The 271,678-nt window shown below is 42.8% G+C and overlaps 4 protein-coding genes across 5 annotated transcripts in view; 1 reads left to right on the top strand and 3 right to left on the bottom strand.

Annotated features, from left to right (window-relative positions):
- Positions 1–41,128: 41,128 nt before the first annotated feature.
- On the bottom strand, positions 41,129–177,979 carry LOC139583771 (phenylalanine--tRNA ligase, mitochondrial-like). The gene is made up of 8 exons (XM_071415218.1): positions 177,839–177,979; positions 171,088–171,209; positions 129,741–130,406; positions 129,274–129,436; positions 128,908–129,039; positions 99,953–100,113; positions 90,167–90,318; positions 41,129–42,586 (listed from the first exon to the last, which is right to left on the bottom strand). Exons 3-8 carry the CDS (start codon positions 130,386–130,388, stop codon positions 42,448–42,450), a joined length of 1,395 nt encoding a protein of 464 aa, XP_071271319.1. The 5' UTR covers positions 130,389–130,406; positions 171,088–171,209; positions 177,839–177,979; the 3' UTR covers positions 41,129–42,447.
- A 76-nt stretch (positions 177,980–178,055) lies between these two features.
- On the top strand, positions 178,056–246,941 carry LOC139583773 (LYR motif containing 4). 2 transcript variants are annotated; one of them, XM_071415220.1, is made up of 3 exons: positions 178,056–178,189; positions 197,415–197,535; positions 246,362–246,941. In XM_071415220.1, the coding sequence occupies exons 1-3, from the start codon at positions 178,107–178,109 to the stop codon at positions 246,410–246,412; spliced, it is 255 nt and encodes an 84-aa protein (XP_071271321.1). In that variant the 5' UTR covers positions 178,056–178,106; the 3' UTR covers positions 246,413–246,941. The 2 variants fall into 2 exon arrangements, with proteins under 2 accessions (XP_071271321.1, XP_071271322.1); XM_071415221.1 differs by lacking the exon at positions 246,362–246,941 and adding an exon at positions 224,778–225,089.
- A 3,808-nt stretch (positions 246,942–250,749) lies between these two features.
- LOC139583772 (protein phosphatase 1 regulatory subunit 3G-like) lies at positions 250,750–253,253 on the bottom strand. The gene has a single exon (XM_071415219.1). The coding sequence runs from the start codon at positions 253,108–253,110 to the stop codon at positions 252,265–252,267; it is 846 nt and encodes a 281-aa protein (XP_071271320.1). The 5' UTR covers positions 253,111–253,253; the 3' UTR covers positions 250,750–252,264.
- Positions 253,254–259,223: 5,970 nt separating this feature from the next.
- The window catches only part of LOC139583770 (cytochrome b5-like), a 15,712-nt gene continuing 3,257 nt past the window's right edge, over positions 259,224–271,678 (bottom strand). Inside the window, exons 2-5 of the mRNA XM_071415217.1 lie at positions 263,501–263,629; positions 260,253–260,282; positions 259,988–260,010; positions 259,224–259,586 (exon numbers count right to left, since the gene is read on the bottom strand). Of these exons, the coding sequence (XP_071271318.1) occupies positions 259,505–259,586; positions 259,988–260,010; positions 260,253–260,282; positions 263,501–263,629 (264 nt within the window). The 3' untranslated portion in view covers positions 259,224–259,504. The remainder of the gene's footprint in view (positions 259,587–259,987; positions 260,011–260,252; positions 260,283–263,500; positions 263,630–271,678) is intronic.

Genomic DNA, 271,678 nt, shown 5'->3' with positions numbered 1-271,678 from the left:
ACAGTTGTCTGTTTTTAGAAAGGCTTCAGGTCTTTAGAGATTCTCCCAGCAACGACATTGTACCATCATAGGATACACAACAATAGCTGTATAACACATGTAAAAAACACCATTAAAATGTGATTTGGGTTTGGGACATAAAATATCTTACATCATAGAAAAAATTAACTCCTGGTGAAATCCTTTGGAGAACCTTGCAGAGTTCAGAGAAGATTGACATTACAGCAGAAACTGGGGGCAGTGCTGGTATTCACTGACTTGACACAAATTGATAAGTGTCACTAACCACATATTACATAGCTTTCACCAATCCAGCCATGGCAGATCAGCAAATTCCTCCAAGAAGGGAGGAAGAAAGGATCCAATCTTAACACCTTCAAACAGGGCCTGTTTCTTCTGGAATGCACCTCTTCTGGAAATGTCCCTCACAAGAGAGAAAAGGCCTTCCTCTACATACCAGCCAGTTCTGCCCATTGACTCTTACTAGAGAAGCCATAACTTCCATTAATCAGCTGGGGCCTTGTGAGTCGGCTAATGACTATCACATTTTGTCTTCAGACAATAAATGAAAGAATCAAATCAAGCAAACATTTGTGGAGCACCTTTTAATAGCGCACAATCCTCCTCAGCAGATTACACACTGGGAGAGAATGGACATTACCGTGAAGGTATACAATATTATTCATCCGATGCCACGTTTCGGTGTCAAGGGATGGGCTTCGACCTAGATATCTAAAGAGACAATGAAAACCAGGAACGCGCCCCAAATGGCAACATATTCCCTTTATAGTGCACTACTTTTGAAAAGGGCCCACAGGGCTCTGTTCAGAAGTAGTGCACTATATATGGAATATTGTCCCATTTCGGATGCAGTCCAGGAATAAAATAATATTCGTTTGGAGATAGGTCCATTTCCAATGACATAAATAAATCCTCAATGGAAAATCTAACCTTTGTGACTAGATTTGGTAAGCAATCACAGTTAGTTAAGGTATAGTAGTTGATTTTTGAACCAGTTACTCCTCTTCTTGTTATGACCAATGGGATCCAACACATCAATGTCTGACCAGAAGTCTACCTGAACTGCACAAATCTAGAATCATCTTTGATAAAGAACCTGGGTTTGGTTCATTAGGGTATGCTACAGAACCCATTTTGAAATGTTTCGCAATAGAAAGCAAACATGAGTGATTATTATTGGAACAAATCCAGGTAGTCACTCCACTTTCTTCAATTTGGTACTTCATGAACATGACAAATGCTCTCTCAAACATCAAACATGAGTGGTCTTTTAATCCTCCTTATTGAAGCGCATGTATTTCATACCAAGACAAACTCAATTGGAACATGCTGATGATTGGTTGAGATAGACGCATGTCAAAAGGTCTCCAATCTTGATATCAATATCATTTAATCATGAACGTGTCATCGTGTTGTCAGGTGATTCGTCAAGAAGTCATTTTATCAGCAAGCTCTCTCAGTGCTTTCCTCCATTTCACAATTAAAGACACTCTAGTTTAGTAGCACATTTTTTTACACTCCATTTTGGTTTGAATATTGTCTGTATGTTTTGTATATATAATATTAATAGATGTATGAACATGTCCCTTATTTCAGTTTGAACCCACACAAATCCTTAGTTTCAGGCAAAGATATATATTGTGTTGCTCAAGGGTGTGGGGAGGTGTGCCACTTTCTGTCAAATTAGGTAATTGCTGGACAATATGTCTGTACATTTTGGGGACCCCATTTTGCACCCCCAGGGGCATTTTTTATTGCCACTTTAATGTACTTTCATCATAGTTTATTTTAGATGATTAGAATTATTTAGAGTATAAGGAGTAGAAAACCCCAAAGAAATAGAAACATTCAACTGCATTTGCCATCCACAGTCATAACAGAATTTTACAAATTTCATGGCTGACTCAAGATGTGCCTGTCGCAGCCGTCCGCCGACAAATCTTCTCCTGCCAATCCTAATCGCATAAGGAATTCTCCCCAAGTCCTGCCTACTTATCATGAAAAGTTTACTGTTTGGGGAGATGTGTGCTGACACTGAGTCACCGGGTAGAATCCATAATCATCCAAGGCCTCAGCAGGATGGCGACACAGGGCACAGGGTCAAATTGGACTTTAGCCCACTTTTCCACTGTGTTCACATCCCCTGATCGGAAACTCCAAACTGAAATAAGGGACATGTTCATTCAGCACCAAATGGAGGGAAAGGGACTGAAACCGGAAGGGACAACCTGGACTCGTCCAATACGAAACGCAAATGTTGGTTTCCGTTGCAAAACATTTCAAAACGTTTCTGTTATGTGCTCTAATAAACATGACCCGCACAGGAATGTGCCTCAACAGCAAGACATGTCCCCTCTATAAGTTGCCAATGAAATTCTATCAAAAAAATAAATAGACAGCTTCATGGGGAGCTCTGCCAGTGAAAAATTACTTTGGAGGGCATTGTGACCTATTGAACATCAGTGGGGAGGCTCGTCAACGATTTTAGGAGAGCAGGCGAGTGCACCGCGGTGGGCCTGATTAATGCTGAGCACCCTCCCACTTCAAATATTTCCCTGAGTCATTAAGTTTTCTGTCGACAATGAAACTTTCCCTCTCTCTGTCTACTAATTGACAAGGTCAATTCCACTTGGTTATTAAGTCTACATGGTTGACTTAGTGGCCTCCCCGGTCAATGCTATCATGTTGAGAGTCTACAAGGATTCCCTCAGGAGTCTAAAGAGGTCTCTCCAATTTACTGAGTAAAGAGACACCTCTGGCATCTAAATGACTTCCTTGGAATGTTAACCCTGCAGTGACTGATGTCTTAGTAATGTTTAATTGTTGCTGAAGTAATTGTTAGATCATCATTTATTCATCTCAAAGACTCAAACTACTGTGGCAGCCAGCAGGGAGAGGTGAGGGGAGTGGTAATTGAGGAGAGATATCTTGCAGGTTGCTGGATCCACCCACAAGCCTTATATGGACTTCCTGCCCCAACGAGGCAAGACTGTAGCTCGTTAAGCGAGGATAACTTAATAATGCTTGAGGATAAAGGAGGAAGCAGCCTGCAAAAAAATAAAAGAATATATATATATATATTTTAAAGCATACGATCTGTGAGATTACACGTTGTGGCCTGGACTGTCGGACTAACCGAGGACCCGAGTGTGAGGATTACCCCTGGAAACCAGAACAGACTAAGAGAACGGCTTGTGAACTGTGAGGTGATTGGTGAGTTCCCCCTTCTTTCACCGTGTACGAAAATCCCTAATAAACTTCCCCTTTGCGTTCTATTTGTGCTACTGGTGCCTGTTTTGTTATTGAACTTTGGTATTGGAAATATCACAAATGAACATCCTAATTATAATAATGCAGATTTATTTTTCTTAATTTTTATTTGACCTATATTTAACCAGGTAGCAAGTTGAGAACAAGTTCTCATTTACAATTGCGACCTGGCCAAGATAAAGCAAAGCAGTTCGACACATACAACAACACAGAGTTACACATGGAGTAAAACAAACATACAGTCAATAATACAGTAGAAAAATAAGTCTATATACAATGTGAGCAAATGAGGGGAGGTAAAGGCAACAAAAAAAAAGGCCATGGTGGCGAAGTAAATACAATATAGCAAGTCAAACACTGGAATGGTAGATTTGCAGTGGAATAATGTACAAAGTAGAGATAGAAATAATGGGGAGCAAAATAAATAAAGTAGGGGGAGAGGTAGTTGTTTGGGCTATGTACCGGTGCAGTAATCTGTGAGCTGCTCTGACAGCTGGTGCTTAAAGCTAGTGAGGGAGATAAGTATTTCCAGTTTCAGAGATTTTTGTAGTTCGTTCCAGTCATTGGCAGCAGAGAACTGGAAGGAGAGGCAGCCGAAGGAGGAATTGGTTTTGGGGGTGACCAGAGAGATATACCTGCTGGAGCGCGTGCTACAGGTGGGTGCTGCTATGGTGACCAGTGAGCTGAGATAAGGGGGGACTTTACCTAGCAGGGTCTTGTAGATGACCTGGAGCCAGTGGGTTTGGCGACGAGTATGAAGCGAGGGCCAGCCAACGAGAGCGTACAGGTCGCAGTGGTGGGTAGTACATGGGGCTTTGGTGACAAAACGGATGGCACTGTGATAGACTGCATCCAATTTACTGAGTAGGGTATTGGAGGCTATTTTGTAAATGACATCGCCAAAGTCGAGGATCGGTAGGATGGTCAGTTTTACAAGGGTATGTTTGGCAACATGAGTGAAGGATGCTTTGTTGCGAAATAGGAAGCCAATTCTAGATTTAACTTTGGATTGGAGATGTTTGATGTGAGTCTGGAAGGAGAGTTTACAGTCTAACCAGACACCTAGAATATGTGGACAACTACAAATACCTAAGTCAGAACCATCCAGAGTAGTGATGTTGGATAGGCGGGCAAGTGCAGGCAGCGATCGGTTGAAGAGCATGCATTTAGTTTTACTTGTATTTAAGAGCAATTGGAGGCCACGGAAGGAGAGTTGTATGGTATTGAAGCTCGTCTGGAGGGTTGTTAACACAGTGTCCAAAGAAGGGCAAGAAGTATACAGAATGGTGTCGTCTGCATAGAGGTGGATCAGAGACTCACCAGCAGCAAGAGCGACATCATTGATGTATACAGAGAAGAGAGTCGGTCCAAGAATTGAACCTTGTGGCACCCACATAGAGACTGCCAGAGGCCCGGACAACAGGCCCTCCGATTTGACACACTGAACTCTATCAGAGAAGTAGTTGGTGAACCAGGCGAGGCAATCATTTGAGAAACCAAGGCTATCGAGTCTGCCGATGACGATGTGGTGATTGACAGAGTCGAAAGCTGTGGCCAGGTCAACGAATACGGCTGCACAGTATTGTTTCTTATCAATGGCGGTTAGGATATTGTTTAGGACCTTGAGCGTGGCTGAGGTGCACCCATGACCAGCTCTGAAACCAGATTGCATAGCGGAGAAGGTATGGTGGAATTCAAAATGGTCGGTAATCTGTTTGTTGACCTGGCTTTCGAAGACCTTAGAAAGGCAGGGTAGGATAGATATACTGTAGGTCTGTAGCAGTTTGGGTCAAGAGTGTCCCCCCCTTTGAAGACGGGGATGACCGCAGCTGCTTTCTAATCTTTGGGAATCTCAGACGACACAAAAGAGAGGTTGAACAGGCTAGTAATAGGGGTTGCAACAATTTCGGCAGATAATTTTAGAAAGGGTCCAGATTGTCTAGCCCGGCTGATTTGTAGGGGTCCAGATTTTGCAGCTCTTTCAGAACATCAGCTGACTGGATTTGGGAGAAAGAGAAATGGGGAAAGCTTGGGCGAGTTGCTGTGGGGGGTGCACTGCTGTTGACCGGGGTAGGGGTAGCCAGGTAGAAAGCATGGCCAGCCATAGAAAAATGCTTATTGAAATTCTCAATTATAGTGGATTTATCGGTGGCGACAGTGTTTCCTGTCCTCAGTGCAGTGGGCAGCTGGGAGGTGTTCTTATTCTCCATGAACTTTACAGTGTCCCAGAACTTTTTTGAGTTTGTGTTGCACAAAGCAAATTTCTGCTTGAAAAAGCTAGCCTTGACTTTTCTAACTGCCTGTGTATATTGGTTTCTAGCTTCCCTGAAAAGTTGCATATCACGGGGGCTGTTCGATGCTAATGCAGAACGCCATAGGATGTTTTTGTGTTGGTTAAGGGCAGTCAGGTCTGGAGAGAACCAAGGGCTATATCTGTTCCTGGTTCTAAATTTCTTGAATGGGGCATGCTTGGTGAGGAAGGCATTTAAAAAAAAATAACCAGTCATCCTCTACTGACGGGATGAGATCAATATCCTTCCAGGATACCCCGGCCAGGTCGATTAGAAAGGCCTGCTCGCTGAAGTGTTTCAGGGAGCGTTTGACAGTGATGAGTGGAGGTCGTTTGACCGCTGACCCATTACGGATGCAGGCAATGAGGCAGTGATCGCTGAGATCTTGGTTGAAAACAGCAGAGGTGTATTTAGAGGGCAAGTTGGTTAGGATGATATATATGAGGGTGCCCATGTTTACGGCTTTGGGGTGGTACCTGGTAGGTTCATTGATAATTTGTGTGAGATTGAGGGCATCAAGCTTAGATTGTAGGATGGCTGGGGTGTTAAGCACGTTCCAGTTTAGGTCGCCTAGCAGCACGAGCTCTGAAAATAGATGGGGGGAAAATCAGTTCACATATGGTGTCCAGAGCACAGCTGGGGGCAGAGGGTGGTCTATAGCAGGCGGCAACGGTGAGAGACTTGTTTTTAGAGAGGTGGATTTTTAAAAGTAGAAGTTCAAATTGCTTGGGTACAGACCTGGATAGTTGGACAGAACTCTGCACGCTATCTTTGCAGTAGATTGCAACACCGCCCCCTTTTGCCGTTCTATCTTGTCTGAAAATGTTGTAGTTAGGAATGGAGATTTCAGAATTTTTGGTGGTCTTCCTAAGCCAGGATTTAGACATGGCTAGAATATCCGGGTTGGCAGAGTGTGCTAAAGCAGTGAATAAAACAAACTTAGGGAGGATGCTTCTAATGTTAACATGCATGAAATCAAGGCTATTACGGTTACAGAAGTCATCAAAAGAGAGCGCCTGGGGAATGGGAGTGGAGCTAGGTACTGCAGGGCCTGGATTCACCTCTACATCACCAGAGGAACAGAGGAGGAGTAGGATAAGGGTACGGCTAAAAGCTATGAGAATTGGTTGTCTAGAACGTCCGGAACAGAGAGTAAAAGGAGGTTTCTGGGGGCGATAAAATAGCTTCAATGTATAATGTACAGACAAAGGTATGGTAGGATGTGAATACTGTGGAGGTAAACCTAGGCATTGAGTGATGATGAGAGAGATATTGTCTCAAGAAACATCATTGAAACCAGGTGATGTCATCGCATGTGTGGGTGGTGGAACTGAAAGGTTGGATAAGGTATAATGAGCAGGGCTAGAGGCTCTACAGTGAAATAATCCAATAAACACTAACCAGAACAGCAATGGACAAGGCATATTGACATTAAGGAGAGGCATGCTTAGTCGAGTGATCATAAGGGTCCAGTGAGTAGTGAGGTTGGTTGGGGTAACGGCGATTCAGACAGCTAGCCGGGCCATCTGTAGCAAGCTAGCATAGGATGGTGGTCTGCTTTTAGCCATCTCGTGCGTTTCCGACGGTAGATTAGTGGGGTTCCGTGTGGTAGAGGGGATCAATCCAATTGGCAAAATAGATATAGTTATAGTGACCCAAGAAAAATTGTCCGATAGACCTATTCAGATAGCAGCCGATAAGACAGCTAATGATTAGCGGGCCGCAGATGGGCGTTCAGGTTACGTCGCGACGGAGGGGCCAGTTGAATAACTCCCTCGGGCAGATAACGTTGGTAGTCCAGTCGTGAAGGCCCGGTGGGGCTCCGCATCGGCAGTAAAACGGGTCCGGATAGGTGATTGTAGCCCAGGAGTGGCTGATGGATAGTCACAGAGATTTAGAGGATATGTGTAGTTGAAGTCGACAAGATAAGTTGTAGAGCCAAATCTATGTGTTGGAAACTACAACGCAGTTCCTAATATTGACTCCCACCACATTCAAAATATGGCAACTGTGATGACTGTACTGTTTGTAATTAGGACTTTTGCAATGATTAATACATTGTCAACTCATCCTCTCAAGTTAACTGTGGGTAACGTTTGTGAGATGATCAAGTGTATAATCATTCTACAAGTTCCATTCCCCGCAGGTCAGCTTTATTACATCATTATTTTCCCCCTCGGATACCTCTCTCCTAGATTAACTCAAAACAGAGAGGAAAAACACTTTCTCTCAAGCGAGATGATTGTGACAGATGGAAAGACAGAAAGAAAGCAGGTGGGAGTCAGAGCTAGTGAGAGAAAGATAAATAGATACAGAGAGGATGAGAGAGGGAGAAGCAGAGAGAGGGAAGCAGCACTAATTGCCTGGGCTCTGGGGGTGCCCGGGCATTTGAATCTGCCACGGATCACCTGCACCCTAGGAGATAAATCACAGTCACGCCACAACCTCGGCGCTGCCGGCTAGGAACACAGGAGAGGGGAGCAGGGGGACAGGAAGTCAGCACTGCAGCCCTCGGCAGCTACGGAGTTTGTGTGTATGTTTGTCTGTGTAAGAGAGAGAGAGTGTGTGTGTCAAAAGGATAACTATGCAAGCCTGTGGGTTTGCATTGGCAGCTATCAAATATGTTCCTTGCTTGCATAGTAGAGGGGTCGACATGACATGCTTAATAAAACCAACAAGTTCTCCCTTGAAACCCCTACGACTTTCTAATGCCCTCGGTAAAATGTAAAGCAGTACCCTACTCTGGGCACAATCAGTGGGTCTTTCTACAATAACATCCCCTTCCAACCTCATAGGACCTGTGTCTGGCATTAAGGCTGCTAGCCTGCTACCATTGCACATCTATTTTCAATCTCTTCTTCCTTTCTCTCTTTCTCACACCATTCTTAAGGGCATAAGATGTGGGGAGGTTTTTTCAAGTCTGTTGCATCAGCCGCGCACCATGGAAAAACGTCTTCATCGGTATTGGTTAGAAGAGTGCTTTGCTGAGAAACGAGACTTCTTTAGATGCTCCAAGGCAGAACACACTGCCGTGTGAAGTGTAATGCTGCTGCCTTCTAAAAATACATGCCCTGAATTGCTAAATTAACACGTGGAAAGCCCCCCATGGGACCACTGAACCAAGAACCCACTCCGAGCACGTTCGCACTCGTGTCGCCAGCTCGCGGTCAGCGTTCCTCGTTTTTCCTTGGTGGTGCGCTGTAATATTTCATTCTATGCTGGTGCGAAAGAGCTATCTGGTGATCTATTCCCCTGTAAGCTAGTCTCTGTGAATGACGATTCTGCAGAGACGGCGATGAGAAGGGGTGTGAGGAAGAAACACTAAGAAGTGAACCCTATTATTACTCACAGTATTGTCTCTGTAGGCTACTGAAGAATTCATACAAAGCATTCCATTCTATTCCAACTGTCCGTCTATTTGAACCCCCTCTATTGTCATGCCCTTACCTGTTTCACCTGTCCTTGTGCTTGTCTCCACCCCCCTCCAAGTGTCGCCCATCTTCCCCATTTATCCCCTGGGTACTTTACCTGTGTTCTCTGTTTGTCTGTTGCCAGTTCGTCTTGTTTGTCAAGTCAACCAGCATTTTGTCTCAGCTCCTGCTTTTTCCCAGTCTCTCTTTTTCTTGCCCTGCTGGTTTTGACCCTTGTCTGTCCCGACTCTGAGCCCGCCTGCCTGACCACTCTGCCTGCCCCTGAGTCTGCCTGCCGTCCTGTACCTTTGCCCCTACTCTGGATTACCGACCTCTGCAGGACCTGAGCCTGCGCCGTCCTGTACCTTTGCCCCGCTACTCTGGATTATCGAACCCTGCCTGCCTTGACCTGTCGTCTCCAGCCGACCACGTACGCAGACTTAACACCCAGAGATGTCTGTATTGCGGTACTGCCGGACAATATGTATCTAAGTGTCCCCTCGAGACCTAGCTCATTTGTAAGAATCAGTACTCTGGTGGGTCTTTAGAACAATTTTGCTTCTCCCCTTACTCGCCCCCCTTTTCATGCCACGCTGCTGAGAGGGGACCAGTCCAAATCTCTCCAGATACTCATCGACTCGGGGACCGACATGAGTCTTATGGACGTTACCCTGGCGTCCGAGCTGGGTATCCTCACTCAACCTCTCTCCATTCCCATGGATGTTAGAGCGCTGGACGGGCGCTCTATAGGCCGGGTCACCCACCATACCATCCCCATCAACCTACGAGTGTCAGGGAACCACAGCGAGACGATCCACTTCCTGATAATTGAGTCTTCGCAGGTTCCGGTGGTATTGGGAATCTCTTGGCTCCAGCGACACAATCCCTCGATTGGTGTACTGGTGCCATCAGGGGCTGGGGCCCGTTCTGCCACACTCATTGCCTGAAATCAGCTCTGCCTGCCCCGGACCTCTCCGCCAGCCGAGCGGAGTACCAGGATCTCCGGAGGGGTTCAGTAAGGCCCGGGACACTTCGCTTCCGCAGCACCGACCGATTTCCAAGAAAGTCAAGCCAGATGTGCTGGCACGCCGCTATAGCCCCGTGGCTACAGCCCCTGAAGCCGAGACCTTCCCCCCCCCCGCTCCAAGATTATTAGCCCCTCTGCTGTTCGTCCTCTGTTGCCCCATACCCTCCGCATACTTCCTAACTTTCCTGTGTCAAGAATTAAAACCATGTCTCACAGCCCTTTGTCTCCTGTTTCCAGGCCCACCCCTCTCCCCTGTCTCATCGAAGGCCAACTGGCGTACAGGGTGAGATGTCTCCTGAAGGTTCGACCTCGGGGCATGTGATTCCAGTACCTGGTTGAGTGGGAGGGTTATGGCCCGGAGGAGAGGTGCTGGGTCTCCGATCTGTTTCACCTGTCCTTGTGCTTGTCTCCACCCCCCTTCAGGTTTCGCCCATCTTCCCCATTATCCCCTTGGTACTTATACCCGTGTTCTCTATTTATCGGTTGCCAGTTTGTCAAGTCGAACAGCATTTTTTTCTCAGCTCCTGCTTTTTCCCAGTCTCTTTTTCTCGCCCTCCTGGTTTTGACCCTTGCCTGTCCTGACTCTGAGCCCGCCTGCCTGACCACTCTGCCTGCCCCTGAGCCTGCCTGCCGTCCTGTACCTTTGCCCCACTAATCTGGATTATCGACTCCTGCCTGCCTTGACCTGTCGTTTGCCTGCCCCTGTTGCTGTAATACATATTGTTCCTTCAACACAGTCTGCATTTGGGTCTTACCTGAAACCTGATGCTATAGGATATCATATCAGAGAAAAATATGGTATAGATATCAACCAGCTGGTCTATCACATGCAGCGAGGATATGTTAAATTATATCCATGATATACATTGCAATAAAATATGTAAAGAGATATCCTTTTAGGTTGCATATTAACTTCTTTGGGACAGGGGGGCAGTATTGAGTAGCTTGGATAAAAAAGTGCCCAGAGTAAACTGCCTGCTACTCTGTCCTAAAAGCTAGAATATGCATATAATTAGTAGATTTGGATAGAAAACACTCGGAAGTTTCTAAAACTGTTTGAATGATGTCTGTGAGTATAACAGAACTCATATGGCAGGCAAAAACCTGAGAAAAAATCCAACCAGGAAGTGGGAAATCTGAGGTTCGTAGGTTTTCAAGTCTTTGCCTATCCAAGATACAGTGGAAATGGGGTCATATTGCACTTCCTAAGGCTTCCACTAGATGTCAACAGTCTTTAGAACCTTGTTTGATGCTTCTACTATGAAGGATGGGGGAATGAGAGGGGATTGAGTAATAGGTCTGGCAGAGTGCCACGAGCTGGTCATTCGCATTCACATGAGAGGTAGCTTGCGTTCCATTGCATTTCTGAAGACAAAGGAATTCTCCGGTTGGAACATTATTGAAGATTTATGATAAAAACATCCTAAAGATTGATTCTATACTTAGTTTGACATGTTTTCGTCTGAACTTTCGCCTGGACCTGCCAGCGCGTCGTCAGTTTGGATCGTGTACTAAACGTGCGAACAAAAGGAGGTGTTTGGACATAAGTGATGGACTTTATCGAACAAATCAAACATTTATTGTGGAACTGGGATTCCTGGGAGTGCATTCTGATGAAGATCATCAAAGGTAAGTGAATATTTATAATGCTATTTCTGACTTTGTTGACTCCACAATGTTGACTCCACAACATGGCGGATATCTCTTTGGCTTGTTTGGGCTCTGAGCGCTGTACTCAGATTATTGCATGGTGTGCTTTTTCGGTAAAGCTTTTTTGAAATCTGACACAGCGGTTGCATTAAGGAGAAGTTTATCTGAAGTTCCATGCATAACACATGTTTTTTCATCAACATTTATGATGAGTATTTCTGTAAATTGATGTGGCTCTCTGCAAAATCACCGTATGTTTTGGAAGCAAAACATTACTGAACGTAACGCGCCAATGTAAACTGAGATTTTTGGATATAAATATGAACTTTATCGAACAAAAAAATACATGTATTGTGTAACATGAAGTCCTATGAGTGTCATCTGATGAAGATCATCAAAGGTTAGTGATTCATTTTATCTCTATTTATGCTTTTTGTGACTCCTCTCTTTGGCTGGAAAAATGGCTGTGTTTTTCTGTGGCTATGTACTGACCTAACATAATCGTTTGGTGTGCTTTCGTCGTAAAAGCCTTTTTGAAATCTGACACGTTGGCTGGATCCACAACAAGTGTAGCTTTAATTTGGTGTATTGCATGTGTGATTTCATGAAAGTTTTTATAGTCATTTATTTGAATTTGGCGCTCTGCATTTTCACTGGATGTTGGCCATGCGGGATGCTAGCGTCCCACATATCCCAGAGAGGTTAACCGTCCTAAAAAAATGTGATGAAACTCAAAACAACATTTGGGTAACACATGTTTTCTTTATGAATGCTGTGCAGCCTTCTGTGGATCTACTCCATCCTCCATATTTTGAATACAAAATGAGACCGACATGAATTGTGGTGAGTGAAAAGTTCCTATTACCATGCTCACATAGGTTTGCAGTAATGTTCAAGATAGAACCCTAATCATATCATTCCATTTTGATCATGGTATTGAAGGCCACGAGTCGTATTGCTGCTGCATGCCATAGATTTCAGATTATACACAGATATGTTAATATAACAAAAAATGTCCCTCGAGCCAAATTAAATCATACATAAAATGGTTATCAAAAGTGTACATATGATGTAAAAATAAGTTGGCTTTAACATCAACACATGAGTTGGAACCAGTGGCAATTTTGGCATGTAAATCTTTGTGGAGCAAACCATTAAAAAAATGTGTTTATTCCTGCCAGCAAAGCCACTACACATCTCCCCCCAAAAAACACATTAATTGCACTATAATGGTGACAAACAGTGCCCACAAACTGTTAGGGCCTACATAAAGCTGTTGCAACAGCTAAGTCCCAACACATTACCACTGCAGCACCTGGCTATCAGCGGTGCCTTGTCTGGTAGCGAAACAGTTCATTCAGCCTCATTTACTGCCTTTAAAAAAACATAGCTGAAATGGCTGACTTGCTTAAACAAATGCGGTCTCTACTGACAATTGAGATGTACAAACTGTGGCATAAGGGGACAACGAGTGGATAAGAGGCAATTCGTAGTTTCCATTAAGACATTAAAGATTGAGCTAGGAAGGACATAGTCAATATAATTATTTGTACAGCACTTTTGAAGTGACAGAATTCAGAACATGGGCCATTATTATAGTATTCTCCCTATACACTGAGTCAGAACCGTAGGATAAATAAAGGGGGCATATAAGCAGACAATTAAAGCTTTTACAATATTCAATGATGACATTTCTCTAAAACAGGCTAGAGGCTACATGTGCACCACCAAGTCCGAACAGTAGAACAGTTATTAGGGGAAAAGGGACCAAATTATTAGGGTGAGGCACATGGGCTACTAACAGCTTACTACACAACATACACTTAGTATCACGTTCTTAGCTACAGTATACAGTGGTGCAAAAAAGTATTTAGTCAGCCACCAATTGTGCAAGTTCTCCCACTTAAAAAGATGAGAGGCCTGTAATTTTCATCATAGGTACACTTCAACTATGACAGACAAAATGAGAAAAGAAAATCCAGAAAATCACATTGTAGGATTTTTTAAATCCTAATTTCTCTGAGTTCCAAGTTGTGTTGAACTCACTGAAGTCTGAGATTTCCTAGTTCTGAGTTTCCAGTTGTTTTGAACGTGGCAGTAGTCGTGCTGTATTGACAGGATGGCCAATGTTGAATGTTTATCCTTTAAAGCATGGAAAAGAGACCCTTAAACCCAGACTTGGACCACACACCCAGTCCACTGAATAATAGGCTAGTGATTGCTTTGCAATGCTTGCAGTTAGCCACTGACTCCTTCCAAACCACTCATTGTTGAATTTGTGATTTCCAACTTGTTCTGTAATGCAGGGGCACAACTTTCACTGGGGATGGGGGACATGTCCCCCCCACATTCTGAAATTGCATTTTTGATACGAAACAAAAAAACTGTGTGCTTTAGGAACATGCGGATGCCTCCGAGCGGGTAGGTGGGCTTTTTGGAGTGTTTATCCAACTGGATTAAAAAATAAAATAAGTAGAGTGATGTCCCACCAACTTCTAAAACCAAAGTTGCTCACCTGGTGTAATGTTAATGTCCAATGGCCGATGAGCCCCGATACATTTTATATATAATTTCTCTTCATACTTTCTCTTCATACGACAAGGATTGAAAAGGATTTGCCAGTAGATTGTCGACTTGATTCATGATGATGACTGCTAGCTTGCTAGCTAAGATTTTGAAAGTATGATTTTGACATGATCAGTCCAATTAAAGCTATGGTAGATACAATGTGATTTGACTTCATTTTATCTGTGGCCAACGACCTTGAGACTTCTTTTCGAGCTCTCGCTGTAGATTTTGCAGCGACGTAGTGTCCCCATGAGGGACAGAATACTGAGCCAATCACAGCGCAACTGGAGAACATAACCAACCCCTACGCTCCGCATTTTCCACTGGCTGCCCCACCACCACAGATTGGGAGCCCCATAGGGCGGATCACAATTGGCCCAGCGTCGTCCAAGTTTGGCCGGTGTAGGCCATCACTGTAAATAAGAATTTCTTCTGAACAGACTTGCCTAGTTAAATAAAGGTTCAATTAAAAAAAGATGTTGAAGCGTGATTCATCATTCCGGAGAACGCATTTACACTGCTCCAGAATCCAGTGGCGGTGAGCTTTACACCACTCCAGCCGACATCTCGCATTGCGCATGGTGATCTTAGGCTTGTGTGCGGCTGCTCGGCCATGGAAACCTATTTCAAGAAGCTCCCAATGAACAGTTCTTGAACTGACGTTCCTTCCAGAGGCAGTTTGGAACTCTGTAGTGAGTGTTGCAACCGAGGACGGATTTCTTTTAACGCGCTACGAGGCTGAGCCATTGTTGCTCCTTGACATTTCCACTTCACAGTAACAGCACTTACAGTTGACCGGGGCAGCTTTACCAGGGCAGAAATTTGACAAACTGACTTGTTGGAAAGGTGGCATCCTATGACGGTGCCATGTTAAGTCACTGAGCTCTTCAGTAAGTCCATTCTACTGCCATTGTTTGTCTATGGAGATTGCATGGCTCTGTGCTCGATTTTATACACCTGTCAGCAACGGATGTGGCAGAAATAGCCGAATCCACTAATTTGAAGGGGTGTCCGCATACTTTTGTATTTACTGTATGGTGTATCAGCGTAGATGGTACTCTTTTGCTAAGTGCCGAGATGTATTATAGGTAATGAATGTGTAGGGGACTTCTGAGAATGCGACAAACTTTGTGGTGCAGCAGAAAGATCAGCGTAACCCAAATCCAGAGGTTGTGAGTTCAAATCCAAGGTGGGGTCATATTGAAAAGTCAGTGGTTAGTGATCATGTAAAATGTAATCATATTGTCATTCATTCAAGATTTTCACACTTTTTTTTTATGCACCTTTTAGCTCAACAGCGTACCACTTACCTTAAATCTAGAATCCTTAATTGAAACAATAAGAAAGCAGTCACCCTGCCTGTGTTTTGATGAAAAGCGGAGGGATGGGCCTGGAGAAACGTAACCACTCTCAAATTCATAGACAGAGCTATGGATACTATGGACTGACCATCCATGAAAGTTTTAACCATGATTTTAGGCTATTTGTTTGTTTACATTTACATTTTTTACAAACATTGAAGTAAAACAAACTTGTATTTTGGGTTCTGATCAGGTATGACAGTTGAACTAAGCTCACGAGGCATTTATAAGTTAGATTCTTCAAGCGCCAATGGGTATATATCATTAATTGATCTCCAAAAATGGATGTAGCAACTAAGGATTCCAGCTTTAAAACCCCCATAGCATTTCAGTACTTCCCTTACCAAAAAAAGTTACATGTTCACATATATTCAATATAGAGTTTACATGTTAACACCACCATTTCACGTGTGAGGAGAATAACATGTTTTTACCTCACATGTGAAAATCGAACTCTCACATGTGGAATTGCATTTTCACATGTGAAAAACGTTCACGTGAAAATCAAATATGCGCTATCACGTGAAAAACGTTCAAATGTTGTCACGTGTAGTTTCATGGTATCACGTTGAAATTTCCCACCCCCCTTGTCACATTTATTTCACATGAGATCATATTTTCACATGTGCTCAAATGTTTTCACATGTATAGTTTCATGTTATCACATTGCTTTTACATGTTCTTCCATTTAATCACATTAACTTCACATAAGATCACGTGAAATTCATGTTGTTTTTCCGTAAGGGGCATCAGTCTGCAAATAAAGCCCCAACTCAGGCAGCCAGTGTTTTCAATGCAATCAAACCTATTCCAATATTTGTGTAATACTTAGAATAAAGGATCTTTACCCATTTCAATCGCAAAGAGTTAGCGCTAGAGAACACAAATTAACACCCCATCCCCCTATCCTTCCCCCGACTGCTATCTGTTCCGGTTTGAGCAGAGCTTTGAGTTGATCGCATTTGAGCCACATGGGACATGCGTCAACACATCTCCCCAATGCCTCCAAACCAAGAGGAAGAGGGAGTCCGGAAAACACAAAAGCCAGCTCTGTTAAAGGTAATGGAAACCTGAATATTACAGTATTAATTAATAATAGTCTAGTCATTTTTTAAAGACATGTCATTAAATACACTGAACAAACATATACACGCAACATGTAAAGTGTTGGTCTCACGATCCCAGAAATGTTACATATGCACAAAAACCTTATTTCTCTCAAATTTTGTGCACAAATGTGTTAATATCCCTGTTAGTGATCATTTCTCCTTTGCCAAGATAATCCATCCACCTGACATATGTGGCATATCAAGAAGCTGATTATTACACAGGTGAACCTTGTGCTGGGAACAATACAAGGCTACTCTAAAATGTGCAGTTTCATCACACAACACAATGCCACAGATGTCTCAAGTTGAGGAAGCATGCAATTGGCATGCTGACTGTAGGAATGTCAACCAGAGCTGTTGCTAGATAATTGTATCTTAATTTCTCTACCATAAGCCGCCTCCAACATTGTTTTAGAGAATTTGGCAGTGCGTCCAACCGGCCTCACAAACACAGACCATGTGTATGGCGTCATGTGAGCGAGCGGTTCGCTGATGTATATGTTGTGAACAGAGTGCCCCATGGTGGGGTTATGGTATGGGCAGGCATAAACTCAGGACAACAAACACAATTGCATTTTAGCGATGGCAATTTGAATGCACAGAGATACCGTGACAAGATCCTGAGGCCCATTGTTGTGCCATTCATTCGCCTCCATCTCATGTTTCAGCATGATAATGTATGTCCACATGTCGCAAGGATCTGTACACAATTCTTGGAAGCTTAAAATGCCCAAGTTCTTCCTTGGCCTGCATACTTACCAGACATGACACCCATTTAGCATGTTTGGGATGCTCTGGATCGAGGATTAGGACAGCGTGTTCCAGTTCCCGCCAATACTCAGAAACTTTGCACAGTCATTGAAAAGGAGTGGGACAACATTCCGCAAGCCACAATCAACAGCTTGAACAACTATGTGAAGGAAATGTGTCACGCTGCATGAGGCAAATGGTGGTCACACCAGATACTGACTGGTTTTCTGATCCACGCCTCTACCTTTTTTTTAAGGTATCTGTGACCAACAGATGCTTATCTGTATTCCCAGTCATATGAAATCCATAGATAAGGGCCTAATTATTTTATTTCAATAGACTGATTTCCTTATATGAACTGTAACGTTGCGTTTATATTTTTGTTTAGTACACTTGATTTAGAATGGGAAGATGTACCCAAATACATTTAAATAAATAAAACTAATAGAACCTTTATTTATTTTTTCCAAAATGCCAAAAAGCCACTGCAACTCAAGAATGACCCTTCATGCATCTTAACAATGCCTCTCTACCCAGCACACAGGTGTAGCCCTGCATCATTGGTTATCATGTTAATGTCTTTCCCCTTTGCCGTGGCAGAATCATCTGACACGAATGCTGTTATTAACCCATACCTTCCCTGCACCAGAGCTCCCTCCTGGGTGTATAGTAGATAGATATGGGGATACACATCATGATATGTTGTCATTACGTGTTTGATAGAACTCTAATAGAAACAGATGAATGGGACGAAAGGAGAAACACGAGACAAATGATGAGTTGATGTTGTGTGCTTCGTGACAGTTGGAAGGTGCATTGTCTGATGCATTGGATTTCTGGGTGGGATGTTTGGCTGGGCTCTGTCTGTTTGAGCAAGCCAACCTTTGAAGTGTGCGTCCGCCCTAGGACTACATTCACCCAATTATAAAGGTCCTTGATCAGGTGAATATTTATTAAGCACCGTCCTGATATAAATAGAAGCACAAGGTCTGCAATATTGTAAGCTCACTGAATGTATATGTTCTACTGTGGAAAACCTGATCTTTCGATCAAGGTACGTTTGAAATATTACACATACTGAGCAATGCAATAGGCATGGTCTCCTAGGCTGGCATACTGCGGATCAATCCGTTTTCATTCAATTCGTATGTCCCCATACGAGAACCCTTTGAAGTACAATTTTTGGTTGCAGGTAGAAGAACCCTTTTGTGTTCCATGTAGAATTCAAAAGTGTTCTACCTGGAAGCAAAAATGGTTCTTCAAAAGGGCAGAACAGCTATGTCCGGTGTGACGAGGGGTGGTGGTGTGTCTATTTGTCAATAATAGCTGGTGCGCGATGTCTAATATTAAGGAAGTCTCGAGGTATTGCTTGCCTGAGGTAGGCTGTAGACCACACTATCTACCAAGAGTTTTCAGCTAGATTTTTGGTAGCCGTATATTTACCACCACAAACTGATGCTGGCACTAAAACCGCACTCAACGAGCTGTATAAGGCCATAAAAGCAAACATGAAAATTATCATCCAACAGCGGCACTCCTAGTGGCCGGGGACGTTAATGCAGGCAAACTTCAATCCGTTTTACCTCATTTCTACCAGCATGTCACGTGCAATCAGAGAAAGAAAGAAAAAAACTCTAGACCACCTTTACTCCACACATAGAGACGCATACAAAGCTCTCACTCGCCCTCCATTTGGAAAATCTGACCATAATTCTATCCTCATTCTATTCCGATTCCTGCTTACAAGCAAAAACTAAAGCAGGAAGTACCAGTGAATCGCTTAATACGGAAATGGTCAGATGACGCAGATGCTACAAGAATGTTTCGCTAGCACAGACTGGAATACGTTCTGGGATTTATCCAATGGCATTGAGGAGTAAACCACCTCAGTCACTGGCTTCATCAATAAGTGCATCGACAACGTCGTCCCCACAGTGACTGTACGTACATATCCCAACCAGAAGCCATGGATTACAGGCAACATCAGCATCAAGCTAAAGGCTAGAGCTGCCGCTTCAAGGAGCGGGACACTAATCCGGACATTTATAAGAAATCCCGCTACGCCCTCAGACGAATCATCAAACAGGCAAAGCGTCAATACAGGACTAAGATTGAATCCTAGTACACCGGCTCTGTTGCTCGTCGGATATGACAGGGCTTGCAAACTATTACAGACTACAAAGGGAAACCCAGCCACGAGCTGCTCAGTGAAGCGAGCCTACCAGATGGGCCAAATGCCTTTTATGCTCTCTTTGAGGCAAGCAACACTGAAGCATGCATGAGAGCACCAGCTGTTCCGGATGACTGTGTGATCACGCTCTCCGTAGCCGATGTGAGCATTCACGGACCAACTGGCAAGTGTCTTCACTTCACATCCTTTTCAACCTCTCCCTGACTGAGTCTATAATACCTGTGCCCAAGAAAGCGAAGGTAACCTGCGTAAAGTCGGGAGCCATGAAGTGCCTTGAAAGACTGGTCATGGCTCACATAAACACCATCATCCCGGAAACCCTAGACCCACTCCAATTCACAGACTGCCCCAACAAATCCACAAATGACGCAATCTCAATCGCACTCCACATTGCCCTTACCACCTGGACAAAAGGAACACCCATGTGAGAATGCTGTTCATTGACTACAGCTCAGCGTTCAACATCATAGTGTACACAAAGCTCAACACTGAGACAAGGACCCGGGGACTAAACACCTCCCTCTGCAACTGGATCCTGGACTTCCTGACCACGCCCCCCCCCCCCCCCCCTCCAGGTGGTAAGGGTACATTTACATTTACATTTAAGTCATTTAGCAGACGCTCTTATCCAGAGCGACTTACAATTACATACATTCATACTTTTTTTTTTTTTTTTTTTGTACTGTAGGCAACAGGACTGATGCTGATCCTCAACACAGGTGCCCCTCAGGGCTCGTGCTTAGTCCCATCCTGTACTCCATGTTCACCTATGACTGTGTGGCCAAGCACGACTCCAACACCATCATTAAGCTTGCTGACAACACAACGGTGGTAGGCCTGATCACCGACAACGATGAGACAGCCTATAGGGAGGAGGTCAGATACCTGGCAGTGTGGTGCCAGGACAACAACCTCTCCCTCAACGTGAGAAAGACAAATGAGATAATTGTGGACTACAGGACAAGGAGGGCCAAACACACCCCCATTCACATCGATGAGGCTGTAGTGGAGCGGGTCGAGAGTTTCAAGTTCCTTGGTGTCCACATCACCAACAAACTATCATGGTCCAAACACACCAAGAAAGTCGTGAAGAGGCACGAAAATGACTTTCCCCATCAATTGACTTAAAAAAGTTGGCATTGTTCCCCTGATCCGATTGGCGCAGCGGTCTAAGGCATGGCATCTCAGTGCAAGAGGCGTCACCACAGTCCTTGGTTCGAATCCAGGCTGTATGACATCTGGCCATAATTGGGAGTCCCATAGGGCGGCACACAATTGTTCCAGCATCGTCCAGGTTTGGCCGGGGTAGGCCATCATTGTAAATAAGAATTTGTTCTTAACTGACTTGCCTAGTTAAATAAAGGCACTATCAATTGCATCACTGCCTGGTATTGCAACTGCTCAGCATCCGACCGTAAGGCACAACAAAGGGTTGTGTGTACAGCCCAGTACATCACTGGGGCCAAGCTTCCTGCCATCCAGGACCTACAGTGCCTTGCAAAAGTATTCATCCCCTTTGGCGTTTTTCCTATTTTGTTGCATTACAACCTGTAATTTAAATACATTTTTATTTGGATTTAATGTAATGGACATACACAAAATAGTCCAATTTGGTGAAATGAAATGACAAAAAAAACTTGATTCAAAAAAATTTAAATGGAAAAGTGGTGCGTGCATATGTATTCACCCCTTTGCTATGAAGCCCCTAAATAAGATCTGGTGCAACCAATTACCTTCAGAAGTCACATAATTTGTTAAATAAAGTACATCTGTGTGCAATCTAAGTGTCATATGATCTGTCACATGATCTCAGTATATATACACCTGTTCTGAAAGGCCCCAGAGTCTGCAACACCACTAAGCAAGGCGCACCACCAAGCAAGCGGCACCATGAAGACCAAGGAGCTCTCCAAACACGTCAGGGACAAAGTTATGGAGAAGTACAGATCGGGGTTGGGTTATAAAAACATATCCGGAACTGTGAACATCCCACGGAGCACCATTAAATCCATTCTTAAAGAATTTAAAGAATATGGCACCAGAACAAACCTGCCAAGAGAGGGCCGCCCACCAACACTCACGGACCAGGCATGGAGGGCATTAATCAGAGAGGCAACAAAAGACCAAAGATAACCCTGAAGGAGCTGCAAAGCTCCACAGCGGAGATTGGAGTATCTGTCCACTTTAAGCCGTACACTCCACAGAGCTGGGCTTTATGGAAGAGTGTCCAGAAAAAGCCATTGCTTTAAAAACTTGTTAGGGCTGCAAGCCCGACACCGGTACACTTATGACAACATCCAGCTCAAGTGCAGGGCGCGAAATTCAAAATCTATTTTTTTTAAATATTTAACTTTCACACATTAACAAGTCCAATACAGCATTTGAAAGATAAACATCTTGTGAATCCAGCCAACATGTCCGATTTTTTTAATGTATTACAGCAAAAACACCACGTATATTTATGTTAGCTCACCACCAAATACAAAAGAGGACAGACATTTTTCACAGCACCGGTAGCATGCAGGTAGCATGCACAAAGCCAACCTAACTAACCTAGAACTAACCTAGAAAAAACTACCTCAGATGACAGTCCTATAACATGTTACACAATAAATCTATGTTTTGTTCGAAAAATGTGCATATTTGAGCTATAAATCAGTTTTACATTACTGCTACCATCATAGCTACAGTCAGAAATCGCACGGGAGTAGCCAGAGTAAATACAGACACCAACGTCAACTACCTAATTACTCATCATAAAACATTTCAGAAAAATATATGGTGGATAGCTAATGAAAGACAAAGATCTTGTGAATACAGCCAATATTTCCGATTTTTGAAGTGTTTTACAGCGAAAACACATATCGTTATATTAGCTTACTACAATAGCTAACACACAGCAGCATCTATTCAAGACAAACGGTAGCGATAGCACAGTTCGACAGATATATGAAATCGCATCCCAAATTGGGTCCTTATCTTTGTTGATCTTCCATCAGAATGTTGTACAAGGGGTCCTTTCTTCAGAACCGTCTTTGTTTGGATCCAGAACGAACTATTTCCCTCTTGAATTAGCAAGCACACTGGCCGTGCGGCGCTAACCTCTCCTTCTTGAACAAATTCCTCCAAAGCATCACGTCTAATGTCCCGAATAAATTTCAATAATATAATTAAACTATATTGAAAAAACATACTTTAGGATGATATTGTGACATGTATCAAATAAAATCGAAGCCGGAGATCATATTCACCTATAACGACGGTTTTCCAGGAGGAGATTCCAGGTCCAACTTCGCGCCTTCCAAAAAAAAATAATGGCGCACCTCTCACTCCAAGAGGTTGTATTCAATCCCAGAACGAGATAATCAAGTCATTTCTGCTCTCACTTCCGCATGACACCCAGGGGAAGGTGTATGACGTGTTTCTACAGTCCTAAGTGACATGCCCTTTTATAGACAAGCTCTTGAAGAGAGACATCGCTTTTGGAAATCTCACTTCCGGATAGGAAATGGGCTGTAAAAAGAGTTATGTTTCACTTAGAGAAATAATTCAAACTGTTTTAGAAACTAGAGAGTGTTTTCTATCCAATAGTAATAATAATATGCATATTGTACGAGCAAGAATTGAGTACGAGGCCGTTTGAAAATGGGCACCTCTTTCCAGTTATTCAATACGCCCCCTGCAGCCATAACAGGTTAAGAAAAAAATAAGCAAACACGTTAGGTGTTCGCCAAAAGGCACGTGGGAGACTCCCCAAACATTTGGAAGAAGGTACTCTGGTCAAGAGACTAAAATTGAGCTTTTTGGCCATCAATGAAAACGCTATGTCTGGCGCAAACACCTCTCATCACCCCGAGAATACCATCCCCATAATGAAGCATGGTGGTGGCAGCATCATGCTGTGGGGATGTTTTTCCATCGGCAGGGACTGGGAACTGGTCAGAATTGAAGGAATGATGGATGGCGCTATATACAGGGAAATTCTTGAGGGAAACCTGTTTCAGTCTTTGAGATTTGAGACTGGGATGGGGGTTCAGCTTCCAGCAGGACAATGACCCTAAGCGTACTGCTAAAGCAACACTTGAGTGGTTTAAGGGGAAACATTTAAATGTCTTGGAATGGCCTAGTCAAAGCACAGACCTCAATCCAATTGAGAATGTGTGGTATGACTTAAAGATTGCTGTACACCAGCGGAACATATCCAACTTGAAGGAGCTGGAGCAGTTTTGCCTTGAAGAATGGGCGAAAATCCCAGTGGCTAGTTGTGCCAAGCTTATAGAGACATACCCCAAGAGACTTGCAGCTGTAATTGCTGCAAAAGGTGGCTCTAAAAAGCATTGACTTTGGGGGGGGGGTGAATAGTTATGCAAGCTCAAGTTTTCATTTTTTTTGTCTTATTTGTTGTTTGTTTGACAAGAAAAAATATTTTGTGTTAATCAAATAATACAAACCCCCCCAAAAAATATATTTTAATTCCAGGTTGTAAGGCAACAAAATAGGAAAAATGCCAAGGGGTGAATACTTTCGCAAGCCACTGTATATACTAGGCGGTGTCAGAGGAAGGCCCAAAACATTGTCAAAGATTCCAGTCACCCTAATCATAGAATGTTCTCTCTGCTACCACACGGCAAGCAGTACCGGAGCACCAAGTCTAGGTCCAAAAGGCTCCTTAACAGCTTCTACCCACAAGCCATATGACAATTAATCAAATGGCTACCCAGACTATTTACATTTACCCCCGCCCCCCCCCCCCCATTTGTTTTTACACTGCTGCTACTCGCAGTTTATTATCTATGCATAGTCACTTTAACCCTATCTACATGTAAAAATTATCTCGACTAATCTGTACCCCCGCAAATTGACTCGGTACCGTGTATATAGCCTCGTTATTGTTATTGTGTTACTTTTTATTTTATTTTTTACTTTAGTTTATTTTGTAAATATTTTATTAAGTCTATTTCTTGAACTGCATTGTTGGTTAAGTAAGCATTTCACGGTAAGGTCTACACCTGTTGTATTCGGCGCATGTGACAAATAACATTTTATTTGAAAAGGGTTCTCCTATGGGGAACCCGGTTCCCGGTTCCCTTTTGGAACCGTTTTCTCTAAGAGTTTAGGGTATGTCACATATCCTGCCATTCCTGCTGATATGATCAACACATGCAAATGGCTCTGAGACGAATAATATTAAACACAGATCATTCATGTAACGTTAGCTAGCGAGCCTGTACACTTAACTTGAAATGAAAACGACGTTCTGACAAAATTGGAAACGTGTAGTATCTGAAAATCTAGCTAGTTAGACTCTCTTACCCATATACATGGATGGACGCTTTCCCCTCTGTCACGGATGCCATGGTTGCCCTTAGTTTGAAGATGTAATCTGGAGACAGGTGTTTTACAACAATCTTCTGTGTTCTCTTTTCAACGCCGTCTGCATATTTGCAATCAAACGGCAGAATTTTCTCAATCTCCTTAGCTAGCATACTCTAATTCCACTGATTTCAAAACTCGGTCTTCCAGAAAGTGGAGAGCAACACTTATGCAGCTTTACTACATGATATCTTTCAAAAAAGCCGCGTTAAAAAGGATTACCTCACATTCTGACCAGCTCATATTATAGACAGAAGCGAGCCACATGGCAGACCAATCCGAACTCATCTCTTGGCATGTCCAGCCCACTCATTATCTCAGCCAACCATGGCTAGCGGGAAGGTTGCTGTCTTTTTCCAGGGCTAAACCAACTAGGCTCATAATTGAACAATTGTATTTGTATTTACAGATGGCATACACGTTTGTTATTAAGAAACATGAAAGTTCACAATATTCCAGAAGGCATTTCTAACCAAAAACACATTTTGCTTTAAAAATAAGTTTACGTTCAAATGGCGCTCCTGTGAAATAATGACCCACGACATATGCCTAGTTTCCTGAAACGAGTCACATGTGAACAACACAAGCCTTCATCTAAATGGGAGAGGATTGGCTAAACGAGATGAATGACTCACAAATTACTGAGACTGCACACACTGATTGTTGCAACTGTCATTCCAACAGTTTGATAACCGTAAAGCAGAATTAATGTCAACTTACCCGACAAGGGAAATGCCATTCATTTCGAGGGCCCTGATTGGGTGAGACTGGAAGAGGAAACATTGCCATGGGTTGAATAGATGAGGTGCAGAAATTTCAGGGTTAAATGTTCATGGAGTACTTGACATAATTCACGAGTCATTAAGCATACCAGTACAATTATTTGAAATCCCAGTTTAAGCTGTTACTGTATTGTACTGTACCTGATGTTTACATGTAACTAAGAAACTATGTGGGAACAATGGATACTTTCTGGTACTTAATCTAAAGAGAACCGACGCACTCTCCCAAAAGCTTGGCTGGTGCGTAAAACCAGCAAATTCAGACAAACATAAGGCTGTAAAGCCGAAACATCTGTGTACGCTATCCCCGATGCAGTTAAAAATTTTAAACATTGAATAATGAAGCTTTATGCAACACACTTTTTTAGTGTGAACCCATTACACCTCTTTGTTTGTCTACTTTTTGTCAATAAATCTCAAATAAATAATTTAATTACTATGCAATTATTAGGCAATTATTGCGACTTTCAGCATCGCGTCTTGCTCTTAGGAAACTTTGTAGTATTTTGTTTTTGTATGTACTATTTTTTACATTATTGGCTCAGGAAATGTTTTGTGTCATTACATACAGTCAGGAAGAACTATTGGATATTAGAGCGGTGGTAACTCACTAGAACTACCAGCATTACGACCAGGAATACTACTTCCCTGGAGCAGATCCTTTGGTCACCATCCCCAGAGCAATTGAACTTATTCCAGAGGGCGACCCAAAACATCGCCGGCGGAGGAGAGGCGCTCGAGGCGGCCTGCTGGTTCGACTTAGGAGGCGCGCATACCACCCACCGCTTCCGAGAATATTACTTGCTAATGTTCAGTCTTTGGATAACAAAGTTGATGAGCTTAGAGCAAGGATTTCTTTCCAGAGAGACATTGGGGCTTGTGACCTACTTTGTGTCATGGAAACATGGCTCTCTCGGGATACTCTGTCAGAGTCGGTAAAGCCAGCAAGATTCTCAGTACATCGCACAGACAGGAATAAATATCTCTCCGGGAAGCAGAATGGCGGAGGGGTGTGTTTCATGATTAACGACTCATGGTTTAATTCTAGGAACATACAGGAACTCAAGTGCTTCTGTTCACTCAACCTAGAATACCTCAGTCAAATGCTGATCATATTATCTCCCAAGAGAATTCTCCTCCGTCATTGCCACGGCCGTTTACATCCCCCCTCAAGCCGGTACCACGACGGCCGTCAAAGAACTTCACTGGACATTATGCAAACTGGAAACCACATATCCTGAGGCTGCATTTATTGTAGCTGGGGATTTTAACTAAGCAAATTTGAGGACTAGGCTGCTGAAGTTCTATCAACATATCGGCTTTAGTACTCGCCCTGCTAAGACTCTAGACCATTGCTATTCAAACTTCCGGAATGCTGACAAAGCCCTCCCCCTCCCTCCTTTTGGCAAATCTGACCACAACTATATCTCCCTGTTCCCTTCCTATAGGCATAATATCAAACAGGAAGTACCCACGCTAAGAACTATTCAACGCTGGTCTGACCAACCGGAATCCACGCTCTAGGATTGTTTTGATCACGTGGACTAGGATATGTTCCGGGCAGCTTGTGAAAATGATCTAGACGCATACACAGATACGGTGACATAGTTTATAAGGAAGTGTATAGGAGATGTAGTACCCACAGCGAGTATTAAAACCTACCCTAATCAGAAACTGTGGATAGATGGTAGCATACGCGCAAAACTGAAAGTGCGAACCACCACAATTAACCATGGCAAGGTGACAGGGAATATGACAGAATATAAACAGTGTAGTTATTCACTCCGCAAGACTACCAAGGACTGTGGGCTTTCCTTCTCCGTGGCCGACGTGAGTAAAACATTTAAACGTGTTAACCCTCGCAAGGCTGTCGGCCCAGACGACATCCCTAGCCGTGTCCTCAGAGCATGAGCAGACCAGCTGGCTGGTGTGTTTACGGGCATATTCAATCTCTCCCTATCCCAGTCTGCTGTCCCCACGTGCTTCAAGATGGCCACCATTGTTCCTGTACCCAAGAAGGCAAAAGTCATTAAGTTCAGTTACCTTTTCCCAATAGCACTCACTTCCATCATCATGAGGTGCTTTGAAAGGCTAGCAAAGGATCATATCACCTCTACCTTACCTGCCACGATAGACCCACTTCAATTTGCTTACCGTCCCAATAGATCCACAGACGATGCAATCGCCATCGCTCTGCACACAGCCCTATCCCATTTGGACAAGAGGAATAGCTATGTAACAATGCTGTTAATTGACTATAGCTCAGCATTCAACACAATAGTACCCTCCAAGCTCAACATTAAGCTTGAGGCCTTGGGTCTGAACCCCGCCCTGTGCAACTGGGTCCTGGTGCTGAAGGTAGGAAACTTCACCTCCACTCCGCTGATCCTCAACACTGGGGCACACACAAGGGTACGTGCTTAGCCCCCTCCTTTACTCACTGTTCACCCATGACTGCATGGCCAAGCACGCCTCCAACTCAATCATCAAGTTTGCAGACGACACAACAGTAGTAGGCTTAATTATCAACGATGACGAGACAGCCTACAAGGAGGAGGTGAGGGATCTGGGAGTGTGGTTCCTGGAAAACAAAATCTCACTCAATGTCAAACAAACAAAGGAAATGATCGTGGACTTATCTACATAAACGGGACCGCAGTGGAGAAGGGGGAACGTTTCAAGTTCCTTGGCGTACACATCACTGACAAACTGAAATGGACCACGCAACAGAGCCTCTTCAACCTCAGGAGGCAAAATAAATTTGGTTTGTCACCTAAAACCCTCACAAACCTTTACAGATGCACAATTGAAAGCATCCTGTCGGGCTGTATCACTGCCTGGTATTGCAACTGCACTGCCAGAATCCGCAAGGTTCTCCAGAGGATGGTGTGGTCTGCCCAACGCATTACCGGGGGCAAACTACCAGCCCTCCAGGACACCTACAGCACTCGATGTCACAGGAAGGCCAAAAAGATCATCAACCACCCGAGCTACTGCCTGTTCGCCCCGCTATCACCCAGAAGGCGAGGTCAGTACAAGTGCATCAATGCTGGGACAGAGAGACTGAAAAACAGCTTCTATCTCAAGGCCATCAGACTGTTAAACAGCCATCACCAGCACATTAAAGGCTGCTGCCTATAGGCATAGACTAGAAATCACTGGCCATTTTAAGGAATGGAACAATAGTCACTTTAATAATGTTTAAATATCTGGCATTACTCAGCTCATATGAAAATACTGTATTCTATTCTATTCTACAGTATCTTAGTCACTTAATAATGTTATCATACCTGGCATTACTCATCTCATATGTATATACTGTTTTCTATACTATTCTACGGTATCTTAGTCACTTAATAATGTTATCATACCTGGCATTACTCATCTCATATGTATATACTGTATTCTATACTATTCTACTGTAGATTAGTCCATTCCGCTCTGACATCGCTCGTCCATATACAGTTGAAGTCGGAAGTTTACATACACTGATGTTGGAGTCATTAAAACTCGTTTTGCAACCACTCCACACATTTCTTGTTAACAAACTATAGTTTTGGCAAAGTCGGTTAGGACACCTACTTTGTGCATGACACAAGTAATTTTTCCAACAATTGTTTACAGACAGATTATGTCACATATAATTCACTGTATCACAATTCCAGTGGGTCAGAAGTTTACATACACTAAGTTGACTGTGCCTTTAAACAGCTTGAAAAATTCCAGAAAATTATGTCATTGCTTTAGAAGCTTCTGATAGGCTAATTAACATAATTTGAGCCAATTGGAGGTGTACCTGTGGATGTATTTCAAGGCCTACCTTCAACCTCAGTGCCTCTTTGCTTGACATCATGGAAAAATCAAAATAAATGAACCAAGACCTTAGAAAAACAATTGTAGACCTCCACAAGTCTGGTTCATCCTTGGGAGCAATTTCCAAATGCCTGAAGGTACCACGTTCATCTGTACAAACAATAGTATGCAAGTATAAACAGGACCACGAAGCTGTCATACCGCTCAGGAAGGAGACTCGTTCTGTCTCCTAGAGATGAACGTATTTTGGTGAAAAGTGCAAATCAATCCCAGAACAACAGCAAAGGACTTTGTGAAGATGCTGGAGGAAACCGGTACAAAAGTGTCTATATCCACAGTAAAACAAGTCCTATATCGACATAACCTGAAAGGCCACTCAGCAAGGAAGAAGCCACTGCTCCAAAACCGGCATAAAAAAGCCAGACTACGGTTTGCAACTGCACATGGGGACAAAGATCATACTTTTTGGAGAAATGTCCTCTGGTCTGATGAAACAAAAATACAACTGTTTGGCCATAATGACCACCGTTATGTTTGGAGGAAAAAAGGGGGAAGCTTGCAAGCCGAAGAACACCATCCTAACCGTGAAGAACGGGGGTGGCAGCATCATGTTGTGGGGGTGCTTTACTGCAGGAGGGACTGGTGCACTTCACAAAATAGATGGCATCATGACAACGGAGAATTATGTGGATATATTGAAGCAACATCTAAAGACATCAGTCAGGAAGTTAAAGCTTGGTCGCAAATGGGTCTTCCAAATGGACATTGACCCCATGCATACTTTCAAAGTTGTGGCAAAATGGCATAAGGACAAGAAAGTCAAGGTATTGGAGTGGCCATCACAAAGCCCTGACCTCAATCCTATGGAAAATATGTGGGCAGAACTGAAAAAGCATGTGCGAGCAAGGAAGCCTACAAACCTGACTCAGTTACACCAGCTCTTTCAGGAGGAATGGGACAAAATTCACCCAACTTATTGTGAGAAGCTTGTGCAAGGCTATCGAAACGTTTGACCCAAGTTAAACAATTTAACGGCAATGCTAACAAATACTAATTGATTGTATGTCAACTTCTGAGCCACTGGGAACGTGATGAAAGAAATAAAAGCTGAAATAAATCATTCTCTCTACTATTATTCTGACATTTCACATTCTTAAAATAAAGTGGTGATCCTAACTGACCTAAGAAATTTAATTTTTACTAGGATTAAATGTCAGCAATTGTGAGAAACAGAGTTTAAATATATTTGGCTAAGGTGTATGTAAACTTCCGACTTCAAGTGTATGTATATAGTCTTAATTCATTCCTACTTAGATTAGTGTGTATTGGGTATATGTTGTGTAATTTGTTAGATATTACTTGTTAGACATTACTGCACTGTCGGAGCTAGAAGCACAAGCATTTCACTGCACCCGCAATAACATCTGCTAAACACGTGTATGTGACCAATAAAATTTGATTTGATTTACTGATTTAAGTAACAACCTGATTTAAGTAAAGTCACTACCTGGTAAATAGCGGGATTTAAAATAAAGGGTTATTGAAATATCTATAAACAGTACTGTCCACAGGATACCTACTACAGACTATTTACTATTTACCACCGATAAATACACTATAATTGAGAATTTCAATAAGCATTTTTATACGGCTGGCCATGCTTTCCACCTGGCTACCCCTACCACGGTCAACTGCCCTGCACTCCCCACAGCAACTCGCCCAAGCCTCCCCGATTTCTCCTTCACCCAAATCCAGATAGCTGATGTTCTGAAAGAGCTGCAAAATCTGGACCCCTACAAATCAGCCGGGCTAGACAATCTGGACCCTCTCTTTCTAAAAGTATCTGCCAAAATTGTTGCAACGCCTATCACTAGCCTGTTCAACCTCTCTTTCGTATCGTCTGTGATTCCCAAAGATTGGAAAGCTGCCGCGATCATCCCCCTTTTCAAAGGGGGAGACATTCTAGACCCAAACTGCTACAGACCTATATATATCCTACCCTGCCTTTTTAAGGTCTTCGAAAGTCAAGTTAACAAACAGATTACCGACCATTTCGAAACCCACCGTACCTTCTCCGCTATGCAATCTGGTTTCAGAGCTGGTCATGGTTGCATCTCAGCCACGCTCAGGGTCCTAAATGATATCACAACTGCCATTGATAAGAGACATTACTGTGCAGAAGAATTCATCGACCTGGCCAAGGCTTTCGACTCTGTCAATCACCACATTCTTATTGGCAGACTCAACAGCCTTGGTTTCTCAAATGATTGCCTCGCCTGGTTTACCAACTACTTCTCTGATAGAGTTCAGTGTGTCAAATCGGAGGGCCTGTTGTCCGGACCTCTGGCAGTCTCTATGGGGGTGCCACAGGGTTCAATTCTCGGGCCGACTCTCTTCTCTGTATACATCAATAATGTCGCTCTTGCTGCTGGTGATTCTCTGATCCACCTCTATGCAGACGACACCATTCTGTATACTTCTGGCCCTTCGTTGGACACTGTGCTAACTAACCTCCAGACAAGCTTCAATGCAATAAAACTCTCCTTCATTGGCCTCCAACTGCTCTAAAATGCAAGTAAAACTAAATGCATGCTCTTCAACCGATCACTGCTCGCACCTGCGCGCCCGTCCAGCATCACTACTCTGGACGGTTCTGACATAGAATATGTGGATAACTACAAATACCTAGGTGTCTGGTTAGACTGTAAACTCTCCTTCCAGACTCACATTAAGCATCTCCAATCTAGAATTGGCTTCCTTTTTTGCAACAAAGCATCCTTCACTCATACAAACATACCCTCGTAAAACTGACCATCCTACCAATCCTCAACTTTGGCAGTGTCATTTACAAATTAGCCTCCAACACTCTACTTAACAAATTGGATGCAGTCTATCACAGTGCCATCCGTTTTGTCACCAAAGCCCCATATACTACCCACCACTGCGACCTGTACGCTCTCGTTGGCTGGCCCTCGCTTCACTCTCGTCGCCAAACCCACTGGCTCCAGGTCATCTACAAGCCTATGCTAGTTAAAGCCCCGCCTTATCTCATCTCACTGGTCACCATAGCAGCACCTGCTCCAGCAGGTATATGTCACTGGTCACCCCCAAAGCCAATTTATCCTCTGGCCGCCTTTCCTTCCAGTTCTCTGCTGCCAATGACTGGAACGAACTGCAAAAATCACTGAAGCTGGAGACTCATATCTCCCTCACTAGCTTTAAGCACCAGCTATCAGAGCAGCTCACAGATCACTGCACCTGTACATAGCCAATCTGTAAACAGCCCATCCAACTACCTCATCCCCATACTGTATTTATTTATCTTGCTCCTTTGCACTCCAGTATTTCTACTTGCACATTCATCTTCTGCACATCTACCATTCCAGTGTTTATTTGCTATATTGTAATTACTTCGCCACCATGGCCTATTTATTGCCTTAACTCCCTTATCTTACCTCATTTGCACTCACTGTATATATACTTTTTTTCTACTGTATTATTGACTGTGTTTTGTTTATTCCATGTGTAACTCTGTGTTGTTGTATATGTCAAACTGCTGTGCTTTATTTTGGCCAGGTTGCAGTTGCAAATGAGAACTTGTTCTCAACTAAGCCTACTTGGTTAAATAAAGGTGAAATAAATAAATAAATACTGTCTTCTGAGTAGCTTTTGAGTATCTTACGCATATAATTCTGAGTCATGTGGCTTGTAATGGGTATGTCTTCAGGATACTTATAGGTGTCAAAACTTTGCCCCAATGCTAGACAAAACACCTGATTATACTAATTATATTCTGCTGAAGACAAGACCATTATTACTGTTGATTATTTGGGTCAGGTGTAATAGATGGGGCCAGGGCAAAAATGTGACACTAATCAGGCCCCCGAGGACCGGAGTTGCTCCACCCTGCAATAGGCTATTATTTTAAATGTCTTCAAAAAGTTTGACTTCATTGAAACACCATCGAAATGTGCCATTGACTCTTTCACTTATACCTCTGGAACTATTGGGTTTCACAGCACAGTTTTGAGATGTCTTTGCAACATTTACACATTTAGGCAAAGACAGGAGAGCAGTCTGCTGCGCCTCACTTAGCTAAGTGAACAGCTCTGGGTGTCTCAGTGTGCCGGAAACATAAAACCCTTTTACGTTGGAGATAAATACCACACGCTTTGTTGAAGCCGAATCTACAAACACGGAATGGCAAGCACTTGTGAAATCATTTGTTTTTGGAACACTTCACATGTGAATATTTTTTCACATGAGATTTCACAGGCCCTGCAAACAAAAATTAGTCGTTAGGATTCACACACAGGGTTTTCAACTGACATATTTGACACACGTTGACATACATTATTACATTGTGTGGGTTTATTTATACAGTAAGTATTATTCAGCATGTCCTCACCTGGGATTTGAACTCACCACGCGGTTCACGGCATTCTGATCTTCTTGCTACGCCACCATGCGTCAATAGCTGACTTCACTTGTATTTCTACACTTTAGATTTATGTAAAGGAAATCTCAGCTTTGTTAAAAATACATATAATAGAAATATAATATTTATCATAGTGATTCAGGAGTAACATTAAATCAGAATAATATGCCCCTCCAACATTTGAGAACTATACAGAAAACCCTAAAATTGCTGAAATAAGTAAATTAAATCAATGTGGAGAGAATAGTCAGATTAACGGATAACTAAATTGCAGTGCAGATGGAACTTTTGCTAAGTGCAGACATGTACTATAGGTAATGAACGTGTAAAGGAATGCTATAAACTTTTCGGTGCAGTAGGAAGATCAACGTACCCCAAATCCAAAGGATGTTATTTCAAATCCCAGGTGGGGTCATATTGAAAAGTCAGTACTAAGTGATCATGTCAAATGAAATCATATCGTCATTGGTTAAAGATTTTGTACACTATTTTAGCTGAACAGCGTAAAAGTTTCTTTAAAACTCCCATGTCATTTCATTCCCTTACAAAAACAATGTGAAATTTGCAGTTTTCACATGTTGAGATGAAAAGTTCACATGTAAAAAAAGACATGTGAGATCAGTTGTTCACATGTATTATATTTAGAGTTAACGTGAAAATGGGGTGTAACATGTGCTCACCTCACTTGTGAATTGCAGATTCATATGTGAAAATCAAATTTGTACTTTCACATGTGAAAAACTTCTACATTTGAAAATCTAACTATGACGTGGAATTGCACGTGTAGTGCAGTGGAGGCTGCCGAGGGGTGAACGGCTCATAATAATGGCTGGAATGGTACCATTCCACTGATGCCGCTCCAGCCATTACCATGAGCCCGTCTCCCCCAATTAAGGTGCTACCAACCTCCTGTGGTATAGTGTAATATCTGTAAGGGATGTGTGTCAGAAAGAGGTTAAAGGGGTAATGTGCAGTTCAAACAACAACAAAGTGGGTACCCCGCCACTGTTTTGATAAACAGTTGAGGGATTGGACTAGAGAACCACTCATATTTATAGACAGAGCTATGAATGCTAGGACTGCCCATCCATGAGATCAAAATGATAGTTTTAACCATGTTTTGAGTAAAACAAGCCTATATTTTGGGTTCTGATGGGGTATGACAGCTGAACTAAGTTCATGAGGCATTTATAATTTACATTCTTCAAGCATCAACGGGTATATACCATTCATTTAAAAGTAAAAGAAAATGTACCAATCATAGATTGCCCCTTCATGGAATGACACAGTCCACTTTTTATTTTGGAATTCATGCAGGACATTCTTCAGATGACTTCCTGAAAGAAATCAGAGTGGCAATTAAATGTACATCGATAAGCTCCCCCATGAAATCATGTCATCATAAACTACTGATTTCTGCCTTTGCCCAGAGGCAGTTACGCACCACATTACATCTCAGTCTTTTCCCTAAAGAAAACGATATATAGTTGTTTACTGTTTTCCCCATCCCCCCCAAGCTAATTTTCCCCAATTGATCTGGACCCTTGTCAGTGGAGTTTGTCTGGGTCTGGGTCTGCTATTGATCTAGCCTGCACCACCACCACGCTCAGAGGAAATTAGCAATTGAAGACTATTTCCAAAATGCTCTATCCACTCATTTTTCATGTGTTTTTTCATCAGATCTTTTTGCTTATGGGCACCTTCATGTGTGTCTAAAATCTTACTGTTATCAGAAAAGCAATTCAATATTAGGAAACTGTTCTTAATGTTTTCTAAACTCTGTGTATATCCACTGTTTAGCTGGAGCGGAATGTTTGAATCCTGTAGATCATATATGTCAGAGTCAAGGCCCGCGGGCCACATCCGGCCCGCGAGAAGGTTTTTTACGGCCCCTGGGATGATCTTGATTTATTATTAGAACCGGCCCGCAGACCGCAGCAAGCCGGCAGCCCGCAGATCTTTTACACGCACCAATACTACATTTCCCACAATGCAACGGTGACGCACCGAGCAGTAGGCTGCTGTGTAAATGAGATGGAGCTGCCTTGGGAAAAACTCGTGGGTTTGACAACCGACGGAGCACCTGCGATGTGTGGACACAGGAGCGGACTGGTGGCGAAGATACGGGAAAAGATGCAAGAGGAAAACGCGACAGGTGAGCTGACAGCTTATCATTGTATCATACACCAGGAAGCGTTGTGCGGTAAAGCCTTGAAAATGGAGCATGTAATGAGCATCATCACGCGCACAGTTAACTTTATCAGAGCCAAAGGTTTGAATCACCGCCAGTTCAAGGCATTTCTGACGGAGTTAGAAACGGAGCATGGTGATTTGCCTTATCACACAGAGGTGCGATGGCTAAGCCAGGGAAAGGTGCTTCAAAGATGTTTCGAGCTTCGTGAGGAGATTTGTCTGTTCTTGGACAGCAAAGGGAAAGACACAACACAACTCCGAGACGAAATGTTTCTGTGTGAAATGGCTTTTCTGTGTGACATTACGAGTCATCTGAATGCAATGAACTTGCAGCTGCAGGGTCGGGATCATGTCATCTCTGATATGTACAGTACAGTGAAGGCATTTAAAACCAAACTGACTCTGTGGGAGACGCAGATGCGGAAAGAAAATTTGAGCCACTTTCCCAGCTGCCAGACCATGAAAGAGAAGCTCTCTACCAGTGCGTTCCCGAGCGCACAGTTGGCTGATAAAATAGGTATGCTTGCCGCTGACTTTCGACGCCGATTTGCTGACTTTGAAGCACAAAAAAGCAGGTTGGAACTGCTCGGTAACCCATTTGCTGTTGACGTGGAAAGCTCACCACCAAACCTCCAAATGGAGTTGATTGACCTCCAATGCAATGATGCACTGAGGGCAAAATATGCGGCAGTGGGTGCTGCGGAGTTCGCCCGTTTCCTCCCCGACACAATGCCCCAGCTGCGCATCCAGGCTGCTCAAACGTTGTCTATGTTTGGCAGCACATACCTGTGTGAACAACTGTTTTCTTTGATGAACCTGAACAAAACATCACACAGAAGTCGACTTACTGCTGAACACCTCCACTCAATTCTGAGGATTTCCTCAGCTCAGAGCCTTACCCCGAACATTGATGAACTTGTGGAAAAGATGGGACACCACCAAGTATCACCCTCAACCTCAAACAAGTGAACATTACTGTGCAATCACATATTTAGAGTTTTTACTCAGTTCAAGTTTAAAAGTTAAAGTTTAATATTTGTTTTCACTGCATGTTACTTCTCCTTAAACAAAGTGTTGTTTTTGATTAATAGATTTTTGCACTTTATTTTATTGTATTTCAATCCAATTATATTTTAAAAATATTTCAGTTGAGTGGATGATAGAAAATTGCTATTATTGTTTTTTTCTTTGAAGTAAATTTAGCCCACTTTTGCTAAAATAGAAAATATAGGCTACTGATGGTGCCTTGAATACCGGTTTCTTTCATTTAATGTTCATGTTATGGGGATTTTTATATAAAGGAAATTTGTCTTTTGTGTCTGTTGAAAATTAAAGATTACTGACAGAGCCATAAGAAAATATTGCTTTATTTATCTGATCATATTGGAATATATTTGTTAGGTTTTCAGTAGGTTCAATTAGGTTCACTAGACTATATGCGTCATTTAAATTTTTTTCAATGAACATTCGAACAGTCCGGCCCTCGGCTTGTAGCTAAATTTTTTATTTGGCCCTCCGTCCATTTGACTTTGACACCCCTGCTGTAGATTTTACTGTGATGGGCACAGACCATTATTCCTCCTCCACCAAACTTTACTATGCATTCGGGCAGGTAGCGTTCTCCTTGGCATCCGCCAAACCCAGATTCGTCCGGACTGCCAGATGGTGAAACGTGATTCATCACTCCAGAGAACGCATTTCTGCTGCTCGAGTCCAACGGCGGCGAGCTTTACACCACTCCAGCCGATGCTTGACATTGTGCATGGTGATCTTAATCTACGGACCACCCATCCCGGATCCGGGATCATTCTCATCAGAAAAGCTGACTAGCATAGCCTAGCCTAGCCTAGCACCACAGGGATATCATATAATATATTTTCATGAAATCACAAGTCCAATACAGCAAATGAAAGATAAACATCTTGTGAATCCAGCCAACATGTCCGATTTTTAAAATGTTTTACAGCGAAAACACAACATATATTTATGTTAGCTCACCACAATAGCCCAACACACAACGCCATTTTTTCACCGCAAAGATAGCTTTCACAAAACCCACAAATAGAGATAAAATTAATCACTAACCTTTGAACAACTTCATCAGATGACAGTCTTATGACATCATGTTATACAATACATTTGTTTTGTTCGAAAATGTGCATATTTATAGCTACAAATCGGGGTTTTACATTGCCGCCATGGTCACAAATGGCACCAAAATGTCCGGAGAAATTTGACAGCCACGTAATCTAACAGAAAAACTAATCATAAACTTTGCTGAAAAATACACGTTGCACATATAATTAAAGATACACTGGTTATTAATGCAACCGCTGTGTTAGATAAAAAAAAAAAAACTTTAGTACAAAGCACAGCATGCAATAATCTGAGACAGCGCTCAGCCATTCTCCGCCATGTTGGAGTCCAAAGAGTCCACAAAAATACGAAATAAGATCATAAATATTCCCTTACCTTTGATGAACTTTCATCAGAATGCAGTGCCAGCAATCCTAGTTCCACAATAAATCGTTGTTTTGTTTTAGAATGTCCATTTCTTCTGTCGAATTAGCAACTTTGGCTAGCATGGTGTAGCTCACGTGTCCATGAAGATTTTCCGCATGAATGAAAAATTCAAAAAGTGATAATAAAAGTCGAATAAACTGGTAATACTCAGTTAAGAATCAATCTTTAGGATGTTTTTCACAAATATATCCAATAACGTCCCAGACGGAGCATTTCTTTGTGTCTACCTAACGCATTGCAGACAACGATATGACAAACCTAAGTGCGTAGCCAAGTACTACCAATATGGCTGACCTCTCACTCCAACGACTCTCATCCGGTCCCAGAGAAGGCTAGACACTTCATTCCACGTTCTACTGCCTGTTGACATCTAGTGGAAGGCGTATGAAGTGCATACAGATCCATAAATACAAGACAATTGAATAGGCAATGCCTTTCACAGAGACCCATTTCAGAATTTTCACTTCCTGTTTGGAAGTTTGCCTGCCAAATGAGTTCTGTTTTACTCACAGATATAATTCAAACAGTTTTAGAAACTTCAGAGTGTTTTCTATCCAATAGTAATAATAATATGCATATCATATGATCTAGGACAGAGTACGAGGCCGTGTAAATTGGGCACAATTTTATCCAGAAGTGAAAAGGGCGCCCCCTATTTCCAAGATTAAGCTTGTGTGTGGCTGCTCGGCCATGGAAACCCATTTCATGAAGCTCCCGACGAACAGTTCTTGTGGTGACGTTGCTTCCAAAGGCAGTTTGGAACTTGGTGGTGAGTGTTGCAACCGAGGACAGACAATTTTTACGCGCTTCAGCACTCGGCAGTCCCATTCTGTTTACTTGTGTGGCCTACCACTACCACTGAGCCATTGTTCCTCCTAGACGTTTCCATTTCACAATAACAGCCCTTACAGTTGACCGGGGCAGCACTACCAGGGCAGAAATGTTAAGAACTGACTTGTTGGAAAGGTGGCATCCTATGAAGGTGCCACGTTGAAAGTCACTGAACTCTTCAGCGAGGCCCTTTTACTGCCAATGTTTGTCTATGGAGATTGCATGGCTGTGTGCTCAATTTTATACACAACAGGTTTGGCTGAAATAGCTGAATCCACTAATTTGAAGGGGTGTCCATATACTTTTGTATATATAGTGTGATTGTCTCACCTAGCTATCTTAAGATGAATGCACTTACTGTAAGTTGCTTTGGATAAGAGCATCTGCTAAATGACTGAAATGTCAAATGTACATGTTTTACATACAGATCACATATTACTGTATTGAATAATTTAACAACTTTATTAAAAAAAATCATATTTGTTATATGTTATATTTGACTGTAAAACCTGGCAGTACTGCTTATTTCTATGAGAGTGAGGCGGATATAAAGAATTTAGGAAAAGAAACATGATTATTTGTTTCTCTGAAATGAAACCATCAAGTGACAGATTTTAAACAAATACATATCTGTCATTGAACAACCCCATGCAATGATTAGATAGTGAAAAACACACCAATCTCTTTCATAATTTCTTTAAACAAAATATAACCTGAAAATAGATATATAACGTTTTGGAATGAAACATTGCATTTTAGCTAATTAGCAACTTTGCAACTACTTACTACATTTGAGCTACTTTGCAACTACTTAGCATGTTAGCTGACCCTTACCCTAACTCCTAATCCTAACTCCTAACCTTAACCCCCAAACTTAACCCCTAGCTGAGCTAATGTTAGCCACCTAGCTAAAGTTAGTCACAACATGAAATTCGTAACATATCATACAAAATGGATGATGGACTTCCACAAATTAATACATACCATACGAAACGTAACATAACATACAGTATCATACTAAATGGAGGGAGACACTCATCACGTCGCAATTTAATTTTTCTCTGTTCCTCTCCAGCCAATTTATTTAAAAAAAGAAACAAACATTGTCATAAAGAATGGGCCCTTTCTTTGACAGCTCTATTCTGTTGGGTCAGTTTGTCAATCTAGTGCTCTGTATACCCAACGGCAGCAGTGAAACAACAAGAGAATCCTGATGATTCTATTGACAGAGATTGGAGGCAGGGGATGAAGTGTTAATGTTTCTAATGACTTCTTAATGAAGAGGCTTACAGCACATCAAATAAATATGGGAACACAGTCTCATCTGGTATTCACACAGGTTCTTCCAGTCGTAAATAGAATAGCGGGCGTAATAGACCGAGTGCAAATGCATAATCACTCTGTTAACAAGACTGATGAGGGCAGAGGTTGTTCCAAAAACATTGGTGCTCAATCTGCAGTATAAAATCATTACCGCAGCTCCTCAAATATGTGCGTGCTCTGCTCAGAAAGAACGATGGCCAGGACTTTAACCAAACGTCACGGTTTATTTGAAATCACCTGTTAAGCGAACGGAAATAAAGGACACTCTTTGTACTTTCACCCAGCACTGAGACAACAGCGGCTTTTATTACAATGCTTCTCAGGTAGTGTACCAACACATCCCCTCCTCACTCTTAATAACACATCTTTTATGGAAATATTACAAATACAAATGTCGATTGAATCATCAACAGGACTGTATTGTGTCCGTTCGTCGGTCTCTCTCGCCAGGCTGGTAAGAAGCCAATGGCATGAAAGGCTTTAGGTGACGTCCATATTAAATCAAACACATTCCCCCTCTGGTGACGCGACGCTGTGGATTGTGTCACTTAAGAGCGTCAGCCACTTCACATGAAAGGTTACTGGAGACTCTAATGATAAGAGTTGCTTGGTACCGCCGTGGAGTAGAGCCTAGAGTGGATGTGTCGCTTTGTTCAGAAGAATCAGTGACTATAATGTCACATAGCAGACGCTTTTATTCAAAGAAATGTACAGTACAATGCGAGCATCCATTTTTATTATGTGATCAATGCAGGAATTGAACCCACTACCTTGGCATTGCTAGAGTGGTGCTCTTACAAACTCTGCCACACAGGACCACTATCTAATAGTCACATTGAAGCACACTTTCGAGGAGGTCTAGTCGTTACCTGTAGTCTCGTACCAAACCTCTCCTCAGGGACAGCCATCCGTTCCATGTATTTAAACTAATCCAGAGCTAGCACACCTGATTCAACTTGACAACTAATGACCAAGCCCTTGACTACTTGAATCAGGTGAGTTAGCTCAGGGCTACAGCAGGAAAATAGTCCTGCAGCAACAGGAAATATGAATTATTATGGTGATTATAATTTTTTTGTAGGGGTTGATACATTTTTCGTTGGGGCAAATCTAGTCTGATATTTTAAAGTGGAAATTATAAACTTTAGAATAGTTTTTAAACTTTGAATACACTACAAAACTCTCAACAACAAAAGGGAAATCAAATTAAGATCCTACGTCTGCAGGTACTACAACCACTTTCATTATTGTTGTACTACCAAGAGGAGGAACCCCAGGAATGGTCCGTAGGATTCCCCTCGTGTCTCTATGAGAGCCGAGAACAGAGTCAGCCGAAGTCCGTCCGCTTGAAACGTGTAAGTCATGGTTATGTTCAGAAGGGCACACAGTGACAAAGCTATTGAAAAAGGGACATTTTGAGTTTGGGTAGTACTTTTCCGTTTTGCCAGGTTTTAAACAGATTTTTCCTGTTTCGCGCCTACTGAGCAGGGGAGGGTGTGGCGGAGGGTGCGGCGGAGGGGGTCTCAGTACCGCCCCTTCACGCCCAGTTCCTGCTCGGCGGTGTGCTCGATGGCGGCATGGAGAACACGCACCTCCTCCTGGGTCAGGGTCCTTTCCATGTGGCGGTAGGTGATGCGGTAACAGTGGCTGTGCTTCTGCGTCCTGTGGGGAGAGAAGAGAGACAGGGGTTAGGAGGACCGAGAGGGATCAAGAGAGGGTGTAGGTCACAATGGATATAAAAATAAAAAAATCTGCAAAAAAATAAACGTCCCTTTTTCAGGACCCTGTCTTTCAAAGACAATTTGTAAAAATCCAAATAACTTCACAGATCTTCATTGTAAAGGGTTAAACACTGTTTCCCATGCTTGTTCAATGAACCATAAACAATTAATGAACATGCACCTGTGGAACGGGCGCTAAGCCACTAACAGCTTACAGACGGTAGGTAATTAAGGTCACAGTTATGAAAATGTGGGACACTAAAGAGGCCTTTCTACTGACTCTGAAAAACACCAAAAGAAAGATGCCCAGGGTCCCTGCTCATCTGTGTGAACATGCCTTAGGTATGCTGAAAGGAAGTATGAGGACTGCAGATGTGGCCAGGGAAATAAATTGCAATGTCCGTACTGTGAGACGCCTAAGACAGCGCTACAGGGAGACAGGACAGACAGCTGATCATCCTCACAGTGGCAGACCACGTGTAACAACACCTGCACAGAATCGGTACATCCAAACATCACACCTGCGGGACAGGTACAGGATGGCAACAATAACTGCCCGAGTGACACCAGGAACGCACAATCCCTCCATCAGTGCTCAGACTGTCCGCAATAGGCTGAGAGAGGCTGGACTGAGGGCTTGTAGGCCTGTTGTAAGGCAGGTCCTCACCATACATCACCGGCAACAACCGGCCTATGAGCACAAACACACCGTCGCTGGACCAGACAGGACTGGCAAAAAGTGCTCTTTACTGACAAGTCGCGGTTTTGTCTCACCAGGGGTGATGGTCGGATTCGCGTTTATCATCGAAGGAATGAGCGTTACACCGAGGCCTGTACTCTGGAGCGGGATCGATTTGTAGGTGGAGGGTCCGTCATGACTGAGCTTGTTGTCATTGCAGGCAATCTCAATGCTGGGCATTACAGGGAAGACATCCTCCTCCCTCATGCGGTACCCTTCCTGCAGGCTCATCCTGACATGACCCTCCAGCAAGACAATGCCACCAGCCATACTGCTCCTTCTGTGCGTGATTTCCTACAAGACAAGAATGTCAGTGTTCTGCCATGGCCAGCGAAGAGCCCGGATCTCAATCCCATTGAGCACGTCTGGGACCTGTTGGATCGGAGGGTGAGGGCTAGGGCCATTCCCCCCAGAAATGTCCGGGAAATTGCAGGTGCCTTGATGGAAGAGTGGGGTAACATCTCACAGCAAGAACGGGCAAATCTGGTGCAGTCCATGAGGAGGAGATGCACTGCAGTACTTAATGCAGCTAGTGGCCACACCAGATACTGACTGTTACTTTGATTTTGACTCCCCCCTTTGTTCAGGGACACATTAATCAATTTCTGTTAGTCACATGTCTGTGGAACGTGTTCAGTTTATGTCTCAGTTGTTGAATCTTATTATGTTCATACAAATATTTACACATGTTAAGTTTGCTGAAAATAAACACAGTTGACAGTGAGAGGACGTTTATATTTTTGGAGACTAATGAACACAAACACAAGAGCTATGTTTGACCTCTCCAGTGAGATCCACATGGACAATCCCAATTAGATCAGACAATATTCATGTTGTCTACAATATTTGTCACATCCCTCCATTCCTATGGGATATATAAAGACATTAGGTGAGATGTTAGAGCCTACAGTAGTCAAGAAAATGGATTATGCATGCACACACACAAACGCACGTGCCCACACACACACATAGTCCCTGTCTCTCTAGGGGACAGTAATGAGGATCTTCAAAGTACAACGAAGGATGAACATGAACAACGGTAGTATCCGCCACATAAAGTAGTTCGAAAGCTAAGCATGGCCCTTTTGTCATTTCCATATTGCGGTGCTCATTGAAACCAACGGCTGAGATTTGTAATGTGCCACAAAGCACCTAGCTAAGACAAAATGTCTGAGAGAAGACGTCTGAAAGACGGAGCCTTGGGATTCCATAGCCCAAACCCCATGGGATCCCTGATAAAATCAAAGTCGGCTTCATACCAGCAGACTCCCACTGTCAGGGGGACACATCTGGTGTCTGTTGCAGAGATAATAATTCAAACAGAGAAGTGGTGACAAAATCACGCAGTGGTTTTAGTCACGCAAACACCGAGGCAGGCTGTGGCGACTGACATCAGAAAGTGTCAACTGTTTTCTGATAAAAGTCCTAATTTCAAGCACATTCCTCACCGGTCCTAATTTCTGTATACTTCACTTTATACACATCACAATATGGGGTGCATTTAAAAAAAAAAACAGTACAGACGGCTGCTGCGCATTACTGGGAAAACAGAGGCGAACTGTTTTCCCTGACAATGCAGATATCCACTGGAAATGAGAAGCCGCAATTACGACGAGGCGGTGGCGACACTCAGGCCGTTTCGCCACGTTTAATCAGGAAACCCTTTAGAGCCATAAACGGGGGCTCCGCTCTCGCCTTTCATTTCTCTCCAGCTCCGGCAGACAGGAGAATAGATTACATTTCTCCAGCTTTACAGTGTTCTATACGGTGGCGGGGGCTGTGCCATAGGTGTCGGTTTCTTCCCTCCTCTACTCTCTGAAAGGGCAACCTTGTTTCACAGAAAACTCCTCCTCGCGGGCTGCCACGCTAAGAATAGCTGCAGCCCGAGAGAGTGTGATCTCTGGGTAACCTTGTCGGGAGGTGACTGACAGATGAGAAAATATAATTTAGAGCGCACGGCGCGGAAAGAGATAATTGGTTTATCGGACCGACATACTCGTTAAAGAGAAAAAAGAGAAGGAGATAAAATCACACTCTCAGCTAGAGAGCTACTGTGGGCAGCTTCGTAAATACCAGCCATGGCAAATTTATGCCACCACTGATTGCAAATGGGACATTGCATGGCGCTCCCACGCCGCTATGTCTTTCTATACTTTTTGGGGACCAATCAAATTCCTATTTTCCCTAACTCTTAACCTAAACTTAACTCCACCCCCCCACCACAGCCAAAACCAGCTAATGAGAAAAATGTTTTTTCCCCCTCCAGCACTGAGCTTGCACAATGTTCTTCTCCCTCTCCCTCCATCATTGACTTGACATGTCAATGTATGACAATACATACTGTAGATATGCAAATGATGAGCTAATGGAATTTGCTCCAAACCAGAACTGTGTATTAATGATAGAGTGCAGACCATAACTATCAACTGTACAGGAGGGGAGGGGACATTTCCTGAGGCGATTCCGACTTGTTAATGGAGAAATGAATTATTCAACGTCCGAGCCCATCAAAAATAATCAATGATTGGCCATGACACCCCGTTAGAAATGGCATTTGTTGTCTCCATTGTCTCCATCCACAGCGGTTGGTTCATGCATAGCTTCCCTTGTTTCTCTCTCCCCACTCCTGCCCCGTCTGTCTTAGCAAAAAGAGTATCTGACATTTCCACAGAACGAGCCGTTGTTCAATAATTCAGTGTGCAGAAGGTGAACAGTGATCCAAACACACAATACAATCACTATTTATTGTAAAAGTCTCCATTTTATTGCCCTGCAGAATTTGGTTTACAGTCAGCCAGTTGGCTGTCGGTTATTTACACTAGCTTCTTCCAAAGGAAGAAAAACAGAGCTGTCCAGGAGCATAGAGGATTGGGGCCTCCAAGGCCGACAGGGCAGATGTGAGAGAACTATCTAACAAAGATTGGGGTGCTGTAATCAGGAATGTACAGTATGTTCAGAAAGAGTGATGTCGTGAAGCAAAGCGAGCTTTGTTGTGGCGGGAAACTCGATCAGACAGCAGACAATGTCAAAACAAATTGTTCAATAAAATGTGTGGTCAAACAAATACAGTTCTCCTGACGCAGGTTGTGATTTTGTTGATTACATGTTGTGTAACTCTCCAGGCCACACTTTTCAGGAGTGAGTAGACCTATTTTCAGTGTGTGAAGAGGGTATCCAGCAGACTGCTTCACAAACTGGTTGTGATGTGGTTGTATTCATGACGTCATTACAACCTATTGGGTAAAGGGCTAGGACTTGTTGTGTATCTACAGTCACGAGTGACAGAGCAATTAGATCAGCGATGCTTAGGGGGATGTTTGGAGGAGTTGGGCTGGGAGAGGGGTCAGTGGCTGGCTGAGGGAAGAGAAGCCGAGAGGAGGAGAGTAGCCCAGTGCCAAACACACAGGAAGCAGGAAGTCCACTCTAATTGGTCCCAGTCAGCTAGAGAGACTGCTTAGCCTGGGACAATCATATACCACTTTTTCTCTCTCACTTTGTCTTTTATGCTCTCCAACACCGACCGACCGCACACAAGCACAGCTCCAACCCAGATCCGGTACCAGGATAAAGATACTAAGGGGGCAGTTGAAATTGGCGAGGGGGATACATTTTTGGGGGTTCTTGCATTGGAATTATATTGAATTCTGCTTATATAATCACACTATACCAATATAAACAAAGTTCAAATACCGAGACTCCAAGATCATTGAGGGCTTGTAAAAATCGGTAGCTTCTCTCTGCTGCGCTGTATTAGCACAATGGACAGCGTGCTACAGCTAGGCGGTTTTGGTAATGAATATAGGCTACAAACAGCCTATGTGAATCTAGTCGTACACACAAAACTGTCTTACCAAAATAATGCAAACCAAATGCTGAATGTAGTAACCTAGTTATTCATGCAGGCAAACAAAAATACTGAATAGCAGTTTGGCTTAGAAAACCAGCACAACTGAATGCGAATAAACGCAACAGAACAAAACAGCGGTACCAAGTAGTAGGCCTAGTAAACAAAAGATCAGCTTCATGAAGGCATGACACAATCTACATTTAGGCTAGTTACATTAACAGTAAAGATAAGGTGAATGGACATCCAAATAACCAAAACATAGCCTACAGCCTGCTACAGTGAGATGCAGCCATGCACAGCTGTCTTGCCAAATAGTAGGCTTATACAGGCCCGCATACATGGAAAATAATGCTGCTCGCTCTTGAGTTCAGCAACGTGTTGTGATATGGCACAATACACTTCTGTGAATCAAATTCGACCCACGTAATCAATTAAGCAATGTCAGCCTACCATAAACACGTCTCCAATATGTACAGTTCCATTTACAGAAACCAAAAAAAAAAGAGGTTATATTCTATTATGGTTTTCTTGGTAGCCTATCTATTTCTACGATGAAACATATTTGGGTTATTTCATTGGAACTGTATTGAATTCTGCTTATATCAGGATACACCATAATAAACACAAAAGTTTAAAAAAATGCTTTTGACCAAGAATTTACAGGACCAACGGCACAAAATCTCACTGCGCTCCATCAGCACCATGGACAGCACCCTGCATACTAAAGCCTAAATGGTTTCAAACTCGCACCTCAGCTTCTTGACACACTCCAAAGCACCACTTTGACTCCAGTGTAAAGATCTGTTGCTTTTGCCTGGAGTAATTTGTTTGGAGGATCGAGAAGACTGAGGATTCTGTGTTTAAAAAAAAAATATATATATATATATTATTTCACCTTTATTTAACCAGGTAAGCTAGTTGAGAACAAGTTCTCATTTACAACTGCGACCTGGCCAAGATAAAGCAAAGCAGTGCGACAGAAACAACACAGAGCTACACATGGAATAAACAAGAGTACAGTCAACAACACAATAGAAAAAAGTCTATATACAGTGTGTGCAAATGGCATGAGTTGGTAAGGCAAAAAATAGGCCATAGTAGCAAAGTAATTACAATTTAGCAGATTAACACTGGAGTGATAGATGAGCAGATGATGATGAGCAGATGATGGTGTGTAAGTAGTGATACTGGTGTGCAAAAGAGTAGCAAAGTAAATAAAAACAATATGGGGCTGAGGTAGGTAGATTGGGTAGTGTCACGTTCTGACCTTAGTTTCTTTTTATGTCTTTGTGTTAGGTTGGTCAGGGCGTGAGTTTGGGTGGGTAGTCTATGTTCTGTTTTCTATGTTGTTGTATTTCTATGTCTGGCCTGATATGGTTCTCAATCAGAGGCAGCTGTCGATCGTCGTCTCTGATTGAGAATCATATTTAGGTAGCCTGTTTTCCCACTATGGGTTGTGGGTGTTTATTTTCTGTCTAGTGTCTGTTCACCTTACAGAACTGTTTCGTTTTTCTTATCGTTGTTATTTCGTGTAGTGTTCAGTTTGAAATTAAAATATGACGAACACTTACCACGCTGCATTTTGGTCCTCCTCTCCTTCCACCAACGAGAATCGTTACAGGTAGGCTATTTACAGATGGACTATGTACAGCAGATAGCTGATGTTTAAAGTTAGTGAGGGAAATGTAAGTCTCCAGCTTCAGCGATTTTTGCAATTCGTTCCAATCACTGGCAGCAGAGAACTGGAAGGAAAGGCGGCCAAAGGAGGTGTTGGCTTTGGGGATGACCAGTGAGATATACCTGCTGGAGCGCGTGCTACAGGTGGGTGTTGTTATCGTGACCAGTGAGCTGAGATAAGGCGGAGCTTTACCTAGCACAGCCTTATAGATGACCTGGAGCCAGTGGGACTGGTGACGAGTCGCAGTGGTGGGTGGTATAAGGCGCTTTGGTAAGAAAACGGTTGGTACTGTGATAGACTGCATCCAATTTGCTGAGTAGAGTATTGGAAGCTATTTTGTAGATGACATCGCCGAAGTCGAGGATCGGTAGGATAGTCAGTTTTACTTGGGTAAGTTTGGCGGCGTGAGTGAAGGAGGCTTTGTTGCGAAATAGAAAGCCGATTCTAGATTTGATTTTGGATTGGAGATGTTTGATATGAGTCTGGAAGGAGAGTTTACAGTCTAGCCAGACACCTAGGTATTTGTAGTTGTCCACGTATTCTAGGTCAGAACCGTCCAGAGTAGTGATGCTAGTCGGGCAGGCGGGTGCGGGCACGGTTGAAAAGCATGCATTTGGTTTTGCTAGCGTTTAAGAGCAGTTGGAGGCCACAGAAGGAGTGTTGTATGGCATTGAAGCTCGTTTGGAGGTTCGTTAACACAGTGTCCAAAGAAGGGCCAGATGTATACAGAATGGTGTCTGCGTAGAGGTGGATCAGGGAATCACCCGCACCAAGAGCGACATCGTTGATATATATACAGAGAAAAGAATTGAACCCTGTGGTACCCCCATAGAGACTGCCAGAGGTCCGGACAACAGGCCCTCCGATTTGACACACTGAACTCTGTCTGCGAAGTAGTTTGTGAACCAGGTGAGGCAGTCATTTGAGAAACCAAGGCTATTGAGTCTGCCGATAAGAATACAGTGATAGAGTCGAAAGCCTTGGCCAGGTCGATGAAGACGGCTGCACAGTACTGTCTTTTATCAATGACGGTTATGATATCGTTTAGTACTTTGAACGTGGCCGAGGTGCACCCGTGACCAGCTCGGAAACCGGATTGCACAGCAGAGAAGGTACGGTGGGATTCGAAATGGTCAGTGATCTGTTTATTAACTTGGCTTTCAAAGATGGTTTAGATGGTGGCTGTAAAGTTAAAGCCGGGGTCCGTCACTGTTTTCAGCAACCCTGTAGCCTCGAGTCTTACTTCTGTGTTGTAGGAATGTGTGTGTTTTTCCTGCTTTTTATGAAACTCAAAAGGAGTCATTCCTGCCTGCCCAGTGGCTTTCCATAGCCCCCTAAACACCGCCAAAATTTTCATGACAGGTTGGCGCAAAATAAATCAGTATCTCCGCTCTGCTGTGTCACCCTGTCAATCAGTTAAACTTTAGCAAATTTTATATAGGGACATTTAACTAAAACTGAGGGAGCAAAAGTTTGAACTTGGGGGGATAAGCCCCCTTTAACCCCCTCGTGTAGCCGGGTAACACCTATAGGAGAATGCTGTTCATTGACCACAGTTCAGCATTCAACACTATTCTCTCCTAGCTTGACACCAAGCAACAGGATCCGGGACTTCCTGATGGGCAGACTATAGGCTGTGAGAATTTGCAGCAACACCTCCTCCAAACAGGCTCCTAAAACAGGGCCCCCCAGGGGTGTGTCCTCAGCCCTCTGCTGTACTCCCTGTTCACCCACGACTGCTTGGATTTACACGACAACAAATCCATCAAGTTGGCTGAAAATACCACGGTTGTAGGCCTAATAACAAACAACGATGAGTCAGCCTATAGGGAGGGGAAAGGGGATATACCTAGTCAGTTGTACAACTGAATGCCTTCAACTGAAATGTGTTTTCCACATTTAACCCAACCCCTCTGAATCAGAGAGGTGCGGGGGCCTGCCTTAATCGACATCCACATCTTCAGTGCCCGGGAACAGTAGGTTAACTGCCTTGCTCAGGGGTAGAACGACATATTTTTACCTTGTCAGCTCTGGGATTCGATCCAGCAACCTTTCGGTTACTGGTCCAACGCTCTAACCACTAGGAGGTAAGTGAATTGGCATTGTGGTGCTAGTACAACAACCACTCCTTCAACATCAGAAAAACAAGAAGCAGAGGACTTCAAGAAGCAGAGGCAACATGCCCCGATCCACATCAACGGAACTGCAGGAGAGTCAGCTGTTTTTAGTTCCTCGGCGTCCACGTCACCGAGGACTTGACATGAACCAACAATACCACCACTTGTCAAGAGAGTGCAACAGCACCTCTACTTCCTAAGGTGGCTGACGAAATTCGGCATGCCCCCAGCCACGAGCTTTTCACTCCCTTACCGTCGGGTAAAATGGCACCCGACAGATGGCTCCGACAGAGAGGGCTGCTTCACTTCTAGCTCGTAGGATTTTTTTGTGTGTGTTATTACACACATCCGGGAAGAACTATTGGATATCAGAGCGGCGGTAACTCACCAGCGCTACCAGCATTACGACTTTCCGAAGCGTATCAATTTAACTGATTCCAGAGGCCGAACCCAAAACAACACTGGCGGAGAAGAGGCACTCGGAGTGGTTTTCTAGTCTGACATAGAAGGTGAGTAAATCACCCACCGCTTCCAAGTATATTGTTCAGTCTCTGGACAATAAAGTTGATGAGCTCAGGGTGAGGGTTTCTTTCCATAGAGACATCAGGGATTGTAACATACTCTGTTTCACGGAAACATGGCTCTCTTGGGATATACTGTCTGAGTCAGTCCAGCCAGTTAGCTTCTCAGTTCATTGCGCAGCCAGGGATAAATCTCTCTTTGGGAAGAAGAAGGGCGGGGTGTATGTTTTATGATTACAACTCGTGGTGTAATTGTGATAACATACAGGAACTCAAGTCCTTTTGTTCACCTGACCTAGAATTCTTTACAATCAAATGCCCACCGTACTATCTCCCAAGACAATTTTCTTTGGTTATAGTCACGGCAGTGCATATTCCACCCTCAGGCCAATACCACGACGGCCCTCAAAGAACTTCACTGGACTTTATGCAAACTGGAAACTACATATCCCGAGGCCGCATTTATTCTAGCTGGGGATTTTAACAAAGCAAATTTGAGGAAAAGGCTGACTAAATTCTATCAACACATCGACTGTAGTACTCGCACTGCTAAAACACTCGACCACTGCTCCTCTAACTTCCGGGAAATCTGACCACGACTCCATTTTGCTCCTCCCTTTCCATAGGCAGAAACTCATACAGGAAGTACCCGTGCTAGGGACTATTCAACGCTGGTCTGACTAATCGGAATCCAAGGTTCAAGATTGTTTTAATTACGCGGACTGGGATATGTTCCGGGTAGTTTCCGAGAATAATATTGACAAATATACTGATACGGTGACTGAGTTTATCAGGAAGTGTATAGGCGATGTTGTACTCACTGTATCTATTAAAACCTACCCTAACCAGAAAAAGTGGATAAATGGCAGCATTCGCGCAAAACTGAAAGCACAAACCACCACATTTAACCATGGCAAAATGACTGGGAATATGGCAGAATACAAACAGTGTAGTTATTCCATCCGTAAGGCAATCAAACTGGAAAAAAGTCAGTATAGAGACAAAGTGGAGTTGCAATTCAACGGCTCAGACACAAGACGTATGTGGCAGGGTCTACAGACAATCACGGATTACAAAGAGAAAACCAGCCACGTTGCGGACACTGATGTCTAGCTTCCGGACAAGCTAAACAACTTTTCACCAGCTTTGAGGATAACGCAGTGCCACCGACGTGGCCCGCTACCAAGGACTGTGGGCTCTCCTTCTCCGTGGCCGACGTGAGTAAGACATTTAAGCGTGTTAACCCTCGCAAGGCTGCCAGGCCAGACAGCATCCCTAGCTGCGTCCTCAGAGCATGCGCAGACCAGCTGGCTGGTGTATTTACGGACATATTCAACCTCTCCCTATCCCAGTCAGCTGTCCCCATATGCTTCAAGATGGCCACCATTGTTCCTGTACCCAAGAAAGCAAAGATAACTGAACTAAATGACTATCGCCCCGTAGCACTCACTTCCGTCATCATGAAGTGTTTTGAGAGGCTGGCAAAGGATCATATCACCTCTACCTTAGCTGTCACCCTAGACCCACTTCAATTTGCTTACCGCCCCAATAGATCCACAGACGATGCAATCGCCATCACACTGCACATTGACCTATCCCATCTGGACAAGAGGAATACTTATGTAAGAATGCTTTTCATTGACTACAGCCCAGCATTCAACACAACAGTACCCTCCAAGCTCATCATTAACCTCGAGGCCCTGGATCTGAATCCCGCCCTATTCAACTGGGTCCTGGACTTCCTGACGGGCCACCCCCAGGTGGTGAAGGGGGATGCTCAGCCCCCTCCTGTACTCACTGTTCACCCATGACTGCGTGGCCAAGCACGCCTCCAACTCAATCATCAAGTTTGCAGATGACACCACAGTAGTAGGCTTGATTAACAACAATGACAAGACAGCCTACAGGGAGGAGGTGAAGGTTCTGGGAGTGTGGTGCAAGGAAAATAACCTCTCACTCAACGTCAAAAAAACAAAGGAGACTTCAGGAAATTGCAGAGGGAGCACCCCCCGTATCCACATCGACGGGACCGGAGTGGAGGTGGATAGCTTCAAGTTCCTCGGCATACACATCACTGACAAACTGAAATGGTCAGCGCCTCTTCAACCCCAGGAGGCTGAAGAAATTTGTCTTGGCACCTAAAACCCTCACAAACTTTTAAAGATGCACAATTGAGAGCATCTTGTCGTGCTGTATCACCGCCTGGTATGGCAACTGCACCACCCACAAGCGCATGACTCTCCAGAGGGTGGTGCGGTCTCCCCAACGCATCATCGGGGGCAAACTACTTGCCCTCCAGGACACCTACAGCACCCGATGTCACAGGAAGGCCAAAAAGATCATCAAGGACAACAACCACCCGAGCCACTGCCTGTTCACCCCGCTATCGTCCAGAATGCGAGGTCATTATAGGTGCATCAAAGCTGGGACCAAGAGGCTGAAAAACAGCTTCTATCTCAAGGCCATCAGACTGTTAAATAGCCATCACAATCACATATAGGCTGCTGCCTATATACATAGACTTGAAATCACTGGCCACTTTAATAAATGGAACACTTCACTTTAATAATAATGTTTACATATCTTGCATTACTCATCTAATATGTAAATACTGTATTCTATACTATTCTACTGTATATTAGTCTATGCCGCTCTAACATTGCTCATCCATATATTTATATATTCTTAATTCCATTCCTTTACTTAGATTTGTGTGTTGGGTATATATTGTGAAATTGCTAGATATTACTGCACTGTTGGAGCTAGAAACACAAGAATTTCACTACACCCGCAATAACATCTGCTAAACACGTGAATGTGACCAATAAAATTTGATTCGATGGTGTAGGCGCATGAGGTCTGATACCAACTGCCTCAGACACAGTTTCTATCTACAAGCCATCAGACTGCTTAACACGAACTGGACTGACCACATGCTCTGATTCTCTGCACCTAACACACATGCAGTCACTCACGCACACACCCACACAAACATTCACACACACATTCCAACTGCTGCTACCAGACTCGTATTATGATCGCTAAATACTGCACAATAGAAACACTACAAAACACGCGTAAATATTGGACTGTAAATTGTATTACAGTCCAATATATTATACTTACTCTAAAAAGTCTATTCTAATAATTAATTTACTTTGTTTTGTATTCTTACATTTTATTATTTCTTATTGTTGTTGCATTGTCGAGAAGGAACCTGCAAGTAAGCATTTTGATGGACGGTGTATACCATGTGTAATCCCGTACAAAGGTCTAATAAAAATACAACTTGAAAACACACACACACACACACACACACACACACACACACACACACACACACACACACACACACACACACACACACACACACACACACACACACACACACACACACACACACACACACACACACACACACACACACACACACACACACACAGTTCTTATACACTGGGAGTCCATATAGGTCTGTCTTGTCAGTATAGCACCACACACTTTAAATATACTGTACAGCTATTCAAATTGAGAGCACAGACAAGTTGTTTTCCCACCTCCAAACAATTTGTATTTGTTTTAATGTGATTGCAAGTCATCTCATGCTAAACATCCTATATTTTCAAGTAATTCATCTATAGTCAGGATAGACGTTATCCTATACGCACCAATGTAATTGAGAAATAATCTGAATAATTGCAGTCCACAGGAATCTGAACATCCTCTCCATTTGCATACATTTCCATTAATTAATTTGTCATTTCAGTTCGTATTTTTTTCTTAAAGCTTTCTTTTCTCTTCTCTCCTTGATGCTTATGTAACTAGAGGGATACATCTAAGCCATCCTACATTTACCTGTCACAAGTCTTCGAAAAAAAGCCTAACGGTTGTACAAGGTATATAAAATCCCATGCGTCATCAGATCGAGGGTTTTCGGAGGCCATTTGCAGATCCAGGGGATTTTGGGGCCGAGGGAAAAATAATAGCTTTTTTCTGTGGTGCTTGTTGCTTCAGGCCAGGGGATGGGCAGCGAAAAGATGGCTGGTATTCCAAGATGAGATTCCGAGATGAGAGGAGAGAGGAGCAGACCAGGACTCTCTCCAGACTCCATGCCATGCTAATGATGCCAAGCAGTAACCAACAAGGCACTGGGATAGTAAAGCGATGCTGGTTCAGGTTTTTTGCACCATTGAAGTGTTTAGGCTTCCTTTGCTTCCTCTGAGAGCCTCTGGTATAGCACATTGACCAATCATGATAGCAATTAGAGGGTATAGGAGTTGCTATACTGGATAGTGGAAAACATCTCGGCCGTTCAAGAGAAAATCTCTATTTCTTTTCACTTCAATGACAGGCTCTCCAATAGAGATACTGCCATGTCATTCACAAATTATGCTTTTGCAATCCAACAAGGTTTTTTCATTGTTAAAGGCTGAGGGGGTAGTTCTGACATTGTTGAGGACTGTCTTCTTTTCATTGTTGTCTTGGTTGTGAGAGTGAATAAGCGTTGCTATCTATAGTCACACACATAGCCACCCCAATAGTACATGCGATTTCCAAACTAGCGCTTTACTGAATAAAAGAGATGACATCACAGTCTGGAAAAGAACACACAGAACTCATAAATTAATTAGACCCAACAGACAAGTAGGGTTACAAAACAACTCATCTTTGTCTGATGGTAATGCAACAGTTAGTACATTCATCTTAAGATAGCTAGGTGAGATATCACAGACTAAAATGTCTTATTTAAGATGCTCTTTGAAGAGGTAAGGTTTCGGATGTTTTCGGAAGAGAGGCAGGGATTCTGCTGTCCTAGCATCAGGGGGAAGTTGGTTCCACCATTGGGGTGCCAGGAGAGAGAAGAGCTTTGACTGGGCTGAGCGGAGGCTGACCTCCCGTAAGGTTGGGACAGACAAAAGACCAGAGGAGGCAGAACAGAGTGCTTGGGTTGGAATGTAGGGTGTGAGCATAGCCTGAAAGTATGGAGGGGCAGTTCCCTTTGGTGTGCCGTAGGCAAGTACCATGGTGTTGCAGTGGATGCGAGCTTCAACTGAACGTCAATGGAATGTACGGAGGAGCGGGGTGACACAGGTGAACTTGGGAAGGTTGACCACCTGTGTGAAGAAAGGTCATACTCTACGGATGTTGTAGAGCATGAACCTGCAAGAGCGACTCACTGTTTTGATGTTTGCAGAGAACGAGAGGGTGTTGTCCAGGGTCATGCCAAGGTTATTTGCACTCTGGGAGGGGCCACCGTGGAGTTGTTGACCGTGATGGTGTCTTCAAGATGTTTTGAAGCCGGCAGGCCTTCCCTGGGAGGAAGAGCAGCAACGACGTGTCGAGGTTGTGGTTGAGGTGGTGGGCTGACATCCAAGCTTAGATACCGTATCTGTCAGGCACGCAGAAATGCATGCCACGACCTGGACGTCAGATGGGGGGAATGACAAAAGTAGTTGAGTGCCATCTGCATAGCAATGACAGGAGAGACCATGAGAGGATATGGCGGAGCCGAGTGACTTGGTGGATAGAGAAAAGAGGAGAGGGCCTAGAACCGAGCCCTTGGGGACACCAGTAGTAAGAGCATGTGTTGCGGACACAGATCCTCTCCAAGCCACCTGGTAGGAGCGACCTGCCAGGTAAGATGCAATCCAGGATTGTGCAGCGCCTGAGAAGCCCAGCCCTGAGAGGTTGGAGAGGAGGATATGATGGTTCACGGTGTCGAAGTAAGCTTTGGCAGAGACGGAGAGCCTCCGCGACACAGAGGACAGCAGTCTCAGTTGAGTGACCCTTCTTGAAGCCTGACTGTTTAGGGTCAAGAAGATCGTTCTGAGCGAGATAGCGAGACAGCTGGTCAGAGACAGTACACTAAAGTGTTTTGGAAAGAAAAGAAAGAAGGCATACCGGTCTGTAGTTATTGACATCAGAGGGGTAGAGTGTTGGTTTCTTGAGGAGGAGAGCAGATGTCATCAACCGTTTTTTCAAAGTGGTTGACAAAGTCGTCCATAGAGAGGGAGGAGGTGGAGGATTAAGGAGGGAGAAGGTGGAAAATAGTTTCCCAGAGCTGGAGGCAGAGGCTTGGAATTTCGAGTGATAGAAAGAGAAGGCAGAGAGTGGAAGGATGATAGGTCCTCCGGAAGTTTCGATTATCTCCATTTTCACTCAACTGCCGGCAGCTACAGAGCAGGAGGGGAGGGTCAAGCCGGCTGGGAGGAGAGGGGACAGTGGGAATCAAAGGAGGTAGAAAGGGAGGAGAATTTATTAGAAGGGAGAAATGTTAGGATAGATGGGGAGAGAGTAGTGAGAGAGAAAGAGTGAAGTTTGCTGCCGGTGCATGACCATCTGGGTAGGGGCTGAGTGGGTAGGGTTTGAGAAGAGAAAAAACAAGTAGTGATCAGAGACCTGGCGGGGGTTGCAGTGGGATTAGTAGGCAAACAGCCTCTAGTAAAGATGAGGTCAAGCGTATTGCCTGCCTTGTGAGTGGGAGGGGGCTGAGTAAGGGTGAGGTCAAAAGAGGAAAGAAGGGGAAAGAAAGAGCTGTAAATAATCAAAGTCCGGTGTCGGGAGTTTGAAGTCGCCCAGTATGATGAGTGGTGAGCCATCGTTGGGAAATTATCTTATTAAGGTGTCAAGCTCATTAAGGAACTTTTCAAGGGCACCTGGTGGGCCCATAGGTGACAATGTTAAGCTTGAGTGGACAACTGACAGTGACAGCATGGAATTCAAATGAGAAGAAGTACCATTTAGGAGAAATGAGTATCCCTGTGCCACCACCGTGACGAACAGATGCTCTCGGACTATGAGAAAGCAGCTGGAGTAGCAGTGTTCTCTGTGGTAATCCATACTATGAATGTGCATTGTTACTATCAGTCTTGCCTTACCTGCATGCCTTTCAAATTGACAATAAAAAAGATTTTGTTACGCCTTGATGTGTCATACTGTAAATAAAGGTAGGAGGTTTCATCAGAAAATCACCAAGCCTTGACTGAAAAAGTGTTGAAACACTGAATCTCATTTAGACATGAACCCGGCGGAACCACCTGGTGCACCAGTCGCTCACATTCCCTGTAAAATTCAACAGTATCTCTCCCCTATCTGCACAGATGCCCCAGATCTCCAAGACAATGAGTGAAAGTTACACATCCCACATGTCAAATTAATGTGCCTAATTAGAGATAAATAAACATAGAATGAAAGAGGGAGAGTGAAGCGAGAAAGAAAAAGAGGGAGAGCGACAGAGAAAAAGAGAGGGAGAAAGCGAAAGAGAGAGAGAGAGAGAAAGAGATCCTCTCACTATGAGAAGAAGAAACTTTTCAAAGGCCCCAAATTAAAATTCAAGCTCAGAAGTCTCCCGGTGGAACAGCAGCGATGTGAATTATTAAGATCTCTGTCACAAATGAGGGGGAAACACATTTTGGTGGTGGGCCCATATAAAGAAGGGGTCCCGTAGCACCAGACATGCAAGGGGCTGTATGATTATGATCAACGTTCCATAAATGCATCACTGATTGGAACAGAGGGGTAGTGGATTGACGTCAAAGCTAGCTTAACACTGACAAGGTCTCTGTAGAGGGATACACAATTGAAGACGTTGATGTATTTTCTTAAACATGTTAACCTACTCAGCTGATGTACAGTGCCTTCAGAAAGCATTCATACCCCTTGACTTATTCTGCATTTTGTTATTACAGCCTGCATTCAAAATTAATTAAATATATACTTTTTAAAATTCTATTTACATTCACACAATACCCTTTTGACACAGTGAAAACATGTTTTTAGAGATTTCAGAAAATGTATTGAAAATTCTATACAGAAACATCTAATTTACATAAGTATTCACAGCATTGAGCCAATTCATTTTAGAATCACATTTGGCAGCTTTTACAGCTGTGATTCTTTCTGGGTAAGTCTCTAAGAGCTTTGCACACCTGGATTGTACAATATATTAAAGAAGCAATAAAACTGGCCTTCTTTAGACTAGTTGAGTATCTGGAGCATCAGCATTTGTGGGTTCGATTGCAGGCTCAAAACGGCCAGAAACAAAGCACTTTCTTCTGAAACTCGTCAGTCTATTCTTGTTCTGAGAACAGCGCAAACTGGCCCTCACCAGGGAATGTGAGCGACTGGTGCACCAGGTGGTTCTGCCGGGTTCCCACACCATTATTACAGATAATCAGCCAAATTATGCTACCCTCTGCCTATTGGCTACTTAGCTTATTCAAGCCTGTCTCAAAATACAACACTGCCCCGTTAAGACAAAAAAAAAGGTTCCTTCCTGACTCGCTTTTCAAAGATATCTAGAAATGTATACTCTCCAATAGCTGACTACAAATTATCTAAAACTGGGCTAATAACTCACTAACTAGCAAAGGATACGAACAAAATGTGCACACGTGGCTACATGCAGCTCTTGCTTTGATCTCAAAACAAGCACCTCTACTCACGACCGCTCATACTGTGAAATATTCCTCTATATAAAAAATTGGTCAAAACGCTAATAATTACGACAACTGTGCAAGCCTATAGATACACTTTCCTACTCATTCATTACTTCTGCAGCGCTTGTTGTAGGGCTGGGTGGAAATAGGAAGAACGCACATTTTATGGCTTATAAAAGTGTTGAATAGTGCTGAGTAAGAACTTAAAGAACTTTAGGAACTTAAAAACAGCAGCTCTTTGCTGTATTTGTTGACAGTCTCTCTCTAGTCATGGTTTTAAACATTTTGAAATCTCACAGTATCAACTTTGCTGTAGCTTTCTTTTACGCCTGCTACGTTACTGCAGACAGGGTCATCTGAGCCATGCGATTGGCCAGCGGTAAGTGCACTTGATTTGCTCTCTGGGCCGACAGGGAAGGCAGAGTTTGTACCTTAAACATTAAATGGTTAAAATGGCAACAGTTCGCTAACCTGGCGTGCATGGCAGCTGAATCCTTGCACCTAAAAAAAAATAGGAACAAGGCTTTATCATTGTTTTTTTTATAGAAAGGTTTGACGATCGACTAGGAATGCCTCGGAGATCGACTGGTTGGTGACCACTGCTCTAGAAAATTGCATATAGTTCAATCTTGTGGGCTGATATTTCTGTGCAGCATTCCTGGGCTCCTGCGTGGCTTAGAGGGAACATTGCTGTGACCCACTAGAATCACATGACACCATTGTAATGATGACATTTCTTTGAAATAATGACCAGATAAAGACCTAACGATGTAAACACTGTTTTAATGATAGAATACTATCATGTGGGGTAGTGAGGGGAGGGTGGGGTGTACAGCATTTGTATAAGTTTATATTATTACTGGTTAGGGTGTCTTGAACAATTCCCAGCTAAAAGCTGAATTGCACACACACACACACACACACACACACACACACACACACACACACACACACACACACACACACACACACACACACACACACACACACACACACACACACACACACACACACACACACACACACACACACACACACACACACAACTATTTACCCACGCTCAGGTGGATATGGCTTGTTTCATGGCGTCTGGTCTTGGCCTGGATCTCCAGAGTTCCCATCTTGACTTCATCTCTGGTTGGCCTTGAGGAAACCAGCAAACGATTCAGACTGCTAGCCTATAGCCAGCTACTGCTATGACAGCCATGTGATGGTAACTAGAGTAATAAAGCATGTCTACTTTTCTCACCACAGTGACCAAGAACATACTGAAACGTTGTGTGCCAAGGTTAACCAGACATGACGACGTTAACTACCTTTAAGATGCCATCGGTACATGGGGCACTGCTCCGGCACTGTAAATAACTCGAGGCTTAGGTTCGCCGTGGGAGGAGGACTCCACTGCAGGATTTTTTCCCTTCGATATATGCCTTGACAACCTGAACCTCCGGTGGCGCCTGGAGACCCCGGCTCGGAATATATGAGTAATAAACACTCCCTCCCCTAGAAGCGAGGCCCTGGCCAGTGAGATATTGGCGGTTTGGGATAAATCCCGCATGGGCAGCTGGACGGAGCGGCGAGCCTGAGTGGCGAGCCTGAGCTCAGTAATAACGTGGCCCTTACTGTCGTCATCATGACATGCTCCCAAGACAACGCTTAGGGGGAGAACGACAGCTGAGATGAATCACTCCATGTTGTACATTACATTACAGCGTGGCAGGTGGATTGGGCATTGCTTCTGAGTGTGTATGCAGCCAGAGTGTGAGTGTGCGAGTAGGTCAGTGAGGGGTGACAAGACGTTACGCTTCTCTCTCCATCTGATTGAATGCCCCTGCTAGAGACCGAGACACATTACGGTGGGAGCAAAAGGATGTGAGCAGGCTACACAGACCTAGCCTAAACCCACAAAGGCCCTCTGCTGTGCTCTGCATCCACTCCCTTCTCCTTACCTAGACTACAGGGTTCAGTCCTACCAAACTAGATCACTAACTATGCATCGATCATACATGCCGCTAAAGCAAAGCCATCTGCTTTATTGGAATGCTTATGAAAGAATATAGTTGGAGCACTTATCCTGACATCTCTTGTTTAACCATTAGCAATGATAATCGGCACTCACATACAACAAGTAATAGTCAATGCAAATTATTATTATTGTACCCAGTACCGATGTAATTGTCCGTAATTGTCACACTGTCGCTTGTTTTGTCAGCACTATGCCGTCTTCAGTTTGCCAAGGATTCTAGATGAACTTCTCATTGGTTCCTGTATTGACAGATCTAAAACCACATTACTGCTAATCAGATTGGAGGGAAACTGATACCACTTCTGTTCATTGTCCATAGTCTTTTTTCTTCTTTCCATAGTCTTTTTTTTCTTGCATGAGTTGTAAATGCCTATTGGTAGAGCATCTGATACAGTATAATAGGCATACTACCATGTAGCAATCACTTTTTAAAACTTTGTTTATGAAACCTTCACTGGGACTTGCAAAAAAGTTCAATTGATTGCTTTAATCAACAATATTATACTGTATGTCCAACTTCTAAAAAGGTACTATGTTGCTCGTGTTAGTCTGAAGTAAGTGAGATGATTTTGACATGCTAGTTGGGTCATGCTAACAGAGATCCTACCATTCCTAGTGTTTTGTTCTCAACAAGTAACGAGTGCTAAGCTATGTTAAATGCTACAGGTTTAGTTTTTTCCAACAAAATGGGGGCTCGTCTGGGATTTTGGCTCTATGGTAATCGCTCTAGTCACCTACTCTGAAACTCTACTGTACCCAGATATTTGAGTGTTAAAAATACACTCCTTGCTTTGAAACAACAAAAGCTCAGCTGTGTGATCAACCCAGTCAATAGCACATGCATGAGTTTCCATGGATTTGAACTGTTTGTTTCAGTTTTCCATCAGATGTATGGATCTCAGTGATTTAAGTGGTGGCAATGCCAATAACTCTTGCAAGATGATGCATGGCACAATATACAAATGTGAAGGGCTATAGACGTGCTTATCTATGCAGGCTATGAATGCTGCAGGCATAATGAGAAATAACCAAAAATAGACCAATGGTTATGCTAATGCATCAGTATAGCCATGCTTATGCTACTGAATAACACATGAATAAAACATGTTTGTCTTAGAATATATTAAGGTCCTGGCGGAAAACAAACCAATCACAAAGAAGAGAGCCTGAGGCGGGAATCTAAATCGATGTTTCACCGGACCCCCCATTACCAAAGATGTGGCTGCCCGCGTTGGTGCCCAATGGTTAGAAAGGAGGGTATCCATACTGCTGCATGCTCAATAATTAATTGTTGATGCAAGGTGCGTCGGAGTGATGGTGACAGCTTTAATTTATTTCAACCTGGGTGTTGGGAGTACTTGAAGTTGGTGAAATATTCAAGGGAAAAGGGGGGCCAGTGGAGTCAAGTATTTCTCACCATGATGGGCTCTCTAGCTATAGCTTGTGTGCTTCAGATGGAAATCACAAAATCTTGTCAATTACACATCAAAAAGCTGGACAGTGAGATGACATTTGGGGTTGACACAGCTGACAAATTTCTGAAAAGCTGGAGCTGTCATTACACTACCGTTGTCGGATCTAATATTTTGTGGGCGACCGTATAATTTCTCTCATTTCTTTAACAATTACTCTAGGACTGATTGTGAAAATGACCTGTCGACGTCAGTCAACTGCTAGTCCTGATGACATTTGCTCAACGCATTTTTGAGCATACTCCAGAAGACATAACATTTTTTATTGAAAAATCCTCTCAGGTGATGCACCACTGCCCTAGTACTACTGTACATTAGCTCAAAAACATGCAATCACATCTGTGTACTGTGTAATCCCTAAAGGTATTGTAAACTACAACCGTGAACTCCCTGAACTTACAGTACAGTAGGGACAGGTGCTTAAGTGTAGAACTAGCCATAAGCACAGTAATAGAGCTAGCGCCTAGCTAAGCTAATAACAGTGACAATGGTAAAGTCCTGGTTGTATGAGGGGTCTGTTCAGGACTGCCAGACTGTTCCAAACATGGAAGTATAATTACTAGAACAGACATTCCCATTTAAGTTGCTCTCTGATGGGTGAACTGGCAGCCATATTGAGTGCACCCATGAATGTTCAGGTCAAATTGCAGAGTGGCTTTGTGCCTTCTACTAATTATATTTCTATGGTTCCAACATCAAGGCCAACGTCCCATCGCTTCCCAACAGCAGCCCAGCGGGGATACGGAGTCATTAGGACAAGTTCACTGGGTTTGTGAACGCATTTGACATTAGCCTGAACGATTTACCCAGAGATTAACCCTGCTCATTCCCGTTATTTCATTGAATTATTTATGCCTGTTTATTTTATAGCTGCCAATTCTTGACTCGCATTTCCTCCTAAATTGCTTGTGAAACGTTCTACTTGACCTTCATTGGAAGACAGAATGTGTAATGTTTTATCTCGCCTCTTTCTCTTTTAAAACACAACAACTTCCATGGACAGTTTCTGCATTTTTTACTCTGGTTTTAAGAAACCACTTCTTCGATTGAGCGGATGCATGAAATCAACATGGGATTGCGGGCCGGCTATCTATTCATTGTCCATTCCCCCAGTGGAGTCAACTATATGGAGACTGAAATAGAGTCCCCCGGCCTCTACTGACAACCATCATTCAGGTCAGTGAGACTGTCAAGCATTGTATTGCTCCCAAGATGCAGGCAGCAAGCAGCATCGGTAGTCACCGGCATAAATGTTTAATTCGGCTGTGGCATTCCAGCAGATCAACAATGGCCGATGACTTGAGCATAGATTTATGGGCAATTGCCGAGACAGGGGTGGACCCTGTGCCGTTATTGAGGTCAGGTTTTCACAGTCCGGGTGTTGGAGGAGCCGTGATTGCTTTTGGGCTTGTAAACCCAATGATATCCCCAGTGGTTTTAGCATAAACAGACGAGAGAGCAATCAAACTGAGGCTTTCCAATCCGGCCCACAATTTCAGTATCCAAATTACCCAGCGGGTCAATCATTTCATTTGGCTAGACTGGCATGACTCACTAATAATGGTTGAATATTTTCACAGTATTTTACAAATGTTCCATCCCAAGAATAAATCACTTTTCTCCCAGGTAACCCGGTATTTCCCAGAAGTGTCATTCAAAAGCATTATAAAGAGTATAAATGTCAGGATTTGATTAGAGCTTTTGATCAGCATGAAAATTCTAACCTGATGCTACCTGAGCCTGATGAGCCATATTTTAAATACATTAACGACATTTCATGAGCCCAAGCCCAAAAAAGCCCAAATGATTGTGCCGTTATACAATACATATGATATACAGTAGGTTACTGTACATTACGCATGACAGAAAAACATACAAGCCCATAGATGTAGCTAGCTACAGTATATGCTCTCTTGGATAAATAAATGAAACTAGTTCCAGTAGGTAATATTTTTGAGTGTGAACTGTATTACTGTACTGTATTATATGGACTGGAATTACGCACATTGCTCCAACCATGATGAAGCAGAAGAGAACGTGCGATTCTAATGCAGCACATGCAGCCTACAAAATTACAAGTATAGGCTAGCAAAATTGATTTTAATTTGGAAATATAATAGGGCCTATTTGTATAATTAGTAGGCTGACGCATATGGGTCAAAGATGTAAGGTTTTCAAAGTAGCAAAAAAATAAAACAGCAATTACAAATCCCTAAAATACTTTTAATGTTCATTGGAGTGTCACCTATGCCCTTATATTAGTTATATTCAAGAATAAAGCCAATCATTTTTATTGTGATTCATATGAATGTACCCTAGCAAAATGTCATTCAGTATAACAGTTTTTTTATGCCAATTTTTCATAATCACAAGGTTATATATCCATGCTTAGACTGGCAGAAATATAACTACCCAGAAAAAAGGACATTATTTTATTTTGAATATGATGTGTCACAGGTACAACATAAAATTTGTTGAAGGTTTTTTACAAAACTTCCAGCCTTACACTGAAAAAAAATGCAAAAATCTATGAAAATATCTTTCACTTCATCCTTCGAGATTTGTTTTTGTCTCTCTCTGAGTTAATAAAACAAATAAAATGCTGGCGTTATACTGTATGACAATATTTTTTTACCCTGAATGACACACATTGTCACGCCCTTACATTAGAGAGCCTTTTTATGTCTCTATTTGGTTTGGTCAGGGTGTGATTTGGGGTGGGCATTCTATGTTCTGATTTCTATGTTTTTGTATTTCTATGTGTTGGCCGGGTATGGTTCTCAATCAGGGACAGCTGTCTATCGTTGTCTCTGATTGGGAATCATACTTAGGCAGCCTTTTTCCCTTTTGTCATTGTGGGAAGTTGACTTTGTTAGTGGCACTATAGCCCTCTTAAGCTTCACGGTCGTTTTTGTTATTTCTTGTTTTCTTGGCGACATTTGACTAAATAAAAGAAAATGTACGCTCCCCACGCTGCACTTTGGTCCTCTTCTTTCGATGGCCGTGACACATATCACTACGGCCCACAAATATTGATTAAATGTGATTCCTTCAGCAATAACAATAATGATCCTATGAACTATTATTAGTAGCAGCAATAAGTCTTTTTCTTTTAGCTATTTTTTAAGTTATAAAAAACAGGATAAGATGTTTAAAATGTGCAGGCTAGCTGAACTTAGATCGCTTCCATACTAGAGCAAGATAGAGAAATGACCCATACGCCACACACATAAAGAAATGGGTTTTACTATGCAACATAGTTTGAGGTACATGAGGTACAATATAATTCACGTAGGATTAAATCAGCATTGAACATTTCAAACAAAGCATTAATTAAAAAACATTCCAAAAACATTGAAAAAAACAGTGGATATATTTCTCAGGCATTTGAAAGAAAATGCATCAAAAAATAATTCCACCAACATCAAAACAAAACCTTTCTGTATTCTGAACATCAGAATATTAACCAAATCCATTGTCTGAACATCAAATGGAACTCATCAACGTTCTCAAACTGAACTCATCATTCAATATTTTTAAAACATGGATTTCTTTTTAGATTGCTTGTGTATGTCGTTTTCTTGTGTAGGCCTATGTAGTATTCTGCAGCCTGGTGTGTAACTTGGAATTTGGAGTAATAAACCTCTGTAAACTTTTCCCAGTCAGAGTTGCAGAATTTTGAATTCCTTCATTTTGTAGTAAATGGCTCTGGTTCGGAGATTACTACTTGAACAACAGACTTGAAGTAGTATGTGATGTCCTTAACTTGGGGCCATGTAAATGAATTCTTTTATTTCAGCTGCTTGTTGTATGCAACTGATTTCCATCTCCTCTCCCACAACCTTCAGAACTTGGCTGATAAATGGCTGGTAATCGTAATTGACGATTATGAACTTTCCTTTTAAGTCCTCTGGTGGTTTCACTGTCGTGGACAGGCGGTCTTCAGTTTCTAAATTGTGGTTCTGGAAGTCCACCTCTGTTGGAGCATTGCACTCACGGGAGATGCGTGCTCGGGAGCAGAAGCGAGACACCTTTCCAGGTTCATTTGCGATGATCTGGTGGATTTTTAAGGTTCCTTTGACAGCTGGCAACTCATTTGGAACTGCTTCATCAAATCAGTTAATCTCATCCTCAGCAATCCAGAAGTACTTTACGCTTGACTGCGTTTTCTCCAGCATGGTGTAGAGCTCCGTTGGGCTCTTGGAGGTCACCGCCCTTTTTGACAAACTCATCTGCACAACATTTTACGGAACCACCAACCGCATCGGGTGCATCTTTCCCGTGGGACTTTTCAGAAAAACTCCACGTTACCTCTTTGAAACTCATGAGAAATGGCACCGTGCTCTCCCTTTCTCTCTCAAACATGTTTTGTTACTATTTCATTGCTAATAACTTTGCTATAATTTGAGCCTGCGGCAACACTTTGTCACATTGAGTTACATTATTAAACGATTATTACATGATAGTTAATGTTGGAATGATGCATCGTTACTCTAACTGCTACATTCCTATTCAATGCAGGTACACAAATGCAATTTCAAGATAACTACACAAAATAGCTACATAAAATGACCATCAAACTACTTCAATTCAAACTTGTACAGTCTCAATTTTTTCAGAAACTGCCCCAAATGTGAAGCAGCTATTAACTAATATAATTCATAATCCATTTTTAATCCATAATTGTGTGTGTGTGTAATATAATATAAACTGGTATAACTAACAGTAGCATGAAACCATGAAAACAATACCTTGATTTTCTTCTGGCTAGTCTTTCCTCCATAGCAACTGGATCTGCGTTAATCTTTTGTCTGTGCCTTGCAGCCTTCTCCTTATTAGACAACGACATCTACAGTATAACGGTAATGTGCCTTGAAATACCTTAAAATGCTATGAAATAGTTTAAAATGATAATACTCAGTATTCATACAACAAGTAAATATGAATTGCATGATTAAATGTTGTAAACTAGTGAAAACATGGGATAACAAAGCTACTGTCATTCAGCATAACAGGTGACACTGTGGTTTAACATGAAACTTTTGTTGTGCTGAAGGACAAAAGCGTGATACTGAAGGACGGATTTCATACATAAACCTATTTAACAGGCAGTTCCTTGGCCACCTGTATAAAGTGATGACCTTGACCTACAAAGATTATCCTTACTTTTCATATTTAATATAGCTTTTTAAAAATAATAACACGAAAAGTGTGTTTTCTGTGTTGTACTGAAGGACATCCGTTTTTGTTACAAAGGTTATTAGTGTCACGTTCTGACCATAGTTCTTTTGTATTTTCTTTGTTTAAGTATGGTCAGGGCGTGAGTTGGGTGGGTTATCTATGTTTTGTGTTTCTGTGTTGGGTTTTTCGTTTGGCCTGATATGGTTCTCAATCAGAGGCAGGTGTTAGTCATTGTCTCTGATTGGGAACCATATTTAGGTAGCCTGTTTTCTGTTGGGTTTTGTAGGTGGTTATTTTCAGTCTTTGTCTGTCTGCACCAGACAAAACTGTTTTCGGTTGTTTCTTTGTTATTTTGTTATTCAGTGTTCTGTTTTGATGATTATTAAACATCATGAACACTTACCACGCTGCACCTTGGTCCTCACCTTCTTCCACCGACGACAGCCGTTACAATTAGAGTGAAAAGGTGAAATCATCAAATATTTCAGAGAGATTTACTCACCACATCACATTGATAGAGGGTCTTCAATGGGTCTTCCTTGTGATGTCACACACTGTATATGCTTTAAAATGGCTTTTTACATTTGATATAGTGAATGACATTGATGATGCGCAAAAGTCCGGACAAAAGTTATTCAAGTGATACAGTATGTCGCCCTTTATTCTATAAATTGTTGCAAACCCTAACAAAATTATGCCATGGGTGTTAATTTATATTTTTGGGATGAATTTCTAAATCTTAAAAACACTTTTGTCATTAGAATTTTAACCCGGACAGTACCACTGAAGGACATTGACACTTTAGACCTCAATAACTCCCTTAATTTAATAGTTTGCAACAAATATTGCTGGGTCAAAAGAAGGGTAAGAGTTGAGTGATTTAATATTATATTTATACATATTTATTTATTTACGTTAAATGAATGGCCTTCGGACACCAAATGTACACGTCTCGTCTTTGCCCCATATATACCTTTCATAATATTTCCCCTAATGTTATTAGCCTACCTCCTCTTTCTCTCTCTATTGTTGCTTCATTCCTTCCTCACTTTCAACAGTTGTCCTGATCTTAAATCATTCTTATGACATCCTTGGATAATATAGGACTAGAATTAGATGCAGAAGGCTTTCACTTCTCTTCACGAAGATTGAATGGTTACGGGTCTGAATAAATAACTTACAGCCTACCGCCATCACGTGTTTGCTCTTCTTTCAAACTACCCTGGAGCTCTATTGGCTGCTGTAAAACATTTAACATTCAGCAAAAAAGAGCGTCCCTCTTCGAATATTGTATTGGTATAAGAACTGCTATTCTATTCTAGCTTTTCCTGCATGGGACTCCAAGAGCTAAGGAGCATTTTTTAAGGAGAGGCCAGTGGAGCACATGCGCTTGCGTATTGCGCAAGAGACAGAGGCTAAAATTTAGACGTGCATTATGCGTAACCCATCATTAATTATCTAAATATAAGGCTAATACTGCATTGAAAGTATTACCTGAAACAGGTAGCCTAGGACATCTATATACAGGGATATATATATATCAATCTAGAACAGGATTATCTATTTTGAATGCAATTTGAATGGAGTTGATGGCGAGAGAAAGACTGCGAGAGAGTGCTCGCTGCGAGGGAGTGCTCGTGCGTGCACTGATTTAAAGCAATGATATTTGAGTGATAAGCGGTTTTAAAACTCTGCAGCAGCAATAAGAAGGTAAAAAAATCTTTACAATTAAAACACAAGGTGACCCCCGAATGCCAGATGGAGATGGGTAAATTAGACGCACATTTGGGTCTTTATATTACTGTAGCATAGGCTATGCTGCAGAAAATGTAGGCCTCTCTGTCACAATAAAAAAAGTTACCATGATGAGATAGGTCTACATGCATTGTGAACTGAGCTCCATACTGAGATGGGCTATCTGTCCCCACCCTGTGCGTTGATTCGTCATGCAGAGGCCGTAGAGAAGACATATTTAGACATTGCAAATCATTTAACAGTTCAATTTCACGCCATGCTGTTCTCATATAAATCATTTATTATAATTTACCGGTTTCTCGCAGTTATTTTTCCTGGGATAAGGGAGTGGTTTTGGACAGTAAATCCCGGTAAACCTCGGTAACCGGGTTCCCGCCATTCAACCCTACTTCTAATCTCACAGGGCCATACGTTTCCAGGTAATGAAAGTGGTGCCTACAGCACAAACAAGCAGAGGACAGTGTACATACTCTCATTAAAACCAGTCTGTGTGTTTGCGGCGGTGACGCAGACACACACGTATTTGTTTACGATGAGAGATACAACTACTCATACAAGAGTAGAGATACTCACACAAGCTGTAAAGCATGTAACACGAGGCATCATGCTAGTTCAGTTACCAGTACAGGTTAAGTCTTAAAAACATTTTTTTTTAGGAAGAAGTGGGGTAAAAAGACAGCCATCATGTCTAATGTAAATTGAACCGGTGTTCATTTCCTACAGTACCACTTGGCCAGAGATGATCAATATCTAAATAGTGGCTGATGAGGTAGCTTCAAAATACAAGATGGCTACTACAGTAGCACTGCATACAGAGATATGCCTAAAGCCAGGTATCTACCCAGCCTGACCCTGGCCTCTTGCCAATGCAGAAGTCCAGAAACCCAAGCTCTTGCTAATTAGTGAGCCAGAGTAGCACATTTATGCTGCACTTTCCACTACCTAGTGCCCTGGGGGAGACAGCATGGGGCACCGGGACTGCACGGTCTGAAACGTTTAACAGTCTCCGAGGCCGTGGATAAGGCCTGGTACTGGCGGCCACAGAAGCATAAAGAAGCATTCTACATCTGACTGTAATTTTGAGTGCGCCAATGACTTTAACCATAAATCAGTCCACTATTGGTAATGTCTTGTGACATTCTAAAAACACAGGCCTACTCTCATGGAGAGCCAAGGGTCAACTAAACTCCTCAGCCGCAATCTATCCTGTTATGGCAAGATGAACCATCAATCAAGTCTTCACATTTACATGGCAGACGCAAAACTTCCTCCGTCTCACTCAGATATCCCTTTAAGACTGTCAAATCTGGTTTGCACAGTCTTCCTGGTTTGCAAATGTAATATTAAATATTACATTTACAAATGTTACGTGGCTGACTTTACATCCCTCGGTGGAAGCTTTTCCTCTTTGGGCAAATAGTTGGCTGGATGGATCAAGCTTGGTTTGGGCTCCAGTGAGAAACTTGAGTGTGCCCTAATCGGAACTTGGCTTTGTAAAGTACTGTGTGTGTCAGTGCACAGACTGCACACGCATCACTGACACGGTAATAGTGTCACAGTGCGTCACAGCATTGCAGTCTGACATTCTAAGTGAGGTTGCGTACAGCATAACAAATAAGGATGACTAAGGATAAGAACGACTGTCCCTCTGTAATAACGACACAAGCATGTACTTACAGTGTACTGGGAAGAGGATCATCTGGGGGAGAGGGGGCATTATCGGAAAAGAAAGTCGTAGATCAAGTGTTGAGGAGGAAATTCACACCAGAGTGCCGAGCTGCTGATCTGTTAGGATTTCGGTTCAATTTGTAACGAAACGATAGGCTAGTTCCAGTTCTCCGAGCTGATTAATTGCCCAATGATAATACAAGCCATGACACTGCTCACAAGTGGATAAAATGTTCACAGGTGTTGGTGTTTCACCTCTGTAATAATTGTTCTGTGATATGGATTTTCTAGAAATGGCAGTGGACATAGAGGTTATACTTTTTGTTAGAACAGAACATTTTTCAAACTTTCTGCAGGTTAAATGTGGTAGGATAGTACCAAGCTAGCATCCTTGCTTAGAAACTAAGCAGTGACTGAAAATGTCAGCAGATCTGAAATACTGGTACAACACGTGCCTTATGCCCTTTAATGCCCCTTAGCAGGCCAACATTCCCCAAATATCAAAGCCGCTTGTACAACACTTATCCATCACCACTTGTATTGCAGAAGACCGAGGAAAAGTCCATTACAGCAAACCAACAGACAAGCATGGTGTGTCAAAGGGTTCCGGCCTTTATAATCACTTAACTCTGACAAACATTCTGCAAATGCAATTAGAAGCAAACAAGCTATCCTCCTTGCTCGTCATCATATGCCCTGGAGTGAGGCATCTCTCTCTAATTATAAGAGGAGTCTGGGGGGCACGGAGGTGGTCGATAGGGTTTACAGAGAGGGTGTGGGTGTGGTAGAAGAGCTAAGGGAGGCTTAAGAGGGGTGCGGCCCCTCTTTACCATCAGCCCCGTTGCCTGCACGCAACCTTATTGCCACAAAGACGGCCTCGTCGTTACTGTAAAATGGAAAGGGTATCGTCTTCCCGCTTATGTCCACATTGTTACAAGTCCACGGCCACACCTCTCTCTCCACAATGAAATTAATTCAAACGCTTCTTCCGCGAGCGCCCGGGTAATCTGAGCATGTTATGCTGTGGATGGCTACTTGGGAGGAGGTAATCAATAGCTTTAATGCTGGGTTAAGTTCATCTACATTGTGCATTAGAGCGCCTATTCAAAAATAGATCTGTGCTAAAAGGACTTGGGTCCTGGAACTGGGAAGCAGCAGGTTCGGAGAAGGAAACACAAAGCAGATACCAAAGTGGGGCTTAGTTTTTTTTGTTCTTGTTGCATGTATCCTGCACTCAAGCCTCCACACAAATCCATTACGTGCTATCTGGTAGGACAAAGCGATTGGTTTTCATTGCCTGCCTCTCCCGAGCCTCAAACCGACATCTCCATTGAGAAGGGAGTCGTGGTCCAATATCCATCATTGAGATATTACCATTTCTATTATCTCCATACTCCTTAGCCACTGCTTCACAAACCAATATAGATCAGCTTACAGTGAAAGCTACACAACAAAACATTCAAGACAGTGTCAGCAGTTGTACTGCTAGCTTTCGGAGAGTTATGGGGCTTGGAGACGGGTGGGTCCGCAGTAGTGGTTCCTATTTACACACACGCACACCCCTGTGGCTCAGTGGCACTGGCGTCTCGGTTAGCTGACTGTTTGCGCCCAGAGGGGCTATGAGCTGTTATGAGGAGCCATAAACTGTATTGCATGCTCACAACACGTTTTATAATCCTCTGCTACCTGTATGCACTGACGAAGGCCAACAGAAGAAGCGATGGGGCTGTTCTAAAAAAAATGGGATGTAAATGGGATCTAAATGCACTTCATAGAAAGTGTTATAATCGCAGATAACATTTGCTAAAAGGAGTACAGGGGCCCCAAGGGCAACAGGCAGCACAACTGTATCAAGTGAAAGTACTGATTTTGGTTGTGTATTAAATGGATTGTTCACTTTTTGAAGTTAGAGCTCATTTCCGACCTAGAGTGTTGTTTCATTCAAATGACTTTTAAGTTTGTTAGCTTGTTATCGGTTAAAAACAATTAAAGCTAAAACAATATACATGAACTATACCTTAAAAAAAGTTGTGTCTATTGTGTTGCTGGCATGTTTTTCATTGGCTGCCTTCAGGGGACATAAATAGAACTCTCCCAAGCACTATTGAGAATTCACATTTGAATAGGAAATTGCTTTTTTCAATTACAATGAAAGTTTGCTCCAGTGTGGTGTATCACAAAAAGATCCTATAACGGGAATTTGCATTTCCTGCGTGTATTACTCGCTTGTTTAGTTTGGGGGCTGAGGACAATCAGGTGCGCGCCCATGTTTTCCTTTGCAAATTGCTTTCTCCGTCCAGATCTAGCTTACAAACAATTCTCCATAATGAATCAAAATCCTCCTTAATGAAAGCCAGAGACTGCTAAATGATAACAGGTACGAGACAATGCACCCCTGTCACCGAGTGATTGAGTGAGAGAAAAGCCCAAATCACGGTGCAATCAATCTGTCAGCGAGGTATCCCCCCAACAAACACATGCATGCACGCACGCACACACACACACACACACACACACACCTCCCTCCATTGCCCCCCTGAGCGAAAGACGATGGTTACAGGAACATACCAATGCTGAAAAAGTCAATGTAGCGTCAGCAAGCCTAAATGATGTTGTGAACTCATCCCGACCCGTTTCTGTAACTTTAATCTCCTTTCTGTCTGTCTCTGGCTTTCCCCTCATTTCTCAATCTATAGGTGCAAAAGAGCTCCATCTCCTCTATACAGTCTTTTCCATTAGCAATGGCTGTCGGCTAATCAGCTGGTTAGACTCATTTTTCAGCCAGCTCATTTTCCACTTCATATTAACTAGGCTACTTTTCATTTTAAAGTTTCAATTCGCTAGTTCATCGAGCCCTCTCCTACTAGAATGAACATGAGTATGCATCTTCTAACGACCTAGTGATAGGATAGGCGCCGGTCAGTCACAGAGCGAGTGATGACAGGGAAACGCAGCAGAGAGGAAGAGGCAAAGCGAGACGAAAGGTTTCACTCGCCAAAATCTGTCCAAAATAAGCCTAATGCGTTTCTATGGGCTTATTTTGGACCTAAGAAAACTATTGGGTCACTGACACATTTGTTGTTGTTTTGGCTCTGTACTCTAGCACTTTGGATTTCAAATGACACAATGACTACGAGGTTAAAGTACAGACTGCCAGCTTTCATTTGAGGGTATTTTAATCCATCCCGGTGAACCGTTTAGAAATGAAAGCACTTTTTTGTACATAACCAAAAGTGGGACAAATTCACTTATATCTGTTTTAAAGTAGTCAAAAGTAGCACGCAATGACTACATCAAGCTGGTGACTCTACAAACTTGTTGGATGCATTTGCTGTTTGTTTTGGTTGTGTTTCAGATTATTTTGTGCCCAATAGAAATGAATGGCAAATAATGTAGTGTCATTTTGCAGTCACATATTTATTTATTAACATTTTTTATCCCCTTTTTTTCTCTCCAATTGGTAGTTACAGTCTTGTCCTATTGCTGCAACTCCCGTACAGTCTTGGGAGAGGCGACAGTCAAGAGCCATGCGTCCTCCGAAACACGACCCTGCCAAGCCGCACTGCTTCTTGACACACTGCTCGCTTAACCCGGAAGCCAGCCGCACCAATGTGTGGGAGGAAGCACTGTACAACTGGCGACCATGTCAGCGTGCATGCGCCCGGCCCGCCACAAGGAGTAGCTAGAGCTCGACGGGACAAGGACATCCCGAGCGGCCAAACCCTCCCCTAACCCGGACGATGCTGGGCCAATTGTGCGCCGCCTCATGGGTCTCCCGGTCCAACCCGGGTCTGTAGTGACGTCTCAAGCACTGCGATACAGTGCCTTAGACCGCTGCGCCACCCGGGAGGCCCCTGGAGTCACTTTTATTGTAAATAAGAATAGAATATGATTCTAAAGACTTCTACATTAATGTGGATACTACCTTGATTACAGATAATCCTGAATTAATCGTGAATAATGATAAGTGATGAAGTTAAAGACGCACAAATATCATACCCGAGACATGCTAACCTCTCACCATTACAATAACAGGGGAGGTATGCTTATGCCTCTAACTTTCTCACTCATCATTACTCAAAATGTATTCAGAATGATCCGTAATCATGGTAGCATCCACATTAATGTACACTGCTAAACAACAGCTTGTAGCTACTGTAGATGCACACTTGAATTAGGGGCAACTACACCAAAAACATCTACATTTCTCTGAATTATTCCAAACTTCAAAAATGGTCTCCTGATGTGATTTAAGCATTGTCAAATACCCAAGATTTGACGGTACATGGCCCCGTCCATCGTCCCTTTGATGCGGTGAAGTTGTCCTATCCCCTTAGCAGAAAAACACCCCCGAAGCATAATGTTTCCACCTCCATGTTTGACGGTGGGGATGGTGTTCTTGGGGTCATAGGCAGCATTCCTCCTCCTCCAAACACGGCGAGTTGAGTTGATGCCAAAGAGCTCAATTTTGGTCTCATCTGACCACAACACTTTCACCCAGTTGTCCTCTGAATCATTCAGATGTTCATTGGCAAACTTCAGACAGTCATGTATATGTGCTTTCTTGAGCAGGGGGACCTTGCGGGCGCTGCAGGATTTCAGTCCTTCACGGCGTAGTGTGTTACCAATTGTTTTCTTGGTGACTATGGTCCCAGCTGCCTTGAGATCATTGACAAGATCCTCCCGTGTAGTTCTGGGCTGATTCCTTACCGTTCTCATGATCATTGCAACTCCACGAGGTGAGATCTTGCATGGAGCCCCAGGCCGAGGGAGATTGACAGTTCTTTTGTGTTTCTTCCATTTGCGAATAATCGCACCAACTGTTGTCACCTTCTTACCAAGCTGCTTGGCGATGGTGTTGTAGCCCATTCCAGCCTTGTGTAGGTCTACAATCTGGTCCCTGACATCCTTGGAGAGCTCTTTGGTCTTGGCCATGGTGGAGAGTTTGGAATCTGAATGATTGATTGCTTCTGTGGACAGGTGTCTTTTATACAGGTAACAAACTGAGATTAGGAGCACTCCCTTTAAGAGTGTGCTCCTAATCTCAGCTCGTTACCTGTATAAAAGACACCTGTCCACAGAAGCAATCAAACTCTGCGAGCCAGAAATCTTTCTGATTGAGAGGGGGTCAAATACTTATTTCCCTCATTAAAATGCCAATCAATTTATAACATTTTTGACATGCGTTTTTCTGGATTTTTTTGTTGTTATTCTGTCTCTCACTGTTCAAATAAACCTACCATTAAAATGATAGACTGATCATTTCTTTGTCAGTGGGCAAACGTACAAAATCAGCAGGGGATCAAATACTTTTTCCCCCTCACTGTAGGCTTAGATCAACACAAAATCCAAAACAATCAACAATACACGGAATTCATACATTTTCAGTAATTTAAATTGTAATTTAATGTCTTTCTACACAATACCACAACACATTTTTCCAATCTGGGAGGGAAATATTGAATAATTTGCTGTGTATTTCAGATGGGATCAAGGCATTAGAATGTACCAGACGCCACCAAAATAAAGCTCTTTCAGCAAAAGATGTCGAACCCGGGGGCGCCTGGCTGGCTACTTTTTCTATTAGACTGACTACTTGTGAAAAACACTGCTATACACCTCCGGTTCTTAGTATCTTTCACCTCTTCTGATATTTGGTTTATTCTGCTCCATCTTTATTGGAAACACGTTTGTATGTGGGAAGAAAGTGTGTGTGGGGACAAAGTGTATGAATTAATCTCCTCTTCCTGTCCATCATCCTCTCCTCCATTTATTCCTTATCTCCCACACATTAGCTGTGACCTTTGAGTTTCTTATAGAGTTCTCTCTAACCATCTCTCTGTCCCACTCTGTAATTGAACTGGCATAGACATAGGTCTCTTTCATGTAATGAAGTAATTACCCATTGAACTGGCATAGACATAGGTCTCTTTCATGTAATGGAGTAATTACCTTGTGCTCTCCCCCTTTCCTCTCCACTCGACTGCTCTCCCTTCCTGTCCTCTCCTCCCTGCTCCCCTCCTCGTCTCAACTGTTCTCTCCCCCTCCCTACGCCTGTCGCCTGCTTTCCCCTCCTCTCTTCCCTTCCCCTCCCCTCTCCCTCTTTCTCTTCTCCTCTACTGCTATAGAACTGGCACTCATGATGTGATCTTTGGCCTCTGGACAGTAGACTGCTTTACAAGGCAGTGGACAGTGATGGGTTTATTCAGCTCACTGTCTTCAGAGGCTGTAAGGTCGAGGGGACAGCTGTGGAACTGTGTATGTGTGTGTGTGTGTGTGTGTGTGTGTGTGTGTGTGTGTGTGTGTGTGTGTGTGTGTGTGTGTGTGTGTGTGTGTGCACACGTCTGGGAGTGTTGTTTGTAAAGATGATTGCTAAGCAGGGTTATCCCGTAGTCGGTTTTGTTTTCTCTGATGTGGAGAGGGCGAGGCGGCCCCCATAGCCCTCTGTTTATAAGAGCAGAGTAAAGAGTGACATTTAACTTGACCTTCTGCTGGCTACATAAGCCTCCTAGACGACCAGCCACTGGCTAGCACTGAAACCGCAAGTGCCAAATTCAACCAGGAAGACTGACCTGTAGATGTCATTACTCTTGTTGACTAGCAACCCATGAGCACTAACGTGACGGTTTCAAAACAGCCGCTCACTTACGTGCTCTCGGTTACTGCTAAACCCAATATTCAATTGGTTACCTGCAACCCCAGAAAGATGGGGCCAAATGCAACACTTTTTGGTTTTCCATTTCAATACAGCTTCTCAAACACACTAAGATCCTTGTGGTTGATGATAAACCAAAGATATCAATACACAAAGTCACAAATACATACACGCACACAATCACAAGTCCTGCATTTGAAAAGATCCTTCCATGATCCCTCAGGGGAGAAGGAAAGAGATATTCCAGCCTGGCCTCTCGCTTGCCTGTCTTGCCACTGCTCTAATTACTGCATTGATCCAGTAGGCTCTGGCCCTCTCCCTCCTTCTCTCCTAACCTGACTGAAGTTCTCCACCGTGACACATCGAAACAAGGCCCCACTTCATTTCTTAGAAGCAAGCTAAGCGAGAAGTCCTTGTGTAGTAAGGAATAACTTGTTGAATAACTCGTTGAACGAGTCATGACAAAAAATAAAATAGAGAAGAAATGAAAAATACCTAATAGAAGCGCTTCCCTCGCGGAGTTATTTCACGGGGACGAGGATAATGGCCGATAGGATAAAAGTCGAAAGTAAAGGATGAAGAAATGCCTTTAGAGTAAAATGTGGCGGGTGGTGGCTGTAGATTGCTCCCATCTATCCTCTTCCAGGACCCAAAACTAATTACAGAGGCCCCATTTACTCCCCGTACACATCACCCAACAGCATCTTCTGCTAATTAGCAAACACTAGAATTATGGAACAATTCTGTCGATACCTCCCTTGGATTGTGCCGCTAACCCAGTGAATCAAACCAAATGTCTTTATAAAGCCCTTTTTACATCAGCAGATGTCACAAAGTGCTCATACAGAAACCCAGCCTAAAACCCCAAGCAGCAAGCAATGCAGATGTGAATCTCTTTTGCGTCTGTGTCAACCATTGATTTGATTTCCGTGCTATTTGTCAAGGTTTGCGCTCGATTTCCTGTGTGTAAGGCACTTGACATACAAATAAATAAAAAATATTTCGGGGGGGGGGGGGGGGGGGGGGGGTACCTGCTAACTGTGTATAGACAATAACCCAAATATATGCAATCATGTAGATTCAGGCTTCAGTCAAGGTAAACAAATAGTACCCCTGTCTGAGACTAAGATTACTTCAGATTTTTCTCTGTCAGATTTTGTTCATTCGGTTGTCGGTCCCTAAGTCAGTTTCCCTATACCATTCCCTATCCTTTTGCCTGCCCATGTCTTGGAACCATCTCACTGTCCTGCCGTGTTCATTGTTCCTTTCATGGGGAGTTCCACTAGAAATCCAAAAGTGTTTTTTATTGGGCAACATGCCTAGTCAACAGTCATATTTTTAAGCCTGGCACTGCCATTTCATTGACCCATGTGGCTGGAGAACAAATCATTTCCCTCGTTCGTTAAATGTGTAAGCCAGGAGAGTGGCGGCAACTGGCGGCCAGCGAGAGAGCAAAAGCGAGGACTTGCGGTTGACGAGCTCTTTGGCATGCTACATGGAGAAGCACCGGTTTTCATCAGACGGCACAGTACTTCACCAGGGGATAAATCGCCACGGCTAAACTCTCAGAGTTCCACTACTAAAGACTGCGACTCGGCACCAAGAGCAGTGATTCACCCGCAAGCATTTCAAGGGGGCTCTCGTCCAACTGTGGTCTTCATCATAAAAATAACTTTACATGAACTGTTGGCGATGGGAATGGGATGATTCATAAATGCTGGACCAAGGACAAGAAGCACCGGCCCTCGCTGTGTTTAGGAGGAGGTGGTTGTTCCGCGGTACGCATGACTTTCCAAACAAATGGCATCTTTCAAAATGGTTGACATCTGTCCCTGAGGCTGTAGACAGAGATTTCTTGTCCGTATTCTTTATGACAGCTCGGGGGCTTGTGGGGGTTTGATGAATTGGTCAGTATCTTGATGAAGTAATAAGAGGGGACAGTGTAGAGGCAGCAATAATTGATGAGTGTCGGTCATCTAAAGGATCTCGGGGGAACTGTCCGACCGTCTGCTCTTAGTCAAAGACGGCCGGGACTCTGCCAGCTTGAGTGGAGCGGTGTCGCTCAACCAATGGGTCGGACGTTCCTAATCAACACTGCTTAGGTGTAACGTTGACGAACGGCGGTTATGACAGGCTGAAACTCCAGACTGCTCTCTTTCCAAGTTCTCTTTCTCTCTCCCCCAATCCCTCTCTCGCTCTCCTTCCCCGTCTCTCTCTTTCTTTCTCCAAATTGACAGCTCCATTTGAAGCCTCCCACCCTGACAGAATGGTGCTTACTGTTGAAAATCAACCTGAAGCTGTCTGCGGGGGAAAAAGCTCACCTGTGTCTGCAGCGGTTAACTGAGGATGCCTGAGCACCACCAGAGGAAATTAAACCAGCCTTAACTTAACCAAACAAGGGCAAGAACCATAGCAAATGAACTGGTTTATTGGTTATGCTGACTAAATGGCACCCTGCCACACATATCAAACTGATCATAGAATAGCATGCCTGTAGAGAGAAAACCTACTATGAGGATTTACAGTGCACCACCTCTTTCTCTTCGCCTGTCAAAGGGTCACTATTACAGTGTATTGCAACTGTAGGCTCACCTACAATATGTCAGGAGGCACAACACTATACTGGAAAAGCCTGCATGGCACCAAAACAGTGCAGTGCATTGTGGCAGACCTGTCAGCCTGAGGGGCTCTTCCCCCGTTACCCCCACTCTCAATTACACCCACATTACCCAGCTGCTCCAGGCTGCTTGGCAGCACCTACAGCATAAATCTGGCCGAGCTCCCATTATGCTCACTTCAGCCGGCTAATGCCATAAAGCACTGCTTGTTAGCAAACTGAGGAATACGGTGCACTGTGCACTAATGCTGTGAGCTAAAAAATACCTAATAACTTGGAATACTGTGTACAAATGGGATATCATAAAGACGCTGGGATTCTATTATGTACAGAAGAGAATGGAGACAAGGATTGTCTTCTATCCTTTTAATGATTTTCAAATGTGGAACATTCATTTCATATTGATCCGCCTAAAATGATTTCAGATTCCTAAAAATCTGATAAATGTAATGTTATGTAAATTAAGTGTTATACCTGACAGATCATTTGACGGCAAATGAAATTTCCCTTTTACATATCTTTTTTTCACCGAATCTACCTGGAACTACCTGGATAATACACATTGTTACAGCATGTGTTTTGGCAAACACTATACCATCCGCAATAGAACTGTAATATGCATTCTATATGCATATTATTTTCTAACATCTTACATTTGTGAGTGACAAATCATGTGTGATATAGGGTAATGCACTGTACCATATTGAAGTGTGCATATTAAACAACAATACATTATTCAAAGGCGTTTCCTGCAGTAGCTCCATTAAACTCAGTCCACTCTCTCTTCTTCCCTTGTCTCTCTCCCTCTGCCAGCTCCCTTCTATCACTCTATACTGTCGCTCCCAGGATACCCCCCATCTCCCTGCCAAACATCTCCCTCTCTCTGTTATCCCCTTCTCTCTCCCACCCTAGAATTTTAACCCTCTCTACCAGTTCCTTCTCTCTCTCTCTAGCACACACAACCCCCACCCCCCCGTCTCTCTATCTTCCTCCCTGGCCTCTGTCTTTCTCGCTCTCTCCCTGTTCTACTCTGGCTCGGGGGCAGTGCTCGGCATTAGCCTGCTGCTTCGCCTTCTGGAAAGATCCCGGGAGGTTTCCAACAAAGAAGGCTGATTTTTAACAAGTCTGGCTCTCTTCAGCAACCCACTGCCGAAGACGGCCATTTGTCAAACGCACACACACCTCTCTCTCTCCATTTATCTCTAAACGTTTCACTGATCCTGGGATACAACACTCTGCATGGCACTCCTCTCTCTCTCTCTCTCTCTCACACACACACACACACACACACACACACACACACACACACACACACACACACACACACACACACACACACACACACACACACACACACACACACACACACACACACACACACACACACACACACACACACACACACACACACTTCCTCCATGTTCCTGTTGTCTACATATCTCACCTTCCTCCCCCTCTCCCCATCTGTTTCTTTCTTCCTGCGCGTGCCAGCAGTAAATTGTTAATTTGATCCAAAAGATGGCGGCCGGGTGCTCCCTATTCTGCCTAAGCTGAGAGGGGAGATGCGTGGGCCTTGTGAGGGACAGACTGAGGGGTCAGGCCAGGTGTGGTGGAGGTGAGATGGGCTTCAGGTCAGACAGTGTTAACGTTTGCCTCCGAGGACACAAGGCCGGTCTACTATATACACTATACTACTATATACACTAGCATGTACTGTGCTATACTAGTATATTAATATGTACTGTATTATACTGCTATATACTATACATTCAGCAGAAGCTTTTCAAATTGTATTGGGCATTTTGGTGCCATTTTATGACAGTGGCTTTTAAAAAAAATACCTCGCATATTTATAGTTTACAACAAGCAGTGTTGTGGTGGTTTTGTAGAGTACATACACAGGGATGTACACACTCTTCCTCATGAACGTCTCACATGGAAAGCATGCCTGTGTGAGAAGAGCATGCAGTACATCACAGAGACCAGACAACAGCCTCTTCTCGAAAATATAAACCAGCAAGGGGGGTATCAATGGAACTTGCCCCTTCATAAGGTTGTAGAGTTGTAACATATACTTCTAGTTACAAAGTAACACCTTTGTAGTGACATGGTAATACAGTTAAGCGGATAAACTATATTACCATGTCACTACAAAGATGTCACTATCTAACTACATGTTAATACAATGTTACCAACTGACGGTGCCACTCACTAACTTGGATTATTCTGGTTACTGCCTTCTCTGAGAGGTTGTAACACAGCCTCTGCTGCAGCGCAACATCATCGACGCGGGGCTCAGTGTTACAACTTTCCCGCCTCCCTCCCCGCTTGCCCGCATGCCGTTGCCTTTCTGTCCAAGCTGCTTGATTGACAGCACAGTTGACTTTACAAATGAATCCGTCCCGATTACATCTGACAGCGTTACGGACCAATACATGCAGATTTGTGTTGCATTATAGGGCCTATCAGCTTTGATTTGTAGCGCCACGTCCGAGGAATACTAGTGCAGGCCAGTAAAACGTATCAGTGTGACTACAGTACGACGCAAAGGCATTCTCGACTTTGAGCTGAGGATTCCACTTTGTAGTGACATTTCCGCCAATGCAACTTGTATTTCGCCACATCGAAATCTTGAGAAAGATTAAATGGTTTGTTTGAATGCCGGGTTCTGTACATCTCCTGGAGGAGCTTCTGCAGTGACGTGACATTTAAAGGCTGCGAGAAAAAGTATGTGTTAACCATTAATATCAAAAATCTGGTAAACAATTATTATTGAACTAATAGTATGTGGTGTCGACCAGCCTCATTATTGTAATAATTAATCGATATTGAATAAAGATGATTGTTTAAAGAAATAACAAAGTCTCTTTCACTTGATTGGAATATCCCAAGACAAGGCCCTTACGGAAAAAACACACAATTTTACATGTGAAAATCACACAAAGTTTCACATGTGGATATTTTTCACGAGATTTCACAGCAAACAAAAATTTGTCGTTTCCCATAAGGTCACACAGTTGAACCTACATATTTTACACACGTTGACATCATTTATTACATTGTGTATGTTTATACAGTGTCAAGAAAAAGTATGTGAACCCTTTTGAATTACCTGGATTTCTGCACAAATTGGTCATCAAATTTGATGTGATCTTCATCTAGGTCACAACAATAGACAAACACAGTCTGCTTAAACTAATAACGCACAAACAATTATACGTTTTCATGTCTTTATTGAACACACTGTGTAAACATTCCCAGTGCAGGGTGGAAAAATAATGTGAACCCTTGGATTTAATAACTGGTTGACACTCCTTTGGCAGCAATAACCTCAACCAAATGTTTTCTGTAGTTGCGGATCAGACCTGCACAACGGTCAATTTTGGACCATTCCTCTATACAAAACTGTTTCAGTTCAGCAATATTCTTGGGATGGCTGGTGTGAACCGCTCTCGAAGTCATGCCACAGCATCCCAATCGGGTTCCGAACTCTGACTGGGCCACTCCAGAAGGCGTATTTTCTTCTGTTGAAGCCATTGTTGATTTACTTCTGTGTTTTGTGTCGTTGTCCTGTTGCATCATCCAACTTCTGTTGAGCTTCAATTGGTGGATAGATAGCCTTACATTCTACTGCAAAATGTCTTGATAAACTTGGGAATTGATAGCAAGCTGTCCAGGCCCTGAGGCAGCAAAGCAGCCCCAAACCATGATGCTCCCTCCACCATACTTCACAGTTGGGATGAGGTTTTGATGTTGGTGTGCTATGCTTTTTTTTCTCCACACATAGTGTTGTGTGTTCCTTCCAAACAACTAAACTTTAGATTAATCTGTCCACAGAATATTTTGCAAGTAGCGCTGTGGAACATTCAGAGACATGCTTCAGACATGCTTCAGACATGCAGCAAATGTTTTTTTGGACAGCGGTGGCTTCTTCCATAGTGTCCTTCCATGATCACTATTCTTGTTTAGTGTTTTGCGTATCGTAGACTTGTCAACAGAGATGTTAGCATATCCCAGAGATTTCTGTAAGTCTCTAGCTGACACTCAAGGATTCTTCTTAACCTCATTGAGCATTCTGGGCTGTGCTCTTGTAGTCATCTTTGCAGGATGGCCAATCCTTGGGAGAGTAGCAACAGTGCTGAACTTTCTCCATTTATAGACAATTTGTCTTACTGTGGACTGATGAACATTAACCTTTCTGAACCACCCATCCCGGATCCGGGATAATTGTCATCAGAAACGCTGACTAGCATAGCGTAGCATAGCGCCACAGGTAAATAATATTACTAGAAAATATTCATATTCAAGAAATCACAAGTGCAATATTGCAAAACACAGCTTAGCCTTTTGTTAATCCATCTGTCGTCTCAGATTTTGAAATTATGCTTTACAGCGAAAGCAATACAAGCGTTTGTGTAAGTTTATCGATCGCTCGACAAAACAATAAGTACACCTAGCATCAGGTAACTTGGTCACGAAAATCAGAAAAGCAATCAAATTAATCGTTTACCTTTGATGATCTTCGGATGTTTTCACTCACGAGACTCCCAGTTAGACAACAAATGTTCCTTTTGTCCCATAAAGATATTTATTATATCCAAATACCTCCGTTAGTTTGATCCGTTATGCCCAGGAATCCACCGGAAATAGCGGTCACGACAACGCCGATAAAAATTCCAAATTATATCCATAATGTCCACAGAAACATGTCAAACGTTTTTTATAATCCATCCTCAGGGTGTTTTTCAAATATCTATTCGATAATATATCAACCGGGACAGTTGGCTTTTCACTAGGACCAGGAGTAACAATGGCTGCCTTTCCCTTTTGCGCACAACTCACTCTGAGAGACCCCACCTATCCACTTACGCAATGTGGTCGTTCACACTCATTCTTCAAAATAAAAGCCTGAAACTATGTCTAAAGGCTGTTGACACCTTAGGGAAGCCATAGAAAAAGAAGTCTGGTTGATATCCCTTTATATGGGCAATAGGGATGCATAGGAACAGAGAGGTTTCAAGAACAGGGGCACTTCCTGATTGGATTTTCCTCAGGTTTTAGCCTGCAATATCAGTTCTGTTTAACTCACAGACAACATTTTTACAGTTTTGGAAACTTCAGTGTTTTCTATCCTAATCTGACAATTATATGCATATTCTAGTTTCGGGGGCTGAGAAATAGGCAGTTTCAAATGGGTACGTTTTTTAGCCAAAAAGGCAGCTCTAACTAACATCTCCAATCTCGTCTCATTGTTTGGACTCCAGGTTACCTGAGTCCTGACTCCAATTAGCTTTTGGGAAGTCATTAGCCTAGTGGTTCACATACTTTTTCCAACCTACACTGTGAATGTTTAAATTATGTTTTCAATATAGACAAGAAAAATACAATAATTTGTGTGTTATTAGTTTAAGCACACTATGTTTGTCTATTGTTGTGACTTAGATGAAGATCAGATCACATTTGATGACCAATTAATGCAGAAATCCAGGTAATTCAAAAAGGTTCACATATTTTTTCTTGCCACTGTATATACAGTTATTATATTCAGTTATTATATTCAATGTTCTCACTTGGGATTTGAACTCACAACCTCTTGGTTCACGGCATTCTGATCTTCCTACTACGACACCATGTTTGTGGACTTGAAAGTAAAATCTCAGCTTGGTTAAAAATACACTCAAGAAAAACAATTATATTTATCATTGTGATTCAGGAGTAACATTACTCACGTGAAAATCGAACTTGCAGTTCTACTCGTGAATTACGTTCCAATGTTGTCACGTGTAGTTTCTGGTATGACAATGTTGACATTTAGCATTCGTGTTTTCACGTGCTCAAAACGCTTTCACGCGCAGTTTCACGTTTTCACACGTTGCTTTTACATGTTGTCACGTTATCGCATTAACTTCACATAAGACCATGTGATCGCGTCCTCTTTCTGTCGACCCTGCGGAAAGTGATCAAATTGTAACCGATTGTTACGAGTCACACTTTACTTCACAGTATTCTTATTGCCGTGTAATTGCTTTTGTAAGTAGAGTGTAACAGGTATTACAATTACAGCACAGAAGTAACCCGAACTAAGTACCACGTAACAATAACAATACATGTTGCACTACAATGACTGTGATTTCACCGACTTTAGTCGATTTCACCGATTGTAAGTTGCTCTGCCTGCTAAATTACTCAAATGTAAATGTCCAAAATTCTTGATCGGTGGCGCCGTGCCCGCTTTTCACAGGACACGGTGTACATCAAGGAGGAAACACAAGTCTCAGAATACTCCTCCCTGCTTGCGCAGGTTATATATAAATGGCGTACAGACAGAGACAGAAGGGTACGGTCGCCCGCCCGCCCTCATCAGGAGCAGCTTGCCCAATTCCATGAGTCAGCGTTGATGCTAAGCAAAAAAAAAAAAGAAAAAAAAAAAAATTGTCAGCCATCTTGTTCATAAAAGTGGCATTTGCAGGGAGGACAGTCTGTAACGTAGCTGGGGATTGAATGGAGCTTGATATCCCGCGGCAGTAATCGTAAAGTTTGTTGTCTGAGGGAGGCTGCGTAACAATGTGAGCTCGGCCCACCTCAGCTCATCCCTCTCTGGGTAAAAAAAGGGTCTCTGGTGAACCTGCGGCACAAATGATCCCAAAATGCTCATGACTTTGAGGACATTCATTGTCACAATATGCTATCTCAAATTCACAAAAACACACACCCTTAAAGACATACACCTAAAAAGACAGACATACAACATTTACATATTGTGAATCAGCCAATTGTGATACTGTTCTTTCTCGCATTCACAGTAAACACACACACACACACACACACACACACACACACACACACACACACACACACACACACACACACACACACACACACACACACACACACACACACACACACACACACACACACACACACACACACACACACACACACACGTTAGCCCTAACGAAGGGTAGGGAAAAGGTCGCTATTTAAAAAAAGATTGAAAGCAGGGACAGAGATTAATGCGCACAGGCATTTTTACGCACTGCGGGCCCCTTTTTTCACCATTAAACACACTACACACACACTCTCTGTTCGGTAAACCACTAGGATGCGGAGAGGGCATAAGTCCTGCGCCAAGCTGTGTCCACTGCCTGCCCTTTACGTCCTATATTTAAAAATTAGACGTCAAGGCTGAGACTCAGGGGTGAACGCTAAGAACAGGTTAGTGGGGGAAAAGGAAACAGCTTTGTCACTACAGAGAGGGAGGGTCCCTCAAGGGTGAATATCAATAAGGAATAAAGTGACTTCCTCTCCTCGTCTCCTTTCCTTGAGCTGCACTGACTTGTGAAAGGGGTGGATTGGTGAAGCAAAGACATCCGCCATGTTGCTTTCATCCATCCTGTGTTTTCAGGTTGATGTAAATTGCAAATGTAAGGCAATGCCCTACTAGAAACTTGTTACTGAAACGTATCGACACACACTGTCTGCAACTCTAAATCCTTGATAGTAATGCGATGGAGGTAGTAATCTATTAGCTACGGCAAAGCCAATCAGTCTCTGTGACTGATCTGTCACTGGGCCATTCCTGTTTGTTCCTGTCAGCGCTGGGATTAGTCCAAAAGGTTCTGTTTGTTAATTGTGTGTGTGTGTGTGTGTGTGCGTGTGTGTGACAGAGAGAAAGATAATGTAATGTGTGTATGACAGAAAGAGATAGAAATGGAGAGAGAGAGAGACAGAGAGAGAAACAGGGAGTAGGTGTGTGCGTGAGTGCAAAACCAACAGAGCGAGCCTCATGTCGCCGATGTGAATCGGGTCAAATGAAGATGTGCCATTAACAAACATTGACCCTTGGTCCTTCCTTGTCATTAGACTAAGGGCTCCAATCAACGGAGCAAACAGCACTCGGCTCAGTCGGGCTCCATTATCTTGCATAATAAGGAGCTGTCAGGGTAGAAAAGATCAGCTAGACGCTATGGGACATATCCGCTATCAAACACCAAACAATCCAATCCCGAGCCCCTCTGATGAATCGAGCGTCGCTTAACCTTTTCTCTCCGAGCCCATTTGTCAAGCAGTGGAATAGATCTTACCTCACCCCTAATAGCAAACAAGACCGTACAAACCAAATGAAGAGCATCCACCACATCGTTATATCATTATCATTAGCCAGTAAATTGTTTAACCTGTTAGTTACATTTGAGCTAATATGTAATGCATGTAGAGTCACAGCATTGTTACACCCAGTGTTAAGTTTTTTGTTGTTGTCTCTCACGACAAGCACATTTTTCAGGGGGGCATGAGGGGAGGGGTCAATTGTCTGGGGGGGAGGGGGGGGTTGGAAACTGAAAACCTGATTATGGTGGTAGCAATTCGGTGAACAATTAAATGAAAGTCACATACCAACTTTTCGGTTGTAATGCCCTTATCAGAGTGAGTGGCAACATGCCCATCGTTGTTCAGTCGTGGCACCCCAGGTATGCCGTTTGAGTACCACTGCTATATCTTCTTGAGGGCATGTTGTCTTACTTTGAATGTGTGGTACCACCTGATTCAACTAATCATCAAGCACTTGAATCAGGTGTAAGTCAGGTAGTTAAAATCAGACGTGCTAGTTAATAATGCGAAAAACTTAAGATTAACCAGTGTCGTATTAACGGACTGAAACTTGTAAACGGACAAGGAACACTTGTTTTTGTTTTCCATTACAAAACATTTTGCTAGTGTGCACGAATGAATACGACCCAGGCGTGCTAGCACTAGGAAACAATGTGTTGAGTCCTACAGCTCTTTGTCTTGTGAAGAACATGGAGTCTTACTTTGGATGCGTGAACTGGTCAACCAGGGCGACCTTCTCCACCAGGTCTCCTCCGATGCTTCTAACCAGGTCGTAGAAGTCGTTCTCTGTGTAGCCCTCGGCCGGTAGCCAGAAGGAGATGTCGTTGATCAGAGGTGGGTACTTACTGAGAGGCTTGAGGAGGGGAGGAGGAGAGGGAAGCGGGATGGGGAGGAGAGGAGATGGAAGCAGAGAGGAGAGGGGAGAGAAAACTTTTAGAAGAAAGACTAACAATGAGAGACAGCAATGCACGCTTTGTGACGTACTGGGCTGTCCGCATCACCCGCTGTGGTGCTTTGCTGTCGAGGGCGGTGCATTTGCCATACCAAGTGGTGATGCAGCCAGTCAAGATGCTCTCGATGGTGCAATTGTAGAAATTTTTGAGAATCAAATCTTTTGTGCCCTCTTCAAATCAAATTGTATTTGTCACATGCATTGAATACAACAGGTATACAACAGTGAAATGCTTACTTACACGCCCTTAACCAACAAAGCAGTTTTAAGAAAAATATCCAACCCCTCCAAAAAATTACAAAATAAAAGTAAAAAATAATAAAGGAGCAGCAGTAAATTAACAATAGTGAGGCTATATACAGGGGGTACCGGTACAGAGTCAATGTGCGTGTGTGTATGGAACATGTTAAATCCTTAGCGATGTGCACGCCAAGGAACTTGAAGCTCTCGACTCACTCCACTACAGCCCCGTTGTTGTGGATGGGGGCGTGCTCTCCCCTCTATCTCCTGAGGTCCACGATCAGCTTCTTGGTCTTACTGACATTGAGGGAGAGGTTGTTCTCCTGGCACCACACTGCTACGTCTCTGACCTCCTCCCTGTAGGCTGTCTCATCGCCATCTGTGACCAGGCCTACCACCGTCATGTCATCAGCAAACTTGATGATGGTGTTGGAGTCGCGCATGGCCACGCAGTCGTGGGTTAACAGGGAGTACAAGAGGGGACTAAGCACACACCCCTGAGGGGTCCCCTTGTTGAGGGTCAGCGTGGCAGAGGTGTTGTTTCCTACCCTCACCACCTGGGGCCGGCCCGTCAGGAAGATGAGCTTGGAGGGGACTGTGTTGAAAGTTGAGCTGTAGTCCATGAACAGCATTCTCACATAGTTATTTCCCCTCTTGTCCAGGTGGGAGAGGGAAGTGTGAAGTGCAATTGAGATTGCCTCATCTGTGGATCTGTTGGGGCGGTATGTGAATTGGAGTGGGTCCAGAGTGTCTGGGATTATAATGTAGATGTGTGTCATGACCAGCCTGTCAAAGCACTTCATAATTACAGATGTGAGTGCTAAAGGGTGACAGTCATTGATGATTATTGGGGGGGGGGGGGGGAACTATAGTTTTAATATATTATTATTCAAAATGGATGTTAAAAAAAACACTTGTTCCTACATTTCCGTGCAGCAGTCCAGGTACTTCTATGCGTGCACAGGTGTGCGCTCCCTCAACTTTTAAGAACAAATTCTTGTTTACAATGACGGCCTACCCCGGCCAAACCCGGACGACACTGGGCCAATTGTGCGCCGTCCTATGGGACTCCCAAAGATGTGATACAGCCTGGATTCGAACCAGGTACTGTAGTGACGCCTCTTGCACGGAGATGCGGTGCCTTAGACCGCTGCGCCACTCGGGAGCATGATCAGGACAGAGAAACCATTGGTCACATGGAGCACTCCAAACAAAAGCCAATGAAAACATTTACAAATCTCACAATTGATGGTTATGAAACGAAACAAAACATGTTTCTCAAAAGTGTAGCAGGTTGTGAACTCAGCAAACAATGTTTCCACTCCGAGAATGATAACGGTAAATTACTGTAATTAATACATGCATTAACAGACATATATGTAACCAAATGATGGGTATTAACAGTACATTTACTACTGGTGACATATGTAATGGGGAAATTATAAAAAACAAAAAAACATTATCAAAGGGCAAACAATTCACACAATGAAACAATAAATGCAGAAGACAGCTGAGCCATTCTGGAGAGAGACTTGCCTATATCGTCGCCACACACCCCTCCCCTTCTTCTTGTCTCAACATTTTAAATTATACTCAAGCCACATTATCTTCATATTTTAGATGCTTTTCACTGACAGCCGCAACTCAATAATCAATCATTTGGATTCCCAAATAGGTATTGGCCTACACCGAGCTTGTGATTTGAAACAATCAACAGCAATATTTTTAAAGAAGCTAATGATCCGGTGTAGTCATGTATTTTATTTCTTTCTGTATAGGACAGGAGTAATTATATGATTTTGGCAAATGGATTTCCATTTACTTCCCTGTTGGACCCACCGCTATGCCTGTCACGTTCTGACCTTAGTTATTTTGTTTTGTCTTTTGTTTTAGTATGGTCAGGGCGTGAGTTGGGTGGGTTGTCTATGTTAGTTTTTCTATTTCTGTGTTTGGCCTGATATGGTTCTCAATCAGAGGCAGGTGTTAGTCATTGTCTCTGATTGGGAACCATATATAGGTAGCCTGTTTTCTGTTGGGTTTTGTGGGTTTTGTGGGTGGTTATTTTCAGTCTTTGTGTGTCTGCACCAGACAGAACTGTTTTCGGTTGTTATTTTGTTATTCAGTGTTCTGTTTTGATGATTATTAAACATCATGAACACTTACCACGCTGCACCTTGGTCCTCACCTTCTTCCACCGACGACAGCCGTGACAATGCCATTTCTCTCCTGTTCTATTGGTTTTCATATCAACTTTATTTTGTTGTCCAGAAGCCAAAAGCACAATCCTAGTCAAATTAGCAACCCAATCTAGTTGTTGCATCTTTAGATTCCCCCACTTTTAAATTATCTAACAGATTTTCTTCTCTGTCACATTTGGAACAGCTATCAGGTGTGCTATTTATAATGGTGTTTGTTTTCCCAGGTGCTCTGTTTAGAATGGTGTTTTCCTGCTAATTGCATTTTGGCAAATTTTTGAAAACGCTGTTTTATTGGCTGCTTCATTACATGTGTTGCATGTTCTATTTTAAGATGTATTACCGTCATCGAAATGTGATTTTCATCATTCTGAGCGCCATGGGTGCAGTCAATGCATGTGGGTCCGGTAAATGTCTCAAATGGACGGTAAATTAAAATCTTCCCGGTCACGTTGTCCGACGCCACATTTCCCGAACGGAAAACCCTGCGGCACACACTCCTTGTGTGTGTGTGTGTGTGTGGGGGGGGGAGGTTGCATAACATCATGGCCTTGATAATCCTCTGTCACTCTTCAGTCCACTGACACAGGGGAAATATGAGACTAATTATACACTCTCTATGAATCCCAAATTGAACTAGCCCCTCCTCCCTCGGCACTTCTGTAGAGGGCACTTCTGTAAATCTGAAGAGATTGGATACTGTAGGTGTAAGCAATATGGAACATTTCCACAAAGCCTATCTGAAGGCAAGGTGACGCAAGTACCATATTGCTTATACCTATCCTATCCCTTCAGATCTGCACGAGTGCCAACGCATTGATTTGGGATTTAGCATAAACCACTTTTTTCCCAAAACACACACAGTAAATGTATCCCCTTGTATGTCTTTGGTACTACTGAAAATTACAAAATCTTCTTTTAGCAGAGGTTTTCATCCAAAGCAACTTCCATCTAACGCATAAATTCATTGTATGTGGGCTCAAACCCCAAACTCTGCTGCATCAAACACCACAGTCCAACCAACAGAGCCATTAGAAATACACAGTTGTGGCCAAAAATATTGGCACCCAGTTGTACTTTGGTCAAGTAACTCACAATTTTCCCCAAAAATAAGTTGAAATTGACCAAAGTAATTGGTCTCCACAATTCTTTATTTCACTGTTAATATTACAGAACCTTTGTTTTTGATTCAGAACTTAATATATCCATTTAAATCAGAAAAACAGAAATGGAATTGAAAAAACTATTGACACCCCAGACTTAATATTTGGTAGCACAGTCTTTGGTCAAAATAACTGCAATCAAGTGATTCCTATAGCCATCGATGAGCTTCCTGCACCTCTGTACTGGCAGTTTGGCCCACTCCTCTTGTGCAAACTGCTCCAGTTCTCCCAGATTTGAAGGGTACCTTCGCCCAACTGCTCTTTTCAGATCTCTCCACGAGTGTTCAATGGGATTTAGATCTGGACTCATTGCGGGCCACTTCAGAACAGTCCAGCGTTTTGTCTTGAACCGTTCCTGGGTGCTTTTTGAAGTGTGTTTGGGGTCATTGTCCTGCTGGAAGACCCATAACCTTCGACAGAGACCCAGCTTTCTGACACGGGGTCCGACATTGAGCTCCAAAATGCCTTGGTATTCTCCTGATTTCATGACGCCATGCACACGTTCAAGGCACCCAGTGCCTGAGGCAGCAAAGCAACCCCAAAACATCACTGAACCTCCTCCATGTTTGAGTGTAGGGAAGGTGTTGTTTTCTTTGAAAGATTCCATTTGTTTTCTGTTGACATAGAAAAGGTGTGCTTTACCAAAAAGCTCTAAATTTAGCATAGGATTTTGTCATGTTCAGGTGTGTTTCGGCAAATTGCAGTCGGGCTTTCTTATGTCTCTCTCTCTCAGCAGTGGGGTGCTGCTGGGTCTCCTACCATATAATCCCCTTTCATTGAGTTGGCGACAGATGGTGCGAGTTGAAACTCTTGTACCTGGTGTCTGAAAGTCAGCTTGAATCTGTGTAGCAGTCGATCGAGGTGCTTTCTCCACCATTCACACGATCCCTTGCTACAATCTTCAATCAAGTTCTCTTGCGGCCACGTCCAGTGAGGTTGGCTACAGTGGCATGGGCCTTAAACATCTTGATAATATTCCGTACGGTGGAAACAGGAACATCAAGGTCTGTGGAGATGGACTTGTAGCCTTGAGATTGTCCACGCTTGGCTACAATCTTGTGTCTGACCTCAGATAATTGTCTGGTTTTCTTTCTTTCAAAACAGGAGAATGAGTCCTTTTCTCTATTAAATTAGTGATTTTTATATTGCAGGCACCAAGATCAATTCCAAAATATTTGGGCAGTTTCTCCCATTCTTCTCTGCAGATCCTCTCAAGCTCTGTCAGGTTGGATGGGGCGCGTTGCTTTGCACTGCTATTTTCAGGTCTCTCCAGAGATGTATTTGGTATTTTATTAGGATCCTCATTAGCTGTTGCAAAAGCAGCAGCTACTCTTCCTGGGGTCCACACAAAACATGAAACATAAAACAGAATGACATAATACAGAACATCATTAGACAAGAATAGAACTACATACTTTTAAAAAAAGGCACACGTAGCCTACATATCAATGACAAACTATCTAGGTCAAATAGGGGAGAGGCGTTGTGCCGTGAGGTGTTGCTTTATCTGTTTAAAAAAAAAACAGGTTTGCTGTTTATTTGAGCAATATGAGATGGAAAGGAGTTCCATGCAATATGGGCTCTATATAATACTGTGCGTTTACTTGAATATGTTCTGAATTTGGGGACTATGAAAAGACCCCTGGTGACATGTCTGGTGGGATAAGTGTGTGTGTCAGAGCTGTGTAAGATGACTATGCAAACAATTTGGGATTTTGAACACATTAATGTTCTTATAAAAAGAAGAAGTGATGCAGTCAGACTCTCCTCAACTCTTAGCCAAGAGAGACTGGCATGCATAGTATTTATATCAGCCCTCTGACTAAAATTAAGAGCAAAACGTGCCGCTCTGTTCTGGGCCAGCTGCAGCTTAACTAGGTCTTTCCTTGCCGCACTGGACCACACGACTGGACAATAATCAAGATTAGACAAAACTAGAGCCTGCAGAACTTGCTTTTTGGAATGTGGTGTCAAAAAAGCACAGCATATCTTTATTATGGCTAGACCTCTCCCCATCTTTACATCCACTGAATCTATACAATTTTGACCATGACAGTTAACAGTCTAAGGTAACGCCAAGTCTTTTAGTCTCCTCAACTTGTTCAACAGCCACATCATTCATTACCAGGTCTAGCACTTAAGGAATGATTTGTACCAAATACAATGCTCTTAGTTTAGTAATGTTCGATCAGGTTCAAGTCCGGGCTCTGGCTGGGCCACTCAAGGATATTCAGAGACTTGTCCCGAAGCCACTCCTGCATTGTCTTGGCTGTGTGCTTAGTGTCCTTGTCCTGTTGGAAGATGAACCTTCACCCCAGTCTGAGGTCCTGAGCGCTCTGGAGCAGGTTATCATCAAGGATCTCTCTGTACTTTGCGCCGTTCATCTTCGCCTCGATCCTGACTAGTCTCCCAGTCCCTGCCCCTGAAAAACACCCCCACAGCATGATGCTGCCACTACCATGCTTCACCGTTGGGATGATGCCAGGTTTTCCTCCAGACGTAATGCTTGGCATTCAGGCCAAAGAGTTGAATCTTGTTTCTCATGCATGGTCTGAGAGTCTTAATGAGGTTGGGAGATTGGGAACTTAAATGGACGAGCTAAAGCCAACTTCATAAAATTCCTAGGTGACTATTAGTATTACAGAGAAAAAAAATCTAACTATATTTTTTATTTTAACAGGACAAATCTGAGGGGGCATGTGCCCCTATGCCCCGTATGGGCATGACGCCTCTGCTTATGAGCATGGCTCTTTATGGAACCTTAAAAAGGTTCTATATAGCACCAAAAAGGTATCCGCTATGGATACAAGCCAAGGAACCCTTATTTGGCACAAAAAAAAATAGTTTTTGTGTGTGTAGGTGTTGGACAAACCTACCGAGGTCAATGAAAAAGAAGTAAAAAAAAAAACATTTTTTAAAAAGTAAAATAAAAACATAAAAACAAAATAAAAACGCGTACATTCACGTGTTTTTATTTCTTGTGTGTTTTTATTTATTTATCTGACCTACTATTGAATCCATGCTTTAAGATCCCGATTCTGGATTTTATTACCAGCGATATTGAACACTGCATTATACAAAACACTTTGTAAGTCAGCATTTCACTGTGCTTTTTACATCTATTGTATCCTGTGCACGCAACAAGTCAACTTTGATTTGATGTGAAAGTCTCATCATGTACCAGTCCAATTAATGATGTGCAATTATCTGCACAGTAAGCACATTCTAATACGCCCCAATTCTGGCCCCCCAAAAAATCTATCAATACCGGCTAGCTAAAAAGCCATTAAGCTATCTCAGTTTCTGGCCAAATCCTCCAACAACAACGGCTACCATTAAGCCATCACAGCATTAATAACTCGGAGGATCAGACCTATTGATTCAGTCTCTTTTCTCTGTCTCACTCAGGCTGTTTGAAGGAGTACTCGTTTATTTGAGAAAAAAAAATACAAAAAAACCCAGCCATTTGGTTTGCTATAAAGCGCATGGAGATGGAGCTGGAGAAGTGAAACCACTTTTACATTTGTAGATTTAACGATATTTTGAGGCTAAACATTGTATGTTTACAACAACATAATTTAGAAGCAATAGCGTAAAACAATCTTTTTGGGGTTATATGATGGGGATAATACAGTTGAGGTCGGAACTCAGTTTTTCACAATTCCTGACATTTAATCCTAGTAAAAATTCTCTGTCTTAGGTCAGTTAGGATCACCACTTTCTTTTAAGAATGTGAAATGTCAGAATAATAGTAGAGAGAATGATTTATTTCAGCTTTATGTCTTTCATCACATTCCCAGTGGGTCAGAAGTTTACATACACTCAATTAGTATTTGGTAGCATTGCCTTTAAATTGATTAACTTGGGTCAAATGTTTCAGGTAGCCTTCCACAAGCTTCCCACAATCAGTTGGGTGAATTTTGGCCCATTCCTCCTGATAGAACTGGTGTAACAGAGTCAGGTTTGTAGGCCTCCTTGCTCGCACACGCTTTTTCAGTTCTGCCCACAAATGTTCTTTAGGATTGAGGTCAGGGCTTTGTGATGGCCACTCCAATACCTTGACTTTGTTGTCCTTAAGCCATTTTGCCATAACTTCGGAAGTATGCTTGGGTCATTGTCCATTTGCAAGAACCATTTACGACCAAGCTTTAACTTCCAGACTGATGTCTTGAGCTGTATATCCACAAGTACGATCTTTGTCCCCATGTGCAGTTGCAAACCGTAGTTGGCTTTTTTATGGCGGTTTTGGAGCAGTGGCTTCTTCCTTGCTGAGCGGCCTTTCAGGTTACGTTGATATAGGACTCGTTTTACTGTGGATATAGATACTTTTGTACCTGTTTCCTCCAGCATCTTCACAAGGTCTTTTACTGTTGTTCTTGGATTGATTTGCACTTTTCGCACCAAAGTACGTTCATCTCTAGGAGACACAACGCGTTTCCTTCCTGAGCGGTATGACAGCTGCGTGGTCCCATGGTGTTTATACTAGCGTACTATTGTTTGGACAGATGAACGTGGTACCTTCAGGCGTTTGGAAAGTGCTCCCAAGGATGAACCAGACTTGTGGAGATCTACAATTTATTTTTCTGAGGTCTTGGCTGATTTCAATTGATTTTCCCATGATGTCAAGCAAAGAGGCACTGAGTTTGAAGGTAGGTCTTGAAATACATCCACAGGTACACCTCCAATTGACTCGAATGATGCCAATTAGCCTATCAGAAGCATCTAAAGCCATGACATAATTTTCTGGAATTGTCCAAGCTGTTTAAAGGCACAGCCAACTTAGTGTATATAAACTTCTGACCCCTTGGAATTGTGATACAGTGAATTATAAGTGAAATAGCCTGTCTGTAAACAATTTTGGAAAAATAATGTGTCATGCACAAAGTAGATGTACTAACCGACTTACCAAAACTATAGTTTGTTAACAATAAATGTGTGGAGTGGTTGAAAAACTAGTTTTAATGACAACCTAAGTGTATGTAAACTTCCGACTTCAACTGTCGTTAAGCCAAGCACATGATGCCTTGAGTTGAGATTCGGAATACGGTTTAAGAAGCTATTATGTGCAGTTGCCACACCCTGAGGCAAAAACAAATGTTCTGAAAAGACTTAAAGGGACTAGTAAGTTTGTTTGTTATTGTTTTTGGTCCAGGAGCTAAAATGGAAAACAAATCCTACACACTATGCTTGCAAAGTATCACTTATTTATGCTAACGTTTGCTAATGTTTCTGCCATTTCACCTTCATTAAAACCACGGCCCCCGATATGGTCCGGGAACATCATAATGGCTTTTGGTTGACAGAGCCATGTATTACGAGAGTTCGGCCAGGTTTTAGAATGGCCACTACGTTAGTAGCCCATTTATTCTAGAAATGTTAGTGATGTAATGTTGGTGTCAACAAATTGCATATATGCTTTCCCTGGACATCTTCATAGGTTTTGAGAAATAAACAGCACAACGCAGAAGCATCAATTATCACCGAGCAACCACTAAGGGGGAGAAAGTGGCGTTCTCGGAACATTCAGACAGAACCCCCATTGGCCTAACTCTCTATATACGACTCTTTATCTATCTTTGCCATTGATCGCTTGGGCAGCACCATTTAGTGTAGTCAATTGAAAGTAGTACATTTATTTTTCTTCTACTTCTATGAGTTTATTGGCAGTTCACAAACAAACTGAAAAGATGCATGGAATGTGTATTCTGAGCAAGCCAAGGTTGGTTAACTACTGCCATCTGCAGTGCTGGAATGTTTGCTCAGGAGTATAATTCATTGTCTGTTCCTTCTGAAGTCTCCCCCAGTTGCCTACCTTAAAATGGGCTTTGAGGAAAGTGAGAACTCTCCCTCTCTGATTGAAACCTCCACAGCCAAACTCTGCATTAAAAGTGAATAATAGTGGTTGAAAAATACAATAAATATAACCTAGAGCTTTACTTGGAAGGTGACTGGGTCGTTGATGCTGGGCAGGCAAAACTGCTTCAGGAAGCGGTCGTCCTGGCTCCAGAAGAGGCGGATGTCAGGGATCCCGTACAGCACCATGGCCAGGCGCTCCAGGCCCAGTCCAAATGCCCAGCCCATCTTGTTACTCACTCCCGCTGGAAAAAGGACACAATAGGAGATTAGAGCAGCTGTTCCCAGAACTTTTTGTAGTGGGGGAGGTTTGGTTATTAAACCACTAATTGGCCGACATCGGTTAATTTACTTGAATTCCATTTTTTTTTGGTGAGTCCAATGCACCGTTTCTCTAGAGAGAAATTAAATAATTAATGAGAAAAATCTGAGAAATCAAGTCAAGAACTATGTGGGATGCTGAGCTGAAGGGTAGTTTTCATTAAGCCAATATTCAACCTAGTTAATTAACCACAATGACTATAATCCATTGTACCATTTTCCCCCAGCTCATAGACAGGACGAGGCAGGCTCCCGAAGGGCGCAGCGGTCTAAGGCACTGCATCGCAGTGCTAGAGGCGTCACTACAGACCCGGGTACGATCCCAGACTGTCACAACCGGCCATGATCGGGAGTCCCACAGGGAGGCGCACAATTGGCCCAGCGTTGTCCGGGTTAAGGGAGGGTTTGGCCGGAGGGGCTTTACTAGGCTCATCGCGCTCTAGCGACTCCTTGTGGTGGGCCGGGCGCCTGCAGACTGACCTCAGTTGTCAGTTGAATGGTGTTACCTCTGACACATTGGTGCGGCTGGCTTCCGGGTTAAGCGGGCAGTTAAGAAGCAAGAAAGAATGTAAGAGGCGAAGCAAGAGGTTTCACTCTCGACAAAAACTGTAGAAAATAAGCACAATGCGCTTCTATGGACTTATTTTGGACCTAAGCTTGAAGCCTTCCTTTCCGCCTTTGGGCCATTGACTCCCATTGTTATGGCGGAGACATGAGCATCTCGTCATTATATACAGATCTCTTGACAGATACACTTTTACGCCTGTTACGCTAGGTGAGATACACACAGACCATATAGACTGCATGAGAGAGGAATGTACACAACACAATGATGAGAGGGAGAGAGAGAGTTCGTGAAAGTATACCTTAACTACTTTGAACAACTAGTAAAATCATTTTGTCAGACAGCTCTGCAGCATACTTAGAAACGCTAGCTAAGAATGATGACTAAAGACTGTACAGCAACGTTTCCCAAACTTGATCCTTGGGACGCCAAGGGGTGCACGTTTTGTTTATTGCCCTAACACTACACAGCTGATTCAAATGATCACAGCTTGAAGATTAGTGGATTATTTGAATTTGAACAGCTGTGTAGTGCTAGGGCAAAAAGCAAAACGTGCACCCCTTGCGGTCCCGAGGACAGAGTTTGGGAAACCCTGCGGTACAGTATGGGGAACACATAATGTTAGATGGCCTGGCTGGTTGACTGATACTGCCTGAGCAGAGATGAGATTATTACTTCAAGGAATTAAAAATAATAAAGTCATCAAATAAAAATTATTTCATAGTAATTTCCTGTTTTTCTATTGATGTCTACCAAATGTGGACCTGATAAAATATTCCATTGTCTCTAAATGTTTTGGCAATTGAATGTTTTGGGAATTTCCATTTAAAAGCTCTAAAATCATTGTAACGTAATTATTTCATAATCCATTTCATGTTTAAAAATAATTTGAGAAACCGAACCGACCTCAAATAGCACTAATCGCTCAGCACTCCCTGTGATCCAACAATTATACGACACAGACATAATGAGGCACAAAGTATCAATACCTGACGTGTTTTGAGCTAATAGTCTAGAGAAAATGAGTTCAACTCCAGCCTACACATTTTTATTGCAGACCAAACTATTCAAGGGCTTAATGAATAGTTGTTGATGAGACCCCAGGACATGACTTGAGAAGCCCCGGAGGAACTGGTCTAGCAACCAGGTGTTTGCAGGTACAATTCTGGACAGGAAACTGTATCATCTAGTGCATCACCTTAATGGAATGTCAATAAATCAATAACAAGTTGTTTTGATGTCGACTGTTCTCGGACAACCCCGGGATGAAAATGTCAATGAACTGCTTTAAGATGCGTCCTGCATTATTTTTATCAACCCATCCACTGGAGGACAAATATCGTTCGTTTTTTTACAACTTTTCTGCTACATATACATACATGTCACATTTACATTTGACATACATGGTACTTTTATATAAAGCAGTCACATAACAATAACACAATACCAAACACAAGCTCTTTAATCCCGCCCCTCAGCCACTCTCGGCCCATCCCACCTTTCACCATAGACCACCCTCGTTTGGCGTCCATGTGCCATATATTTTTCAAAACGCGCTGTGATGTTTTACATATTTTCCTTTCCTTTTTAAAATCGTATAGTATCCACAGATTGTGAGCTAAAGGTGCAAACCTTTCCTACGAGTATTATTAGATTATTTATTGACTGACTATGGCTTTTCCAAATCACCCAGATGCATCCTGTATTGATGAACTCTCTACAAGGCTAACTGAACACGCTTCCATACTTTTTCGGCTGAGGCTCTGTAAATCTTACAAACCAAACAGACTAAGCCGTTCATGCGTGAGGAAGGGAAACTACCTTAAACATGGATTAATTAACATCCCAGGCCGACTTAAGCAGCGAACCAACTATTTTCCCAAAATAATAAAATCTGCAAAGACTAGATAACGTATTGTGTATTTATTCATCTTATATTGTTCACGATATTTACATGACAGAAACATCCTTCAAAAAAATGGTGCCCTGGGTGAGGATAATCCATTACAGCATTCAGATACGCATAAAAACCTAAAATGTGGTTGTCACACGACCACAGACCCTTCACCTCGATCACGTTCGGTAGAGCTAACATTCTTTCATTCTCAAAACAGAATCTGAACTTGTCCAATAGGAATGCTCATATTGTGTCGTCCTTCATCTAAATATCTTGGCAACCAGTTAGGCTAAATGACCGCAATAGGTTTTTTGACCTGCAATCACATTTCCACAATCGTGTCAATGGTAGAGGGCAGCAGCTGTCTTGTGAGTGACAGGGGAAGACTTTAGTTCAGCAGTGAAATCTGTCACAGGACAGGGCAGGATAGAGGGTGTTAACTTTACTCTGGTTGTAATAATTATTTGCTTGGTGACCCTCGTGACCCATAGATAGATGAAGGGAGTGCAAACAGCAAAGCTCCTCGTTTCTACTCCGATCTCGTACTTTTCCCTCGACAGATTCTGCTTTATATGGTAATGAGCGAGGGGAGCATGGAGGGTCAACGCTGACTGAGAAACACACGACTAAATCGTAACTTCATAAGGAGGAATCAAATCAGCATCTCTCCCTTCCTCCCTCATATACAAAGTGAAGACATTTACATGTAATGAGAATCAGTCATGGTTAAAAAAAGATCTATTTTTTGTCTCTTTGTGACTGATTTCTACCTCAATCTCTTAGCTACTCCCGTTCGCACACAGTACATATGTAGTTGTGTATTACTGCAGTGCAATGTACAGGTGTTTAAAAATAATCATTGTGCTCACTGATCCGGGAGTGAGAGGCAGTGACACACAAAAAGATAAAAGAGGGACATAAAAAAATCCTGACAGCCGTTTGTGTGTGTGGCAGAGTTGAGCTGGCAGTCTTTGGCAGGGAGCGCTAACACTGCCACGGTTGCCAAGGATGTCCACAAAAGGATGGCACGATGACATACAGCACTCAGCTATGACCTCAGCTGAAATACAGGGGGGGACAGGGCTGGAGGGGAGCGGGGTGTGTCTTACGAGGCCCAGCCCTCACTCCCCCTCACTCGCCGTACCACACAGTCCTGTGACGCCATCCCCTTTCTCTTAGCCAGTCACAGCGGGTGAGAGGGGTTGTGTTTGTGGTGACGAGAGTGTGGTGTCTGACAGTATATCCACCGTGTGGTGACATCAGTAGCTGCTGTGGCATCACCGCCTCCTCTCCTTTCATCCATTAATTTCTCCATCCTTTAAAAAATGATTCAACTGAAACGTGTCTTCCGCATTTAACCCAACCCCTCTGAATCAGGAGTGTAGCTGTCAGATGTAAAAAAAAACAAGCATGTTCAGGAGGCACCTGTGGCAGTTATGGCATGACCATCCTCAACTCTACCCATAGGACAGTAGGAGATATGGGAAGTGTGTATGTGGGTCTAGCAGTCAATTTTCACACACACACACACACACACACACACACACACACACACACACACACACACACACACACACACACACACACACACACACACACACACACACACACACACACACACACACACACACACACACACACACACAAACTTCCCCCCAACTGAGTGTGTTGATCCTTGTTTTCTATTCCTCTGGAGAGAAGCAGCACCATCTTTCCTACCATGGATCCATATGTGCATGGCAGCAGAAATGTCAGTTATGGATTCATGCCCCATGTTTCGCCATGTGACATTTTACCTGCAGATTTCAAGGGAGAAGTCGGATTGGGTGACCTAATTGCACTCTTCTAAATTCTGCCCGATAGTGGTAATTACATTTTTCATAATCTCGACTCATTAATGGCTCACTGCTAGCTTGGAAAACAGCTAATTTACTACAAAATGACCATACAAAGTATTAAACACAATACAGCATGATCAAGAAAGACATACTGGGCCTCCTGAGTGGCGCAGTGGTCTAAGGCACTGCATCACAGTGCTAGCTGTGCCACTAGAGATCCTGGTTCAAGTCCAGGCTCTGTCGCAGCCGGCCGGGAGACCCATGGGGCGCCGCACGTTCGAACCTTCGCAAATACGGTGGTGTAACTCCTATTTATTACTATCCACCCAAATTATCCATATTTTTTTCCCATACTTTGTAACTCTATGGACAGACTGCAATCCACCTTTCGGTAGGTTAAAATAGCCACTGTCACTTGCCGCTAACGTCAGCATTTACGAACCAAATCTTTAATTTAGGTGAACTATCCCTTTATACACTCAGTGAAATTAGCGTGTCGGGTTATTAATTAAGCCATTACGTCTCAATTAGCTTAACATGGCTGATCAGGGATGACTGTTGGGTCCCCCAGGCTGCAGCTGCCAGGGGATGCAGGGCCCATGCTCTCACAGTGACATGTTCATTAACACTCCCTCACTACTTCATATCAGGAAGCCAATTCACAAACAGATTTGTATGGAGCAACAACAAAAATTCCTATATGAACAGAACACAGTTAACTCAGTCTGTTTGTCTGGTCTGTTTGACATGTCATTATTTTGTCATCTTTGTATATTTGAGGTTGTAGTGTCCGTTTACTCAGGATATTGATCCAGTATGTGGATTCTGGATAGTGCAGACAAAAATATTTTTGTCAGGTTCCCTTACTTGCACGCAGAAGTGAAAAGGGTGATATCGCTCTACTGCAGTATTTTCTATCAGCACACTGTTTACAACCGGGAAACTAGGCAAGCCCGGCTCATTATTCAACACAAAGCTACAGTTAATGAGGTGCGAGGAAAAAGAGGCAGTCGCTGAACACACCGAGAACAGAAATATTGATGAGCGTTAAACTCCCATTCCGTTGTGGTGCTGTGAGAGGTAGCCACGCCATATCCACACGCTCACCTTACAAAGGTCCAATGCAGCCGATTTTTATCTCAATATCAAATCAATTCTGGGTAACAATTAAGTACCGTACTGTGATTGTTTAAACAAAAATAGGTGGTTCTTAGCAAAGAGCAATTTCTATGCAAGAATTTTGCTAGGACTGTTTGGGAGTAGGGAGAGGTAAAACTAGCTGTTTTTTGGAACTCTTTCATATTGGTCTATAAACGAATTAACTCGCACAACAGGCTGAAATGTCAGCCGGTCTTTTCAAACGTCTCTCACACTAAAAATGGCATTATCCTAATTTTCACCATTTCACAGTATTATTCCAACCACACCGCCTGCCCTCCAGGACATCTACAGCACCTGGTGTCACAAGAAGGCCAAGAAGATCATCAAGGACCTTAGCCACCCGAGCCACTGCCTGTTCACCCTGATACCATCTAGAAGGCGGAGACAGTACTGGTGCATCAAAACTGGGACCGAAAGATAGAAGCTGTTTTTCCATCTCCAGGCCGGAAGACTGTTAAATAGTCACCACTAGCCAGCTATCACCTGGTACTCTACCCTGCACCTTAGAGACAGCTGCCCTATGTACATCGTCATTGAACACTGATCACTTTAATAATGTTTACATTTGGTTTTACCCACTTCATAGGTATATACTGTATTTTACACAAGGCTCATCCTATATAACTACTGCTGTACACACCTTTTCTATTCACACTTATTTATTTTGGGGTATGTGTGTATTGTTTTGTATTGTTAGGTATTACTGCAAAAATGTGTAAGTGTCCAATAACTTTTGATTTGATTTCATTCCTAGTGTGGGCATATATATAAAACACATACAATCACATGTTTGACTGCACCGGGTCTTTAAGTCATGTAGTCAGCCTGGAACGCAACCGTTGGCTTGTAAAAGCAAACAGCTGACCCTCATGAACTCATTAAGGGTGTGGCTAGCAGCTCAATCAGCCACCATTCCATTATCAGCTGCTATTTCCCTCACTCAGAGGAGAGGACTGGAGGCAGTGAGCAGGTAGCTGACTCAAAAGGCTCTGCACTAGAAACCTAGCCTAGCTTGGTCTGTGGCAGCACACCTCCCCAACGTCTAGACCCCGAATCTTGTATTTTGTCTTGTATTCGCTTTGGTGTAAAAAAAAAGAAGCTGCTTCCTCTGCAATCAGTATGTATTCCGATACCTACTTGAACTGAACCCCTCCCCCCCTAGATTTGGCATAATATCTAGCACTGGCTTAAGAGTATCCATATATCACTTTGGTGGAGATGATGAAGAATCTTAGGATGCAACTTGCCAAACATTGTGAATTAATATTCAATTTAAATTCATAAAGTCTAATACGAGAATGGAAAATTACTTCAATGGGTCTTTAAAATGGGACCCAATGCTGATATTAACTGTTTATTTAGGCATTCAATAACATTTCCTTTTGGAGTTTATCCCCAGTGGAACAATTGGATAACCCCTTAACCGAACCCTCTCTCTAGCTAGAAGAACACTTGTGATAATCTCACAGCAACAACTTTACAGGACGACTATCTTGCCCTGTCCAATCGTCTCCTCCGTGTCACAATATCGATCCCCTTTATCTTTTTTCACGGAACCCTCACAAACGAATCACCCTACATGTTTATGTCTACCTTCTTCTCGGTCTCCCAGAGAGAGAGAGGGTAATTAACAGATTGCTAATTCAATTAAGTGATTTCATTCAACATCTTGGTTTTGTTGAATTAGAAATCTGAAGCCCGGGGTCAACTTGTTTCTGCACATTTGCATGCGACTTAAATTAATATCAACCATAAACAAGTCTTGATAATTTGATCATAACAAACACTGCTCCTCTGTTTCGTATTATGACCAAAAAATATAATTGTTTTAATTGATGTTGAGATGTCGTAATAAAGAGCTGCCCAACCCTACCCTCCTGAAGATTTTTGCTCCAACCCCAGTAGTAACTAACCTGACTCAGTTTACTAACAAGCTAATTATTAGAATCAGGTGCACTAGATTAGGGTTGGAGAGAAAACCTTCAGGATGGTATCACTCCAGGAACAGGTATCACTCCAGGAACAGGGTTGGCCAGGCCTGTCTTAATACCTTGAGATTGAAGTTGAAATAATTTTAGAATAAAGCTGAAACGTCAAGAATAGAGTAACTCACAACAGGCTTGCAAGAGCTATTTTCTCTCCCACCATGGCAAATGATATGAACAAGCAAACAATAGGGAAAATGTAGAGCTTAAAACAGCTTTGCCAAGGTAGACAGAGGTGCCTCTACCTTCCAGTCACCCTATGTTCCTCAACAGTATGCCAACTGGCTGGTCAAAAGCAGCTATTACTAGTACAAAGAAAACACCTACAAGGAGTATCCTAAACATTCACATTTTGCAAGCATTAGCCAACATAGAATCAGCGTTGTCACTTACTGGAGTACCTGTCTAAACTACCGGTCAAAAGTTTTAGAGCACCTACTCATTCAAGGGTTTTTCTTTATTTTTACTATTTTCTACATTGTAGAATAATAGTGAAGACACCAAAACTATGAAATAACACATATGGAATCATGTAGTAACCAAAAACAAGTGTTTAATAAATCAAAATATATATTTTATATATATATTCTACTTCAAATAGCCACCCTTTGCCTTGACAGGTTTGCATACTCTTGGCATTCTCTCAACCAGCTTCATGAGGAATGTTTTTCCAACAGTCTTGAAAGAGTTCCCACATATGCTAAGCACTTGTTGGCTGCTTTTCCTTCACTCTGTGTCCCGACTCATCCCTAACCATCTCAATTGGGTTGAGGTCGGGGGATTGTGGAGGCCAGGTCATCTGATGCAGCACTCCATCACTCTCCCTCTTGGTAAAATAGCCCTTATACAGCCTGGTGTGTTGGGTCATTGTCCTGTTGAAAAACAAATGATAGTCCCACTAAGCGCAAACCAGTATGATGGCGTATCGCTGCAGAATGCTGTGGTAGCCATGCTGGTTAAGTGTGCATTGAATTCAAATTTTTTACATTTTTATTTTATTTATTTCACCTTTATTTAACCAGGTAGGGAGAGAACAAGTTCTCAGTTACAATTGCGACCTGGCCAAGATAAAGCAAAGCAGTTCGACACATACAACAACACAGTGTTACACATGAAGTAAAACAAACATACAGTCAATAATACAGTAGAAAAATAAGTCTATATACAATGTGAGCAAATGAGGTGAGATAAGGGAGGTAAAGGCAAAAAAAAAAAAAAAAAAAAAGGCCATGGTGGCGAAGTAAATACAATATAGCAAGTAAAACACTGGAATGGTAGATTTGCAGAGGAAGAATGTGCAAAGTAGAGATAGAAATAATGGGGTGCAAAGGAGCTAAATAAATAAATACAGTAGGGGGCACCAGCAAAGCACCCCACACCACACACATGCGGAGATCATCCGTTCACCCACACCGCATCTCACAAAGACACGGCGGGTTGGAACCAAAAATCTCCAATTTGGACTCCACACCAAAGGACACATTTCCACCGGTCTAATGTCCATTGCTTGTGTTTCTTGGCCCAAGCAAGTCTCTTCTTCTTATTTTTGTCCTTTAGTAGTGTTATTTTTGCAGCAATTCGACCATGAAGGCCTGATTCAGAGTCTCATCTGAACAGTTGATGTTGAGATGTGTCTGTTACTTGAACTCTGTGAAGCATTTATTTGGGCTGCATTTTCTGAGGCTGGTATCTCTAATGAACTTATCCTCTGCAGCAGAGGTAACGCTGGGTCTTCCATTCCTGTGGCGGTCCTCATGAGAGCCAGTTTCATCATAGCGCTTGATGGTTTTTGCGACTGCACTTGAAGAAACGTTCAAAGTTCTTGAAATGTTCCACATTGACTGACCTTCATGTCTTAAAGTAATGATGGACTGTCAATACTCTTTGTTTATTTGAGCTGTTCTTGCCATAATATGGACTTGATCTTTTACCAAATAGGGCTGTCTTCTGTATAGCCCCTACCTTGTGACAACTGATTGGCTCAAACGCATTAAGGAAAGAAATAACAATCTGAATCCACGCTTCAAGACTGCTTCGATCACGCAGATTGGAATATGTTCCGCATCGCGTACAACAACAATATTGACGAATATGCTGATTCGGTGAGCGAGTTCATTAGGAAGTGCATTGACGATGTCGTACCCACAGCAACGATAAAAACATTCCCAAACCAGAAACCGTGGATTGACGGCAGCATTCGCGTGAAACTGAAAGCGCGAACCACTGCTTTTAACCAGGGCAAGGTGACCGGAAGCATGACCGAATACAAACAGTGTAGCTATTCTCTCCGCAAGGCAATCAAACAGGCCAAGTCTCAGTACAGAGACAAAATCGAGTCGAAATTCAACAGCTCAGACACAAGAGGTATGTGGCAGGGTCTACAGTCAATCACGGATTACAAAAAGAAAATCCGCCCCGTCGAGGACCAGGATGTCTTGCTCCCAGACAGGCTAAACAACTTTTTTGCCCGCTTTGAGGACAATACAGTGCCACTGACACGGCCCCCTACCAAAACCTGCGGGCTCTCCTTCACTGCAGCCGAGGTGAGTAAAACATTTAAACGTGTTAACCCTCGCAAGGCTGCAGGCCCAGACGGCATTCCCAGCCGCGTCCTCAGAGCATGCGCAGACCAGCTGGCTGGTGTGTTTACGGACATATTCAATCAATCCTTATCCCAGTCTGCTGTTCCCACATGCTTCAAGAGGGCCACCATTGTTCCTGTTCCCAAGAAAGCTAAGGTAACTGAGCTAAACGACTACCGCCCCGTAGCACTCACTTCCGTCATCATGAAGTGCTTTGAGAGACTAGTCAAGGACCATATCACCTCCACCCTACCGGACACCCTAGACCCACTCCAATTTGCTTACCGACCCAATAGGTCCACAGACGACGCAATCGCAACCACACTGCACACTGCCCTAACCCATCTGGACAAGAGGAATACCCATGTGAGAATGCTGTTCATCGATTACAGCTCAGCATTTAACACCATAGTACCCTCCAAACTCGTCATCAAGCTCGAGACCCTGGGTCTCGACCCCGCCCTGTGCAACTGGGTCCTGGACTTCCTGACGGGCCGCCCCCAGGTGGTGAGGGTAGGTAACAACATCTCCACCCCGCTGATCCTCAACACTGGGGCCCCACAAGGGTGCGTTCTGAGCCCTCTCCTGTACTCCCTGTTCACCCACGACTGCGTGGCCATGCACGCCTCCAACTCAATCATCAAGTTTGCGGATGACACTACAGTGGTAGGCTTGATCACCAACAACGACGAGACGGCCTAAAGGGAGGAGGTGAGGGCCCTCGGAGTGTGGTGTCAGGAAAATAACCTCATACTCAACGTCAACAAAACAAAGGAGATGATTGTGGACTTCAGGAAACAGCAGAGGGAGCACCCCCCTATCCACATCGACGGGTCAGTAGTGGAGAAGGTGGAAAGTTTTAAGTTCCTCGGTGTACACATCACGGACAAACTGAACTGGTCCACCCACACAGACAGCGTTGTGAAGAAGGCGCAGCAGCGCCTCTTCAACCTCAGGAGGCTGAAGAAATTCGGCTTGTCACCAAAAGCACTCACAAACTTCTACAGATGCACAATCGAGAGCATCCTGTCGGGCTGTATCACCGCCTGGTACGGCAACTGCTCCGCCCACAACCGTAAGGCTCTCCAGAGGGTAGTGAGGTCTGCAGAACGCATCACCAGGGGCAAACTACCTGCCCTCCAGGACACCTACACCACCCGATGTCACAGGAAGGCCATAAAGATCATCAAGGACAACAACCACCCAAGCCACTGCCTGTTCACCCCGCTATCATCCAGAAGGCGAGGTCAGTACAGGTGCATCAAAGCAGGGACCGAGAGACTGAAAAACAGCTTCTATCTCAAGGCCATCAGACTGTTAAACAGCCACCACTAACATTTAGCGGCCGCTGCCAACATACTGACTCAACTCCAGCCACTTTAAAAATGGGAATTGATGGAAATTATGTAAAAATGTACCACTAGCCACTTTAAGCAATGCCACTTAATACAATGTTTACATACCCTACATTACCCATCTCATATGTATATATACTGTACTCTATATCATCTACTGCATCTTGCCATCTTTATGCAATACATGTACCACTAGCCACTTTAAACTATGCCACTTTATGTTTACATACCCTACAGTACTCATCTCATATGTATATACCGTACTCTATACCATCTACTGCATCTGCCATGCCGTTCTGTACCACCACTCATCCATATATCTTTATGTACATATTCTTTATCCCTTTACACTTGTGTGTGTGTGTAAGGTAGTAGTGTGGAATTGTTAGGTTAGATTACTGTTGGTTATTACTGCATTGTCGGAACTAGAAGCACAAGCATTTCGCTACACTCGCATTAACATCTGCTAACCATGTGTATGTGACTAATAAAATTTGATTTGATTTGATTTGATAACACAAATTTACTTTTAAGAAAGCACACCTGTTAATTGAAATTAATTCCAGGTGACTACCTCATGAAGCTGGTTGAGAGAATGCCAAGGGTGTGCACAAAGCTGTCATCAAGGCAAAGGGTGGCTATTTGAAGAATCTCAAATACAAAATATATGTTGATATGTTTAACACTTTTTTTGGTTACTACATGATCCCATATGTGTTATTTCATAGTTTTGATGTCTTCACTATTATTCTACAATGTAGAAAATAGTAAAAATAAAGAAAAATCCTTGAGTGAGTAGGTGTTCTAAAACGTTTGACCAGTAGTGTATGCTAGCAGCCTGACCAGCTGCTAATTTTACAATAGAATTTTTATCTAACGTATCTCCTAAATGAGAAAGAAACGGGTTAGCACTGAAATATAACTGGATGAAGATGGGAGAGATTGACTGTACAATACATCATTATAATGTATGTGGAACAACAACTACACGGGACACAGTGATTGACTTTCACTTTGATTGCAATCCTGATTGATTTCCATTCAGGCTGCAGGGGTGGTGCATGGAGCGGTGGGTTGTAAACCACCAACATTACTGCACCAAGTAAATGTTGAAGGGACATTACAACCACTGCTACATAGACAAATAATGAATGGTAGCAATGACCAATAGTACTGATCTGAATACTCCCTGCCCCATTCTGATCACCACAACACCAACACATTTAAAAAGTGGTTTAACAAGGTTGAGGGATATATATTTCCGGAATAGTCTGAGATGAGCCAGTGGAAAAGGGGGAAAAACTAGTGTGTATATAAACAATCTAAAGTTCCTTACTCTCCTTGACATTATACTGTCATCTGTGCTGCTGCTGATGTGAAAGAACTGGAAAAGGTATCAAATACAGTCAGAGTCTCTGCATCAATTGTGTTTGAGCTTTTGGTGGGACAGGATTGGAGGGCAAGAGGGGACTTGTTATTAGGGCTCCGATGTGAATAACTCTACATATATGAGATTTTTACTCCACAAATGCCCTTTCGAAGCTCCCTTAGGGCCACATTTTCCTCTGGGCGCGAAGCAACACATGGCTTGGTGGATATTTTTTTTTAGCTTGATGGGATTTGATAACCAGCTCAGCCTCAATATATTTAGCACGATTCAAATACTACCCAGCTGGCCCAATTTGGCACATGAAGTCTTGATTACGTAATTTCCTGGTTGTGTACGGGGTTTTTTGGTTGAGAAGACATCATACATCATACATCAAACAGGGAAATAAGTCATTTTGGAAGTTTTTCTGGTTGCTAAAAAGATTAAAACATATCCAGCCCATATACAACGTGACCATGATGTCATAAAGACGGCATTGTAATCAGTTTTGCCCGCTGGGTGTAACGGATGTGAAATGGCTAGCTAGTTAGCGGGTACGCGCTACTAGCGTTTCAATCAGTTACGTCACTTGCTCTGAAACCTAGAAGTAGTGTTGCACCTTGCTCTGCAAGGGCCGCGGCTTTTGTGGAGCGATGGGTAACGACGCTTCGTGGGTGACCGTTGTTGATGTGTGCAGAGGGTCCCTGGTTCGCGCCCGTGTCGGGGCGAGGGGACGGTTTAAAGTTATACTGTTACATTGGTGCCGTGACCCAGATCACTGGTTGCTGCGGAAAAGGAGGAGGTTGAAAGGGGGGTGAGTGTAACGGATGTGAAATGGCTAGCTAGTTAGCGGGTACGCGCTACTAGCGTTTCAATCAGTTACGTCACTTGCTCTGAAACCTAGAAGTAGTGTTGCACCTTGCTCTGCAAGTGCCGCGGCTTTTGTGGAGCGATGGGTAACGATGCTTCGTGGGTGACCGTTGTTGATGTGTGCAGAGGGTCCCTGGTTCGCGCCCGTGTCGGGGCGAGGGGACGGTTTAAAGTTATACTGTTACATGGGCAAATCACTGTATCATTGAATTCTCACTCTATATAATCTCTCTCTCTTTGCCCTCACCTGGGCTTCCGATAAAATGTCTAAGGCCATGTCAAGGCCATGTCCCTTCCAGTTGCTGCTGCAGACTTGGTGGAACAGCACATTTCCCTGCAGAAAAGGCTTTTTACAAATCCCCTAAAATGGATTAACACAGTGACAGCTCTTGTCCCATATCCCCCTCTCATTAATGAAAGCCTGGACAAAGGAACAAGCTGCGACGGGCACGTAGCCGAAGTGAGTAAGGGAAAAGTGTAGTTGCTGTGGTGTCGCCGCTCCTCCGTTCCGTCTCCTCCTCCTTGTATATGTTCGCCACCCGTGTTATAATTTGCATCCTTGTCTCTCACACTCCCACGTGGCTTCCCCGCCCACCACATCGTGGGGAAAACAAATTAGCATACATAAACCGATCAATTAACAATGCCATGACAACCACAAAACCAGCGTTTTGGCGGACAACAGGCATGCCATGCCCCCGCACATCTCTTACTCCAGCTTGGTAAAACCACAATGCACAACTGCTGTGTACTCGTTAAATATAATTGCTTCACTCAGGTATGCATTTGCATGTCTTCATTAGCTTCGGTTCCTATCTCGTAGCAAACAAACATCAGTGTTAGTGAAACACACTAACACAGTTTCACTTAGACACACACACACACACACAGACACATCTCCTTCACAGTTCGAAGCAGGCTATATGTCTGAATGACTGTCAGGTGATACGACACGTGTTACCATGCAGCAGCACACTGTGCCTTATCAGTGTATTTTCTTTCTATAGATTCTACCCCTCCCTCCCCCACTCTCCACCTCTCCACATATCAAGCAGTCTTTCCCTGACTCACTGACTCACCAGTTTCAAAATACAAGTATTTGTTTGCTGAGCAGAGCCTCGTGACCGACACGATTTTTTACAAACAACTTTCTACAAGCCGACAGCTTGTCTCCTTTCCCAGAGTGCTTTGTTCCCTGTCTGTCGATTCCCTCTGGGACGGACAAGGCCCCATGCTTGGGAAGGTTGCCAGACGCCATCCTTTCTTCACTTCATCCTTCCTTCACTCTGCCTCTTCCTCTCTGGTGTGACTCACACATTTCAGTTAGTGGCGGGCCGGGCGCAGTGCACGCTGACACAGTCGCCAGGTTACGGTGTTTCCTCCGACACATCGGTGTGGCTGGCTTCCGGGTTAAGTGGGCATTGGGTCAAGAAGCAGTGCGGCTTGGTTGGGTTGTGTTTCGGAGGACACACGGCTCTCGACCTTCGACTCTCCCGAGTCAATACGGGAGTAGCAGCAATGAGACAAGACTGTAACTACCAATTGGATACCACGAAATTGGGGAGAAAAGGGGGTCAAAGAAAATAAAGTTGTCAAAATCGGGCCAGTGCTGTCAGATATCACATGACTACGTGACTACACGCTAGAGAAAGGAATGAACAAGAGAGGAGATGGAAACGCACGGAGGTGAGATATTCTGCAGCTAAATGTAACGTGTCAGCCTATTAATTATGAAAATATTTAAAAAAATGCCCTATTACTAGGCTATTCAAATACAAATTCACTATAACTGTAGGCTTAGCCGCCCTGCACAGTCGATGAACCAACAGCATCGCCTAGGCCTACACGTTCTCTCACAGACTCATGAATAGACGGTTTGGAGCGTAGCATAAGGCAACCAGTCAAAGGTGATTACTAGAATTTGTTTAATTTTGGAGTATGTACGAAAGACATCTTAAATCTTTCTATTATTTTTTTTGTGCGTAATATTCGGTAGTCTATGTATTGTATAAGGGCACAATCATTATTTTAATTCAGGGTTTTTTACAGGCTTGGGCTCATAGGCCTACTTATATGCGCAAACTGTAATATGTACAGTGTTCACACATAAAATTATACAAATATATCCATTCAATAGAAAACAATAGTCCAAACCCATTGTCTCTACCATATATGGTTAAAAAGTTACTGAGAATTTACTCAGAGAATTTAGCATGTTTAGAGCGAACAGAATGTCATCACAGGCTTGATCAAAAAGTGGTCACTTAAGTGATAATGCCCGAGAAACCGGTGTTTGACGATATATTGTCACGGGTGTTGATAGGCCCGAGACAAAGTCGATGGCCAGCAAACTGTGCCAATATATCCTCCAAAACACTGGCTTCGAGGGCATTATCACTTTTATACAACGGGTTTCCAACATGTTCAAATAATGATTGACATATTTTCATTAAAAACGTTATTTTAATTAATTTATTCATACTATTTCATCCTTACACAAGATATAGTCCCGACACAAATCTAGGGATGCTAGTCGTTCAGTCGTGTTTTTATTCTGCATCTATGGACGCGACCCAGTCGTTCATTCTAAATGTTCCATTGCCATACTGGCTTGCAACGTTCTTATCCCTTGCTTGCTAGTTAGCCAACTGCGGCTAACTTACAGTCACGTCATAAAGTGAAGCCAGAATAACAACAAAGTAGCTGCATTTGCATTTGTTTAAGCTGTTTTATAGTGACATTTATTTGGATACATCCATAACAATAAACTGATGAGGTGCGAAACTTAAATCCATTTTACCTCATTTCTGCCAGCACGTTAAATGTGCAACCAGAGGGGAAAACAACTCTAGACCACATTTACTCCACACAGAGATACGTACAATGCTCTCCCTCTTTGTTTATTATAGTCACTTTAATACCTCTACCTTCATGTACACATTACCTCAATTACCTCGACTAACCGGTGCCCCCCGCACATTGACTCTGTAGCCTCGCTATTACTTATATTTTTTACTTAACACTTATTTTTCTTAAAACTGCATTGTTGGTTAAAGGCTTGTAAGTAAGCATTTCACTGTATGGTCTACAACTGTTGTATTCGGCGCATGTGACAAATACTATTTGATATCGCCTGGCATTGAAAATCTGCTCACTCGTCAGGACACTGTTGTTGGAACTGGCGAACAACACAGCTACAGTAACCTAATAACTTCAAAGTTAGCTGGAAAGACTGCAAATTAGCTTAGTTTAGTTTGACCTTTTCTCCCACAAAAATATTGGGGTATATAGTTGAAGTCCGAATTTTACATACACCTTAGCCAAATACATTTAAACTCAGTTTTTCACAATTCCTGACATTTAATCCTAGTAAAAATACCCTGTCTTAGGTCAGTTAGGATCACCACTTTCTTTTAAGAATAAGAATAATAGTCAGAATAATAGTAGAGAGAATGATTTATTTCAGTGTTTATTTCTTTCATCACATTCCCAGTGGATCAGAAGTTTACATACACTCAATTAGTATTTGGTAGCATTGCCTTTAAATTGTTTAACTTGGGTCAAACGTGTCGGGTAGCCTTCCACAAGCTTCCCACAATAAGTTGGGTGAATTTTGGCCCATTTCTCCTGACAGAGCTGGTGTAACTGAGTCAGGTTTGTAGGCCTCCTTGCTCGCACACGCTTTTTCAGTTCTGCCCACAAATTTTCTACAAGATTGAGGTCAGGGCTTTGTGATGGCCACTCCAATACCTTGACTTTGTTGTCCTTAAGCCATTTTGCCACAACTTTGGAAGTATGCTTGGGGTCATTGTCCATTTGGAAGACCCATTTGTGACCAAGCTTTAACTTCCTGACTGATGTCTTGAGATATATCCACATAATTGTCCTTCCTCATGATGCCATCTATTTTGTGAAGTGCACCAGTCCCTCCTGCAGCAAAGCACCCCCACAACATGATGCTGCCACCCCTGTGCTTCACGGTTGGGATGGTGTTCTTCGGCTTGCAAGCCTCCTCCTTTTTCCTCCAAACATAACGATGGTCATTATGGCCAAACAGTTCTATTTTTGTTTCATCAGACCAGAGGACATTTCTCCAAAAAGTACCATCTTTGTCCCCATGTGCAGCTGCAAACCGTAGCCTGGCTTTTTTATGGCGGTTTTGGAGAAGTGGCTTCTTGTTGAGCGGCCTTTCAGGTTATGTCGATATAGGACTCGTTTTACTGTGGATATAGATACTTTTGTACCCGTTTCCTCCAGCATCGTCACAAGGTCCTTTGCTGTCGTTCTGGGATTGATTTGCACTTTTTGCACCAAAGTACGTTCATCTCTAGGAGACGGAATGCATCTCCTTCCTGAGCGGTATGACAGCTGTGTGGTCCCATGGTGTTTATACTAGCGAACTGTTGTTTGTACAGATGAACGTGATACCTTCAGGCATTTGGAAATTGCTCCATAAGGATGAACCAGACTTGTGGAGGTCTACAATTCTTTTTCTGAGATCTTGGCTGATTTCAATTCATTTTCACATGATGTCAAGCAAAGAGGCACTGCGTTTGAAGGTAGGCCTTGAAATACATCCACAGGTACATCTCCAATTGACTCAAATTATGTCAATTAGCCTATCAGAACCTTCTAAAGCCATGACATCATTTTCTGGAATTTCCCAAGCTGTTTAAAGGCACAGTCAACTTAGTGTATGTAAACTTCTGACCCCCTGGAATTGTGATACAGTGAATTATAAGTGAAATAATCTGTCTGTAAACAATTGTTGGAAAAATAATTTGTGTCATGCACAAAGTAGATGTCCTAACCGACTTGCCAAAACTATAGTTTGTTAAAAAAAAAAAAAAAACTGTGGATTGGTTGAAAAACGAGTTTTAATGACTCCAACCTAAGTGTATGCAAACTTCCGACTTCAACTGTATATCCCAAAAAATGATGCCAGTTGAATCATGATTTCGACTGGCTGAGAAACGCTGCTTGCCCGTCTGTCTCATCCCGACACGTTCATTACATTCCTATGGGAACAGCAGGAGATCAAATTTGAATATTGAAACAATGTTGCAAATGCCGGAGAGACAGACAGCAAGGTTTATACACATCTCCGCTGTTGAAAACTAAATGTTAGTCGAAAAGAAATTAGATAATGTCTTCATGCTTTTTATAGTGGAGATCAAGTTCATAAATTGCCTGGCTGGGCTGATGAGGCAATGGATTGCACAGTCAGATGGAACTGAGTAAATAGCCATTTTAATGTCATAGATTTAGCCGGCGGCAACTTGTGGAATAAACACCGTCAGGAATGCGGTTTTAACCAATCAGCATTCAGGGTTAGACCCATCCATTGTATAATACTCAATAGAAGTCTGTGGCAGAACGGCGCTGACTTCAAATGTCAACTGACAAGCTAACTAGTGGCTGCAGGTTCATGAGTGAAAACATGGGCTATTTCTAAATTAAATCCGCTGAATACAAACCTAAACAGGGACTAAATATATATTTATTTACAAATCTAACAGACTGAATTTCAATATCCACCCTCCGAAGACAATCTGTTCCTGTTTCCATTTTGTATTTCTGAGTCTTTCCCTTTAAAACGCCATAGAAACAGCCCCTCTCAACGTAGATTGATTGTGGTTATAGGCAATGAAAGCCAATGATCTGGGGGTGAAAATGACGAAGGTATCAAGTTGATTTTGATTGGTCCAACCAGCGGAAATGCCTCCAAAATGGTCCAACCTCACAACCCCAAATATTGAAGAGATACAACCAAGAGCAGTGCAGTCTAAACTAGCAACAGTCACAGCAAATTAACGCTCTTATGTCATCAACACAGTCAAGTACAAGTATAATTAAGGTTATAATAGAGAACAGTGTGATGATTCAGTCTATGTAATTTATAATGACATAGGGCAAAGAAAACTACGTTTTGACATAATTTCGTAGCTCTTTCTTGAATTGCCCCGTTTTTCCTCTACATTGTACAGCATTGAGTGAACGCCTTACAATATGCTTATGGCTGTTTTGAATTATTCACCACAAAAGTCCTGTACATTTCGTTGTGTTAGGCGTTGAACAACATCCACGATGATCACGTTTCCCACTCGGTTTCAACCTGTTGTTGAACTTCTTTCCTCAAATTGATCAATCACAGTGAGGTGAGTTTTAAAAGCACAATGTTTTAACGACAAGTGTTTGATGTGATTTTCGATTGCATTGATGTCAGACTTACAGGGACAATAGAGCCCTGAGTACCAGGCCAGTAGCGACCTGATGGTCTTTAGCGAGTTGGGTACTACCAATGCATGTCCAGAGTGCATAAGAGGACATTACCGTGGCGGTAATACGGTCACCGCAACAGCCCTACGCCTGGCAACTACTACCGTACCCCGTTTAAAGGCTCTTAAATCTTTTGTCTTGCCCATTCACCCTCTGAATGACACACACAATCCATGTCGCAATTGTCTCAAGGCTTAAAAATCCTTCTTTAACAAGTGACATCAATAAGGGATCATAGCTTTCACCTGGATAGTCTAAGTCATGGAAAGAGCAGGTGTGCATAATGTTTTGTACCCTCAGTGTATGACGTATTCGCAAAGGTGACCTAAGGCACTGCATCAATCCAGTGTGTTCATTAAGCCACACTGACTCTCCACTTTGCCCTATCAATGACATCCTCTCGCCCTCTCTCGATCCCTCTTCCTCTCTGTTTGTCTGGGTCTTTTTGGCCCATGCGAAGGCAAGCTGGCTCAAATGGAACGCTGCACAAACTATTGTTTTTTGCAGGCCCTGCAGACTCAGGGGACAGGGAGTGGTAGTTGGCGTGTGTGTGTGCGTGGACCAGCTGTCTCCACCCTCTGTCCCACTAGTGATTGCCTGCAGTGGGACCACTGGGACTTGGGCTAGAGGAGGGGAAGGTGAGGGGAGGGGGGAGGGCCACCTGCCAATTGCTTTGGGGTGAGGGGCCAGAGAGTGGGAGGAGTTGCCACCTTAACAAAACATGAGGGGTCACAGCGTTAACTGGTTCTCTCTCTCCCTCCTCCTCCCCCCCATACGCCCTCTCTTTATCCCCCTTTATCTTTATCGCTCTCCCTTAGTCTATAGCTATTCTGGTTTGTATACTGCAGTCTCTCTCTTGGTCTCTCGGTAGAGATACTGATCCCTGCTTTTACCAAGATATGAATTGTTTTGATCAACCCTTCCTTCCTTTTCTCAATCTCCATCTTTTCCTAATCACTCATCAGCAGCGTTTTCTTTCCATATCCATGTTTTCCCTGTGTCCTTTTCCTACGAGGGGGAACTGGCATTAATAATCAAAGAAAAGAAAGGCGTCAGTCAGGCCAGGGGGGCGTGGGGTTTAGGGACTGATTAAAATCGTCGACTCATAAAATGAATAGAAAAAAAGGCCAGATCTGACAGAAGGTGGTGTAATGAGAATGTAGACATCGAGAGGGGACGGGTCAGAATTGGCACATGATTTATTCAGTATAAAGGGGAAGGGAGGTGGATTAAGACTGAAGGTGCCACCTGAACCAATGCCCCTCCCCACCACCCTCAATCCCACCAGCCTATCCACACGCCCCACGCCTCTCTGCTGTCCCTTGGGAGCTTGTGGCCCTCTGGCACAGGGACTTGAATGGGCGCTAATTGTCAGCCGAACACAATTTTAAATCACATTGGTGGGGTCTACTGTGCCCTCCGGGGCGTGACTAAACTGAGGATGGGGGGTAGGGGGGGGTGACACGTGCCGTCATTAACACCGGGTCCCATATGCGGTGGTCAGGTTCTGGGGAGGCCCCTCAGTAGCGCCCCCTCTCCATCACACACACACACCCTTGCCCACCCTTCAGTTCCCTGTGGAATCAATGCGTGCAAAGGGATTACACACCGGCGCTCTAATGAATATCTAAGTGGGACCGCCAGCACTAATGGAGGCTGGAGACCTCCTCTCCCCCGCATCACTTCCTTCACCCTTTGATCTGTCCCTAAACCCCAAGCCTGTGGCATGCCTCGTCCATGCTCAGAATATGGCTGGTCATGCTTAAAAAAAACTCACCCCCCCACCCCCCTACTGGCAGGCCGGCTGCTGGTCCCGTCTGGAGAGAGAACCCCACACATTTAATACTCTCTCTGTATCTTTCCCTCACCCTCTCTGCCATCTTTTTCTTATTGTCTCACTGTTCCTAAGGGAAAGGGTGCATGTATGAGTTTGTATGAGTTAGTGAGGGTGGGTGGGTGGGTGTGTGTGTGTGTGTGTGGGGGGGAATGAATGAAGAGTTGCCTTGGTAACGGGAGGCACACTGATCTGCCGCAGTGAAGAAATGGGGGGAGAGGGAGAGAGACGGAGTTGAGAGAGTAAGAACAAGCATGAGCGAGGAGCTAGTCTGTGAGCGTGTGGGTGTGTGTATCTGTGTGTGTTAGAGTGGGAGGGAGAGAGAGTGGCAGGGTGTGGTTAAAGTCCCTGCAGTGAAGAGTGAGAGAGGGAAAATGGGAAAGAAAATACAAGTGTGGGTCTGTGTGTGCATATGTGGGCACATGTGGTTTTGTGTGTAGTTTGACAAAGTCATTGAAGAACAACCCTCTCCCGCGGATTAATGTCAAGAGCATTGCAGCAGAGCAATGTTCTTGACAGGGCAGCGGGACACTTCCATTGATATGCAATCAACCTCCACTCCAGTGTGGACTGGTCCCATTAAAGTGACACACACACACACACACACACACACACACACACACACACACACACACACACACACACACACACACACACACACACACACACACACACACACACACAGGTGTGTAGCGTAGTAACATCATACTTCACCCCAGTTCTGCATGCCTATTTATTTTCCCAGTGTTAGTGCTGCAGGTACGAAGAACAAGGGTTACAGAGCCATAAAACAATCCCAATTATAGTCCTTGCGCCAGATCATAGTCTCCGCTGGCAACAACCACATGAACGGTGTTGACAGTAACACCATCAATGGTCAACGCTCAAAGGGTCTCAAGGTACAGTATCAACTGGTCAGCCAACTGGGTCGTGTTCCGAAGTCACAAAATGGAAGAAAACGTTCCAGAACAGAGAGAAATGAGGACGTACTTGGCTTGGGCGGTACACCGTACACCGCCAACTCCGTTGAAACGGTTTCTTTGACCTTTTTCTTATACATTTTTATACTTGTCGATACATAAGTAAATATTTGCAGTCAACTTGTGCAATACGTCAGGAGATGAAGCAGATCGCATTCTTCATTTCACCCGTCACATTATGTAGCTCACCATAGTTCCCCAGAACAGTTGAGCCAGTCACGTGTTTGTTTGTAAAAAAACACAACGGGAGAAAGCGGGAGCAGGTGAGTCGAGCTGTGTATTGACAGGGGTCACGTTTCATATTGAAAGTCAATTATTATTCTTTTTTTCTTCAATAGAGTGATCAGGGACGTGCAACTATAGTTTTGCTTCACATAAAATACTGTACGTTAGTGCAATATTCGGCTGAAAATAGATTCATTGTCATCAGATGACAACAGAAGTGCAACGTTATTTGGCTGGCAGCCACACAAGTAAATGAGCATACAATGAAAAAGCAAGGTATTTCTTGCAAAAACTATGCATGGCCATCATATTGCGAATGTGTATCATAGAAAGACTGTAGCCAGCTACATTTCCTAATGTTTTGCTTAAAGTTAATCTTGCATTTTAGGGTTGTAATAGCTTTCTGCCGTGTTTGAGAAGTGAAAGACCTTTGGATGAGTTGTGTGTCTGGGGATAGCTGGGCTAGGGGACACTGGGGGTAGTTGGGGTGGGGTTAGGAGAGACTGGGGGTAGCTGGGCTGGTGCTAGGAGAGACTGGGTCTAGGAGAGACCTTTCCTACCTATATACTGTACGTATAACTTTATGGGCTGGATTGCCTGTCTTTGCAATTCGTTTATTTTTTGTTTCAGCTCGTTAGCATATTTAGCTAGCAGCCTCCATGGAAATTCGCTATTACGCAGGCAATTGTTTTTAGCATTCTGGTAATAGACACCCAATGGGCTTTTAGTTTTTTTGGGGCCGTAATACCGTAAATCCCGGGAGAAAAATAAGGATGATGATATGGAAATCTGGATACCGCCCAACCCTAGGACGTACTATCAGAACTCATCCAAAAATAAATGCTGGTTTTCGTTTTATGTTGCAATGCTCTTTAAAACATTTTGCTATGGTGTGCCCTGATGAACAACGCTATTAGGTTTCAAATAATAAAAATATAATGCCTTGTGTTACACAAAACGGTTCATAGCGTGAGAAGAAATCATAACTATATTTCACATAATAAAGTCAGTCATGTTTGACAGCAACAGTTCTCAAAAACACCAAGTTACATTGCTGGATAAAAGAGCGTTGAAACACTGATTATGAGCCGGGTAGTACCCTTTTAACCAGATGTAAACAAGCAGTGAAGCTCTTGCGTAATCTTGAAGCAATGCATTTTTCAGTGGACACAAGAAGAGGAAACACACAAAGTGAGCAAGATATTAGGTGTTCGCCTATCTGTCAGAGTACCTCATAACAAGGAAAACAGGCCAACACAGGCCAACTCATACAGCTTGGCCCAATAATGTGAATCAGGCACTTGTGGGACATTGTCACGGGCAGGTAGAGCCTGAGCCCATTGGACATGGCTGTGTAATCAATATGTCTGGAGGTGATGGGCTAGGAGCTGAGAGGGTTTTTCCACTGTCGTGCATAGCCGGAACCAGGAGATCTGCCAACATTCCCAGGAACAGATATATCTTCCAAATCTTTTCCCAAATCCGAGTTTTGATTTCTAAAATGGGCAGTATTCAGCCCCACTCCTTATCTGATAACAATGCACTTTTGCCGTTAACAAGGCCTTGTTCGCGTGTGCACTACAGTAGGGTGGCTTTCACACTATCGTGCCAACCCGAACAGTCTTTTGATGCCTTCTGTATATTTCACTGAAGCAAAACCGTAAGACTACTGATTCAGTGATTCCGTACTATTCCCTCTCCTCTAATGGCTTCAGTAACAGTCTAGGGGTGGATGGCTGGCTGGCTTGCTGGCTGGGAGCTATTGCTGCAGCGTGAGGGGATCATTCCAGGTCCTCTCCCCTGGAACGAGCCTTTGTTTGGGCCGCTGAACCAGCTCCCCTCTCCTGGGGCCCAACAGTGTGTCTTCCTGCCTCACACTCCCCAAATGGGACACTCCCACCACTCCCAAGCTCACCTCTGGCTCTGCCCCCTGCTGCACAACACTGCCATCTGCTGGTGGAGGCAGGAAGTGTGACTGCACTGCAGAAATGGCAAAGGACGGAGGAGAAAGATTTGACCCCAACGACCTTAGCCACAACAGCAAAGGGCCCTCGGTGGGGGGAGAGAGCAAACACTAGAGCTAAACTGGAGTCATGTTGTTTTGGCGTCCATTTAATGTATTATTGATTTCTAGATAAGTGGGATATTTATTGAGGCGCATCAGCACACAGATTTGTTCAAGGGCAAAACAGCAACAGCTATCGCTTAAGTATACAATTCTGTAAAGAGTACAGTCTGTTTGTTTGTGTGTCCCCTCCGTATATATTTAGACAGTGAAGCTAAAATGTTACATTTGGCTCTATACTCCAGTATTTTGAATACGAGATCAAATGTTCAATATGAGGCGAAAGTACAGAATGCATTACCTTATTTTGTTTAACCGTTTAGAATCTCCCGGGTGGCGCAGTGGTCTAGGGCACTGCATCGCAGTGCTAGCTGCGCCACCAGAGTCTCTGGGTTCACGCCCAGGCTCTGTCGCAGCCGGCCGCAACCGGGAGGTCCGTGGGGCGACGCACAATTGGCATAGCGTCGTCCGGGTTAGGGAGGGTTTGGCCGGTAGGGATATCCTTGTCTCAGTATGTAAAATGTAATAAAATGTATGCACTCTACTGTAAGTCGCTCTGGATAAGAGCGTCTGCTAAATGACTAAAATGTAAAAAAAAAAAAATGTAGAAATAGATCTAGTCCCCTCATTTGAAGATGTCATAAGTATATGGACACATTTCACTAATAGGGTTTTAAAGTAGTCAAAAGTTTAGTATTTGGTCCCATATTCCTAGCACACAATACCTACATGAAGCTTGTGACTACAAACTTGTTGGATGCGTTTGCAATTTGTTTTGGTTGTGTTTTGTGTAGTTTTTTTGCCCAATAGGAACTGAATGGTGAATGATGACTGGAGTACTTTTCTTTCAAAGTGTGTAGATAAGACGTTTGTGAACACTTCTAAATTCATCCTGATAATTTTGTACTATTTTCTACATTGTAAAATAATAGTGAAGACATCAAAACTATGAAATAACACATATGGAATCATGTAGTACCCCCCAAAAAAGTGTTAAATCAAAATATGTTTTGTATTTGAGATTCTTCAAATAGCCACCCTATGCCTTGATGACAGCTTTGCACACTCGTGGCATTCTCTCAACCAGCTTCACTTGGAATGCTTTCCCAACAGTCTTGAAGGAGTTCCCACATATGGTGAGCCCTTGTTGGCTGCTTTTCCTTCACTCTGCGGTGCAACTCATGCAACAACACGTCTGCCACGCTGATCCTCAACACTGGGGCCTCTCAGGGGTGTGTACTTAGTCCCTCCTGTACTCTGTTCACCCACAACTGCGTGGCCAAACATGACTCCAACACTATCATTAAGTTTGCTGACGACACAGCAGTGGTAGGCCAGATCACCGACAACGATGAGACAGCCTGTAGGGAGGAGGTCAGAGAACTGGCAGTGTGGTGCCAGGACAACAACCTCTCCCTAAATGTGAACAAGACAAAGAAGATGATCGTGGACTACAGGAAAAGGCGGACCGAACAGGCCCCATTAACATCAACGGGGGTGTAGTGGAGCGGGTCGAGAGATTCAAGTTCCTTGGTGTTCACATCACCAACAATCTATTATGGTCCAAACACACCAACACAGTCGTGAAGAGGGCATGACAAAACCTTTACCCCCTCAGGAGATTGAAAAGATTTGGCATGGGTCCCCAGATCCTCAAAAAGTTCTACAGCTGCACCATCGAGAGCATCCTGACCGGTTGCATCACAGCCTGGTATGGCAACTGCTCGGCATCTGACCGTAAGGTGCTACAGAGGATAGTGTGTACGGCCTAGTACATCACTGGGGCCAAGCTTCCTGCAATCCAGGACCTATATAATTGGTGGTGTCAGAGGAAAGCCCATACAATTGTCAGAGACTCCAGTCACCCAAGTCATAGACTGTTTTCTCTGCAACCGCACGGCAAGCGGTACCGGAGCGTCAAGTCTAGGACCAAAAGGCTCCTTAACAGCTTCTACCCCCAAGCCACTGCCGAACAATTAATCAAAATGGCCACCGGACTATTACCTTATTACATTGATCCCCATTTGTTTTGTACACTGCTGCCACTCGCTGTTTATTATCTATGCTTAATCACTTCACCCCTATCTACATGTACAAGTTACCTCGAACCTGTACCCCCGCAAATTGACTCGGTACCCCCTGTATATAGCTTTGTTATTGTTATGTAATTGTGTTACTTTTAATTTGTTTTACTTTAGTTTATTTGGTAAATATTTTCTTAACACTTCTTGAACTGCACTGTTGGTTAAGGGCTTGTAAGTAAGCGTTTTGCGGTAAGGTCTACACTTGTTGTATTCGGCGCATGTGACAAATAAAGTTTGATTTGATTTGAATTCTAAATAAATCACGGACAGTGTCACCAGCAAAGCACCCCCACATCATCACAACTTCTCCTTCATGCTTCACGCCGGGAACTACACATGCAGAGATCATCCGTTCACCTACTCTGCGTCTCACAAAGTTGGAACCAAAAAACTCCAATTTGGACTCGTCTAATGTCCTTTGCTCATGTTTCTTGGCCCAAGCAAGTCTCTTCTTCTTATTGGTGTTCTTTAGTATTGGTTTCTTGGCAGAAATTCGACCATGAAGGCCTGATTCACGCAGTCTCCTCTGAACAGTTGATGTGTCTGTTACTTGGACTCAGTGAGGCATTTATTTGGGCTGCAATTTCTGAGGCTGTAACTCTAATGACCTTATCCTCTGCAGCTGAGGTAACACTGGGTCTTCCTTTCCTGTGGAGTTCCTCATGAGAGCCAGTTTCATCATAGCGCTTGATGGTTTTTGCGACTGCACTTGAAGAAACCTTCAAAGTTCTTGAAATGTTTCGGATTGACTGACCTTCATGTCTTGAAGTAATGATGGACTGTCGTTTCTCTTTGCTTATTTGAGCTGTTCTTGCCATAATGTAGACTTGGTCTTTTACCAAATATGGATATCTTCTGTATACCAACCCTACCTTATCACCACTGATTGGCTCAAACGCATTAAGGACAGAAATTCCACAAATGAACTTTTGACAAGGCACACCTGTTCAGACCTGTTAATTGAAATGCATTCCAGGTGACTACCTCATCAAGCTGGTTGAGATAACGTCATCAGGGCTACTTTGAAGAATCTACAATATATTTTGATTTGTTTAACACTTTTTTGGGGGTTACTACATGGTTCCATATGTGTTATTTCATAGTTTTGATGTCTTCACTATTATTCTACAATGTAGAAAATAGTAAAAAAATAAAGAAAATGAGCAGGTGTCCAAACTTTTGACTGGTACTGTATGTAAATAAGGTATTTCTGTTTTTTATTTTCAATACATTTGCAAAAATGTCTAAAAACGTGTCTTGGCTTTGTCATTATGGTGTATTGGTATAGATTGAGGAGGGAAAAATAACAATTTAATCCATTTTAGAATAAGGCTGTAACGTAACAAAATGTGGAAAAAGGGAAGGGGTCTGAATACTTTCCGAATGCACTGTATTTGTATGTGTGAGACAGAGTAAGTGTATGCAAGCATAAGTTTGTATTTGCCCAAGTGTGTATGTCTATGAAAGTGCATTTTCTTGTGAAAGCATGTTTGTGTTCATGTATACAGTAAGTGCATGTGTGTTTGGAAGAGTGAATGAGGGTGTGTCTGTGTTCATGCGTTCGTGTGTGAGTGTTTACGTGTGTGTGTGTGTGTGTGTGTGTGTGTGTCTCTCAACAGATGTGCTTACCAGAGTGCACCAGCTCCTGCTCCATTACTCCACAGCCCAACACCTCCAGCCAGTCCTCCTGGAAACGCACCTCCATCTCGAAGGAGGGATGGGTAAAGGGGAAGTAACACTCCACCCAGCGGATCTCCAGCTCTGGCACAGAGAAGAGAGGAGAATATGAAGGTAGATGGAGGAGAAGAAAGGACAGGTTGAGACAAAAGGCGAGGGACTGATCCCAAAAGTATCAAAAAACGTCCTTTCTTTCTAGAGACCACTGGCCTTAAAGGACTATTGGGGAATATTAATTGCATTTCTTCTCTCTTTCTCAAGACCCATCGGAAGGTAAGATGTCCCTATCAACAAACTTGAACTTGGAATGTTGTTTACCTTCTCCAAACAGGTGTCTGACCATACGGTCGAGGGTCTGTTTCAGATCAAACTCCACAAGCTTAACCGCCTCCAGAGTGTGTGTCTCCTGCTTCTGAGGGGTCCGGTGCCCCCCGCTCTCAAAGAGAGACAGGTCCTCTCCACTCGACACCTTGGCAAACAACTTGGGGGTAAAAAAGGTGAGTTACTGTATGTGAATCTAAGATGACTTATCAATGTCTTTACAGCACTCAACACAGCATATTTAAATCGATAAAACAGTAGATCTTGCCGCTGTGTAACAAGGGCCCAGTGTATTCATCCTACTTTGTGAGTCCTACTCTTTGACCTTGTTGTGACACTACAGAGAATGCCTTGACCTTGTGGTTAGGATTAGAAGCTAATCAATAACACTGGAGCTTCTCATGGCAGTGTTGAGTTTAGTTTGAATGTATCAGTACTTTAACTCCACAACCATTTATACTGACCTCGTGGTTGGAGAAGAGGCGTACACCCTCCATCTGATGGAACACGGGGTAGTGGCTGGCGTCGATCTCGTCCCTTCGGTACACGTCACCCGCCAGCAGGAAGGCGTCCAGCCCCGAGCACACCAGCTCCCTCTGGTGGGCGGAGGTGTGAGCTCGCAGCATGGTACCCCGGTTGAGGTAGTAGTTGTCGCCTCGCTTCCGGCTGGGGTGGTCGGGCGGGATGAGCAGGCTGTCAAAGTTCTGCTCCGTCGTCACCACCGGACTGAGGTTGTCATGGACCGAGAAAAGCGGGTTGCCAGAGCGCATGATGTAGGCACGGTAGAAGTGGGCTTTGATTCGCTCTTTGATGAGCCAGAGAGGATGGTGGGCTTGGTTGTGCAGGTTGCAGCCCACCTTGGCCAGGATCTTGCTGGTCACGTTGGTAAAGTCATCACGAGGGTAGGAGTAGCCCATAACTTTGACCGTTGTATCTTGGCCAACCAGGGGCTGGGAGGAGGGGACATCAGTGGTCAGGTGACGGGAGGAGAGGAAGAGTCTGGGGGCTGTGGTTGGCCTGCCATTGGCTGGGAGGCAGCAGAGCGGCCTATGACGTGCTAGAGGCTTGAGGATAGGGAGGAAGAGGGGAAGGATCCTGCAGTGCAGCCTCATGGTACCTGCTCCATGGACCTATAGAAGACAGGGACATTTGTAAGTTCTGGCGGCCTTTCAATTCCATAGCAACAAAGTGACACAGGGACTCCGATTTTTCAAATATGTCAAACAAAAACAAAATGGTTACAAAGTTAAATAACCAAATGGTTACAAGGTAAAACTCCATGCACAATGACTACTTAACAATTTCCACAGAACATTTTACAAAAACATTACATGCCAATATAATTGAAACACTTGAGTAAATGAAGGATACAAAGTATATTGAAAGCAGGTCCTTCCATACAGGTGTGGTTACTGAGTTAATTAAACAATTACCAACCCATCATGCTATAGGGTCATGTATAAAAATGCTGAGAAGGCTATTATTTTAGCTACTACCATGGCTATGCCCCCATCCACAGGACACAAGTCACTGAATGAGCATGAAAACAATGTAAACCATATGCCATGGCAGTCTCAGTCACCAGATTTCAATCCAATTAAAACTAATGCGAGATTCAGGAGCGGTGCCTGAGACGACGGTTTCCACCATCATCAACAAAACACCAAATTATGGATTTCTCATGGAAGAACGATGTCACGTCATTATTATTATTTTATCCCCCCCCCCCCTTCTCCCCAATTTCATGATCCCGGAAGCCAGCTGCATCAATGTGTCGGAGGAAACACAGTTCAACTGACGACCAAAATCAGCCTGCATTCGCCCAGCCCACCACAAGAAGTCGCTAGATCGCAATAAGCGAAGTAAATCTCTCCCTACAGCCGCAACACTGCGATGCAGAGCCTTAGACTGCTGCGTCACTCAGGAGGCTCTGTCAAATGTCAGTTTTATAGCGATTCCTATGTTGTTGATGTAAATAATATTTGTTGGTCCGTGGTGTGTAATGAGGAGCAACCAGACGCTGTACTTGACTCATAAAATTGCTTATCCCAATTTTTTATAAATGTGCACCCATTAAGAAAATTACTGTAAAAACTGTTAAATCCCTGTGAAATGAGGAATTGAAAAATTGTAAGGTTGAGAGGGATGAGGCCAACAAAAAAAACAGGCAAATAGGTCTGGCTGTACAAATAATTGACAAATGTACTGCAAATTGAGAAATCATGTGACTAAACTGAATAATAAGATGAAACACTATGAAACAAAGATGAATGACATTATATCATTGACATAATGGCACCAGAGGGGATGGCTGCCGTTTTACAGGCTCCTAACCAACTGTGCTATTTTGTTTGTAAATTATTTTGTACATAATGTTGCTGCTACCATATCTTATGAACAAAAATAGCTTCTGGACATCAGAACAGAACTCACCTCGAACTGGACAAAGATTTTTTGCTTTATTGAGTCCGACGCAAACGATATACTGCTTTCTCGAGACCAGGCCTAAATCCCTGTCATTAGCATGAAGGAAAGATGGAGAAAAGGCGGGAGGAGGGCGGGGTGCCTTGTAAGAATTTGTCGGCGAGTAGGTAAGCCACCACTACCCTCCGTACTATGGGCCAAAGTGCAATCATAGGAAAATAAACTGTACGATCTACGATTAAGACTATCCTACCAAGGAGACATTAAAAACTGTCGTGGCTGAACGACGACACAGATAATATAGAGCTGGCTGGGTTTTCCATTAAAATCGGCAAGACAGAGCAGCTACGTCTGTTAAGACGAGGGGCAGGGGTGTGTGTCTATTTGTCAATAACTGCTGGTGCGCGATGTCTAATATTAAAAGAAGTCTTGAGGTATTGCTTGCCTGAGGTAGAGTACCTCATGATAAGCTGTAGACCATACTATCTACCAAGAGAGTTATCATCTATATTATTTGTAGCCGTCTATTTACCACCACAAACCGATGCTGGCACTAAGACCGCACTCAGCTGTATAAGGCCATAAGCGGCTCTCCTAATGGCCAGGGACTTTAACGCAGGGAAACTTAAATCTGTTTACCTCATTTCTACTAGCATCTCACTTGAGCAACCAGAGGAAAACAAAACTATAGACCACCTTTACTCCACACACAGAGATGTATAAAAAAATATATATTTGGCAAATCTAACCATAAATCTATCCTCCTGATTCCTGCTTACAAGGAAAAACTAAAGCAGGAAGTACCAGTGACTCGCTAAATACGGAAGCGGATGCTACGCTACAGGGTTGTTTTGCTAGCACAGACTGGAACATCCAATGTCATTGAGGAGTATACCACCTCAGTCACCGGGTTCATCAATAAGTGTATCAACGACATCGTCCCCACAGTGAATGTACGTACATATCCCAACCAGAAGCCCTGGATTACAGGCAACATCCGCATCGAGCTAAAGGCTAGAGCTGCCACTTTCAAGGAGTGGGACACTAATCCGGACGCTTATAAGAAGTCCCGCTTTTCCCTCAGATGAACCATCAAACAGGCAAAGCGTCAATACAGGATTAAGATTGAATCCTACTACACCGGCTGACGCTCGCAGGATGTGGCAGGGCTTGCAAACTATTTTGGACTACAAAGGGAAACCCAGCCACGAGCTGCCCAGTGATGTGAGCCTATCAGATGAGATAAATGCCTTTTATGCTCACTTCGAAGCGAGCAACATTAAAGCATGCATAAGAGCACCAGCTGTTCCGGACGACTGTGTGATCACACTTTCCGTAGCTGATGTGAACAAGACCTATAAAGCTGTGGTGCTAGATGGCATGCATGGACCAACTGGCAAGTGTCTTCACTGACATTTTCAACCTCTCCCTGACTGTGTCTGTAATATCTACATGTTTCAAACAGACCACCATAGTCCCTGAGCCAAAGAGTGGTAACCTGCCTAAATGATTACCGCCCCGTAGCACTCACGTCGGTAGCCATGACGTGCTTTGACAGGCTGGAATTGGCTCACAACACCATTACGCTGGAAACCCTAGACCCACTCCAATTTGCATACCGCCCCAACAGATCCACAGATGACACAATCTCAATCGCACTCCAAACTGCCCTTTCCCACCAGGACAAAAGGAACACCTATGTGAGAATGCTATTCATTGACTACAGCTCAGCGTTCAACACCATAGTTCCCACAAAGCTCATCACTAAGCTAAGGACCCTGGGACTAAACACCTCCCTCTGCAACTGGATCTTGGACTTCCTGACGGGCCGCCCCCAAGTGGTAACACATCTACCACGTTGATCCTCAACACTGGGGTTGGGGTGCGTAGTCCACTCCTGTACTCCCTGTTCACCCACGATTGCATGGCCAAGCACGACTCCAAAACTATCAATAAGTTTGCTGATGAGACAACAGTGCTAGACCTGATCACCGACAACGATGAGACAGCCTTTAGGGAGGAGGTCAGAGACCTGGCAGTGTGGTGTCAGGACAACAATCTCTCCCTCAATGTGAGCAAGACAATAGAGCTGATCGTGGACTATAGGAAAACATTTGACGGGCCTGTAGTTGAGCGGTGTCAAGACTCAAGATCTTTCGTGTCCACATCACCAAACTATCATGGTCCAAACACACCAAGACAGTCGTGAAGAGGCCGCTCCATCATTCATTGAATCAGAAGGCTCATTCATCACAAAACCCACGGATTTTGCCAACTACTTTAATAATTGTTTTCATTGGCAAGATTAGCAAACTTAGGCATGACATGCCAGCAACACACGTTGACACTACCCATCCAAGTATATCTCACCAAATTATGAAAGACAAGCATTGTAATTTTGAATTCCGAAAACTAAGTGTGTAAGAGGTGAACAAATTATTGCTTTCTATCAACAATGACAAGCCACCGGGGTCTGAAAACTTGGATGGAAAATTACTGAGGATAATAGCAGACGATATTGCCACTCCTATTTGCCAAATCTTCAATTTAAGCCTACTCGAAAGTGTGTGCCCTCAGGCCTGGAGGGAAGCAAAGGTTATTCCCCTACCTAAGGATAGTAAAGCTCTGTTTACTGGCTCAAATAGCCATTTTTGGAAAAAATGGTGTTTGTCCAGATACAATGCTATTTTACAGTAAACAAATCAATAACAGACTTTCAGCACGCCTATAGGGAAGGACATTCAACAAGCACAGCACTTACACAAATGACTGATTATTGGCTGAGAGAAATTGATGATACAAATATTGTGGGGGTTGTTTTGTAATACTTCAGTGTGGCTTTTGACATTATCGATAATAGTCCGCTGCTGGAAAAACTGATCTGTTATGGCTTTACACCCCCTATTATATTGTGGATAAAGAGTTACCTTACTAACAGAACACAGAGGGTGTTCATTAATGGAAGCCTCTCCAACAAAATCCAGGTAAGAATCAGGAATAACCCATTCAACTGTCAAGGCCCCTTACTTTTTGCGATCTTTACTAACGACATCCCACTGGCTTTGAGTAAAGTGTGCCAGACTGTCTATGTATGCGGATGACTCAACACTATACACGTCAGCTACCACAGCGACTGAAATGACTGCAACACTTAAAGTGCTGCAGTTAGTTTCAGAATGGGTGGCAAGGAATAAGTTCATCTTTAATATTTAAAAAACTAAAAGCATTGTATTTGGGGAAAAATCGTTCACTAAACCCTAAATCTCAACTAAATGTGATGTATTACAAATGTGGAAATTGGGCAAGTTGAGGAGACTAAACTGTTGGAGTAGCCCTGGATCGTAAACTGTCATGGTCAAAACATATTGATACGACAGCAGCTAGGATGGGGAGAAGTCTGTCCAAAACAAAGCGCTTGTCTGCATTCTTAACAGCACTATCAACAAGACAGGTCCTAAAGGCCTTAGTTATGTCACACCTGGACTACTGGTCAGTCATCTGGCACACAGTGGAGGAGAGATTGACTTCATCACTACTTGTATTTGTGAGAGGTATTGACACGTTGAATGCGCCAAGCTGTCTGTTTGAGTTACTGGCACACAGCTCGGACACCCATGCGTACCCCACAAGACATGCCACCAGAGGTCTCTTCACAGTCCCCAAGTCCAGAACAGACTATGGGAGGCGCACGGTACTACATAGAGCCATGACTACATGGAACTCTATTCCACAGCAAGTAACTCATGCAAGCAGTAACATTTGATTTAAAAACAAATAAATAAACCTTATGGAACAGCGGGGACTGTGAAGCAACACAAACATAGGCACAGACACATGCATACAAACACACGATAACATAGACACTATACACACACACACACACACACACGTACACATGGATTGTGTGTTGTAGATATGTGGTAGTAGAGTAGGGGGCTGAGGGCACGCACTTAATATGTTGTGAAATCTGTTGTGAATGTAATGTAATGTTTTTTTAAATGTAGAACTGCCTTCATTTTGCTGGACCCCAGGAAGAGTAGCTGCTGTCTTGGCAGCAGCTAATGGGGATCCATAATACATACAAATACATCCCGCCAAGTGTTCCAGACACTTGTAGAATATATTCCATGGCGCATTGAAGCTGTTCTGGCTCGTGGTGGCTCACTGTCCTATTAAAGAGACTTTATGTTGGTTTTTCCTTTATTTTGGCAGCTACCTGTACATTTTAAAGTGAAAAATCTGGTCTCAGTGTTTGTGGATTTTACCTATATCACAAATTTGTCTTGAAATTATAGTAGGGCAACGTCTAAAGAACATTTTGAAAACTTGTACAATCCTTCAATTGGCCTGATATAAAACCTACGCCCAACCATACTACAACCGAAAATGCCTAGAGGGTTGAGAATTTAGTTTCGAAGGCCAAAGAAGAAAAAAACGAGGGGAGATCAACCAACGCTGGACAGAATGTATTCATGTGGGATTGGATTGGTGCTCAAATGAACTTTATGGCCTTCTACATTAAACACTGTCTTGTCTCTGTGTTTGAGGTTACGTGAGGCAAACACATTAAAGGTTGAACACCCTGGCAAGAGGCTAGATGCCGACACAATGCGATCTCATCTAAAATATACACGTCACCTAAAATGTATGAGCACAGCTATAATAATGGACTGCAGACAAGCAGTGATTTATATGAGAACAAATTCATTTAAAAATAAACCCTGTGTCGCTCTTCCTTTCTCTTGCTCGTTCTTTCCCCTTGTGAACATTTGCCAGGCAGGTTTGCTTCAGCAGAGAAGACTGCATCGAAGCACCTGGGAGGATTGAGTTGTATTTATTTCTGGGCTAACAGTGCAGCTCTATTGGCGACGCTCAAATATTTTGCCCTTTCCCAGCTATTTTTCATGAGCTGAGAAGAGGAGAACTGAGTTTTTTCTTACACCTTCCTCTCGCTGGCACAATATGGTGAAATAGACATGCAAGCACACACACACACACACACACACACACACACACACACACACACACACACACACACACACACACACACACATAAATAAATAATGAGAGACTAAGGACAAAGGATGTTGCATTGCAGGGGCATTGCAGCAAAGTGGATTACGGTTCTTAATCCGGAAAGCTTTAGCCAGTTAAGGCTTGTGTTTTACAAGTCTAAATCGTAGGTTTTACAAGGTGAGTCCCACAAATATGCATAATTCACTAATTCACTAAGAACACACAAATAAACTCCATCAAAACACACACACACACACACACAAAGTCTCAATGGGGGCCCATGAAATAAATGATCTACTCGTCAGTCAGCCTCCCCTTCTTTTGATTAATGGTAGGGAGAGAATGAGTCGCCTCGTCCACACAGCACATTACCCGCTTCTGATTCCAACCCCCACGTAGCACATCTATAAATCTAGTCAGTATTCAGCCGTGTCAGAGGGAGAGAGAGATAGAGAGAGGGCGAGGAGGGGAGGAGTCAGTGTGTGTGAGAGACACCGTGTCAATGTGTGTCCGGGGAAGGAGGGATGTGTGAGAAGGAAAAAGTGTGTGAGAGTGAAATAAAGAGAGAGAGAGAGGGGAGACAGTGCGGGAGGAGGAGTGCGGGAGGAGGGGAGCAGGGAAGCAGAATAAAGTCCACAAACACTGCATAATTCATGGTGAGGGGCACCACTTGATTCACATCACATCTCCCTACAGAGCTTTGAATAAGACCTAAAATAGCTTAGTCCCAGAACCTCGCAGATCAAGCCTTAAATACACAAACTTTCTCATTGCAAGAATGAATTAAAGGACTTTGCTGCTGCTTGTACAGTACCATAGCCTGTCAGTGTGTAACATATGAGTTCTGTGACAGCAATCAAAACAAAGTAAATAATCCCTTTTTTCCCTGCTACACTTTCTCATATGTTTGTTTGATCGATGAGCATTTACTAAAAATGGTTGATTTATGAATGCGTTGGGTGTCTATAGACTAGGTAGGTGTACATGCCAATAGGATGTTTTTGTGTGTGTACATACAGTACATGTCAAAAGTTTAGACACACCTACTCATTCAAGGGTTTTTATTTTTTACTATTTACTACATTGTAGAATTATAGTGAAGACATCAAAACTATGAAATAGCACATACTGTATGGAATCATGTAGTAACCCCCCCCATTTTTTTTTAAAATACAAATAGATTTTGTATTTGAGATTCTTCAAAGTTGCCACCCTTTGTCTTGATGACAGCTTTGCACACGCTTGGCATTCTCTCAACCAGCTTCATGAGGTAATTACCTGGAATGCATTTCAATTAACAGGTGTGCCTTGTTAAAAGTTAATTCGTGTAATTTCTTTCCTTCTTAATGCATTTGAGCCAATCAGTTCTGATGTGACAAGGTAGGGTTGGTATACAGAAGATAGCCTTATTTGGTAAAAGACCAAGTCCATATTATGGCAAGAACAGCTCAAATAAGCAAAGAGAAACAGTCCATTATTACTGTAAGACATTCAGGTCAGTCACCCTGGAAAATTAACAACTTTGAACGTTTTTTCAAGTGCAGTTACAAAAACCATCAAGCACTATGATGAAACTGGCTCTCATGAGGACCGCCACAGGAAAGGAAAACCCAGAATTACCTCTGCTGCAGAGGATAAGTTCTTACTTTTTTATTTAACTAGGAAAGTCAGTTAAGAACAAATTCTTATTTACAATGATTGCCTACCAAAAGGCCTCCTGCAGGGACGGGGGCTGGGATTTAAAAAAACTCTGAAATTGAAGCCCAAATAAATGCTTCCCAGATTTCAAGTAACAGACACATCTCAACATCACCTGTTCAGAGAAGTGAATCAGGCCTACATGGTCAAATTTCTGCATAGAAACCACTTGCTTGGGCCAATAAACATGAGCAATGGACATTAGACCTGTGGAAATCTGTCCTTTGGTCTGATGAGTCCAAATTTGAAATTCTTGGTTCCACCTGCCGTGTCTTTGTGAGACACAGAGTAGGTAAACGGATGATCTCTGCATGTGTAGTTCACACTGTGAAGCATGGAGGAGGAAGTGTGATGGTGTGGGGGTGCTTTGCTGGTGACACTGTCAGTGATTTATTTAGAATTCAAGGCACATTCAATCAGCATGGCTACCACAGCGATACGCCACCCCATCTAGTTTGCGCTTAGTGGGTCTATCATTTGTTTTTCAACAGGACAATGACCAAACACACCTCCAGGCTGTGTAAGGGCTATTTGACCAAGAAAGAGATTGATGGAGTGACCTGGCCTCCACAACAGATGACCTGGCCTCCACAATCACCCGACCTCAACCCAACTGAGATGGTTTGGGATAAGTTGGACCGCAGAGCGAAGGAAAAGCAGCCAACAAGTGCTCAGCAGGTGAAGCTGGTTAAGAGAATGCCAAGAGTGTGCAAAGCTGTCATCAAGGCAAAGGGTGGCTACTTTGAAGAATCTAAAATATAAAATTTCTTTAACACCCATATGTGTTATTTCATAGTTCTGATGTCGTCACTATTATTCTACAATGTAGAAAATAGTAAAATAAAGAAAAACCCCTGAATGAGTAGGTGTGTCCAAACTTTTGACTGGTACTGTATGTGTTTGCTTGACGGCTCTCACATCTCAAATTGTGATACACACACAACTACACACTATCGATTCCCGTAAATGCCAGTCCATTTTCCGCCATGTACTTTTTCACTTCGATTAACGAGGGTACTTTCAATAGTCAGAAAGAAATATATTTAAAATAATCCCCCCCTTGTCACGTCCTGACCTTAGTTCTTTTTTTATGTCTCTATTTTGGTTTGGTCAGGGCGTGAGTTGGGGTGGGCATTCTATGTTTTGTTCTATGTTTTGCAATCAGAGGCAGCTGTCTATCGTTGTCTCTGATTGAGAACCATACTTAGGTAGCCTGTTCCCACCTGTGTTTGTGGGTAGTTGTCTCCTGTTTTGTGTTTTGTCACCTTGCAGGACTGTTTCGATTTTTGTTGTTTCACTTTTGTTATTTTGTATTCTGTGTTCAGTTATAATAAATTTAACATGGACACGTACCACGCTGCATTTTGCTCCGATCCTTCCTATTCCTCGTCCGAAGAAGACGACGATTGTTACACTCCTAGAATTAACGATATGCATCTTCTAGTGATCACTTGATAGGATAGGCGTCTGTCAAACACAACGTGAGCGATGACAGGGAAACTGCTGGTTTGACAGTCTGTTGTCTGTCCCGCTTCCCATACATGGCTGGGTGTGTTGTGTGCGCTGTGCATCAAATTTCTACACAGAGGGAAAGATCATGAATTTGCAAGTCCCATATAATGTATGTGAATTTGAATGTCCCATATCATTTTTTTAAAGAAAAACATGTCAACTATGATGTTAAAAAAGCTAAAGGAAAAACATTTAACACTATAACTTATATAACATTTTGTTACATTACAGCCTTATTCTAAAATTGATGAAATAAAAACATTTCCTCAGCAATCTACACAGTGCCCCATAATGAAGTTTTGGGGAAATTCTTGCAAATGTATTAAAAATGTTAACAAAAATACCTTATATACATAAGTATTCAGGACCTTTGCTATGAGACTCGAAATTGAGCTCAGGTGCATCCTGTTCCTATTGATCATCCTTGAGATGTTTCTACAACTTGGAGTTGTTTTGATATGATTTGGAAAGGCACCCTCCCGTCTATATAAGGTCCAACAGTTGACAGTGCATGTCAGAGCTAAAACCAAGCCATGAGTTCGAAGGAATTGTCCGTAGAGCTCCAACATAGGATTATGTCAAGGCACAGATCTGGGGAAGGGTACCAAAACATTTTTGCAGCATTGAGGGTCCCCAAGAACACAGTGGCCTCCATCATTCTTCAATGGAAGAAGATTGGAACCACCAAGGCTCTTCCTAGAGCTGGCCGACCAGCCAAACTGAGCAATCGGGTAGAAGGGCATTGGTCAGGGAGGTGACCAAGAACTCGATGGTCACTCTGATAGAGCTCATCTTTTCAGACGGTAGAAACTTCCAGAAGGACAACCATCTCTGCAGCACTCCACCAATCAGGCCTTTATGGTAGAGTAGACAGACGGAAGCTACTCATGACAGCCCACTTGGAGTTTGCCAAAAGGGACCTAAAGGACCCAGACCATGAGAAATCATAGCTTATAACTGAATTCACCTGGTTAGTCTGTCATGGAAAAAGCAGGTGTGGTTAATGTTTTGTATACTCAGTGTATGCTCTTACATACTTGATGTTTTTGTGGGGCAGTTTGAGATTCGATTTAACCGACTTCAGAGAAATGGCACAACTGTTCTCTGTGCTCAACCCAAAGCGCTTTGAGCAACATGATGCAGAAAGGGATATGCTTGAGCTTTCACATTTCCAAGCCTGGGGAAGTTGTGGATGCTTTCCTCTCTTTCTGCACAATGTATTCAGAGTTAGCCACGGATCTCAACACTGATGCAGTCCTACCATTCCTCACTGCTAACGACATGCGCCGAGCATATCCAAATCTGACAAATCTGACAATTCTCCGTAGAATCTACAAAACCATTCCCATCAGCAGTGCCAAGCAAAGTTTTAGCCTGGCTGAAGCTCATCAAGGGCTATTTGTGTGCATGCATGATGAATGAGGCCAGACTTTCCAACCTCACTTTGTTTTGTATTGAGCGGGAGACATTGACAAAGTGGTTGGCAGGTTTGCCAGCATAAAGGAGGAGGATGACGTTCAAAAATGGGTACTTGATTTGGATATTCTTCACCTTTTGGGACTATAATTTTATTCTATGGAATGCATGATGATGGAATAAACAAATGGACTAGACTCTATCAAACTACAACATTGCGACATCGGCTGAGCAGAGACAACAATTACACTTGAGGCCCATGCGATTTCCACAGAGTTGGGTATGGCTGCCTTTTCCTGTTACGCCTATGGAATACCCTGCAGACTAAACTTAAACTTGAGACTCTTGTCCCCCTTGCTCATTTTAAATATTTATTGGAGCATTTTTATTTTTGTATTGCTTGTAACTGGTTCTGTCACGACTTCTGCCGAAGTCGTTGCCTCTCCTTGTCCGGGCGGTGTTCGGCGGTCGACTTCACCGGTCTTCTAGTCATCATCGATCCATTTTTCATTTTCCATTGGTTTTGTCTTGTCTTCCCACACACCTGTTGTCAATCCCATTCATTACCTGTTGTGTATTTAACCCTCTGTTTCCCTTCATGTGTTTGTCAGAGATTGTTCGTTGTCATGTGTTGTGTTAATTGTGTATAGGTGTGCGACGGGTCTTCGTACCCAGATTTGTTTTATATTTTTTCCGTGAGTGTTATGGAGCAGATTACTAAGACTTTAATTAAAGTACTCCATTCTACACTCTATTTGACTCTCCTGCGCCTGACTTCCTCTGCCACTTATACACGCCAATGTGACAGAATCTCTGACCTAAAAAATGAAGTCAGCAGGAGGAGGCACTTCACTAATGGAGGTTGAGGAACGCGTCCTGGAACACGCGGCGGAGATTGACAGTCTGTGCGCTGCCATGGATCGTATTATCCAGAGTATGGATCGCTTGGAGAGACAGGGAGCGTGTCCAGTACCTCCACCACCTCCTGGAATTCCTTCGAACGTTTTTTCCCCTCCGGAACAGAACAGGATCCAGTTATCCCTACCCACAGGATACAATGGAGATACTGCCAGCTGCCAGGGTTTTCTCCTAAAACTGAACTTGTATCTGGCCACGGTCTCTCCAGTACCAACAGACCGTGAGAAAAGCTTCGCCCTCATCTCCTGCCTTACCGGGAAAGCCCTGGAGTGGGCCAACGCTGTGTGTGGAGAGGATAAGGCGTTGGACCATTTTGAGGAGCTCATCTGCCATTTCCGGAAGGTATTCGACCACCCATCCGAAGGCAGAGCAGCAGGTGAGCTCCTCTATCATCTGAGGCAGGGGAAGAGGAGTGCTCAGGAGTTCGCGTTGGAGTTTAGGACTTTGGCTGCCGGCGCTGGATGGAGCGACAGGGCCCTGATCGACCACTACCGTTGTAGTCTACGCGAGGACGTCCGTCGGGAGCTGGCCTGTAGAGACACCACCCTCAACTTCGACCAACTGGTGGATATGTCCATCAGGCTGGACAACATGCTGGCTACTCGGGGACGTCTAGATCGGGGTCTGGTTGTTCCATCCTCCCGCACTCTCTCTCCCGAACCTATGGAATTGGGAGGGATGGTGCGCAGGGAGACCGGAGGGGGTACCCGCTCGAGCACCATCTATGATCGCAGAGATCACACTGCTGATCGGTGCCGGGTTGGTTCCTCTGGGAATAGAGAAGGCAGGCAGGGCACTCTGGCATCACCCCAGGTGAGTAGGCACCATACTCATCCAGAGCCCTCTGCTGCACTTATGTTTGTCTCTGTCACCTTTCCGGATTTTTCCCTGCATTCCCAGTATAAGGCGCTAGTAGATTCAGGCGCGGCTGGGAATTTCATTAATAAAAATTTAGCTTATAGTTTAGGGATTCCTATTGTTTCTGTGGATATGCCTTTCCCTATTCATGCCTTAGATAGTCGACCAATAGGGTCAGGGTTTATCAGGGAGGTCACCGCACCTTTGTCTATGATAACGCAGGGGGGTCACAAGGAGAAGATTAGTCTTTTCCTTATTGATTCTCCTGCGTATTCTGTGGTGTTAGGCCTACCCTGGTTAACTACTCATAACCCCACTGTTTCTTGGCCACAGAGGGCTCTCACGGGGTGGTCGCGAGAGTGCTCAGGTAGGTGTGTAGGGGTTTCCGTTGGTGCTACTACGGTGGAAAGTCCAGACCAGGTTTCCACCGTGCGCATTCCCCCAGAATATGCCGATTTGGCACTCGCCTTCTGTAAAAAGAAGGCGACTCAATTACCACCCCATCGACAGGGGGATTGTGCGATAGATCTCCTGGTAGACGCTGCATATCCCAGGAGTCATGTGTATCCTCTGTCGCAAGCGGAGACAGTGGCTATGAATAATTATATCTCTGAATCCCTGCGTCAGGGGTTCATTCAGCCATCCATTTCACCCGCCTCTTCGAGTTTCTTTTTTGTGAAGAAGAAGGATGGCGGTTTACGCCCGTGCATTGATTATCGAGACCTTAATAAAATCACGGTAAAATATAGTTACCCGCTACCTTTGATTAATACAGTAATGGAGTCAATGCGCGGGGCCCGCTTCTTCACAAAATTGGATCTCAGGAGTGCGTACAATCTGGTGCGTATTAGGAAGGGGGATGAGTGGAAGACGGCATTTAGCACCACCTCAGGTCATTATGAGTACCTGGTCATGCCATATGGGTTGATGAATGCTCCATCAGTCTTCCAATCGTTTGTAGATGAGATCTTCAGGGACCTGAATGGGCAGGGTGTAGTGGTGTATATCGATGATATTTTGATATACTCTGCTACACGCGCTGAGCATGTGTCCTTGGTGCGCAGGGTGCTTGGTCGCCTGTTGGAGCATGATTTATATGTCAAGGCTGAGAAATGCTTGTTCTTCCAACAATCTATCTCCTTCCTAGGGCATCAGATTTCCACTTCAGGAGTGGAAATGGAGAGCGACCGCATTACAGCCGTGCGTAATTGGCCGACTCCAACCACGGTAAAGGAGGTGCAGCGTTTTTTAGGGTTTGCCAATTACTACCGGAGATTTATCCGGGGTTTTGGTCAGGTTGCAGCTCCCATTACCTCACTGCTAAAGGGGGGACCGGTGCGCTTGCAGTGGTCGGCCGAGGCGAATAGGGCTTTTGGTAAACTGAAGGCTCTGTTTACCTCGGCGCCTGTGTTGGCTCATCCGGATCCCTCTTTGCCATTCATAGTAGAGGTGGACGCATCCGAAGCTGGGATAGGAGCAGTGCTCTCTCAGCGTTCGGGTGTGCCACCGAAGCTTCGCCCCTGTGCTTTCTTTTCGAAGAAGCTCAGCCCGGCGGAGCGTAACTATGATGTGGGGGACCGAGAGCTGTTAGCTGTCGTAAAAGCCTTGAAGGTGTGGAGGCATTGGCTTGAGGGGGCTAATCACCCTTTTCTCATCTGGACTGACCACCGCAATCTGGAGTACATCCGGCAGGCGAAGAGACTAAATCCTCGCCAGGCAAGGTGGGCCATGTTTTTCACTCGTTTTGTGTTTACGCTTACTTACAGACCAGGCTCCCAGAACGTCAAGGCAGACGCATTGTCTCGGCTGTATGACACAGAGGAGCGACCCATGGATCCCACTCCCATACTCCCAGAGTCGTGTTTGGTGGCGCCAGTAGTGTGGGAGCTGGACGCGGACATTGAGCGGGCGTCACGTGCAGAGCCCTCTCCTCCTGAGTGTCCAGCTGGTCGTCTGTACGTTCCGTCTGCTGTCCGCGACCGATTGATCTATTGGGCTCACACATCACCCTCCTCTGGTCATCCTGGGATAGGTCGGACGATGCGCTGTCTTGATGGGAGGTACTGGTGGCCCACTTTAGCTAAGGACGTGAGGATTTATGTTTCCTCCTGTTCGGTGTGCGCCCAGTGCAAGGCTCCTAGACACCTGCCTAGAGGTAAGCTTTTACCTTTACCCGTTCCTCAACGGCCGTGGTCGCACCTGTCAGTGGATTTTGTGACTGATCTTCCACCTTCACAGGGTTACACCACGATCCTGGTCGTTGTGGATCGGTTCTCTAAGTCCTGTCGTCTTCTCCCTTTGCCCGGTCTCCCTACGGCCTTACAAACTGCGGAGGCTCTGTTTACACATGTTTTCCGGCATTATGGGGTGCCTGAGGATATAGTGTCTGATCGGGGTCCCCAGTTCACGTCAAGGGTCTGGAAGGCGTTCATGGAACGTCTGGGGATCTCGGTTAGTCTTACCTCAGGTTTTCACCCCGAGAGTAATGGGCAGGTGGAGAGAGTTAACCAGGATGTGGGCAGGTTTCTGCGGTCCTATTGCCAGGACCGGCCAGGGGAGTGGGCGAAGTTCGTGCCCTGGGCAGAGATAGCCCAGAACTCGCTACGTCACTCCTCCACTAACCTTACCCCTTTTCAATGTGTATTAGGGTATCAGCCGGTTCTGGCTCCTTGGCATCAGAGTCAGACCGAAGCTCCTGCGGTGGACAATTGGTTTCGGCACGCTGAGGAAACTTGGGAGGCAGCCCACGTCCACCTTCAGCGTGCCATAAGGCGCCAGAAAATTGGCGCAGACCGTCGCCGCAGTGAGGCCCCGGTGTTCGTACCAGGGGACAGGGTCTGGCTCTCGACCCGAAACCTGCCCCTCCGCCTGCTCTGCCGGAAGCTGTGTCCGCGGTTTGTGGGGCCGTTTAAAGTCCTGAGGAGAGTGAACGAGGTATGTTATAGATTACAACTGCCCATTAATTACCGTATTAACCCCTCGTTCCATGTGTCTCTCCTCAGGCCGGTGGTGGCTGGCCCGCTCCAGGAGGCTGAAGTGCGTGAAGTTCCTCCGCCTCCTCTAGACATCGAGGGGGTCCCGGCGTACGCTATTCGATCCATTTTGGATTCGAGACGTCGGGCGAGGGGCCTTCAGTACCTCGTGGACTGGGAGGGGTACGGGCCGGAGGAGAGATGCTGGGTTCCGGTGGAGGACGTTTTAGATCCTTCTATGTTAAAAGAATTCCACCGCCTCCATCCGGATCGCCCTGCACCTCGCCCTCCGGGTCGTCCCCGAGGCCGGTGTCGACGCGCTGCTGGAGCCGCGCGTCAGGGGGGGGGTAATGTCACGACTTCTGCCGAAGTCATTGCCTCTCCTTGTCCGGGCGGTGTTCGGCGGTCGACTTCACCGGTCTTCTAGTCATCATCGATCCATTTTTCATTTTCCATTGGTTTTGTCTTGTCTTCCCACACACCTGTTGTCAATCCCATTCATTACCTGTTGTGTATTTAACCCTCTGTTTCCCTTCATGTGTTTGTCAGAGATTGTTCGTTGTCATGTGTTGTGTTAATTGTGTATAGGTGTGCGACGGGTCTTCGTACCCAGATTTGTTTTATATTTTGTCCGTGAGTGTTATGGAGCAGATTACTAAGACTTTAATTAAAGTACTCCATTCTACACTCTATTTGACTCTCCTGCGCCTGACTTCCTCTGCCACTTATACACGCCAATGTGACAGGTTCGGGTAATGCAAGTTATTGTGCTGTTAGTAGAATAACCTGTGTAAATGAAATCTGTTGTTGTATTTTTTTTTTAATATTTAAAAATATTTTTTATATATATTTTTTTATTATCTGTGATCGTTTTGTTTGTCTTGTTTAGTTTTTTAAAATCATTGTACCTAAACTGTATGTGTAAACATGTATATGCAGGGCCCAGCTGTAAAAGAGACCTTGGTCTCAGTCTGTGTTCCTTGTTGAAATAAAGGTATACATAAATTTTTTTTTTTTTACCTATTGAGTGAAACATCCTTTTTTATTGGTCTTTGGTTAAGATGAAAGCAGTCAAAATGTTATTACAGGCCCTCTTGCTTATCACCTATCGGCACCTATAGGCAGGCTGTGTGTGTGAAACGTAGTATGATTCGCGGGCCGACTGGCAACCTATTCTCCTTTTTTTGTGTCTTTCAAAACACACATGATACACTATAGCTCTCTTTATGTTTTATTGGACATGGGCTTGAATGGCTCAATATGTTTTGATGCCTAATTTGCATTTATGATAGGCCATATCAGCAGTGGAAAAAGTACCCAATACTTGAGTAAAAGTAAAGATACCTTAAAAGAAAATGACAACCTTTGACAAGTAAAAGTCACCTCGTAAAATACTACTAGAGTAAAAGTATTTCATTTTAAATATACTCAAGTATCAAAAGTAAAAGTATAAAGCATTTCCAATTCCTTATATTAAGCAAACCCGACATCACCATTGTCTTGCTGTTTTAATTTACGGATAGCCAGGGTCACACTCCAACATTCGGATATAATTTACAAACGAAGCATTTGTGTTTAGTGAGTCCGCCAGATCAGAGGCAGCAGGGATGACCAGGGATGTTCTGTTGATAAGTGCGTGAATTGGACAATTTTCCTGTCCTGCTAAGCATTCAAAATGTAATGAGTACTTTTGGGTGTCAGGGAAGATGTATGGAGTAAAAAGTACAATGTTTTCTTAAGGAATGTAGTGAAGTAAAAGTAGTTAAAAATATAAATAGTAAAGTCCAGATACCCCAAAAAACGACTTAAGTAGTACTTTAAAGTATTTTTACACCACTGCATATCAGCTATCCTTTAAAAAAATATATGATTTAGTCATAAGACCACCCGCCCCCCTCTGTGCTGAGACCCTAGCTCTGCGCCTGCGACTTAGGTTATTGTGTTCTGGCACATTAATTTTTTACATGCATGTTCTGACATTAACTATGGCCTGACGGGGGCAAGTAAAAACATGTTGGGCCAGTGGATCTTGTCAGTCATTTTTCAGCGCATTTTTGCATTCCAGTTCCACTGCTGCGGTCAACTCCGACTTCAGTGCATTTAAGGCAACTCTGGGGGGGGGAAAAAATAGCTCCAACTGGGAAAAATAGTTTGAAAGGTCATCAACCCCGGAATTCCAAGAAGGAAACTAGTGCATCTTTCTAGAGCTCCAACTTTCCGACCTGAAGTTCACTAGTGTCCTAGTTCCGAGTAGCATGTGAATGCAGCACTAATTCCTTCACACAGACAAAGCACATGTAAACTCTCCAGAGCAAAAAGAAGTGCCCAATCTACTCGCTGAGCTTATTTATTTTAGGTTAAGGGATTTACAAAAGTAAACCTTCAATACTGAACATCCAAGCAATATGCTGGCTACTGTTGATAGACTGCATAACGAAAACTACAAAAAGACACCTAGCATTCGTCTTGGCTAGCCTACCGTAGCCATGTCTCTCTCTTTTGGAACATTTGCCTAAAATGGGCAGCATCCAATTTTAAAATCTTCTCAAAATGACATGCTTTAAAAACAAAAATGAATGAAATGAATACAATTGTAAGAAATAGCGTAATGACTTGCATTGCTAAACACAGCGTTTTAATACATATGATAATAACCAAATGTAGCCTGTTAATAGCTGAATATAGAGAGACAGCATGCCAACCTATACCTGCATGACCCCAATGAATTTAAGAACTACACCATGTCCAGGCCAGTAGAAATCCTTGTCGGGTCAGTAGATTTTTGGGCTAACTGACCCGACCGGGCCAGGGAGTAAAAAAGTTAACATTGAACCCTGCCATGTTTCATATGCAGCCATGGAGTAGTGGAGCATAGGCTATTTACTGTGCTTTGATTGAAGAATAGAAAGCTTGACTAGTTTAGAAAAAGGTGTTGAACTGACTGGACACTCAAGAACATTCACTGTCTTCTTGTTAGGCAACTCCAGTGTAGATTTTGTCACGGCCGATGAAAGAACTGGACCAAGGTGCAGCGTGGTGAGCGTACGTTTTCCCTTTATTTTAGAAATGTCACCAACAAAACAATAAACCATACAAAACGACCGTGAAGCTTAATGCTATAGTGCCACAAACAAAGACAAGTTCCCACACTGAAAGGAGGGAAAAGGGATACCTAAGTATGGTTCCCAATCAGAGACAACGATAGACAGCTGTCCCTGATTGAGAACCATACCCGGCCAAAACATAGAAATACAAAATCATAGAAAACAATGCCCACCCCAAATCACACCCTGACCAAACCAAATAGAGACATAAAAAGGCTCTCTAAGGTCAGGGCGTGACAGATTTGGCATTGAGTTTAAGGTTATTGTCTTGCTGAAAGGTGAATCAATCTCCCAGTCCCTGGTGGAAAGCAGACTGAATCAGGTTTTCCTCTAGGATTTTGCTTGTGCTTAGCTCCATTCCATTTATTTTTTTATCCAGAAAAACTCCCCAGTCCTTAATGATTACAAGCATACCCATAACAATATGCAGCCTCCACTATGCTTGAAAATATGGAGAGTGGTACTCAGTAATGTGTTGTATTGGATTTGCCCCAAACATAACACCTTGTATTCAGTACAAAACGTGGATTGCTTTGCCACAATTGTTGCAGTATTACTTCACCATGCTTAAAGGGATATTCAACGTATGCGTTTAAATTTTTTACCCATCTACAAATAGGTGTCCTTCTTTGCGAGGCATTGGAAAACCTCCCTGGTGTTTGTAGTTGAATCCATGTTTGAAATGCACTGCTCGACTGAGGGACCTTACAGATAATTGTATGTGTGTGGTACAAAGATGAGGTAGTCATTCAAAAATCATGTTAAAAACACTATCCATGCAACTTATTATGTGACTAGTTTAGCACATTTTTACTCCTGAACTTATTTAGGCTTGTCATAACAAAGGGGTTGAATACTTAGACTCAAGACACTTCAGCTTTTCATTTGTAAAAATGTCCAAAAACATAATTCCACTTTCACATTATGGGGTATCTCAATTTGATACATTTTAAATTCAGGCTGTGATGCAACAAAATATGGAAAAAGTCCAGGGGTTGTGAATATTTTCGGAAGGCACTTCAGGTCTACTGATTTAATCAAAGTGTTGACAATGGAGTAGTCAACTGTTGCTTTATGTGCAGCAAAGGCCATGTTTAACACCTGCTTCATTCTGTAATAATACCTGTATTGCAGATAGCTAAAAAAATAAATAAAAAGAATCCTCTTAAAAGGAAGCTTGAAGTCAGCAGTTGCAAATGTAGTTTTTCCTAAAAGTAATTTTTTTCTATCAGTGTTTTTTCCTGAGAATTGCTGGCTGAAAATACAATCTAGCAGTAGAGTGTATTAATAAAGGCTATCAACAATACAGCTTGTTTGGGGGTGGGGGGGCTGGCAGGCTACTTTTTCTATTTGGCTGGCCTATCCATGTGCTTGTGGAAAAACACTGACGTGAGTGCACTTGCATTGAGTGTGTGTGTGAGGGTGCTTGCGTTGTATGTGTGTGTCAGGCATGTAGGCGGAATTGTGCAGAGGTGGCAGAGGCTGATAACTTGCTGACAGCAATCTCCCTGAGCCCTGAATGAAGAGGCTCAAATTGATATGGCCTGTCCACACCACCTACAGCAGCTAAATGTCTGCTTTAGAACCAACACTTAAATACACTAACCAGCCAGAGTTAGCAACTATCAAAAGCAGACAGCACTTGTACAGTTGAAGTCGGAAGTTTACATACACTTAGTTTGGAGTCATAAAGAAATCGTTTTTTTAACCACTCCACAAATTTCTTGTTAACAAACTGTAGTTCTGGCAAGTCGGTTACGACATCTACTTTGTGCATGACACAAGTAATTCTTCCAACAATTGTTTACAGACAGATTATTTCACTTATAATTCACTGTATCACAATTCCAGTGGGTCAGAAGTTTACATACACTAAGTTGACTGTGCCTTTAAACAGCTTGGAAAATTCCTGAAAATGATGTCAAGGCTTTAGAAGCTTCTGATAGGCTAATTGACATCATTTGAGTCAATTGGAGGTGTACCTGTGGATGTATTTCAAGGCCCACCTTCAAACTCAGTGCCTCTTTGCTTGACATCATGGGAAAATCAAATAAATCAGCCAAGACCTTAGAAAAAAAAATGTAGTCCTCCACAATTCTGGTTCATCCTTGGGAGCAATTTCCAAACGCCTGAAGGTACCACGATCATCTGAACAAACAATAGTAAGGAAGTATAAACACCATGGGACCACACAGCTGTCATATCGCTCAGGAAGGAGACGCGTTCTCTCTCCTAGAGTTAAATGTATTTGTGTGAAAAGTGTAAATCAATCCCAGAACAACGGACCTTGTGAAGATGCTGGAGGAAACAGGTACAAAAGTATCTATATTCACAGTAAAACAATTCCTAAATCGACATAACCTAAAAGGCCGCTCAGCAAGGAAGAAGCCACTGCTCCAAAACCGCCATAAAAAAAGCCAGACTACAGTTCGCAACTGTAAATGGGGACAAAGAACGTACTTTTTGAAGAAATGTTCTCTGGTCTGATGAAACAACAATAGTTGTTAGGCCATAATAACTGTTTGGCCATAATGACCATCATTATGTTTGGAGGAAAAAGGGGGAGGCTTGCAAGCCGAAGAACACCATCCCAACCGTGAAGCACGGGGGTGGCAGCATCATGCTGTGGGGGTGCTTTGCTGCAGGAGGGACTGGTGCACTTCACAAAATAGATGGCTTCATGAGGAAGCACAATTATGTGGATATATTGAAGCAACATCTCAAGACATCAGTCAGGAAGTTAAAGATCCTAACTGACCTAAAACAGGGTATTTTTATAAGGATTAAATGTCAGTAATTGAAAAAACTGAGTTTAAATGTATTTGGTATTTGGTATGCAAACTTCCGACTTCAACTGTATATACTAACCAGCTAGCGTTATCGAGATAGCATCAGTAGCCACAACACACTTCGGGCCTGAATGCGAAAGTAAAAAGAAAATAAGAATTAGTTTGAAATTAAGACCGTAAATGTAAATTCTGGTAGAATTGTGTTCAAACAAGATGCACAATTTGTTTGTTTTCCCATTTTTTTTTTTTTAAAGAACCATTTGGAGGAGGAGTGATGGAAATGGGTAATCTTTCGTCGATACAGTACACTGTACACTGATTATTTTGACATTGTTATCATTATGATTACCTGTACATTAATTGGTATCATATAATGTATTATGATTACATTCAGAGTATTGCATCTTAACATGGAATACAGTGGGCAGTCAGTGTGATATTTGAAGTAACAAGGTTCTGTAAAAAGGTACCAAAAAATCAAATAATATGGTTGGTGTGCTTAAAGTCCTTCAGCAAGGAGGTGTCTGTTCAAGCCAACGCTCAGTGTGTGTGAGTTCGAAAGTGTAAAGGTCACAAAGCTAATGGTCCCAAAATGAACTCCCAAAGCCGCAACACCCACTCTTTCCCCACTGGCTAAAAATCCAGCTCTTTTCCCACTGCACCTTGGCGCCTCCACTCTCGACCCCTCTATTTCTGTGTGTGCCACTACCTCTTTTCAAACAGTCTCTCACACAAGCTGTCCATAACAACATCACAGCATCAGTAAGAAACTAGAACCTGGCTTAGTTGGTGGGAAAGTCATTGTCCACTGCTCTTCCTTTAAAAGGGGGGGGTTCTACTAAACTATTTGAAATTGTTTTAATAAGTTTATACCAAAGATCATTAAACATTATTTGATGACATTTTTATTTGGCCTTACTGCTATTAGCCAATACAAACACATTGAATAAAAGTCACTGGATGTAACAACAGATAGTCCCCCCAAAACATCTAAAAGGAAGTCCTACAGTGCATTCGGAAAGTATTCAGACCCCTTGACTTTTTCCACATTTTGTTGGATGAAAGTCATGCCCCCCCCCCCCCCCTCATCAATCTACACACAATACCCCATAAAGACAAAACAAGAGCAGGTTTTTAGACAAAAGGAAATATCACATTTACATAAGTATTCAGACCCATTACTCAGTACTTTGTTGAAGCACATTTGGCAGCGATTACAAACTCAAGTCTTCTTGGGTATGATGCTACAAGCATGGCACACCTGTATTTGGGAAGTTTCTCAAATTCTTCTCTGCATATCCTCTCAAGCTCTGTCAGGTTGGATGGGGAGCGTCGCTGCACAGCTATTTTCAGGTCTCTCCAGAGATGTTCAATCGGGTTCAGGTCCGGGCTCTGGATGGGCAACTCAAGGTCATTCAGAGACTTGTCCCAAAGCCACTCTTGCGTTGTCTTGGCTGTGCGCTTCGGTTCGTTGTCCTGTTGGAAGGTGAAACTTCTGAGGTCCTGAGCGCTCTGGAGCAGGTTTTCATCAAAGATCTCTCTGTACTTTGCTCCATTCACATTTCCCTCGATCCCGACTAGTCTCCCAGTCCCTGCCGCTGAAAAACATCCCTACAGCATGATGCTGCCACCAACATGCTTCACCGTAGGGATGGTGCCAGGTTTCCTCCAGATGTGATGCTTGGCATTCAGGCCAAAGAGTTCAATTTTGGTTTCATCAGACCAGACAATGTTGTTTCTCATAGTCTGAGAGTCCTTTAGGTGCCTTTTGGCATCTTGCCAATATCATAAAGGCCTGATTGGTGGAGTGCTGCAGAGATGGTTGTCCTTCTGAAAGGTTCTCCCATCTCAACAGAGGAACTCTGAAGCTCTGTCAGAGTGACCATCGGGTTCTTGGTCACCTCCCTGACCAAGGCTCTTCTCTCCCGATTGCTCAGTTTGGCCAGGCGGCCAGCTCTAGAAAGAGGTGGATGGTGGATCCAAACTTCTTCCATTTCAGAATGATCGAGGCCTCTGTGTTCTTGGGGACCTTCAATACATCAGAAATGTTTTGGTACCCTTCCCCAGATCTGTGCCTCGAAACAATCCTGTCTCGGAGCTCTATGGACAATTTCTCCAACCTCATGGCTTGGTTTTTGCTTTGACATGCACTGTCAACTGTGGGACCTTATATAAACAGGTGTGTGCCTTTCCAAATCATTTCCAATCAATTGAATTTACCACAGATGGACTCCAATCAAGTTGTAGAAACATCAAGGATGATCAATGGAAACAGGATGCACCAGAGCTCAATTTCAAGTCTCATAGCAAAGGGTCTGAATACTTATGTAAATAATGTATTTGTTTTACATTTTTTAGAAATTAGGAAAAATGTATAAAAATCTGTGTTCACTTTGTCATTATGGTGTAGTGAGTGTAGATTGATGGAGAAGAAAACAAATGTAATCCATTTTGAGGCTGTAATGTAACAAAATGTGGAAAAAGGGAAGGGGTCTGAATACATTGTATATCTGAGAATTATAAGAAAGATCAGGAAACATGTTAAATACCTGCAAATAAAATAATAACATATTTTTGTCACTAAATAGTCTCCATTTATACTTCCATAAATTTTGGGAAATGGTACCGGGGGACCTTCAGACAAGTCTTGAGGCCTGTGGGCATCCTAGAGCAAAACAGACCTGTACATATTAGCGTGTAGCCCAAACTGTTCAGACGCTAAAGACGGAAGTTGTCAGATCAGCTGTACGGGCTTCAGACGAGTCCCAAGACGCTTGTGGGGGCAAAACTGAGAAAATCATTGTGTTCGTCAGAGACACCTTTCCATAGAGGGGTCGTAAAAGTTTGGACGTTACAGATGATTTTGTGAGAAGACCCATGTTAGGGATGTCTCATGGTCGGACAAACACCACTTTAGCTCTGTCACCTTTCATTGTAGAGGCGGAAGTGTGACATTGGCAGATGTGGTGAATTGAGACGCATCCAATGCAAAAACAGATATCTCTAGCTTAAAAGAACAGATTTGTATGTTTTTTTTATTTTGCTAATTTGATTTATGTGGGGGCACGGACATCGACACTATGGAGATATTATTAAGGCCCATGGTGCGTGGGGAAACACTGGAACTCAAAGCCCTTTTACTCCACTTGGCAGAAGGACACACTGCTGCAGTCCCTTAATTGATGCCTTGGTTTAGAGAATCGAGCTGCACTTTGCCACATCATCGCAGAGGGAGGCTCTCGCAATCTCTCTCTCCATATGTCTGCTGAGAAAAACAACTACAGGCAGACTCATTCAGGTGTGCAGCCACTACCAGTCACCTGACAATTAGGATGGAGATCAAAGGAGGTGGTTTTGATGGTGACGGTGGTGACGACAGTGATGAAGGTTATGATGAGAGTGATGATGATGATGGTTATGATGACGACGATGGAATCTATGATGATGAATATCTGATGACAAAGCTGACAATGATTATGTGACAAGCAGACAGACAGGAAACCAGACAAAGTCTGTGGGGATGTTCTCATCACTCCCTTCAGCGAGTTGGGGGATTAGGGAGATTCTGCCGACACAGATTCAGTCTAGCCCTAATCATAATGACAATGGTGACTTCAAAAGAGCAGTAGAAATACCAGTAGCAATGTCAACGATGCGGCAGAAGCCATGAAGAGGATAAATGAAGAGGATGTTCAAGATGACGGGATGACCTAAGTCACGTCCTCTGAACCTTCCCGTAGGCGACGCTTCACAGCCACTCATCATCTCCTTGATGGTAGAGAGACTGACGCAATCAATCATCTTTTCATCAGGCATCAAGTGCTACGAAGGGGAGAACTAGAGGGAACGAGGGAGGGAAAATGCAAACTGAAAAGGAGATGTAAAGAATAAAATGATGAATGAGAACATGACAGGTAAAGAAGTGGGTAAGTGAGAGAGATGGTCTGAAAGATGGACGACAGAGCGAACAGAGTAAAAAGAAAAAAGAGAGGGGGATGAGAAAAGGGCATCATGTGAAATGGAAACGTTTTGATACAGAGAAAGCAGGATACGGGACTAGAAGAGAGAAAGTCAGAGAGAGAGAGGGAGGGAAGAACAATAGAGAATAATGAAGAGGAGACAGAACGATATAAAGAGGGAGAGAAAATAAAATATATATATTTTTTTAAATCACTCACAGAGGGAAGGTACAGAGAAAAAGCACCAGAGAGGAGGGAGATAGATGTGGTATTTATCGTCTGGCTGCATGCTCTCGTTTACACCCCGGTGCGCCACGGTAAGGCATGTGGGTGCAGGCGGATGTGGCTTGTGACTGCAAGAGTAATTGATGGTGAGAATTACGTCGGCCTTTCCTGTGGATGTCTGCTCAATGAGCGGGACCCTGCCGTGGACCCAGCGGAGTCATGTTTCACACCAGCTCTCAGGCCCGGACAGCTATGCGGCTGCTGAAGCACCTACTCCATCACTCGGCACTAGCTGGCGAAAACACAACCGCCAGTGAGGAACCAAACTGTACGAAAGTAGTGCCAAAGCATGTCACTATAATTACAATTGGAGAATAAGACTGATAAAATATATCTTCCTAATCAATACAGAAGAGCAAAGAGCACTTAACATTCACTTAAGCTTTAGTTATTAATGTACTGGTTCGGGATGAGATGTTCTGGTTAGGGATGTGATTGTAAAACTACACAGTACAGACTGATCCACTCCACTCCAATATTAGTCCATCACGGCCCGTATGTATAAAGGATCTTACAATATTATTATGTCTTAAATAAATCGAAAAGTTATTATATGCTTAACAGTGCTGGGAGTAATTATTAGCAACATGGTTACTTCATTGCTAGGAAATCAAATCTGCTTCATGCACACAATTGATTACTTTGACCACTGAGGTGCCGGCTGGGTAGCCATTCCTTGTAATACAAGGCTTTGATGCCGCTTCAAATCTTGGAGACATTTGGCAAATGTGTTTAGAATATTTGTGTTCAGAATGTCCGAGTGGGAGCGTGGTATCACATCTAGGGCTGGAAGGCAATCAGGGCAGTAGTTTACAAGTTGGTTGTGTTCTTTGATTAAGGTGAAGGCCTTCCAACTGTGCTGTAATTCGTTCACACTGGTATGGAGTGCTTGAAGCTTCGCTTCTCCAGATAGTCTATTTTAGCCTGACGAGGCTGGCATGGTCGCTGCACCATACGTCTGTTCCCATGGCTGCTTGGCTAACGCACAAGCATTTGGCTTGGCACAGACGTGGCAGAGTAGGCCTGCCGGGAACTAAAACAGAAAGAGCCAACATGGGTGCAGGAAACACAGATAGGACTTGGTAACACTTTATCTTAAAGCCCAATTCAAGCTGGTACGAACATAATATTAACTACAGAACTGGCCTGTATTAGCACTGGGTGCCAAAAGACCGCTCAAAGACTAACCTAACGTAGCAGGCGTAAAGCAAACGCCTGAGCGGAGTTCCCACATCAGGTTTTCAATAGAAAAAGAAGCTAGGTTGGATAAGTTGTATCCCTGAAAACCAGATGCATCCGGTTGATGGCAAATCCACTAAGGGTGCTCAAAGACTAACACATTTGGTAACTAAAGGTGACTCTCTCTGACAGGTCTCTTATGCCTTCTTTCAACATACAGTATCTTTCTTTTCAGTATTTTATTTCATGATGTGGGGCAATGCTGAGGGGATGGGTGAACATCTGAGCCACTAGAATTAGAACTACAATCCAGCACACCAGGTCCTGCCATGTGCAAATATCAGATCAAGAATTTATACTGAAGAAAAATATAAAAAACGCAACATGTAAAAAGTGTTGGTCCCATGTTGAGATGAAATAAAAAATCCCAGAATTGTTTCACTCCCTCAAATTTTGAGTACAAAAGATAATCCATCCACCTGACAGGTGTGGCATATCAAGAAGCTGATTAAACAACATTATTATTACACGGGTGCACCTTGTTCTGGGGGCAATAAAAAGCCACTCTAAAATGTGCAGTCTTGTCACACAACAACAACGCTACAGATGTCTCAAGTTTTGAGGGAGCGTGCAATTGGAAGGCTGATTGCAGGAATGTCAACCGGAGCTGTTGCCAGAGAATTTAATGTTCATTTCTCTCCAACGTCATTTTAGAGAATTTGGAAGTACGTCCAACCGGCCTCACAACCGCAGAGTTTAAAAACTCTATGCGGAGGAGATGTCTCGCGCTGCATGAGGAAAATGATGGTCACTCCAGATAGTGACTGGTTTTCTGATCCACGCCACTACTTTTTTTTTTTTTTTTTTTTTAAAGGTATCTGTGACCAACAGATGTATATGTGTATTCCCAGTCATGTAAAATTCATAGATTAGGGCCTAATGAATTGATTTTAATTGACTGATTTCCTTATATGAACTGTAACGCAGTAAAATATTTGTAAAAATTGTTGCATGTTGCGTTTACAGTTTTTGTTCAGTGTAGATCGGAAACAACAGAGATCAAAATGACATTGCACAAAATGTAATGTCGTAAACAAAATCAAATGCAAAGGCGATCCAATCAATTATGTGGTTCAGAGACTCGCTGGTGCCTCGTAGTATTTTGGAGGTTGGATTTCACCCTATAAAACTGGTACTCGGGGGACAGTGGCTATAAATCAGCAGCTGCAGTCCGTAGTGGCATAAAGGTCCGGGTGGCAAACCGTGGCATCATGCCATCCTCCGAGGGCCATGGCAGGAATGAATGAGAGACAAAACGCCACCCAAGGTCAATGAGGTAATAACTTGTCAATGAGGCCATGGCACAGAACGACATGTGTCAAAACCCTGCTGCCCTTCGAGGTCGCTGACGTTGAAAGAGACATTATACATGGAAAGTGTTCGATATTGCAGAAGAAGTAGCACATAACTCGATGCTAGCTGCTAAAAATATCAACGTATTCAATGATGGCATGGTGAGACACCGTGACGTAGAGTCTTCACACTAGTATTTAGCTTACCTTACAAAAAAACTGTCTTTTGGTATGGGTTTCATTAGTCCATTGTTGATATAGTCCCAAAATGTTTTGCATGTCAGCAATCAAGTTTAAGAGATATAGCTTTCAAAATACAGAAATAGAAAAAAATACCAAAATACCATTTTTGGGTGGAGTGTTCCTTTACCCTCAGCTAAATCCCTTTCTTACCTAGTACTGTTGCCACTACTACACTATTTTGATTTCAAATAAAAGTCAGAAATAACAGGGAAGCACTGCTCCTTCCCAACTCAGGTGGCATGTTGGTCGAGCGGCTTTGGGAAAGCAAGAGCAAACTGCCCCATGGTTAATGCTTCCTCACTGGAACGTGGTAGACTGATGAGCTGGCCACTGATACAGGCAACCGCGAGTCGAGGAGCCCTCATAGCGTCCGTGGAGTTCACGCCTGGGCACTAGGCCAGGGCATGCAGCCCTTGGGCCGGGCCAGTAACAGGTGGTACCTACTCCTCTCTCTCCCCACAGGCAGATCTTGTACCACCAGACTGGAAGGGATATCTCCACTCCGATCTCTCACTCACGCACGCATGGATGGCGCTCCACCCATGCCATGGCGAGAACACTGCTTCCTGTGCACAATTGGCCCTGCGTCGTCCGGGTTAGGGTTTGGCCGTGGTAGGCCATCATTGTAAATAAGAAAATTGTTCTAAACTGACTTGCCGAGTTAAATAAAGGGAGTTCAATGTCACTGTTTCTACGACCTTAACGCAGAGAGGACAAAGCATGTTTGACTCATGATATTAGATTAAACCTGCAATGCCAGGGATAAAAATGACCTGTCTTTCCCCTGGAGAAGCGCAGCACACAGCAATTGTCTGGAGCCAGAGCGGGAGTTGTGAGCGACGACAGCACAAACAAGGTACATTTTTACGGGTGGCTGAGAAATGTGTGGAGGCTGGACTCTTCACTCCCACCACATAGAGTGGGGCAAAAAATTATTTAGTCAGCCACCAATTGTGCAAGTTCTCCCACTTAAAAATATGAGAGAGGCCTGTACTTTTCATCATAGGTACACTTCAACTATGACAGACAAAATGAGACAAAAAAATCCAGAAAATCACATTGTAGGATTTTTAATGAATTTATTTGCAAATTATGGTGGAAAATAAGTATTTGGTCAATAACAAAAGTTTATCTCAATACTTTGTTATATACCCTTTGTTGGCAATGACAGAGGTCAAATGTTTTCTGTAAGTCTTCACAAGGTTTTCACACACTGTTGCTGGTATTTTGGCCCATTCCTCCATGCAGATCTCCTCTAGAGCAGTGATGTTTTGGGGCTGTTGCTGGGCAACACAGACTTTCAACTCCCTCCAAAGATTTTCTATGGGGTTGAGATCTGGAGACTGGCTAGGCCACTCCAGGACCTTGAAATGCTTCTTACGAAGCCACTCCTTCGTTGCCCGGGCGGTGTGTTTGGGATCATTGTCATGCTGAAAGACCCAGCCACGTTTCATCTTCAATGCCCTTGCTGATGGAAGGAGGTTTTCACTCAAAATCTCACGATACATGGCCCCATTCATTCTTTCCTTTACACGGATCAGTCGTCCTGGTCCCTTTGCAGAAAAACAGCCCCAAAGCATGATGTTTCCACCCCCATGCTTCACAGTAGGTATGGTGTTCTTTGGATGCAACTCAGCATTCTTTGTCCTCCAAACACGACGAGTTGAGTTTTTACCAAAAAGTTCTATTTTGGTTTCAACTGACCATATGACATTCTCCCAATCTTCTTCTGGATCATCCAAATGCTCTCTAGCAAACTTCAGACGGGCCTGGACATGTACTGGCTTAAGCAGGGGGACACGTCTGGCACTGCAGGATTTGAGTCCCTGGCGGCGTAGTGTGTTACTGATGGTAGGCTTTGTTACTTTGGTCCCAGCTCTCTGCAGGTCATTCACTAGGTCCCCCCGTGTGGTTCTGGGATTTTTGCTCACCGTTCTTGTGATCATTTTGACCCCACGGGGTGAGATCTTGCGTGGAGCCCCAGATCGAGGGAGATTATCAGTGGTCTTGTATGTCTTCCATTTCCTAATAATTGCTCCCACAGTTGATTTCTTCAAACCAAGCTATTTACCTATTGCAGATTCAGTCTTCCCAGCCTGGTGCAGGTCTACAATTTTGTTTCTGGTGTCCTTTGACAGCTCTTTGGTCTTGGCCATAGTGGAGTTTGGAGTGTGACTGTTTGAGGTTGTGGACAGGTGTCTTTTATACTGATAACAAGTTCAAACAGGTGCCATTAATACAGGTAACGAGTGGAGGACAGAGGAGCCTCTTAAAGAAGAAGTTACAGGTCTGTGAGAGCCAGAAATCTTACTTGTTTGTAGGTGACCAAATACTTATTTTCCACCATAATTTGCAAATAAATTCATAAAAAATCCTACAATGTGATTTTTTCTGTGATTTTTACAGACCCCTCTCATCTTTTTAAGTGGGAGAACTTGCACAATTGGTGGCTGACTAAATACTTTTTTGCCCCACTGTAGATTCAACCCCACACCATCAAAGCCAGTCTCTATCCTACTCACCCTTGGGGGGGGGCAAACATATTCTATTTGCATTGGCTCTATTTGTCCAGTCTCCATCAACCGCCAGATCTGATGAAATAACGCTAACATAACATTAACACAACTGCCACAAAACAATTATCCAGTATGCTTACTACACACTTTCCATATGTGTGGTTCATCTTGCCACTGTGCTGTCGAGCCTTTATAAGTGATGGACATTGAATACAGGGTCATGGTGAGCAAGGTGATGTTGTGTACTGTAGTGGGAATAGAGATTACACTTCCCTGGGGCGTGTCATTGTGGAAGGAAATAGACTAGACTTCTTCCCCAAGACTGCATGTCAGGGTTGACAGAGGCAAACACAACTTGATTCCTCTTGGGACAAAACAAGTGAATTTAAAAAAGGGCTGATTCACAAGGCGGCAGGCAGCTCTCCTTTTGAGAAGTCATTTGAGACTCTGCAGGCAGGGTTGGTTTGTAGTCTGCTGCTCAGGGACTATTCCAAGATTCTCAGCTCATTCAACTATGTCACGTACAAGATCAAGGTGTCAGATAGTTGGTATTGAGGGTCCCCTGCAGGTTTGTTTGTGATTTCTATATAAAAAAAACAGAAGCGTAAGACAGCACCTAGGCATTTGTTTTTGAATGGAAGTTGTGAATTCAGGCGAAATTCTACTCTTAAGGGATACTGAGTAGGGAGGGTGTCCAATCAAAAACCTATATGTTGACCAATGGGTAAAGTGAATTGTGTAGATAATCCTCTAAGAAAACCAATGGTCCAAACCTCATGTCTAGATCATAAAAAAATCATAAGAAAAAGTTATTGGAGTTTTTACCCTTGTAGGACGGCCAAAATTACGGCGACTAAATAAATGGCCAGAGAAAGGAAGTGGTACAAAATAAGCAACATCGCACGGCATCACGTCAGCTATGCTGGATAATGTGCGCTTATAAATGCTACCTGACAGGCTCACTTTCCCGCTGAACTCATCTTTCATCACCAAAGCGCATTTTCACCCACTCTGAGCAGAGTTGTTGGACACCCTATACTGAGCAATCAAGCGCTCATTCCAGTATGTATGCACTGGCATTATAACATACTTGTATTATTCCCTTAGTGAAATACAAAACATGGAAATATAATCGGGTAGGTCAGGTATTTGTTGTTCCAGTCACATTTGTTTACTTTTTTAAAGCTACGTCACACAATATTTTACATACAGCAGGATTTTAAAGGAACAAAGGGTTCGTTCTGCTTCGTGTTCTCTTTTTTGTAATGGATTCTAATTCTGGTATCATCACAGCCCTGGTAAATGTGGGTACAGCCTTTTTTTGGGGGTACATTTCCAAATCCTTGCCTGGGAAGCTGACTGAGAAAACACACTGGTTGTGCCATCTGTGAAATACCCTGAAGGGTTGTATAGACAGAGGGAACACTAAAATAGCAGAAACAGTGAGGGAGCTGAGACCACCTGTGTTGGTGGAAGTGCGTGGGTGTACTAATACTAGCAGGGACCGGGGGTTGGCGGTGTGCAACAACCTTTCAGTGTCAGCGTCCAGATGCAGGTGTCAGTGAATTGACGTGTCTGCGATGCCCAAGCCTACACGCCCGCACGTTAATTCACTGACACCTGCATCTGCGCGCTGTCACTGAAAGGTTGTTGCACACCGCCAACCCTTCAAATTTGAATTGATCACCAGTGAGAAAACATACTGCTTCTCTGTTCAGAAATGAATGCTACGGGGGATCAAAAAGAGTGGAACAGACCGCCATTGCAAAGAAGGTTGGTGTTACAAAAGTTTAGGGCTTGGGCAAGTTCAGGCACGCCCCACAGGGAGACAGGATATATTGAACTGCCCATTTATCACAGCGCATTGTCTTCAGCTATTGTCATGCAGTAAGATGGTGCGTGTGTGTACAACCCTGCACAAGCTCTAGAGTGAGACTTTTCATGAGAACCCATCTATCAATGGTCATGCTTGAGCTTTTTGTTGACTCATTTGGTCCCATTGCAACAGACAGTTGCAGCCAAATGTATTGCACTTTTCTTATAGGGAATTATATTTCTTCTAAAATAAGATGAAATTGAAAGAAATCAACTTTTGGTCTCCGTCCCAAGTACTAGCTCTGGGGTGCCAATACATTTGTCCATGTCATGGTTTTTTTTCTAAATAAAAAATAGTAAACTTAAGTTTACAAAAATGTAATTGATTCTGCAATGTTGAAAAATCCTATAACAAGGTGGAGATTAAAAAGGTTTTCAATTTCAACTTATTTTAGAAGAAATAGGGAATTATTTAAGGAAAGTGCAAGGGCGCCAATATATTTGTCCGCAACTGTATATGGAACATACTAGTGATGGAAAAAGTACCCAATTGTCATACTTGAGTAAAAGTAAAGATACCTTAATAGAAAATGACTCAAGTAAAAGTGAAAGTCACCCAGTAAAATACTATTTGAGTAAAAGTCTAAAAGTATTTGGTTTTAAATATACTTAAGTATCAAAAGTAAATGTAATTGCTAAAATAAAAGTATGTATCAGAAGTAAAAGTACACGTAAACATCATTTCAAATTCCTTATATTAAGCAAACCAGACGGTACCATTTTCTTGTTTTTAAAATGTACGTTTTTTACACCACTGGAACATACTGACAGCCTGCTTTCTAATGCAGAAAAATTGTGAACAATTCTTTGCAGGCTGTAACCAGCAACCGCTTAGCCAACATTTCAACTTCTAACTACAACAACCTTGAGAACCTTTTGTGTGAAAGACCCACTGAACACTACAACGGGAGCCCACACAGCACAGGGATCTGTATTACATCGCCTCTTTTTAATCAAAGTTGGAGCAAAGCTGCAATTATCCGATGCTTCCTTTTAACTCCAAATTCACTTTTCATGACATGTGGATATCTATCGGAAAAGAAAACCTGTCTTTGAAAAACAACCGTGCCCTTAAGCTTAAAGTGCTACAGTTCATCCCTTGGTAAGACTCTGATCTTGTGAGTGCTAAAACTTCTCCCTGGAATGAAACGGTGGAAAATCGAGTTTGTCTCCCAGGACTAGAGCCTTGCATGGGCATGGACTTTATGCCCGAGCCCTACCCATGCCCGCGACTTTCAGGACCTATAGAGCCCCACAGTGGAGGTGTCATAGTACCCATAAAACCTAGCGGTCCAACAGGAAAATGGTTCCAATCAATTTTCCACCATTCATTTGTCCATAGGGGATTTTAGAAACACTTAAAATAAGGGCTGTGTTTCGTGTAGGCTTATCCTGGCGTGACATTTTGATAATCATGTAAATCTCTCCCGGACAAGGTGACTTTTATCAATATATTCAGCTCCATTTACGCTTAGATTTGAAAATGCTAATTAGCATCAAAGTAGACATCATGCAAAACTACAAATTCCTGCAAGCTCCTGCATATCATCTCTCGCTGACACCTTTGCGAACAGGTAGTGTCAATTAATTTATTTTGCACAAGACAGTTCATAGAATTGTCTATTTAAAGAAATGTAGGGAATTTATAAAATACTACATGTAGCTAACATTAGATAGTTAATCCAGAGATTCTTACCTTTGCCTCGATTCGGCAGTCTTGTCCAGATCATCATGGTATTTGTAGTTCTTTATGATAGCCACATTAGCATTTCATTTATGGGGGGTAAATACAGCCGAATATATTGATAAAAGTCACCTCGTCTTAGAGAGATTTACACGGTTATCAAAATGTCACGCCAGGGTAAGCGTACACGAAACACAGCCCTTATTTTAAGCATTTCTAAAATCCCCTATGGGAAAAATTAATGGTGGAACCATTTCCCTGTTTGACCACGAGGTTATGGGTATTATGACTCACACTGTGGTGCTCTATGACCTGTTTGGAAGCCAGTTGTCAAACATGTCCTCAAACTTCATCACTCTCAAAGAAGTTCAGGTCAGTCAAATTAAGTCTCAATCCATATCAGTCAGGTTTAATCTCAATGTGAATCAGCTAAGACCAGAACTAAGCTATGCTAATATTTATAGGAGCTCCACTGTCATTTGCCAGTTACCAAATTACAACAGGTCAGAGTGTGCAATGAGCTAGAATGGATGACTTGGCAAATCACAAAAGCCATTTGCTCACTTATCGCTTAACATGGTCTAATCTAAAAAAGGTAGTAATACAATTAAGAGTTTATGGTTTTATGAGAGCTTGAGCAGAAACCATGACAGACAACATAACATGATCCCTTTAAGGGCTGTAATAGATTGTTGAATCATGTATTTAAGCCAGTATACGGGTTAGACAAGCTTTTAAATAAATACATGGAGCACACCCCATCCAAATCGTATATTGTGTTGTGTGTGTACAGTACGTGTGTCTCATAGAACATGTGTTGTATACACATAGGCATGCATGTATGTCACACTGTTTACGTCAAGATGTATGCCATGTGCATGTGTGTTTTGCGTTTCTATGTTATATCATATGGCAGCTGGCTCTCTGGGCTGTGCAAGTGTGTGTGTGGCTCTGTTTGCGGGCAAAGGTTTGGTGCTGCGGGGCTCAGGAAGAGCTTTGCTGAGCAAAATGGGGGACACCAACCGAGACGTCACCATAGACCAGAGAGAGGAGAGACTTGCTCTTAAGATAATATAGCGACCATAAAGGATTACGAAAGCATGCTTCTGAGGAATTTGTTCCACATCCCGGGTAATATTAGGTGGGGAAGAAAAGTGTTGCTGTGGTCAAAACAGTAATGTCGCACGGCAACAGAACTGTAACACTTCAAACAGTCAGTGCAGTATTTGTTCCAAACTAGTACAAAACAGGCAACAACCCAGTAGTGGTTTGCTAATTAAAATCTAATGTACTGCAGATGCTGTCTACCACAAGCCAGCAAAATAATACTTAGAAATCCATTGATCCCTTTGAGAGCAAAACATTGGAAACTGTGCATAGTTTTAGGTTAAGTAACAGTTTGTGGTTTAGGTTAAAATTAAAAGCGAAAGGCCGTAGAACCACAACCTCTAGAGAGCTTGGCCGATCAGCGATCAAGACCTTGAAGCCTACTGCGATAGTATGAGAAGAGACAACGGAGTACATTTAGATTCTTTTAGCCCTACTTTACTGACTTAGGTTTAATTTGCTTAAATTCCTTTTACCACAACTCCCTGAGAACCTTGGCAAAATCAAGGTCCTATTCTCTTACATGTCTTTGCATAGAATGGGAATTTGCATTACCCTCGATCATGGTGAGCGTCAATACATTAGCTTAAAATGACTCAGGGATATGACGTAGATGCACAGAGTAAACAGCATAGTGGATCAATTTCCGCAACAACTAAGACCATTGAAGCGCAATGGTAGACGTCTCCACTGTTATGGTCCCATACCTAACACGCTGTAACAGCGTGAAGCGAACCTGTGCACATGTGCAGATACTGCGTGTGACAGTGATAGCGAAGTCTTGCATCTCGTTCATCGCAATATCTGCAATGCTGCTTGTTTTATTTAGTTGTCTACCTTTAAGAACATGAATATGGAGCCAACTGTCCTTTCTTGGAGTTGGACTAGGCAATTTGAGACACCCCCCCCTTGCCGCAGTGCATCTCTGGCAATTTCCAACAATTATCACAACGGCTAATTTATCTCGGTGACAGCCAAGCAAATGCCACAACCCTGCACACAAGGTCATTACCCGGGGATTGCCAGCTAATGTGTTTACTCACGTCTTTCCAAACACTCCCCTCCCCAAAAAGTGATTAAGGTTCTCTGCAACACAGTTACACTCATGGGAATAGCACTCAAAACTGCCTACAGCCCTGTAAAACTGTAATGTACAAAGTATAATTACGTTAGTAGCCCAGGTCTATGGTCCCCATGATGAAAGAGGTGTTGCATGGCCTCTGAGGCTTCTGCTTCATCGAGGTCCCTTTGGATATGGATTGAGGTGGTAGCCATGGTCATAATGCATGGCTATTGGCTGCCTTCTAAAAACCAATACCCTTAGGTCATACCTAATTTCTAGGCTACATCTCCAAAATGCTAATGCCTCACTATCGATTGCTGACAGGAGAGGGCATGTGTTGGTGCATGGTTGCTGATGTTTTGTTGTTTTCTAAGCAGCCTAATAATGTTTTTTTGCCAGGGGCCGATTTGTTTTGTTTTCCGCTTTCCCTGGGAATGAAGTGGTTAGTCCCGTTTTAGCTGTTGTTTGAGTTTGTTTGCTTCCGTTCACAATGACCTCCCTTACCTGAAGGCACTGCGGGCAGGTTGTATCAATCCTTATTTGGATGGATTGCATTTCTTCATAAGGAAGCCCATCTTGATTGTTTTGCACACATTCCTTGCTTTCCCCCCTCTCATCATTGGACTGGGACAATCTGACTGGTGGCTATGATTTCTTAAAGAGAGGTCCTCGATTCCCAGGGAAAGACATGCTCTCCAGTGATAATCATGTGAGTGAAGATTTATAGGAGGGCAAGACGCTGCCTAATGGCCTGCCAAACAAATGTGCCGTAATAAACATTTCACTGGCAATCTCTTCTTCTCTTCCAATCTGGGCTGACGTCAAGCTCATCTGACTGATACACCGCCAAGGGGCAACGGAGTGAAGATGGACTTGTTTATTTGTGGTAAGAGACTTGGGTGAACTAATAACCGGATCGCTCTCAGACCTCAAAATAGACTCTAGGCCAGGGCTCTCCAACCCTGTAGGTTTTCGCTCCAACCCTAATCTAGTGCAGCTGATTCTAATAATTAGCTGGTTGATAAACTGAAATCAGGTTAGCTACAACTGGGGTTGGAGTGAAAACCAACAGGACTGGAGAGTCCTGCTCTAGGCGCTCCTGCTGTAAGCAGGTGAACTGCTTTAAAAAAGGGAGAGTTCACTCTTTTTGTTCATGCACATTTCCCACTTAAACACCTTAGGTAGGCCTTCATTTAATCTAAACCGGATTTTAAAGATTGTTGGCTAGTTATTTAGTCATGCCCAGCATCTTCTGGCTAGCCTTTTTGAAGCCTATAGCAATGCAAGTAGAAAGTATAAGAATCACGTAACAGTGCAGGGATCCATCCCTTTAATGCAGCCGTTTTCGCAAAGCAATGATGAGGTAGTAAGGGGACATTTTGACAGCGTAAAAAGCGGTTGTTATTAAAGCATTCAAATACAACAAAAATCTAGTTTCAAATGCACAGAAATAAACAATTACGCAACTGAATTATGCAGCTTGTTTGTACTATTGCATTATATGTGTGCATAAATTATCACGGACCAATGTTGATATTTTGAAATAAATCCTACAATATTGTATTGGGAGAATAGAATTCCACCACAACCATTGTTGGCCTAACATTGGAGCAACTTTTTATTTGTGTTGACATAATGTTGTGCCTCTTCCTATCAATGTCCTTTTTGGGGATACTAGAAGTGTAAGAGCACTGAAGGGTCAAGTGACTAACTACACATTAAAAAAGGGGCAATCTTCGTTTGCTATACATATTGATTTTTTCAATAATACAGTGCATTAGGAAAGTATTCAGACCCCTTGACTTTTTCCACATTGTTATGATACATCTTTATTCAAACATTTATTAAAAACATTTTTTTCCTCATTAATCTACACACAATACCCCATAATGAAAAAGTGAAAAAAGCATAAAAGAAAATATAAAAAAATTCAAATAAAAAACAGAAATACCTAATTTACATAAGTATTCAGACCCTTTGCTATGAAAGGGTCTGAAAGGGTCGAAATTGAGTTTAGGAGCATCCTGTTTCCACTGATCATCCTTGAGATGTTTCTACAACTTGATTAGAGTGCACCTGGAGTATATTCAATTGATTGGACATGATTTGGAAAGGCACACACACCGGTTTTTATAAAGGTCCCACAGTTGACAGTGTATGTCAGAGCAAAAACCAAGCCATGAGGTTGAAGTAATTGTCCGTAGAGCTCCGAGACAAGATTGTGTCAAGGCACAGATCTCGGGAAGGGTACCAAAACATTTCTGCAGCATTGAAAGTCCCCAAGAACACAGTGGCCTCCATCATTCTTAAATAGAAGAAGTTTGGAACCACCAAGACTCTTCCTAGAGCTGGCCACCTGGCCAAACTGAGCAATAAGGGGAGAGGGCCTTGGTCAGGGAGGTGACCAAGAACCCGACGGTCACAGTGACAGAGCTCCAGAGTTCCTTTGTGGAGATGGAAGAACCTTCCAGAAGGACAACCATCTCTGCAGCACTCCACCAATAATGCCTTTATGGTAGAGTGAACAGATGGAAGCCACTCCTCAGTAAAATGCATATGCCACCCGTTTGGAGTTTCCAAAAGGAACCTAAACACTCTCAGACCATGAGAAACAAGATTCTCTGGTCTGATGAAACCAAGATTGAACTATTTGGCCTAAAATGCCAAGCGTCACTTCTGGAGGAAACCTGGCACCATCCAAACGGTGAAGCATGGTGGTCGCAGCTTCATGCTGTGGGGATGTTTTTCAGCGGCAGGGACTGGGAGACTAGTCAGGAGGGAAAGATGAACAGAGCTAAGTACACAGAGATCCTTGATAAAAAACCTGCTCCAGGGTGCTCAGGACCTCAGACTAGGGCTAAGGTTCACCTTCCAACAGGACAACGACCCTCAGCACACAGCCAAGACAATGCAGGGGTGGCTTTGGGACAGATCTCTAAATATCCTTGAGTGGCCCAGCCAGAGCCCGGACTTGAACCCGATCGAACATCTCTGGTGACCTGAAAATAGCTGTGCAGCGACGCTGCCCATCCAACCTGACAGAACTTGAGAGGATCTGCAGAGAAGAATGGAAGAAACTCCCCAAATACAGGTGTGCCAAGCTGGTAGCATCAAACCCAAAATGATTAGAGGCTGTAATCGCAAATGTGCTTCAACAAAGTACTAAGTAAAGGGTCTGAATACTTATGTAAATGTGATACTTAAAAAAACTATTTTTGATTTATCATTTTGGGGTATTGTGCGTAGATTGATGAGGGGAAAATATCTATTTAATCAATTTTAGAATAAGACTAACATAACAAAAAGTGGAAAAAGTCACAGGGTCTGAATACTTTCTGAAAGCACGGTATACCGATTGATTCTAGGAGAATATAACATATACAACAAACACTTTATGAGCTTAATTCAACTGTCGTAACCCATCAGAACCCAAAATAAGCATATTTTACTCCACTATTTGTAAACAATGTCATTGTAAACAAACACTGTACAGCCTAAAAACATGGTTTAAACTAAAATTTTGATCACGTCGATGGTCAGTCCATCCATAACTCTGTCTATGATTTCGAGAGTGGTTACATTTCTCCAGGCCCATCCCTCAGCTCTTTACCAAAACAGAGGCAGGGTGACCGGCAACCGCTTTGTTATTGTTTTGTTTGAACTGCAGATTGCCCCTTTAAGTAATAAAATCATCATCGTCCATCAAGTCACACACCCTCATACCTGACAGGTTACTGCATCTGCAGTGCTATGAGAGTGCACCAAGTAAAAAACGAAAACAACAAAACAACGACGTCAATACAATGTTCAACACAGGCAAAACACCATGTCAGGTACCTACCTCTCCAGGGTGAATGGTACGGAAGACTTTGGGCTCACGATCTGTGGGATGAGAGGAGCGAGGAAGAGGGTATAGTTGTGTTTCAGTTCCGGTCACCCACTGGCCTGGATCCTTCCGGCCGCCTGCACATGAGACAAAAAATAAATACATTGATGGATCAAAGGCCTTGTTTTGTCAGGCGGAGCGGAGAGCGACCACCTCAGTGCTGGGGGGGGAGACCATGGATTCACCACAAAGCCAAGCAACAAGTCCATAATATACTATGGAGGGGAGAGGAGTCAGGCCTAGCATCAGTTTGAGATTTCAGTTGACTGATTTGACACAGTGAGTGGAGCAGGTTAATATAACCATTAAAAGGCAACAAATATATCTGCTAAATAGGAATTAGAAAACCAACATTTCCTACCAATTTCTCTTTTCACTCCTTATTAATTTTACGAGGGAGTGGGATGACCATTTCTCTTTGCTTTTTAGAAAAGAAGCAGTAATCTCCACTCACATACCCAAACCACCCACCCACGCAAACTCTGACGGCGCCACATCTCTTGGTCCGAATGCCTCACTAACCGCGAGACCCACCATGTCAGAGGGTAAGAAGGGCCCCATAGGAAATCAATAGGAGACTCCACTCCTGAATGACTCGTCTTCTGAAGTGGCTGCAGACCAGCCGTTATGGCTCTCCCATGCGGTCAGACTCGATAAAGGGTGGCTTGAGTGATCATCGCTCCCGCTCCGCACTAACTGGAGCTCAGCTAGTCAGTCAGCGAGCAAGCAAAGGTTATACCTGGTACTGAAGAAGGAGAGAGTTAGAATTTTGGGTGTGTAGTCACAGCAGGCACTCAGCTGCACCGAGTGCTCCCATTGACAGGCCTGCTGGCTTCTTTCATATAACCTTCATTAGCTCAAACGCATTAAGAAGGAAAGAAATTCCACAAATTAACTTTTAACTTCACTAGGGTAGGGGGCAGCAATCGGAATTTTGGATGAAAAGCGTGCCCAAATTAAACTGCCTGCTACTCAGGCCCAGAACCTAGGATATGCATATAATTGGTAGATTTGGATAGATAGATAGATAGATAGATAGATAGATAGATAGATAGATAGATAGATAGATAGATGGATAGATGTCAACAGTCTTTGGAAATTGTTTCAGGCTAGTATTCTGAAAAATGAGGGAGTAAGACCAGTCTGAATGACTGGACACTAAAGTGTCACAGAGCTTTTTCATGCGCAATCCCGAGATGAACATACTTTGGTGCGAAAAGTGCAAATCAATCCCATAACAACAGCAAAGGACCTTGTGAAGATGCTGGAGGAAACAGGTACAAAAGTATCTATATCCACAGTAAAACGAGTCCTATATCAACATAACCTGAAAGGCCGCTCAGCAAGGAAGAAACCCCTCCTCCAAAACCGCCATACAAAAGCCAGACCACGATTTGCAACTGCACATGGGTCAAAGATCGTACTTTTTGGAGAAATATCCTCTGGTCTGATGAAACAAAAATAGAACTGTTTGGCCATAATGACCATCGCTATATTTGGAAGAAAAAGAGGGATGCTTGCAAGCCGAAGAACACCATCCCAACCATGAAGCGCGGGGGTGGCAGAATCATGAGGGTGGAAAATTATGTAGATATATTGAAGCAACATCAGTCAGAAAGTTAAAGCTTGGTCACAAATGGGTCTTCCAAATTGACAATGACCCCAAGCATACTTCCAATGTTGTTGCAAAATTGCTTGAGAACAACAAAGTCAAGGTGTTGGATTGGCAATCACAAAGCCCTGACCTCAAACCTATAGAAAATTTGTGGGCAGAACTGAAAAAGTGTGTGCGAGCAAGGAGGACTCAGTTACACCAGCTCTGTCAGGAGGAATGGGCCAAAATTCACCCAACTTATTGTGGGAAGCCTGTGGAAGGCTACCTGAAATGTTTGACCCAAGCTAAACAATTTAAAGGCAATGCTACCAAATACTAATTGAGTGTAGGTATAGTTCTGACCCACTGGGAATGTGATGAAAGAAATAAAAGCTGAAATAAATCACTGTACTATTATTCTGACATTTCACATTTGTGTACCGCTTAGATAGCTAATCAAATTATGTCATATTCTTATAATTCAAGGGATAGCCTATTCATTAAATAGGCCTAATTTAAATGACTTAACCTTAGACTGTGACAGTAAACCAACATGAGATATCAAGCAGAGTGCTTGGGGGTTATTTATATTTCTGACCAATGCATGAAATGTATAGGCATGGGTCATGTGTTATGACTGGTGCCAATACAACATTGTCTTGTTGAATAACCAGTTCATGGGAAGGTCATGTGTGACAGAGAGGAAGTGTAAGCCCTAAATAGTACGCCAAATTCATAATAAACATTTACATTAAACCAGCAATCTGCAGATGAAACGATCAACTCTATCCCCGTCAGTTTCTGTAAAAAGAAAAAAAAAATTGGTGGGATGGGGCTGGAGATGGGGCTGGACAAAAACTTCCGGCGCCGAAAAGAGATGGCCGCCTCGCTTCGCGTTCCTTGGAAAATATGCAGTATTTTGTTTTTTTATGTGTTATTTCTTACATCCGTACCCCAGGTAATCTTAGGTTTCATTACATACAGTCGGGAGGAACTACTGAATATACGATTAACGTCAACTCATCATCGTTCCTACCAGGAATATGACTTTCCCGAAACGGATCCAGTGTTTTGCCTTCCACCCAATACAATGGATCTGATCCCAGCCGGCGACCCTGTGCGACGCCGTAAAAGGGGCAAACGAGGCGGTCTCGTGGTCAGGCTTCGGAGACGGGCACATCGCGCTCCACTCCCTAGCATACTACTCGCCAATGTCCAGTCTCTTGACAATAAGGTTGATGAAATCCGAGCACGGGTAGCATTCCAGAGAGACATCAGGGATTGCAACGTGCTCTGCTTCACGGAAACATGGCTAACTCAAGAGACGCTAACGGAGTCGGTGCAGCCAGCTGGTTTCTTCATGCATCGCGCCGACAGAAACAAACATCTTTCCGGTAAGAAGAGGGGCGGGGGGGTATGCCTTATGATTAACGAGACGTGGTGTGATCATCATAACAACACACAGGAACTCAAGTCATTCTGTTCACCTGATCTAGAACTCCTCACAATCAAATGTCGACCGCATTATCTACCAAGGGAATTCTCTTCAATCATAATCACAGCCGTATATATTCCCCCCCAAGCAGACACATCGATGGCCCTGAACGAACTTTATCTGACTCTTTGTAAACTGGAAACCACACACCCTGAGGCTGCATTCATCGTAGCTGGGGATTTTAACAAGGCTAATCTAAAAACAAAACTCCCTAAATTCTATCAGCATATCGATTGTGCTACCAGGGCTGGAAAAACCCTAGATCATTGTTATACTAACTTCCGCGACGCATATAAGGCCCTCCCCCGCCCCCCTTTCGGAAAAGCTGACCACGACTCCATTTTGTTGATTCCAGCCTACAAACAGAAACTAAAACAACAAGCTCCCGCGCTCAGGTCTGTTCAACGCTGGTCCGACCAATCTGAATCCACGCTTCAAGACTGCTTCGATCACGCGGATTGGAATATGTTCCGCATTGCGTCCAACAACAATATTGACGAATATGCTGATTCGGTGAGCGAGTTCATTAGGAAGTGCATTGACGATGTCGTACCCACAGCAACGATTAAAACATTCCCAAACCAGAAACCGTGGATTGACGGCAGCATTCGCGTGAAACTGAAAGCGCGAACCACTGCTTTTAACCAGGGCAAGGTGACCGGAAGCATGACCGAATACAAACAGTGTAGCTATTCTCTCCGCAAGGCAATCAAACAGGCTAAGTCCCAGTACAGAGACAAAATCGAGTCGCAATTCAACAGCTCAGACACAAGAGGTATGTGGCAGGGTCTACAGTCAATCACGGATTACAAAAAGAAAACCAGCCCCGTCGCGGACCAGGATGTCTTGCTCCCAGACAGGCTAAACAACTTTTTTGCCCGCTTTGAGGTCAATACAGTGCCACTGACACGGCCCCCTACCAAAACCTGCGGGCTCTCCTTCACTGCAGCCGAGGTGAGTAAAACATTTAAACGTGTTAACCCTCGCAAGGCTGCAGGCCCAGACGGCATTCCCAGCCGCGTCCTCAGAGCATGCGCAGACCAGCTGGCTGGTGTGTTTACGGACATATTCAATCAATCCTTATCCCAGTCTGCTGTTCCCACATGCTTCAAGAGGGCCACCATTGTTCCTGTTCCCAAGAAAGCTAAGGTAACTGAGCTAAACGACTACCGCCCCGTAGCACTCACTTCCGTCATCATGAAGTGCTTTGAGAGACTAGTCAAGGACCATATCACCTCCACCCTACCGGACACCCTAGACCCACTCCAATTTGCTTACCGACCCAATAGGTCCACAGACGACGCAATCGCAACCACACTGCACACTGCCCTAACCCATCTGGACAAGAGGAATACCCATGTGAGAATGCTGTTCATCGATTACAGCTCAGCATTTAACACCATAGTACCCTCCAAACTCGTCATCAAGCTCGAGACCCTGGGTCTCGACCCCGCCCTGTGCAACTGGGTCCTGGACTTCCTGACGGGCCGCCCCCAGGTGGTGAGGGTAGGTAACAACATCTCCACCCCGCTGATCCTCAACACTGGGGCCCCACAAGGGTGCGTTCTGAGCCCTCTCCTGTACTCCCTGTTCACCCACGACTGCGTGGCCATGCACGCCTCCAACTCAATCATCAAGTTTGCGGATGACACTACAGTGGTAGGCTTGATTACCAACAACGACGAGACGGCCTACAGGGAGGAGGTGAGGGCCCTCGGAGTGTGGTGTCAGGAAAATAACCTCACACTCAACGTCAACAAAACAAAGGAGATGATTGTGGACTTCAGGAAACAGCAGAGGGAGCACCCCCCTATCCACATCGACGGGTCAGTAGTGGAGAAGGTGGAAAGTTTTAAGTTCCTCGGTGTACACATCACGGACAAACTGAACTGGTCCACCCACACAGACAGCGTTGTGAAGAAGGCGCAGCAGCGCCTCTTCAACCTCAGGAGGCTGAAGAAATTTGGCTTGTCACCAAAAGCACTCACAAACTTCTACAGATGCACAATCGAGAGCATCCTGTCGGGCTGTATCACCGCCTGGTACGGCAACTGCTCCGCCCACAACCGTAAGGCTCTCCAGAGGGTAGTGAGGTCTGCAGAACGCATCACCGGGGGCAAACTACCTGCCCTCCAGGACACCTACACCACCCGATGTCACAGGAAGGCCATAAAGATCATCAAGGACAACAACCACCCAAGCCACTGCCTGTTCACCCCGCTATCATCCAGAAGGCGAGGTCAGTACAGGTGCATCAAAGCAGGGACCGAGAGACTGAAAAACAGCTTCTATCTCAAGGCCATCAGACTGTTAAACAGCCACCACTAACATTTAGCGGCCGCTGCCAACATACTGACTCAACTCCAGCCACTTTAAAAATGGGAATTGATGGAAATTATGTAAAAATGTACCACTAGCCACTTTAAACAATGCCACTTAATATAATGTTTACATACCCTACATTACCCATCTCATATGTATATACTGTACTCTATATCATCTACTGCATCTTGCCATCTTTATGTAATACATGTACCACTAGCCACTTTAAACTATGCCACTTTATGTTTACATACCCTACAGTACTCATCTCATATGTATATACCGTACTCTATACCATCTACTGCATCTTGCCATGCCGTTCTGTACCACCACTCATTCATATATCTTTATGTACATATTCTTTATCCCTTTACACTTGTGTGTGTGTATAAGGTAGTAGTTGTGGAATTGTTAGGTTAGATTACTTGTTGGTTATTACTGCATTGTCGGAACTAGAAGCACAAGCATTTCGCTACACTCGCATCAACATCTGCTAACCATGTGTATGTGACTAATAAAATTTGATTTGATTTGAAATGTAACCACTCATAAACTCAAAGACAGAGCTATGGGACTGACCAGCCATGATATTAAAGTTTTAACCATGTTTTGAGCCTATACAGCATTTGTTTACATGTACTTTGTTTACAAACATTGGAGAAAAACAAGATAATATCTGTGTTTCTGATGGGATAAGACAGTTGAACTAAGCTCACGAGGCATTGAAAGTTATATTCTTCAAGAATCAATGGGTACATATCATTAATTTATAAGTCCAAAAATGGTTGTAGTTAACTGCTGATTGCCCCTTTAAAAGACAATATCAAAATGTAAATGATTACCATCATGAATTTGGCGTACTTTATAGGGCTAAGCAAGTGTGTGGTTATCTATTTCAAGAAAACCCATTCCTACTCTACAATACCAGCGTTGCAGGTGATCGCTAGCTACAGTAGGAAGATATGAATGCCTAAAAAGGTGTTTACAGTTGTTCACTTTACCTGTTCCTGACATTAACAAGAAATGCAATAACATAGACTGGAACTAACTCTTGCAAACTAGTTAGTTTCTTCGTTACAACGGTTTTCGTAAAGCTAACCGCAATGCTAACCATAGAAGCACAGCTATCTGGTTTATGATTATGGGGTGGGGTGGGGGTGCCCTGGAAGGTTGAATCATTTGACAATGCCAATGTACTAAAACTCAGACGCGGCAGTGTTGGTCATTTACAAAGAAGAAATTTGTGTGGAAAAACACAAGAACATTACAAAAAGCACAGCTGAAAGTTAGCTCACCTTTTACCACTGTGGAACGGTGGATTGTTTTTAGAAGACCGAAAATATGCCTGTAAAAATAAGAAATATTTACAGTTGTTTTGAAAAAGAAAATGTATATTTGTCATAAAATATAATAATTTTCGTATCTTTATAATACTCTGTTATGGTCATCAATCTTAGAGGCTTTCTAAAGCAAAACTGAAACGTGTGATTTTATACTGGCGCTCACTAACTACATTTAATCGAGGTCCTGAGCACGAACGAAGGTCGGCGCGTTGTTTCCAAGATGGCAGCGTCTACATCCCAGGTGCTTTCTCTGTATCGCAAGCTTATGAAAGAAAGCAATAAATTTCCCTCTTATAATTACAGGTAAAAGCATTGCTGTTTCCTATTGACTGTGTTCTAGCTAGCGATAGATATTGTTTAAATGGTCTCATTGCCATTGCTGGTCAACATTCTGATAGATTGTGTTGTGCAGGAATGAAAGATTGGGTTGTGCAGGAATGAAATTAGACTTCAACAGAAAACGGATTTATATTAATGTGATTTAACTTCAAATCGTTTAGTCGGGGTTGGGCTGTTTAGCACCTTTGGCCATAGCCTGGCTATAGTACTTCAAGAGTTCAGGCTGGCCTCATAGAATAGACGTAAACAGAAACGACGTTTCCATAAACGTGCTTGTAAAGTCATCACATATTAGTAATCATGTACGTCTCTGGTCATACTGTATTAAAGTGATGGAAACCGGAAGTTTCGCAAAATTTTTATAAATGCCGACAGATTTGTTGGTTAGACATGGTGACGTTTTTGTCGGTAAAATTCAGAATGCGAAAATGGCGGTGGAAACGCCATTGTGTAAATATTGATATAATAACCATAATATCGAAGTAAACTTGGAGTCACTATAATATGGTGTGTGGTCCTCGCACTACGATTCGGGAAAGCATACCGTTTATTAGGATACAGATGTAATAATTTGTGATGGGGTGTTATTTTCAAGTGATCGGAAAGGGTCGCGAACTGGTCAATGCTAATCCCTAGTCAATGCTAATCCCTGGTCAATAATGGCACCAAATCACCTGTCTTGAATCTTAAATTCACCACTTTTTGTCCAATATATCAAGATAGGGCGGTTTATATTGTTATTACATTTTTAGGGTTGATGTCAAACAGATGATTTAATTAAAATGTACTTAATATGCGAATAAGGCAGTACGGAATACATATTTACAGTAATTTAAGACTAATAATATAAGATTGGGTGGTTCATATTAACATATCTTGTAAAAATGTTAAACAATTAGAATACAATTTTGTATACTATTTTATGTCAATTGGGCACTAAATATCCGAATTGGTATGTACAGAATATAAAATAAATACAGGATGCAAAGCCAATTCATTTAAAGTAAGGTGGTCATATCTTTAACATACACAATATATACCCAAGTATGTGGACACCCCTTCAATTGAGTGGATTTGGCTTTTTCAGGCACACAGCCATGCAATCTCCATAGACAAACATTGGCAATAGAATGGCCTTACTGAAGACCTTTCCAACAAGTCAGTTAGTCCAATTTCTGCCCTGCTGGAGCTGCCTCTGTCAACTGTAAGTGCTGTTATTGTGAAGTGGAAACTTCTAGGCGCAACAACGGTTCAGCCGCGAAGTAGTAGGCTACACAAGCTCACAGAACGTTACCGCCGAGTGTTGAAGCGTGTAAAAATTGTCTGGGCAAACTTACAGTTAATGTAAGGGAATCAGTCAATTGAAACATACATTAGGCCCTAATCTATGGATTCCACATGACTGGGAATACAGAAATGCATCTGGTCACAGATACCTTAAAAAAAGGTAGGGGCGTGGAACAGAAAACCAGTCAGTATCTGGTGTGACCAACAATTTTCACAGTAAATTTAAAGTAGTCCTTGTGCATAGAGTTGTATGGTTTGTTTTTGTTTGACATACAATTTAAAGTGAAAAAACTGAGTCAAACCATAATTATGTTACCTTGGAATTGCCCATAATGTGAATGTTTGTGTGTATATATAGTCTTATGAGTGTGCTGTTAGCTGAATAGGTCCATCGGTCAATTTCTTGGGCCACTATACCTATTTTGCCAATTAGCCAGGACCCCTTTTACTACACGGAGCCCTGCTTATCACGGCTGGACCTACGACGTAATCTGCCCGAGGGTTTTATTTTCTTCAACAGGCCCCTCCGTCGCGATGTCCCTTCAATGCCCATCTGCTAGCCGCGGCCCGCTAGCTGTCTAGAGCATATTGGACTGTTAGCTGAAGAGATCCATCGGCCAATTTCTTGGGCCACTATACATATTCTGCCAATTGGACTGGACCCCTTTACTACACGGAACCCTACTAATCCATCACGACTGGACTACCGACATAACAACACGAGGAGGCTATAACGGACTTCTTCCGTCGCGATGTCCCTCTACGGCCCTTCTGCTAGCTTGCTAGCCCTGGCCTGCTAGCTGTCTGAATTGCCGTGTCGCCAGCCTAACTACTCCCTGGACTCCTATGATCACTAGGCTACGCTATGCCTCTCCCTAATGTCAATATGCCTTGTCCATTGCTTTTCTGAACCTGCCAGGTACAACCCCAAATCTGTAAACACGGGCACCATCATAGATATCATCCTAACCAACTTTCCCTCCAAATACACCTCTGCTGTCTTCTTTACCAAGATCTCAGCAATCACTGCCTTGTTGCCTGCATCCGTAATGGGTCTACAGTCAAACGACCACCCCTCATCACTGTCAAACGCTCCCTAAAACACTTCAGCGGACAGGCCTTTCTAATAGACCTGGCCCGGGTATCCTGGCAGGATATTAACCTCATCCCGTCAGTAGAGGGTGCCTGGTTATTCTTTAAAAGTGCCTTCCTCACCATCTTAAATAAGCATGCCCCATTCAAAAGATTTAGAACCAGGAACAGATATAGCCCTTGGTTCACTCCAGACCTGACTGTCATTGACCAGCACAAAAACATCATGTGGTGTACTGCATTAGCACTGAATAGCCCCTGATATGCAACTTTTCAGGGAAGTTAGGAACCAATATACACAGGCAGTTAGGAAAGCTAAGGCTAGCTTTTTCAAACATAAATTTGCATCCTGTAGCACAAACTCCAAAAGGTTATGGGACACTTTAAAGTCCATGGAGAATAATAGCACCTCCTCCCAGCTGCCCACTGCACTGAGGCTAGGAAACACTGTCACCACCGATAAATCCACTATAATTGAGAATTTCAATAAGCATTTTTCTACGGCTGGCCATGCTTTCCACCTGGCTACCCCTACCCCTACCCCAGCCAACAGCCCTGCACTCCCCACAGCAACTCGCCCCCCCATTTCTCCTTCACCCAAATCCAGATAGCTGATGTTCTGAAAGAGCTGCGAAAACTAGACCCGTACAAATCAGCCGGGCTAGACAATCTGCACCCTCTCTTTCTAAAGTTATCTGCCGAAATTGTTGCACCCCGTATTACTAGCCTGTTCAACCTTTCTTCGTATCATCTGAGATTCCCAAAGATTGGAAAGCTGCCGTGGTTATCCCCCTCCTTCCAGACTCACATTAAGCATCTCCAATCCAAAATTAAATCTAGAATCGGCTTCCTATTTTGCAACAAAGCATCCTTCACTCATGCTGCCAAACATACCCTTGTAAAACTGACCATCCTACCGATCCTCGACTTCGGCGATGTCATTTACAAAATAGCCTCAAACTCTACTCAACAAATTAGATGCAGTCTATCACAGTACCATCCGTTTTGTCACCAAAGCCCCATATACTACCCACCACTGCGACCTGTATGCTCTCGTTGGCTGGCCTTCGCTTCATACTCGTCGCCAAACCCATTGGCTCCAGGTCATCTACAAGTCTTTGCTAGGTAAAGCCCCGCCTTATCTCAGCTCACTGGTCACCATAGCAGCACCCACCCGTAGCACGCGCTCCAGCAGGTATATTTCACTGGTCACCCACAAAGCCAAATCCTCTAATGGATGATGTCAAAACTATAAAGTAACACATGGAATCGCATAGTAACCAAAAAAGTGTTAAACGAATCGTAACATTTTAGTTTCTTCAAAGTAGCCACCCTTTGCATTGACGACAGCTTTGCATGTTCTTGGATTTCTCTCAACCAGCTTCATGAGGAATGCTTTTCCAACAGTCTTGAAGGTGTTCCCACATATGCTGAGCACTTGTTGGCTGCTTTTCCTTCACTCTGCGGTCCAACTCATCCCTAACCATCTCAATTGGGTTGAGTTCGGGTGACTGTGGAGGCCAGGTCGTCTGATGCAGCACTCCATTACTCTCCTTGGTCAAATAGTCCTTACACAGCCTGAAGGTGTGTTTTGGGTTATTGTCCTGTTGGAAAATAAGTGATAGTCCCATTAAGTGCAAACCAGATGGGATGGTGTATTGCCGTAGAATGCTGTGGTAGCCATGCTAGTTAAGTGTGCCTTGAATTCTAAATGAATCACCAACAGTGTCACCAGCAAAGCACCATCACACCACCACCTCCATGCTTCTTGGTGGGAACCACACATGCGAAGATTATCCGTCCACCTACTCGGCGTCTCACAAAGACACGGCAGTTGGAACCAAAAATCTAAAATTTGGACTCATCAGACCAAAGGACAGATTACCACAGGTCTAATGTCCATTGCTTGTGTTTCTTGGCCCAAGCAAGTCTTCTTATTATTGGTGTCCTTTAGTAGTGGTTTCTTTGCAGCAATTTGAGGAGGAAGGCCTGATTCACGCAGTGTCCTCTGATCAGTTGATGTTGAGACGTGTCTGTTACTTGAACTCTGAAGCATTTATTTGGGTCACGATATGAGGTGCAGTTAACTCTAATGAGCTTATCCTTTGCAGCAGAGGTAACTCTGGGTCTTCCTTTCCTGTGACAGTCCCCGAGAGCCGGTTTCATCGTAGTGATTGATGGTTTTTGCGACTGCACTTGAAGGAACTAACGAAATTCTTGACGTTTACCGCGTTGATTGACCATGTCTTAAAATATTGATGGGCCGTTCTTTTCTCTTTGCTTATTTGAGCTCTTCTTGCCATAATATGGACTTGGTCTTTTACCAAATCTTCTGTATACCAACCCTACCATGTCACAACACAACTGATTGGCTCAAACGCATTAAGAAGGAAGGAAATTCCACAAATGAACTTTTAACAAGGTACACCTGTTAATTGAAATGCATTCCAGGTGACTACCTCATGATGCTGGTTGAGGGAACCATTGCTGGTTTGAGTTATACAATGCATTCTGGGTGTCACGTAAACGTCTGTCAGACCAAAGATTTTATGAGGTGGAATGGTTCACGGATCTTTCAGGTAAACTTCCAGAAGTGAATGAAGGGATGTGAATGATCGTAGACGACACACCCCCTTCAACACACAAACAGACCCAACTCATCTTGTCTTATCTTTGGTTGATGTGAAAAAACAAACATTGTGGTGCGCATAAACTACCCATCGTCGGATTACTTCCGATTTTTATTGAAAGTGTTCTACTCAATTATTTCAATGAATGGTGAGCTCACCAGTGATGTGATTAATTGTAAATAGTAATTGCTATTAGCTAATCCATATTGTGGTTTCTGTCAGATGAGTTGGCTAAATATGACTGCTTGTGTTACATCAATCTTTCCTCAATTAGGGCTAGGACTAATGTAGCTTACATTTTCTGGTTTGGATGACTGTATTATGCTGGCATTACTTCTGTGAATGTCTGTCTGAACATTGCATCCAAAAATAAACTAGTCAAAAGTGTGGCCAGCTCAAACGCTGACTGTTGCATCAATCAAAACGCTACGTTCTAAATAAGCGTTCTAATCACACCTGTTTGAGCGCATGCTGCAGGGACCACTGTAGAATGATCACACCTGTTTATTGGTATGTGTCAATGGGTTAACAATGGACTAATGAGAAAATGCCAAAATATAGTTTTTTTGTGGGGGGGGTTCTTTTTAAGTGGAGCTACCATATTTCATATTTTCAGTCACTATATGGGAGGGGATGGGGCCAATCTTATTTGAGATATGGTCTTTTCCATTTCAGTAAGAGGGGCTGAGTGCGTTACAGGTAAATAGTCTTTATTGCACTTGCACAACACAGATTATCTCACAACAGCTTGAGAGGTCTTTAAAATCTCAACCACATACATATAGGTTGGTCTCGTGCACCTAGATTTGCATCACAACTGCAAATATGAATTACATTGCTCACAACTTTTGCCACTGCTCTGTGATCTAGCATACAACTGGTCACCTTTGCAATTGTAGTTAGCCCACTTAGGCTATTATTCTCCCCAACGTTCAATAAGTTGATTCTTTAGGCCTATTTATGCAAACTAGTTAAGTAACTTGTATCTTTGACAATGATAAAATAATTGTGAGGTAAGGACAGCCAGTGTTTCCACTCTTGTCAGTTAGAATAATGTTGCATTGTGCAACAAAGCATGATGCTGTCTGTGGCACAGAACAGCCCTGATTTAATAATTGAAGGCTTAAAGAGACACCTCTTTCTCACTCTGCTTAAAGTGAAACAGTGTTTTAGCAACATATATTCTAAAAATCTGTTCATATACACCCCTAGGAAGAAGGACACTTATTTAATTTTTTTTTACATTTTCTGACATGGAGACTAACCTTTTAATAAATTCATAGTATACATCATTCTCAAACATTCTAAGGCATTTGTGAAAATTCAATAGCAATATATAGTGGGAAAATGGCTGTGTGCTTGGACAATTAATAGACACTGCCATAGACAAAACCTAATAAAAACATCTGTCTTGTCCAGCACCGGTGTCTATGCAGACCGGTGCGTCATAGCCAATCAGCGCTACAGTAGGCCTATATGCAAATAAACCATTTATATCACACGGACCTGTCATCATTCACATTGAACTGGACTGTGTTTTTACAGGCAGTAGCAACAGCACTTCAGGTTATTAGATCGCATTCGCCAAAAGTCACAATACATCTGAATGGATTTCTGTGAATATGTAATTACCACAGGAGTTCCCTTACATTTGTGAACTTCAGTCCTATTGATCAAACCATGAAAAAGTAGTCTCTCAGTTGCCTATGCACATCAACAAGATCAACAACTAATGCTAGCCGGAGCAAGATGAGCTAAAATATAACGAAAGAACTCTAGCTAGATAAACCCTCTCAAACTTTTCAGCTAGTTGGCCATCAAAATTGTATTGTTAAACGATGGGGAATGGTAGCCTGTTCGTCCTTCTGCAGCTTGCCTGCCAATGTATGCTTGTCCCAACCTACGTAGCTGAATGGGAACTTGTCTCCCTGCCGAAATAATATTTGTCCAGCCTTTGCTGCTATGCTTGCAGATTTGCGTAATATGCTACGACCCTAATCAAAAAGTATTGAACTCCAAATGGCAAATGTAGCTATAGGTTGTTGTAACATTTAAACTTAAAACTTGTTTATCCATTTTTGCATTGCATGGATCACCGGTGCAGTTAAATGCAGCTTTGCTGTATGGCCTTTCTACAGCTTTGCTGTAGTCAGCCTACTGCTCAAATGTTGCTGTAATAGGCCTATATGTTTCTCCTTTGCATGGTGTTTTGTTTTTTGGTTAATCATTGATCTTTAAAAACCAAGGCCAGACTGCAACACCAATATTATATATATATTACACACACAGTAAAACAAGTCCTAAATCGACATAACCTGAAAGGCCGCTCAGCAAGGAAGAAGCCACTGCTCCAAAACCGCAATTAAAAAAGCCAGACTACGGTTTGCAACTACAGATGGGGACAAATCTCATACTTTTTGGAGAAAATATCCTCTGGTCTGATATAACAAAAATAGAACTGTTTGGCCCTAATGACCATCGTTATGTTTGGAGGAAAAAGGGGGATGGCTAGCAAGCCAAAGAACACCATCCCAACCATGAAGCACGGGGGTGGCAGCATCATGTTGTGGGAGTGCTTTGCTGCAGGAGGGACTGGTGCACTTCACAAAATTAGATGACATGAGGATGGAAAATGATGTGGATATATTGAGGCAACATCTCAAGACATCAGTCAGGAAGATAAAGCTTGGTCGCAAATGGGTTGTCCAAATGGACAATGACCCAAAGCTGTGGCAAAATGGCTTAAGGACAACAAAGTCAAGGTTTTGGAGTGGCCATCACAAAGCCCTGATCTCAATCCTATAGAACTTTGTGGGCAGAACTGAAAAAGCGTGTGCGAGCAAGGAGGCCTACAAACCTGACTCAGTTACACCAGCTCTGTCAGGAGGAATGGGCCAAAATTCACCCAACTTATTGTGTGAAGCTTGTGGAAGGCTACCTGATACGTTTGACCCAAGTTAAACAATTTAAAGGCAATGCTACCAAATACTAATTGAGTGTATGTAAAATTATAATTAAAACTGCCTGTGGTTATTTGCTATTGGATTGGCAGAATGACACAACTACTAACACATTAGCCTACAGCTGGCCCTGAACATACGTTTTTTTGATTGCACCTTATTGTCCAATGTCACACGTTACCGATGGCAAGGTGAAGCCTGTGGCCAAAGCACTGCAGGCGGATCCAGTTGTTCAAGCGCAATGCTTTTATCATGTTGCACCCGCTGTCTGTTGTCATGCACACCTGTCGGTCTTTGCTGATCTTCCACGATGCCAGAGAGGCATTGAGACCCTGGGCTATTACTTCACCCGTATGATCATCGGGGAAGTAAGATGTCTGGAGGCAAACATTTTGCAATTTCCAGTTTTCATTTATGTAGTGGACTGTCCAACTTAGGTATGGCTCGGACATTCTGCTCGACCATAGATCGGCTGTGGTGGAAAAACAAACAACAGCCAGCTTCTCTGCGACTCTTTCGCGGGTAGCAGTGTATAATCGCAGCAGGGCTTCTTCCTTGAAATTCTTGCGGCTTAGCAGCTGATATTTAGCAACTACCTAGCAGCTTTTTAAAGCTTGGCTTTTCTACTGTAAAGATTGGGAAAATATCTTTTGCTATGTAATAGGTCACTGCATCTGTTATCTCCTTCCATCTCAAACTTTTCTTGTCATAAGGGATTATGTTTGAAAAGGATGCGGCTATGGTAGTTTGTCTTTTTAGCAGATGTTTTGGAAATCGAGCGACTTGAATCGGCATTGCATAGTCTCGCGCATTCCTCCCATTCCACCGCGTGTTGCAGGTGATGGAAGAGGTTGGTTGTGCTGCTGCTTTTTGTAGCAATTGTCTTTCAACACATTTTGCACGACATTCGTTTGCTGAACATCAGACCTCTTAAAGCCGAACCACTTCCATATTACTGAAAAACATTGCTGCCCTTTTTGGGGATGATTTCATCCTCACGAGAGGCTGAGCTGGCTCCCTCACTTTCCATTTTGGTGGAACTCTTACCGCCGCTACACTTCTCCGGCGTGGTTACAATTTGGGAAAGGCTGTCTAGGGTTGTGATTGGTGGATAGCCTCTACATGATTCAACATTGGGCTGACAGAGAAGAGACAGTGAGATGCTGCATTCGTAAAACGTTACAACATAACAGAACCTCAACTCTATCTTTTTCCATATCGCGCTAAAACATATATATCGAATAACCTTGATATATCGCCCAGCCCTAATCTCTTTATTACAGAAAGACCTCTCCCCATCTTTACAACTATTGAAATCTATATGTTTTGACCATGACAGCCACATCATTCAATACCAGACTCAGCTGAGGTCTAGAACTTAGGGAATGATTTGTACAAAATACAATGCTCTTCGTTTGAGATGTTCAGGACCAGTTTATTACTGGCCGCCCATTCCAAAACAGACTGCAACTCTTTAACCCTTTCACACGTACCATCACACGGGTGTGATCGTTCTACAGTAGTCCCTGAAGCGTACGATCACACCCGTGGGATTAGAACGCTTATTGAGAATGGCCAGTTTCGATTGACGCAACAATCAGCATTTGAGCTGGCCACACTGTTTTAAAAAAATATTTTTTTCAGAAACTATTTACACAAACACAGTCCTTACAAAGTTATGTCCAGAATGTGAGCAGTTATTATTTTGGGATGTAATGTTCAGGTATTCACAGAAGTATCTATAGCATAACACAATCATCCAAACCAGAAAAAGGCTACATTTGTCCTAGCGTTAACTGAGGAAAGATTGACGCAACACAAGCTGTCATATTTTATAATTCTCGGCTGACAAACTACAATATGGATTAGCTAATAGCAATTACTATTTCTAATTAATCACATCACGGGTGAGCTCACCATTGATCGAAATAATTAGGTAAAACACTTTATAGAAATCGAAAGTAATCTGACGATTAGTTTCAGCGCGCTGCCATGCTTTTCTTCCTCACAGAAACCAAAGATAATAAGAGAAGACAAGATGAGTTTAGTCTGTTTATAGTATGCATGTTGAAGGTGTGTGTCGTCTACCATCCATCCATAATCAGTACAGCCTTCAAAAAAGTATTTTACACACATATATGCACATTACAATCTATGCAAGAATCGGAATGCATGATTTATCACCGGGACTTAAAAAACGTGAATAAAAAAGTAAATATATCAATAATTTCCACCACAATTTCTGATAGTGATTTATTGATACAAATGGCGCGTGCAGGCAGTCAATCACGTAACCTCTCACTCCCACTCTGAGCCATTCAGTGTTGTTTATGTATGTATCTAGTGAGCTAAGCTGTAGCATTAGTAATGTCTTTCAAAAGGAGACAACTCACAAATGCGGAAATTCTGGAGATTTTTTTAAACTTCTGACAATGAGCCAGTCAGGCATCAGATTCTGACAGTGAGGAGCTGCCCCCCAGCCATTGAGAACCCTGAATCTAAGGACCCCTTGTCCACTGACAAAGTCCCAGTTCCCTTTGAAGATGCTGGTGGTGATGGAGACAGACCGACAGTGGATGAAGTACAGGAGTTCTGTGGTAGCTGGAAGGCTGCCAGCCATTTCACCCCTCCTGGTCCTGCTGCTTTGAGTCCCAGTCTGGAGTGCAACGCCCCTTGCCATTTCCAACTGAGGCAGAGTGCTTCAAGTTGTTTCTGACAAAGTGGGAGTGCTGGTGGGAGACATAGCAGAGACCAATCCCTATGCCTTGGAGCTACAAGAGAAGAGAGAGACAGGAGTAGGGGGGACGACCACAATTAGTGAAATGTATACCTTCCTGGCGACCGTCCTTCTCATGGGGATAGTAAAGAAGAACTCCCTAAGAGAATATTGGAGCACAGATCCTATGTTTGCAACTCCCTTCTTTGCCACCCTCTTTTCCCAAGACTGCTTCCTAGTTCTGCTGTGATGACTGCATTTCATCAACAATGCTACTGCCATCCTAAATGACCCGTTATACAAACTAAGAAATGTCAACAGCTGGCAGTGAAGTGGCATGACAAACGAGACATCATGTCTTCTCCACTGTCCATACAGCAACCATGTCGGCCACAGGGAAGGTGGACCACCTGACGGGAGAGAGAGAAATCAAACCAGACTGTGTGCTTGACTATAACCTCAAAATGGGAGCAGTGGATAAGGCGGACATGATAAACAGCTTTATGGAATGCACTCAGAAAATGACCTAGTGGAATAATAGATTATTAACTATGACTGCAATGCAGGCAACAGACGGAAAATGTGAACGTGTGTGCAGGATGGGAGATGAGCAAATGTCTGCAGACTTGAACTGCACAAACAATTGGGAAGTGTTTGGGGAATTTTGTCCGGGTCAGAAATGTCAAGAAAATTGATTGGTCCGCAAAAGTAAAAATGACTACTTTTATGTGAATGAATGAAGAACACAACTCAATTCAAACTTTTCTTTGAAAATAAAAAAACTTGTTAGAAAATTATTTGAAATTGACAAATTGAAAACCGCCTATAAATTAAAACAGGCTGCGTGCCTTGGTTTGAGGGCAGCGCTGATTTAAATGTACTGTTGCGTAACAATCACATTCTGGAATGGAGAGAACGTTCTAACATCACATGCATAAAAATATTCCCACTGGGGTGACCGTTAGAGATATTTGGAACTCACGCATGAAAGGGTTAAGGGTTTCAGTGACTTCATTAGCTGTGGTTTCTGATGCTTATATGGTTGACTCATCAGCATACATGGACATGCATGCTTTGTTTAATGCCACTGGCAGGTCATTGGTAAAAATAGAAAAGAGTAGAGTGCCTAGAGAGCTGCCCTGCGGTACACCACACTTTACATGTTTGACATGAGAGAAACGTCCGTTAAAGAAAACCCATTGAGTTCCATTTCTTTGATTCAGAGCTGAGGTTGAAAAGCCATAACACACGTTTTTTTCAACAACAGGTTATGGTCAATAATATCAAAGGTTGCACTGAAATCTAACAGTACTGCTCCCACAATAGTCTTATTATCAATTTCTTTCAACCAATCATCAGTCATTTGTGTCAGTTGACTCGCTTGTGTGTCCTATTCGGCCCTTGTGCTTGACACATACGCTAGCCTATTAGTCACTTTATGACTGACTTGTGATCATTGCCTTTGCTAGTTTGATTTTGACATTCCCAGCCTTAGTTAGTCGTCCATATTTGTTCAAAATATTTAGTCATTGAAACAAACAGTGCATCCCAAATGTGTAGAGACAGCAAACAATGTATCAGACCAGCTGTGATTTACAACCTTATAGCAATGTTTTTTGGACTACCAAGAATTGTATTGGTGAATTCTATTAATCATGCTTTAAACTGCATCCATCTATTCTGCCAACAATGCCTTACTGTATGTCATGGAATTTTGAGTCAAATAGCACCCATTTTTAACAACCTATCTTTTTGGTCTTGTAGCATAAACTAGGAATTTTATAGATTTTACTTATGATTGTTCATTTGTTTCATCTGCAAAGCAGTTAAAACGCTGTCGGTTCCACTTTAAAGTGTGTTACGCCTGGTTAGGGATCGTGTAATAGACCTAAAGGGGCTGTTTTAACTTCATGGTCCAAAAACTTAAGACAAGTATGTCCCCAGACAGTGCTTCAAATTGGCTGCAGCAATATCACTGCATTCACAGGCAAACGTGGAAGATAAACCAGAGGACGCATGAGAGGCTGCTTTTCGATTCTCACCACCGATCATGCGTTAACAATGGTGGAAACTCACTCCAGCCAAAGCTTAAACCAATTCAATGCTTTCCAATCCACGATGGGGAGTGTTGAAGTGCACAATTCAGAAGGGGATGTAGGCGTGCCGTGTGAGAGCCATAGGGAAAGACTGTGTGAGGTGGGCAGAGAAGGAGCGAGTGGGAGAGGGAATAACATGAATGAATAGCAGATGTGCTGAAGTAAGAGAAAATATGAGGTAGACCTGAGAGAAAGGGGGCGGGGGGGAGCGGGAAACTCCGAGAGAGTCTCGGAGAGAAAGACTGAGAGGGAAGGTAAGACTGAGATGGGGAGAGATGAGAGATTCTGTGAGGGAGAGCTGTAGACTTTATTGCAGACACACTGCAGAATATGAACCTTATCAAAGCAAGGGCGTACTGGCATAAGTAGGTCTTGCATTAAAAATAACTTTAACCCCCTGTGGCTTCCAGCGCTAACACTGTGCTAGTGTGGATTCGGTGACGAGTCATGTGCAGCTGTGCGATGGCTCTTAGTCAGCAAGCAGACTGTCAAGAATTAAAGCCTCGGCTAAATAAGTGATCGTGGAAAGCAACCCTTGTGCCACATGGAGTGTTGTACTCTGTGAAATCTCTAGACATGTTTGAGGGATTTGAGTGCATCCATATTCAGTCATGTTCACAGCGAGAAGGTAGAACCCATGTTTTTCTCTTCAAACAGTACAGAATGCTGTATACCTTGTTTGGCTTTTTGAGAACACCTTTAGTCTATTGTTATTGGTTCATATTTAGTATGTCATTTCAAAGCAAAATGTTTTTTTCTCGTTTTCTTTCTCATTCCTCATTAGGAGAGATGTATCTGGAGAACACGATTCACTGCTTCGTGCTGTACTGTACTGTGGAGCCTCCCCCAATAGTGATGTTGGTCATTTTGGTTTCCAAATGGCGAAAAAACAACAACAATGTTAATATTAAACCCTGCCATTTAGGTACCTACAGCACATTTCGAAAGTATTGACCCCTTTTTTTCACATTTTGGTACGTTCCAGCCTTATTCTAAAATGGATTAAATAAAACATTTTCCTCATTAATCTACACAATATCCCATAATGACAAAGCAAAACTTTTTTTTTTAATGTTTGCAAATGTAAATATAAAAACACCTTGTTTACATAAGTATTCAGACCCTTTCCTATGAGACTAAGTTTAGCTCATGTGCATCTTATCCCATTGATCATCCTTGATGTTTCTACAACTTGATGAGAGTCCACCTGTGGTAAATTCAATTGATTGGACATGATTTGGATAGGCACACACCTGTCTTTTATAAGGTCCCACAGTTGACAGTGCATGTCAAAGCAAAAACCAAGCCATGAGGTTGAAGGAATTGTCCACAGAGCTCCGAGACAGGATTGTGTCAAGGCACAGTTCTGAGGAAGGGTACCAAAACATGTCTGCAGCATTGAAGGTCCCCAAGAACACAGTGTCCTCCATCATTCTTAAATGGAACAATTTTGGAATCACCAAGACTTCCTAGAGCTCGTCACCCGGCCAAACCGAGAAATCAGGGGAGAAGGGTCTTGGTCAGGGAGGTGACCAAGAACTCGATGGTCACTCTGACAGAGCTCCAGAGATTCTCTGTGGAGATGGGAGAATGTTACAGAAGGACAACCATCTCTGCAGCACTCCACCAATAAGGCCTTTATGGTAGCGTGGACAGACGGAAGCCACTCCTCAGTAAAAGGCACATGTCAGCCCGCTTGGAGTTTGTCAAAAGGTACTAAAAGAACTCTCAGACCATGACAAAAACAAGATTCTCTGGTCTGATGAAACCAAGATTGAGCTCTTTGGCCTGAATGCCAAGCGTCACGTCTGGAGGAAACCTGGCACCATCCCTACGGTGAAGCATGACTGCGGCAGACTCATGCTGTGGGAAGGTTTTTCAGTGGCAGGGACTGGGATACTAGTCTGGAAAGAGGGCAAAATGAATGTAGGAATGTACAGAGATCCTTGATGAAAACCTGAACGCTTGAGACTGGAGCGAAGGTTCACCTTCCAATAGGACAATGACCCTAAGCACACATCCAAGACAACGCAGGAGTGGCTTCGGAACAAGTCTCTGAATGTCCTTGAGTAGCCCAGCCAGAGCCCGGACTTGAACCCGATCGAACATCTCTGGAGGGACCTGAAAATAGCTGTGCAGCAACGCTCCCCATCCAACCTGACAGAGCTTGAGAGGATCTGCAGAGAAGAATGTCAGAAACTCCCCAAATACCGGCGTGTCAAGCTTTCCCTCTCCCCTGACTAGTCTCCCAGTCCCTGCCACTGAAAAACATCCCCACAGCATGATGCTGCCACAATGCTTCACCATAGTGACGGCCAGAGAATCTTGTTTCTCATGGTTTGAGAGTCCTTAGGTCCCTTTTGGCAAACTATAAGCAGGCTCTCATGTGCCTTTTTACTGAGTGGCTTCTGTCTGGCTACTCTACCATAAAGGCCTGATTGGTGGAGTGCTGCAGAGATGGTTGTCCTTCTGGAACGTTCTCCACAGAGGAACTCTAGAGCTCTGTCAGAGTCACCATTAGGTTCTTGGTCAACTCCCTGACCAAGGCCCTTCTCCCCTGATTGCTCAGTTTAGCTGGGCGCCCACCTCTAGGAAGAGTCTTTGTGGTCCCAAAATTCTTCCATTTAAAATGATTGAGGCACTGTTCTTGGGGAACTTCAATGCTGCAGACATGTTTTGGTACACTTCCCCAGATATGTGCCTCGAGACAATCCTTTATCTTAGCTCTGTGGACAATTCCGTTAACCTCATGGCTTGGTTTTTGCTCTGACATACACTTTCAACTGTGGGACCTTTTATATAGACAGTGTACATGATTTGGAAAGGCACAATCAATTGAATTTACCACAGGTCGACTCCAAGTTGTAGAAACATCTCAAGGATGATCAATGGAAACAGGATGCCCTGGAGTTCAGGGGTCTGAATACTCATGTAAATTATTTGTAATAAGTTTGCAAACATTTCTAAACACCTGTTTTCGCTTTGTAATTATGGGGTATTGTGTGTAGATTGAGGAACTTTTTTATTTATTTAATACATTTTAGAATATGGATGTAACAAAATGTGGAAAGTCGAGGTCTGAATACTTTCGGGATTATTAAGATTACAAATTACTCTCTCTGAATTGTTTCATCAAACTTTTTCCTGATATCAGGACATAAAAACTACAATGATTAGCCTAGTACGCATGTGCGGCCCGAGCTCGTTTTCCCTGTCTAGACTAGCTGGCTAGCTGAACTATGCTAGTTTTCATACTCAAATATTGTGCCCTCAACTTTAAAACTCCTTATGCAAGTTTATGCAACCATGTAACTAAGAAATTCACTAGAAAGATTTTTTTTTTTTTTTTGAATAGGCATGACTGGTTCGAGATCTGTCGTACGACTACGTGGCAAAGTATATCTTTCCTACTTAACGCGGATCCAAGTTCAGTTTTCAGATCCACTGGGGTCATTGGTGTAGATTAGCTGCACGTTTCTGATCTGGGAACTGTGACAGCGGGCAGCCTCTCCTCACTTGGCTCGACAGGATATGTAGTGGTTTTGCCAACACAGTCAGATATTTAGACACTCTTGTACCCTTAACCATTTTTAAACTGACTAATGTGTTTGTTGATTTTAATGAGACTTTATTACTATAATGAGTAATCCAGGAAAGTTTATTGACATGAGAAAATGTCAACTCTGCAGAGCGCAATGACTACAATGAATGGCTAAATTACTTCTGGACACGAAGGGTCCGTGGTACTCCTCCTCAACCCTCTACACTGAGTGTACAAAAGATGAAGGACACCTTCCTATTATTGAGTTGCACCCACCCCTTTTCCCCTCAGAACAGCCTCAATTCATCAGGGCATGGACTCTACAAGGTGGTGAAAGTGTTCCAAAGGGAGGCTGGCCCATGTTGACTCCAATGCTTCCCAAAGTTGTGTCAAGTTGGCTGGATGTCCTTTGGGTGGTGGAGCATTCTTGATCCACACGGGAAATTGTTAAGCGTGGAAAAACCCAGCAGCATTGCAGTTCTTGACACAAACCAGTATGCCTGGCACCTGCTATTATACCCTGTTCAAAGGCACTTAAATCTGGTCTTGCCCATTCACTCTCTTAATGGCACACATACACACAATCTATCTCAATTCTCAAGGCTTAAAAATCCTCCTTTTAAACTGTCTAGCCCCCTTCATCTACACTGATTTGAAGTGGATTTATCAAGTGACATCAATAAGAGATCATAGCTTTCAGCTGGTGAGTCTGTCATGGATAGAGCAGGTGTCCTTAATGTTTTGTTCACTCAGTGTATAAACTGTCAGCTAAGCCTGGGGGGCGCGTTCCAGTGCGCTTTCCTGCCAAAAGCTGACACTGGCTGAATTTCACGCAGTCATTTGGATATGTTAAAGCTTTAAGCCCACATTCATGGCCATGATAGCTTTTTTTATATAAGAATAGGGGCATTTTATTCAGTCAAAACTGGTATTCAGACATGTCTGTGGTCTGGGCCTAAAACTAAAGTATCCCTTTGGTGCAGGAAATTGCGTTTGCTTTAGGTTCTCAGCTAATCTGATGATTCACTTTTGATTGTGTGATCCAAGATTACTCACTTGGTGAAGGCAGGAAGAAGCATTTTCTTCTCTCTAGAACACACTTCATTCTTCCTTCCATAATCTGTCTTGAGCTCCCCGCTCTCCTGTCACAACTGAATGGCAGATGGGGTGATTGCTTCTCCGGCTGTCGTCAAAGGCCCCATCCTCGTATTCTTTTGATGACTCAATTATTCCCACACCATGGACGAAGTGCACACTGTGTAGACTAATTGACCAGCAGTCTTAAGCAGACCTCGCAGTGTGCCTCAAGCTGGTCTGTATGGCATATCAACAAGGCTTGGTAGGTTACTTTCTAAATGTAATCCGTCACGAATTACCTGTCAAATTGTAATCGGTAACATTTAACTTTTGGATTACGCAAACTAAGCAACGTAATCTGAGCGTTTCAGTCACTGCGCATCGCCATTGACTTGATAGGCTATTGATTTCATTGGGCCTAGCGATTTTGCAAAAATATGCCTATAATGATGTACAAAGAATTACGTTAAAGTACCATTTTATTGGGATGTATTGATGTACTCCAGAGAAAAAGGTTTTGGTTTTGTCCTGTTGTGTTCTGTTGGTGGTTTGCCATTAGAAGGCTTTGGGCTACTTTTTCCAAAGTATGTCATGGTGACCTGAAAATGGAATAGCTTGATCAGTCATGTTTAAAAATTCAGCTGCTGTATTTTTACAGCAGATCCAATTGTACTAAACTCAGCAACTAATCATTAGATAATGCAAAATGCAACTTAGACTCAACAAATTGACATGTTATCTGTTTGCTTCAAATCCTCCTCTGGCTCCCAATTGGCGTAGTGGTCTAAGACATTGCATCTCTGTGGAAGAGGCGTCACGGCAGTACCTGGTTCGAATCCAGGCTGCATCACATCCGGCCGTGATTGGGAGTCCCATAGGGTGGAGCACAATTTGTTCTAGTCCGGGTTTGCCGTAGGCCGTCATTGTAAATAAGAATTTGTTCTTAACTGACTTGCCTAGTTAAATAAAGGTGTAAAAAAAAAAAAAAATAGGGAATTACTGTCAGTCTAGGAGAACAACCGCTCTGCTACTTTTTCTTCAGTGGGTAACCCAATGTTTTCTTCTTTTGTCAGAACCGTACTGTTAATTTTAATTTATTTTTTCAAACAGTTTTTGAAGAACCTCCCTCCCTACCCACTTACTCATACTCTTTCGCACTCACTTGTTCGCTTTATACTCATCCTCCACCTTGTGTTTTGGGGGAAAAAGATGGGTCCTGGCTGTCAATAAGGAGCTGCTTGTCAGTTCATCTCTCTGCACAGGAGCCTCCCTGGGTGCCAGGATGCCTCTTTGATCTTCGCATAGCACTGCACTTCCTGCCCACTTCACACAGGGCTCGGGCTGCCAGATAAAACAGCCACTCATTTCCAGCCTCTCGCTTTCCAGCAAATGGAGAACCCCATTATCCGCAACCCCTTAACTAGAAGGCTGATTCACACGGCACAGCCCTTCGGCTAACAGTGGTTTCTCTAATCCAATTGAAGGGTGGGGGGTTATTTCCCTCCGTCGGTATAAATGAGTCTTGTAAATGGGGTTCTTGGATTTTTATGTAGCAGACCGAATGCTTTGTGGTGCGTTGAATCGGATTGGGCTGGGGTTTCCACATTTTCATTGTGTTACGATGCATCGTTAAAGTGTGGCGTTTAAATTAGGATTTTCCCCACTTTTGACAAGTGCCACGTTAATTGATTGCTTCATTTGTTATTGATTTGTATACTGAATGCCGTATATGTTTTCCTCCAGAGTTTTATGGGTATGTTGATAAGTGTATAATTTGTGTTTTCATTCAGGACGTACGCCTTGCGCCGGGTGCAGGATGCCTTCAGGGCAAACCGGAGTGTAGAAGACCCTAAGGTGGTGGAGCAGCTCTTAAACCAGGGCAGGGACAACCTAGACATGATCCGGAGACAGGTAGGCCTAGCACACACACACACACACACACACACACACACACACACACACACACACACACTGGTTCATGTAAGAACAAAGTTATTCCAACAAGGACTTAAGTATTTTGCGCTCCAAAGAAATGTTTTCCATTAATCGTCCACCTTACCCAAAATATCACCTGGCCAGGATACCTCGGAGTCTGTACTATAGTTTCTAAGAACAGTGGGTGGTTATTTTTCCGCCATCCTCTAAGTTGCTCATTCCCCCAGATACATGTTAGTTGAGCACCTGATTAGTGTCCACCTGTCGACTCTTGCACAGCGCCAGAGTGCTAATCACCACTGATGCCCTGCTGTTGGCCGCTTTGTTCCCATAATGCACCTCCAACCGCCCATCCCATCTCAGGGGACCATGGGGAAGGCTCCAGCCCTCGCTCTCTCTTGGTCTCTGTCTTTCTTGGTCTCTTTATTTAGCTATGTCTGTCTCTCGCTCTCAATCTCAAGTTTCTCTCTGTTTCTGAGTGTATGATTTCCACGTCATTCTCTTGGGCAACGTCCTCTAACACCTAACCTTGGTTTCCCAAGGCTCTATGTGTTGTGCTGATAACCAGCAGAAATGTATGACTTGGTCAATGACCTATAAAGAAGGCAATTGGCAAAACACTAATGTATGCATTGAGATTAGAGGTCGACCGATTATGATTTTTCAACACCGATACCGATTATTGGAGGACAAAAAAAGCCGATGCCAATTAATCGGCCGATTTAAAAAAATAAAATAAAAAATTATAATAATAATAATAATATAATAATAATAATAATAATAATTTTAAAAAATATATATATATATCATACACACACACACATTTTTGTAATAATGACAATTGCAACAATACTGAATGAACAATGAACACTTTTATTTTAACTTAATATAATACATAAATAAAATCCATTTAGTCTCGAATAACATGAGAACATATGTTAAAACGAACCACCAGCTTTCATGGGTCTTCAATATTCCCAGTTAAGAAGTTTTAGGTTGTAGTGCAGAAAGCAGAGCTTGTGCTGCATGGTCCCCTGTCAGTCTGCTCCTCCGCGAAACACAGACCTTATTTGAAGTAGATCAAGACATTCTCTATGGAAGACATGAACGGTAAAATAACGAAGGAACCTCTTTCAAGTTCAGCCGCAAGTTATTACAGGAATTATAACTCGTCGACTATTTCTCTCTAAACCATATACCTTTGACTAATCCGGAAACTATCACCTCGAAAACAAAACGTTTATTCCGTTCCCTATTTTATCTAACGGGTGGCATCCATGAGTCTAAATATTCCTGTTACATTGCACAACCTTCAATGTTATGTCATAATTACGTAAAATTCTGGCAAATGAGTTCGCAAAGAGCCAGGCGGCCCAAACTGTTGCATATACCCTGACTCTGCGTGCAATGAACGCAAGAGAAATGACACAATTTCACCTGGTTAATATTGCCTGCTAACCTGGATTTCTTTTAGCTAAATTTGCAGGTTAAAAAATATATACTTGTGTATTGATTTTAAGAAAGGCATTGATGTTTATGGTTAAGTACACATTGGAGCAATGACAGTCATTGATTGATTGTTTTTTATAAGATAAGTTTAATGCTAGCTAGCAACTTACCTTAGCTTACTGCTTTCGCGTAACAGGCAGGCTCCTCGTGGAGTGCAATGTAATCAGGTGTTAGAGCATTGAACTAGTTAACTGTAAGGTTGCAAGATTGGATCCCCCGAGCTGACAAGGTTAAAAATCTGTCCCTGAACGAGGCAGAACGTTCCTAGGTCGTCATTGAAAATAAGAATGTGTTCTTAACTGACTTGCCTAGTTGAATAAAGATTAAATAAAGGTGTAAAAAAATAAATAATAATAAAATAAAAAAAATCGGCAAATCGGCGCCCAAAAATACCAATTTCCGATTGTTATGAAAACTTGAAATCGGCCCTAATTAATCGGCCATTCCGATTTAATCGGTCGACCTCTAATTGAGATGCATGCAGCTCGTCTAATGATAGACACACATATTCTGATGTACATATTGTTTATATGGGCTCATCCTACAGGCCTATTCAATGAGAGTATAGAATAAAAACAAATACAATTATGCAACATTGCTCTCCAGCTCTACGTCTCACGAGCGTTCTTCGACGTCTAGAGGTAATGTCAAGAGAGACTAAGATAGTTAGTGTGTTTTAAGTGAAGCTGTGTGGGTGGCACTGCTCTGCAACTGAGCCGGTGCTAAGCAGCAGAATAGAGCAGCTGCGCGTGTGTGTTTGCATATCCCAGCAGATGCGAAACAGCCTTATGTAGAGGATAAGACCCACGTCTCCCACACACACACACCACATGCATATTGATGCTCAAATATACACCCGTATTATATACACACCAAGCATGTCTTGACAACTTCAACCTTGTGTGCCCAAGCAAGTATAGCACTTTTGGCACAGAGAATATTCTTGGCTCTCTGCCTCTCTCTCCAGCGCGCATCACAGTGTGAGTGCCAACACAGGCGGGCATGAGTGGAACAAGGAGGCGGGTAGTGTGGGGGTGGCACTGCACTGTCACACTATGCCCACCCATCCCCTCAACCACACACACACACACACACACGCAAGCCCTCCTGTATACACATGAAGCCTTACAGAACCTGTGGATGATGTTTGTTTGAAAATGACAGATGGGTGTCTTTACCACATGCAGTAAGTATACGTGTTGCGTGGCTGATGGTAGGATGACTAAACCACTCACTTGCTCACCACGTACTCTCCAGTCCCTGTATACGCAGCCCTCTCCCGCTTCAAAAGAAGAAGCCAGCTCTTTATTCATCCATTTGCACCAAAATGTGTTATTTGCCGTCAGACAGTATCCAACATGACACACGCACACAGAACAGATAGGAGCATTAAGTGCCTTGCTGAAGGGTGCAATCACATATTTCCCCGTCAGCCCTGGGACTTGAGCCGGCAACTCTTGGGTTACTCACTCGCCTCTCTAACCTCAAGGCTAGCCTCACAATCCACCGTGTTTATCTTGCTTTGTCAATTTGACTTTTTAGTTGTTGTTTTTTTCAATAGCAGCTGTGGGTTGCGTGTTTAATTTTTTAAAAATATATATTTATTATTGTTCTGTTGTCTGCTCCACCATGATCCCTACTCTTACAAACGGTTACGAAAAAACTTGGTTACGAATATGAAGGTTAATCCAGAGCCCTACCCTTGCGTACGAAGTTTAGGCCATACCCTATCCAGGCCCAATTGTTTCTGCCAAATTTAAGGCCCAACCCGAAATCAGAAATATATTCCTCCGCTAATAAATCCACCCTGAATGCTGCTCGCTCTGCATGTGATTTGATAATGGCGGCTCTGAATAGTGTTGTCAGGATTTGATGCCAGATTTTCCTTGGCAAAAATGAACACGAAGCAGACGGATCTCTATGGTCCTTTTTTAAAACATGCTTTTGGAAAATATTGTGTGCTATATCGTGAAAAATATACAAATGTGACTGGTTGACAACATAATGCATTTTTTCCCCAACATTAAAACTGTTTTCCTCAAGAAATTTAATCCAGTTCATGTTTTGCTTTCTTACTTACTAGTAACGCGTTACTGTTATCGTGACAACTCTAGCTCTGAGTCTGAGTATCCATAGCAACGGCTCCACTTGGGTTGCTATGCTCAATGACTAGACATGACAGAGCAGTTAGCTACTTTTTGTCACTCTAAACTCTGACAAAATTCAAGGAACATAATTATATATAAATCTCTCCTGTTTTATATTTGACATGGTTGAAGCACTTCTGACACCATGTTATGATCTTAGTCATATGACTGTACTGCGCAGCATAGCACGAGCAAATGGGTCAGCTTCAAAATGTTTGTCAAATTAGTGATGCCCTGCCCGTACCCTAGTTATTGATGAAAACCAGGCACTACCCGGCCCTAAACGATGTATAATGTCGGGGGTCGGGTTGCAGAGCTCTAGGATATATATACATTATTAATATGCCCCCTATCTCAAAATGCATTTTAGTTAGGGGGTTGTAAGAAGCATCAAATCATTGGCTTCAGGTTCAGCAATAGCTCGCACAGCACTAGAATGCCATTCCTATAACTGCGTGCTTGGCAGTGTCCCCACCCCGGATTTGAATTTTAATGTGAAATGTGACGTAGGCAGGCTAATGAATTTCAGATCATTTTGGCTCACACTAACTTTTTTTTGCCTACTCCTCCCTTTCCCCCATTTTTAGAAACAATGTTATTGAAGAGCACCTCGCCTAAAAACAGTATATACCCAGCCACAAGCAACAAAGGCATGTTTATTGTATAGCCAGGGCTCCAAGTGCAACCATTTTGTCCCATTTTTCTGCCATTTGTGCGAGTACATTTTTAAATGTTTTATTGGACGCATCGGTGCAAGCTGCAAATTCTAAACTCGCCAAAAAAGGAACCGTCCCTTTTTCAGGACCCTGTCTTTCAAAGATAATTCGTAAAAATCCAAATCGTCACACATCCTTAAACACGGTTGCCCATGCTTGTTCAATGAACCATAAACAATTAATGAACATGCACCTGTGGAACGGTTGTTAAGACACTAACAGCTTACAGATGGTAGGCCATTAAGGTCCCAGTTATGAAAACTTAGGACACTAAAGAGGCATATCTACTGACTCTGAAAAACACCAAAAGAAATGGTCCCAGGGTCCCTGCTCATCTGCGTGAACGTGCCTTAGGCATGCTGCAAGGAGGCATGAGGACTGCAGATGTGGTCGGGGCAATAAATTGCAATCAGACGGCGCTACAGAATGGACAGCTGATCGTCCTCGCAGTGACAGACCACGTGTAACACCTGCACAAGATCGGTACATCCGAACATCACACCTGCGGGACAGGTATAGGATGGCAACAACTGCCCTAGTTACACCAGGAACGCACAATCCCTCCATCAGTGTTCAGACTGTCCGCAATAGGCTGAGAGAGGCTGGACTGAGGGCTGTAGGCCTGTTGTAAGGCAGGTTCTCACCAGACATCACCGGAAACGTTGCCTATGGGCACAAACCCACTGTCGCTGGACCAGACAGGACTGGAAAAGGTGCTCTTCACTGACAAATCGCGGTTTTGTATCACCAGGGGTGATGGTCAGATTCGCGTTTATCGTCGAAGGAATGAGCGTTACACCGAGGCCTGTACTCTGGAGCGGGATCGATTTGGAGGTGGAGGGTCTGTCATGATCTGGGGCGGTGCGTCACAGTATCATCGGACTGCCTGCAATGACAAGCTCAATCTCAACGCTGTGCGTTACAGGGAAGACATCCTTCTCCCTCATGTGGTACCCTTCCTGCAGGCTCATCCTGACATGACCCTCCAGCATGACAATGTCACCAGCCATACTGCTCGTTCTGTGCATAATTTCCTGCAAGACAGGAATGTCTGTGATCTGCCATGGCCAGCAAAGAGCCCGGATCTCAATCCCGTTGAGCACGTCTGAGACCTGTTGGATCGGCGGGTGAGGGCCAGGGCCATTCCCTCCCCAGAAATGTCCGGGAACTTGCAGGTGCCTTGGTGGAAGGGTGGGGTAACATCTTACAGTAAGAACTGGCAAATCTGGTGCAGTCCATGAGGAGGAGATGCACTGCAGTACTTAATGCAGCTAGTGGCCACACCAGATACTGGCTGTTACTTTTGATTTTGACCCCCCCTTCAGGGACACATTCCATTTCTCTTAGTCACATGTCTGTGGAACTTGTTCAGTTTATGTCTGTTGAATCTTATGTTCATACAAATATTTACACGTTAAGTTTGCTGAAAATAAACGCAGTTGACAGTGAGGGGACGTTTCTTTTTTTGCTGAGTTTAGTTGGTCACCTCACTCAACAACAAATATGTTTGGGTGTGGCTAAAACCATGATTTGGTCATACAGTTAAAGATGCAGTCTGGGATCTTAAGCACTTACAAATTCATAACATATTGTCGTTTTTTGTATTTGTATTTGCAGAAGGAACATGTATACGAAATGGATGAGCGTGCACCATTTTCAGGGACCCATTTTGGCTAGTGAGCACTACTTTCTAAACTTCTGGATGAAATTATTCAAAATCTCTGGAGCATCACTTTAAGTAAACATGCATTGATTTGATTCCTGCCATGAAAGTTTCTGCCCTGACCCTGACAGTGCCTATTTTAGCTAGTGGCTGTGATGAACGAGCCTTTTTTCTCTCCCTCTTCCCGATGTGCGCTCTGAGTATAGGGAGAGAAAATGCATTCTGATTGTACAACATTTCAAAATGCAATTGCGGGGGAAAAATACTGCTTTGGAAGCAAGTATACTGTTCTTAGTTGAAGAGAGGAGGGCCTCTGCTTTTTCTAGGTATCTGATGTATTGCTGAACTCTCATTTGAGTGAAATTTCACCAATTTACAACCTACGTTTCTGGCATGACTTTGAGATACGGAGCCGAGATTGGCCATTTGTGACGAGTGCTTCCTATCACACCCCCTGGAAAGGTTTGCTCAGCTGTATTTCCAAAAGCTGAATGAGTTTCTCTCGGGGCTACACCCATCAGTAAATCTGCACTACATGAAAGGGGCCAGCTTCAATAGGAGAGGGCGATATAACTTCCCATGATAGTCCAGATAGAGCTATAGTGTATAGGGGAAAGACGGGCTCTATATCAGCCGGGCATTTCAGGTCAATGCCCTCGGGAAGACCCATTTCACCTCTCAGTGGAGCTCAGACCTGTGTTCAAAAACTATTTGATATCTTTAAAATACTTTGAGCGTTTACATTTTTTTCTAGCCTTCCTGGATTGCTAGGTGGGTGGATTTTGCAGTTTTGGGACTATTCTGTTGATCAATTTAAGCCTGGCAAGCTCAATCAAGCACAGACAAAGTATTTGAAATGACATCATATAGGAGTTGACAATCTAATGTTAGCATATTCTAATATTGCCATTATTGCTATAATGTAGTCCTTTTCCATGGCAATTTACACTTTTCAAATGCTGTGTCCCTATGTTCCCATCAATTTATCCGTTTGAGCAACTGGAGTGGTAGTTTGTTACCTCAGACAGACATACTCCTGGCCCCTGCTACCAGTCATGGTGAGCTAATCTTTCCTATGGGGCTGGGCTATGGGGGTTTGAAATGTCCCTTCCCTCATGCAAGTCATGTCAGTTACTAGTCTTTCTGCTCGACATCCCTGTTCTAAATGTCCTTTCTTGCATTATTTCTCATCTCTGCCCTTTCTTGTCGGTCTTTTATAAGTCGGCTTGTACGTAACTATGATGGATTGCACCTGCAGGATGGTATTTATGTCGGGAACCGCAGGATGATCTTGCCAAAACTAACGTGGCCTTTATGTTAATGGGAGATCAGATGAAAAAGATCCCTTTGTACAAATGCCATTGGTTCTGCTTGAGCGCGTGTGCTTTTTGCTCGCTCTTTTCTATTTCTCTCTCTGTGTGCCCACGTCCTTGCCAGACATCGTCTGTCAGCCCGTATCGGATCCTTGAGAAATGATATTTCCAGCGAGTGACAATTCTATGATCATGACTTCTATTGAATTCTTGTTTGGTATAAACTATGGATGTGATTTACCTATCCAATGTTCCCGCTAATATTATACCCTGCAGGGCAATCCAGCACATATGGCTGCTACTAATGGCACTTGATGTCAAAGAATTTCAACCATTCTGGGGCAATGAAGATGAAAGGTCAGTTTAGTGAATTATATCTGACATGTACTGTGCAGTGACACAAGGCTATGTAGCAGGGCCCAACTAGCCCGCAGGAGGTTTGATTTGTTATGCGTTAAAAAAATACTTCAGGTTACTCTTGAACATCGTAAACTAGATCGAAAGTAACTTGAAATTATAATGGACCTATATATTTTACAATAACTGCAACAACAACAAAAATGTCCGGCAAATTGATTTTGACAAACAAATCTGTCACACTGCACCTATATTTCATCAGAACTACGAACATGACTCAGTGGAAGTCAGAAGGCAGAGAATCATGGAGTTGTCGTGTCTTTGACTATGCCAGATTGATTGCTATGACATGCTATTCTATAAAATAATTTCTCCGGTATCAATATTACCTGATTGAACTAATCATGTAAATATTAATTAACTAGAGAGGGACACCACGAAAGAATATTTATAGAGCTGTTATCTTTCGAATAAACTCTTAAAGGTTTTGTAATATTTTACTAAATAACAGTCACATTAATCGTCATTTTATTCAGTCTCATCTGAAGGTTGTAAGTCCTTGATTGTCTGCAAGAATCCTGGCTAACAAGTTGAATCAGCAATACAAAATTGGGTTTAATTATTTATTTACTAAATACCTAACTAATCACACAGAATCACACATATACAATTAAATCATAACTTGATCACAAATTACGTCATACAGAAAACGTCCCTAGCGGGCGGAATAGATATGACAGCTTGTTACACAAAGGGAAGGCCGGGATTTTAGTGAAAGAGCGGGAGATTCGGAACAGGGCAAAAGCTGTGCTCTCGTAAATATAGTTTCTTATGCATTCTAAATACCGCCCATTTGACAAGGAAAATGCAATACATATTTACTCTGAGCTGCGCTTCAGTAGGTTGGTGGTAGATGGAAGGCCGTATCGACGACCCGAGTCCTCTGTCCTTTGGAGGATGTCTCTGGTCTCTGGTAGTCACGGGATACTTCGTAGTACCGTTGTGTGTGGAAGACGGGATACTCGGACTGTTCTTCCTAACCTGCGTTTGTAGCAGCTGTTGCCAACTCAACGGCTAGGAGATTTCACTTCTGTAGTGAACACGAGTTCAAAGTTCATACCATACACAATCAAAGTCCATGCTGATGTTGGCTTCATCTAAAGTGATTATCTGAACCATTCTGACACTGGATCGTCATCCTAGCATACCCGGAACAGGAAGTTACATTTTTGTCACTGCCTTTATATAGTGGAGGTAGAGGGGTGTGTCTGAAAAGTTTCTAACCCACACCTCTTCACAGGGGCGGGCCACTGTGAGCAGAGGAAAACTTATGAAAGCACAGATCTCTTATTTGGAAGCTAAAATTACATTTCATCTCTTCACAAATAATCTCATATTCAAACATTTGAATTAAACAACAATTCCATGTGAATCCGATACCTCTGACGTTTAGACTTTTCACAGTAGCGTTTATGTCATTCTATCATTGATGAGAATGTGTCAGAGGGCAACCGAACTGACATAATATACCTTAAGTACCACCGCATATGTACAGTTGGTTGGATTACCAGAATATAGTTCATTTCCCCCAACTTCTGATGTTACCCAGAATCTCTATGTTAACCCATGGGTTTCCTTATGTCACATCAGTTATAGTGGGGAGAGAGAAAAAGGGGGAAAGAGGTATTTATGACTGTCGTAAACCTACCCCCAACCCAACGTCATGACAGAGTGCAGCAGAGATTGAGGGATACATAAGTCTGCCATGTACAGAACCAACAGTTTTATTTTCTTTATCGTGTTTCTCTTGGGTCACTGGTGGAGAAATATTACAGCATCCATCTTTGGAGACCTTGAATATATTACAGTATAACGTGTCCTCAGCCAAGCTCTAGATGAAAGAGATGTATTTTGGAAGACAACTTGCATCTCGTTATCTTCATAATGAGCACACAATGTTTTTGTGTGTGAATGCGTGCTTTCGTGTGTGCTTGTTTGTGTGTGCACACTCGTACAGTTGTACGTGTGTGTGTGTGTGTGTGTGTGGGCCTTGAACAGAGTGACTGGCATAACCCAGTAAACACATTAACACATCCGTAGGAGGCGAAACCATAAGTCTCCATCACTCCTGATTCAGGGTTAAACAAGCTTTAAATGGCTGTACTTTCACTCTCACTGAGTGGGAAAACAGTGGAGGTGGGGGTTCGGGAGGCAGGCATGTACTCAGAGGATACCAGGATGTCCGCTTTGAGTCATTACCCTTGCTGCCTCGTTGCTCTGGTCGCCGCCCCGGGTCAGATAACCACCCACATTGTCACATTCACACACAGTACTGTGTCCTGTGACTGCAATTGAAGATGCTAGAACGTTACAAGAGGGGAGCGAGAGAGAGTGTGCATTAGTGGTGCTTAGATAAAGGTGGGGTGGAGGGGATTGCTGATGCGAAGGAGAGACTGGTGCTGTAGTGGGAGAAAAAGAAACTGAATGTAAGAGTGCTTGGAGAAATGGCAGATATACAGATAACGTGTTTGAAGGGATCAGTTGTTTAAGCAAGCGAGGTGCAAATTCAAATTTTGATCACAATGTTATTTGCAGTGTGATTTGTAGATCAGTGATTCTGCACACTAATTGCAATGCAGTTGATCTCAACCATGCACAATATAATGTGTCTCGAAAACAAATGGTCAGAAGTGGGGTTGTCTTGACCTGATATGCTGATCGCTATTTTCCTTCCCTAACTCCACTACAGAGTCGTGGACTTGGCTACATTGCACAAAAGGTTCAGTGAAGTAAAGAATGTGACTCACAACAACCACTTTCCATCCAGGTACTTGGAGGAACCCAATAAAATGTGACCACATTGATCCACCCGTGTTTCTCTTTCGGTTTTTACGTCGAGTTTTAACGGCTGGATCTGGACTGCTATCCTCTAAGCCAAGAATGCCTCTGAGCACCTGTGAGGCTATAAAGTGCTCAATAAAAGTTGAATTGTTTGCAGAGAGCCTGGCAGGGGCTGGCAAATACCACTGTGCCAAATATACTGCTGAGCAAGCTGGGGGGTGGTAGATGTATTCCTCCTGAGCTCCCATCACTGAACGTTGCATTCTATTCACCTCCATCTTCTCTCCTATATTCCTCCTCTGGCTTCTTCGTCCTCATAACGCTTCTCTCTCCCTTTCTCTTCATCCAGCCACATGCCTTTTACGGAGCTGGATTTTGAATAGTACGTCGGCTCTTTTCGTGAATCGGCGTATTAAACTGCATATTTTCTAAAACTTTCTCCTGTTGCTCTTGCAGGCCCACCTTCTCACTAAAATACCGGTCTTCCTGACTGAGGCTACTCCTACTTATTAGGAGGAGTAGTGAAGGATTTTTTTTGTTCTCTAATGAATGTTCTCTAAGGAAGGGTGTGTGTGTCTGTGTGTGTGTGAGCAAGTTTGTGTTGCTACCAAAAGAGTACGAATTATTTTATCTTTGAGACAGCACAGGCCTTAACATTAGACAAAGGAAAAATCAACCAATTCAAAAAGCTGTAGTATCAATTTTCCAGCTAGATGTAGCCTATAAAAACCCAACCAATAAGATATTACTGCTAAACCCAATCTTGTAGATTAGAATATCACCTTCTACAACTTCACCTATTATGACATCACGTCTCTGTGACATCAGGCTTTGTAGCATAAAACTCAGTACAGAGTTAGCTGCGATAGTCTGATGATGGCCTGTTATTACACAGTAGCGGTACCCCGGGCGGTAAATCATTGGAAATTAATATTCCCCTGTCATTTATTTCGATGCAAAATCCACAACTGGTGTGCATGGCCAAGTGCCAATGCCTTTTAGCAAACTTCAGGCATTTACATTTGTTGGATGATATGAAAATGGAGCTCTTTGGCCACGCAGTGGTGGATTTTGCATCAAAGGATGAGCAGAAAACAGTAGGAGGATTATTTAAGATACTGTTTGAAGAGGTAGGTTTTCAGAAGATGGACAAGGACTCTGCTGTCCTAGCTTCAGGGGAAAGCTGGTTCCTAAGAGGGCCAAGAGACCTGAGGTGATAGAACTTGTGCTCGGGTTGGGGTGTAGGGAGGAGCAGATCCTTTTGCTGTTACGTAGGTAAGCACTAGGGTTTTGTAGTGGATGCGAGCTTCGACTGTAAGCCAATGCAGTGTGCGGAGGAGCGGGGTGACATGAGAGAACTTGGGAAGGTTGAAAACCAGGCGGGCTGCAGCATTCTGAATAAGTTACAGGGGTTTGATTGCGCAAGCGGGGAGCCCAGCCAACAGCGAGTTGTAGTAGTCCAGACGGGGGAGAGAAGTGTCTGGATTAGAACTTGCACCACTTGCTGTGTGAGGTAGAGTCATACTCTACGGATGTTGTCGAGCATGAACCTGCAGGAGTGTGTCACTGCTTTGATGTTTGGAAAGAACGACAGGGTGTTGTCCAGGGTCACGTCAAGGTTATTTGTACCCTGGGAGGCTGACACTGTGGAGGAAGAGCAGCTTGGTCTTGTCAACATTGAGCTTGAGGTGGTGGGACGACATAAGTTGAGATATCTGCCAGGCATGCAGAGATGCATGTCGCCACCTGGGTGTCAGAAGGGGGAAGGAGAAAAGTAGTTGTGTCCTCCACAAAGCAATAATGGGAGAAACCATGTGAGGATATGACGAAGCCGAGTGACTTTATGCATAGAGAGAAGAGGAGAGACCCTAGAACCGAGCCCTGGGGGATGCCAGTAGTGAGTGTGGTGCAGACACAGAACCTGTCCACGTCACCTGGTAGGAGCGGCCTACAAGGGTAGGATGCAATCCAAGAGTGTGCAGAGCCTGAGAGGGTGAAGAGGAGGAGCTGATGGTTCAGTGTCGAAGGCAGCGGACTGATCTAGGAGGATGGGAACAGCGAGGGAGTCAGCTTTGACAGTGCGGAGAGCCTCCGTGACACAGAAGAGCAGTCTCGGTTTAATGGCCTATCTTGAAGCCTGACTGGTTCGGGTTAAGAAGATGGTTCTGAGAGGGATAACGAGGAGGTTGATCAGAGACCGCACGTTCAAGTGTTTTGGAAAGAAGGATATAGGTCTGTAGTTTATGACGTCAGATAAGTTGAGTGTTGGTTTCCTGAGTAGGGGAGCGACTCGGGCCACTCTGAAGTCAGAGGGGACGCAGCCTGTGGTCAGGGATGAGGGGAAGTGGGGAATGGGAGAAGGACTCCAGAGATGGCCTGGAGGAGGGGATGGGGTCCAGCGGGCAGGTTGCGACCAAACTTCACTAGTTGCAGGATGTCCCCTCATCTGGAGAAAGGGGACAAAGAGGTCAAGGCGTAGGGTAGTTCAGTGTGCGTGAGACTCAATAGGCTGAGTGGATGAGTAGCGGATGTCATCAACTTTCTTTTCAAAGTGGTTGATAAAGTCATCCGCAGAGAGGGAGGGGTGGAGGATTGAGGGAGGAGAAGGTGGAAAAGAGATTCCTAGGGTTAGAGGCAGAAGATTGAAATGTAGTGGTAGAAAGTGGATTTAGCAGCAGATACAGAGGGAGTGAAAGGATGATAGGTCCTCCGGAAGTTTAGTTTTCCTCCATTTTCGCTCAGTTGCCCGTGGCCCTGTTCTGTAAGCTCGCAATGAGTCACTCAGTCGGCCGGGAGGAAAGGGGACAGTGCAAAGTCATAGGATGCGGAACGGGAGGAGAGTAGGGTCGAAGAGGCAGAATGAGGAGATGGGAGGGAGAAGGATTTAGCAGAAGGGAGAGATTGTGGGATGGAAGCGGAGAGCGTGGTGGGAGAGAGCGAAGATTGCGATGGCACATGATTATGTGGTTAGGGTTGGAGGAAAGGGAGACCGAAAAGGGAAAAAAGTAGTGATCAGAGACCTGGAGGGGGGTTCCAGTGAGGTCAGTAGGTGCGTAGCCTCTAGTAAAGATGAGGTCAAGCTTATTGCCTGCCTTGTGAGTTGGAGGGGATTGGGAAAGGGAGAGGTCAAAAGAGGCAAGGAGGGGACAGCGAGTTGGAAAGAAATGAATCGAAGGCAGAAGTCGGGAGGTACAAAGAGCGGGGAACCATCATCAGGAAATGAGCTTATCAAGTTGTCAAGCTCATTGAGGATCTCTCCAAGGGCACCTGGTGGGTGATATGACAAGGTTGAGCTTGAGTGGACAAGTAACAGTGACAGGATGGAATTCAAATGAGACAGACAGGTGAGAAAAGAGAATCTCCACTTAGGAGAAATGAGTACACCTGTGCCATCACCACGATGACCAGATACGACCTCTTGGATGAGCTCTTGCATGAAGCAGAAATAAGGCGTTGCGACTCGAGTTTCCGCATCAGCTGGAAGACTGTGCTTTTTGGTCACTGTCAGTGGAGGAAAGGGAGAGTGGAGGGATTTGCTGCTCTCCCTCCGCTGAGACTGACCATCAGATGCATGCACCATCAGCCAAGTAAAATAAAAAGCAAATTATTTAAATGTATGCTCACTCAGCTGTGCTTCACAAGTAATACAACAACGGATCTATTACCGGTGTGATCATTTAGCCTAGATCCTATTTATTTATATATATATTAGAGGTCGACCGATTTAATCGGAATGGCTGATTTTAATTAGGGCCAATTTCAAGTTTTCATAACAATCGGTAATCTGTATTTTTGGACACCGATTTGCAGAATATATATATATTTTTTACACCTTTTTATTTAACTAGGCAAGTCAGTTAAGAACACGTTCTTATTTTCAATGACGGCCTAGGAACGGTGGGTTAACTGCCTTGTTCAGGGGCAGAATGACAGATTTTTACCTTGTCAGCTCAGGGATTCATTTTTGTAATCTACCGGTTACTAGTCCGACGCTCTAACCACCTGCCTTACATTGCACTCCACGAGGAGCCTGCGTGGCAAGCTGACTACCTGTTACGCGAGGGCAGCAAGAAGCCAAGGTAAATTGCTAGCTAGCATTAAGCTTATCTTATAAAAAACAATCAATCTTAACATAATCACTAGTTAACTACACATGGTTGATGATATTACTAGTTTATCTAGCGTGTCCTGCGTTGCATATAACCGATGCGGTGCCTGTTAATTTCTCATCGAATCACAGCCTACTTCGACAAACGGGTGGTGATTTAACAAGCGCATTTGCGAAAAAAGCACTGTCGTTGCACCAATGTACCTAACCATAAACATCAATGCCTTTCTTTAAAATCAATACACAAGTATATATTTTTAAACCTGCATATTTAATAATATTATTGTAAATATTAATAATATTAATATTGCCTGCTAACATGAATTTCTTATAATTAGGGAAATTGTGTCACTTCTTTCGTGCAAGCAGTCAGGGTATATGCAGCAGTTTGGGCCGCCTGGCTCATTGCGAACTGTGTGAAGTCCATTTATTCCTAACAAAGGCCGTAATTAATTTGCCAGAATTGTACATAATTATGACATACTATTGAAGGTTGTACAATGTAACAGCAATATTTAGACTAGGGATGCCACCCGTTAGATAAAATACGGAACGGTTCCGTATTCACTGAAAGAATCAACGTTTAGTTTTTGAAATGATAGTTTCCGGAATCGACCATTTTAATGACCAAAGGCTCGTATTTCTGTGTGTTATTATGTTATAATTAAGTCTATGATTTGATAGAGCAGTCTGACTGAGCGATGGTAGGCAGCAGCAGGCTCGTAAGCATTCATTCAAACAGCACTTTTGTGCGTTTGCCAGCAGCTATTGCCCTGTTTATGACTTCAAGCCTATCAACTCCCAAGATTAGGCTGGTGTAACCGATGTGAAATGGCTAGCTAGTTAGTGGAGTGCGCGCTAATAGCGTTTCAAATGTCACTCGCTCTGAGACTTGGAGTAGTTGTTCCCCTTGCTCTGCATGGGTAACGCTGCTTCAAGGGTGGCTGTTGTCGATGTGTTCCTGGTTCGAGCCCAGGTAGGAGCGAGGAGAGGGACGGAAGCGATACTGTTACACTGGCAATACTAAAGTGCCTATAAGAACATCCAATAGTCAAAGTTATATGAAATACAAATCGTATAGAGAGAAATAGTCCTATAATAACTACAACCTAAAGCTTCTTACCTGGGAATATTGAAGACTCATGTTAAAAGGAACCCCCAGCTTTCATATGTTCTCATGTTCTGAGCATGGAACTTAAACGTTAGCTTTTTTACATGGCACATATTGCACTTTTACTTTCTTCTCTAACACTTTGTTTTTGCATTATTTAAACCAAATTGAACATGTTTCATTATTTATTTGAGGCTAAATTGAATTTATTGATGTATTATATAAAGTTAAAATAAGTGTTCATTCAGTATTGTTGTAATTGTCATTATTACAAATACATTTTTTTTAAATCGTCCGATTAATCGGTATCGTTTTTTTTTGGGTCCTCCAATAATCGGTATCGGTATCGGCCTTCAAAAATCATAATCGGTCGACCTCTAATATATATATCTATCCAAACAACAATGCTTTGGCAGGCAATTCAAGCAAAGCCAATATGCGCATGGAATTATAGCTTACTGCACATTCCTCATTGCTACAGTACTGTTTTTATTCATGTTGCATAGGCTTATGTTTCTTAAGTCAGGTTAAAAAAACATCTGAGCGGTAGAGAAAAGGTTGGTGACCACTGTTCTAGAAATGTCCCTGTTAACAATGTTAAATCAATGTTTCCCATTACTGAGACAATTGTGATCGAATCAACGCAATATTAGCCACTTTCAATGCAACATACCGAAACAAAACTAAGAGCAAGAGCTTTTGTTGTAGGCAGAATGCATCGGAGTAGGATTCTATTGCATTGACACACACTCAGCCCGTACACTAAACAGACCAGTGCGGCAGCAACAATCAAAGCTGCAGTACTGTATATGCAATTCTATTGTATTTGCAAATGACCATTGCCCTATATGGATCTGTGCCATTTACTTTGAACCGGACTGTTTACAGCATGAGCGTTTGTGAGTAGATGCACTTGTTTTGAGATCAAATCGAGAGCCCCATGTAGCCACGTGTGCACATTTTGTTCATTTATTTGACTAGTTAGTGAATTATTATCCCAGTTATAGATTATTTGTAGTCAGCAATTTTTTCATACATTTCCAAGCTTTAAATGCACATAATTACAATGACACACTGATGCGTTTCAGACGGTGTTCATTTTGTGGGCCTACAAGACATGTTTTGAATCCCAATAATTATGCTATCGGTGTTAGCGTAGCTTCCCAGTAATAACTCTGCAATGGGCCTTACAACTTCCTTAGCTCTGTGTGATTGGACTGTGTTAGGAGTGAGCGATATCGGCATTAGCAGTGTGTCTAGGACCTGAGGGTCTTGGTACGAAAACCAACAGTGATTCCCTGCTGAACATTTTTTTAAACTTTAGCAACATGTATAGCCTAACCTCAATACACACTTCATCACCCTATACGATTATCAAGACCTACCTTTATCCGGGCCCAAATAGAATGTGTTACAAGAGTATTTAGTGGATTGGACAGCTATTAGTTTGCTTATGGAAAGCTATTTAGGCTGGGCTACTGTTGGTAACGTGTGTCTGCCTGACTGCCTGTACTGTTTACCCAGGTGTGTTTGATCCTGAGCTTGTGTCACTTGTTTGCTGTGTGCAATGCATGTTTACCCATGTTTTGTGTGTACGTGTGTGTAAGATGGTGAGTTGGGAATAGGCCAGTGAATGAGCTAGGCCAAGCAGTAGTTAATGCCGTATATTATACAGCCTAATACGCCATAAAAGCGAATGATTTTGCTTCTCGGAATTCCATCTACATGAATACAAATGGACCCATCTGAGTGGAGTGAAATCCCAATGGAATTGACTACCATGAAGTGCACTACGGTATGTCCATCACTCTAGGCAGGGGTGGCTAAATTGGTTGGCTCGATACATTTCTTGGTCATGGTTTCAATCCCGTTGGACTGGCTCTTGTCCACATTTATTTTTTGGTCTCCTTTCCTCTTTTCCAATAAAACACAGTTTTAATGTTTCTCATCCATTGACCCAGAGGCTGTTGTTCACCACACTGATACAAGATTGCAAGTGGAGAAGCACGGAGCAGTTTGGGAAGATATTTTTTTAACTTCTGTTCTTCTCAAAGGCCTAATGTACATTTGGTCACGGGGTGGCAGAATTATGATTTGTAACGAAACCCAGGGTGTTTGTTGTCGACCCAAGGATAACAATTTGGCTTGAGCATATTGGACGGCTAGTGCTCTGTTTTACTGCGGCCGATTGAACACTGCCAGCGTGTGTTGCCGTGGGCTGGCACGTCTCATTTGGACCCCCGCCGTGACATGGCACCAGAGGAGAAACTGAGTCACGCATTTCTCCCTCCCTCGCAGCTTGCAACACCTTAAAATGTTCAAATGCAACACCTTAAGACATGAGTCACCATTTATTTACTCTCTACCTGTCTATCTATTCTACACTCCGATATGCCGATCTGTTCTAATAATCCATACATTTTATGTCCAGATATGTCAGCCTACTCTAATATCACATTGCACACCGACTTCTCAAACTTCTGTACCGAGTATTGTAACACTTTTTTAGTGATATTTTAAACCTAGATCAAGGCTAGAGTTACCCCAAATGATCATGGTTCTTATTAAGTGAAATGTGCATTTGTGCTGATAAGGTGTAGGGCAGCCCCCGACGTGAATCTTCTTATCAACTGTATACCAGATTTGCCATGTGTTGTCTTAGGAAGTCAGCGTTCTCTGTGTTGGTCTTGCCAACCCGCATTGTAACATCTCTGAGAAGCAGAGGTTACATCATATAGGTCTGATATCTGATTGGAGGTTAACTTTACAGTAATACTATTGGTCAACAACTTTTGAATACAAACAACTCGATGCTTATAAAGGGGTCTTAGAACAATACATCTTTCTCTTTATTTGTTCCCGACCTGCTGTGTTGAGATTTTCTCTCTCCACCCCAAGGACTTTTGGGGCATGGCCTTTCACGCTAGGGTTTATCTCAATTCAATATAAAGGCTTTATTGGCCTGAGGAACATGTTTACATTGCCAAAGCAAGTGAAATGGGTAATGAACAAAAGTGAAATAAACAAACTTAACAGTAAACATTACTCATAAAACTTCCAAAAGAATGAATACATATCAAATGTGTTGTAATGATGTACAAAAGGGAAAATAAACTACAATGGCGTTTGTTCTTCACTGGTTGCCCTTTTCTTGTGGCAACAGGTCCCAAATCTTGCTGCTGTGATTGCACACTGTGGTATTTCATCCAATAGATATGGGAGTTATCAAAATTAGATTTATTTTCAAATTCTTTGTGGGTCTGTGTAATCTGAGGGATATATGTGTCTCTATGGTCATACATTTGGCAGGAGGTTAGGAAGTACAGCTCAGTTAACACCTCACTTTGAGGGCAGTGTGCACATATCCTGTCTTCTATTGAGAGAAGACAGGATATGTCCTCTGTCTCGCTGTGTGGGTGTTTAGAATAATGCTTGTTAATGCCTTGAACTTAAGCTTTATGCCTTGTATGTGCATCCCAAAAATATTTTATTAAATACACTTGTATTAACAATTCCATTCTCAGACGTTTCTTCATTAATTCATTACTGTAACTCAACTATAGTCTCTTGCATATTGCTAATTTATCTTTCTGGTAGAGGTCAACCGATTATGATTTATCAACACCGATACCAATTATTGGAGGACCAAAAAAAGCTGATACCAATTTCATCAGCATATACTGTATATGTATATCTCAGCAAAAAAATAAACATCCTCTCACTGTCAACTGTTTATTTTCAGCAAACTTAACATGTGTAAATATTTGTATGAACATAAGATTCAACAACTGAGACATAAACTGAACAAGTTCCACAGACATGTGACTAACAGAAATTGAATAATGTGCCCCTGAACAAATGAGGGGTCAATCAAAAGTAACAGTCAGTATCTGGTGTGGCCACTAGCTGCATTAAGTACTGCTGTGCATCTCCTCCTCATGGACTGCACCAGAGTTGCCAGTTCTTGCTGTGAGATGTTACCCCACCCTTCCACCAAGGCACCTGCAAGTTCCCGGACATTTCTGGGGGGAATGGCCCTAGCCCTCACCCGCCGATCCAACAGGTCCCAGATGTGGGATTGAGATCCGGGCTCTTCGCTGGCCATGGCAGCAGGAAATCACGCACAGAACGAGCAGTATGGCTGGTGGCATTGTCATGCTGGAGGGTCATGTCAGAATGAGCATGCAGGAAGGGTACCACATGAGGGAGGAGGCTGTCTTCCCTGTAACATCTGCAGTCCTCATGCCTCCTTGCAGCATGCCTAAGGCACGTTCACATAGATGAGCAGGGACCCTGGGACCCTTTCTTTTGGTGTTTTTCAGAGTCAGTAGAAAGGCCTCTTTAGTGTCCTAAATTTTCATAACTTTGACCTTAATGGCCTACCGTCTGTAAGCTGTTAGTGTCTTAACGACAGTTCCACAGATGTATGTTCATTTATTGTTTATGGTTCATTGAACAAGCATGGCCAACCGTGTTTTTAAACCCTCGACAATGAAGATCTGTGAAGTTATTTCGATTTTTATGAATTGTCTTTGAATGACAGGGTCCTGAAAAACATGTGTTTCTTTTTTTGATGAGTGTATATTATATATGTGTGTGTGTCTACAGTTGAAGTCGAAAGTTTACATACACCTTAGCCAAATACATTTAAACGCTGTTTTTCACAATTCCTGACATTTAATCCTAGTAAACATTCCCTGTTTTAGGTCAGTTAGGATCACCACTTTATTTTAAGAATGTGAAGTGTCAGAATAATAGTAGAGAGTGATTTCAGCTTTTATTTCTTTCATCACATTCCCAGTGGGTCAGAAGTTTACATACACTCAATTAGTATTTGGTAGCATTGCCTTTAAATTGATTAACTTGGGTCAAACGTTTCGGGTTGCGTTCCACAAGCTTCCCACAATAAGTTGGGTGAATTTTGGCCCATTCCTCCTGACAGAGCTGGTGTAACTGAGTCAGGTTTGTAGGCCTCCTCGCTCGCACACGCTTTTTCAGTTCTGCCCACAAGTTTTCTACGGGATTGAGGTTAGGGCTTTGTGATGGCCGCTCCAATACCTTGACTTTGTTGTCCTTAAGCTATTTTGCCACAACTTTGGAAGTATGCTTGGGGTCATTGCCCATTTGGAAGACTCATTTGCGACCAAGCTTGAACTTCCTGACTGATGTCTTGAAATCTTGCTACAATATATCCACATAATTTTCCATCCTCATGATGCCATCTATTTTGTGAAGTACACCAGGCCCTCCTCCAGCAAAGCATGCATACAACATGATGCTGCCACCCCTGTGCTTCATGGTTGGGATGGTGTTCTTCGGCTTGTAAGCCGCCCCCTTTTTCCTCCAAACATAACGATGGTCATTATGGCCGAACAGTTCTATTTCTGTTTCATCAGACCAGAGAACATTTCTCCAAAAAGTATGATCTTTGTCCCCATGTGCAGTTGCAAACTGTAGTCTGGCTTTTTTATGGCGGTTTTGGAGCAGTGGCTTCTTCCTTGCTGAGCGGCCTTTCAGGTTATGTTGATATAGGACTCGTTTTACTGTGGATATAGATATTTTTGTACCTGTTTCCTCCAGCATCTTCAGAAGGTCCTTTGCTGCTGTTCTGGGATTGATTTGCACTTTTCGCATCAAAGTACGTTCATCTCTAGGAGACAGAATGGGTCTCCTTCCTGAGAGGTATGACTGCTGCGTGGTCCCATGGTGTTTATGCTTGCATACTATTGTTTATACAGATGAACGTGGTACCTTCAGGCGTTTTCAAATTGCTCCAAAGGTTGAACCAGAATTGGGGAGGTCTACAATATTTTTTTTCTTTTGATTTCCCCATGATGTCAAGCAAGGAGGCACTGAGTTTGAAGGTAGGCCTTGAAATACATCCACAGGTACACCTCCAAATTGCTCAAATGATGCCAATTAGCCTATCAGAAGCTTCTAAAGCCATGACATCATTTTCTGCAATTTTCCAAGCTGTTTAAAGGCACAGTCAACATAGTGTATGTAAACTTCTGACCCACTGGAATTGTGATACAGTGAATTATAAGTGAAATAATCTGTCTGTAAACAATTGTTGGAAAAATGACTTGTGTCATGCACAAAGTAGATGTCCTAACCGACTTGCCAAAGTCACTTATAATTCCAGCAAAAGACTTGCCTATAGTTTGTTAACAAGAAATTTGTGGAGTGGTTGAAACACTTAGGTTGGAGTCATTAAAATGTGTTTATGTGAACTTCTGACTTCAACTGTGTGTGTATGTACATACATACATATACCTGTGTGTCATGTTTTTCCATCTAGAGGGTCATGATGCCTCTGATACTGAGTGATGCAGTCGGTGTCAGAGGTCAGCTGTTTACTTGACAGCCATCAGTTTGTCCGGTAGTGGACAGGGGCATCATTTATAACCATTGTGTGAATTTCACACTGCTTGCTCCATTTCTGAAAAGAATATGTATGTCTAATAATAATAATGAGATTTATAAACTTGGCGCACGACGTACATACGCGTGTTTCGTGTTATAAATCAGACCTGTCCTAAAATTGTACTGCACATTTTTCTACCTTGTCGGCCCGGGGATTCGATCCAGCGACATTTCTGTTACTGGCCCAATGCTCTTAACCGCTAGGCTACCTGCCTCCCATAGATTCTACAAATGTCTGGAACTCATTCGGAGTGATGCAACACATTTTTTCCATTATAAATTCCATAACTTTGTCTTTTGTAGTTTTGTGATACCAGAATTTTTACTTTGATACCAGGTTTAGTATAACTATACTCGATATGGCCACGATACTCGATACCAGAATGATACCACGGCAAGAAAAAAGGCATATTAGCTTAAGTCACAGAATGGCACTTGAGCCAGACAAACTCAGTTACTGTTCTGTTCTATCATTGGGCATCTTTATCATTACATTTGACATTTGATGTATGCATTAATGAATCAATTGTGCAATCATACAATTATTTTCTTCATTCTATTTGTTTTTACCAGTCTAACTACATAACGTAATGGTAAAAATGTATTTGAATGGCAAATCTTTATTGATAAACTGGGTAAATCAAGATGAATATAGCTAAATGCATGTTCAATAGGAGAGTTATTGAGCTTGTTTTCGCTGATTTCACCTGGCTACAGATGACAATATATTTTCCTTCATGTTTCCCTTCCATATAGCTCGCGCTAAGACATTGGCTGCGCTGATAGACAATTCCTCACCTCGCTTTCTCTCGCTTTCTCTCGCTCTGTCTCGCTCTCTCTTCCTTGTTCCATCTCCCTCCTCCTCTCTACCACTTATCTTGCTCTCTTCTTCTCAAGAGCTGATGTGAGATCAGATGGCCATATGTCTCTGGAGAGAACTAGTCGCCTACGTCTAGCCTGGCCTTGCTCTATAGGCCTTGTCTGCCAGTGGCCCCTAAGTACTTATTGATTAAGGCCACTTACTTGGAGCTCCATCCCTTTAAGTGCTTGGTCCCCTGGAATTTGATCCCAGCTGAGAGTCCAGACCTCTCACTGTAGCAAAACTCCCACAAAAGTTGTGTTAAGACAAACATAAGGGAAGAGACTAAGAAAGACAGCGGGAGATAAATGGGAGCGTAGCTGGGCTAGCCTTTTTTACCCAGCACTTTTTGCTATGCTATGTTGTGTGGTGGACAGAAGTGAAAGATCAGAGCTAGTCTGTGAACAGTGGTACCGAGGGAACTCCACACACGGCACTACTGGGTTGTCGTCATCTCTTCAACATCCCCGATTTAGAGCGTGTCTCATTGAGGTATGAGGCAGAGACCGCTCAGCTCTCCACATACACAAAGTGTACAAAACATTAGAAGCAGGTGAAAGCTATGATCCCTTATTGCTGTCCCTTGTTAAATCCACAAGTTAAAGGCCGTAATCGCTGCCGAAGGTTCTTCAACAAAGTACTGAGTAAAGGGTCTGAATACTTATGTAAATAAGGTATTTCTGTTTTTTTATTTTTAATACATTTGCAAAAATGTCTAAAAACCTGTTTATGCTTTGTCCTTATGGGGTATTGTGTGTAGATTGAGGATAAAAAAAAATATATATATCATCTATTTTAGTGGAAAAAGTCAAGGAGTCTGAATACTTCCCGAATTCGCAGTATACCTCATCATTATCTGGGTGGCAAGAGTGAATCGGATAAGGTGACTTTATTCTAATTATGCATAATAGTATCTCATTAGTTCCCGCCGTTTGATCAGGCAAAGCTAATTGGGCCACAGCTTTTGTGTGTGTGTGTGGCCTGCTGAGGCTCACATCGCCCAATTAGACGACAAACACTCAGACCAGCTAGCTTGTTTAGCTTAGCATCCCTAACTTTTCATGTACATTTTTGGGGGGTTGTGATGCCAAATCGTTCAGGAGGAAAAAACATGAAACGTGGCCACTAACTGAAAGGTGATCGCCCTTTTTTACCCATAGGGCTGGGGATTGGGTCATTAATACAATCTGCTTTATCACTGCGGCGCTGTGAGCGACGTGGAGGGGGAACTTAACAGAGTCATGTGGCGTACTGCACATCTTGTTAAAAGTTGCTTCAACGGCGGACAGTTTTATATGCAATTCATTATTCATCAACTGCCAGGCAGCCAGAAAGGAGTGACTTTAATATATAGTTTACGGGCTCGGTGGGAAAGAACGCTGGAAAAAAGGGGAGCAACATCCTCAGTATTTACTTCTGCAAGTGTGTCCTGTTAACGGACAGATATGTTCAGATATGCTGCAGTTCTAATTGTCTTAGGCCTCCTATCTCCACAAAAACAAAAAACCCTCCCTCCATTTTGCCAAACCCCATTGCACTGACAGGCTTTTCCTTTCAGGGGAGAGCTTCCCTCCATATATGTGTAGTCTGGACACGGAACCACCGCCAGCCAGATCTACGTCCCAAATAGCACTCTTCCCTTTACAGTGCACTACTTTGGAGCAGGGCCCATAGGACTATAGATGGAATGGGTTGCCATTAAGGACGCAGCCCAGGTCTTGTAGCTCGAGGCTTTCCAGAGAAAATCCTTGATTCAGTTTATAAGCCATGATGCAATAATACCAAACATTAGGAACCAGGTAGCACAGGACGACCCAGGTATTGAATTACACAGGAGGCTGCTGTGATGTGGGCACCGCCATAACAAATCAGGACATTGCTTTCTCAATCTCCTTCTGCCTTTCTCAGACAAAACAAATATTGTTCGCCATTAGAAAACCAAGCCACAATGACGGCTGAATCACTAACACACGCACTGAACAGGGCCACCACTTTTTGGGGTGTCATAACTCGTCCAGCTGAATGTCGGGGATGGAGTGGGCGCTCCCGGGGGGGGGCAGACCCGAGGACGCGACCTCATGTTGACCCCACAGTCTCACTGAAACTGCCATTTGACATGGACGAAGAGGAATAAATTGTCATCCTTCCTTCATATGCATTGGAACGATCATAATGTATACATAGTGTATGTTTATGACCAGAAAATGTATAGTGTAACCCTGCTCTGACTTCCTAGCATAATTTAAAAAGTTTAAATTTTCGGCTCAAAATCCAACCGGAATCACCCTACGTTTCACTATTTAATTTCACTGGGATTGAGGCTAGAGGTTTTATGCATAACATCAGTACAAATTGTCCTATTCAAATTAGTGTGAAAATTGTCTAAACGTATTTTTTATTTTTTTTTCAGCATTCAAGTAAACCATAAGGCTTATACATCCTAGTTTTCTATTAAGGTAAATTAGGCCTACCATTCATGCTTTTTAGTAGTGTGTAATAGGCTTGGGCGATATACCGGGGTATTTGGAAATGGCCACAAGACGGTTTATTTTGAAGTTTTTATGTATACATTTGAATATTTACCTGCAATCAACTTGTGCAATATTTTAGGAGATAAAGAAGATCGGGTTCTTCATTTCACCTGTCACAATTTTACATTATGAAGCTTACCGGTAGTCCCCAGTCATGTGGTGTTTGTTTACAAGCACACAACGTGAGTCACTCACTGTTGTGCAGCCAGGTGATCTAGTTACAGTATAGAGTTCATAACTAAATGTCTGCTAGCTAGATATCTTAGAACTATTAACTTAACTGTCTAAAATGTTCTGAATAATCTGCAGTTCTACATTTGGTTTGCTAATTTAGTAGCTAGCTAAGTGGTTAGCTTCTTCCAAAATCAGGAAACAGTAGAGAATTCCCCCCTGGATCAAGAGGCTTGCTGTCTAATACTTGTTTTGTGCATGCAGCAAACTGTGAGTAGCATTTTTGAGTTTCAATTTTGAGCGGATAATCTGTAATTGCACACCGCTCAAACGTGGAACAGAACGCATTGACAGGAAAGGCGATGTACGCTTGGTAATGTTTCTCTCCTCCCAAAAATGATTTTTAATCAAGCTTAGTGATGTTAAAATTTGACCGACTTCGTCTTTGTACGTGTACTAACCTAGAAATGATGTTTGTTATCCGTAAAGGCGCAAATCTTTCCACATTTTACCACATAGACAACAAACACCCCTCACCCTTGAATGGGGAAAATTTACATTGACATACTTTGTAGTGCTGTTCATTGAGTTAGACACAGTCACGCAGTAAGATATACAGTACCAGTCAAAAGTTTGGGGACACCTACTCATTCAAGGGGTTTCTTAATTTTTTTACTATTTTCTACATTGTAGAATAATAGTGAAGACATCAAAACTATGAAATAACACAAATGGAATCATGTAGTAACCAAAAATGTGAGATTATTCAAAGTAGACATAATTTGCCTTGATGACAGCTTTGCGCATTCTTGGCATTCTCTCAACCAGCTTCATTAGGTAATCCCCTAAAATGCATTTCAATTAACAGGTGTGCCTTGTTAAAAGTTCATTAAAAGTTAATCAGTTGTTGTGACAAGGTAGGGTTGGTATACAGAAGATAGCCCTATTTAGTAAAAGACCAATACCATATTATGGCCGGAACAGCTCAAACTTCATTAGTTACCAGCCTCAGAAATTGCAGCGCAAATAAGTGCTTCAGAGTTCAAGTAACAGACACATCTCAACATCAACTGTTCAGAGGAGACTGTGTGAATCAGGCCTTCATGGTCGTATTCACGACTGAAGGACAACAATAAGAAGAAGAGACGTGCTTGTGACAAACACAAGCAATTGACATTAGACTGGTGGAAATCTGTCCTTTGGTCTGATGTGTCCAAATTTGACATTTTTGGTTCCAACTGCCGTGTCTTTGAGACTCAGAGTGGTGAATGGATGATCTCCACGTGTGGATCTCGCCGTGAAGCATGGAGGAGGTGTGATGGTTTGGGGGTGCTTTGCTGGTGACACGGTCTGTGATTTATTTAGAAAATCAAGGCACACTTACCCAGCTTGGCTACCACAGCATTCTGCAACGATATGCCATCCCATCTGGTTTGCGCTTAATGGGACTATCATTTGTTTTTCAGCAGGACAATAACCCAAAACACCTACAGGTTGTGTAAGGGCTATTTGACCAAGAAGGAGAGTGATGGAGTGCCGCATCAGATGACCTGGCCTCAACAATCACCCGACTTCAACCCAATTATGTGGTTTGGGATGAGTTGGACCGCAGAGTGAAAGAAAAGTAGCCAACAAGTGATAAAATAAAATATTTGGATTTGTTTTACACTTTTTTTGGTTACATCATGATTCCATATGTGTTATTTCATATTTTGATGTCTTCACTATTATTGTACAATGTAGAAAATATTCAAAATAAAGAAAAACCCTTGAATGAGTAGGTGTCTAAACTTGACTGGTACTGTACATGTACTGAAATCATCCATCTCTATATCCTCTGTTTCCCCTACATTTCAGAACTTTTTGTCAAGAAGATACAGTAACTAATGTAGGGGAGTGGATGGCAGCCATTTTGTGTGCAGTGGAGCCGCAGTGCGCTAGTGGAAACCTATGAGGGGCGGCGTTACCTGGGGGACAATGAAGGCATCTCTCTCCCCCAGTTTCAAGGGCATGCCTCCACAGTCGATAGTGCCTACGGTAACTGTAGATGAGGGCTGTAATCAAAGATCCCAAAAGCCCACTCCTGGGACGCAGGAGTTAGATAAAGGAAGGGTCTGTTGGAGGGTGATAGATGCTTGAAAAGGCTAAGTGCTGCGTGTGGTGATGATGATCCACCCCTCTCCTCTTTTGTGGCTCCTGTCCCTATGTGCTCCAACAAGGAGCTCTGGTAGGATCTTGTTGCACTGGCTACTGTAAAGGTGTTGTGCTGCAGAGTTGTGAAAATACTTTGGCGTGTGTGTGTGTGCGTGCGCGTGTCTAAGTTAGTGTGAGAGAGTGTGTTTTTAAGATGTATATCAATGGTAAAGATCGGGACTCAGTTACCAGCCTCAGACAGTAAATATCCAGCCTCAGACACACTGAGTGTGGTGTTGCACGGTATACCTCAACTGGCAACTTCATTAAATAGTACACACAAAACACCAATCTCAACGTCAACAGTGAAGAGGCGACTCCGGGATGCTGGCCTTCTAGGCAGAGTTGCAAAGAAAAATCCATATCTCAGACTGGCCAATAAAAAGAAAAGATTAAGATGGGCAAAAGAACACACACTGGACAGAGGAACTCTGCCTAGAAGGCCAGCATCCTCAAGTCGCCTCTTCACTGTTGACGTTGAGGCTGGTGTTTTGTGGGTACTATTTAATGAAGCTGCCAATTGAGGACTCGTGAGGTGTCTGTTTCTCCAACTAGACACTCTAATGTACTTGTCCTCTTGCTCAGTTGTGCACCGGGGCCTCCCACTCTTTCTATTCTGGTTAGAGCCAGTTGCCGTGTTCTGTGAAGGGAGTAGTGCACAGCGTTGTACGACGTCTTCAGTTTGTTGGCAATTTCTCACATGGAATAGCCTTCATTTCTCAGAACAAGAATAGACTGACCCGTTTCAGAAGAAAGTTATTTGTTTCTGGCCATTTCGAGCCTGTAATCGAACCCACAAATGCTGATGTTCCAGATACTCAACTAGTCTAAAGAAGGCCCGTTTTATTGCTTTTTTAATCAGAACAACAGTTTTCAGCTGGGCTAACGTAATTGCAAAAGGGTTTTCTAATGATCAATTAGCCTTTTAAAATGATAAACTTGGATTAGCTAATACAACGTGCCATTGGAACACAGGAGTGATGGTTGCTAATAATGAGCCTCTGTACACATATGTAGATATTCCATAAAAAAATCTGCCATTTCCAGCTGCAATAGTCATTTCCAACATTAACAATGTCTACACTGTATTTCTGATCAATTTGATATTTCAATGGACAAAATGTGCTTTTCTTTCAAAAACATGGACATTTCTAAGTGACCCCAAACTTTTGAATGGTAGAGAGTTGCAATTGACACACACAGTAGGCCAAGGTAGGAGAGTCAGACACACACACATGCAACAAGATCACTACCACTTATTTCCGTATTGGAGTTGTTGGTTCTGTGGGTCGGGCGGATTGGGCACCAGCATCCTCTTCCTGAATCCTTGTCACGATGGCTGCAGAAGCTGGGGTCCTTGGAATATTTTGCCTCTGGATTTGAGGTCTTACCAATGCCTTTCCCAGCTTGTCGAGAAACAGCCGTATCTGGAGCTTCCTTCTGTTCCAATCTGGGTTCAACGCCATCCAGATGACATACACTTTGTATGCCAAGATGTTGAAGAATATCTAGCGTAGGGTTCTAATTTTGCAGCCATAGCTAGTCACCAGCTTGTCTAAATTATTCACCCCTCCTTTTGTGGCATTGTAATCCATTAGGATTTCAGTTTTTTTATGTTCCTGGCCACAGATTCTCCTATCCCTATGAGGCGTACTCATGAGTACCACATTCTTGCCTGCCATTGACACATAGGACACTAGAAACTTGTTGGCCGTGAACACAAACGTAGAGAAATTGTTTGGCCTGTTCCATGTATTCAACAGCTGAGGTGGAAGCTCTGGCTTTTTTGTTTTTTCGATCCTACTATCGTCAGCTTCCTCTTGAGGAGCTCCTGTCCGGTGCTTGCGCGAAGTAAAAAAGTTAGCGCATGTAGTGTTGTGGCCACGGTGTCCATGTGTCACGTCCAGAGCAACCCGCTTGGTTCTTCTCAGTGACTCCTAATTCTGGCTTCCCCGTAAACACTTGCAAGTTCCACGCATAATGATGAGGCAGCATCACAGGCAGCCCAAATCTTGATTCCATATTTTGTGGGTTTAAACGGTATGTACTGCCTGAAGGGGCAGCGGCCCCTAAATGGCATAAGCTGCTCATTAACAGTAACGTTGGGCCCAGGGTTGTAAAACAGGGGAAGGCGGTCCACCCACTTGTCCCACACTAACCTGATTGCTCGTAGCCTAGTGGTTAGGGGCGACAGGTAGCCTAGTGGTTAGAGCGTTGGGCCAGTAAACTAAAGTTTCAAAATAAGACTGTCCTTCCTGCACATGAGTAACAGCCATCTGCGTCAGCCCTGGTTGCATCCTTATCACATTAGGAGCAATGCGGGGTGGCTCATTCCTTTGGCAAGAAGACCATTAAATTTCAGTTTGACATACTTCTCCTCCTGCAGGCTGCTGATGAGCTGTTTGCTGACGGGCTGGTCCAGGGGCTGGCTGAGGGTCACTCATCCTCTTCTTCCAACTCACTGTCAGACTCCGAATTGACAGACATTTTTGGAAAATTCATCTTCCTAGGTGGAAGACGCTCCTTCCACACTAGCCCTCTGCAAAAATGATTTCTAAGGCCCTCTGAGCAGAGATACTTTCTGCCATACTGATTGATTGTGGTAAGGAGTCACACATGCAAAGCTACTTTATTTGTTGTGTCCCTCCCCCAATTTGCACCTAGCTGGGGTAGAGTGTGGGAAAATGCTGATTTTTAAAAATATATATATTTTTTATAATGTATTGTAATAACATTGTGCAGGTTCCTGCAAGACATTGTATAGTTTCACACACTACAATGGGTAAAGAGTGCAAGAAAAGTGGGAGGCAGACAGGTTCTTGGTGCTATGTTGAAACAGCAGGCCCAGGGAGGAGGAAGGCACACAGCAAACCTTTTTAGTTACATTTTTAATTGTTTTCACCTGCACACTTTTCCACACTTTTTTATTACCCTTGGGTCCAGTGGACCTGAACACCACATATGTAATATAAATGTGTATGGGGGGGTGCACAGAATGAAAATGTGTTATTTGACATGTTCTTCACAGAAAATGAGCCAAGGCCAACGAGTCTCAGGTTAAACAAATAATTCATTGTATTATTTTTGTTTTAGGTAACATTGAAAATGGGTCCCACAGACCTGAACACCTCAGAAGGGTTAAAAATAGCTTTACCTTGAGACATGATTCTACTATGAATACTGCATGTAAGGTTTTTAAATGACTGCTCTTCCATTCAGCGTATTACCTTTTCCGAGTCCCTAGTTACATTTGACATTTGAGTCATTTAGCAGGCGCGCTTATCCAGAGCAACTTACAGTAATGACTGCATACGTTGTTGTACTTTTTTTTGGTACTTGTCCCACGTGGGAATCGAACCGACAACCCTGGCGTTGCAAGCGCCATGCTTTACTAACTGAGCCACACGGGACCCATACTTGAAAACATAATGCCTTCTTTATGATAAACATTCGTACTACAGCTCTATACTAAAATAAAAGTACAATGTAGGCTCTTGTCTTCTAGGTTTTTGTGTATCGTTACTGTAAGATGGAACAATACCATTCACACACCAATACCATTCCGATAGATGGATACTGTAAGATGGAACAATACCATTCCAGCCAGCCAGGTCAGCGGAGTCAATCACCACCTTCCGGAGACACCTGAAACCCCACCTCTTTAAGGAATACCTAGGATAGGATAAAGTAATCCTTCTAACCCCCCCCCTTAAAAGAGTTAGATGCACTATTGTAAAGTGGTTGTTCCACTGGATATCATAAGGTGAATGCACCAATTTGTAAGTCGCTCTGGATAAGAGCGTCTGCTAAATGACTTAAATGTAAATGTAAATTCCGATAGATGGATACTGTAAGATGGAACAATACCATTCCGATAGATGGATACTGTAAGATGGAACAATACCATTCCGATAGATGGATACTGTAAGATGGAACAATACCATTCCGATAGATGGATACTGTTCCCTCTATGTATTTGAACAGTGAAGATCTGTACTATATCAATTTGGATTTAAGATCAAATGATCAGATGATCAAATGAACCTGTGGCAACTGAACAGAATGGCACCTTTTTTATTTGAGGGCAGGCATTGAGGAGGGAGTGTCTATTATAGAGGGTGATGAGTCATTCCTAGTCGATCATAGCTGACCACATTACCTTAGGAGCTTCCCGTCAAAAGGGGGAATCCCTCTTCAGAAAAAGTCCTCTGGTGCTCTCCTCCCTCACACCTCCATCTGACTTCTTCCCTTCAAATCCCACCCCCACACCCCCCCCCCCAATCCAAGCCTGACACCCAAGACGTGTTTCTCCCAATATCTATCAGTATCTTCTCCTCTCATAATAGGATTTGTCTCTGTTCTATTTGCTGAGACCACACAGCCTTGTTTTAAAGTTACACTGAAGAATGCTGCAAATAAGCACTTTTCTTCGTGGAGTTTGTGCATGTCGTAGGCTGAGATGATCTCAGGGCTCGGTACAGAAGAGTTGTGTGAAAGACCGGGAAGCCCACGTTAACCTTTGAACTTTAAGTTACGTTTGTCTTTCTGTTTGACTTTGCCTCAAGTCGTGATTCCCCCCTTTCTCCCAACCGAGACTTGAGGGAACACTTTTTCAATTTGTCGTTGTGTGTTAAGTTTGGTGTGTGCTTGCGAGTGTGTGTGAACACAGAGAGAAAGGGGTGCGTCTGTGTGTACTCAATGATTCTGTGTCTTCAGTGTACCTAGCTCACACACTGTTTATTTCATGATCGTACGTGATCATGGCATGTGTGTTGTGCGATCACATCACAGTGACGTCTTTTAAAAGGTATTGTATGTGTGTGTTCAGTTTGCTTAGCTCAGAACACTGTGTGTGTGCATGTGTATCCTTGCTATGAGCCGCCTGCTTGCTACATCCGCAACAATTAACATGAAAGTTAATAGTTGCGGCTACATTCCCTGCCCGTCCCCTCCACCACCACAGTCCACACAGCCCTGTCGGTGGAATGAAAGTGTGTGTGTGTGTTTTGGAGGCGCGGGATGCATCTCACGTACTGGTGTACACCGACAAAACGAAAGATGTGTGTGTCAGAGAATGAGAGGGACGGGAAGAATGTGAACGACAGAATGAAATGGTAAAAGACCGACACAGACTGGGTCAGGTTGAGTGGGTAGCGGCTTCCCTCTTGTGGTACTGCTGAAAAATTACAACTTCGATCGCACCTATTGAGGGGCATACAATTCCAGACCTATTTTTAGAACCAATGACCAGACTAACCCTCTTTTATATAAATCAAATATGAACTTATTTACAGTTGAAGTCGGAAGTTTACATACAGTTAGGTTGGAGTCATTAAAACTCGTTCTTTTAACCACTCCACATATTTCTTGTTAACAAACTATAGTTTTGACAAGTCGGTTAGGACATCTACTTTGTACATGACACAAATCATTTTTCAACTATTGTTTACAGACAGATTATTTCACTTATAATTCACTGTATCACAATTCCAGTGGGTCAGAAGTTTACATACTGTGCTGTGCCTTTAAACAGCTTGGAAAATTCCAGAAAATGATGTCATGGCTTTAGAAGCTTCTGATAGGCTAATTGACATAATTTGAGTCAATTGGAGGTGTACCTGTGGATATATTTCAAGGCCCACCTTCAAACTCAGTGCCTCTTTGCTTGACATCATGGGGAAATCAGCCAAGACCACAGAAAGAAAATTGTAGACCTCCACAAGTCTGGTTCATTCTTGGGAGCAATTTCCAAATGCCTGAAGGTACCACGTTCATCTGTACAAACAATAGTATGCAAGTATAAACAGGACCACACAGCTGTCATACCGCTCAGGAAGGAGACTCGTTCTGTCTCCTAGAGATGAACGTACTTTGATGCGAAAAGTGCAAATCAATCCCAGAACAACAGCAAAGGACCTTGTGAAGATGCTGGAGGAAACAGGTACAAAAGTATCTATATCCACAGTAAAACAAGTCCTATATCGACATAACCTGAAAGGCCACTCAGCAAGGAAGAAGCCACTGCTCCAAAACCGCCATAAAGTCAGACTACGGTTTGCAACTGCACATGGAGACAAAGATTGTACTTTTTGAAAAATGTTCTCTGGTCTGATGAAACAAAAATAGAACTGTTTGGCCATAATGACCATCGTTATGTTTGGAGGAAAAAGGGGGAGGCTTGCAAGCCGAAGAACACCATCCCAACCGTGAAGCACGGGGGTGGCAGCATCATGTTGTGGGGGTGCTTTGCTGCAGGAGGGACTGGTGCACTTCACAAAATAGATGGCATCATGAGGATGGAAAATGATGTGGATATACAGTGAGGGAAAAAAGTATTTGATCCCCTGCTGATTTTGTACGTTTGCCCACTGACAAAGAAATTATCAGTCTGTAATTTTAATGGTAGGTTTATTTGAACAGTGAGAGACAGAATATCAACAAAAAAATCCAGAAAAACGCATGTCAAAAATTTTATAAATTGATTTGCATTTTAATGAGGGAAATAAGTATTTGACCCCTCTGCAAAACATGACTTAGTACTTGGTGGCAAAACCCTTGTTGGCAATCACAGAGGTCAGATGTTTCTTGTAGTTGGCCACCAGGTTTGCACACATCTCAGGAGAGATTTTGTCCCACTCCTCTTTGCAGATCTTCTTCAAGTCATTAAGGTTTCGAGACTGACGTTTGGCAACTCGAACCTTCAGCTCCCTCCACAGATTTTCTATGGGATTAAGGTCTGGAGACTGGCTAGGCCACTCCAGGACCTTAATGTGCTTTGTCTTGAGCCACTCCTTTGTTGCCTTGGCCGTGTGTTTTGGGTCATTGTCATGCTGGAATACCCATCCACGACCCATTTTCAATACCCTGGCTGAGGGAAGGAGGTTTTCACCCAAGATTTGACGGTACATGGCCCCGTCCATCGTCCCTTTGATGCGGTGAAGTTGTCCTGTCCCCTTAGCAGAAAAACACCCCCAAAGCATAATGTTTCCACCGCCATGTTTGACGGTGGGGATGGTTTCTTGGGGTCATAGGCAGCATTCCTCCTCCTCCAAACACGGCAAGTTGAGTTGATGCCAAAGAACTCCATTTTGGTCTCATCTGACCACAACACGTTCACCCAGTTGTCCTCTGAATCATTCAGATGTTCATTGGCAAACTTCAGACGGGCATGTATATGTTCTTTCTTGAGCAGGGGGACCTTGCGGGCGCTGCAGGATTTCAGTCCTTCACGGCGTAGTGTGTTACCAATTGTTTTCTTGGTGACTATGGTCCCAGCTGCCTTGAGATCATTGACAAGATCCTCCTGTGTAGTTCTGGGCTGATTCCTCACCATTCTCATGATCATTGCAACTCCACGAGGTGAGATCTTGCATGGAGCCCTAGGCCAAGGGAGATTGACAGTTCTTTTGTGTTTCTTCCATTTGCGAATAATCGCACCAACTGTTGTCACCTTCTCACCAAGCTGCTTGGCAATGGTCTTGTAGCCCATTCCAGCCTTGTGTAGATCTACAATCTTGTCCCTGATATCCTTGGAGAGCTCTTTGGTCTTGGCCATGGTGGAGAGTTTGGAATCTGATTGATTGATTGCTTCTGTGGACAGGTGTCTTTTATACAGGTAAGAAACTGAGATTAGGAGCAGTCCCTTTAAGAGTGTGCTCCTAATCTCAGCTCGTTACCTGTATGAAAGACACCTGGGAGCCAGAAATCTTTCTGATTGAGAGGGGGTCAAATACTTATTTCCCTCATTAAAATGCAAATCAATTTATAACGTTTTTGACATGCGTTTTTCTGGATTTTTTTGTTGTTATTCTGTCTCTCACTGTTCAAATAAACCTACCATTAAAATTATAGACTGATCATTTCTTTGTCAGTGGGCAAACGTACAAAATCAGCAGGGGATCAAATACTTTTTTCCCTCACTGTATTGAAGCAACATCTCAAGACATCAGTCCGGAAGTTAAAGCTTGGTCACGAATGGGTCTTCCAAATGGACATTGACCCCAAGCATACTTCCAAAGCGTTGGCAAAATGGCTTAAGGACAACAAAGTCAAGGTATTGGAATGGCCATCACAAAGCCCTGACTGCAATCTTATAGAAAATGTGTGGGCAGAACTGGAAAAGCGTGTGCGAGCAAGGAGGCCTACAAACCTGACTCAGTTACACCAGGAGGAACGGGCCAAAATTCACTCAACTTATTGTGGAAGGCTATCCAAAACATTTGACCCAAGTTGAACAATTTAAAGGCAATGCTACCAAATACTAATTGAGTGTATGTAAACTTCTGACCCACTGGGAATGTGATGAAAGAAATAAAGCTGCAGTAAATTATTCTCTCTATTATTCTGACACTTCACATTTTGAAAATAAAGTGGTGATCCTAACTGACCTAAGACAGGAATTGTGAAAAACGGAGTTTAAATGTTTTTGGCTAAGGTGTATGTAAACTTCCGACTTCAACTGTATGTGTATATTTGATTTAATCAGGTCCAATTGAGAGATTGATCTCTTTTTCAATGGGTCCACTGTATACATCAAACATGTATGTTTAAAAAGGCACTGACAACAAGACGTTTGTGTGGGATGTCGGAGTCTAGCAAGTTTCTTGGCATGACTGTCTTACATGTCTTGCCAATTCCATTCTTCGGCACAACCGCCTCCCCTGGCTTATAACACCTTTTAGCTGTTAGTTGTCAGCGTGCCAGACACTGAGCCTTGACACATTTTGTAGATTTTTGATTGCTACTTCTTCACATAGGCTTCGTCTTGGAATGGTGGCGCTTTGCTACCTGAGAAAAAAAGATATCCAATGGGTAGAAGAAGAAAACGATGAAGATTGCATTATTGTCTATAGTCACAGGACACAGAGATGTCGTTTTGCTTTATCCCACAGAGAGGTTGAAGAACCGGGTCAGTGCAGAGCCCGCCTGAGCCGTTTTAAGGGTGAAGTGCCTTGCTCCCAGGCACAACAGCATGATATCATGTCATTGTAGAATGCTTTGCCACCAGAGGTTAGTCATGCAAAAAACAAAAAATAAACATTATCACAGCGACTCACCTCTTTCTAAAGATCTAATTGCACTGCACTGTATACAGTGCATTCAGAAAGTATTCAGACCCTTCATTTTTTACATTACAGCCTTGTTCTAAAATGTTGAAAAAATATATATAATTCTCATCAATCTACACACAGTGCCTCAATGACGGTGAAAACAGGATTTTTTTTTAGAAATGTTTGCTAATTTATTGAAAATAAACAGAAACATAATGTAAATAAGTATTCAGACCCTTTGCTATGAGACTATTAATTGAGCTCCGGTGCATCCTGTTTCCATTGATCACCCTTGAGCTGTTTCTACAACTTGATTTGGAGTCCGCTTGTGATAAATTCAATTGATTGGACATGATCTGGGAAGGCACATACCAGTATATAAGGTCCTACAGTTGACAGTGCATGTCAGATCAAAAACCAAGCCATGAGGTTGAAGGAATTGTCCGTAGAGCTCCGAGACAAGATTGTGTCGAGGCACAGATCTGGGGAAGGGTACCAAAGCATTTCTTTAGCATTGAAGGTCCCCGAAGAACACAGTGGCCTCCATCATTCTTAAATGTAAGAAGTTTGGAACCACCAAGACTCTTCCTAGAGTTTGCCGCCCAGCCAAACTGAGCAATCAGGGGAGAAGGGGCTTGGTCGGGGAGGTGACCAAGAACCCGATGGTCACTCTGACAGCTCCAGAGTTCCTCTGTGGAGATGGGAGAACCTTCCAGAAGAACAACCATCTCTGCAGCACTCCACCAATCAGGCCTTTATGATAGGGTGGCCAGACGGAAGCCACTCCTCAGTACAAGGCACATGCTAGCCCGGTTGGAGTTTGTCAAAAGGCACCTAAAGGATTGTCAGACCATGAAACAAGATACTCTTGTCTGATGAAACCAAGATTGAACTCTTTGGTCTGAATGCCAAACGTCACGTCTGGAGGAAACCAGGCACCGCTCATCACCTGCCCAATAACATCCCTATGGCGAAGCAGCATCATGCTGTGGGGTTTGTTTTTCAACTGCAAGGACTGGGAGACTAGTCAAGTTTAAGGAAAAGATGAAGGGAGCAAAGTATAAAGAGTTACTCCATATTTCATAGTTTTGATGTCGTCACTATTATTCTACAATGTAGAAAAAAGTTTTTTTTTTAAATAAAACCTGGAATGAGTAGGTGTCCAAAATTTTGACTGGTAATGTGTGTATGCATATACACTGCTCAAAAAAATAAAGGGAACACTTAAACAACACAATGTAACTCCAAGTCAATCACACTTCTATGAAATCAAACTGTCCACTTAGGAAGCAACACTGATTGACAATACATTTCACATGCTGTTGTGCAAATGGAATAGACAAAAGGTGGAAATTATAGGCAATTAGCAAGACACCCCCAAAAAAGGAGTGATTCTGCAGGTGGTGACCACAGACCACTTCTCAGTTCCTATGCTTCCTGGCTGATGTTTTGGTCACTTTTGAATGCTGGCAGTGCTCTCACTCTAGTGGTAGCATGAGACGGAGTCTACAACCCACACAAGTGGCTCAGGTAGTGCAGTTCATCCAGGATGGCACATCAATGCGAGCTGTGGCAAAAAGGTTTGCTGTGTCTGTCAGCGTAGTGTCCAGAGCATGGAGGCGCTACCAGGAGACAGGCCAGTACATCAGGAGACGTGGAGGAGGCCGTAGGAGGGCAACAACCCAGCAGCAGGACCGCTACCTCCGCCTTTGTGCAAGGAGGTGCACTGCCAGAGCCCTGCAAAATGACCTCCAGCAGGCCACAAATGTGCATGTGTCAGCATATGGTCTCACAAGGGGTCTGAGGATCTCATCTCGGTACCTAATGGCAGTCAGGCTACCTCTGGCGAGCACATGAAATGCCACCCCACACCATGACTGACCCACCGCGAAACCGGTCATGCTGGAGGATGTTGCAGGCAGCAGAACGTTCTCCACGGCGTCTCCAGACTCTGTCACGTCTGTCACATGTGCTCAGTGTGAACCTGTGAAGAGCACAGGGCGCCAGTGGCGAATTTGCCAATCTTGGTGTTCTCTGGCAAATGCCAAACGTCCTGCACGGTGCTGGGCTGTAAGCACAACCCCCACCTGTGGACGTCGGGCCCTCATACTACCCTCATGGAGTCTGTTTCTGACCGTTTGAGCAGACACATGCACATTTGTGGCCTGCTGGAGGTCATTTTGCAGGGCTCTGGCAGTGCACCTCCTTGCACAAAGGCGGAGGTAGCGGTCCTGCTGCTGGGTTGTTGCCCTCCTACGGCCTCCTCCACGTCTCCTGATGTACTGGCCTGTCTCCTGGTAGCGCCTCCATGCTCTGGACACTACGCTGACAGACACAGCAAACCTTTTTGCCACAGCTCGCATTGATGTGCCATCCTGGATGAACTGCACTACCTGAGCCACTTGTGTGGGTTGTAGACTCCGTCTCATGCTACCACTAGAGTGAGAGCACCGCCAGCATTCAAAAGTGACCAAAACATCAGCCAGGAAGCATAGGAACTGAGAAGTGGTCTGTGGTCACCACCTGCAGAATCACTCCTTTTTTGGGGGTGTCTTGCTAATTGCCTATAATTTCCACCTTTTGTCTATTCCATTTGCACAACAGCATGTGAAATGTATTGTCAATCAGTGTTGCTTCCTAAGTGGACAGTTTGATTTCATAGAAGTGTGATTGACTTGGAGTTACATTGTGTTGTTTAAGTGTTCCCTTTCTTTTTTTGAGCAGTGTGTATATATATATCTACCATTTTTATTTAGAATTTAATGTAAAATCTTATTTTCTTGTCTATTACTATTCTGCACTTTGTCATGTATTTGTATGTTTTCTATGGACCCCAGGAAGAGTAGCTGCTGCATGTGCAGTAGCTAATGGGGATCCTAATAAACTAAACTAGCAACCTTCTGTTTTACCGGCCCACTTCCCCACCAGTTTGCTTCAGATGAGGTATACCGGTATTGCAATATTGTATTCGATTTTCCATAGCAAAATAGCAAACACAAAGTAGACTAAATTCTTTGCTACCCGCTTTATTTTCTTTACATTTTTTATTTAACCTTTTATTTCATCACAGAGTCATACAACATAGTGTGAAAAATAATTTTCCTACATTCGGACTGTTTTCCTCAAGAAATTAAGTCGGTTTCCTTTCCAGCTGAGTATCGCGATACTGCTATCGTGACAACTTCCCAACCCATATGGTCTACCATGTAAGGAACCATGGAGAACAGGCACACCAACGTGTTTATTCCACTAATTGAGGTGTGTATTAAAGGCACTGGACTATTAGAGGCAGAGTGTCAGAATCTAGAGGTGCCACTATTTGAGGCAACCCTGGACAGGTTGGGAGGAGGAGACAAATAGAATGTCAGGCAGGCACAGAAGTCTGAGGAGAGCCCCATTCCAAAACAACCAAGGGCATCCCTTCCTTCCTTCCTTCCTTTAGGAGAGCAATACAGTACAAATCTTCTCAACTTTCCAACTTCGTTAGATGAGGAATTGGTATTATAGTGGGGGAGGGAACAATGTATTTTTAAGGTCTTTGAATGGGGCTGAGGGTTTCTTCCTTTTTTTTCACCGTTAGGTGATTGCGCTTTTGAGGACCATCTTCCCCCCCACTTCAAAAGTTTTCCCTATCTGATACATGGCCAGCTGTTTGCATGGCTTTGAAATTTGCTGGAAACATCTGGCTGCTCACCAGCTGTGAGCAGAGTAAATATAGAAGAAGCACTAGGAGGTTGGGATACAGGTGAATTTAACAAGCTAACGGGTCCCCACGCCTCATCCTAGCCTTAAACACTCCTGTTCTTCAACTCCATGGGGTGGGTAGCAGCATCTGGTACCCCTTATATTTGCTGAAGGACGAGGGCATGCCCATCACAGGTGCTCCCCTGGGGTGCCAGCCACCCAATGCCTTGCTGATGTCAGGGAAAAATAAATCTGCAGTACCACTCCACATTGGCCCCAGGTGCAAGCAGCACTGCAGAACTGGCACACTTAGAGGGCATGAGGTTAGTAGACTGTATGGATGGCACAGAGAAATGGTAGGAGCGTAGAGCAGGGATGGCGTTATGGTTGTGCCTTAGGGGGCCTAGCCCACCATACTGTACCTCCTTGCCCGTCCAACTAAAATATATTGATAATTTATTTGTCCAAGGCTCACGCCAACAGAAAAAGACTAATCAATCTCAGTTAAAGCATCCGAGCGAGCGAAACAGCACACCTCTGTCTCAGTATGTGTAGAACATGCGTTGTTTCTGATGCTGTCTGGACCAAAATAGCATGGCATGTCATACTATTTCTGGTCAGACTCCATCAGATACATGGGCTACATATAGTGAGACCGAGGGGTGCTGTTTCGCTCGCTCGGATGCTTTCTCTGAGAGTTTCAGCAGAGAGGAAGTGACGCGAGAGGGCTCACTCGTTCAGCAAAATCTGTCCAGAATAAGCCCAATGCATTTCTATGGGCATAATATGCAGACCTAAATTTGTCTTCTACCTACACACCTTTGGGAAAATTACTTTTATAATTACCCCGGTCTAAATAAAATGTAAAAAAATACTTCACCAGAGAGCATGACTTAGCCACAGAGGATCATTGCTTCTTAGTTGTTTTGCTGTGGATTTTTTCAAATCACAAGTGTGTAGGCCTATGCCTATTTGGGAAGCCTGCAATTTGGGCAGTGGCGTGTATTCATGGCTCCTAAAAATTGGACAATAAAAACATACATTATTTTGTATCTTTAATTGCTGTGTTTCATAAATGTCCTTCAATTGGCAAGAGGCTGAATGTATCTCCCCATTGTACATCTGAAGCAGAGAATAGCTAAACTCAGTTTATATACACCTTAGCGAAATACATTTAAACTCAGTTTTTCACAATTCCTGACATTTAAAAATTCTCCGTCTTAGGTCAGTTAGGATCACCACTTTATTTTAAGAATGTGAAATGTCAGAATAATAGTAGAGAATTATTTCTTTCAGCTTTTATTTCTTTCATCACATTCCCAGTGGGTCAGAAGTTTACATACACTCAATTAGTATTTGGCATTGCCTTTAAATTGTTTAACTTGAGTGAATTTTGGCCCATTCCTCCTGGCAGAGTTGGTGTAACTGAGTCAGGTTTGTAGGCCTCCTTGCTCGCACACACTTTTTCAGTTCTGCCCACATATTTTCTATGGGATTGAGGTCAGGGCTTTGTGATGGCCGCTCCAATACCTTGACTTTGTTGTCCTTAAGCCATTTTGCCACAACTTTGGACGCATGCTTGGGGTCATTGTCCATTTGGAAGACCCATTTCCAACCAAGCTTTAGCTTCCTGACTGATGTCTTGAGATGTTGCTTCAATATATCCACATAATTGTGCTTCCTCATGATGCCATCTATTTTGTGAAGTGCACCAGTCCCTCCTGCAGCAAAGCACCCCCACAACATGATGCTGCCCCCCCCGTGCTTCATGGTTGGGATTGTGTTCTTTCCAAGTAAAAGTGGAAGTCACTCAGTAAAAGTCTAAAAGTATTTGGTTCTAAATATACTTAAGTATCAAATTCCTTAGACTGAGCACGATTTTCAAGTTTTAAAATGTATGGATAGCCAGGGGCACACTCCAACACTCTGACATCATTTATAAAAGATGCCATTGTGTTTAGTAAGTTCACCAGATCAGAGGCAATAGGGATGAGCTCTTGATAAGTGAGTGAATTTGACAATTTCTGTCCTGCTAAGCATTCAAAATGTAACGGCTGCTTTTGGGTGTCATGGAAAATGTATGGAGTAAAAAGTACATTTTCTTTAGGAATGTAGTGAAGTAAAAGTTGCCCGAAATATAAATGCTAAAGTACATTTACCCCCAAAAATGACTTACCCTCTACGTCCCCCTCAGGACGGTTGAGCTAATGTAGGCTAATGTGATTAGCATGAGGTTGTAAGTAACAAAAAAATGCACAGGACATACAGTAGACATCTGATATTGGCAGAAGGCTTGAATACTTTTTAATCTAACTGCACTGTCCAATTTACAGTGGCTACTACAGTGAAATAATACCATGCTATTGTTTGAGCTGAGTGCACAGTTATTAACATGAAAAGTTATTAATAAACCATTTGGGCAGTCTTGATGCAACATTTTGAACAGAAATGCAATGGTTCATTGGATCAGTCTAAAACTTTGCACATACACTGCTGCCATCTAGTGGCCAAAATCTAAACTGCGCCTGGGCTGGAGTAATACATGATGGCCTTTCTCTTGCATTTCAAAGATGGTACAAGAAAAATACCAAAGAAATACAAAAAAACGCTTGGTTTTACATTTATCTTTTACCAGATCTAATGTGTTATTCTCCTGCATTCATTTTACATTTCCACAAACTTCAAAGTGTTTCCTTTCAAATGGTATCAAGAATATGCATATCCTTGCTTCAGGTCCTGAGATACAGGCAGTTAGATTTGGGTATGCCATTTTAGGTGAAAATTGAAAAAAAGGGGTCCGATCCTTTAAGTTTTAAGTAGTACTTTTTAAGTATTTTTACTTAAGTACTTCACACCACTGATTTCACATGTACTGTAGGCCTACGTATTTTACAGGAAGTGAGCTATAATGATCAATGTCATGACTAGGGCGGTGGCGGTCATGACATTTTGTCAGCCGGTGATCAAGGTAACTGACCGTTAATTAACATAAACACATTTAGCATCCCCTGGCTTCCACGCACAGCCTACAAGCCACTGATGCAGACCTTTTGGAACATCTACATTTTAAAAAGTCTAAATCCATCACAATAAATGATATGAAGAAAATGTATTCTATTTCAGAAGAACAGAATAGCATACTCAGAGTTGTCCTTATGTTAAGCCCTGATCTGACTATGCCATATGGCTGTGGGATACACTTGTTCATTTAGCAGCCAAGATTTGCTTAGAATTCTGTGGCATTATTTTGAAGAATACAATTGAACATAGCTGAATAAAATATAAATTATATTTTCTTCCAAAGGATTTGAGGGAGTCCGGACATGCAGCTTTTCTGTGTTGAGCTGTTAACAAAGAAACATGTACTCCTATATGCTTAATTTAGAGTTATTTATGTAACGTTAGTTGTGATACAAATGTTGGGCTATATGTTGTGATACATTGTAAGGCTGAATGATGTGACTAATGATGATTTGAAAAAAGTTGAATGAACGGCATGAGATCTGCTTTGTTTTTTTGTGCATGCTGTATACACTTCATCAGTCTCTCATTCAATTTTACAAGAACTTGATAATGCATCAAATTTCTCGACGGCATCCCCTTTGTGTGGCCATAGTGCACCCGAAAAAAATCTGTTCCTTTTGCGGCTAGTGGCCGTTGTGCCCTTGGGTTGAATATAATAATTATAATTCCCTTCTCCTGGCTGCGTGCTGAAGCACCTCACTCACATGTCTCTCCATCACTTGATCTGCCGTAGAAAAATGCTTATTGAAATTCTCGATTATCGTAGATTTATCGGTGGTGACAGTGTTTCCTAGCCTCAGTGCAGTGGGCAGCTGGGAGGAGGTGCTCTTATTCTCCATTGACTTTACAGTGTCCCAGAACTTTTTTGAGTTTGTGCTACAGGATGCAAATTTCTGTTTGAAAAAGCTAGCCTTTGTTTTCCTAATTGTATGTGTATATTGGTTCCTAACTTCCCTAAAAACTTGTATATCGCGGGGGCTATGTGATGCTAGTGCAGTACGCCACAGGATGTTTTTGTGCTGGTCAAGGGCAGTCAAGTCTGGAGTGAACCAAGGGCTATATCTTTTTTTACATATATTTTTTGAATGGGGCATGATTAAGATGGTGAGGAAAGCACTTTTAAAGAATAACCAGGCATCCTCTACTGATGGAATGAGGTTAATATCCTTCCAGGATACCCGGGCCAGGTTGATTAGAAAGGCCTGCTCGCTGAAGTATTTTAGGAAGCGTTTGACAGTGATGATAGGTGGTTGTTTGACCGCGGACCCATTACGGACGCAGATAATGAGGCAGTGATCACCGAGATCCTGGTTAAGACAGCAAGGTGTATTTAGAGAGCAGGTTGGCCAGGATGATATCTATGAGGGTGCCCGTGTTTACGGATTTAGGGTTGAACCTGGTAGGTTCCTTGATAATGTGTGTGAGATTGAGGGCATCTAGCTAAGACTGTAGGACGGCCGGGGTGTTAAGCATATCCCTGTTTAGGTCACCTAACAGTACAAACTCTGAAGATAAATGGGGGGCAATTAATTCACATATGGTGTCCAGGCCACAGCTGGGAGCTGTGTGAAAATCAATATTCCAAACATAGTCTGGGACAGTTGTGGGTTGCGATAGGTTATTGCAACCACTAGCATCAAAAAACCTGTTTAAAGCAATGAGCCTGATGTAACGTATGAGAGCATTTGAATTTTAAATGTTGATACACTATTAGGCTATTTCTTCACATTATAAGCTCGGCAATGCTATAGGCACAAATGTTCCAATATCAGGAAAACACAATTCTCAAAAGTGACCACAAATGCGATTTATGCATTACGCGAAAGGTGCGTTTTTATGGTGAAAATGATTTTACTCAAACTTGAAACTCACACACTGCGTATGTACAGTGCCTTCGGAACGTATTCAGGTCCTTTGACTTTTTCCACATTTTGTTACATTACAGCTTTATTCTAAAATGGATTAAAAAAATTATTTAAAAAAATCATCAAACAATACCCTATAATGACAAAGCAAAACCCATATTTTTTGGGAAGTTTTAGCAAATTAATAAAAAATAAAACACATACCTTATTTACATTTACATTTACATTTAAGTCATTTAGCAGACGCTCTTATCCAGAGCGACTTACAAATTGGTGCATTCACCTTATGATATCCAGTGGAACAACCACTTTACAATAGTGCATCTAACTCTTTTAAGGGGGAGGGGGGGTTAGAAGGATTACTTTATCCTATCCTAGGTATTCCTTAAAGAGGTGGGGTTTCACGTGTTTACATAAGTATTCGGACCCTTTGCTATGAGACTCGAAATTGAACTCTGGTGCATCCTGTTTACTTTGATCATCCTTGATGTTTCTACAACTTGGAGTCCACCTGTGGTAAATTCAATTGATTGGACATGATGTGGAGAGGCAGACACTTGTCTATATAAGGTCCCACAGTTGACAGTCCATGTCGGCGCTAAAACCAAGCCTTGAGGTCGAAGGAATTGTCCGAGCCCCGAGACTGGATTGTGTCGAGGCACAGATCAGGGGAAAGGTACCAACAAATATCTGCAGCATTGAAGGTACATAAGAACACAGTGACCTCCATCATTCTTAAATGGAAGAAGTTTGGAACCACCAAGACTCTTCCTAGAGCTGGCCGCCCGGCCAAACTGCGCAATCTGGGGAGAAGGGGCGTGACTAAATGGTCACGCTGAATTTAACTGTCTAATGACTCTTGACCGCCGGTGTGGCGTTAATACGGTCACAGTAACAGCCCAAGTCATGACACAGGCACAATAAAAGAGCCAGAAGCTATAATACAATCATGTTATTATACCAGAATCCAATTGGTAGCATATTACATGGAAAAATAATGATTAATGTATCATTTACAATGTAATGTGTTTACTGGTGATTTCACAATGTTTTATTTAGTCAACACATTCACAAATTGTGGCTGTGATCAGTTTGTAGGTTTGGGTTGATTTGAGTTTTATAGCTAGTAAGCAGCCCAAGCAAACATTGTGCATATCTTTCTTCACCCACCATCAACACCAACAATCTCTGTACTCCTCCTCCATGCCATTGACCTTCTGATTTTGTCTCTGTATTCTAGCAAAGCGACATCATATAGAGTTCGAAAACCAGACCCAGCAGTGATTGACTTTCCTCCATATGTTTTGGTTTTGCTTGCCCGGAACTAATGACCGGTGGAACTATGTTTCATGAACGGAAGATTTTCAAGCAAACATCTGCTCCTCGCCGGATTGGGTAATGGCAGCGGAAGCCACGGGCAATTTGCATCAAGTTCTACCGCTCCGCTGGCAGGGTTCTTGCCGCTCACCTTCCCACAATCCACTGCGCTTTGCTCCACGTTCCCCCATTTGAAAATGAATGGGGGCGGAACGTCGTCTGACACATTCAGAAGTGGTGAAAACCCTTTACAGTCTACTACAAAATAGCCTATAGAATGGCGCACAGAATACAATCCAAACCAGTACCCTGTTGAAAAGGCTTGGTCTTTGTACAGTTGGACAGGCAACAGTGTTGAAGTCGTTCCCCAATACTTTAATGTCCAGGCAGAAAGCAAGACCCCCAAATAACACCAAGGCCTTTGGCATCACTTTTGTTGGGCACAAACCCACCGTCGCTAGACCAGACAGGACTGGCAAAAAGTGCTCTTCACTGACGAGTTGCGGTTTTGTCTCACCGGGGGTGATGGTCGGATTCGCGTTTATCTTCGAAGGAATGAGCGTTACGCCGAGGCCTGTACTCTGGAGCGGGATAGATTTGGAGGTGGAGGGTCCGTCATGGTCTGGGGCAGTGTGTCACAGCAGCATCGGACTGAGCTTGTTGTCATTGCAGGCGTTACAGGGAAGACATCCTCCTCCCTCATGTGGTACCCTTCCTGCAAGCTCATCCTGACATGACCCTCCAGCATGACAATGCCACCAACCATACTGCTCGTTCTGTGCGTGATTTCCTGCAAGACAGGAATGTCCGTGTTCTGCCATGGCCAGAGAAGAGCCCTGATGTCAATCCCATTGAGCACGTCTGGGACCTGTTGGATCGGAGGGTGAGGGCTAGGGCCATTCCCCCCAGAAATGTCCGGGAACTTGCAGGTGATTTGGTGGAAGAGTGGGGTAACATCTCACAGCAAGAACTGGCAAATCTGGTGCAGTCCATGAGGAGGAGATGCACTGCAATACTTAATGCAGCTGGGGCCACACCAGCTACTGACTGTTACTTTTGACTTGACCCCCCCCACCCCTCTTTGTTTAGGGACACATTCTTCCATTTCGGTTAGTCACATGTCTGTGGAACTTGTTCAGTTTGTCTCGGTTGTTGAATCTTATGTTTATACAAATATTTACACATGTTAAGTTTGCTGAAAATAAACGCAGTTGACAATGAGAGGACGTTTCTTTTTTAGCTGAGTTTGTGCTTGTATATAAAGTATGTGTATTGAGTGCTGATAAGTTAAAAGCTGTGAACAACTTAAGACATGGGAATTGTGATTTCGAAGGCTGTGTGTAGGTTAGACAAGTATAGTCATCGCTTGATGTTTGAAGTAGCAGGTGACTGCCAAGAATATGTGCAAATATACAAAGATACCCATAGCAAGGGAAAAGTATGCATTTTAAACTGAACTGTTGAACTGGCACCACATTTAAACAGATTGTGCACTCATGAGAAGTCCTGACTCTCTAGATTCCAATTTCACAGTGGACTGTCAGAACAGGTCACCAGACTTTGATACTGTAGGTCAATGTTGTAACTTGCAGTATCGATGAACTGAGCTTTGCTCCCACAGTTCAGTATGGATTTGTCAGACATAGTCTGCCTACAGTATTCATCTGAACCACTAAAATGTTGTGGGGAAATGAAGCCCAGGTTGTCTGACAACCTCAACAACTAAGTGTTATTTTAGGGTACGCAAATGCTCCCTATACAGTGATGTTTATTTACTAAATTAATCAGTTTTGCAACACATTCGGTGTGATTGCCAACACAACTTACCCTAACAATTTTTATGGACGACATATCAAATTATGGAATTCCGGTGAACATCCCCTTTTAAGTCCTTTTTTTCCCCTCCTTTCTCCACAGGTTGCTATAGGTAAGATGTACCCGACCCAGAAGACTATTGTTGAGGGGTAGGGGTCGAAGAGGAACCCACCGATGGGCATTGATGGAGTGTCTCAGAACGAGAGGAAACGATGCCCAAGAGGACCATGGGAGACGGAGCACTGAACCGCAACATCACTTTCCCTTTCACATGGAAGCTTTATTTTCCGACGCCCTCATTGGATGGATAGGGGGAAAGCCTATGGGTTGGGCCTACTTTTGTCCGACATCAAATTGTCCTTTTATCTCTAGACCATTGTTCCCAACTCTCCACATTTTTGTTCTAGCCCTGCACTGATACACATGATTCAACTAGACAGGGGCTTGCTGATGTAGTTGATTATTTTAATGTGTCAGAGCAGCCCTAAAACAGAAATGTGGACTATTTAGCGTTCCCCACGAGAGGGTTGGGAAACACTGCCCTAGACATTTCGTGATGGACTGTCGTAGATCTGAAAGCATCAGATAGGAAATTAGAAATAAAAGTAATAATGCCACCTAGCCTTTTGGTAGGCAATAGAGATTCTACCATATTGCTCACACCTTTACATATATATATATATATATATATATATATATATATATATATATATATATATATATATATATATATATATATATAATGGTGGGAAGAGGCAAGGGGATGGTTGATTTCCGACTTGGCAACTGTGCAGCATTGACGACGGTAACGATTGTCCTTGGTCACTATATACTGTACCCTCTTCACCATACTACAGTAATGAGCTTATTTTGTGAGCTGTAAGAGTTGTAACAGTGCCACGGTGTACACATGGCCTTGATTCCCTTGTTCTGTTTTTCTATTGTGTGTTGTATATATGATTTGTCGTCATGTAAGATGGTGTATAAACAGACTAAAGATTTGCAGATCTGAATCGCATTATTGTCTCCATACTCTTTAGTCATGACTCCGTTGGTCGAGCATGGCACTTGCAACGCCAGGGGTCATGGGTTAGATTCCTGCTGATGCCCCCCATACATCAAATGTATACATGCATGGCTGTAAGTTGCTTTAGGGAAAGGGGGATGGATAACTAGTCAGTTGTACAACTGAATGCCTTCAACTGACGTGTCTTCCGCATTTAACCCAACCCCTCTGAATCAGAGAGGTGCGGGGGGCTGCCTTAATCAACATCCACGTCTTCGGGGAACAGTGGGTTAACTGCCTTGCTCAGCTTTATGACACTATTATTCTATCATGACAAGTCTTACAATGCATTAAAGCTGCATCATAATGCATTACACCTGGAGGCTTTAATTATACCTGGAGGCAAATAATGGAAATGGGTGATGTTCCACATGATTTGAAGAAGGCAGTGAATTGGAGTTGGGTGAGAGGATGAATGTATCCCTTTTGTTGGTTTTAGATAAGCAGTGACCTAGTTAGTAGACGGAGACTGGTATAAAGATTCTATTAACACACAAGGATCAAAGTTGAAAGCTCCCGCATATGTCATCTCCAAATATCTTATCTGCTTCTGATCAGTGTTTTAGGGTGATCAACAAAAGCTGTTTTGAAGCACATGAACATCAAGGAAGGGTTCAAATATGTTTTAAATAATTTCAAATACTTTATCTATGCTTGATTGAGCTGGCCTAGCTTAATGGACCAATAGAATAGTACCAAATGGCAAGTCCCGACCATCTGGCATTCCAGGCAGGCTGCAGTGAACACTCAAAGTATTTTAAAGATTCCAGATAGAATTTGAACCCAGGAAGCATCACTAAGACAACTGGGACTGATTACTTTGAGAGGATACTTGATAATGACAGTTTAGTCATCATGTCATGTACTGTTTAAGAGAAAGAACATTCCGCATTTAAAACATTTTGTCCATTTCATTGGTTCATATACAGTTGAAGTCGGAAGTTTACATACACCTTAGCCAAATACATTTAAACTCAGTTGTTCACAATTCCTGACATTAATCCATGTAAAAATTCCCTGTCTTAGGTTAGTTAGGATCACCACTTCATTTTAAGAATGTGAAATGTTAGAATAATAGTAGAGAGAACTATTTATTTAAGCTTTTATTTCTTTCAACAGATTCCCAGTGGGTCAGAAGTTTACATACACTCAATTAGTATTTGGTAGCATTGCCTTTAAATTGTTTAACTTGGGTCAAACGTTTCGGGTAGCTTCCACAAGCTTCCGACAATAGGTTGGGTGAATTTTGGCACATTCCTCTTGACAGAGCTGGTGTAACTGAGTCAGGTTTGTAGGTCTCCTTGCTCGCACACGCTTTTTAAGTTCTGCCCACAAATTTTCTATGGGATTGAGGTCAGGGCTTTGTGATGGCCATTGCAATACCTTGACTTGCTTGGCCTTAAGCCATTACTCTTGGGGTCATTGTCCATTTGGAAGACCCATTTGCAACCAAGATTTAACTTCCTGACTGATGTCTTGAGATGTTGCTTCAATATATCCACATAATTTTCCATCCTCATGATGCCATCTATTTTGTGAAGTGCACCAGTCCCTCCTGCAGCAAAGCACCCCCACAACATGATGCTGCCACCCCCGTGCTTCACGGTTGGGATGGTGTTCTTTGGCTTGCTAGCCTCCCCCGTTTTTCCTCCAAACATAACAATGGTCATTATGGCCAAACAGTTGTATTTTTGTTTCATCAGACCAGAGGACATTTCTCCAAAAAGTATGATCTTTGTCCCCATGTGCAGTTGCAAACCGTAGTCTGGCTTTTTTATGGCTGTTTTGGAGCAGTGGCTTATTCCTTGCTGAGCGGCCTTTCAGGTTATGTCGATATAGGACTCGTTTTACTGTGGATATAGAAACTTTTGTACCTGTTTCCTCCAGCATCTTCACAAGGGCCTTTGCTGTTGTTTTGGGATTGATTTGCACTTTTCGCACCAAAATACGTTCATCTCTAGGAGTCAGAACGCATCTCCTTCCTGAGCGGTATGACGGCTGCGTGGTCCCATGGTGTTTATACTTGCTTACTATTGTTTGTTCAGATGAGCGTGGTACCTTCAGGCATTTGGAAATTGCTCCCAAGGATGAACCAGACTTGTGGAGGTGTACATTTTTTTTCTGAGGTCTTGGCTGATTTCTTTTGATTTTCCCATGATGTTAATCAATGAGGCACTGAGTTTGAAGGCCTTGAAATACATCCACAGGTACACCTCCAATTGACTCAAATTATGTCAATTAGCCTATCAGAAGCTTCTAAAGCCGTGACATGATTTTCTGGAATTTTCCAGAACTTAGTGTATGTAAACTTCTGACCTACTGTAATTGTGATACAGTGAATTATAAGTGAAATAATCTGTCTGTAAACAATTGTTGGAAAAATGACTTGTATCATGCACAAAGTAGATGTCGTAACCGACTTGCCAAAACTATAGTTTGTTAACAAGAAATTTGTGGAGTGGTTGAAAAATGAGTTTTAATGACTCCAACAAGTGTATGTAAACTTCCGACTTCAACTGTATTCAATAGCCCAATTGATGTCATGTATAGTGCATGAATCGCAGGATTAAAACAACATACCGTGTTGCACTGTTACATCAACATACAGTACATGTGCCATTTAAGATTGAGACAAACTTTGCATTTTCACATTGTCTATAGTCTGTACGTTCAGTTCAGTAGGCCAAGAGTCTAAGACTGGACAGTTACATGAACATGCTGTGCAAACTCCAGACCTGAGTTCAAATACTATTTGAAATGTTTTCATATTTGAACACTGAACAATGTTGTCCGGAGAGATTCTTATCACTACAGAGCTGCAACCTGGAAACCAGCCATTCTCTGTTGACAGAGTAAACTCCACGTGATTTGTTGATTTGCCTCTTGAACTTTGGTCAGGGGACAGGTACGCTATGGGACAACAACCCTGACAACCACCAAGTAGTACTGCACTAAAGGGTACATGACAGGTCAAACAAGGGAAGTGACATCACTGGCATCAGTAGTGTGCTGCTCACATACCCACCAGCAGTATTCCAAACACACTGGGAAAGTTCTGACTGTAGAGAAAGCAGTGGAAGAGTTTTGATAAGGTGGTGTCATCATAGAGATTCTATGTAATTATATGGATGTCATAATGTCAAAAGTTTTACATTAAATGTATTACAGATTAATGTAATTGGCCTATGTATGACTTAATAGCTACGTAGATGTGTAATATACGCTTTATAATATGATAAGCAGTTGACGTAAAGCATGACCAAGTTCCACCCCCAAACATGTAGAATATATACAAATCAGTCACAGCTTTAATTTGGACAGCAATGCTGTCTGCCAACAGGCACTGTGACATGCTAACATATAGAGCTCTGTTCTTCTCATTAATTGAGGGAAACCAGTGCTCTACAGAGAACAGTAAATAGTATAATATGTGCCACGACCATTTTATTCAAATCAAAGTGTATTGGTTGTGTATACAGATTTGCAGATGTTATACCAGGTGCAGCAAAATGATTATGTTACTAGCTCCAACAGTAGAATAAAAAACATGAGCTGGCACACACCCAGAAAAATTATTTTGTGTGGAGATGCTGACTGATGGCGAATTAACTATAAACTAGCTCCAACAGTGCAGCAGAATGTCTCGCAAATACAATACAAACACACAAATAATCAAAAAAGATATAATCAAGAATTGACCAGCCCAATTAACAATCCAGTGTAGATATTCACTGTTCAAGATCTACAAGCCTTTCACTGTGTAGCCATCCACACCAATATAACAGATTGCTCATTCATCTTTCCTTGGTGTCCATGGGAGAACAAACAATAATTAATATGGTTCGTGGCAGAGAACTCTGGCAGATTTAGCTTCTCACATGATTTTATAACTAGGATAAATCACACATTTTCAATCTGTAATATTCTGGGCCCTGAATCAAAGGCTATGACTGAAATGGTACACTACTTAAGATCAGCCATTCCCTTTAGTGCAATGCTTTGGACCAGAGATCAAAAACATTGCACTATAGGTCAAAAGTAGTGCACTCTTTAAGAAATAGGCTGCCACAAGTTTAGCATTATCTTTTACCGTTGATTCACATAGGATTAGGTGGTGCACACTGTATGAGTTGACTATATGAAGTACAGTGCCCGGTGCTTATAAGTATGACAATTTGTACAGTGCCAAGGACATTGTACATTTAAGGATGTTTACATCACGTATTCTATGCTTTTCTTTTAGCACTAAATTGATTATTTGATTCAGTCATATTAGCAGAGTGCACTGTACTGCAATTGTTAATATGGCAGAGAACATTCACAATGATGAAACTGATTAACACAACACAATTCATAAAAATATCTGAATTCATAAGTCATTACAATTCACAACTCAGCACAGTAGGATAGCTCTCCTGATTAGATTACATGATATGCAAATATTATGTAGAACAGGTGAACTCCCCTTTGGTTATGGGTATTTGTACTGTCATGTCTCTTAAAATACTTAATTGGCAGTTTTTTAGTATGGTCTTGGGTCTGTGCAGTCCCCACTGGCAGTGTAGCTGATAAATGTTCATCGGTCATTCACAGATCCTAATGGCAATTCTTGTGTTATGAAATGCTGTTCCAGAAGAGGTCAGAATATTCAACTGGACAGATGCAAACTTGGCAACTCCATGTTTTACTTTTAAAAAGGATGGATCTGAGTGGTTCCCTTTTTTGGTTCAAAGTCAGCACATCAATCTTCAGTAGGCCTAAAGTCATAATAATCATTATGAACGCATAACCACCTCGATAATAACACGGTGGGGCCAGATGTAAAGGGGAAAATGCTAACTTTATTGAAAAGTATATATCAATCCACGTGATAGAGAACAACTTCCTAAGAACACTTGTTGAACGACACCAACTTTACGCACGTGCACAAGAGCGCGTTTTAAGTGGCGTGAAATGCCGCGCTCTCGTAGGTCACCATACCTGTACAGTGATACTTCAAGGTATAGTTTTGTCCATTGTTGTTATCCCAAAACTCGCCCTGGTCATTCCTGATGTACACGGCGAAGTGCACCGAGGAAGTTGGGTCTAGGAACGGAGGTGTGTACAAGGTAAAGGTATAACGCTCACCGACAATATTGTCATCCACAGGCATGGGTATCGCCTGCGCGTCCACGGAAGACAGCCACTCGTTGAACGTGTACCTCACACCAACTTCCATCTTACAACAACTTTGAATATTTGTCCGAATCTGCCCACGGACGTCAAAATGGGTGATGGTCACCTTCTCCAGGTTGACGTGGCGCTGCAATACCGTGGTTTCAAAATGTTCAGACTCAACTGGCATCTTGAAAGTTGGGACGAGACGATCCATGGTCAAGGTGGATTCAAAGTGTATGCACAGGTCCCCAATTGGATACTCTCGGTCCTGCAGTTGAGGGGGAAAGCTCTGCAGTCTTGAAAATACCTTGGACGGGATTTGCGGGTCTTCTGTTGTGCTGAAGTGCTTCACACTTGCCAAATCAAGCCCCATGGAGTCTGCGAACTTCACTCGTTTTCGGCCGTTATTGGCTATTTCTTCAAAAAGCGTAGCCTGCTTTGGGTACGCGGGCAGGGATTTCGCTCTTCGCCTGTCTTTCATACACATTTCTAGCGGTTCCAATAAGCCATTTTTCAACTCCTCATCATTACCATTCTCCGTTGGCTCCTCATCAATTCCCGATAGCATGGTTTTATCTGAATTCGGAGAACACTGTTTGGAATCAAGCAGGAGGCCTGAATCAGACATATTGGTAATGCGTGCGTTATGAATAAACACCGGAACAGTTCCAATGATGAAGTTTACATTCCCATGGAACTTCTCAGTTTGTGTGATACGCCCATTTAAAAGCTCATCATCCGACTCTGCCTGTTTCTGTGTTCAGCATCAGTCTTTGGAAAGTAATGCAATCTCATTTCACGTCATTGCAACGTAATAGAGAGCACTATTCGATGTGGTAAAAGGAGGCAATGGAATGATGACGTTCCATTGACCAATTTGGCTTGCATTTAACTAATCTGAACGAACAAAGTGGATATTCGTCAAATCCGTCATGATTTATGTATTGTAACAGGCCCACAATGTGCTTAGCTAAGTCCGAATTGGATATAGTTGGCTATTTTCGCTGCATAACATGAAGAAGTTGTCACTTTTCAGGTTTAGAAGAAGTGACTGCAGTTTGTATAAGCTAACATGCATAAATCTTTGATGGTAGTAGTCAAAAGTCGTTTTGTAATGCAGTTGATTGGTAAGGATGACAAACTTGTTTTGGGGTTGACATCCATACAAGCATTATGCTCCGTTTTGTACCTCAACATAGTGTGAAATACACATAAACAATAGCCTAAATGTAGGTTAATTTTGCTGGGGGTAATGAGGAGATTCAGGATCTTTCCCCCATGGCCCTTTCCCCCACATATTTCTATGGCAATTCCATTGTTTTTTGTAGGCAGTAACTCTGCAATGGCTTGTTGGCCAAAGCCTATGGGGAAAGTAATGGGGTTTTTGTCTGTTTTTTCAAAAAATATATAAACACCAAGAAATAAGGTTTGTGGTAACACAGGCTTAGGCGATCTTATACATTTTGTTATATTTATGTGCTTGTTTTGATTGGATAAATGCTTAAAAATTCACATAAAGTTATGTTAGCTGATGAAGATTATCTCATAGAACAAAACCTAACGTAACTTTGTACATTTTTAAGCATTTATCCAATCAAAACAAGCACACAATTCCTCAAGGTTATCTTAACTGACTGATATTATCTAATTGAACAAAACTTATAAGATCTCCTAAGCCTGTGTTAACCTCAGACTTTCTTTTCAGCATTTCCCAGAACCCCATTCATTTCCCCCATAGGAATGGATGAACGAACCAGAGGTAACTCATTTCTGTTTTTTAGAACTATAAACTGGCGAGCTCTATTCAAGCTTACAAACAGCTCACCTGCAGACATTTTGTGAATTTTAAAGCATTTATCCAATCAAAACATGCGCATAAATGCTTCATAATTCATAAAGGTCATTTTAACGGACTGATATTATATCATAGAACAAAACGTATAAGATCTCCTAAGCTTACAAACAGCTCACCTGCACAGCACGCTGGAGCGTGTGCTGAAGACGCATTAGGGTATTGGGCTATAAAGTAACAAATGATTAATTATCAAAATTGTCATTATTCAATATTAACAAATTCATGTTTTAATGCCAACATCTACATGTAGTTTGGTGACAATATAATACTGTAGGCTATTTTTTGCATCAGAAAATAAATAGACCCACATTCGAGACCCTTTCAAACCCTTAATATGAAAATAACCTAGTAACCTTATAAGCATAATAAAATAGGCCTAAACTTGTTTGTTGCTCATGAATAATCATTACTGTGATTTCAGCCACAAAAACAACAAAATTGCATTGATAAGTGATAGCCTTCTGTAGTTCCAGTTGCATCACAGTAGACAAAACCTGTCACAAAATCCATATAGGTCCTCTGCACGGACATCATGCCATGACATTTGGTTCACTTTGTTGGATTTTTCACCATATTTGTCCAAGCAAGTGGTAATATCTGTTAACATCAACAGCATCTAGATTTTCAAATCACGCATTTCATTAAAATGCCTATATTGTTAATATCTGTGTAGATGATATCACATCACATGTTTCATCCAGAATATGAAAGTCACAAGTTTCCCCCTCATTCAAATCTAGGGCCATCACTATCTCAATAAAATAAAATATACTTTTAAAAATAAACCATTTTAATATTTTATTTAACTAGGCAGTTAAGAACAAATTCTTATTTGCAATGATGGCCTACAAGGGAACAGCAGGTTAACTGCCTTGTTCAAGGGCAGAACAATAGATGTTTTTCCTTGTCAGCTCGGGGATTTGATTCTGCAACCTTTTGGTTACTGACCCAACACTCTAACCACTAGGCTACCTGCAGCCCCACAAATAGTTAAGAACTACTGACGCAAACAACCAAAGCTTCCCTGATGACATGCAAAATCCTAGATATGGGCTCTATACCACACTTTAATAATGGCCACTTTAATAATGGAACACTAGTCACTTTACATACTGCTTTACTCATCTCATATGTATATACTATTCAACTGTATTTTAGTCAATGCCACACCAACATTACTCATCCTAATATTTATATATTTCTTAATTCCATTATTTTACTTTTATGTGTGTATTGTTGTGAATTGTCAGATACTACTGCACTGTTGGAGCTAGGAACATTGCTAAATATGTGTGACCAATACAATTTTATTTTGGTTTATAATAAAACTTCAGCACAGCAATTATTTTACCACTAGATGGTGCTCTATAACTATTCTACAAAGCCACAGACAAATTATATAATGGGAATGCACAGAGGTGGGTTTTGCAAAAGTAATACCCAATCAAAGTATGATAAAAGTTAGAGGCATGTGACAAATTAGCATACGTTTAATACCCGCTGTTTCTCTGTGGACCAACGCTTAATTGTTGATATATGATCAAATAGACTATTGTAACACTTTATTTGGAATTACTTTATTGAACAAACAAAAATGAAAGATGTACAATTACATTTGAGCAGCTGTAGAACATTCAGTGGTGAGTTCCCCTGCCCTCTAAACACCCTAGCAGTTTAAAAGCAGGGACAACCATGATATTTTACCATTAAAAAACACATTGTACTGGTCATAACTTTATCCCGATTAAAATGGCTCCCAGAGTGTGAGTCTCTACCCAGCAGTCACTTAAAATCAGTGCAAGCATGTGACCTTCTCTATGGAACATTGAGACCCATGTCACCAGGAATGTGGGACCATTGGGTTAACAGTTTTGCATACTGGGTTTGGGGACCATTCGGTTCACAGTTTTGCATATGTTAAACGCAAAAGGTAAGATGTGAAGCACATAAGATATTATAGGCTGCTTTTATAAGCCTACACTTCCATGTTCTGTTTCAATCGCAGGGTTAGAGTAATAGTGATATGACAACATAAAAATACAGGTAACTGACAAAATAATGGAAACTCAAGTAAATACAAAGTATATTGAAAGCAGGTGCTTCCACACAGATGTGGTTCCAGGGTGAATTAAGCAATACAAATCACATGTATAAAAATGCTTGGCTGGCCAGTGGATGACAATGCCCCCATCCACAGGGCACGAGTGGTCACTCAATGGTTAGATGATGATGATGAGCTGTGAGTTGAGGACCAATTAAATCCCTCTTGCAAAGATTGCATTATTTCATTTTAACTTGCCCATGGATAGATGTTTCAGCATTGGCATTTGACTAGCCATGTACGACATGCATACGCAGTTACAAGCCTGCTAGAGTTAGAGGCAAGCAGAGGAGCAATATCCACCGTCATAGTACAGATGAAGCCTGAGCTGGAATGTGAAGCTAACTGAAGCCGGGTTAGCTTTAGAAAACACCGAGTAGATCTAGCTTGCTTCATAGAATACCGCTAAGATTTCAACCCAATTGAACACCTACGGGAGATTCCGGAGCGGCGCCTGAGACAGCGTTTCTACCACAAATAACAAAGTACCAAATTATGGAATTTCTTGTGGGAGAACGGTGTCACATCCCTCAGAGCTCCAGCTGTTCTGGCTCATGTTAGCCCAATGCCATATTAAAACACATTATTTTGGCAGTTACCTGTCCATTTCAATTTTACATTCTCAATACATGAATCTACATTTGTCTAAAATCTCAATATGTAAATAAGTACTTTATTTATATATACACAGTCATGTGAAAAAGTAAGTATACCCCCTGGAAAGTGGTCTTAAAAAAATACATACATTTAATAACCAGTCAAAAGTTTGGACACACCTACTCATTGCAGGGTTTTTCTTTATTTTTACCATTTTCTACATTGTAGAATAATAGTGAAGACATCAAAACTATGAAATAACACATGTGGAATTATGTAGTAACCGAAAAAGTGTTAAACAAATCAAAATATATTTTATATTTGAGATTCTTCAAAGTAGCCACCATTTGCCTTTACAGCTTTGCACACTTGGCATTCTCTCAACCAGCTTCATGAGGTAGTCACCTAGAATGCATTTCAATTAACAGGTGTGCTTTGTTAAGTTCATTTTTTAAATGCATTCCTTCTTAATGAATTTGAGCCAATCAGTTGTGTTGTGACATGGTAGGGGTGGTATACAGAAGTTAAGCTTATTTGGTAAAAGACCAAGTCGATATTATGGCAAGAACAGCTCAAATGGAGGTGGTTTGGGATGAGTTGGACCGCAGAGTGAAGGAAAAGCAGCCAACAAGTGCTCAGCATGCGTGAACTCCTTCAAGACTGTTAGAAAAGCATTCCAGGTGAAGCTGGTTGAGAGAATGCCAAGAGTGTGCAAAGCTGTCATCAAGGCAAAGGGTGGCTACTTTGAAGAATCTAAAATATATTTTGATTTGTTTAACACTTTTTTGGTTACTACATGATTCCATAGTTTTGATGTCTTCACTATTATTCTACAATGTAGAAAATAGTAAAAATGAAGAAAAACCCTTGAATGAGTAGGTGTGTCCAAACTTTTGATTGGTACTGTATGTGTAATGTAAATATGGCTATTTGAGCTAAATTCCAACTACATTCATTGATAAAGGTAACCCAATCTAACAAATCACATAACATTTTCAAAGTGTTAAAATTGTTATGCAATTAAAATAAACAAATCGAATTTCCTTTACCATCACATAAAATTGCTAAAATTAGAAGAATCAGGTGCACCGGAACAGGTGGAAATTATTAGAAAATCATTAGAGTGTAACTTGGGTGGGTCCAGCCTTCCATAAAGATTAGAAACTTGGTCTGGTTTGGTCTTAACCAATTCAGCCCAAGAACTGACCGAAAGATGCTCATAGAAGTCTAAGATCCCCAAGGAAACATCAAGGGATCTACAGGCCACTCATGCCACAATTAATGTCGAAGTGCATGAGTCAACTGTCAGAGTGTGCACACACTTGGCCTACATGGGAGGTCAGGAAGAAAGAAGCCTCTTCTCTCAAAAAAGAAAATCAAGACCAAAACTACTTGAACAATGTGCTCTGGAAAGATGAGTCAAAGGTGGAGTTGCAATGCCAGAAACCATGTTTGGCGAAAATGAAACACTGCCTTTGAACAGAAGAACCTCTTACCAACCGTAAAGCATGGGTTCGGTAGCATTATGGTTTGGTGCGGCTTTGCTCCCTCAATGATGGCAAATTGGCCAGGCCCTGAGTCAACCATGAATTCCATATTGTACCAGAGAATTCTTGAGGAGCATGTGAGGCCATCTGTCAAAAAGCTGAAGCTGAACCGAACATGGATCTTGCAACAGGACAATGATCCAAAACACACAAGCAAAGCTACAGCAGAATGGCTCAAAAATAAGAAATGGAAGTTTATGGAACAGCCGACTTAAGGCGCAGATCTCAATTCTGTCGAAATGCTGTGGGGGGACTTGAAGCAGGCCGTGCATGCAATAAAGCCCTCGAACATGGCACGGTTGAAGCAGTACTGTAAAGACAAGTGGGCAAAAATGAATCCCATTCGATGTAAGAGACTGATAGACATTTACAAAAAACGACTACATTAAGTTATTTCAGCCAAAAGGGGGCAACACCAGCTATTGAAGCTAGGGGTGTACTTATTTTTTATGCACTGGAATTGCATTTCTGTCCATTTTTTTATGAATAAATGATTGCAAAGGAATCATTCAGTGTCATTGGTTAAATTAGGTTACCTTTATCTGTCAATAGTGTTAAAGTCAAGATTACATATCCATCTGTCCAAATATCAAAAAAAAAATATATATATATATATTAAAATAAAAATCCAGGAGATGTACTTACTTTTTCACAACTGTATTTATCAATATGTAAATCAGGACAAGAAAATGAAGGTTAACACAATAACAAAATGATATGCCTTCATTGACATGATGCCGAGCGATTGGATGAAAAACATTAAATTAATCCTGTGTACTGTAGTACTGCATATAAGCTATACAAATCCCCAAAAGGCAACAATAGTTTCTCAGGGATCAAACGCAGGCTCTGTAGCTGTCATTCTGAAGCCAGTTATATTGATTGACATATGATTTGCAAAGGTGACGAACGGATGGCGCAGTTACTTCTCCGACGTGTACATTTGGTACATCACCGTGACGACAGCTGCAGCCAAACCAGGGATCAACCAGTTTGTCCACCAACTGTTGAGGAGTGAGGAACAAGAGCTCAGATACAATACATCAGTAAAACCGTCAGCTGAAAGGGTACAAAGGTGATAAAACGCAAATGTCATAGAAAACCAATGTTGGTTCCCCATTAGATCACTGCAACAAATATAAGATATACTTTATTAATCAAGATGGTAATGTGTCATCTGCTATTACCCAACCCCTCTGGTATACACACACAAACAAACAAACATTAGGTTGGAGAAGCTGGAGCAGAGGGCATCCATTTCTCAACAAACATGAGGAAGCACATTTGCTTACATAAACACAAACAAGCCTCTGAAGCATCCATTACTCATGCAGATGCAAACGTGCAAGATTAATTGTAATTTATTTAAAACCAAGACACTGAAAAAAGCATCAGGGGTGCCTACCTAGAGGTTTCCTTGAGTTGTTCCTGCAAGAAAAGAAAAAAAAGTCCACAAATATTTACATGCATGTCTCAGTATCTCTGAGTAGGCCCATCTTTATGATACACTGTAAATGTCAACTACAGGCGTTTTCAAAATAACTCTCGAGTAAGGCAGCGAGTAAGGCAGCGAGTAAGGCAGCTTAGTGTGTGTGCTGGAATATGAGTAGCGTAAATTGTCACATTTGAGATACAGTTGCCTGATATCCACATGAATTCGTTTTACTTACTGAAGGTTTGTCAATCTTCAGTCGGTCATCCTACACGAGAGAGTGAGGGAGATAGGAGGGGGAGAGTGGGAGGAAAAGAGAAAGGTTGTTTATTATGCTAGGAGAGTCGGCAGGTATTCAACAAATATAGGACCAGGTATTCCTTCCCCTTTAGATTACACTAGATGCAAGGCTGAGAACTAAATTATTTCTATCCTCAGCAGCAGAGCAGTCTACCAAAACAAACTAGACAGATTTTTTTGCAATTAAGTGTCACATCAGCCAACTGAAACCAGAATGATTAATTAAACAAATATATCGAATGTAAATGAAGAGTTATCTTGCATACCATTGCCATGATGTAGCCTACACATGTTATGCTGTGAAATCTAACAGGTGTCTATTTTAGCAGAACTATGGGACCACTGAAACTTCCTACATAATATCATGGTCATCTGCATTCAATCAAGATGACATACAGAGAATGAAAGGGTAGCCAATGTCATTCAATGAAGACAACAGGGCGGAAAACACAATCACAATACCCTACACTGTTGTGTTCAGCCAATCTACTCCACTCACAGTGCCAGACTTGTCATGAGCAGCGCCTCACACCCAATAGGTCACAGGAAGACCAACCAGGTCACCCGTGATACAAGTCAGTATTCATCCATGTCTGAGGACATTGGGGTATGTGGAAACCGGCCACTAGGGGTAAGTGAGCACTCTTACCTTCAAGTAGGTTTCGATTTTGCTAGGGCGTTGAGGACAGTGATGGCGGAGGGGTGTAAGCATCTGCCTCTGATTCCAAAGGTTGCAAGTTTGTATCCAGCAATAGAAATTTGTTTGACATTTTTGTTTTAAGCCTTAAAATTGTGGCGTTAATGCCTACATTTAACCTTAAAAACACTTTGAAAGTTGACGTTTGATAAAAATAAATGAGCGTCTAAATCTGACGTGAGACTGTGAGCTGGTATTGTGCAAGGGCCTGTGCGATCGCTGTCTAATAGTAACTTAATGGTTGTCTGGGTGTTTTGTTTTTATCTGTATTCTAACAATCTAGTCCCACGCTTCCAAAGAGAGATGAATTGTGCCTGCTTGCCCTGCTAACTCTGAAATAAAATACAACCTATAAATTACTTGTTTCTCTGGGATTAATTAAAACAAACTACCAGTTGAATAGAGGACTGGGCATGCCCCCATTCTCATCGACGGGGATGCAGTGGAGCAGGTCGAGAGCTTCAAGTTCCTTGGTGTCTCCAACAAACTAACATGGTCCAAGCACACCAAGACAATCATGAAGAGGGCGCGACAAAACCTATTCCCCCTCAGGAGACTGAAAAGATCTGCCCGATTCCAGCCTTGCTGAAGCACCCCCAGATCGTCACCGATCCTGCACCAAATTTCACAGCGGGTGCGAGACACTGTGGCTTGTAGGCCTCACACCCACTATGCAATTTGGTGGAGGGTCGCTGATGATCTGGTGGTGCTTCAGCAAGGCTGGAATCGGGCAGATTAGTCTTTGTGAAGGACGCATGAATCAAGCCACGTACAACGTTGTCCTGGAAGAAAACTTGCTTCCTTCTGCTCTGACAATGTTCCAACTCTGAATAATTGGTTTTTCCAGCAGGACAATGCTCCATGCCACACAGCCAGGTCAATCAAGGTGTGGATGGAGGTCCACCAGAACAAGACTCTGTCATGGCCAGCCCAATCTCCAGACCTGAACCCCATTGAAAACCTCTGGAATGTGATCAAGATGAAGATGGATGGTCACAAGCCATCAAAACAAAGCCGAGCTGCTTGAATTTTTGCGCCAGGAGTGGCATAAAGTCACCCAACATCAATGTGAAAGACTGGTGGAGGGGATGCCAAGACGTATGAAAACTGAAAATCAGGGTTATTCCACTAAATATTGATTTCTGAACTCTTACTAAGTTAAAACATTGGTATTGTGTTGTTTAAAAATGAATATGAACTTATTTTCTTTGCATTATCCAAGATCTTGTTATTTTGACCAGTTGTCATTTTCTGCAAAAAAATGCTCTAAATGACAATTTTTTATTTGAGATTTGGGAGAAATGTTGTTAGTAGTTTATAGAATAAAACAAATTTCATTTTACCCAATCACATACCTGTAAATAGTAAAACCAGAGAAACTGAAAATTTTGCAGCAGTCTCTTAATTTTTTCCAGAGCTGTACACTCAGTGGCCAGTTTATTAGGTACACCCATCCAGTACTGGTTTGGACCCCCCTTTCCCTCCAGAACAGCCTGAATTGTTCAGGGCATCGATTCTACAAGTTGTTGGAAACGTTGGTCCATGCTGACGCAAATGGCATCATGCAGTTGCTGCAGATCGGACGGCAGTTCAGTCATGCTGCGACCAGCCCATTGCATCTCAATGTTTTTCCACTTCTCTATTGTCCAGCGTTGGTGATCACGTGCCCACTGGAGACGCTTTTTCTTGTCTTTAGCTGATAGGAGTGAAATCAGTCTGCTGCAATAGCCCATCCGTGACAAGGACCGGCAAGTTGTGCATTCCGAGATGCCATTCCGCGCCATTATTTTCCTGTTTGTATCCTGCCTGTTAGAGTTCATGATTCTTGCCATTCTTCGACCTCTCTTGTTTTTGCCCACAGGACTGGATGTTTTGTTTGTCGCACTATTCTCCGTAAACCCTAGAATGGTGCATGAGAAGTCCAGGAGGGCAGCCGTTTCTGAGATATTGGATCCGGCCCGCCTGGCACCGGCCCGCCTGGTACCAACGATCATACCACGCTCAAAGTTGCTTAGGTCACTCATTGTGACATCACATTTTGGGTGGAATATTGGCTGTATGGTTCATAAAGAAAATAAATAGTAATATTATATAATTTATCTCATGACAATTTGATGAAACCACAAATCTTTCAGGGAAACAATGTTTCCTTTTGCTCATGGGTGTGGGAAGGTGTACCCAGTGGTGTAGTGGAGGGTAAATGTACGTAAAACACGAGCTACGCACCATTTTTATTTTGCTCACGTTTACCCACCTTTAGTGTAAAAATGCATTGAAAAGTTTAGGGGGCGTTACTTTTCTCACCGGGAACAGCAATTAGCGCTTACCCACCTATTTTCTTTACTACTACAACATCACTGTGTCCAATGAGGTAATTTCTGATGATTTATGGGACGGACCCCTTCTGGCTCAAGAGCACCCCCAGAGGCAAAAGTTTTCTTAAAGCTTATTAAAAAAGAACATGTGTAAGGTACGGAAGGAGTGCTTACTGGATGCAGTTCTCCAATGACCATGTTGGCAGCCATCTCCCTGGCATCTGATGAGTGTCCGACATCTTCAAAGCTCTCTGTGGCATCGCCGCCGGCCTGCTCTCTCAAGACCTCCTCTCCACCTGGGTGCTGTAATATACATGTCAGAATCATTGCTTTTATGCAATTTAGGCTTATTAAAACGCATTCTAGGTGTCCATTCCCATTGTTTTGCACTAAACCTTGATACTAAGCTGTAGCTATATAGACATCTTCGATCAGTGGTTCTCTGTGTTCAGACTATTCATATGATATATTTGACTGACTAAAACATTACAACTAGCCCATGTCAGCTAAAAAAACATTAGCTGACATGGGCTAGTTGATCTGAACATTTCTGAGAAGTTATAAATAGCTACGGTATGCAATGACTGACATGACAAGAGGAAAACTGATGATGCGCTACCCAATTTTGAAATTGCACCTAAGGCTGTTACGGTGACCGTATTACCGGCAGTCATGAGTCATGACCGCAGTCAAATTCCAGGTGACCGTTTAGTCACGGTAACTAGGCTTCTCCAAGCTCGGATGCTGCTGATGGTCATTAGTACCAAACTGGCTGACAGACTGGTACTTGGCACTCTATTGTCCCTCTAATATTAATGCAAATGTATTTGAAAAATCTAACCAAACACTTCATGAGAGCCCATGATGTTGCGCAACTTTTCTATAGGCTATGCAACTGTGTGAGAGAACAGAATTTTGATGGCCTCTATTAAAAAGAGGATTCCATCAGCTTTCTATAGGCTAGGCCTATTATATTTGTTATCAACTTTCCTAATATTAAGCACATTGCATCAACTTACAACAGGAGTATAGCCCACCAGGCTGGCATGAAAATGAACCAAATCAAAACTAATTTCACACATTAATTAGTATATGTAAAGACAACATTAAATAAAAAATGATCTGATGGGTGACAATATTAGCCCATCACTTGTGAATGATGCACACCTCATGTAGCCTAGCCCATAGGCCTATATGTTTTGATAAGGTTTGTATCATAACTAAAATGGCCAAACAACTTACAACCAGTGTAGAGTCTAACTGGTATACATAGGCAGCGCGTGAGTTAAGTTTGGGGAAGATCATTTACACCATAAAAATGCACCTTTATAATAATTCATTCAATACATGAATCACATTTGTGGCCACTTTTCAGAACAGTCACACATATAGCTTACTGCGATGTGTGCATTGCTGAGCTTATAATGTGAAGAAATAGCCTAATAGTTTATCAACATTTTAAGCTAAATGTTCTGATCTGTTGCATCAGCCTCATTGCTTTTAAAAAGGTTTTTTGATGAGTGGTTGTATTCATTTGGGATCTATAGCATCCCACAACTGTCCCAGTGTATGTTTGGAATATTTATTGACCAATAGAATAGGTCAAGTTTGGTACTATGGGGGATAGTAGATTGACATAGGCTAGTGGTTTTGCTGTTTATTAGGCCTACTCATCTTGTTGTCTGACAAAAAGTAGGCTAAATGTGGACAGTTCTTCTAACATCTTCAATATGCGCCTCGGAATTCGATAAGAGGGACGCATGCAGTTGCGTCCACGATGTGTCTGTCTTCACTTGTAGCCTACTTAGCTGATATGCCTGTGAAAAGGACCCCATCAAGTGACGGGCATTGGCTAATAAAAATGTAGAAATCTGAGAAAGCCATGTGAGCGAGGTTCTTCGGAGCTCGGCAGCCGGGAGAAGAGAATTATAATTATTATATTCAGCTCAATGGCAACTTTGGCCGCAAAAGGCATTTTTCGGGGGCATTATGGCCACACAAGGGGAATGCCGCTGGAAAATTCAAGGCCGGGTGAGAATATTATCAAATGCTTGTCAAAATTGTGAATGAGAGACTGATGAAGTGTGCGCAGCTTGCACAAGAAACAAAACAGAGCGCATGCCTTTCATGCAACTTTTTTCAAATCATTAATCGAATCATGCAGCCTTAGAATGTATTAAAAATGTTAACATATAGCCCAATATTTGTATCACAACTAAATTAAGCATATAGGAGGAGCTGTGTCTTTGTTAACTGCTCAACACAGAATAGCCGTATGTGCGCACTTCCTTGGAAATCGTTTGGAGAAAATATCCTTTCCATTTTATTCAGCTATGTTCAATTGTATTCTACATTCTACTACAAATAATGCCACGGAATTCTAAGCAAATCTTGTCTGCTTAATGAACTAGTGTAGCCCACAGCCATAATGGCAAAGCCATATCAGGGCCTAACACAGTCCTTCTCAAATAGTGGGGCGCGCCCCCCTGGGGGGGCTCGGAGCGATGGCAGGGGGGACGCGTGTGACCCCGGGGAACATGCTTTTTTTTTGCCGCAGGGAGTAGTTTTTTTTTGCACCGAACAAGAGCACACAGCACAGAGCCAGAGATATGAAGTGCAGATAACAAGCCCTTAAGAGACATCATGGAAAAATATTTAACAGGGATGAAAAGAAAGGTGGAGAGAGACGGAGATAATGAGACAAACGTAAGTCTCACGAAAGCTAAGACGAGGAAATATGACGACGCGTATGTAGCGCTTGGCTTCACTGTGACTACGGTGGGAGAGGAGAAAAGACCGGTATGTTTACTGTGTCTAAAAATGTTGGCAGCGGACAGCATGAAGCCAAATAAATGAAGGCGTCACTTAAAGACATTACACCCCAATCACGCTGAAGCGAAAACGTGCCGAATATTGCCAACAATCGTCCCGCTTTGCAAAACGTTCTCATTGTAGCCATTAATCCTGACTTCATTTTGATTTTAAAAAATCAGCACAAATTGTTTTATTCATTTTTGTTTTATAAGTTAGTGTTTCATATATTGTGCTCCTGAGTTAATGTTGCTGATCAATTTGAATTTATTATTATTTATTGATTATATTTTATTTTATTTTTCAGTATCTAATGGTCAAAAAATGTTTACAGTTTAAATAAGGCATGAATTTTAGAAAAGTATTTTCTATTACTGACTAAAAAATTATGTTAATAAAGTTATTCTTTGTAAGTTGATCTATATTTCTTTCTTTTTTTGTTTTCTTTAATGTTAATAAGGATACAATTTTATGCAGAGGTGTACCTATAACAATTTTATAGACAAATTATACTATTTACAGTAGCGGCGGAGAGTTGGGGGGCGCGCGAAATGTTTACTTCTTCCTAGGGGGGGCGTAACAGAAAATAATTGAGAAGCACTGGCCTAACATAAGGACAACTCAAAGTATGCTATTCTGTTCTTCTAAAATAGACTATTTTCTTTAGACACTTCTAAAATAAATAATGGATTTATTGTGATGTGTAGGCTATATTAAATGGATTTGACTTTTTAAAATGAAGATGTTCCAAAAGGTCTGCATCAGTGGCTTGTAGGCTGTGTTTGGAAGCCAGGAGATGCTAAATGTGTTTGTTAATTAATGTTCAATTACTGTGAGACCGGCAGTTATTTGCTTGACAATCACCGGCTGACAAAAGTTCATGACTGCCACAGCCCTAACTGCACCTTGTGTACTCTACTAATACAACTTTCAAGAGTAAGTTGAAAGCCAGACAGTTCCTTAAAACCTGTTTTTTTTTGGGGGGGGGGGGGGCACAGTTTGGGAACCACTGGACTAGGGTGTCCACAACATGAGGTAAATCTGTAATTTTAGTATCCAAGTTTAAAATCATTTAAATCCTCTTTCAGCAAAACCTGCTAGTTACACACGTTATTCTAGACACATAAGTATAACATTATAGAAACTTGTGAAAAGGTCTTGAACACACACCTATATTTGGAGACTGTACACAACAGGTTGAAACCAATGGAACAATAAGAATTGACATGCTTGACCTATTGAGTGTTATTTGCCTAAATAAGAAATCCCCAAATTTCCCTATAAACTCGTGTAAGGTAGCCTCGTGAAAACCCAACTGAATGCTATTATTTACCCTACTCAAATTGAACAATGTAGAATAGTACTTCTTTGCTCTTCACTACTCTGCTTCCAATCCCAGAAACAAACACGCACACTATATTTTAGGGGAACCCAGGGTCAGCAACAGCGTAGCTCTGGAGAAGTTAAGGGTAAAACAGTAGTGGATATGTACTGAAACCAGAAGCCTTCCAATTGTCAGTTCAGTTCCCACTCTTCATCACCCAAACCGGGACTTTAACCAGCGACCTTCCTTCCTCACCTCTGAGCTACTTACCCTGTACTATCTGATCCAAAGATTAAATTCATCTGTAACCAGGACAATGTGTGAACTCAGATGGGAATTGTGACTTGCCAGCTGTTGGGGATATTCAGTGTCCTCGATTGAACCCAGTCTTTCAAAGGACGGATCAGATAGCTTGCTGACTGCTTTACTTGTCTAATTTTGATACTATTTTATCTGCCCTTATCTTATTGTCCATAGGCTACATTGTAATAACAATAAACTAGGCCTATCCAAAGTGTAAAGAAACCTAGGAGAGAAAACGACATTGATGATGGTTATGATCACTCATTTTTAGGGATGGGAATTGCCAGGGATCTCACAATACGATGTTATCACGATACTTAGGTGCCGATATGATATGTATTGCTATTAGGGATGGGCATGAACAATCGAACTGACTTCAAAACTCGATCATTAACCAGAGATCATATTTTTTTCAAATACTAAAAAACTATTTGGTCTAAATGTTGACTTGAAGACAACGTTAATTTGCTTTAACTCTATCGTTCCATTTATACATGTGCATTGCAGGACACAACTAAAAAGAAACAAAGCCAAGCATCACAGTTCTGCACCATAAATTCCCTTTTCCCTCTGTGGCTCACTCAATTGTGTAAACATAGAATCGGTTCCACACTAAAAATACGCAAAAATATTACTTAAAGCCTAGGCCTATTCACCAAACAGATGTCATGGCCATAATTCATCCCCATGCAGTGTTCAATGTGAAATTGTTCATACATTTTTTTAAATTCCAAAAGAACATGCAGAATAAACTCAAACGTCTGGTTATCGAAAACAAGAAATTTTGGTTTGTAACTCTGAAAAATATATTATGTAGCAAAATGAAAGTAGTGACTCAGAGCTACAAAATGGTATATCATACACTGCATTTGAGGAACAATGGGAAAGTAACTCTGCTTTGAAAGTTGATTAACTTGTAAACTCACTTTTGAGAAAAATGGCATTTGTGTTTTGTAGAGAGCTCTTCTTTGTCTACACCCATTCAGCATTGTTCACACCCTCTTAAGCTTTAGCCCCACCCATCTCGTTTCGTTCTCGGCGCGTTCAGAGTAGACGTCGCCGATTTGCCGATAAAAATTAAATAAAAAAATGTACACCTTTATTTAACTAGGCAAGTCAGTTAAGAACACATTCTTATTTTCCATGACGGCCTAGGAACGAGGCAGAACGACAGATTTTTAACCTTCCAATCTTGCATTGATTACATTGCACTCCACGAGGAGCCTGCCTGTTAGCGACTGCAGTAAGCTAAGGTAAGTTGCTAGCATTAAACTTATCTTATAAAAAAACAATCAATCAATGACTGTCATTGCTCCAATGTGTTCTTAACCATAAACATCAATGCCTTTCTTAAAATCAATACACAAGTATATATTTTTAAACCTGCATATTTAGCTAAAAGAAATCCAGGTTAGCAGGCAATATTAACCAGGTGAAATTGTGTCATTTCTCTTGCGTTCATTGCACGCAGAGTCAGGGTATATGCAACAGTTTGGGCCGCCTGGCTCTTTGCGAACTAATTTGCCAGAACTTTACGTAATTATGACATAACATTGAAGGTTGTGCAATGTAACAGGAATATTTAGACTCATGGATGCCACCCGTTAGATAAAATACGGAACGGAATAAACGTTTTGTTTTCGAGGTGATAGTTTCCGGATTAGTCAAAGGTATATGGTTTAGAGAGAAATAGTCGACGCGTTATAATTCCTGTAATAACTTGCGGCTGAACTTGAAAGGGGTTCCTTCGTTATTTTACCGTTCATGTCTTCCATAGAAAATGTCTTGATCTACTTCAAATAAGGTCTGTGTTTCGTGCAGGCTTAAACCGCCTCGATGTTTTGATACCTGTGTAAATCTCACTAGGATAAGGTAACGTTGGTCAACATATTTTCATAAATCCACTCTACAATTTTTTTTATCTTCGCTTATATTGAGCCAATATTGATCAGAGTTACCTTGTCCTATGGATATCTACACAGTTATAAAATTGGCACAGTGATGTAAGCCTACACGAAACACAGACCTTATTTTAAGTGAATCTAAAAATATCCTATGGAATAAATTAAGGAACCGCTTTTCAGATTTTGTCATGGGAATTATGACTCGCACTTTGGTTGTCAATTCTTACCATGCCCATTATTAAAATAGGATTTCCTGCATATAGAAATTAAGGTTTTTGATTTCAACATTCATCACAGGTAACTTAAACTCTATTTTTATTCAAACAGTTGAGAGTATTTGTCTCCTAAGCAGACTCTTCAGTATCATTGTCACTTCAGAGCTGTGTGCATTTATGTATTATATTAAGTTAAAATAAGTGTTCATTGTTCATTCAGTATTGTTGCAAATGTCATTATTACAAAAATGTGTGTGTGTGTATGATATATATATATATTTCTTTTTTTATAAATCGGCCGATTAATCGGTATCAGCTTTTTTGTCCTCCAATAATCGGTATCGGCATTGAAAAATCATAATCGGTCGACCTCTAGTTCAGAGCGCACACTTTACGCTCTGGGCGATGATTTGTTTACCTCTGGATAACATGAAAACAGCCTAACCAGCCCTGCTGGCAACAATTTCATTATGCTTTTTTACTGACCCTGGCCATATTTAACAGATGTTGTACACTTTAGCTTAAGACATGTAGCTAGCTACCTAGGTAAACAACGAACCTAGCTAGGTAAACAACATGTAAGATCACACACACACACACACGTTAGGTGGCTGGCTCGTTAGCTGACGTGTGCTAGTTAAACAACAATGAACAGTGCCAAATCATGTCATTACTACCCTGCATAAATCTGCTGGGAGATGACCAACCAAGTTCAATGTTAGCTAGCTAACATTAGGCTCTAACTAGCAAAGCTAATGGATCGGGGATATGCATAATAACACCATACACGCAACATTAGCTAGGGAGCCAGCCAGCTAATGTTAGCTAGCTAACAGTACACTTTAGCTTAATTCATGTAACTAGCTAGCTTGTTAAACAATGAACCTAGCTAGGTAAACACCATGTAATATCACACACACACATCACAACGCTAGCTAAAGTTAGCTAGGGAGCCAGGCAGCTAACACTAGCTAACAGTACATGTTAGCTAGAGATATGTAGCTAGCTAGGTAAACAATGAACCTAGTCAGGTAACCATGTAATATCACACACATCACGAGCCAGCCAGCTAACGTTAGCTAGTTAAACAACAATGAATAATAACGTTATACAGGTAGCGTTAGCTAGGGAGCCAGCCAGCTAACATTAGCTAGCTAGCTAACAGTACACTTGAGCTTGAAATGAAACCACTTTGTCAAAATTAGTGTAATATCTGAAAATGGAGCTAGCTAGACTATCTTACCCATCCGTATACATCATCATGCATGATGGACGCGTCTCCCCGTTACGGATCCATGCCACAAATACCCTTAGTTTGAAGACGTAATCCGGAAACAGGTGTTTTCTCCATCTCCTTAGCTATCACACTCTAATTCCACTGATTTCAAAACTTGATCCTCCAGAAAGTGGAGAGCAACACTTATGCAGCTACATTTAAAAAAAGCCGCGTTCGACAGGATTAACACAGACTGAGCTCAAACAGACAGAAGCCTTCTATTTGGCAGACCAATCCGAACTCCTCTATCAGCATGTCCAGCCCACTCATTATCTCAGCCAAACATGGCTAGTGGGGAGTTTGCTTACTTTTTCTGTGGTTTACCAACAAGGCTCGTAAATTTAACAATTTTATTCGTATTTACAGATGACATACAAGTTTGTTATTAATGGACATGAAAGTTCACATGTTCCAGAAGGTTTTTCTGATGAAAAAAAACGATTAAAAAAAACATTCAGTCTTGACTTGCGACATACACCTAGTACATGAAACGGGTTTAGCATTTAGGATTCTTTATCT

This window comes from Salvelinus alpinus, chromosome 8 (genome assembly GCF_045679555.1).
Source record: "Salvelinus alpinus chromosome 8, SLU_Salpinus.1, whole genome shotgun sequence".
Taxonomy (NCBI): domain Eukaryota; kingdom Metazoa; phylum Chordata; class Actinopteri; order Salmoniformes; family Salmonidae; genus Salvelinus; species Salvelinus alpinus.
This window is presented reverse-complemented; position numbering and strand designations above follow the sequence as displayed.

What these genes read in the sequence shown, in the direction of transcription:
- LOC139583772 (XM_071415219.1), bottom strand. Translation starts at nt 253,110, where the DNA reads ATGTCTGATTCAGGCCTCCTGCTTGATTCCAAACAGTGTTCTCCGAAT.
- LOC139583773 (XM_071415220.1), top strand. Translation starts at nt 178,107, where the DNA reads ATGGCAGCGTCTACATCCCAGGTGCTTTCTCTGTATCGCAAGCTTATG. An exon ending in TTTCCCTCTTATAATTACAG is followed by an intron (nt 178,190 to 197,414) that starts GTAAAAGCATTG and finishes GTTTTCATTCAG; the next exon opens with GACGTACGCCTTGCGCCGGG. An exon ending in TAGACATGATCCGGAGACAG is followed by an intron (nt 197,536 to 246,361) that starts GTAGGCCTAGCA and finishes CTTTCTCCACAG; the next exon opens with GTTGCTATAGGTAAGATGTA.
- LOC139583771 (XM_071415218.1), bottom strand. Translation starts at nt 130,388, where the DNA reads ATGAGGCTGCACTGCAGGATCCTTCCCCTCTTCCTCCCTATCCTCAAG. An exon ending in GCAGGAGCTGGTGCACTCTG is followed by an intron (nt 100,114 to 128,907) that starts GTAAGCACATCT and finishes TCCTTTTTCCAG; the next exon opens with CGGGAGTGAGTAACAAGATG. An exon ending in ACGACCCAGTCACCTTCCAA is followed by an intron (nt 90,319 to 99,952) that starts GTAAAGCTCTAG and finishes CCCCTCCTCAAG; the next exon opens with CCTCTCAGTAAGTACCCACC.